The 233,583-nt window shown below is 47.5% G+C and overlaps 9 protein-coding genes across 36 annotated transcripts; 6 read left to right on the top strand and 3 right to left on the bottom strand.

Moving 5' to 3' along the window:
* The first annotated feature begins 8,315 nt into the window (after positions 1-8,315).
* On the top strand, positions 8,316-21,175 carry IFNAR2 (interferon alpha and beta receptor subunit 2). Of its 4 annotated transcripts, none has more exons than XM_086883869.1 (10): positions 8,316-8,492; positions 10,445-10,748; positions 11,906-12,002; positions 14,420-14,461; positions 14,797-14,908; positions 15,664-15,833; positions 17,066-17,238; positions 17,498-17,660; positions 18,347-18,465; positions 19,769-21,175. In XM_086883869.1, exons 3-10 carry the CDS (start codon positions 11,960-11,962, stop codon positions 20,438-20,440), a joined length of 1,494 nt encoding a protein of 497 aa, XP_086739995.1. In that variant the 5' UTR covers positions 8,316-8,492; positions 10,445-10,748; positions 11,906-11,959; the 3' UTR covers positions 20,441-21,175. The 4 variants fall into 4 exon arrangements, with proteins under 4 accessions (XP_086739995.1, XP_086739996.1, XP_086739993.1 ...); XM_086883867.1 differs by having other exon boundaries at positions 8,335-8,492; positions 10,445-10,692; XM_086883870.1 differs by lacking the exon at positions 14,420-14,461.
* Positions 21,176-21,191: 16 nt separating this feature from the next.
* Positions 21,192-34,090, top strand: IL10RB (interleukin 10 receptor subunit beta). 3 transcript variants are annotated; one of them, XR_015285317.1, is made up of 7 exons: positions 21,192-21,459; positions 23,805-23,928; positions 27,852-28,021; positions 28,891-29,078; positions 30,997-31,147; positions 31,384-32,279; positions 33,463-34,090. XR_015285317.1 is itself a non-coding variant. In XM_086883871.1 (7 exons), the coding sequence occupies exons 1-7, from the start codon at positions 21,411-21,413 to the stop codon at positions 33,673-33,675; spliced, it is 1,053 nt and encodes a 350-aa protein (XP_086739997.1). In that variant the 5' UTR covers positions 21,207-21,410; the 3' UTR covers positions 33,676-34,090. The 3 variants fall into 3 exon arrangements, 1 of the variants encoding a protein (XP_086739997.1); XM_086883871.1 differs by having other exon boundaries at positions 21,207-21,459; positions 31,384-31,541; XR_015285318.1 differs by having other exon boundaries at positions 21,297-21,459; positions 31,384-31,892; positions 33,095-34,090.
* Positions 34,091-41,223: 7,133 nt separating this feature from the next.
* On the top strand, positions 41,224-61,067 carry IFNAR1 (interferon alpha and beta receptor subunit 1). 2 transcript variants are annotated; one of them, XR_015285319.1, is made up of 12 exons: positions 41,224-41,496; positions 45,566-45,686; positions 48,385-48,569; positions 49,844-50,001; positions 51,784-51,931; positions 53,671-53,785; positions 54,959-55,155; positions 55,431-55,579; positions 56,347-56,500; positions 57,995-58,149; positions 59,191-59,816; positions 60,028-61,067. XR_015285319.1 is itself a non-coding variant. In XM_086883872.1 (11 exons), exons 1-11 carry the CDS (start codon positions 41,235-41,237, stop codon positions 59,416-59,418), a joined length of 1,872 nt encoding a protein of 623 aa, XP_086739998.1. In that variant the 5' UTR covers positions 41,224-41,234; the 3' UTR covers positions 59,419-61,067. The 2 variants fall into 2 exon arrangements, 1 of the variants encoding a protein (XP_086739998.1); XM_086883872.1 differs by having other exon boundaries at positions 59,191-61,067.
* Positions 50,473-91,656, top strand: IFNGR2 (interferon gamma receptor 2). Of its 5 annotated transcripts, none has more exons than XM_086883877.1 (8): positions 50,473-50,656; positions 77,376-78,018; positions 81,107-81,279; positions 83,487-83,635; positions 84,592-84,745; positions 85,429-85,583; positions 89,398-89,881; positions 90,233-91,656. In XM_086883877.1, the coding sequence occupies exons 2-7, from the start codon at positions 77,849-77,851 to the stop codon at positions 89,554-89,556; spliced, it is 960 nt and encodes a 319-aa protein (XP_086740003.1). In that variant the 5' UTR covers positions 50,473-50,656; positions 77,376-77,848; the 3' UTR covers positions 89,557-89,881; positions 90,233-91,656. The 5 variants fall into 5 exon arrangements, with proteins under 5 accessions (XP_086740003.1, XP_086739999.1, XP_086740000.1 ...); XM_086883873.1 differs by lacking the exon at positions 50,473-50,656 and adding an exon at positions 72,869-73,065 and having other exon boundaries at positions 77,892-78,018; XM_086883874.1 differs by lacking the exon at positions 50,473-50,656 and adding an exon at positions 72,872-73,065 and having other exon boundaries at positions 77,892-78,018; positions 89,398-89,817.
* A 1,172-nt stretch (positions 91,657-92,828) lies between these two features.
* On the bottom strand, positions 92,829-102,188 carry TMEM50B (transmembrane protein 50B). 3 transcript variants are annotated; one of them, XR_015285320.1, is made up of 8 exons: positions 102,052-102,188; positions 97,643-97,939; positions 96,804-96,916; positions 96,191-96,258; positions 95,414-95,506; positions 94,969-95,026; positions 93,098-93,524; positions 92,829-93,012 (listed from the first exon to the last, which is right to left on the bottom strand). XR_015285320.1 is itself a non-coding variant. In XM_023926407.2 (7 exons), the coding sequence occupies exons 2-7, from the start codon at positions 97,739-97,741 to the stop codon at positions 93,479-93,481; spliced, it is 477 nt and encodes a 158-aa protein (XP_023782175.1). In that variant the 5' UTR covers positions 97,742-97,939; positions 102,052-102,188; the 3' UTR covers positions 92,829-93,478. The 3 variants fall into 3 exon arrangements, 2 of the variants coding, with proteins under 2 accessions (XP_023782175.1, XP_023782168.1); XM_023926407.2 differs by having other exon boundaries at positions 92,829-93,524; XM_023926400.2 differs by lacking the exons at positions 92,829-93,012; positions 93,098-93,524 and adding an exon at positions 94,431-94,828 and having other exon boundaries at positions 102,052-102,136.
* Positions 102,189-104,975: 2,787 nt separating this feature from the next.
* DNAJC28 (DnaJ heat shock protein family (Hsp40) member C28) lies at positions 104,976-108,389 on the bottom strand. 4 transcript variants are annotated; one of them, XM_086883915.1, is made up of 3 exons: positions 108,086-108,389; positions 107,036-107,165; positions 104,976-106,319 (listed from the first exon to the last, which is right to left on the bottom strand). In XM_086883915.1, exon 3 carries the CDS (start codon positions 106,267-106,269, stop codon positions 105,172-105,174), a length of 1,098 nt encoding a protein of 365 aa, XP_086740041.1. In that variant the 5' UTR covers positions 106,270-106,319; positions 107,036-107,165; positions 108,086-108,389; the 3' UTR covers positions 104,976-105,171. The 4 variants fall into 4 exon arrangements, with proteins under 4 accessions (XP_086740041.1, XP_086740040.1, XP_086740042.1 ...); XM_086883914.1 differs by having other exon boundaries at positions 106,994-107,165; XM_086883916.1 differs by lacking the exon at positions 108,086-108,389 and adding an exon at positions 107,907-108,078.
* Positions 108,390-110,430: 2,041 nt separating this feature from the next.
* LOC111942869 (uncharacterized) lies at positions 110,431-113,758 on the top strand. Its single transcript, XM_023945931.2, has 2 exons — positions 110,431-113,279; positions 113,362-113,758. The coding sequence occupies exon 1, from the start codon at positions 110,481-110,483 to the stop codon at positions 113,034-113,036; it is 2,556 nt and encodes an 851-aa protein (XP_023801699.2). The 5' UTR covers positions 110,431-110,480; the 3' UTR covers positions 113,037-113,279; positions 113,362-113,758.
* Positions 113,759-115,360: 1,602 nt separating this feature from the next.
* ITSN1 (intersectin 1) lies at positions 115,361-213,359 on the bottom strand. 9 transcript variants are annotated; one of them, XM_086883886.1, is made up of 43 exons: positions 201,137-201,190; positions 200,532-200,617; positions 198,332-198,394; positions 198,131-198,203; positions 188,447-188,630; positions 187,203-187,262; positions 185,986-186,078; positions 185,271-185,334; positions 178,664-178,824; positions 176,839-177,015; positions 176,192-176,285; positions 173,973-174,073; positions 173,267-173,330; positions 171,030-171,167; positions 170,111-170,226; positions 168,512-168,774; positions 167,555-167,704; positions 167,222-167,362; positions 162,860-162,947; positions 162,548-162,687; positions 158,267-158,391; positions 157,048-157,268; positions 155,981-156,102; positions 151,312-151,556; positions 149,776-149,935; positions 148,357-148,562; positions 147,608-147,690; positions 145,610-145,776; positions 141,914-141,959; positions 139,916-140,037; positions 138,480-138,594; positions 136,075-136,266; positions 127,438-127,559; positions 126,625-126,731; positions 125,576-125,759; positions 124,733-124,831; positions 123,775-123,942; positions 120,945-121,157; positions 120,371-120,492; positions 119,224-119,306; positions 119,042-119,125; positions 118,426-118,599; positions 115,361-117,417 (listed from the first exon to the last, which is right to left on the bottom strand). In XM_086883886.1, exons 6-43 carry the CDS (start codon positions 187,228-187,230, stop codon positions 117,269-117,271), a joined length of 5,127 nt encoding a protein of 1,708 aa, XP_086740012.1. In that variant the 5' UTR covers positions 187,231-187,262; positions 188,447-188,630; positions 198,131-198,203; positions 198,332-198,394; positions 200,532-200,617; positions 201,137-201,190; the 3' UTR covers positions 115,361-117,268. The 9 variants fall into 9 exon arrangements, with proteins under 9 accessions (XP_086740012.1, XP_086740014.1, XP_086740015.1 ...); XM_086883888.1 differs by lacking the exons at positions 188,447-188,630; positions 198,332-198,394; positions 200,532-200,617; positions 201,137-201,190 and adding exons at positions 197,561-197,674; positions 212,740-212,858; XM_086883889.1 differs by lacking the exons at positions 188,447-188,630; positions 198,332-198,394; positions 200,532-200,617; positions 201,137-201,190 and adding an exon at positions 212,740-212,912.
* CRYZL1 (crystallin zeta like 1) lies at positions 212,969-228,646 on the top strand. Of its 5 annotated transcripts, none has more exons than XM_086883912.1 (15): positions 212,969-213,224; positions 213,838-213,919; positions 214,629-214,700; positions 215,464-215,541; positions 216,000-216,072; positions 216,459-216,503; positions 217,749-217,817; positions 218,874-219,007; positions 220,371-220,482; positions 224,025-224,048; positions 224,960-225,058; positions 225,960-226,081; positions 226,304-226,409; positions 227,794-227,839; positions 228,235-228,646. In XM_086883912.1, exons 3-15 carry the CDS (start codon positions 214,635-214,637, stop codon positions 228,332-228,334), a joined length of 1,074 nt encoding a protein of 357 aa, XP_086740038.1. In that variant the 5' UTR covers positions 212,969-213,224; positions 213,838-213,919; positions 214,629-214,634; the 3' UTR covers positions 228,335-228,646. The 5 variants fall into 5 exon arrangements, with proteins under 5 accessions (XP_086740038.1, XP_086740036.1, XP_086740034.1 ...); XM_086883910.1 differs by having other exon boundaries at positions 213,010-213,224; positions 214,629-214,778; XM_086883908.1 differs by lacking the exon at positions 212,969-213,224 and adding an exon at positions 213,404-213,552 and having other exon boundaries at positions 214,629-214,778.
* Positions 228,647-233,583: the final 4,937 nt, after the last annotated feature.

Below are 233,583 nucleotides of genomic sequence, written 5' to 3' on the forward strand. Positions count from 1 at the left end.
GATAATTTAGGAAGAATTTAGGGATAATTTAGGGAGAAAGGACAGGCCCAAAATCTCCCAAGTCCAAGGACACAACACCAAATGTAAACAGAAATTAAGGGAAAATTTTATTTTCAAAGCAAAGAGATGCTCTTGAGTTTCTCTAAAATCAAGTGAAGAAATTTGGGTTATTTTATGCTTTTTTTGAAGCCCAGGAATTGCAAAGTTTAGCCTTTGGAAATGATCTGTCCATTTATTTATTTTAATCCTCTCTGGATTTGTGGAGAAAATGTAAAGGGAAATGTAAAAAAAAAAAACCAAAGATTTTTTTTTTTAGAGTGGATTCCACAACCAGAATTCCGAATATTTTGAAGGAATGATCACTCTGGCCACGCAAATTTAAATCCCCAAAATTCGTTATGGAAACAAATGTCTGCAATTTCTGCCTTAATTTAATTCCTTTTCATTTAAATTCAATTAAATAAATGCATTTAATGCAATGAGAGTGCTTGATAATTATAACTGGCCCAAAAACTGTTGGTTTTGAGTATGTATTGAGTATTTGGAGTTTGTATTGAGTATTTTGAGTTTGTATTGAGTATTTTGAGTATGCATTGAGTATTTTTGAGTATGCAATTGGGTATTTTGAGTATGTATTGAGTATGCATTGAGTATTTTGAGTATGTATTAAGTATTTGGAGTTTGTATTGAGTATTTGGAGTTTGTATTGAGTATTTGGAGTTTGTATTGAGTATTTTGAGTTTGTATTGAGTATTTGGAGTTTGCATTGAGTATTTTGAGTATGTATTGAATATTTTGAGGCTGTATTGAGTATTTGGAGTTTGTATTGAGTATTTTGAGGTTGTATTGAGTATTTTGAGTTTGTATTGAGTATTTGGAGTTTGTATTGAGTATTTTGAATATGCATTGAGTATTTTTGAGTATGCAATTGGGTATTTTGAGTATGTATTGAGTATGTATTGAGTATTTTGAATATGTATTAAGTATTTTGAGTTTGTATTGAGTATTTTGAGGCTGTATTGAGTATTTGAAGTTTGCATTGAGTATTTTGAGTATGTATTGAGTATTTTGAGGCTGTATTGAGTATTTTGAGTATGCATTGAGTATTTTGAGTATGTATTGAGTATGTATTGAGTATTTTGAGTATGTATTAAGTATTTTGAGTTTGTATTGAGTATTTTGAGGCTGTATTGAGTATTTGGAGTTTGTATTGAGTATTTTGAGTTTGTATTGAGTATTTGGAGTTGGTTTTGTCGATGTAAAAAATCAACATTAATTCCACAGATCCCACAGGTTGTGACGTGGGAAGATGGGAATAATTTAACAACTGCTCCCCAGGGCTGAGTGGATTGGGGAAGGATTGATCAGAGTTAAGGGCTGCTTTGATAAAGATAAATCCCAGAATTGCTGGGGTTGGAGGAGCTCTCCAGGATGAGCCAGTCCCACCCAGCATCAGCCCAAAGCTGTCCCCACCAAAGGGATCCTGACAGGCTGCCCCCAAAATATTCATGTCTGGTAAAAACCTGCCTCTAAATGTTCCAATAACTCCATGGCTGAGGGTCACAGACCACATTGGGATGTCCTGTCCTTAATTCCTGGTGGAGAGGGACACCTGGGATGATTCTTTGTGGCTGAAGAAAAATCCCAGAGTCCCAAAATCACCTGGGGACTTTTGTGTTCATCCAGCATCAGCCCAAAGCCTGTCCCCAAGGGCCACATCCAGACTCCTCTGGGACAATTCCAGCGACTCCAAACCTCCCTGGGCAGCTCATCCCAAGGCCTGGCTGTTCTTTCATACAATTTTTTATTTCCAATCTCCAATCTGCCCCTCTCCTGGTGCCATTTGAGTCCTTCTCCTCTCCTTGGCACACCAAGACCCCCCTCACTGCCCTTTTGTGGCCTCCCTGAACCTCATTTTTCCAAAGCAAACACCCCCAGGACCCCCCAAAACACCACCAGTGCCCTCCACCCCCTCTTTCAGGAGGAAAAACAGAATGGGAGAATTTCTCCTGCTGCAGAATCGTGGATAATTTCACTTCTTGCAGGTGTAAATCAGGAGAAGGATCAGCAGCAAAGGGCTCCCACCCACCTGTGCCAGCAGCCAGAGGCAGAAACAGCTCTGGGACTGCAAAGCAACTCCTCAAAGTCCCAATAATTACCTACAAAGAGAGTTCCTGCTCCTTTCATCTAATTAGATAATCTGCCCACGTGTTTAACACCAAGGCATCCACTCCTTAATTGGGAAAAGTCAAGGGCAGAAACTAATTAGCAGCATTAGTCAAAAGCAGAGGTCTAATGATAATTAACAACACATCCCCACTACAATAAATCCTTTTATTAGGAGGTGTTTCAAACTGTAAAATTAAAGGAAGGGTTTTACAATGAGTGTTTCCAATTGCCATCTTCTGGCAAAACTCTGCAGTGTTTCCTCAAAATAAAGAGTGGAAATCAGGTTAAACAATGATTTTCCACACAAGGCCTGTGAGTATTTGTCCTGTTTGGCTAAAAAAAGGAGAAAGCTGAAGTTCCCAGGTCACTCTCCAGATTATTGCAGCCCCTGGGTGCTGTGGTCAGAGCAGTCTGGGTCCTGCTTTGGGTAAAAAGCTCCCTCCCATCCTCACTGCAGCAAAAAATCCACCCAAGGGGAAGGGAAAACCACCAAATCCTGCTGCAGTGGGAGTTCTGCTGCTCTCCACAAGCCTGGAGCCTACAAGGCTTCAGAGGGTGGCAGAGACCTGAGATTTGGGGGGAATAAAGGGTTAATGAGCTGCAGAAAAAGCAAAAGAAATCCAAAGGCAAACCTCAGAGTGACTGGGAAAGAGGGAAAAGAGGGCTGGAGGAGAAATCCTCCCATCCCAGCTCTCCCCTTCAGGGAAGTTTTCCAGGGCTGTGAAGGTGGTCAGACACACCCAGAGATGAAACCCCACTGCTCTGGGCTGAGGAACATGAACCACACTCCTCCCATCCACGGGATGCTCCAGGGGGACTCTTTCCACTCTCCCTCCACATTTCCAGCTGTTTTTTCCTGGGATTCCCATTGCAGAGCCAACAGAAATGAATCTTCATGGCAGCCCAGAAATCCCCACCCCACGGAGAGACGAGGTCAGCACATGTTTGCTGCCAGCTGAGCTGCAAATGACATTGTTAATGACATTATTATAACATTAACAACTATTTCCTCAGGTAAAAAAGGCTCTGATGTGTCATTATTGGTTATTTACACCCAGGAAAGCATCGAGGGAGGCCAAAGCTCCAAGAGGGAAGCTCAAGGCTTCAGCCTGTTACACTCTGAGGCAGGAGAAAGTGAAATCTGTGCCCACATCTGTGATGCTCCTCCCAGGTCCACCCTGCACAGCTTCTCTTCTGCACTGCCCCAGGGGACAGCACAAGAGGAAAAGGACTCAAATGGCACCAGAGGAGGCTCAGGTTGGAGACTGGGAAAGAAAATGTCCCTGGAAGAGCAGCCAGACCTTGTGATGAGCTGCCCAGGGAGGTTTGGAGTCCCTGGAATTGTCCCAGAGGAGTCTGGATGTGGCCCTTGGGGACAGGCTTTGGGCTGATGCTGGATGAACACAAAAGTCTCCAGGTGATTTTGGACTCTGGGATTTTTCTTCAGCCACAAAGAACCATCCCAGGTGTCCCTCTCCACCAGGAATTAAGGACAGAGCATCCCAATGTGGTCTGTGACCTTCAGCCACGGAGTTATTGGAACATTTAGAGGCAGGTTTTTACCAGACATGAATATTTTGGGGGCAGCCTGTCAGGATCCCTTTGGTCAGCAGCCAACATTGCAGCAGAGCAGCTGTTCCTGTGCACCCAGATCCCAAATGCTCAGGAGGAGTCTGGATGTGGTTCCTGTGCACCCAGATCCCAAATGCTCAGGAGGAGTCTGGATGTGGCCCTTGGGGACAGCTTTGGGCTGATGCTGGGTGGGACTGGCTCATCCTGGAGGGCTCCTCCCACCTGGATTCTGGGATTCTGGGATCCTGCCAGGGGATCCAGCCCTTCCCCAGCTTGGCCACTTCTGGCCCTGCTCCTTTCCCACCTGCTCAAACTCTCCTGTGAGGAACAAAGCTTGACCCAACCCCAAACTCAACAGGAGCAGGGAGAGCAGCAGAAATCTTGGTGCCAGAGCGTGTCCAGAGCCCAGAGCTTTTGGAGGCTGAAAGCCCCACTGGAAATTAAAGTTCTCCACCCTTTCTGCACCTTTGTCTACCATTCCAAGCCCCTTTACTCACACTGATTTAATAATCCCATTTATTTCACTGAGGTTATTCCTGTAAGACCAAGGATGTGAATGCTTGCAGGGCTACAGGAACACTGGAATTCTGAACTTCCACCACCTTTATTCAGCCTCCATGGGCTGGTTCACATGCATTCCATCTTACTCAGTCAAATCCTGAGGAAAATCTTCCCAGGACTGGAAATCCAGAAGTTTACAGAAGGGAAACATAAATAAACCCCCCTGAGGTGCAGCCTTCCCCCAAACCAAGGCAGTTGGGATTTTCCAGCATCCTCCTCCTCCTCCAGGACTCTTATAAAACAAAATAAATCCAACTGCTCCAACACCACTGCTGTAACATTTTGTTATTTCAATGTTCCACCTTAGTGAGGAGACAGAGCAAAGCAGGAGAAATAGAAATTATTATTTCATCTGGTGTGTGCCAGAGAACAATTGCCATCCATATGGATTAACCCGTGGGGATTTAAAGCCCACAGGCTGTGAGATCCCAGCTGATGCAGGGTCTGCTTTGGGCAACACTGATTTCATGTTCCTGTGTTTATATTTGTGTGAGAACACTGGGAAACCACTGCTGCCACCCAGGGAATAATGTGTTGGCATATCCAGGGTTGTGCAGCTCCTGCAGCTCTTACAAGGTGCTAAGCAATCATTAAAGTTACTCTAAAACTGAGCAAGCTGAGAAAAAAACCCCAAATCCAGAACAGTTACGAGTTTTTAGCAGCATCAGAAAGCAGTGGATGGCCTTTTAGCTCAGTGCTGGTTTTAAATGAAAATAAATCACCAGGGATTCTGTCCCCGACTGCAAACCCTGAGGGGTTTGTTGGCTTCACTGAGGTGCCACAAATTCACACGGAATTTGGCTGAAAGAGTCGTGGAATCGTAGAAATGCAGGATGGATTGGGCTGGAGGAAACTGAAGGATTGTTTAATCCCAGCCCTGCCATGGCAGGGACACCTCTCACTGCCCCAGGAGCTCCCAATGTCCAGCCTGGCCTCGGGCTCTGGGAATTCCATCCCAAAACCTCCCCATCCTGCCAGGGAGGAACCAGAGCATGGAAAGGGATTTGAAACAGGGAAGGGAAAAGGTGTTGGGCAGTTTAGAGGAGAAGGAAATTAAATTCTCCATGGAATCATGGAATCATTTATGTTGGGAAGACCTTTAAGATCACCGAGTCCAGCTGCAGTGCTGGATGTGAGGAGATTGAGGAGCCTCCACATGAAAACTCCTGGAGTTTTTCATGGAATTTCTCATGGAATGATGGAGGGGTTGGGGTTGGGAGGGTCCTTACAGATCACCCAATTCCAGCCCCAATTCCACCTCCCACTGTCCCAGTGTCCAAACCCCAATGTCCAGCCTGGCCTCGGGCTCTGGGAATTCCATCCCAAACCCTCCCCATCCTGCCAGGGAGGAACCTGAGCACGGAAAGGGATTTGAAACAGGGAAGGGAAAAGGTGTCGGCTATTTTGGAGGAGAAGGAAATTAAAGGGATTTGAAACAACCTTGTCCAAAACCTGTGTCTCACCAGGTTTTGAAGGCAGCAAAGACAGAAGTTTTCCTGGCTGTCAGAAATTGAGACAAACCCCAGAGGTGACAAAAAGGGACAGGGATGAGTCATTAACTGAGGAAACACCAAAAGCTGCCCTGGCTCGGGCTTTGCACAGACACATCTCTCAAAATCAACAAGTAAAACCAGTTTTGTGTGGTCAAAAACCACAGCTGTCCCACCACAAACCCCACAGCACGGCACAGAGCAGGGCCAGCACCACAACACACAGGAAGGATGCACATTCAAAATAATAATAATTGAAAAAAAATGAATTATTGGCTTTTATTTTGAGTGTGCTGATCCGTGGCATACTGGAAGGTTTAACAAATGAGTTCTGCTCAGACAGAACTCAAGTTTCCAAAGGGATGAAAATGAAAACTTGGCAAGAGAAAGAGCAAAATCGGTGTATATTGAATTCTAACACAAATATTTCCCACCAAACTTCCCAATGGCTTTTCCAGTATTTTTTCCTAGAGAAACAGCATCACCTTCAGGCCAAAAAAAAGACACATCTCAGTTTGTTTTAATTGGGAAAACTTCAAGAAATCCTTCTCAAAATCTTGCATTTTTTATTTCTTTCTGACCCGAGATTGCAAAACCTGAACATGAAAAAAAAAATAGAAAAAATTAAATTAAATGTACGGAAATGAAAAAAAAATTAGAGGGAAGTAGCAGTCCCTCCTAATTTTGGATATACTGAGGTTTCAGAAGAGCCCACACAGAACAAATCAAGACAGCAAGAATATAAAATACATCCTTTTGTATTCTCCACTTCTTTGCAAAGGGCCAGTTTCACCAACTTCTGTGGCAATTATTCTGCCAGCTGAAATCCCACAGTCAAAAGGCCCGTGGGGTCCAGGAGCAGTGGAAAACAGGATGTTTCAGGCTGTACAAGACGTTCTCAGCACAAATCAGATTTCTGCTCCAAATTCAGAGATAAAATACTGAATCCCAGAAGGAAACACTTCTGTCACACGCTGCAGAAAGAGCAAACAGAGCAAAGTGAGCAGCCAGGACTGCTGGGGCGCTCCCTGCCCGTGCCAGGGGGTGCAATGAGATGAGCCTTAAAATCCCTTCCAACCAAAACAATCCAACGATTCTTTGGTTTTAAATCAGATTTGATTCTCTGTAACAGGGAAATCGCAGTGAACTCTCCAAGTAATTCTCTGTAATTCTGTTTTGCAATGAGAGTAACAGAGAAGCAGAGGGCAGAGGCTGCGGGGAGCAGGAAATTCAGAATTTCAGCTGTTTCCTCCTGCCCTGCAGGGCACGGCTCTGCTGCTGCTCACACCCAGCCTGGGCAGGTTCTGCACAAACATCCCTGAGAGGGACCAGCCCAGGACAGCAGAGTTCTGCTGTGGAAACACTCAGGGAATGGTGGGAATGATTCCTCACAGAGCTCCAGGAGAGCTGGGGAGGGGCTGGGGACAAGGGATGGAGGAACAGCACCAGGGAATGGCTGCCGGTGGCAGGGGACAGGGCTGGATGGGATCTGGGGCAGGAATTGTTCCCTGGCAGGGTGGGCAGGCCCTGGCACAGGGTGCCCAGAGAATCCCAGAATGTCCTGAGCTGGAGGGACCCCCAGGATCCCCCAGTGCCCCCCTGCCCTGCCCAGACCCCCCAACAAGCCCAGCCTGGGCATCCCTGGATGCTCCTGGAGCTCTGGCAGCCTCGGGGCCGTGCCCATTCCCTGGGGAGCCTGGGCAGTGCCAGCAGCCTGTGGGGAAAGAGGAGCCTTGCCCTAAAAGCCAACCTAAATCCCTGCTGGGCCAGCTGCAGCCGCTCCCTGCTGCTGTCCCTGTGGCAGGAGCAGAGCCCGGAGCTGTCCCTGCGCTGCCCCTCGGGAGGAGCTGCAGCCCCGGGGAGCTCTGAGCTCAGGCTCCTCCAGGCTGAACTGACCCAGTCACCTCGTGGGGCCCCTCCAGACCCTTCCCCATCCCCGGCTCCCTCCTTTGGACACTTTCCAACAGCTTCTGATCTTTTCTGGAGCCCCCCAGAGCTGTCCCCAGCACTGGAGGTGAGGCTGCCCCAGCCCAGAGCGGGACAGTCCCTCCCCTCTGGCCAGTGCTGGTGGCCCCGGTGTCCCCACACAGGGATGTCCCTCCTGCCTCCAGGGCACGGCTGACTCAGCTCCCCTGGCCATGAACCAGAACCCCCAGGACCTTCCCTTCAGCTGGGGCTGCCCCTGGATCCCTGGCAGTGCCCAAGGCCAGGCTGGACATTGGGAGCTCCTGGGACACTGGGTGGGCTCTGAGGTCCCTCCAGCCCAATCCTTCTGCGACTCCGATTGTGTAGCCAAGGCAGGGGATCAGCCGGTGTTTCCGCAGCTGTGTCTCACGGCGAACACGGCGGAGCGAGGGCGGAGCAGGCACAGAGAAGGAAATAAAGGCAGGGGGAGAACAGCGCGGCCATGGAGGCACCGAGCGGGGCCTGAGGCGAGGGGCGGGGCTTGCTGGCTGGGGGGGGCGTGGCATATGCCCATTGTGGGCGTGGTTGGTTACTTTGGGGCGTGGTCTCGCTACGTGTGGGTGTGGTCTGTGTGAAAGGGGCGTGGACATCCCGGCCCGGCTCCGCAGCCATTTTCCGCCCGGCGGCGGCGCAGGCGGCAGCGCCGGGGATCGCTTGGGATGGATGGCGCTGCTAAGGAGCGGTGAGCAGCGATGAGGAACCGGAGCGGAGCCCGTGGGGACTCCCCGCCGCGAGGTATGGCTGGAAGGCGGCGGTGTGTGCGGTGTCGTGTCCCCCCTGCTGCCCCCCGGCCCTGCGGTGACAATGGAGCGGTTCCCTGAGGCGGAGCCCGGGTCAGGGCCGCCGCTCCAGCTGCGCTCTCTCCCGGGGGTTGCCTGAAGGCTCCGCGGCTGCCGGGAACGCTTTGCTGCCGCCGTGTGGGGCCCAGGCCCGTGTGGCGCCCCCTGAACCGCGCATGGAGCCCCAAAAATCCGCCGGGTTTGCTTTTGGCAGCGTCCCGCTCGCTGAATTGAGCCCCGCGTTAGCCTGGGAGGTGCTTGGGGGTGGCTTTGGTGCATCGAGGCCTGGTGTTTGTGAGGCTCTCGTGGCTCAGGCGCGGTTCGCTGCGGCCCCCGCCCGGGCTGGAGCATCCCCGAGGCTCCCGTGTGCCCCACTCGGGTCCCTCCTCGGGCAGATCCCAAAATCCCAGGGACTGGAAAAGCCCTCGCAGCCCAGGGAGTCCCAGCTGTGCCCGATGCCCACCTTGTCCCCAGCCCAGAGCCCTGAGTGCCACGTCCAGCCCTTCCTTGGGCACCTGCAGGGATGGGCACTGCAAAGCTCCCTGGGCAGCCCCTGCCAAGGCCTGAGCTCCCTTTCCATGGGCAAATTCCTGCTGCTGCCCACCCTGAGCCTCCCCTGGCCCAGCCTGAGGCCGTGTCCTCCCCAGCACTGTGGCAGCCCATGGAATAAAGGGCTGCTGGTAATGGCCTTGGGTTATTGTGGTTAAATGATTTCCATATCCTTAGAAGCGGCTTATCCAAAGTTTCCCAGCAGTCGAGGGTGGGAATAACGCTACAGCCACAATGTGGTTCCCTGGCTGGGCTGGGTTCAGGTGAAGGGGATTGTACAGAGCTCCGAGGCCATCAGAGGATGGTGCCAGACTCTGCTCAGTGGTGGCAGTGGCAGGAGCTAAAACACAACAATTCCAGCCCAGGCTGAGGAAGAGCTTCCTTCCATGGAGGGGCAGAGCCCTGGAACAGCTGCCCGGGGAGGGGCTGGAGTCTCCCTCTCTGGAGCCACCCCAAACCCCCCTGGGCACGTTCCAGTGTCCCTGCCCCAGGTGACCCTGGCGGGCCAGGAGCTGGGCTGGGTGACATCCAGAGGTCCCTGTGCAGGCTTAGAACGTTCCTCTGCAGACTTACCTGCTGTCAGTCTCTCTGCCTCTCTCAGTTAATCCCATAAGCTGATTCTGTAAATAAATAGGCCCTCGACTTGTTTCAGAGAATTGGGGGTGTTTTCCGATGAACTGAGGTAAAGCTTTTCTGAAATATGATCCACTGACTTTCAAAATCTCAAAGCTGGTTTTGTTTTGTTTTGTTTTTTCCTGATTGGAAGGAAATGTAACCCCATCAAGCCTGAACCTGAGAGCCACTGGGATCATCATCCCAGGGCTGGAACCCTCTGGAGCCAGCCTGGGAGAGCTGGGGGTGCTCAGCTGGAGAGGAGAAGCTGCAGGGAGAGCTCAGAGCCCCTTGCAGGGCCTGAAGGGGCTCCAGGAGAGCTGGAGAGGGACTGGGGCCAAGGGCTGCAGGGCCAGGAGCCAGGGAATGGCTGCCAGGGGCAGAGGGCAGGGCTGGATCTTGGGATCTTGGGCAGGAATTGTTCCCTGGCAGGGTGGGCAGGGGCTGGGATGGAATTGCCAGAGCAGCTGGGGCTGCCCCTGGATCCCTGGCAGTGCCCAAGGCCAGGCTGGACACTGGGAGCTCCTGGGACAGTGGGAGGTGTCCCTGCCATGGCAGGGTTGAGAATGGGTGGGATTTAAGGTGTTTCCAGCCCAAGGCAGTGTGAATCCATGAAGTGCAGCTGGGGATGCTGTGCATGTGTCACCCTGAGTTCAGGAGCTCCAGGAAGCTGCCAGGGGATCTCCTGTGGGCATAGCCAGGGCTCGGGGGGCTGCACTCACTGCTTTTTCCACGGCTTCACTGCAGGGATTGCTGCAGCTCTGAAGAGGATGAGGAAGAACAGCTCAGCAGAGTTCTGACAGAAATGGTTTTGCCCTGGAATTTCCCTGGCACTGATAGACCTGCAGGAGAAATCCATCTTGAGGCAGCTGTGGAAGCCTGGAGATGAACACATTTTATCACATTTTCTCAGACATTCTGAGGTGCTGAACAAATAACCTGGCTTTGAATATGCATCGTGTAGGAAACTCCGTTGTGATCCCATGGAGCCACGTGTGAGTCCCACTGGGATTGTTGTTATCCCTGACAGCGTGGGCAGCAGGGATCCAAGGTACACAATCCCTCTGGGCGTGGAGTGCTTTGAACAGGGCCTGGGATTAACTGCAAGGCTTGACAGGGAAAAGAAGTAATTTGCCAAGTGAATGCAGCATTCCCAAGGCTTTCTCCTGAAGGGAACATTTTGAGGAAGCTGGAAAATCCTGATTGCCTGAAGGTGCAAGTGCTCTTTGAACTGACTTCTGCTTGAATGAATTAATAGAATGAGGGGAACGTTGCTTTAGGCTGTGGAATTATCAAATTGCCCAGGAACAAATTCCCAAGATTTCTCCAGTGACTTCCTACAGATCTGCCAGAACTCTGGGCACAGGGAGATTGACTTCTCAGACACAGGGTTTTAATTCACCTGGTTTTGACAGATGTCTTCTATCCCATGTTAATATATGAATATACAGGGTTAAGCTTGAGCACAGTGTGCTCTGGCATGATTTTAAACTGGTTGTTTTGCAGAGAAAATAATTCCAGTTCTATTTGAAAATAATGTTAAATTAAAAAGCAGTTAATTTTTATTAAACCTGAAGGTAAGGTTCTTTAAAAATAGATATACCCTTGCCCAGCTAACTCAACACCAGGTCCTGTGGATATTAATATTATGGGGATATTAAATGGAGTAAAAAATAGTGAAGAGAAGGATTCTTTTAATAGATCTTCAGCATTAAAAAAATTATAACATAAACTTCATAACTCCTTTATAATTATTTTTTTTTCTAAGCTCCCTATTGATCTGTTCTCTTTCTGGAAACCTTTCTTACAACAGTGAGATGAGTTTATTTCAAACAGAGCCAAACAAAGTTTGTTTTCATTGTGTTAATGAAGTTGAAGGAGTGAATGGCATTGAATTTTCAGATACTATTTTAATGCAAAGCTAATATAAAAAATCATACCATGGTTTCTGTTTTATTTGAAATGGTAAAAGCCCTTTCCATGTGGAAAAAGGAAAGTGCTCTTGCCATAAAATGGACAAAATTGCAGTAAAATAAGGATCAGTGCCCCCTCCCTCCCCCAGTAACTCTTTCAGTACCACTGCCCTCCCTCAGGCAATGGAGAGGGTAAAATAACTGTACAGAAAGCTTGGTTTAGTTAAAAGGGTTTTACTAAGGTAATTTATTGTGATAATTTAGTAAAATGTGCATGTTTTTCATGTATTTGTAGGAACAGAAGCAAAATGTTTCTTTCAGTAGCAGAGGGGTTTCTCTGCTGATCTCCATGGGAGCCCTGATGGATGTGCCAGTGCCTCTCTGTCAGCTTGGTAAGTTCCAGAACCTTGGGTTAGAGAGGAGCAGGGCTGGGGGCTCATTAATGCCTTCATAATTCTGCTGAGTTGATGAAGTGAGGGAGCATTACTGTGGAGCTCTCCCTGGGGTAATTCTCAGAGTAAGGATCTCTTGGCTCACCCCTGCATCCTCTGTTCTGTGCATAAACCTTGAGCAGGGGCTGGAGCCAGGCTGGGAGAGCTGGGGGTGCTCAGCTGGAGAGGAGAAGCTGCAGGGAGAGCTCAGAGCCCCTTGCAGGGCCTGAAGGGGCTCCAGGAGAGCTGGAGAGGGACTGGGGCCAAGGGCTGCAGGGCCAGGAGCCAGGGAATGGCTGCCAGGGGCAGAGGGCAGGGCTGGATCTTGGGATCTTGGGCAGCAATTGTTCCCTGGCAGGGTGGGCAGGGGCTGGGATGGAATTGCCAGAGCAGCTGGGGCTGCCCCTGGATCCCTGGCAGTGCCCAAGGCCAGGCTGGTCATTGGGAGCTCCTGGGACAGTGGGAGGTGTCCCTGCCATGGCAGGGCTGGGAATGGGTGGACTCTGAGGTCCCTTCCAATCCAGGCCATTCCATGATTTTGCCTCCCTGCATGTCCCAGAACTCTCAGTTCCATGTGAGAGCTTTTCTTTTTTATTCTGATTTTTTCCAACACTCCTCAGTTTCTGGATTAGCAGGTGAAACAAGCAGAGTTTGGCTGAGCTGTACTTGTTGTGAGGAGGGGATTTGTTAGGATCTTTTAATTCTGTAAAAAGGGTAAGGTCATCATCCCAGAACCTCTGACTGGTTTGGGTTGGGAGGGACCTTTGTCCCCCACCCATGGCAGGGACACCTCCCACTGTCCCAGGTGCTGCCAGCCCCAATGTCCAGCCTGGCCTGGGACACTGCCAGGGGTGGTAGAAACTGCAGTGAGGCTGAAGAAGATTCCCATGCAGTTTCCAGACCATCTGTATTTCCTCAGGCTGAGTTTTCCCAGTTACTTGTTCCCTTGGCTGTGTCTCCTCTGTAAGAGTGTAACACAAACTGTTCAGCTTCCTTTGCTGAACTTGTTTGTTGAAACAAAGTTCAGAGGCGGTTTGAACCTAAGCTAAAAGGAATTTGGTTTGGCTAGAGAAGAGGCATTGAAAAATCAAATAATGCTAACTGGAATGCACCAACAACTCAGCAGACACAAATTATTACAAATCTGAGTTTGTGTTCAGATAATAATAACTGTTAAAATATTACTTTATATATCCCCACTGCATGTTTTATTTTCTGAATGGGTGATTTCCTGCCTTGTAAGAACTCCACTGTTCTACATTTAACTGGACTTAAACCCATTTATTTGTGGATCTCCATAAAGATTGTTTAAATTTTCTAATTCAAGGTCCAGATTTCTCTTTTCACAGTCATGCTGACTGTGGCACATCTTGTTAGCACAACAGGTCAAGGCAAAAGAGAGTTCTAGGAAAGATAAGGGAGGAACTTTCCAAATGGATTTAATGTAGAAAAAAACTGAGAAGAAATGTGTTTGAAATTAAAGTAGTGACTGTTTCTGCCAACTGAGTGTGGGAGTCAGCATCTCCTGAGTCAGAGGCATGACCACAAAATGCCTTTCAACAAGAACAGGAAGTTTCCCCTTGCTACACTCAAAGCAGAAGGGAGGCTCAAAGGTCTTGAGAAAAAAAATAAATTAGAGGAGTTAGAACAAAAACTTCAAGTATTTTGGAGCACTGTGTTGAAAAGATGGGAATAATGAGAAGTTGAGTTGGTTAATTAAAAGGGTCCTGGATGCAGTGGGAGCCAGGGTGGATCACAGTGTCCTAGGGAGGTTTTCTTCCCTGGGATGTAGGAACCTCTGGAATGGCAGGATTGCCCAGGGAAGCTGTGGCTGCCCCTGGGTCCCTGGAAGTGTCCAAGGCCAGGTTGGAGCAGCCTGGGACAGTGGAAGGTGTCCCTGCCATGGCAGGGGTGGGATTGGATGTTCTTTGGGGTCCTTTCCAGCCCAAACCATTCTGGGATCTATGAGGATGAGTCAAGCAACAATGGAATATTTTCCCAGATCAGTTCTAAAAGTCTTGGAATGGCTTGAAAAATACCTTTGAAAAGGTGTTTGAATACCTTATTCAGTAAGGTACAGTCAGAGTCCTCCAAGACATGATTTGATGAGACCATCTTGGGTGCTTTTGCTGACACTGAGTCTTGAACCTCACGTGGAAGGAGCAGAGATCTAAGAACCAGCTCCTCAGAGCTCCAGGCTCAGGGACACTTCTCCCAGGCTCTGGAGAAGGAGGGAAAGTCGTAAGAAGATGTGAAAGAACGTAACAGTTCCACCAGGGAATACTGAGTATGAACCCAATTGTTGCAAATGGGTATTTGCAATAAGAATTGGATCTTGTGGATACACCAATGCATTAATACAGAGTTTCAATTTCCAGTGTACCTCACCTTTCTGTCTACAGCTGTTTGCAGCCAGGATGGTAAGAGTTTTATCATCTTTAAAATGCTTTACCTAACACATTTCATAACTTGCACATCCTCATCGATCATCATTTTGGAACGTCATGCTTTTTGGAGAAAGAACTTGTAGAAATGTAATCCATGTGCACAGTGCTTTGCATTGCTCTGTCTGTTGTGCTGAGCTCTCACCTGTGGCTGCTTTTTGGGGGCAAATCCAGAGCTAATCTAAAATGGATTTATTTATTAGAATTGTTGCAAGTCTGACTTGTTTGTTGGGTTTTTTGGTGGGTTTTTTTGGTGCTTGTTTATTTTGGGTTGGTTTGTTTGTTTGTTATTTTTATTATTTCCTTTCTAGAAAAAATAAAACTCCAGATGGACTCCCACAATTTCCAGCACATTTTGTCCTGGCAGGAAGAGCATGACCCAGCTGTGCCAGCATCCTACAACGTGCTGTACAGAGACCGCAGGCAAGTCACACAAAATGAGGCACAAATTTTACTTTTAACGTTTATTGACCCAAAGAGGAGGGAGCTTTGCAGTGCCCATCCCTGCAGGTGCCCAAGGAAGGGCTGGACGTGGCACTCAGGGCTCTGGGCTGGGGACAAGGTGGGCATCGGGCACAGCTGGGACTCCCTGGGCTGGGAGGGATTTTCCAGCACCAGGGATTCTGGAATTCCATAATGAGATGGGAAGGGTGTGGAGCCCCAGGAGGGGCTGAGGGAGCTGGGCAAGGGGCTGAGCCTGGAGCAAAGGAGGCTCAGGGGGCCCTTGTGGCTCTGCACAAGTCCCTGGCAGGAGGGGACAGCCAGGGGGGTCGGGCTCTGCTGCCAGGGAACAGGGACAGGAGGAGAGCTCAGGCCTCAGGCTGGGCCAGGGGAGGCTCAGGGTGGACAGCAGCAGGAATTTGCCCATGGAAAGGGAGCTCAGGCCTTGGCAGGGGCTGCCCAGGGAGCTTTGCAGTGCCCATCCCTGCAGGTGCCCAAGGAAGGGCTGGATGTGGCACTCAGGGCTCTGGGCTGGGGACAAGGTGGGCATCGGGCACAGCTGGGACTCCCTGGGCTGCGAGGGCTTTTCCAGCCCCTGGGATCCTCTGAAAATACTAAGGCTGAGGGTTTTTGTTTTTCTTAGTTTTTCTGGGGGTTTTTTCCCTCAGAAATGCTCTCCTCACACTCCCATGCCTTCTCATATCAGAGAATTGAGGCTCTTTTGCTCTTTTCTGCAGGAACCAGACCTGGTTGAGTGCTCAGCATTGTTCAGGTATTGCCCAGCTCTCCTGTGAGCTGACAGAGGATTTCAAGGACACATCTGCTGTGTATTATTACTTTGTTCAGAGCGTTGGAGGAGCTCAGGTGCTCAGTTCTTATGAGCATGAGTTTCAGCCATTGCTTCAGAGTAAGTTCCCTCTCTGCATTTCTTCTTTTTGTAGTTTTTATTAGCAGCTCATGCCTGTGTTATATTCTGCTCCCTGTGCTGTAAGCCTCCACTGGGTTGGTGGCTATTTGTATCTGGTATTTCATATATCTGTTACAAAGCTTCAAGCATATAGATAAGTTTCTAAAATGAGGAGTTCTGATAAAGGAGTAAGGCTCTGGTTTTGAAATAAATACATATATATGTAATAAATATAAAGGTGTGCATTGACAAACGCCAAGTAAAAATCTCTTGGCTGTGTAAGATACATAATTTAAAAAACAACATTGTTTTTGTGTGTTCAAATAGTGAATGCTGAGTTAAAAAATGCCAGGTCTGCACCAGGTGTGGGGAAAGAGATTGATTGTTTGTCCATCAATCTGCCCTCTTCCCTGCTGAAGATATTTCTCTTTAATTCACCCTTGGCTTTGCTTAAAATTGAGTTTTGAGCTAACAGAGGCAGAAATTGAGGAACAGCTGGAGAGCTCTGGAGGATAAACTGCTCATGTTTCCTCTGAAGTCAGCAGAGGCAGCTGCTGTGTCCACTTCCAGAGTGAGAAATGAGGGAACATTGGAAGGAATGGGGAAAATGGGCAGAAGGAGAACTGAAGGGCTGGAGAACATCCCTGAGGAGGAGCCCTGCAGTCCCACAGCAGCTGGTTTAATAGAAAGCACAGGACTAGGGGGAGAGGCTTTAAGCTGAAGGAGGGCAGGGCTGGATCTTGGCATCTTGGGCAGGAATTGTTCCCTGGCAGGGTGGGCAGGGGCTGGGATGGAATTGCCAGAGCAGCTGGGGCTGCCCCTGGATCCCTGGCAGTGCCCAAGACCAGGCTGGACATTGGGAGCAGCTGGGACAGTGGGAGGTGTCCCTGCCATGGCAGGGCTTTAAGGTCCCTCCCAACCCAAACCATTCCAGGATTCTATTCTTGCACTTTAACATCAGCTTTAATCTCAGCTAGATACAAATCTCTGTGAAGCTGAAGCAAAGCCTCTGTCCCCTTTCTGCTTCTTCCACCCCTTTCCCTTTAAAATGTGTCTCTGGGGGAAATGATGATTTGGCTGTGGATGTTAAATGTTGCAATGCCTCGTGGATTTACAGTGGTGACCCCTCTGGAATGTGCTGAGCCAGCTCAGTATGCATCAGAAATTGAATTGGTACTGGATAAAGTGTGTCTTTTTACCATCATTTTTTCCTCTTTCTTGTTTTCCAACAGCAATTCTGGGACCACCAGAAGTGAATATCACTTCCTGTCCAAGCTGCATCAATGTCACCATAAAGCTGCCAACCTCTCACTACAGGGACAAGGGAAAGCTGCTGTCTTTAATTGATATCTATAAAGAGCTGGATTATGATATCACCCTGAAATCACTGGAAGGAGAGCACAAGGTAGGGAAATTGGGGGCCCAGTTGTGATTTAGGGGAAGAACACAAAGGGTGAAAAATGGCTCTGATGGTTAACAGCTTCCCAAAAACAAATATGTGAATAGAAGCAAAAGAAAACATAGAATTTGATTTCTTAGAAGAAAAGAAGGACCTTGGCCAACAGAATCTGAGCTTCCTTCCACTGCAGGGGGACAGTCTGGGAGAGTGAGCAGAGGCTCTTTAGAGCCAGTGAGCGACTTCAAAACATTGTTTTTCACTGCAGAGGCCACGGCAGAAAACCACTGAAGAAGTGTTTAGTACTGTCATTGAAGAATTGTATCCCGGCAGGAATTACTGTGTGTCCGTGGTGGTCACTGCCTCCCTGAACAAACATTCCATCCCCTCCCCCTGGAAATGTGCCACTGCAGGCTCACAGGCTCAACAAGGTAACGGAGCTGTGGGCAGGGGGTTGGTCTGAGAGGGCCATGTTTGCTTTTGGTGTAGGGACATTTACAGCTCAGTCCAAAAAAATGAGTGATCACAAAAATCATGGAATATCCTGAGTGGGAATGAACCCCCAGGATCCCCCAGTGCCCCCCTGCCCTGCCCAGACCCCCCAACAAGCCCAGCCTGGGCATCCCTGGATGCTCCTGGAGCTCTGGCAGCCTCGGGGCCGTGCCCATTCCCTGGGGAGCCTGGGCAGTGCCAGCAGCCTGTGGAGAAAGAAGAGCCTTGCCCTAAAAGCCAACCTAAATCCCTGCTGGGCCAGCTGCAGCCGCTCCCTGCTGCTGTCCCTGTGGCAGGAGCAGAGCCCAGAGCCTCAGTGGCAGAGAGAAACATTCCAAGAGAACCCATCGTGAGTTTTAGGAGTGGAATATAAAACCCCATTGACTTTGGGGCAGCAAATCTCTTGGCAATCCCCTGAGCCATCTCCACCAACTGTGCATAATGATGGAGTCACTTCTGTTTTAGAAGCTAATTTGAGATTTGGTCTTGTTTTGACTTTGACTTTCACAGGTCCCTTCTAACCAAAATTATTGGTGATTCTTAATAGTTGCTGTGACTGTGAGCTCTGCAATGTGGTCATGGGACACTTGCTCCATGTGTGTTTATTTGATTTTTTTCACTCCAGGGTATCATGAAATTGCAGTGGCAGGTGCTGTCTGTTTTTCACTGATAATTGCTGCAGTCCTGAAGTGTGTGCATGCAGCAGGTTTCATTGACCCGAAGATATCCCTTCCTCAGAGCTTGGTATGTAGCAGCTCACATCTGCCCTCTCTGGCTGGCAGGAGGGAGTTTAACAGCTGCAGTCTCCAGTCCTGTGCTTTAGGTACAAGTTATGTCAGAGCACAGAATATTTGCATTTGTGGTTTGCCTCAGTCAAAGGATCTCTAGCCTGCTAAGTTTTATCTGGTCTTCAGAAAAAAATCTTCAAAATCCACTTCTTCCTGCTTCTGTGACAAGTTACTAACAGAGAGGATCATCCCACCCTGCTCAGGGGAATATCCAGGAATATTCTACCCAGTTCTGGTCCCCAGAGGGCACAAAAGGAGTGGACAGGCTGGAGCAGGGCCAGGGGCTGAGCAGGGGGCTGGAGAACCTGCCCTGTGAGGAGAGAGTGCAGGAGAAGTTGTTCCACTGTTTTATAATAATAAAATAATCTCTCTCGGACTTTCTCTGTGATCAAGTGTTTTAGCACCTGAGGAAGCCAATGTAAAGGCAACTAATTTTTTATTTTCATAGACTGAACTGCCCCTAAATTTCAAGCAAAAATAACAAGATTTCTTGTTTCTACCAATTGCTTGTTTGTTTTATATTTTACAGTCTCTGACTTTTTACATTTAATTCTGTAGGGTTTTTCTGCATAAATATTTTCCGTTTTCTACAAACTTACCCAGAGCAGATGGCTGTCACTTTTTGCTAAGACTTTTGCCTCATGTTTCTGTCCTTTGCTGTGTCATCACTTTCACATCCCAACAATTGCTGAATGCTTTAAAAAGGAGTGTCTAAGGTTTATTTTTTTTTTTATCGTCAACATGATGCTTTAAATATTGAATAATCCTCTGAATTGCAGAGGGAAGGTGGGGCTTGGGATGTTAAAATGGTGGAAATTGCTTCAAATGATAATTTCTAAAGGAAGTGAAAATTGCTCAGCTGTGGTAGGTGACTGCAAGGGTTGAGAGAGTGACAAGACTCACCTCACCCTGGCACAGGGTGCCCAGAGCAGCTGGGGCTGCCCCTGGATCCCTGGCAGTGCCCAAGGCCAGGCTGGACATTGGGAGCTCCTGGGACAGTTGGAGGTGTCCCTGCCATGGCAGGGGATTGGAATGTGATGGTCTCTTCAGATCCCACTCAAACCATTCTGGGGTTCTGTGATGTTCAGGAATGGAAAAGAAGGTGAAATCCTAGATACCCTGAACTCTGCAGAAAAAGCCGAAATGGTGGCACAGAAGGAATAATTTGTTTGACAGCCTCATGGCTGGAGGTTATTTGGGTTTTTTTTCGTGGTTGTGTAAGTGTGGATGCACTGATTTAATTGCTTTTACTCTTCCAGGAATGCATCAGGCAGTTGGCCTACTCAGCTTGGGTGTGTGAGCCAGAGAACACGGCCTCTGTGGAGATCATCCCCAGAGAGGAGAAGAGCAAGGCCAGGGTGTGCAGAGGCAGCGCCAGCGACGACAGCGACAGCAGTGACAGTGACAGCAGTGCCCTGTGTGACCACGACTACACGAGGCGTGAGGGGCTGGGCAGGGGCAGCGTGCCCCGAGGCTGGCTCACCCCCAGCACCCTGGGGCAGTACTCGGTGAGCAGCAGTGAGCACAGCCAGGCTGGGGACAGCGCGGCTGCGGAGCCACACGAGTCCCAGGAGCAGCAGGGACACCCTGGAGGAGAGGGAGACACGAGCAGTGAGTTCCTGAGTCCTTTCTCTGAGGGCAGCTGTAGCTCCCAGGGGAACAGCGAGTGTTTCACCATCAGCTTACAGACGGTGCAGCTGGGAAGCCTGGAGCAGGACAGGCACCGCTCTGCAGCTCCTCCAGCCCAGGAGGATGAAGGTGACTGGCACTGTGCTCATGATCTGCAGGCAAAGCTGCTGGAGGACACGGGAAGTGTGCAGGATGCTCTTTGTTCTAATGACTTCTATGAGTGGCAAAGTTCTTCCTCTTCTGAGGAAAGCAACGCTTTGGACTCAGACACAGAGCATGGGACAGGGTACATGAGGAGATGAAGGAAGAGCTACTTTTACTTTATTACAGGAACTGAATTCTGAACTGAACACACAGATCTTGTCCTTTCATTAACATCCTACAGAAAGAGCTGGGGGTGTTTGTCTGGAGAAGGATCTGGAGAGACCTTAGAGCCCCTTCCTCTGCCTGAAGGGGCTCTAAAACAGGGGCTTTGGAGAAGGGATGGAGGGACTGGACAAGAGGGAATGGCTTCAAACTGACAGAGGCCAGTTCTGGATTAGAAATTGTTCCCAATGAGGGTGGGGAAAGACAAAGGGCTGCAGGGCCAGGAGCCAGGGAATGGCTGCCAGGGGCAGAGGGCAGGGCTGGATCTTGGGATCTTGGGCAGGAATTGTTCCCTGGCAGGGTTGGGCAGGGGCTGGGATGGAATTGCCAGAGCAGCTGGGGCTGCCCCTGGATCCCTGGCAGTGCCCAAGGCCAGGCTGGACATTGGGAGCACCTGGGACAGTGATGGAAGGCTGGACTCTCAACCAGACCACTTTTTCAATTTTTTTTTGTTCATTATTTCTGTCATTGGATTTTTGGGAAGCCTGTTCTGCTGTCTGGATGCTCTATTTGTGCAGAGAGAGCTGATCAAGTAGAATAATGGGGGCAGAGACAGGAATACTCAGCTGACAAAAGAGTAGACCGAGGCATTAATACACTTTTTGGATTTATTTTTATATAATTTTCTACAATTAACAACTCATAATAAAATATTTTTACGACGTTTAAAATCGCCGCGGTGAGCAGCCTCGGGGCGTGAGGGGAACCCGCCATGCCCGGCCCGCCCCGCGGGGAAGCGGAAGGCTGTCGGGGCTGCCCCGTGCCCGGCCCGCCCCGTGGGGAGGCGGGAGGCTGTCGGGGTGCGGGGAAGCGGAAGGGTGTCGGGGTTCGGGATTTCGAGCTGTCGGGCCGGCCCCGCTCCCGCAGCTATGGCGTGGCCGCCGCCCCGCTGCTGAGGGAGCCGCCATGGCCGCGGCGCTGCGGGCCGCGCTCTGCAGCGGGCTCCTGCTCTGCGGTGAGTCCGCCGGGGAGGGACGGGGGGAGGGATGGAGCGAGATCCCGGTCCCGCCGGGCGGGGATGCCCTCAGGGGGAGCGGCAGCGAGGGGCGCCCGGGGCGGCGGTGCACGAGAGGGGCGGCGATCCCTGAGGGGGCGGCGGTGCCTGAGGGGCGATCCCTGAGGAGGCGGCGGTGGCTGAGGAGCGATCCCTGAGGGGGCGGCGGTGCCTGAGGGGCGATCCCTGAGGAGGCGGCGGTGCCTGAGGGGCGATCCCTGAGGGGGCGGCGGTGGCTGAGGAGCGATCCCTGAGGAGGCGGCGGTGCCTGAGGGGCGATCCCTGAGGAGGCGGCGGTGCCTGAGGGGCGATCCCTGAGGAGAGGGCGGTCCTGAGGCTCCGCACTGCCCCGAGCCCGGCGCGGCCGCTCGGGGGCTGTGAGGATCGGAGCGGGCGGGCGGGAGCGCCCTGTCCAGCCCGCCCGGCCTCTGCGGGTGCCGGCCCGACGGTGCCGGGGTTCTGACGGCGTTATCGCCCCGGGGCTCACTCTGTGCCGGGAAACGGGGACGCTCCTGCCGGGATTGGGACATGGTGCAAGTCCCGACGAGGAAAGGCGGGCGTGGTGACGAAGCTGCGTCCCGAGAGCTCCGTGTCTCTGTCTTGCAAAGGGTCGGGCTCTGCTGCCAGGGAACAGGGACAGGAGGAGAGCTCAGGCCTCAGGCTGGGCCAGGGGAGGCTCAGGGTGGGCAGCAGCAGGAATTTGCCCATGGAAAGGGAGCTCAGGCCTTGGCAGGGGCTGCCCAGGGAGCTTTGCAGTGCCCATCCCTGCAGGTGCCCAAGGAAGGGCTGGACGTGGCACTCAGGGCTCTGGGCTGGGGACAAGGTGGGCATCGGGCACAGCTGGGACTCCCTGGGCTGCAAGGGCTGTTCACAAACCTGAAACCCCAGAATTTCCTCATCTCTTTGGCTCCACAGTGCCCAGTATACCTGACCACTCCTCAGGTAGGAAGCACTACCTGAAGGAAGAGAGCCTTGCAAGGAAATGTTCTTTTTCCTGGCAATTTGCATGCCTACCTCAGATCTCACCCTCAAAGGAGGGGCAGCGCTCCAGGAGAACTGAGAGGGACTGGGGCCAAGGGCTGCAGGGCCAGGAGCCAGGGAATGGCTGCCAGGGGCAGAGGGCAGGGCTGGATCTTGGGATCTGGGGCAGGAATTGTTCCCTGGCAGGGTGGACAGGGGCTGGGATGGAATTGCCAGAGCAGCTGGGGCTGCCCCTGGATCCCTGGCAGTGCCCAAGGCCAGGCTGGACATTGGGAGCAGCTGGGACAGTGGGAGGTGTCCCTGCCATGGCAGGGCTGGGAATGGGTGGGATTTGGGGTCTCTCCAGCCCACACCAGTGTGTGATTTGAACTTCTGGATTTGTGATGTGCATTGTGTTTGAATTGGTTGTTGAGTGCAAGAGTAACAGTGTAAAAACAGAGTCTGAAATAGGTTTTGTTTAAGCCAGGTTCAGATTTCAAACTCATCCTTGCCAGAGGGGGGTGACTGCCACAGGAATTTCATTCATTTCTGCGTCAGCTGGGGACACAGCTCAGGGCTGGTTGTGGGGGTGACACAGGGTGACCTTGAAGGGCTCATCCAGCCCTGATGATTCTGTGAACTACAGACATGGAAAATGTGTTATTTATCTTAGATCAACTGTCATCAGGTGTGACTCGTGTGACATTTAAGCACTGCTCTGGCAGGGTTTGTTTGCATTGCTCATTTGTGGTGCAGTAATGGGCTGGAATCTTTGCTATTCTTGTCTCAATACCTACAGTTGTGTAAGAATAAATCATAACAGTAATGGACTTTTCATTGATACTTTACACGATTTTAGGGTTTCTTTTATTCAGTTCCAAGAAAGGACAGCAACTGGGGTTTTGTCACTTGTGAATAATGCTGATTAATGATACTTAATTATATTTAATTATATGTAATATCTCTATTACCTTCAGAGGTGCTTCTGATTTATCTCTGTTTATCAATCCCCACGCCCTTGTTATTCCCACAGTGCTGCTGGAGCACTGCTTAGAGAAATTTGGGGTTGACAGTCTCAGGGAGAGTTCATGCCCTGAGTCCTGGGCAGCACCAGCTCAGTCATGCACAAGAAATGTTGGTGTCACAAGAACTTACTGGAAGTCACTGGTGCCAGTAATTTGTTTTGTTGCATAAGGAGGCAGGGGAGGCATCAGGATTTAAATTAATTTAATTTGGCTTTGTTCTACATAAGCACCTCAGGCAAGGCAGAGGCTGCATTTAAATTTTGGATGAGTGAGAAGTGCTGGAGCAAACACTGCAATGTTTGGTTCTGATTCCTCCCCCAGTTTCTGGAATGATCCCAAAGCCCCGAAACGCAAGGATCACTTCAGTCAATCTTCACAGCACCTTGCAGTGGGATGCACCAAGGTTCCCTGAAGGGAACATCACCTACACTGTCCGATCCAAGAGGTAGGTCTGGGGCTGGGCTGGCTGTAATCCACATCTTACAGCTCTGTGTGCTTGGCTTTTGTGTCCTTCCAGAGCACAGTCAGGAGCTGGCCCTTTATTTCAGCTTGTGAGAGGCTTCTCTGCAGAGCTGGAGGACAGGGCACAGGCATTTTCTGGGCATTTACACCCAGGGCAGCTTCGTCCTGTTTGTTCTGGAACCACAAGCACATTCTAACACTGCCTGTGTGTGTGGATTTTCTGTCTCATGGAGAATCACTCTCAATCACTCTTATCTGTGATGGAAGAGACCTGGTTGTGCTGAGTGTTTGCCCGTCCCTGAGCTCTCAGATGCAGCCATCCCATCCCCATCCCATCCCATCCCATCCCATCCCATCCCATCCCATGGATCCCATCCCATCCCATGGATCCCATGGATCCCATCCCATCCCATCCCATGGATCACATCCCATGGATCCCATCCCATCCCATCCCATCCCATCCCATGGATCCCATCCCATCCCATCCCATCCCATCCCATCCCATCCCATCCCATCCCATCCCATCCCATCCCATCCCATCCCATCCCATGGATCCCATCCCGTCCCCATCCCATTCCCCCCCAGCCATGGCAGGGCCACCTCCCACTGTCCCAGGAGCTCCCAATGTCCAGCCTGGCCTTGGGCACTGCCAGGGATCCAGGGGCAGCCCCAGCTGCTCTGGCAATTCCATCCAGCCCCTGCCCACCCTGCCAGGGAACAATTCCTGCCCAAGATCCCAAGATCCAGCCCTGCCCTCTGCCCCTGGCAGCCATTCCCTGGCTCCTGGCACTCTCTGCCCATAGGAAAGTCCTCCCTCTCCTTGATAAGCCCCTCAGGCACTGGAAGGAGCTCTGAGTCATACCCAGAGCCTTCTCTTCAAGCTTAGTTGAGAGATTTTCCTGGGTTCTGTAGCCATGGTCCCTTGATCAGTACATTTCTGCGCAGGCTTTCGATGCAAAGCAGAAAGACTAAAATATATTAAATATCATCTGTTAAATCATGTATTGATCAAGGCCAGGCTGGACATTGGGGCTGGGAGCACCTGGGACAGTGGGAAGTGTCCCTGCCATGGCAGGGGGGCTCTGGGTGGGATTTGGGGTCCCTCCAGCCCACACTTGCTGTGGTTCTATTCCATAAGCAGTTCCTGGTCACTTCCCAGCCCTGTTTTCTCTGGTTTGTCCTTGTGTGCAAACCCTGGGGACAGCTCTGAGCAGAGTCCCAAGGGGACAGCAGTGCCCTGCAGTGGCCCTGGCTGGGTGTTTGTCGGCTTCTCTGAGCTCCTGCTTGCTGAATGGGCTGCTGTCACCACAAAATTCTAATTAAAATTACAATTTTAATCCCTAAGTTTCTCATGGATTTATAGACAGCTGTAAAACCTTAGTGTGAGTCTTACACTGGATACATTTTTATGTCCTTGAGTGCTAATGTTGCACACAGATAAAACCTTATAAAGGAAAGGCCTTATAAAATCAGGCCTTGCTCAGCTAAATTAACAGCTAGCATGTTAAGTTCCCATAAAAAAAAAAATCACAAGAATGAAAATCAATTTGCATAACAATCTAATAAGAAAAACTAGTTGCACCTATAAAAAATAAAAAGTCTACCCCATGAGAATCCATTTAAAAAATATGTAAAGGCCTGTTGAGGAGAGAGTCTTAACACATACACACACAATCACCTTCTAACTAATTAATCAAGTGGCAAAAAAATTACTAACCAATTAAAATTAACCACAAAGTCTTTAAAAACTATATAAAAATAGGCTGTAACATGAAAGAGAGGCTTTAGCCACTAAAAGTGGCTGTTTGAAGTGTTGTACCCCTTCCTCACCCCTGTTACACCCAACTGCTCACCTTGCTGCTTTAAAGCCATTCAGCCAGCTCCCCTGTGAAAAATGAGGTTTGTATTTTTTATATAAAATTTAAAAGTTTAATAGAGAGACAATTAGGAGGTAAAAATAAAGTAAAATATACAGATATGGCTGGGTGTCTCTGCATTCACCTTACTAACAAAGGATTGTCCCTTAAAAACAGAGCCCTACTACAGATTCATAAATTCTTATACATATTCAAACATTCTTCTTAAGTTTTAGATGTTTCTTTGTTCAGTTTTCACCTTGCCCCCTTCCCAATAAATCAGTTTTCTTGGCACCACTGGGTTTTATATCCTCTGATAAGGGTGCAATAAATCCTTCTCTTGGAGGTCTTGGAGGACAAGATAATCTTAAGAATTCAGGGGGGGTCTCTGACCATCTTTTCATTCTCTGGGTTATATAAACAAAAAGTAGTTTGTGCTTTAATATCATGTTATAGCCTAACATATATATGTATTCTACCACTATTTCTAAGTTTCATCAATACCAGAAATAGAAGGAACTGTATTAACACAACAAAGTTTTCTAACCTTATACATGTAACATTCACTTTAATATTTGAGAAAAGCCAATAATATAACATGTATCTATAACATCCCCCACTATTATGGCACCAAACCCACGGTGAGAGACTTCTCCCAGGTCAGGCTGTCCAGGTATAATCAGTTTATTATTGAGGCAGAGGGAGGAAGGGATCACTGCCCACTGCCAGCCACAGTGTAAACATGGTCAGGGACAGAGAGGGGAGGGGAGTCAGGGAGCATGGGGGGAAGAAGGCAGGAGAGAGTGAGAGAGGAGTGGGGATTGAGGGATGTGAAAAATGAGGTTCACATAATTTTTATAGAATTTAAAAGTTTAATAAAAAAGACAATTAGGAGAAAAAATAAAGTATACAGATACAGCCGAGTGTCTCTGCATTCAGGCAAGAGAGCACACCTTACTAACCAAGGATTGTCCCTTAAAAACAGAACCCCACCACATATCCATAAATTCTCATACATATTCATACATTCTTCTTAGGATCTTTGGTGTTCTTCTGTTCAGTTTTCTCTTGCCCCCTTCTCAATAGATCAATCTTCTTGGCACCATCGAGATTTACATTCCCTGATTCCAGAAATGCAATAAATTCCTCCCCCAGAGTTCTGGTCACTGCTGGCTTCATCTGGATAAGAGAGTTTACAAATGCAAGAGTTCTCTAGCTATTTTTTTTCCTCACTCTTTGGGTTACACAAACAAAAGCAGTTTTTATTTTAATACTATGCCATAGCCTAACATGTATGTATTATACCACTATTTCTAAATTTCATCAATAACAGAAATAAAGAAAACTGTATTAATACAACAAAATTTCTCATTCTTATACACATAACATTCATTTTAATATTTGCAAAAAGCCAACAATATAAAATGTATCTATAACAAAGGAGCAGGCTAAGAGGGGGGACAGAGCTTAAGAGAGAGGGCAGGAGCAGTTAAGAGTAAGAGGGGAGGGGGGGATAAGAGTTAAGAGAAGGGAATAAGAATTAAGAGAGAGCTTAAGAGGGGAAGTTAAGAGGGGAGAAGGGAATAAGAGTTAAGAGAGGAAGTTAAGAGCTAAGAGTTAAGAGAGCAAAGTTCTTGTTACAATACATTATATCCTTTTCTGTAGTGAATATTCTAACTCCCAGTAACCAACCAGTACATGACGCACATTCTATAGAATTTACAGCCTATAAGAACTACTCATTACCATACAGTGTTACATTTTAAACTCTAAAAGCTGCTCTTCAAATTCTTCTCTTGCTGCTTGACCTTTGGATTCAGCATCAGCAGAAGGGTATTGTTCTATAAATGAGGATTCTCCTTCAGCTGGCTAGGCTATTGTTCTTTGGTTATATAGTGATTAACAGTCAGTATCCTATAGCTCAAAGCTGGTTTTCATTTCTATTTCGATTCTAAGTTTCACATTTTCAGAATCTTTTGCCAAACAATCATATTGATAAGGTTTCCCTGTTTCATCCTCCCCAACACCCCCCACTCTGTGTTCCCCACAGCATCAACATCCCCGGGGACAGCTACGACACGCTGGGGATGCGGCTGAGGCTGCCCGAGTGCGACGTGTCCTCTCTGTCCGTGTACGGTCACTACGTCCTGCAGCTGCGCGCCGAGGCGGGACGGCTGCGCTCCCCCTGGCTCACCGTCCGCTTCAAACCCATGGATGACAGTGAGCTTCTCCCTGCTCTTCCCCAAAAAACTGCCTGGCGCAGCTCCACCCGCCTCTCTCAGGCTCAGGGGGATTTTATCCTTTAGCCTTTTGTCGTTTAGCGTTTTATGGGTTGGACTGTGAAGTCTTGGTCAGGACGCTGGCAGAAAGCAAAATCGTTTCATTATCACAGTGTTGATGAACCCTTTGGAGGAGATTTATCAAAGAAAGCATCGTTTTCTCTTAAAATAAGGCACGTGTCTATTCTCTAGCTAGGGAGAAGTTGTCTTCAAGGAGCCAGACTTCCTGTGCACCTAAATAAATTCAGTTACTTCCTTATTCATTGCTTTTCCAGACAGAAAGCTTAATTTTTATTTTTTCTTACTTCAAAAAAAAACAAACCCAACTCTCACAGAGAAAGATTAATTTTCAGCCAAGAAATCTTGATTGCACAAGGCAGAAATAATTCAGACCTTTCCATTTTTCAAGCTGATCATAATCAAAACCCACAAAACCCCACAAGAAAACACTTTTCTAGGGGGTCTGCTCAGAACAGGCAGATGTTGTGACAGTTTGGCCCAAAAGGAGAAGTGAGCAGAAGCCATGGAAGTGGTTCTTCCTCTCCTGGAGTCAGCACAGCTGGAAAAAGGGAACTGAGTTTGTTTAGAGGGTGTGGGAATAGAGCCTGCATTGGTACCTGGTGTTTAACTGCAAAAATAAAATCCCTTTTTTTTTCTGTCAGGAAAGGATTTATTTATGCCTGATCCAGGAAAAGAAATTACTTTCTTTTAACACTTTCTTTAAAGGGGGACTTTTGGGCTGTGTAAAAACATCCAGCTGAGCCAGCTGAAGCTGAATTCCCTCCTCTGCTCTCCTCTCCCTGTGTGCAGCCACCGTTGGCCCCCCTGAGGTGAGGCTGAAGTCGGAGTCCGGGGCTCTTCACGTGGATTTCTCGGGGCCCTTTGCAGGGCACGGGCAGGACAGGTGGCCCCTGAGGCACTACTATGGCTCCTGGAATTACAGGATCTTCTACTGGAAGAAAGGCAGCACAGACACAGACCTGGCCTCTGCTTCCAGGGTATGGCAACTCCCTGACCTTCAGCTGCGCTTCTCCTGGAAAACACCATCCTGGGAAAGTCCTGGGAGCTCCTGGAGGGGCTGGCAGAGGTTGCATAGCTCTGGAGCCAGGCTGGGAGAGCTGGGGGTGCTCAGCTGGAGAGGAGAAGCTGCAGGGAGAGCTCAGAGCCCCTTGCAGGGCCTGAAGGGGCTCCAGGAGAGCTGGAGAGGGACTGGGGCCAAGGGCTGCAGGGCCAGGAGCCAGGGAATGGCTGCCAGGGGCAGAGGGCAGGGCTGGATCTTGGGATCTTGGGCAGGAATTGTTCCCTGGCAGGGTGGGCAGGGGCTGGGATGGAATTGCCAGAGCAGCTGGGGCTGCCCCTGGATCCCTGGCAGTGCCCAGGGCCAGGCTGGACCCTGGGAGCAGCTGGGACAGTGGGAGGTGTCCCTGCCATGGCAGGAGTGGTGGGCTGTGAGGTCCTTCCAGCCCAACCCAGTCTGTGATTGTGAGAGTAAAACTTGATCTCTACTAATGCCAATTAATCAAGTCTGGTCACTACAGCTGGGACTCAGAGCAAACACAGGAGCTGTGTAATCAAACAGCAGCATGGACAGAATTTTCTCTTTCCATAATTATCAATAACTCTGTGGTTTTTCCCTCTTAGTGGGACTTTGGGCTTTTTACCCCCAAAAATATCTAAAAATGGGTAAGGCTTTTATTCAGTGTGGTCACCTGCAGCTCTACAGTTTGTATCCTCTGCAGTTCCCTTTCTCCCTCTCAAGGACAGCCTCTTCCACAGGTGCTCCTCCATATACAGTGCATGGAGAAAGCTCATTAGTAATGTATTAATTAGAGCATGATGGTCTCTATTTGAGGCCAACAGGAAGCCTCTGATCAGCAGGCTGTGATCACAGTTAATCAGTGCTTTGTGCATCAGTGCAATTTTATAAAATGGGGCTCCACTGTGTGTAATTGTGATTTGTACCTGTTACCTGCACGGTGCTTTGCCACTCAGCTCCAGAAAAGGAGGGCTCATGGTTTCCCACACTGCTTTTCCATTCCCAAACTCCTGAGGAAAGCAGCTGTTCCTGCACCTGGGATGCACCAGCTGGGTTCAGCAGAGGAGCAGAGCTGCAGTTTGAGGCTGTGCAACACTTCCAAGTGCAAGGCTGGAGATTCCCTAGGGCTCGAGGAGGCAGCAGGCAGAGGCTGGGTGGCTTCACAGGTTATTTGGGAGGTGGGTTCCTGCTCCAGGATTGAAACCTGGCTGGAGTCTGCTGTTGAGGGATACCCTGCAGTCACAGGGACATAACTGATCCTGAACAGCAAATTCATCTGCTCAGCCACCTCGCAGCTCCCAGAGAGATTTTCTTCCTTGTTTTTGGTTTTGTCCAGATGGCAGACCACAGAATGACAGAGTTGGGAAGGTTGGAAAAGCCCTCTGTGGCCATCAGTTCCAGCCATTAACCAGCACCCTGTGTTCACCACTAACCCATGCCCCCATGTGCCACATCTACACATTTTTGACACTTCCAGGGGTGGGGACTGCACCATTTCTCTGGGCAGCTCATTCCAGGGCTCAACAGCTTTTTCAGTGGAGAAATTTTTCCAAATATCCAGTCTAAAACTCCCCTGGCACGACCTGAGGCCTTTTCCTCTTGTGCTTTTCTCCCACTTGCTCCCTCTCCAGTGAGATGGTGTTTGTGTGGCACTGTGCTCCTAGCTGATCTCATTTGGTTGGGTGAGTTTCTGGCTGCCACCAGATATCGCTTATCAACCCTCATTGGCCTAAAACTTTGTTAGTGCTGCTGGAAAGAGCCCAAAGGTCGGTGGTGTGGATGGTCTCACGGTGCAGTTGGAGCTGTAATTCCGTGGTGATTCCAGAGCTAAGTCACTGCTCTCACATGCTTCAGTTTTTTCTGTTTTTCTCTGTTTTCAGGTTGCTCAGGTGGACACCAAACACAACTCTGAGATCCTCTCCCAGCTGGAGCCATGGACAGTTTATTGTGTCCGAGTGCAGGCGGTGATTCCCGAGTGGAACAAGACAGGGGAGCTGAGCAGGGAGCTCTGTGAGCAGACAACCCACAATGGTAACTTGGGGAGCTGGGAAATCCTGGAATCATACACTGGGATGGCTGGGGAGGGACCTCAGAGCCCACCCAGTGTCACTCCTGCCATGGCAGGGACACCTCCCACTGTCCCAGGCTGCCCCAATGTCCAGCCTGGCCTTGGGCACTGCCATGGAGAAAGTGATAATTTGAAAATAATTACTTAGAAATTAATATTGACAGTTTTAATTGTTTGGTTTTTTCCTTGTCTCTTGCAGGTGTAACCCCTGTGTGGGTAATTGTGACTATCCTGGTGGGATCAATGCTTGTTGTGGCCACAGCTGTCACTGCTTGTTTCTTCTCCAGTTTTTATCTCTACAGACTCACCAAACACGTTTTCTGCCCTTCCTATGTTTTCCCAGAACACTTGAAAGAGGTTTGTTTCCTGCCTCACACGTGAAAATCAGCTTTTCCAGCAGAGCCATTTGTTTTTTCAAGGCTCTCAGTGCCAAAGCATTTAGAGCTCCTTTTGTTTTTCCTCCTTTTGCTGGCACCTGATGCTCAGTGATCTGGAATTTGTAATCACCAGCTTTTTATGGCTCAGAACCAGGATGGGTTTGTTGATTTTGAAGTGAGAAAGTACCAGGTGTCAACTTCAGTTCCTCATTTAGCCAGTGAGCAACAGAAATCTCTGTCTCTCCTGCCTCCTTTTAGACTTAAAGCAGCTCCATTTTCTCCTGCAGCGAAGTCCTGTCATGAGTGCAATCAGGAGCTGAACTTCAGGAAAGTGTCTGAGGAAGGAACCTGGGCTGGATCAGCTCTACCAGAGCAGCCTGGGCTGTGGGAGGTGTCCCTGGCCATGGCAGGGGCAGGATGGGATGAGCTTTGGAGTCCCATCCAACCCAAACCATTCTGGGAATCTGTGATCCTATGGAGTCTGAAAATTGGGGAGCCGTGACAGCAGCCATTGCTGATGGGCACCCACTGTCCCTGTCACACACCCAGAGGACAAGGAGGCTGCAGCAGAATCCCTTCCCAGAAACAAGGATGTACAAAATGCTCCTGCACCAACCTGTGCTCTCCTGAGCTCCTGCAGTTCCTCTGGGGCTTTCATTTTGACTCACTCAGAGCTCTGCACCCCCAGGTTTGCAGCTGACTTTGGCTCCTGCTTTAGGTGAGTCACCAGGAGTGCCATGGAATATCAGAATCCCAACTGGTTTGGGCTGGGAGGGGCCTCAGAGCCCGCCCAGTGTCCCCCCAGCCATGTCAGGGCCACCTCCCACTGTCCCAGGAGCTCCCAATGTCCAGCCTGGCCTTGGGCACTGCCAGGGATCCAGGGGCAGCCCCAGCTGCTCTGGCAATTCCATCCCAGCCCCTGCCCACCCTGCCAGGGAACAATTCCTGCCCAAGATCCCAAGACCCAGCCCTGCCCTCTGCCTCTGGCAGCCATTCCCTGGCTCCTGGCCCTGCAGCCCTTGGTTTGCAGAAGCTGCAGCTCAGCACCCAGGCAGGCAGCACCAGCTCCACACAGGATGTGCTCGAGGCTAAAGACAGGGAGAACTTTGTCCTGGTGCTATCCCAGGAACCCAAGGTCAGCTGTGCCTCCCTAAAATGTGCTCTGGCCAAGGCAGTGCTTTCACTCTGGGAGTCTTTCAGCTGCAGGTTTGTGCCACAACATTCCCAATCCCAGTTTGGTAGAAAAGGGGCTGATAATGAAGATATTTGTGCTGATTTTTGTTATCTACGGTGCACAGCACTCCTGACAGAGCAGCTGGTTTCTTATTCCAAATTCAGAATTGTTCCATCTGAGGGCAGGGGGATGAGCAGAGGGAGGGAGCAGATCTGTGAGGAAAGGCTGGGAGAGCTGGGGTTGCTCAGCCTGGGGAAGGAAAGGCTCTGGGGTGACCTCATTGTAGCCTTCCAGTGCCTGAAGGCTTCCAGGAGAGCTGGAGAGGGACTGGGGACAAGGCACAGAGGGACAGGAGCCAGGGAATGGCTCCCAGTGCCACAGGGGATTGTCCTTGACAAATCTGTCTGGGAACTCCTTCCCCTACAGCCCAGTTACCATTTAGTGTTTGTTCCCAATCAAAACGCTGTGAATTTTTTCAAGTTTCTCTTCCAAAAACGACTCTGAGCCCCGAGGTTATTCTTGAAAGGCATTTCCATCTTGTCCCCAAGCCTGGAGCAGAATATTAGGGAGGAAATGACAGTGCTGGCCTGTGGGATTTGGAAGGCCTGGGAAAACCATTTGATGTGTGCAGAACAATCCCAGTGTTGTTTAATAATCCCAGTATTTCTGAGCAAGCAGGATGGGATGGTGGGAGAGATCTAATCCTCACTTCCTCTTTGTTTCCCAGTTTTTGAGCAAACCTCCCAGTGCTCTGCAGCCTTTCCCTCCACTTCCAAACGAAGAACTCCTGGTTTATGACAAGCTGATTGTGATTTCAGAGGAACCCCAAAGCCTCGGTGAAGGGAGTGGGGATGAGGCCAGCAGGACACCAGAGCACCCTGAGGACTCTGCACAAGGAGCCTCCGACTCAGGAGTGGGAGCAGCCTCAGGAAAAACCTAAATATCCTCAGGAAAAACCTAAATATCCTCAGGAAAAACCTAAATATCCTCAGGAAAAACCTAAATATCCTCCTCATTCTTCCTTGGAGAAGAAGAAGCAAAAGGACTTTTGGGTTTATCTCATTGCTGAATTCTCCAGCAGAAAGAAATCCACAAACACGTGACCACAGACTTCTGACAGGATCATTTTATTTTTTTAAGTACAAGAAACTTGGCTCAAAATAAGGAATTAAATGATCCACAACTTTTGCCACTGTTGGTTGTGGCTCCCTGAGGAGTTGTAGCAACTCTGGCACTGATTATGACATTAAAAAGAAAATGTCATATTTATATATAACACTAATTACTTTGACAAATTATTTATTGCAAAAACGAATCAAAATGTTTATAAAATAAAATAGTATTTTGTAAGGAAAGACCTGAACTGGTTTATATTTTTTTTCTAATGCAGAATGATGTGTTTTTTCAAGGATGTTCCCGCTGGCATCATCTTTCTATGGAATTTTATGGAATTTATTCTTCCTTGATGGAAAGTTGTGAAGTTTTTAGGGTGGGATGAGCTGATGTCAGAGGGAAACTCGTCAGCTGAAGTGGGAGTTAAATTAGGTTAATTTTAATTATCTACAGATGTGTGTTCTTAATTTTAAATATCCCAGGAGTTGTGGCTCCCTGTTCCAAATCCAGCCTCACCTCACAGGTGGGTAAAGGCTGGGGCAGCAGTGGGAGCTTTGCCCAGGGTTTTTGTGTCACTGCATCCAAGTGAGAGCGAGAAATGAAATTCTGGCACCAAAAGGAAACGTCCAGGAGCGAAGCCTGGGAACTGCACGGTCTGGGGGCTTGATGTGGAAATATCTCCTGTTTGGGAGTGGCTTCAGGGTGAAAACAGGAATTGATTCCATCAGTTTTCACCTCAGAGGATGCTCAGGGTGGATCTTCCCATTGTCCCCAAGTCCCTGGCAGGAGGGGACAGCCGGGGGGGTCGGGCTCTGCTGCCAGGGAACAGGGACAGGAGGAGAGCTCAGGCCTCAGGCTGGGCCAGGGGAGGCTCAGGGTGGGCAGCAGCAGGAATTTGCCCATGGAAAGGGAGCTCAGGCCTTGGCAGGGGCTGCCCAGGGAGCTTTGCAGTGCCCATCCCTGCAGGTGCCCAAGGAAGGGCTGGACGTGGCACTCAGGGCTCTGGGCTGGGGACAAGGTGGGCATCGGGCACAGCTGGGACTCCCTGGGCTGCGAGGGCTTTTCCAGCACCAGGAATTCTGGGATTCTGTGGAATCTGTACCTGTTTTTTTCTGTACTTTTTAACTTTGGTCATATTCTGCTTTAACAGGGAACACGGAATTTATTGAATTGATCTTTTTCAAGGTGTTTTTTTTCATTGGTGCTTTCTCCACCTCTCCCCAAGGCTGCTCTGGGAATTCTGATCCTGTGTTTGGATCACCACTCCTAGGAACAAATCCAGCTCCCTGTGTGTTCCCTGTCCCTCCTCCCACTGCACCAGCTTCTTTCCATATTTTCTATTTCCCCTTTTATTTTGGCTTTCAGAGTGGCAAAACCCTCGGGTGTAATGCCCGGTGCAGATGGAGCTGAGGAGGGGCTGGAGATTCCCTGCCTTCCGCTGCTCCTGGAGCCGCTTTCCTCTCTCCAGCAGCTTCTTTGCACATTGGAACACGCTGGAATCCACCAGCTGAGGGCAGGTCGGGCAGAGATGAGGCTGTGCCACCTCAGCACGGGCTCATTGCTCAGGGAAACCCAGCAGAACAGAAATGACAGCTTTGGCTGCTCAGGGATATTTTGGGAGTTTGGATGGAAGCAGGAAAAGTGTCTGCAAGGACATCCTGGCACAGGGTGCCCAGAGCTGGATCCCTGGCACTGCCCAAGGCCAGGACACTGGGGCTGGGAGCAGTGGGAGGTGTCCCTGCCCCACGGCCTTGGACAATTCCAGGATTTAGGAATTGCTAAAATCACTCCAGATGTTTTTTTTTCAGGCTGACCTGCACTTTGGTTTGCCTCAGAATCCTTCCTGCCCCACACCCAGGAAAGCTTTTGTTGGTGAGAGGCCACAGCTTCCATCAGAGCCACATCGTGAGCCAGGCCTGGGGACAGGGGACACGCGGACCCCCAGGAGCCCAGGGAAGAAATCCTTCAGAGGAGGAGCAATAATTTAGAGGGCAGCAGCAATTCAGAGGAGAGTTCACCTTGAGCTGAGCTTGTGGACAGCACAGTGACAATAAATCAATAAATGAGGTGAACTTTAACCATGTGCTGATGTAAACTGAGAGTACAGAGGGATGCTGGAGGTGTGTTCTGGCAGAGCCAGCAGAAAACAGATGCCTTGGAAGGCCTGGGAGTGCTTGGAAAAAGATTTCAGACCTGAAATGCAAAGGAAAGTGGAATGATGAAGGAATAGGGAAGTGGGGAAAACTGAAGGAGACGAGTCTGAGCTTGTGGTCAGCAAAACAGGTTCCAGAAGAGAGCAATGAGGAAAGAGAGAAAGAAACAGTTCAGACACTTCCAGGGCAGGGAGTGGAGGGAGAATTTAATCAAGAGAGAGAAACCAGAGCCCAGGACCAGCCAAGGGATCAGGGACACTGTCACCCCCCAGCTCCACATTTTTCCCTCTCCCTATTGGGAATTTTGGGGTCTTTGCTGCCCAGCAGGTCCTGGAGGTTCTGACTCCCAGTCCCACTGAACAGCAGAGCCAGAGAGGCTTTCAGAAATATCCATCCCAAGCTCTAGAAAGGCTTTTAAATTGATTCTTAACCACAAACACTTGTGTTTGTAACTTCATGCTTTTTTTTTTTTTCCTGAGGCAGATTGGGAAAGAGCCATTACCACCTGGCAAAATGTCATTTTCTAGAATTCATCATCCTAGAAAATTATTATTGAATAAGTGGGGTGCAGAGCAAGGCTCCTTCCCTTGAGACTGTGCTGCTGTGAGAGACAGAGCTGCACAGAGCAGCTTTACAGGAAGAGCTGTGAATAATTCACAGGCTTTGGACCACCTGTGTGCAATGTGCTGGAGATGTTTCTTCCTTGGGGACTGGAGCTCCTGAAGTTCACTGTGCATTCTCTCCAGCCAGACACTGAGGCCTTGGAATGACGATGGCATCACAAAGATGGATGAGAAGCCCCTGGGGAAGCCTGAGAGAGGAAATCCTCGCTGCAGCATCACCAGTGAGCATCACTAACCCCAGGATTCCCCACTGGAGAAAGCACCAAAGAATCTGATGAACAACCTCCAGTTCTTCCATTTTCCTGTCAACCCTGCCACCACATCACTCAAATCTCCTCTCTGATTCCCACTCCCTCCTCTCTGCTCCTCTGCTTCTGGGACAGTTTTTGAAGCCACGTTACAGCTCCTCAGAGAGGGGCTTTGTTCTCCCATCTGGCTGAGTGTCGTGACAAAGGCCATGGAAATGCCACCAGGATTTGCAGTGGGTTGGATTTTCAGCCGTGCTGACCCAAGGGTGAAACCAGGCTCTGGAACTCCCCTGAACAGAGCAGAACTCACTGATCACTGTCAAATTCCAGCCTGGAGAGGAGAAGCTGCAGGGAGAGCTCAGAGCCCCTTGCAGGGCCTGAAGGGGCTCCAGGAGAGCTGGAGAGGGACTGGGGCCAAGGGCTGCAGGGCCAGGAGCCAGGGAATGGCTGCCAGGGGCAGAGGGCAGGGCTGGATCTTGGGATCTTGGGCAGGAATTGTTCCCTGGCAGGGTGGGCAGGGGCTGGGATGGAATTGCCAGAGCAGCTGGGGCTGCCCCTGGATCCCTGGCAGTGCCCAAGGCCAGGCTGGACATTGGGAGCACCTGGGACAGTGGGAGGTGTCCCTGCCATGGCAGGGCTGGGAATGGGTGGGCTCTGAGGTCCCTCCCAGCCCAAACCAGTCTGGGATTCCCAATATTCTCCATGAAGATGGAACTTGTAGATGTGTTCAAAATTACACCTTTTGAAGGCACCACGGGCTGTAAACAGAGGTTTATGCCAGGCTTTCCTCATTCTGTCAGCCTGGTCGATGCCACCTAGGACACTTCTGTCCTTCCAAACCTAATCCCAGGATCACCAAGGCTGGAAGAGCCCTTCAGGACCACCCAGTCCCACCCAGCATCAGCCCAAACCCTGTCCCCAAGGGCCACATCCACACTCCTCTGGGACAATTCCAGCGACTCTGAACCTCCCTGGGCAGCTCCTGCCAAGGCCTGACCCAAAAGTTCATCCTCGCTGCTCTTCAGCTCTGCTGAGCCTGGTGGAGGAAGCAGGGCTGGCAGGGTGGGGAGGGGCACCAGGAGCAGGCTCCACAGGGAGATGGTTTAACCTGGCCTGGGGAAAGAAGCCTGATGGCAGAGTAATGACAGCGTTAAAAAATGGGAAAGGCTTCTGAGGGCAGGGAGTGAATGATGGAACAAAAACCAACACAGGGGATCCTGCCTGAGAAGGGGGATATTAAAAACAATCTGTTTTGGGGTAGATAGATCTGATCCCTCCTTGGGCTCCCTGAGGTCCTTCCTTCCTGGACCACTGCTCCTACACTTTTCCCACAAGATGAAATGCTGTATTTACCCCTTTCATCCTGTTCCAGAGCTGACATGAGAAGAAACCACCAAATTCTGTCTCCTTTGTCTGTCAGCCAACAGAAATAAATCCAGCAGAGCCCAAAGGGCCTCGTTTCCTCCGTCACAGGAGTGTTTTGGGACAGATATCAAGGGGCACAGGGACACTTGTCCTCCGCTGGCTGCCTGTGCTCTCCAGACAGCTTCTCTCCTCACAGCCTGGGCAACACCAGCTTCTGTTTCTTTCTTCTGCAGCATCACTGAGGAAGTCGTATTTGAACTCAGAGAAGACAAACTGTAAATATCTAGTGGGTTATAAAATGTTTCTAGCAGTGGTTCAGCAGTTGTGCTTCATGGGCTACGTGGCAAAATGCTTACCCTGAGGTGTGGTTACATCAAGAACTTGTCATAAACTTGTTTCCTTATCAACTGCTGGGGCAGGAGATAACCAATCCTCGCAGGATGAGTGTGGCTCAGGTTCAGCAATGCCCTGTGACACTCAGCAATGCCCCTCACAGGCGGTCAGAGCCATGGACTGATCTTCTGCAGGCTCAAAAATCTGGAGCCTGCAGCATCTCCGTGTCCAGGAGAGCCTGAGGGAGCTGGGGCTGCTCAGCCCGGAGAGGAGCCCCAGCTGAGAGGGGCCTCAAGCCCTGGGGTGTCCCTGTCCGTCCCTGTCCGTCCCTGTCCTTCCCTGTCCATCCCTGTCCATCCCTGGCTGTCCCTGGGGTGTCCCTGTCTGTCCCTGTCCATCCCTGGCTGTCCCTGGGGTGTCCCTGGCTGTGCCTGGCTGTCCCTGTCCGTCCCTGTCCGTCCCTGTCTGTCCCTGGGTGCAGGAGGGGCAGAGCAGGCCCAGGCTCTGCTCCAGGCCCAGCAATGGCACCAGAGCCACGGGCAGGGGCTGAGTCCAGCAATTCCCCCTGCACAGGAGCACAACTTGTGCCCTGGGCAGTGCCCAGAGAGGGGCTGGAGTCTCCTCCTGGGGATATTCCAGAGGCACCTGGACACAAGCCCTGTGCCCTGAGCTCTGGGATGGCCCTGCTGGAGCAGGGAGCTGGCACCAGGTGACCACTGTGGTCCTTCCCAACCTCACCCACCCTGGGATCCCGGGATTCTGGGACCCTGAGATAGCAGGCATGCTCAGAGTACGTGCAGCACCCCATGGCACAAGAGGCAGCAGCAGCCAGGAACATTTTTATCCAGGAACATTTTTATCCAGGAACATTTTTATCCTAAAGTCTGTGTTCTCCCTAAGAAGCAAAGCCTGTCCTGTTTATAACAAGCAGGATGTTGAGGGCACAGACCTTCACCCACCAGAGTTTCAAATCCTCCTCTCTGAAAATATTGCTCTGCCCACTGAGGAGTTTGTGTTGGAGGGGGTGGGAAGTGAAAGGTGAGCACCTGACTTTACCTCTCCAAGCCAGCAGCCGGGCAAGCCCATGGAAAACATGAAACAAAAAAAGATTAGCTCGTTAATCTTGTGATCAGAACTTGTGGCTGGCAAAAATAGGAGCTGAGCCCAATTCAGGGGCTGTAACACTCACACCACGTTTAATGTTCACTGCAACATTCAACTGAACATTGGAGAAATGGACAAGCTGTGGCTAAAGAGAAATTTCTCCCTTCACAGACAATCAAAGAATCATGGAATGATTTGGGTAGGAGAGACCTTAAAGCAACCTTGGTTGGGCAGGGACATCTTTCACTGTGCCAGCTGCTCCCAGTGTCCAGCCTGGCCTTGGGCACTGCCAGGGATCCAGGGGCAGCCCCAGCTGCTCTGGCAATTCCATCCCAGCCCCTGCCCACCCTGCCAGGGAACAATTCCTGCCCAAGATGCCAAGATCCAGCCCTGCCCTCTGCCCCTGGCAGCCATTCCCTGGCTCCTGGCCCTGCAGCCCTTGGCCCCAGTCCCTCTCCAGCTCTCCTGGAGCCCCTTCAGGCCCTGCAAGGGGCTCTGAGCTCTCCCTGCAGCTTCTCCTCTCCAGCTGAGCACCCCCAGCTCTCCCAGCCCGGCTGCAGGAGCAGCTCCGTGACCCTGGGTTTGTGCCCCGGCACAGCCCCATGTCACGATCCACAAGGTGGGATTCATGATGTGGTTCCTTTATTCGATCTTAGAGTACAAAAGATTATCAGCAAACCAGGGACTTAAACAGCAAAACACACTTCATTGAGTGCTCATCAGCACTAATATGTGATAGAGGGAAAAGAGGAGAAAGCAAAGCATAAGAAAAAGAGAATAAGGGGGATTATAGCTACCAACATCAAAGTCCACTCAGCCGTCCAGAGGCACAGTCTTCTGTCCATTGGGGAGATCTCAAATGAAAGTAAGTTTTGGGGTGTATTTTATAGTGTTTTACAAAGTGAGGGGCACAAGGCCAAAACCAGAGGAGATTGATGATCACTGTGATGAAACCCATTGCTCAGTGGGGTACAAGTCTCTGCTCACCAGCAGAAATGAGGGCAGTGTACCGTGGTAGCACAGCGAGCAGAACTGCAAACGATCACTTGGCAAACATCCACCTCAACCAGGCCAGAGCCCCTGTACCGAGTCCCTTGTGATGTTCAGGGTCTTTCCTTGTGGCGGTCGTGAGACAGATGGGAGAATCTTCGGACCGTCTCTTACACCCCGGTAGTGCCCTCACACAGCCCCGGCACAGCCCCGGCACTGCCCTCACACAGCCCCGGCTCTGCCCTCACACAGCCCCGGCACAGCCCCGGCACTGCCCTCACACAGCCCCGGCTCTGCCCTCACACAACCCCGGCTCTGCCCTCACACAACCCCGGCACTGCCCTCACACAGCCCCGGCACTGCCCTCACACAGCCCCGGCTCTGCCCTCACACAGCCCCGGCACTGCTCTCATACAACCCCGGCACTGCCCTCATACAGCCCCGGCACTGCCCTCACACAGCCCCGGCTCTGCCCTCACACAGCCCGGCTCTGCCCTGCCCGCCCCTCACAGCGCCCAGGCCGCTCCCGCGCAGGCGCCGCCGCCGGAGCTTCCGGCAACGCTGGCCTGGATGGCGGCGGTCGGGGCTGGACGGGCGGCGGAGCCCGGGGATGAACGGGCGGCGGAGCCCGGGGATGAACGGGCGGCGGAGCCCGGGGATGGACGGGCGGCGGAGGCCGGGGATGGACGGGCGGCGGAGGCCGGAGCTGGACGGGCGGACGAGCAGCGGAGCAGAAGGACGGCGGAGCGGCGGCTGTGGCTGTGGGTGCCGAGCGGGCTGTGGGTGCTGGCGGCCGTGCTGCTCCTGCTCCTGGCCCCGCTGCCCTGCGCAGGTGGGTCCCGGGAGCCCTCAGGGAGCGGGGCCGGAGCGGGGCCCCCTCCCCGGGCCGAGGGGGAGCGGGGCGGGGATGCTGCGGTGCCGCGGGGATGCGGGGCGGAATAGCGGTGTCGGTGAGGATCTGTCCTGTTCCCAGCGTTTCCATGGAATCACAGCAGGGTTTGGGCTGGGAAAGGACCTCAGAGCCCACCCAGTGCCAGCCGTGCCATGGCAGGGACACCTCCCACTGTCCCAGCTGCTCCCAATGTCCAGCCTGGCCTTGGGCACTGCCAGGGATCCAGGGGCAGCCCCAGCTGCTCTGGCAATTCCATCCCAGCCCCTGCCCACCCTGCCAGGGAACAATTCCTGCCCAAGATGCCAAGATCCAGCCCTGCCCTCTGCCCCTGGCAGCCATTCCCTGGCCCTGCCCCAGGCTCCTGTGGACAGCCCCTCTCCTCCACGCTTGTTCCCGGTGAATTGCAGCTTTGAATTCCCGTTGTTTGGCATGGAAAGCGCAGTCTGGCAGAGCCTAAAGGATGAATGAGGAAATAAGAGAATGGCAGGATGAGGGTTTTGGCTGGCAGGGCGGGAGCTTGTGTCTTATCTTTTGTTCTTACACAGCAAAAAAACAACTATTGCCCAAAACCTGGTGCTCGAAGAGGAAGTATTGTGAAGCATTACAAGGGAGGGCAGAGAGTCTATTTGTACAGGCAGAGAGTGACAGGACCAGGGATAGTGATTTTAGACTGCCTAAATATTAGGATATTGGGAAGGAATTGATCCCTGCGAGGGTGGGCAGGCCCTGGATCCCTGGCAGTGCCCAAGGCCAGGCTGGACATTGGGGCTGGGACTGGATGAGCTCCCAGATCCAAACCAGTGGGTGATTCGAACTCTGGAATTCTCACAGAGAATCCAGAGGGGAACCTCTCCCCTTCCCCTGTGCCAAACCCAGCTGGTCCCTGTGCTGCTGCTCCAGGGTAAATCTCTGAGTTCTCCCGGGTTCTCCAGAGCCTTTCCTGGTGTCACATGTAAGGGGCCTCCCCTTCCTTCTGCTGAAATGTTGACTGAGATTTTCCGCTGGTTCCTGCAGCCAGGGGTGTCGTAAGCATCGAGCTGTTGTGCTCCTCCTGGGATTTCCCCTGACCGTGGGGTTTGCTGTGTTGCCATTTCTTGCTTTCTCCCGTTGTTGAATCAGTTTTGTTATGTAGTCGTTATTATTTTCAGCCATCATTTACTGACATTATTGCTGAACATCTGATCAACAAAGCAGTGATTTTTCTGTTCTTAGAACAGTTTGGGTTGTTTCAGTTTATTGGGATTTGACAGGGGAAGGAGATAGGGAAAGCATTTCTGGTTTTTAATTTCTTCTTTCCACAGCAGTCTAATCCCTTATAATGGTTTCTCAGAATCAAGTGCCATCATGGTCGTGTGAACAAACAGGAGTTAGTTTTAAATGCCTGGCTTTTCATCATTAATAAAATAATCCAGGAATAAGTCTTGATTCTTAGGTTTTTCCTTGCATATCAAGTTACTACCTAAACCACAAAATTTCTCTGCTGATTAAACATCTCTGAGTTATTAATTGTGGAATTAATTTAGGGAAGCAAGCACAAAACTCATTGGAAATAGGGAAATACGTGAAAGGGTGGATGGCTAAATCACATGTTCCTGTCTGTAGGGTGGAGGATCCAGAAGCAGCCTGAGAAACTGGATCAATATTCCAGGAAACAAGTGATATTGAACAGGAAAATGTTCAGGGCAAAGGGAGGAGGGTTAAAATATCAGACCTGCAAAAAAGAAAACTTCTACACATAAATTACACGGCATTGTTTTGCTGGGTGTTTTTAGAAAACCCCAAAAGTATCAGGGCACAGCAGTGCTAATTGTGCTAATTAGAAAGAAAAGATTAGGTCATGTCTCATATAAATGAGATTTCCATTAATTAATCTCAGCCAGTTTATTGTGATTTTTTTTTTTTTACACTACTTCAAGCAAGTTGAACCATTTGGAAGGAATACAAAAAAGCAATAAAATTCCTTCAGGAAGTTGGAAATTTGGCTTGAAAGGAAAACTTAAAGAATTGCTGCTGCCATTCAGCTTTCTCTTGATTGTGAGTTGTGTTGAAGATGATTTTCCTGGGAAATTTCCCAGCTGTATAAAACACTGGCCTGGCTTAAAACAGGAACTGGGTGTCTCCTACCACCCTGTGCTTGGAACTGGGGAGAAAATCTCTGCTGAGAACATGGATCTAGACAAGATTTTCCTCCTGCTCCTACAGGAGCAGCTGAGGTTTAACAAGGAGTATTGGAAAGCCTCATGCTCTGTATAAATTAAGGATTTGAAAAGATGGGAAAGATACACTAAATATTTGAATTTCTAGCCAAAGCAAACAAAAATACTATAATAATTGAAATGTAGTAGTGTTTTTATCAGTTGGAGTCTGTGGGGCCCGTGTCACAAGGTTTTTGGCTGAGTTGTAGCCATCTGTTGGATAAATAGCTGGGAAAAAAATCCTATTTTTTCCTTTGTTTTCTCATTTTCTGAGCAAATGTCCTTTGGCATTCTCTGGGTTTGTTTTAGTCTGTCAGAAGAGCAACAAATTTCTGCCTTGTGGGAATAAATTCTGTAATGGGAGCCACAAGGTTTTATTGAATTATTTGGCTTTCATGTTTTTGTGCTTTCAGGAATGATTTCCCAAAATCTGCAGCCTGTGGATCCCACTTAATTCTCCAAAAGGATTTTGCAGAATTCTGTCAGTCTGCTTTTCCACACATTCCCTTTGTAGAAAGAGAACTTGTGTAGAAAAATAAACAGTATTTGCAATGAAGAGCCTCTCCCAGGGTCAGGTTCAGGATAAGCCATTATTGCCCAGAGACTGCCCAGCTAAAATCAGATTTATTGGTTATGAGTTCCTCTTCATACAGACAAGTGTCAGACTGATCTCAAACAACAATATCAGGGCTTTCAGATATGGCTTAGAAATTAATTTAATTGGGAAGTAACTAAGAAGTTACTTAAGTAAATTACTTCAGATAAAATAAAAAGTCAGGGCCTAGAGGTGTATTTTATTTTATTTTACTTAATTTTACTTTATTTTACTTCACTTTATTTTACTTTACTGTATTTTACTTTATTTTACTTTATCTTATTTTACTTTATTTTATTTTTATTTTAATTTATTTTTATTTAATTCTATTTTTATTTACTATTTAATTTTAATTTTTATATTTAAATTTTTAAAAATATTTTATTGTATTTTACTTATTTTATGTATTTTTATTAATTTTTATTTTCTATTTTAATTTTATATCTAATTTTATATTTGAATTTTTATTTTATTAATTTTATTTTTATTCTACTTTAATTTTTATCTTATTTATTTTATTTATATTCTAAATTAATATTTATGTTAATTATTGTTGTGTTTTATTTAGTTTAAATTTTATTTTACTGTAATATTTTACTGTAATTTTATCCTAATGTTTTATTTGCTTTTTATTGTAATACTTTATTTTAATATTTTATTTTAATTTTATCTTATTTTTTATTTTTATTGTAATATTTTATTTCTATTCTAATTTAATATTTATGTTAATTATTGTTATGTTTTATTTAGTTTAAATTTTATTTTACTGTAATATTTTATTTTAATTTTATCCTAATATTTTATTTGCTTTTTATTGTAATACTTTATTTTAATATTTTATTTTAATTTTATCTTATTTTTTATTTTTATTGTAATATTTTATTTCTATTCTAATTTAATATTTATGTTAATTATTGTTATGTTTTATTTAGTTTAAATTTTATTTTACTGTAATATCTTATTTTAATTTTATCCTAATATTTTATTTGCTTTTTATTAATACTTTTTATTATAATATATATAATATAATACTAAAGTATTAATAATATTTTTATTAATACTTTATTTTATTTTAATATTTTATGTTGATTTTAGCTTAATCTTTTCTTTTTATTGTAATGTTTTTTATTTTATTTTATTTTATTTTATTTTATTTTATTTTATTTTATTTTATTTTATTTTATTTTATTTTATTTATCAATTTGGATGTTTCCCCTAGGCCAGAGCAGTCTGCCAAGCCCAGAGAATGTGCAGGTCCATGTGGTGAACACCAATTTCACGCTGAGCTGGGATTACAACGGGAGCGATCCCAACGTGACATTTTCAGCAGAATTCCAGTGGTGAGTGACTTTCCTGGTGTAACTTTTCTCTAAAAAATCCTGTTTCTCTGATTTTGCTGCATTTCTTCTGTATTTTTCTTTTTCTTCCTGGATTTCTTAGTCTCTTTTGGATTGAATTCTTTTGGGATTCTCCCTCATGGGGAGCTCTGCTTATCTCAGTTCTTGTGATTTGAAGAAAACTCCCGAGCTCGTTAAAATCTCGTTTCTGGTGTTTATTGGAAGGTCATCACAAAACTTGGCAGGTCTCTCCAGACTGATTGCACAAGTCTAAATCACTGCAATCTGGTACATTTCTTTTTTCTGATGGTACAACAAGGCTTTGTGGCTCACTTCGTGTCTGAAGCACAAAATGGTCCTGAACTACGCAGTTCTTTTATCTTTATACCTATTTTTTACCCAATTAACAATAAACATGTATATTATTTTTCTTAATGACCCAATAACTCTTCACCTATGTGCTGCACTGTGACATTTTCTAACCAATCAATTACTATTACCTAAAAACCTCTAGGAGAAGAACATGAAGAAAAAAGAAGGGACAAGAGACAACACCCTAAATCCTCCGTTTTGTCTCCTGTTCTCTAAACTAGCTTTTTCACTCAGTGACTTAAGAAAACTTTCTAATTTACACACTCACACTTTTAACTTTTCCTATCTAACTTTAACAGTGGTTTACATGTATCACCATGAAAACACGCTCATGAATTTCATATTGTATGAAATTCAGTGTTTTTCTGGATCTTAGAACTAAGTATCAAAAACAAGGGCACACACTCTGTATCCCAGACTCCAACACCTGGGAGCCAGGAATGGCTGAGTCTGCTCTGGCTCCTTCCAGGCATTGCTGGGCTGCTTCATCCTGCTTGTGAAGCTTCCAGGGAAAGGCAGGAAAAGCAGGGTGGGAAATGAATCATTGGGATGGGGGTGAGTTGTCTCATTCCTGTGAGAAATCAGATTATTTATCATGGAATTTATCACACAAGGAACGCAGAGCTTGCTGCTAATGATGAATCAGCAGAAGGGTTCTTGCAGAAGATTTATTGGCACACTTAGAATTTAGATTTATTTAGTCTGTGGTTTGTGTGGCCACACACAGAGGATTTGGGGGAATTTTCAGCATAACTTTAAACTAATTTCTCAGTGTTCATTAACCCACATTTCTTGGCTGCAGGTTTAATCCCCAGATGAAACAATTTAAGATTTGTTCTTAAATATTTGCTTGGTTTCCTTCAGTAGTTCCACATCCCAGTTCTTTTGTATGCACGTTTTATGACGCATTCCTGACAAGTAAATATTGAAAACCATTTCTGAGATAAAATTACTGAAATTCTGAGCAACCTGGGATCGTGGCAGGTTCTCTGCCCATGGCAGGGAGGGAATGAGATGGGCTTTAAGGTCCTTCCAAACCCAAACCATCCTGGGATTTTGGATTTTAAAAAAATAGCTCTTCTTTTCCAATATATAGATAAGAATAGCTGCTTTGAAGATAGATTTACTTTAAAAAATGTCAGACTGGTCTGAAAGAGGATAAACAATTACTGCTTCAAGTCTGTGTCTCCATTTTTTGGCCAGGATATTTTAAATGTCTCTGTAAATCTCTTTCTTTACTGAGATGTGGATATGTGTTAATTAAAAAAGAGCTGCTGAAAACCTAATTATTGCTCCACTTTTCACCTCTCTGTTTTTATTTGCCCTTAATTTGCATTCCTGGCTCATGTTATAATTAGTGGAGTTCTGCTGGTTTTATGCTCCTTTAACCACTTTTGTCAAGACTTTAAAATTTCTTCCCATGAATTATAAAATCTTTGCCAGACTAGGAAATATAATAATCCTGAGGGTGTCATTCTTTATTCTGGCAGTTGTAGGATGATTTATAAGGACATAACACTGACTGCACTGGTGATAAAGCAGCACGAAAAGGGTTGATATTCATTAAAGTTAAGGAGAATAATAATAATTTCAGGCTTTAACTGTGGGTTGAATTTATCCTCGGTCTGTTTATCTGGGAGGGGCTGTTTATCCCGGGGTGTTGTTTATCCCGGGGTGTTGGTTATCCCGGGGTGTTGGTTATCCTGGGGTGTTGTTTATCCCGGGGTGTTGTTTATCCCGGGGTGTTGTTTATCCCGGGGTGTTGTTTATCCCGGGGTGTTGTTTATCCCGGGGTGTTGGTTATCCTGGTGTTGGTTATCCTGGTGGTGTTGTTGATCCCTGTGTTGTTGATCCCTATGTTGGTTATCCCGGTGTTGTTGATCCCGGTGTTGTTGATCCCGGTGTTGTTGATCCTGGTGTTGTTGATCCCGGTGTTGATGATCCCGGTGTCGTTGATCCCGGTGTCGTTGATCCCGGTGTCGTTGATCCCGGTGTCGTTGATCCCGGTGTTGTTGATCCCAATGTTGTTGATCCCAGTGTTGTTGATCCCAGGCTGTTGTTGATCCCAGGCTGTTGTTGATCCCGGTGTTGTTGATCCCGGTGTTGTTGATCCCGGTGTTGTTGATCCCGGTGTTGTTGATCCCGGTGTTGTGTTGTTGATCCCGGTGTTGTTGATCCCAGGCTGTTGTTGATCCCGGTGTTGTTGATCCCGGTGTTGTTGATCCCGGTGTTGTTGATCCCGGTGTTGTTGATCCCGGTGTTGTGTTGTTGATCCCGGTGTTGTTGATCCCAGGCTGTTGTTGATCCCAGGCTGCTCTCTGTCCCGCAGGCCGGAGCTGGAGGACACGGGCTGGCAGGAGCTGCGGGGGTGCCAGGCCGTGCTGGGCACCACCTGTGACATCTCAGCGGCCATCTCCGAGTACTACGACCTCCACTTGGTGCGCGTGAGGGCTCAGGCGGGGCCGCGGGCATCGCCGTGGTCCGGGATCCTGGAGATGGTGCCGGAACACATCGGTACGAGCTCTGGGGACACCGTGCTTCCTTCTGCACCTCAGGGCACGCTTCTGCTCCCTGCCCTGCTCACCTGAGACCCCACCTGCAGAGCTGCCCCAGCCCTGGGGCCCAGCCCGGGGAGCAGCTGGAGCTGCTGGAGAGAGCCCAGAGGAGGCTCCAGGATGAGCAGAGGGATGGAGCAGCTCTGCTGGCAGGAAAGGCTGGCCCAGCTGCCATTGTTCAGCCTGGCCAGGAGAAGCTTTGGGCTGAGCTCAGGGTGGCCTTGCAGGGCCTGAAGGAGCCCCAGGAAAGCTGGAGAGAGACAATTGCCAAGGGCTGCAGGGCCAGGAGCCAGGGAATGGCTGCCAGGGGCAGAGGGCAGGGCTGGATCTTGGGATCTTGGGCAGGAATTGTTCCCTGGCAGGGTTGGGCAGGGGCTGGGATGGAATTGCCAGAGCAGCTGGGGCTGTCCCTGGATCCCTGGCAGTGCCCAAGGCCAGGCTGGACATTGGGAGCAGCTGGGACAGTGGGAGGTGTTCCTGTCATGGCAGGGCTGGGAATGGGTGGGATTTGGGGTCCTTCCCAACCTGAAGCAGTCTGGGATTAGGGATTGTGGAAAAACCACGTGTGGTTTGCACTGCAGGACAGGATGGGTTTCCCAACAGGAACATAACACCAGGCATCTGCAGGTCATGGAATGCTGCAATTCTGTCTTTTCTGGAAAGGGAAAACTGTTCCAAGTGGTGCTGGTTTCCTGTCTGAATTTCCTGTCACTCATGCATTTTCCCAGATTATTTCTTGGAAAAATCCTTTTTTACAGTAGATTTTTATAGAATCCCAAACCAGTCTGGTTTGGGAGAGACCTTAAAGCCTATCCCATTCCACCCCCTGCCATGGGCAGGGACACCTTCCATAGACCAGGTTGTTCCAAGATCCCTTTTTTGGGAAGTTTGTGGCTTTTCAGCAATTCCAGTGTGTTGCTGAAGCCCTCCTCTGATGTTGGATTTATTTGAGCTAAGTCTCTTGCCTTGCAGGATTTAGAATAATTTATACTGATTTATTTGGAGAACATTTGCTGGTAATATTTCATTTTAACTTCTTTTAGAGCCAGGTGAGGGTAGTTGGTTGTTAGGTTAAATTTCTTTTAGAAACTGCCTGAGTCATGAAAACATTCTGTAAGTGATCATTCAAAAGAATTAAAAATAAGTTACCATAGGCATGTATTTTAGGTGTTTTTAGGGGGTATTTTCTCAAAGCAGACATGTTTAACTTCTTTTTACTTTCTGTATTTGCAGCTCAGATTGGCCCACCAGGACTGGAATTGCAGTCCACAAATGGAGTCATAAAAGTTAAGGTTTCTCCTCCAGAAGAAAATCAGAGGAAAAAGATGTGGATCAACGATCTGAGTTTTAAATATAACCTGGTCTTCTGGGAAAACTCATCACATGCTCAGGTATGAGCACTTCTTTTTTTGTTGTTTAACCTCAGCAGAACTGCTCTGAAATGGAATTGTTTGGTTCTGTCACTGTGTGACTGCTCCTGTGGGGTTTGAAACGTGGTTATTTCTTGGTGGGATGATTTTGTTCCTAATGTAGGATTGTTTTATTGGGATTGCCCTGATCCAGAGGTTTTTTTGGGGTGTTGCATTGTGAACTGGTTTCCAAGGCATCGTGTGAGCACCCAGAGCTCTCCTGTGAGGAGCAGGGCAGAAACTCTTCCTTTTTTTATCTTTATTAGGGAAATGAGTGTCATCTAAAGTAGGGCAGGGATTGAAGGGCAGTCTGTGTTCTTTTAGGAGATCAGATCAAAATCATCACTTCAGAAGGGACCTGGAGGGGCTGGAGCGTGTCCAGGGCAGGGAATGGGACTGGGAAGGGGCTGGAGAATTCCTGAGGGAGCTGGGAAGGGGCTGGAGAATTCCTGAGGGAGCTGGGAAGGGGCTGGAGCCCCAGGAGGGGCTGAGGGAGCTGGGAAAGGGGCTGAGCCTGGAGCAAAGGAGGCTCAGGGGGCCCTTGTGGCTCTGCACAAGTCCCTGGCAGGAGGGGACAGGGACAGGAGGAGAGGGAACGGCCTCAAATGGCACCAGGGGAGGCTCAGATTGGAGATTTGTAAAGAAAATTTCCCTCACAGAGCGGTCAGGCCTTGGGATGAGCTGCCCAGGGAGGTTTGGAGTCACTGGAATTGTCCCAGAGGAGTTTGGATGTGGCCCTTGGGGACAGGGTTTGGGGTGGTGCTGGGTGGTCCTGAAGGGCTCTTCCCACCTCTGGGATTTTGGGATTCCACATCAAAGGAGCAAAAGGCCCCTAAGTACAAGTTGTGCATGAAGTCACCACAAAAAGCAGAGGAGAGAGCAGTGTTTGGATGATGGAGGGATGGGAATGTTCTGGTTCTTTCTGGAATATCTGTGGGGTGAATTCCTGGGCATGCCAAATCCCTCCCCTCTTCCATGGCAAAGGAGCCCAAAATGTTCCTGCCTGTCAGTCACTGGCTGAACTGGGAACTTCCCTTTAGGATTTCTCCAAACACTGTCCTGCTTTCTCTATTTTTACCTTTTTACATAAAAGTAGATACATAATGTATAATAATATCATTAACAACATAAATAATTTTATTATTATTTATAATAATATCTTAAACAAAAAATTAATAATAAATAATATTACTTATAATATAATTCTAATTTTATAATTGATAAATAATATAATTATTAATAAATTAATAATTATAATTAATTGTTTTAGTTAATTTTTAATATTTTAATATGTAATTTTACTATTTATTAAATTTAATATTTAACATAATTATAGTTAATTTAATATTTTTATTAATGATTTTTGAATAATTTTTATTTTATAATTTATAAATAGTATGATATAATTTATATTATATTATATTATATTAGTATATAATAATGAATTAATATTTAAATAATGAATTATTATTTATAGTATTATTTATAAGTAATAATATAATTTATATTATACTTATAATATATAATAATATTAATAATATTAATAATATTTATATTATAAATATAATATTAGATAATATAATAATATTAATATTTATAATAATATAAGTATGTTATAATTTAGAAACAATATCATATAATACAATATGTATTTTATATATATATATAATACAAATGGGCTGAAACCCTGCAAAATTTCCATTTATAAATGTTCCTGGGGAAGCACAGTTGCCCTCACAATCTCTTTGTGTTTGTTTCTTCCAGCTGCAGAGTAAAATCATTTTCCCTGTTGACACCATCGATGATCTTGCCCCTGACAGCAGCTATTGCTTCAAGGTTCAAGCAAATCTCCCCAGGGAGGGGAAGCAAGGCTTGTTCAGCCCCATCAGCTGTGTGAAAACCACCCAGAAAGGTACCCAGGGAATCTGCAAAGGGTGGCTGAAATTAAATTGGCACACAGTCAGTTGTTCTGAAGCAACAGAAATAGGCAGAAGGGCCAAGTTCCTCCTCACTTTGGTATAAAAAATATATATATTATGTACATTTACCCCTCTCAATCAACATAAAATATGTCAGGGGTAGAGTTTTAATAGTACAAAAAGGTTTTTGCCATGAGTCGAATTTTGACATTAATTTGGAACAAAAACCTCTTTGTGTGCTTTGGGAAACTCTTTTTTTGGAATCAGTGACTGAATCAGGAGGGAAAAAAAAACAAACCAAAAGCCTCTGGGATATTTGGCATTCAGTGAATGACAGAAAGTTGAGCTGAATTTAAAAGTGCTGGTTTTATATAATCCTCAGTGAATTGGTTGTTAGGTCATATCCTTGATGGGGAATCCCAAGTGAGAAACAGATAAATTTTAAAAACAGATAAATAAAATAGATCATAAGTAGCTAAATAAATAGATAAATAATAGATAAATAGATGATAAATAATAAAAAATAGATAATAAATAAATAATAGATAAATAGCTCATAAATAGATAATAAAGAGATAAATAATAGCTCAATAGCTTATAAATAGATAAATAATAGAAAACAAATAGGTAAATAATAGATAAATAGTTATTAAATAGATAAATAACTAATTGTGGAAAGTCAAATATTAGACTGGAGTAGTACATCATAATTAGTTGATGGTACATCAAAATGGAAATAATTGATGGTGAATGAAAATTACTTTATACACAAAATACATTAATTAATACACATCTGTGTCTTTAAAAATATTCAAAGAATACATGTCCATTTTTAAAATATTAAAATAATTAATACACGTGTATCTTAATAAAACATTACAATAACTGATACAAGCAAGTTTTAATTATTTTAATATGATATTAAAATAATTGTCACATTCATATTTTAATAAAACATTAAAACCAAAAATATCAAAATGTACAATAATACAGATGTGTATTTTATACATTTTTCTCCTCATGTTATTCCCAATCCAGTTTATTTCTGCTCCTCTCAATATTTGTGCACTTAAATCTTTTTCTGAACTGATTTTCAGCTGATTTTTTAATTAAAGGCTTGACAGGGTGTTTTACATATCCCAGCCTGTGACTTGCAATCTATATATATATATATATATATATCTATATATAATAAATATAAAATAATAAACATATGTGTATATAAATATATATACATATCTATAAATATATAAATTAATATATATCAAATATATATGTTATATCTTTATTTATATATATTTATACATTTATTATTATTATTTTTATATCTATTATTATTTTATATATAAATGAATATAGTAAATATATTAAATAATAATAAATATAAAAGAATAAATAAATATAAATATATAAAATATGCATTTTTATATCTTTATATCTATATATTAAATAATGTAATATAATGTAATATATTACAATATAATGCAATATAATGTAATATAGTATAATTTAACATAATATATAACTAGAAATAGTAATTATAAATATAAAATAAATATATACAAATAATGTATAATATATATATATATACATATGTGTATATGTGTGTGTATATATATATATATAATCTTTTATAATGAATAATCTTTATGTTTTCATTATTGACATGAAATTCCCTGTCCACAAAATGAAGTTTTTTGGTAACTTTGGGTTTCCTTTTCCCCCTGAGCAGTGAACAACCCCCTGTGTGCAACCAACCTGAGCATCCTGGCTTTGAACATGAATTTCCACCTGCTCTGGAGTACCCAGGAGAAGCAGGAGGTGAACTACAACGTGCAGTACCTCCAGTGAGTTCAACCTTTCCCATCCCTGCCATTTGAAATCCCATTTCTTGTGTTCTGCCAGTATTTCCTCCAAGTTCAAATGAAATATTTGGTGGCTTTGTCTATTGGCTCATTGCTGGGAAAAGAATTCCATGGAATACCCGAGCCTGGAATTTTTGGGGGTGTTAAACTCCTGATGGCAGGGACTCCTGAATGCTTGGGGACATTTTTCAAACTGGGAAGCTTGAATTGCTTAGTGGCATTTTGAATGGGAAGAAATTAGATGAGTAGAGGTGAGCAAAAATCCAGGTGTTGGGAGGCTTCAGTTGTGGGCAGCTTGGATTTCCTCTGGGCAGACCCAAATAGGGCAGAAAACCCAAGGCAGCATGTCAAAAACGCATTGTGTCACTTAAAAAAGGTTGTATCTCATTTTAAAAAATTGTATCACATTAAAAAAAGGTTGTATCTCATTTTAAAAAATTGTATCACATTAAGAAAATGTTGTATCTCATTAAAGAAATGTTGTTTCACATTACAAAAATGTTGTATCACATTAAAAAATGTTGCATGACATAAAAAGTCCATCAAGTCATATAAAAACCCCCTCATGTCACATGAAATATCACATCAAACCCCATCAGATCACAGACAAAACCACTGCATCACGTAAAGAAAATCAGATAAAAACCGTAAGGCATCAAAAAACAAGGAATGCCATAAACCCCCCATCATATCCCATAAAAACCCATCGAAACACATCCAAAAAAGTCCCATTTAGAAGCAGTTCTGTAAAGCTGTATCTCAATCTCCAGCTGTTGCATAAATATTGTGGCCAGCACCTAACTGAAGAGGAGGGATCCCCCTGGCATTCCTTGGGAATTCTTTTGGCATGACAGGAAAGCAATGGACAACGGAGCTATGTGAGAACTTTTCATTTGGATTTTCAGAACCTGAGCACCCCACATTCCATTTTCTCTGCTGAGGTTTGGTTAAAGCCCTGATTTGTATTTCCTGGCCCTTCTGTCTTCATTGTTTCACTCAGAAATGTCTCATATTAAAATCTTGATTTATTTAATTTTTATTTTTATCAACGGAGGCCTTTTTGCCCCAAACTGAGCCAAGTGCAGCACGAACAAACGTGATTTTCTCCAGGAGTTGAGGGAGCTCACATCAAAACTCCTGGGTTCTCTCTTGCAGTGGGTTCCTGAAGAGGCTCAATGATGATCACTCAGACAAGTGGCTCAGTGTCCCCAGGTGTGAGAACATCACCAGAACCTGGTGCAACTTCTCCTCCATCATCACCAACATGGGATTTTATTATCTGCGAGTGCAGGCCAGGAGGGGCAGCAAATCCTGTTTGTCCAGGGAAGTCCAAGTGGATCCTCTGAAAATAAGTAAGGAAATTGTTTCCTGAAATGTTCATTGCTCAGCAAACTCATGCCAAATGTCTTTATGAGCTGACAGGAGACTGGAGAGGGGATTCCACAAGAATATAGTGAGAATAATTGAAATATTTCTCAGGATTTGATATTCTGAATAAAACGATGAAATTATACTTTTAACTGTGTATTTCTTAAAAATTATGGTGGATTTCACTGCATTTGAAGCAATGTTTTTAGTTGTATTTTTTTTTCAGTTGGATTTTAATTCTTTATTTTATTGTTTTCAGATGGAATTGGCCCTCCTGGTTTAAGGCTGGACCTCAGTGATGCCTCACTCCACATCCTTATTTCTCCTCCAGGAGGAGCTGAGGATGAAGTGACGAGGGACCATTATGACTTGTCCTACAGGATCCTGTACTGGAAAAAATCCTCTGAGGTGTGAACTAATTAAATACAATATAAAATAGATTCTGACTTAAATCCTGAGTTTCAGTCCTCCCTGAGGAGCTCCTTTCCAAAAGAGGCACATTTGTGGTGTATCAGTCTTTAAAAAGTCAATTTATTGGGTTTTTTAGTGGAAGAGTCTGTCATAAACCCCATCACTGTGACTTTTATCACCCTGCAGTTGATATTTTCATGTAACTCTCTTAGAAATCTGGTCACTGATTTTTATCTCCCAATGATGGGTTAAAATCTCAGTTTCCATGGATGTGGTTGTGTGCAACGTGATGGAAAAACTCCATCCAGCACTGAAGTCCTGCATGCTTTTAGCCCACATTTTAATGGATCTTTCCATGTTCTTTAAATACTCCTTAGGGTAAAATATTTCACAGTAATTGGTGGGGGGCAGAAGAGAAGGAAGGAGTTTCCTTGAAACTTGGAATTGTGACATTTCAGAATGGGGAAAGCGCCTGGGTCTTGGCCAGGAAGTGTTTGCTGAATTTTGCTTGGGAGCTAAGGGGTGGTTTGTTCATTTTATTGAACCTGGTGCCCAGGGAGGTGGTGGAAGTGTTCCAGAGGCATCTTGGGGTGCTGCTGGTGGGACTGGGTGAGCTGGAAAGTCTCTGCAGCCCTGCTGATCCTGGGCTTGCAGCAAGGTCTGACATTTCAGAGTCCCTTCTCCAGCAGAGGCTGCAGTTCTCACCCATCCATGTCCGTCTAATCCCGCCTTTTCTCCCTTTTTTTTTGTTTTTCTTTTGCCAGGGGGAGGTGAAGCAGAAGGAGGTGAAGCAAACCATAGCCACAGTCCCTGATGTGTCCCCCTCCACCCTGTACTGTGTCAAAGTCCAGGCTTTCTCTAAGCCCTACAACAAGAGCAGTGCCTACAGCCAGCAGGAATGCATCCACACCCCTGCAGGTGGGCTCAGCCTGGCCAGGCTTCCCCCCTGCAGCTGGAATCCTTCCCCCTTCACTGGGAACTCACAGCTCAAAACTCCTGGGAGCACCTGGCTGGGCAGAGAGCTTCACTCCACCCAGTCCTACAGCTTGGGAGGGAGCAAGGAATGCCTAAATTCCATGTTTTATCCTTGAAACTGCCTTAGTCCTTCCGGGAATCAGTCTCCTGTGCTGTAGAGTGAGGAGATAGATTTGTTAGGGCTGAAAGCTCATCATGATGAAAAGGGACTCACTCAGAACAGAAAACTCACTCAGAACAGAAAACACTCACTCAGAACAGAAAACACTCACTCAGAACAGAAAACACTCACTCAGAACTCACTCAGAGCAGAAAGCAAATCATGGTGAAGATAATTGGCCACATAAAATTTTATTAGCACTATCAAAATTTCTGACTCTTCAAACTGCCTTAAAGCTAAGAACATGTGATAACAGCAATGCCTGGCTCATATTCAGGATTCATTTCTATCATGGTCCTCGCTGCTGTGTCTTATCAAGCCTAAAAAGAACCAAATGCCACTTTTTACCTGAATAAGATAAATATTTTAATCTATTTACCTATCTATTACTCTTCCCCTTATCCTTCTATTTCAATGGCTGTCTTTAAATCCAAGCAGTGCCTTCAAGAGAGACCATGCCCTGTCTTTCCAATGTTTTTATACCCCAGAGTGAGAACCTTCCATCCTTTGGTCATGAAGTAAAACCAGATTATATCCTTTGGATTACTTGGAAAGTGGCTGCTGGTGCCTGTTAATTTTAGTTTCAGCAGACTCCTTTCAGCTTGTTGAGACAGTCCTGGAACCATGGAATGGTTTGGGTGGGAAGGACTTTGAAGATCGTTTCATTCCCAGCCCAGCCATGGCAGGGACACCTCCCACTGTCCCAGGAGCTCCCAATGTCCAGCCTGGCCTTGGGCACTGCCAGGGATCCAGGGGCAGCCCCAGCTGCTCTGGCAATTCCATCCCAGCCCCTGCCCACCCTGCCAGGGAACAATTCCTGCCCCAGATCCCAAGATCCAGCCCTGCCCTCTGCCCCTGGCAGCCATTCCCTGGCTCCTGGCCCTGCAGCCCTTGGCCCCAGTCCCTCTCCAGCTCTCCTGGGGCTCCTTCAGGCCCTGCAAGGGGCTCTGAGCTCTCCCTGCAGCTTCTCCTCTCCAGCTGAGCACCCCCAGCAGGTGATGGTGGGACTGGGTCATCTTGGAGGTCTCTTCCCAGAATCCCAGAGAATCTTTGGTGATTCTGTGTTCTTGTGTTGGAGAATATTTTGTGGCTTCTTTAAGCAAAATTATCTCACATGCTGGCACAGCATCGGTTTTCCCTGGTGCCCGTGGCTGGGTGATGTAGAAATGTTGAATTATTGAAATTATTTGATAAATTCTGCAGCACAGTTGGAGCTGTTTTTTAATTTCTGCTGGTTCTGACTACCTTGACTGAATGGTTTTTATTCCCAAATTTAGGTTCACGTTTACCTCTGATCATTTTTGGGATTTTCATGGGTGCCCTGCTGGTTGTCCTGTTCGTGGCCAGTCCTCTTGTTTTTATGCTCTACAAAGCCTACAACAAAATCAAATACGTGTTCTTCCCCTCCTGCCAGCCCCCCCTGAACATCGAGGTGAGCTCTGACTTCTCAGCCATTAAACAACTTCTTTGTAGGAAAATGAACTTTAAATATCATGGAAAAAAAAGGTGTTTATCTTTTATGGGTCAAGCCAGGGTTCCTTTTAGAGGTTTTATCAGTGGTCTCCAGACCTTTGTCCCATCTCCAGCTGGTGCTTGGCAGGGATCTTGTTTTGGAATGAAAAGGGCAACATTCATGTCCTGAAATATCTATACCCAGGTTTTCTTTTCATTGTTGTGTGGCCTCCTCAGGTTCTAATGGATGAAATGTTGCAATTTTTTGGTGATTGACAACTGAGAGCAGGAAAAGGGCTGAGATAAAATGTTTTTAGTGTTGGTTTCTGTGAATGGAGGTGGGAGCTGGGATCTGCCCCAGGGAACAGGGACAGGAGGAGAGCTCAGGCCTCAGGCTGGGCCAGGGGAGGCTCAGGGTGGGCAGCAGCAGGAATTTGCCCATGGAAAGGGAGCTCAGGCCTTGGCAGGGGCTGCCCAGGGAGCTTTGCAGTGCCCATCCCTGCAGGTGCCCAAGGAAGGGCTGGACGTGGCACTCAGGGCTCTGGGCTGGGGACAAGGTGGGCATCGGGCACAGCTGGGACTCCCTGGGCTGCGAGGGCTTTTCCAGTCCCTGGATCCTGGGATTCTGTGAACTGAACTGAATTGTGAGTTGGTGACCTTAGAGGGAAACAAGAGGTGTGTCAGGGGTAGAAAACCACACGATGCTGCTCAGCATGAACATGGAACCTGGAGTGGTTTGGGTTGGGAGAGACCCCAAATCCCACCCAGTGCCAGCCCTGCCATGGCAGGGACACCTCCCACTGTCCCAGGAGCTCCCAGTGTCCAGCCTGGCCTTGGGCACTGCCAGGGATCCAGGGGCAGCCCCAGCTGCTCTGGCAATTCCTGTGCCAGAGCCTCAGCACCTTCACAGTGAAGAACCTGATCAATCACATTTGTGTGGTGTTACGCAGAATCGCTATTTAATTATTTAAATCAGTATATAATTATTATTGCTGAATGTTCATCTCTTCTCCTCCTGCAGGGATTTGGAGCACAACCCTTCAGCAGCCCTTACCTGTCAGCTGCAGAGGAACCTGTGGAAAATTGCTGTGTGATCGAATCCGTGATCACAGAAGAGGGAAATCAGATTGATTTTACAGACTACAAACATTCCAAACAGAGCAGTCGAGACTCAGGGAATTATTCCAACGACAACAACTCTTCAGGGAGCAAAGGATCCAAAGAAACACTGGAAAATGAAATCATTTAACTTTGGGAAAGCAAAATTCACTTTATGGGATTGCCAACTTCACAAACACTTCAGACCTCTTTGTGATGGAAATCCCAGCCTGAGGGGAACTCTGAGCTTTGGGATCCTGAGGGGGATTCTGTGATCTTTGGGATCCTGAGGGGAACTGTGTGAGTTTTGGGATCTTGAGGGGGATTCTGTGAGTTTTGGGATCCTGACAGGGGCTCTGTGAGTTTTGGGATGGCTGGGTTTGGGTTCCCAGGGCTGTCCTTGCTGGGGGATCTCCTCACCCCACTGTCCCCACCCCAGCCAGGGCTGCACCAGGAGCAGCTCTGGGCACTTGAAGCTGCTGAGCTGAGCAGATCCTGCCCTTTCCAGCAGAGAATTCCCTGTGAGCTGAGCAGATCCTGCCCTCTCCAGCAGAGAATTCCCCGTGAGCCGAGCAGATCCTGCCCTCTCCAGAAGAGAATTCCCTGTGAGCTGAGCAGATCCTGCCCTCTCCAGCAGAGAATTCCCTGTGAGCCGAGCAGATCCTGCCCTCTCCAGCAGAGAATTCCCTGTGAGCCGAGCAGATCCTGCCCTCTCCAGAAGAGAATTCCCTGTGAGCTGAGCAGATCCTGCCCTTTCCAGCAGAGAATTCCCTGTGAGCTGAGCAGATCCTGCCCTCTCCAGCAGAGAATTCCCTGTGAGCCGAGCAGATCCTGCCCTCTCCAGCAGAGAATTCCCCGTGACCCCACAGTGTTTACACAGCCAAAGGCAATCCATGGACACAATCCTCTGGAACTTCCAGCCCCTGGGCAGGGCTGGGCTCAGCAGAGCCGGGGGAGCCACAGGAGCAGCAGTGAGGAGGCTGGGAATCCTCAGGGAATCCTCAGGGAATCCTCAGGGATTCCTCACATGATTCCTCACAGGATTCCTCAGAGAATCCTCAGGGAATCCTCAGGGTTTTCTCAGGAGATCCTCAGGGGATTCCTCAGGGGATCTCTCAGGGATTCCTGACAGGATTCCTCAGGGATTCCTCAGGGATTCCTCAGGGATTCCTGACAGGATTCCTCAGGGATTCCTCAGGGATTCCTGACAGGATTCCTCAGGGATTCCTCAGGGATTCCTGACAGGATTCCTCAGGGATTCCTCAGGGATTCCTGACAGGATTCCTCAGGGATCCCTGCTGGCCGTGGCTGGGTTTGGAGCAGGGATGCTGGGAGGTGTCCCTGCCGTGGCAGGGGTGGATTGGGATGAGCTTTAGGCTCTCTCCAGACTCGTTCTGGAACCAGCAGGACCCGCTGGGATTTGGGAGCTGCCTTCAGCAGAGGGCTGGGCTCGGCACTCGGAGCTCCCCCAGCTCAGTCCTGCTTTGCCAGGAGACATTTCTGGGGCTGAGTGATCAGGATGTGCTGCAGCACACTTCCCTTCCATATTCCATGGTTTCCATGCTGGCTCCACCGGCTTCCAGAGGCATTTTTCTCTAAGTACCTTATTTTTTAATGAAGAAACTGTTCTGGGCTCAGCTGGGTTTGAGCATCCCAAGGGCTGCTGCTGTTTGTTCTGACCAGGAACTCTTGGTGTTTATAAATCCTTTTTTTAATTTGTGAAGATATTACCTAATTTTGTAAATGTCCTATCCCTGTTTTCATTGAAGAACATAATAAATTTTACACATTTGCTTCTTATCCTTTTCTTGGTTCTGTGTGGTTTTGGTGCAGGGACATGGAAATTCCCATGAGGAGCTGTCCTTCCTGAAAAACCCAGAGTGAGGGATATAATGGAATAGAATTAATCTAAAATATTATTAATATTAAATAGATAATAAATATAATATAAAATATATTATAATAGTATAGAAAACAATATATAAATATACTAATAGCATAATACAATACATTAATTACATATATTAATATAATAAACAATATAAATACAATATATATTTAATACATATATTAATATACACTTTAAAATTATTATATTATATTATATTATATTATATTATATTATATTATATTATATTATATTATAATATTTAATCTATTAAATGATATCTTAATTATATATTAATTATAAAATATAATAGATATATTATATTATATTATATTATATTATATTATATTATATTATATTATATTATATTATATTATATTATATTATATTATATTATATTATATTATATTATATTATATTATATTATATTTATATAGAAGTTGAACTAATGGACAAAATAATTGAACAAAATGTTAATTCATGGGAAGGATTTCACTGCCAGATTTTAGGTAAAGCACTCAGTGAGTGAAAGAGGCAGGATAATTCACAGGCAATCCCCATTTTCCTCTGGAATGCAGAAACAAATGGATTCTAAATAATAATAATAATAATAATAATAATAATAATAATAATAATAATAATAATCTCTAAATGTGCTTATAGAAAATCTTGTACCAACTCTTTTCAGTGGGGCCAGAAGCAGCAAAATCAGAACAGTGAGGTGGAAAAACTCCTTGATTCAATAGGTATTTATAATAATAATAACAATAATGATAATTTATTAAGAGTAACTGTATAATTGATATTATTAATAGGTGGTTTCCTTTTCCTTGCTCCAGATATTCCCAAGGAAATGAGTTTGCTGCTCTTCCCCAGCCTCAAGGATCCATCTCTGGTTCTGCTGTTGATGGAATCCTCTCAGTGCCCTGGGAGCAGTGGATTTATTATCCTTTTATTATTATAAATTTATAATAAATTTCAATTTATTATTATAAATTGGTATTTATAATAATTATAATAAAGGATAAAATTGACTTTGGCAGTGCTGGGTGTTTGGCAGCTGGGATTTCACAAGAATCCAGTGAAAATAGAACTATTTCTCAGGATCTGCTATCCTGAATAACTCGTGCCAGTTCTTGGGAACCAATTCCCATCCCTGCTTTCCCATTCCATCCCTTCCATCTCCATGAGGATTCTCCAGGTTCCAACGTTCCCAGAGGTTCCACTCCCAGCAATTCCACTTGTCTCCTTCACATCCACACCATCCTGCAGGTGGAACTGAAATGGTTTTTCTTTTTATTTTAGTTTTTAATTATTTTTAATTTTTATTTTTATTTCTTTATTTTTTGGGGTTTTATTTTTATTTTTATTTTTATTTTAGTTTTTAATTATTTTTATTTTGAAATTTTTTGTTTATTTCTATTTTATTTTTATTTTTATTTCTTTTTGGGTATGTTTTTTATTTTTGTTTATTTATATTTTTATTTTAGTTTTTAATTATTTTTATTTTTATTTTGAATTTTTTTGTTTATTTTTATTTTATTTTTATTTCTTTTTGGGTACGTTTTTTATTTTTGTTTATTTTTATTTTTATTTTAGTTTTTAATTGTTTTTATTTTTATTTTTTATTTTTATCTTTATCTTTATATTTATCTTTATTTTTTTATTATTATTACTTTTATTTCTTTTTCTTTTTTATTTTTTTGGGTTTTATTTTTATTTTAGTTTTTAATTGTTCTTATCTTTATTTTTTATTTTTTCTTTATCTTTATTTTTATTTTTATTTATTTTTTATTCTTATTTTTATTTATATTTTTGGGGTTTATTTTTGTTTTTTATTTTTGTTTTTTTATTTTAGTTTTTAATTGTTTTTATCTTCATTTTTTATTTTTTCTTTATCTTTATTTTTATTTTTATTTATTTTTTTATTCTTATTTTTATTTATATTTTTGGGTTTTATTTCTGTTTTTTATTTTTGTTTATTTTTATTCTAGTTTTTAATGATTTTTATTTTTATTTTGAATCATTTTTTATTTTTTAAGTTATTTTTATTTTTATTTGTTTTTGGGTTTGGTCTTTGTTTTTATTTTTGTTTATTTTTATTTTTATTTTAGTTTTTAATTATTTTTATTTTTATCTTTATCTTCATTTTTTATTTTTATTTATTTTTTATTATTATTTTTATTTCTATTTTTAGGTCTTATTTTTGTTTTTTATTTTTGTTTATTTTTCTTTTAGTTTTTAATTATTTTTATTTTTATATTTTTCATTATTTTTTTATTTTTATTTATTTTTATTTTTATTTTTTGGTCTTATTTTTGTTTTTCATTTTTGTTTATTTTTATTTTAGTTTTTAATTATTTTTATTTTTATATTTTTCTTTATTTTTTAATTTTTATTTATTTTTATTTATTTTTATTTTTATTTTTATTTTTTGGTCTTATTTTTGTTTTTCATTTTTGTTTATTTTTATTTTAGTTTTTAATGATTTTTATTTTTATTCTTATTCTTATTTTTATTTTTATTTTTGTTTTATTTCCTCTCAAGGCCCCAGTTGTTGATAAGCAGAGGAGCAGTGGGAAATTCCTCCTCGTGTTCTTTCTTTCCGAGTTTATTTTCCTGCTGCTTTCCAGTGTCATCATTCAGATAAAACACTCCACAAGATCATTAAATTCAAATTTAAAAACGATCTGAGGGTTACAAAAATTAATCACAATTTGCAGTATTATAAATTCTATAAAATATATATAAATATATATAATTGTAATGTATAATATGTTCTTATAATATGTAGTATGTTATTAATATATTAATAACACACTATATATTATAATAATATAATATTTCTATTAATATATACTATTAATAGAATATATAAATATTATATATTAATGAATATTATTATTAATGTTAATATAATACATAAAATATATAATTATAACATATAATAATAGGTTATGATAATATATAATATAAATTATAAAATATATATAAATTATAAACAAAAATTTAGTTACAATATTACAAGTAATAAATTATATATAAATATAAATAATTATAATATATAATAATATAATGTTTTATAAAATACATGATATAATGTAAATACAAAATATATATAATTATAAATTCTAAATTGCAATTGTTACAATATGACAAATTATATAATATATAAATATATAGAATTATATATTATTTTATAATATACATAATATAAATATAAACTATATAAATAGAAATTGTAAATTACAATTTAGTTACAATATTAAATTATATATCAATATATATCATTATAATATGTAATATTTTATAATATAGAATATATTATATAAATATCAAATATATATAAATGTAAATTCTGAATTACAATTTAGTTACAATATTACAAATTATAAATTATACAAGATATCAATATATATCATTATTGATATATAATAATATAATTATTTTTAATAATATAGTATAATATAATAATATAAATATAAAATAGATAAAATATATATAAATATAAATTCTGAATTACAATTTAGTTGCAATATTATAAATTATAAAATATAGAAATATATATCATTATAATATCTATTATAATATCTATATTTTATAATATGTATAATATATAATCATAAAATAAATATAAATATAAATTCTAAATTACAATTTAGTTACAGTATTATAAATTATATAATATAGAAATATACATAATTATATAATATTATTTTATAATATATAGTATAATATAAATAAAACATTAAATAATAATTTTAAATTAATATAAATTATTTATAATTATAATTATAAATAATATTATTTATAATACTACTTATATCATTATTTATATTATTTATATTATAAATAATAGAAATAAATGATTGATCATGGATTATTTTAAATCCATTTCTAGGAATTTAAACCAAATTCCCTGCATTTTTCAGCAAGAAAAAGGAAAGAGGAGTGGTGCCCTTAGAAAAGTCCATTTTTCATCACAGGTGATAATTCCTTGTTTTCCCATTAAAAAAAAACCTCAGCCCTTAAAACCATCATTGGACCATAATTAACATTAAATTTAATTAACATTTTTTAATTAAAACCCCCCAGGACATCGTGGGCAGCCAGGACAAATCAGTAAATTTGGCTCCTTGGACAAAAATTCTGGAAAATTTTGTGGTTTGATTTTTGGAACAGGATCCAAAAGGTCTGGAGAGCAGCTGTTGGATTCTTTTATTTTTTCCTTTTTATTTTTTCCTTTTCTTTCCTTTGCCCAGGAATCACCTGGAATATCAGGAAATTCAAATTTCACAGAGAGAGGCAGAGCCTGGGGCTGTTCATCCCCATCCCAAAACGCAAAATTCCTGTAATTGCTGATTAAACCTCCACAAAAACCTCACACGACGTGATAAATGTGGCAGAAATCCAAAAATTCTTGGGCTGGACCGTGACTTTTTCACTGAGACATTTGGAAAACCTATTTTAAAAATTAATATTGTATTTTAAAAATGAATTTTATTGTTCCTGGTTTTCCCTTCCCTGGAGTTTCAGGGTGAAATCCCAGGAATTCCATTGTTGGCAGCAAATCCAACCCTTGGAGATTTCTTTTTGCTGGAGAAGCCAAAGCAAAGGATTTTCTGAGCTCAGAGGATTCAGTCCAGCTCTGCTGGGCTTTTTTAGGAGTTTTATTTCCCTTTTCTTCACTGATGGATTCATTTCCACCCAGGCATTTTCTGGGAACGGTTCCTGGCGCATCTCTCTTGGTACCTGAGTTTTTGAGTTGCATCTGCTCACCTGGTGAGAGGCAAAAATCCCCATTTTCCTCTGGAAAAAACTTTGATTTTCCTCTGGAAAAATCTTTGATTTCCCCTGGAAAATCTCTTCCCTAGAAAATCTCTTCTCTTTCCTGGAAAATCTCTTAATTCCCCTGGAAAATCTCTTTTTTTCCCTTGGAAAATCTCTTTTTTCCCTAGAAAATCTCTTTTTTCCCCTGGAAAATCTCTTATTTTCCCTAGAAAATCTCTTCTTTTTCCTGGAAAATCCTTTCCTTCTCCTAGAAAATCTATTCTTTCCCCTGGAAAATCTCTTTTTTCCCTGGAAAATCTCTTTTTTCCCTGGAAAATCTCTTTTTTCCCTAGAAAATCTCTTTTTCCCCCTGGAAAATCTCTTTTTTTCCCCTGGAAAATCTCTTTTTCCCTGTAAAATCTCTTTTTTCCCCTGGAAAATCTCTTTTTTCCCCTGGAAAATCTCTTATTTTCCCTAGAAAATCTCTTCTTTTTCCTGGAAAATCCTTTCCTTCTCCTAGAAAATCTATTCTTTCCCCTGGAAAATCTCTTTTTCCCCCTGGAAAATCTCTTTTTTTCCCTGGAAAATCTCTTTTTTCCCTTGGAAAATCTCTTTTTTCCCCTGGAAAATCTCTTATTTTCTCTAGAAAATCTCTTTTTTCCCTGGAAAATCTCTTCCTTCCCCTGGAAAATCTCTTTTTTCCCCTGGAAAATCTCTTTTTTCCCTTGGAAAATCTTTTTTCCCTTGGAAAATCTCTTTTTTCCCCTGGAAAATCTCTTTTTTCCACTAGAAAATCTCTTTTTTTCCCTGGAAAATCTCTTTTTTCCCCTGGAAAATCTCTTTTTTCCCCTAGAAAATCTCTTTTTTCCCTGGAAAATCTCTTCCTTCCCCTGGAAAATCTCTTTTTTCCCTATAAAATCTCTTTTTTCCCCTAGAAAATCTCTTTTTTCCCTGGAAAATCTCTTTTTTCCCTGGAAAATCTCTTTTTTCCCTATAAAATCTCTTTTTTCCCCTAGAAAATCTCTTTTTTTCCCTAGAAAATCTCTTTTTTCCCCTAGAAAATCTCTTTTTTCCCCTAGAAAATCTCTTTTTTCCCTATAAAATCTCTTTTTTCCCCTAGAAAATCTCTTTTTTTCCCTAGAAAATCTCTTTTTTCCCCTAGAAAATCTCTTTTATCCCTAGAAAATCTATTCTTTCCCTGGAAAATCTCTTTTTTCCCTAGAAAATCTCTTTTTTCCCTGGAAAATCTCTTTTTTCCCTGGAAAATCTCTTTTTTCCCTTGGAAAATCTCTTTTTTCCCTAGAAAATCTCTTTTTTCCCTAGAAAATCTCTTTTTCCCCCTGTAAAATCTCTTTTTTCCTCTGGAAAATCTCTTACTTTCCCTGTAAAATCTCTTTTTTCCATAGAAAATCTCTTTTTTCCCTAGAAAATCTCTTTTTTCCCCTAGAAAATCTCTTTTTTCCCTAGAAAATCTCTTTTTTCTATAGAAAATCTCTTTTTTCCCCTGGAAAATCTCTTTTTTTCCCTAGAAAATCTCTTTTTTCTATAGAAAATCTCTTTTTCCCCTGTAAAATCTCTTTTTTCTATAGAAAATCTCTTTTTTCCCTGCCTGCCTCCCTCCCTCCCCCTGGGCTGGTTTCCCAGAGCAGGAGCCTTCCCCTCCTGTCCCTTCTGCCGAGCTCCTTCCCTGAGTCACCGCAAATTCTTCCGGCTCTTTCCACCAAAATCCCCCTTTTTGGCTCTTGGGGTTTTTCCCGAAGGCCTTGGGCAGCTCCTGGAAGCTCCCCCAGCTCCTGCTGTGCCCTTTCCCTGCAGCTGGAATCACCTCCCAGCTTCTGCAGGGTCCCCAGGAGGGTCCCCGAGGGCTCTGGGGTGGCCTTTGGGGTGGCCTGGGGTGAGTTTTGTCCCCACAGCCCGTGTCCCAGCACGGGAGGTGCTTTAGGGTGTGTCCCCCACATTCATCTTCTCATTTCCTGCACATCCTGGAAAACCCCAACCAAAAACTGATCCAGGGGGGATCCTCATCCAGGGGAGCCACGGAGCTGCTCTGGAGCCAGCCTGGGAGAGCTGGGGGTGCTCAGCTGGAGAGGAGAAGCTGCAGGGAGAGCTCAGAGCCCCTTGCAGGGCCTGAAGGGGCTCCAGGAGAGCTGGAGAGGGACTGGGGCCAAGGGCTGCAGGGCCAGGAGCCAGGGAATGGCTTCAGAGTAGGATTTGATGGGATGTTGGGCAGGAATTGTTCCCTGGCAGGGTGGGCAGGGGCTGGGATGGAATTGCCAGAGCAGCTGGGGCTGCCCCTGGATCCCTGGCAGTGCCCAAGGCCAGGCTGGACATTGGGAGCAGCTGGGACAGTGGGAGGTGCCCCTGCCATGGCTGGGCTGGGCTGGGAAGGGCTGTGACAATCCCAAACCTCTCTGGGATTCCAGGATTCTCCCCAAATGTCTCTATTTGACTTTCCTTGCCCCTGTGAGCTTTTTGTTCCTCCAGCTGTTTACCCCTCCCAGCCTCCCAGAATTCAGGATGAATTTATTCACCAAGAGAAGCCTTTTCTCAGAAGAGCTGCTCAGACAAGTTCATTCCTGGCAGATTTCGGGGTGTTTGTCTCTCCACAAAAGCAGATCTGTGTTTGCTCTGCTCAGGCCGTGCCTGACTGCACTTCCTCTGCCTCCTGCAGACTCGATTTCATCACAGATTTACTGTAAGTGAATCACTGAGCCCTTTTATTGTTTTGTTTTTTTGCTCTGAGTCTCAGGGTGGTGAAATGCACACACACAATGGCCCGAGGGCTCCAGGAGAGCCCAAATCCTGCTCCAGCTCAGCTCCAACACCACCCAGCCAGGGAAAATCTGCTTTTCTTCTTTCCTGATCTCTTTGTGACCTCTCCTTTTCACAGGCACAAACTGTGGCACCAACCCAGCCTCACGAAATCCCAGAATCCCAGACTGGAAGGGACCTTAAAAATCATCCATAAAAACTCCAAGCTCTTCCCAGGGTGGCACAATTCCCTTCACCCTCCGTGCCTGCAGCTTGAGGTGCTGCACATCCCAGGGAATTCCAGGACACAGGGAATGGCTCCCAGTGCCAGGGGGCAGGGTAGGACTGGAAATTGGGAGCAGAATGTCCGAACTGGAGATGCCTCTTCACACATCTGAATAATTTTCCATCTACTCCAGTTTTCCCCAGCTGGCACATGAGGGTCCAGAGCTTCCCCAAACACCAAGAGCCAGCACAGCAGAGTTTGCACTGGGAGCTTTTGTGGCTGACCACACCAATTTGGGGTTTCTGCAAGAGTTTTTTTTTATTTTTCATGTCATGCCTCTATCAAAGAATTCAATTCTGCTTCTGTTCCTGGAAGAATGTTAAAAATCCGAGCAGCAAACACCAGGAGTGGCAAGGGATGAGGTCAGAGTTTGGAGGGATTTTGGTATAATAGGTCTGGGATTTGTTTTAGGCTTTCAAAGTGTAATTTGAATCCTTCTTATTTTCCTTCCTTGTTTCAGTTTTCTGAGTTACCTGTGGCTCTTCACAAGCACAGAGGGACCATTGAGGAGCACAAGGCAGGGGCTGATTTCTCTCCCACTGTTATCCCAGAATTGTTCACATCCTGATTTCTGCCTGATGTGGAGCTGCCCCTGGCTCTGGCAATGGATTCATTCCCCCTCTCTCTCTCTGTTTCTTTTTGGGCACCTTCCTTATCTTTTTGTAGATTCAAATTTATTTTTTTTTTTCAAGATTCTGTGCCAGAAATTCAGCTGCAAGGAAAATCAGGGGATCATTTATCCCTCACTGATTTGGCATTGAGCTTGCTTCCCTCTCCCTAGGCTCAAATAAAGCCAATACACTGAATTATCCCTGATAATTCAGGTTCTGCAGATCCTCCTGGGTTATTGATATTATTTTGTTTTAATTGGATGTCACATTAAATCCAGCTCTCTCTTCCCTCCACCATCATTAAATCACTTTATTCTCCATTCTCCTCAACGTTTAATGAATCATTCCTCACCACCAGTGATGGAAATCCCATTTTCCATTCCCCTTTTCCCACTCTCACCTCTCTCCTGGCAGGGAGGACTCCAGGACAGGGATTTCTCAGGCTTTGGCTCACCAGGAATCTCCAGATAAATCAGAAACCAAAACCCTGCCCGAGTTTCCCCTGAAACCAAAACCCTGCCTGGGTTTTGGCAAAGGGCAAACGAACACGACCCGTTCTGGGATTTCTGTACCAAAGCAGAGGGGAGGAGGAAACTCCTCTGCCAAAGGCACAAAAATCTTTAATTTCTAGCTCCTTCATCAATCAAATCTCACTAATTAAGGTGTCCCTCCAGTCTCAGAGCGCTCTGAGTGCTGTTTTGCTGTTTCATGGAGATGTTTCTCTTCAAAATGAGGTTTACATTTTTATATAGAATTTAAAAGTTTAATAGAGAGACAATTAGGAGGTAAAAATAAAGTAAAATATACAGATATGGCTGGGTGTCTCTGCATTCACCTTACTAACAAAGGATTGTCCCTTAAAAACAGAGCCCTACTACAGATCCATAAATTCTTATACATATTCAAACATTCTTCTTAAGTTTTAGATGTTTCTTTGTTCAGTTTTCACCTTGCCCCCTTCCCAATAAATCAGTTTTCTTGGCACCACTGGGTTTTATATCCTCTGATAAGGGTGCAATAAATCCTTCTCTTGGAGGTCTTGGAGGACAAGATAATCTTAAGAATTCAGGGGGGGTCTCTGACCATCTTTTCAGTCTCTGGGTTATATAAACAAAAAGTAGTTTGTGCTTTAACATCATGTTATAGCCTAACATATATATGTATTATACCACTATTTCTAAGTTTCATCAATACCAGAAATAGAAGGAACTGTATTAACACAACAAAGTTTTCTAACCCTATACATGTAACATTCACTTTAATATTTGTGAAAAGCCAGTATTGTAATATGCACTTATAACAATATTAATGTTATTAATGTTGTTGTTATTATTAATAATACTATATTGTTGCCATACTACTACTACTATTAAATAATGATGATTATGATTATGATTATGATTATGATAATAATAATAATAATAATAATAATAATAATAATAATAATAATAATAATAATAATAATAATAATAATAATAATATTTTACTGCCATACTACTGTTATTGTTAATAACAGTGTCACCAGGTGTGACAGTGTCACTGTAGGTGTGCTCAGTGTCACTGTAGGTGTGACAGTGTCACTGTAGGTGTGTTCAGTGTCACCAGGTGTGCTCAGTGTCACTGTAGGTGTGACAGTGTCACCAGGTGTGCTCAGTGTCACCAGGTGTGCTCAGTGTCACTGTAGGTGTGACAGTGTCACCAGGTGTGCTCAGTGTCACCAGCTGTGCCCAGTGTCACCAGCTGTGCTCAGTGTCACTGTAGGTGTGACAGTGTCACCAGCTGTGCTCAGTGTCACCAGGTGTGCTCAGTGTCACTGTAGGTGTGACAGTGTCACCAGGTGTGCTCAGTGTCACCAGGTGTGCTCAGTGTCACTGTAGGTGTGACAGTGTCACCAGGTGTGCTCAGTGTCACCAGCTGTGCCCAGTGTCACCAGCTGTGCTCAGTGTCACTGTAGGTGTGACAGTGTCACCAGCTGTGCTCAGTGTCACCAGGTGTGCTCAGTGTCACTGTAGGTGTGACAGTGTCACCAGGTGTGTTCAGTGTCACCAGGTGTGCTCAGTGTCACTGTAGGTGTGCTCAGTGTCACTGTAGGTGTGACAGTGTCACCAGCTGTGCTCAGTGTCATTGTAGGTGTGACAGTGTCACCAGCTGTGCTCAGTGTCACTGTAGGTGTGCTCAGTGTCACTGTAGGTGTGTTCAGTGTCACTGTAGGTGTGCTCAGTGTCACTGTAGGTGTGCTCAGTGTCACTGTAGGTGTGTTCAGTGTCACTGTAGGTGTGACAGCGTCACTGTAGGTGTGCTCAGTGTCACTGTAGGTGTGCTCAGTGTCACTGTAGGTGTGTTCAGTGTCACCAGGTGTGACAGTGTCACTGTAGGTGTGACAGTGTCACCAGGTGTGCCCAGTGTCACCAGCTGTGCTCAGTGTCACTGTAGGTGTGACAGTGTCACCAGCTGTGCTCAGTGTCATTGTAGGTGTGACAGTGTCACCAGGTGTGACAGTGTCACCAGCTGTGCCCAGTGTCACCAGGTGTGCTCAGTGTCACTGTAGGTGTGACAGTGTCACTGTAGGTGTGACAGTGTCACCAGGTGTGCCCAGTGTCACCAGCTGTGCTCAGTGTCACTGTAGGTGTGACAGTGTCACTGTAGGTGTGCTCAGTGTCATTGTAGGTGTGCTCAGTGTCACCAGGTGTGCTCAGTGTCACTGTAGGTGTGACAGTGTCACTGTAGGTGTGCTCAGTGTCATTGTAGGTGTGACAGTGTCACCAGCTGTGCTCAGTGTCATTGTAGGTGTGACAGTGTCACCAGCTGTGCTCAGTGTCACTGTAGGTGTGACAGTGTCACCAGGTGTGACAGTGTCACCAGCTGTGCCCAGTGTCACCAGGTGTGCTCAGTGTCACTGTAGGTGTGACAATGTCACTGTAGGTGTGACAGTGTCACCAGGTGTGACAGTGTCACCAGGTGTGCTCAGTGTCACTGGGGCTGAGGCCGTGAAACCCGGGGTGAGATGTCCTCACCTGAACCACAGGGACAGGGGCAGGGTCAGGGATGGGTCAGGGATGGGTCAGGGATGGGTCAGGGATGGGGACAGTGATGGGGACAGGGACAGGGACAGGGACAGGGACAGGGATCACAGCACACCCTCCCCGGCACCTCTCCGGGCCCATCCCGGAACCGCCAGGACTCCCCGGCAGCTCCGGGCGGGGCCGGGCCGGGCTCAGCCCCCGGGGGCGGTGGCAGGGGAGGGGACAGAGGCGGGGACAGGGGAGGTGACAGAGGCGGGGACGGGCTGCGGCAGTGCCGGGTCGGTGCGTGCGGCTGCCCCAGCCCGGCCCGGCCGAGCCCGGGGGGAGCCGCGGCCGAGCGGGGCCATGCGGGGCCGGGCTCCGCTCCCGGAACCGCTCCGCTCCCCACCGCTGCTGTCCCTCCTGTCCCTCCTGTCCCTCCTGTCCCTCCTGTCCCTCCTGCCGGGCCCCGCGCTGGCCGCGGCCGCAGGTGGGTGCGGCTTGGGGGATGCGGGTTTGGGGGGGATGCGGGTTTGGGGGGGATGCGGGTTTGGGGGGGATAAGGGTTTGGGGGGGATGAGGGTTTGGGGGGGATAAGGGTTTGGGGGGGATGAGGGTTTGGGGGGGATAAGGGTTTGGGGGGGATAAGGGTTTGGGGGGGATGAGGGTTTGGGGGGGATAAGGGTTTGGGGGGATGCGGGGTTTAGAGGGGATGAGGGTTTGGGGGGCATAAGGGTTTGGGGGGGATAAGGGTTTGGGGGGATGCGGGATTTGGTGCCTGCGGGCTATGGGTGGTCCCTGTCTCGGTCCCTGTCTCTGTCCCTGTCTCGGTCCCGGTCCCGGTCCCTGTCGCCGCTCGGTGGCTCCTGTACCGTCCCCCGCGGGTTCGGTGCTGCCCAGCCCGGGGATGCGGCTCCCCGGTCCCCGCTGTGCCCCGGGGGATCCGCCCGGTGCTCGGGGGTGCCCGAGGGCCGGGACGTGGCACCGGTGCTTTCAGCAAAGGGCATTCAGTGTGTGCATGGACGTGAGGCTGGGGTGAGGGTGAGGGTTAGGAAATGCTTTGTCCCGCTGGGGAAGTTCGTTCTGCAGCCAGGGCGGGGCTGGAGCTCAGTAATCCCAGCTCCAGGTGTGTCCCAGGGCTGGAGCCCTCTGGAGCCAGGCTGGGAGAGCTGGGGGTGCTCAGCTGGAGAGGAGAAGCTGCAGGGAGAGCTCAGAGCCCCTTGCAGGGCCTGAAGGGGCTCCAGGAGAGCTGGAGAGGGACTGGGGCCAAGGGCTGCAGGGCCAGGAGCCAGGGAATGGCTGCCAGGGGCAGAGGGCAGGGCTGGATCTTGGGATCTTGGGCAGGAATTGTTCCCTGGCAGGGTGGGCAGGGGCTGGGATGGAATTGCCAGAGCAGCTGGGGCTGCCCCTGGATCCCTGGCAGTGCCCAAGGCCAGGCTGGACATTGGGAGCAGCTGGGACAGTGGGAGGTGTCCCTGCCATGGCTGGGGTGTGGGGTGGGATGAGATTTAAGACCCCTCCCAACCCAAACCATTCCAGGGTTGAATGAGGTGTGCACAGAACATGCACTCGCGTTCTCCGTGAGCCCTGCATACCCCGTATCCCATACCCCATATCCCATACCCCATATCCGATACCCCATATCCCATACCCCATGTCCCATACCCCATTACCCCATATCCCATACTCCATACCCCATGTCCCATGCCCCATTACCCCATACCCCATATCCCATACCCCATATCCCATACCCCATGTCCCAGTGGTGGCCGAGGCCTGGTCCCAGCCTGGCACTGCTGAGCCCTGTGGGGCTCTCTGCTCGCTCCAGGCCAGCGTGGCTGGACTGAGGCAAGCAGGGCAGGGTGTCCCAGTTCCATCCATCAGCAGCCGTGGGACTTCCCAGGGAGCTCCTGGGAGCTCCCAGGATCCCAGAATGGATTGGTTTGGGAAGGCCCTTGGAGCTGCTCCCATTCCATCCCCTGCTCTGGGTAGGAGTCCCGGGTTGCAAGATGAGAAGCCACTTTGGTGCACTGGAACAGCGAAAGTCCACAGAAAATCCCCCAAAGCACAGATTCCTGTTTTGTCAGTGTAGCAGGAGGGTTTGGGGCTGCTGCAGAGGGAGGGATTGGGAATCCCTGAGGAGCAGCAGGAGCTGGGACACGGGTGGGTCACCCAAGCCCAGCTGCTTTCACTGCCTGCCCTTGTGGCTTCTCACTCTGCTGTGTGAAAGCTCTGACTTGTGGTGTGAAGCATCAGGAAGTCTCTGCACGGCAGGAAAAAACAATCTGAGCCTTCTGAGGCTGCTGCTGTGACAGAACCAGCCCAGTGAAAACCCCCTCCACCTGCAGAGGAAGGAGGGGACCTCTCTGGCCGAGGGGGTTTGGGGGTTTTGAGGGTACTGGGACCTGTGGGTGCTGCGTTTGAAGTGTTTGTTTTGTCATTTTACAAACTGGAGATCAGTAGGAAGCTGAGTGTGTGATTTCAGCAGCTGCAGCTGCTGCCCTGAGAGGGGGGGTCTGGCAGAAATTCAGATTTCCCTCAATGAGCAGCTCCTCAGCCTCGTGGCTGCCTCATGGCAGCAGAGCTGATGGGCCCTGCAGCGCCTTTGAAAAGCTCTGCAGTGTTTTTGAGGGGAAGTGACTCATTTCTGCATGTAAAATAAACAGTGTGCACTCATGGGATCCCAGACTGGGCTGGGGGGAACTCAGAGCCCACCCAGAGCCCCCCAGCCACGGCAGGGACACCTCCCACTGTCCCAGCTGCTCCCAATGTCCAGCCTGGCCTTGGGCACTGCCAGGGATCCAGGGGCAGCCCCAGCTGCTCTGGCAATTCCATCCCAGCCCCTGCCCACCCTGCCAGGGAACAATTCCTGCCCAAGATCCCATCTAATCCTGCCCTTGGTTGCTCTTTTCTTGATTTAAGGTGTGGTGGGAGCCTGTGGAGTTTGGGTGCTGCAGCAGTGTGTGACAGAGGTCTGAGGGCACAGATGGTGTGAGATACCTCACCACGTGCCAGACCTGCACTGACAGGCCAGGAAAGGATCTGTGGGACTGCAGAGTGAAAATTTCTCACGAATTAAGAGGAGGTTCCTTAAGGGCCCTCAAAACCCCTGAGGGATGAATGTTTAAGGGAGCTGTAAGGAATTTCCCACAGGTTTGCAAAGCCCCTTGTGGCCTGAGGCAGTGTGTGTGCTCTGAGGCCACTGCTCGAGAGCTGAGGCTGAGAAATTGCTAACAATAATAAATAAATTAATAATTAATAAATTAATATCAATTAATAAAAATAAGGCCTGATTAATGCTTTGAGAGAAACACAGTGCCTTTGGCTGGGAGGGATGTTTAAAGTCATGCTGTTCCATGGGCAGGGACACCTTCCACTATCCCAGGTTGATCCAACCTTATGGAATTGTCCACCTTGGACACTTCCAGGAGTGGGACAGCCACAGCTTCTCTTGGAAAAACTAAAGCTCAACTCATTATTTGGCATTTTGGACTTAGGGTTTAATGACACTTGGTGTGGAAATGAAAAAAAAAGCCAAACTTTTTAACATGACCCCAAATTCCCAAGGAAGCCTGGGCCAGAATTTGAGCGGAGTGCTTGATCTCCTGATCTCCCTGATGTAAAGATCAACAGACTGTGTGTGAGGAGACTCTGTTCTTCAGAGTGAAAACTTCCCTCTTGTGGTGTGGGGATTTTGTCAGGGTTCTTTGTCAGGCCAGGCTGGACGCTGATGTGTGAAGGCCCTTCCATTCCCTGGTTTTGTGGCTGCCATGGGGTGAGGGAATCACTCCAGAAAAGCCCACTGAGTGTTCCTGGGGCAGGAAAACCTTTCTCCCAGCCGGGACACTGAAGCTGCTGCTCCCTGGAGCTTGCAGGATGTGTCTGGGGCGATCCCTGAGCTGCTGGAGCCTCAGCCCTGTCCTCCAGAGGTTCTGCTCCTGCTGTTCCTCACAGTCTCCAGCTCCCCTCTCCTCCTCCTCCTCCCTTCTCCTCAGCCCTTTTTCCTCTCCACCGCCCCCATTTCCCTCCTGGCTCTATGCCCGTGGCTTGGCTGCCCTCCCTCCCTGCCCATTTTTGGCCCCAGCAGCTTCCTCCTGCAGTGTTCCAGCCCCAGCAGCTTCCTCCTCCTCCTCCTCCTCCTTTTTCTGTCCTTCACACCCAGCTCTTCCCTCAGGCTTTGGCCAGATGCTGCTCCCCGTTCTCCTCCCTCTGTCCTGCCCCAGAAAGCAGGCCCAGAGCTGGCAGGATGAAGAACCAGAGCAGAGCTGGTTCTCCAGGGGCACCTGCTGTTCCTGAGGGGTTTTTTCTTCTCCAGGTGGCTCCTGAGGGGGTCTTGGGGTTAGCAGGAGGCTGATGGGTGGGACAAGGCCTCGGGGCCCATAAATGTGAGCTGCAGAGTGAAACAGGTCAGCTGCTGTGATCACCAGCAAAAAAAAAATCCTTGGAAGGGCTGGAAAACCTTCCAGGAAAAGGAATGGCCTGTGAGGAGGGGCTGAGGGAGCTGGGAAGGGGCTGGAGAATTCCTGAGGGAGCTGGGAAGGGGCTGGAGAATCCCTGAGGGAGCTGGGAAGGGGCTGGAGAATTCCTGAGGGAGCTGGGAAGGGGCTGGAGAATTCCTGAGGGAGCTGGGAAGGGTGTGGAGCCCCAGGAGGGGCTGAGGGAGCTGGGAAAGGGGCTGAGCCTGGAGCAAAGGAGGCTCAGGGGGCCCTTGTGGCTCTGCACAAGTCCCTGGCAAGGAGGGACAGGGAAAAAAGGAGAGGAAATGGCCTCAAATTGCACCAGGGGAGGCTCAGCTTGGAGATTGGGAAAGAAAATTTCCCTGGAAGAGCGGTCAGGCCTTGGGATGAGCTGCACAGGGAGGTTTGGAGTCGCTGGAATTGTCCCAGAGGAGTGTGGATGTGGCCCTTGGGGACAGGGTTTGGGGTGGTGCGGGTGGGACTGGGTGGTCCTGAAGGGCTCCTCCAGCCCTGGTGATCCTGGGATTCTGGGACCTTCATTTTTCTGCCTTCATGGGGGACTGGATGGTGTTTAGGGTTTTGTGCTGGGCTTGGTACTTTCAGCTTTATGTTTTTTATGGAATGAGTAAAAACCACGGAGCTGGGATTCATGGACACAGAGAATTCCACCCTGACTGGGGTTGGGAAGGATCTCAAATCCCACCCAGTGCCAGCCCTGGGAGCAGAAGGAGAAGGTTTGCAGGTTTTACCTGCAAAGCAGTGAAAATTTAATATATGAGGGCGGGATTTGGAGACTGAAATTTGATTACTGTGCACATGAATGTTTCAGCAGTTATTTTTATTCCTCTTCTTCCTTTAGAAACTTCTCCCCAGTTACCAGCACCAGAAAATGTGGAGATTTATTCCTACAACTTCCAGAGCATGCTGAGGTGGTCTCCTGTTGTAGTGGAGAACGGCTCGGTGTTATACACAGCCCATTACAAAACGTGAGTGAGCAGCTCTCAAACCAACTCCTTTTGTTCTAATCCAGAATAACAATCAGCTCTAAAAGCCCCAGAAACCCTGAAAATGAGTGGTTTTTATCACAGATGTTTTTATGTATCCCCAAGAGCAGCTCCTGAGGATACCCAGAGATGTTGCACAGGAATTTTAGCTTATAAACATATATATAATTTAATATAATATATAATATATAATATAATATATTATATAATATAATAAATATAATATAATAAATATATCATATAAAAAGAAACATAATATTTATAATATTATTACATTTATGACATATTATATTTATTATTTTAACCATTATTTAAAATATTTTATTAGTAATATTTTATTACTTATTAGATTAATTATATTTTATTATATTACATTTATATATAATATAAATATATATACCAAAATATAATAAATATATAAACAATAAGGAAATATATATTAATATAATAAATATATAATATAAAAATAAACATATATTTATAATATTATTGCATTCATTACATATTATATTTATTATTTTAACCATTATTTATAATATTTTATTAGTAATAATATTTTATTATTTATTAAATTGAATATATTTTATTATAATATTATAGTTATATATAATAAGATATATAAAATTATATATTGAATATATAATAAATAAATATAATAAATATAATAAATATATAAACAGCAAAATATAACATTTTGGTCCCATAGACCAAAAGAAATAACTTTAAAATTAAAAAAAAATTACATTAAATTACATTAAAATTTTAAAAAAGATTCAAAATAAACATGGGTTTATTTTGAATCTCTGAACTTTGCTAAGCTCTGCCTTGCTGTGTCTGCTTTTTACCCCACAGTCTGTTACACACATCTGCCTCTATTACAACATCTGGATTCTTTCTCCATAAAATCCCATCACCTTTAGACTCTTCACCATCTTACCCAATACAGTTTCTCACTTACAACTACAGGAATAAATATAATATATATATATATATATAATATATAGGATAAATGAGTTTATCATTGCTTACTGCCTGTCTACCTTTATGATGACACCAACCCAACAGAGGACATGAAATACTGAGTGAGGCTCCCCAAAAATCACCCACATCACTTTTGTGAGGCAAAAAAAAAGGCTTTATTGCAGGGTCTTGTCAACCTTTAATGAGCTTCTCCCACCAGCTCACCCTGACTGGTAGAGGAAACACCCTCAGAATATCAGTGCCTTGCTTTGGGAAATTAATTCCTTATTTCCACAAATAATCCTCCAGTGAGAATGGGCTCCTGAGGGTTTCCCTTGGGAACATCCAGCGTCTGAGAGCTTGAAAATTCCCTCAGGTTCAGAAAATCATGTCCACACTGTAACTTTTGGTGGTTTTGTTTTGCTTCTTGTACTTCTGCACTTCTCACACCTGCATTGTTCAGTCTTTTTTGAGCTGAGCTCTTTTGGAATGCTCCTAAATTCTGATTATCTCAGTTCTCTGGGACAGGAAGAAAACTCCAAAGCTCGTTAGGATTTTGTTTCTCTTCTTTATTAGGATGTTATCACAAAACTTGGCAGGTTTTTCTAGACCTTCTGCACAAGTTTAATTTATCTTCCCTTTTGGTTCACTTTGGCTCTGATGGCACAAAATGGCTCTGAACCACGTGGCAGTTTCATCTTTATATCTATTTTTATCTAATTAACAACAGACACGCAAATTAGTTTTTTTTAATGACTTAATGACCTGTGTGCTGCACTGCATTTTTTATCTAATCACTTACTACTACTCAAAAACTCCTAGAAGAAAATCAAGAGGAAGGAAGGAAAAGAGACAACACCTTAAATACTCTATTTTCTATTTTCTAAACTAGTTTAAACTTTACCTTTTTCACCCAGTGACTTAAGAAAACTCTCCAATCTACACACTCCCACTTTTAGCTTTTCTATCTGACTTTAACAGTTGTTTCCATGAAAACACACCCATAAATTTAATGTTATATGAAATTCAGTGTTCTGGATTTCAGAGTGTCCTAGTTTAGGGCAAATCTGGGAGAAAATCTCCCAAAAACAAAATTCAAATGACCCCTTCCCACAACTGGTTTGGAAAGAAAAAAAAATTCCTTGGAGAGAAGTGGAAAAAGCTGTTTATTTAACAGAAATTGAATAATATTAAGCAATAAAACCTCTCACTGTTTGATGAAATGGTGAATCCAGGAAGAAAAGTCCTTTTCATGTGGTGTAGCTCAGCCTGCTCAGGTTCTTATCAATCCCTCCAGGGTTGGAAAGTGCCGAGGCCCAGGCCCTGGTGGGTCACACTGTGAGTTCCTGGGGTTGGGCTGGGTGTTTTTCAGTCCAAAACAGGTTTGAACAGATCCAGGAAAAAGGGAAAAAAAAAGGTCCAGGGAACTCCTGTGCCTCAGCTAGCTAAAGCTGACTAAAAGCCAGAGAGAAGCTCTGTCCTGCTGTCTGTCCATGCTGCAGACACCACAGTCCAGGAGCAGGATGTGTGGGAGTGATGTTTTGCTTTCACACAAACTGCAGCTTCTTCTTCCTCCCCTTTGCTCTCAGAGCCAATCTTAAAGGTGCAGAAATTAATACATAACATGAACCAGGAAATTTGGGGATACCAACACCATGAAGTGACCCCAGGACACAGAGGCACAGGAAATTTGGGGATACCAACACCATGAAGTGACCCCAGGACACAGAGGCACAGGAAATTTGGGGATACCAGTACCATAGTGACCCCAGGACACAGAGGCACAGGAAATTTGGGGATACCAACACCATGAAGTGACCCCAGGACACAGAGGCACAGGAAATTTGGGGATACCAGTACCATAGTGACCCCAGGACACAGAGGCACAGGAAATTTGGGGATACCAGTACCATAGTGACCCCAGGACACAGAGGCACAGGAAATTTGGGGATACCAACACCATGAAGTGACCCCAGGACACAGAGGCACAGGAAATTTGGGGATACCAGTACCATAGTGACCCCAGGCCAGGTGTCAGAGCCAGGAGCACACTCTGTGTGTGTCAGGCTCAGCCCCAGCTGTGTCTGACTGTGTTTGCTGTGCCCTGCAGAGGTTTTTTCGAGGAGTGGAGCGGGATGGGCTGTGCTGGGAGCCCCCAGCCCCAGTGCAGGTTCCCCCCGGAGCTGCGGCGGCGCTGGACGGTGGTGCTGCGCGTCAGGGCCGAGCTGGGCGCCCTGGCCTCGCCCTGGGTGCTCACACCTCCCTTCGTGGCAGAGATGAACAGTGAGTGTTCCTGGGGGTTCTCTGGGGAAAGCTGGGCTGCCTGGGGGTATCTGTGGCTCTGCAGCTCCACAAAGGCTCCCCAGGGTTTGGTTGTGCTCTGCTCTCCCGGGTGGCACCAGAGGAAAGGCTGAGCCTCCCGGGGTGGTTGAGCCTTCCAAGGAAACTTCCACAGTGTTCTTGTGCTGGAGGGTTTTCCACCTTCTCATTTCCCCACACACAAACTCTTGGGTTTGTGGCAAAACCACCTCTTTCTGCTGGACAGATCCCTTTGCTGATAAACATCAACTGGCCTGATAAATTGTAGTAATGAATTGTCCTCATGGGAATAAATGGTTTAGATAAATATAAATTGTTCAGATAAGTATAAATTGTTAATGCTACAGTGTAGAAGTGGCAAGGCCATACTTTAAATCACACAAGGTTTGGGTTGGAGGGACCCCAAATCCCACCCATTCCCAGCCCTGCCGTGGCAGGGACACCTCCCACTGTCCCAGGAGCTCCCAATGTCCAGCCTGGCCTGGGGCACTGCCAGGGATCCAGAGGCAGCCCCAGCTGCTCTGGGGTGAACAAATGTGCTGCTGCTGTCCTAGCATCTGCTCCTTGCCTTGGTTTTAGGATTAGGAAAAAGTCAATGTTCAGGATAAAAAAAGGTACCTTTGAAGTGGGAACTTAGCAGAGCTCAGGGGAAACCATGGTCCAGGCTCCAGAGTCTGAGACTTCCCCTGGTTCTAAGTCTGGGTTTTGTCTGGCAGCAGAGCGAGGAGGTGCCTGAGTCCTGCACTGATGGGGAACCTGGGGGAAGCAAGGGGGAATCACCTAATCCACCCCAACATACAGTGCAGGAATGCTTTTCCTGGTTTGTATTTCACCCAGGACTGGCTGGGGGACTTTGAGCTGCAAGGATGGGTCTCCTGATAATAAAGCACAAGTTTTTAGTCACTTGTCTAGGAAGATTGCCTTTCAAGACCAACAAATGAATATTGTACAATTCTCTTAGTGTAAGCCATTGATAAAACTCCCTTTCCTCCTCTCCCTAAGAATATGGACAGCAAATCTCACCTGCAGAAGGAATTTGAAGGGCTGGTAACACAGCAATTCACAAAAAGCTATTTTGACTGATTGGGTTTCCTGGTGTCCAAGTGTTGAGTGTCTGTGTTGTCCCACAGGACTGGGAGTGGGATCCTCAGGAGTGTGGGACAAGGCAGAGGCTTGGGGTGGGAGAGGAGGAATGGGACCGTTCTTGTGTCAGCTCCCAAAAACCAACTCCATGGCTGCTCCTTCGGTGCTCAGATCAGAGTGGCTGGAATTGAGGCACAGTGAGGAACTGGTGCATGCAAGGAGTGATTTTTGCTGTTAATGAACACTCCTGAGAGCACTCTCGGGGTTTTCCATGATTTACAGCCTGGGGCACTTCACAGAATGTCACCATGGTTATCCTGATGGGCACATGGGGACATCAAATCAAGGAGGGGAAAACTCCTTTTTCCTCTTCCCATCTAGGGAGCAGACAGTGGGGTTTTGGGGAGCATGGAAGATTGAAAGATAATGATTTTATGGCCAGTAACTGCAGATCAACTGAGATGTTTCCATGCATTTACTTTTGGTTAATATTTATTGAATTGCCAGGAAAAGTTAAGCAAATACTGTAAATGCATGAAGTAGATGGGGAAATGATTTCCCTTTCATGAACAAAAGCTGTTGATGTTTGAGCTGTTTGCTGAGAGTGTCCAGGGCAGGGAACGGAGCTGGGAAGGGGCTGGAGCCCCAGGAGGGGCTGAGGGAGCTGGGAAAGGGGATGAGCCTGGAGCAAAGGAGGCTCAGGGGGCCCTTGTGGCTCTGCACAAGTCCCTGGCAGGAGGGGACAGCCGGGGGGGTCGGGCTCTGCTGCCAGGGAACAGGGACAGGAGGAGAGCTCAGGCCTCAGGCTGGGCCAGGGGAGGCTCAGGGTGGGCAGCAGCAGGAATTTCCCCATGGAAAGGGAGCTCAGGCCTTGGCAGGGGCTGCCCAGGGAGCTTTGCAGTGCCCATCCCTGCAGGTGCCCAAGGAAGGGCTGGACGTGGCACTCAGGGCTCTGGGCTGGGGACAAGGTGGGCATCGGGCACAGCTGGGACTCCCTGGGCTGGGAGGGCTCAGGGATGCAGGGATTGTGTGGAGCTGGAGCCAGCTGTGCAGCCCAGGGATTCCCTGCTCTCTCTGTTTGCTTTCAGCCACTCTGGGCCCCCCCAAGGTGAACAGTGTGAGCAGCAGCCCCGACTCTCTGCTCCTCAGCATCAGCCCCCCCTTCACCCCCGAGCCTGGGGACCTCATCCAGTACCACGTGTCCTACTGGGAGAACACAACCAGTGCTATAAAACAAGTAAGGATTGTCCCCAGTTTGTCCTTCCTGCCTGGGGACTGAGGGATGGGGGTCAGTGTCCCTTGGCAGGACAGCAGATGGGGGCAGAAAATCCCTGGATTTTGTGTCCAGCCAGGGTCACCAGGTGGGCTCCTGGGAAAAGGATTGCTGCACCACCAGACCTGGAAACCTTTCCTTTGGGTGGAAAGGGATTAAACCCCTCTGCAGATCCAGGGAGAGAACTGGTGCCAAAGGTGACTTTTGATTCCACAGTTTGCTCAGGCAGTTTGGAAAACTCTGGAATCTCCCTCCTCCTTTTGCTGTGCTGGGGCCTGATGTGCCTGATCCCAGGGCAGGCAGAGGAGGTTTTTGCCAGGAAGATGCTGGGATAAGCTGGGATGAGCTGGGATGAGCTAGTCCTGTTCATCCTGAGGCTCAAGAGTTTTTGGGATCATCATGTGCTGCCTGTGCCCCAGAGGTTCAGGGGAGATACTGAGTCTGGCTTAAAAAAAAAACCCAAATTAAATAAAATGAGGAAGAATCTTCTAAATGACGTCAGTCTGAAGTCAAACACTTAAAAAAACAGAAGCAAAAAAAGTAATTTCTTCAAAACCTCCTTTTGCTTCAAAGCCTTGGGTAAATTGGTAAATTGTTTCCACTTCCTTCCTGCCTTGCAGCAATGTGTGTTTTTCTCACACACAGAGCACCTTCTGCTCAGAACCAGGAAAGGAATCAGAGTGGTTTCATTTTTCCCCTTCCCTGGGTTTTGCTCCCTGCAAAAGCTGCCTCAAAACTCCCAGAAAAAACTGAATTATTCCACTGCTTCTGTTATTTGGGAAAGCTGAGTGAGGAAAAATAAAATCTGGGCTTCTTGAATGAGAAACTTAAATGAGGAGAGGGATATTTGTGTTGAAAACCAGTCTGGATTTTACAGTAACACCTTTTTTTTTTTTATGTTGTGTGTGTCTTTTCAACAGAAGCTAAGTGAAAGCAAGACACTATTCCAGATTGGAAATCTAAAGGAATCAACACTTTATTGCTTCAGTGTTCAAGTGCAGCTGAAGATCTACTCAGGTCACTTCTTAGAGGGACAGCAAAGTGTCCCAGAGTGTCACAGAACTGCCCTCAGTGGTATGGAATGGGATTTTTGTCTGGAGTGGGATGGGGTGGAACACAAGTCCTGGGTCACCTGGACTGGTCCTTTCCAGGGGAATTCCTGTCAGGAATGCTGAGAGCACCACCAGGAGCTCACCCTTGGCATTAGTGGCAAAAGAATCAGGGATTTTCAGCCAGGGATGGAAGGTCTGGGTGGTACCCGGCCCTTTCTCCTTTTCCTTCATAATCCTGCTGTAAAATGGGATCATGGATTGATCCCAGGGCTGGAGCCAGGCTGGGAGAGCTGGGGGTGCTCAGCTGGCCAGGAGAAGCTGCAGGGAGAGCTCAGAGCCCCTTGCAGGGCCTGAAGGGGCTCCAGGAGAGCTGGAGAGGGACTGGGGCCAAGAGCTGCAGGGCCAGGAGCCAGGGAATGGCTGCCAGTGGCAGAGGGCAGGGCTGGATCTTGGGATCTTGGGCAGGAATTGTTCCCTGGCAGGGTGGGCAGGGGCTGGGATGGAATTGCCAGAGCAGCTGGGGCTGCCCCTGGATCCCTGGCAGTGCCCAAGGCCAGGCTGGACATTGGGAGCAGCTGGGACAGTGGGAGGTGGCCCTGCCATGGCTGGGGGGGAGCTTTAAGGTCCCTCCCAACAAAACCCATTCCATAATTCCATAAATATGAACCTGCCATATGTATCTGGATGTTCTTCCTTCTTTTCCAGAGGCAACCCAAGCTGTGCACATCATCCTCCTGTTTGTCCTGGCCTTACTCTTCGTGCCCCCAGTGACATATGCTTTGCTGCTTCTGTGGAAGTACCACCAAAAAATCAAATACTGGGCTCAGCCCCCCCTGCAAATCCCATCACACTTCAGGGAGGTACGTGGGGACCTTCAGGGCTTCTCCTGTGGAAGAGAAACTCGTGGGGAACATCACCAAAAGCAGTTGCTGCTGAACAGAAATAGAGATAAACACGTGATGTGTCAAAATGTGCCTTTTCTGATTGTCATCTCCCACTTCTTTCCTCTTTTCTGAGCTCAAGGGTCTTTCCTGTGCCCTGGGACACAACCCTGGCTGTGCTTTCCTGGAAAAGCCTGGCTGATCCTGCTTCCTGTTCTTCCCTTGCTCCTCTCAGCCTCAAACCGGGGCTCACTGGGGCCACAGAGCTTTTGTGGCACAAGGACTGGAGGCAGGAATAGGATCTGGAAAAGCAAAATCAGATTATTTTGAATTTACAAACCTGGATTGCTTGTTTTGACGCCTCAGGATGATCTCAAGGGGACGTTCCTGGGCAGTTCCTCTTTTGTTTTTTTAGCAGGACTGAGATGAAAATCTCACCCTGGGGCATTTTCCTGCTGGTAGCTCAGACATTTCTGGGCTAAACCAGTGGTTTCAGTCCTGCTCATCTTCCTCTTTTATCCTGGCACAAGAAGCAGCCTCTAAGCAAAGTTTTGATATAAAAGTTCCTATTCAGCATAAAATTTTTTAAAGTTTTTATTTGTGTGCAGCTCGTGGAGGTGAATATTTTGTGTCTGTCACAGTCCTGTGGTTCTGGAAGGGAATTCCCAGGGTTTTGTAGCCAGAGTAAATAATTTTCTGTCTTTGTGTTTCCTCAGCTGGCATTTCATAGGGGTCACTTGTCAAGTGAAGTGCATCTCATTTAAGGGAAAAAAAATCCATGTGTATTGGGTTAAAATGGCAAAAAAGAATCTTTGTGCAAGGTATTAAAATAAAGAAAAAATATCCTTGTGCAGGGTTTTCAAATAAAGAAAAAATATCCTTGTGCAGGATATTAAAATAAAGAAAAAAATCCTTGTGCAATGATTAAAATAGTAAAAAACTCCTTGTGCAAGCTATTAAAATAAAGGAAAAAACTCCTTGTGCAAGCTATTAAAATAAAAAAAAAATTCCTTGTGCAGGGTCTTCAAATAAGGAAAAAAAACCCTTGTGCAATGAATAAAATAGTAAAAAATAAATCCCTGTAATTATATTAAAATAGTAAAATATCTTTGTACAGGGTAAAATAGTAAAAAACTCCTTGTGCAAGGTATTAAAATAAAGAAAAAAAAATCCTTGTGCAGGGTATTAAAATAAAGAAAAAATCCTTACACAATGATTAAAATAGTAAAAAAATAAATCCTTGTAATTATATTAAAATAGTAAAAAACTCCTTGTGCAAGGTATTAAAATAAAGAAAAAAAATCCTTGTGCAGGGTATTAAAATAAAGAAAAAATCCTTACACAATGATTAAAATAGTAAAAAAATAAATCCTTGTAATTATATTAAAATAGTAAAAAACTCCTTGTGCAAGGTATTAAAATAAAGAAAAAAATCCTTTTGCAATTATTAAAATAGTGTAAAAAAAAAATCCTTGTAATTATATTAAAATAGTAAAATATCTTTGTACAGGGAAAAATAGTAAAAAAAATCCTTGTGCAAGGTATTAAAATAAAGAAAAAAAATCCTTGTGCAATGATTAAAATAATAATAATAATAAAAAATCCATGTAATTATATTAAAATATAAAATTTCCTTGTACAGGGTATTAAAATAGTAAAAAAAATCCTTGTGCAAGGTATTAAAATAGTAAAAAAATTGTTTACAGTATTAAAATAATTAAAAACTCCTTGTAGAAGATATTAAAATAATTAACAAACAATTGTGCAGGGTATTAAGAGTAAAAAAATCCCTGTGAGTATATTAAAACAGTAAAATATCCTCATACAGGGTATTAAATAGTAAAAAGAGTCTTTGTACAGGGTATTAATTTAGTAAAAAATCCTTGTGTGGGGTATTAAAACAGTAAAATAATTGTGTAGGGTGTTAAAAGAACTAAAAAATTCATCATATACAAAGTATTAAAATTAAAAAATAATTGTGCAGGGTATTAAAAGAGTAAAAAAATGCTTGTGAGTATGATAAAATAGTAAAATATCCTTGTACAGTGTATTGAAATAATAATAACTTTAAAATCCTTGTACAGGGTATGAAAACAGTTAAAAAAAATCTTAGTACAGAGTATTAATGTAGTAAAAAAAATGTTTGTGCAGGTTATTAATAATAATAAAATAATCCTTGTATAGGGTATTAAAATAGTAAAAAATTCCTTTCTCTGATGATAATGATAATAATAGTAATAATGATAATAATGATATAATAATAATAATAATAATAATAATAATAATAATAATAATAATAATAATAATAATAATAATATATCCTTGTAGATGGTAATAAAATATTAAGAAAGTCCTTGTATGGGGGTATTAAAATAGTTAAAAAAATATTTTCTGGGTTTTAAAATACTTTCAAAAATAACTGTACAGGGTGTTAATAATAAAAACAATTGTTCTGGGTATTAAAATAATAATAAAAAAAGGAATTATTCAGGATATTCAAACAGTGCAAAGGACCTGCAAGGCCTGAGGCTCAGCCTGTGCTCTGGGGAATTTTCCAGATTAATGAGCAGCAAAAGTGGATCCTCCTGCACAGCAGGGCCTGGGATGGGGCAGGACACTGCCAGCAAAATGGCAGAGTGTTTAAAATGTGAATTTCTAAAAGGAATCAGCCTAGAACAGGAAAAGAAGGAAAAGAAGGGAATTGGCAGAGTATTTAAAATGTGGATTTCTGAAAGGGATCAGCCTGGGATAGGAGAAGAAGGAAAAAGGAACTGGCAGGATGTTTATAATGTGAATTTCTAAACAGGATCAGCCTGGGATAGGAAAAGAAATGATCTGGCAGGATGTTTATAAAGTGAATTCCTAAAAAGGATCAGCCTGTGATAGGAGAAGAAGGAAAAGGAGGGATCTGGGAGAATGATTATAAAATGAATTCCTAAAAAGGATCAGCCTGGGATAGGAAAAGAAGGAAAAGAAATGATCTGGCAGGATGATTATAAATTGAATTTCTAAACAGGATCAGCCTGGGATAGGAAAACAAGGGAACTGGCAGAGTGTTTAAAATGTGGATTTTTAAAAAGGATCAGCCTGGGATAGAGAAGGAAGAAAAGGGAACTGGCAGGATGTTTATAATGTGAATTTCTAAACAGGATCAGCCTGGGATAGGAAAAGAAGGGAATTGGCAGAGTGTTTAAAATGTGGATTTTTAAAAAGGATCAGCCTAGGATAGGAGAAGGAGGAAAAGGGATCTGGGAGGATGATTATAAAGTGAATTCCTAAAAAGGATCAGCCTGGGACAGGAAAAGAAAGTCTGGCAGGATGTTTATAATGTGAATTTCTAAACAGGATCAGCCTGGGATAAGAGAAGAAGGAAAAAAAAGGGATGTTTGATTTATTGCCCTTGGAGAGCTGCTGAGTGAGTTTTGGAGGGAAGGGGAAGTCAAGGGTGGCTGCATGGGCAGAATGTCAGGATTGCTGGTGACAGCAGAAGCTGCAGCTCCCACTGGCATGGAAAGATTGCCCAAAATTTATTTAAAAACAACAACCAAACACCCAACCAGGAATTGCAGCTGCTTTACCTCACTTGAAGGGGTATTGGAGGGGTAATTTATTTCTTTTCCCCCACAGAACTAAGGGGTTTTTGAAACATTTTCTTTGTTTAGTGTAGTCTCAAGGAATCCAGGATGGAATATCCAGGTAGCAGCGCCTGCTGTGGGTTCTGGGCTGGAACAATTTGTTGGCTCTGGGGTTTCTAACAGGGAGCTTAAACCTGGTGTTTTGTGGTTTTTTCCAGTTCCTGAGGGACCCTGGCTTGTCTGGCTTGGAGCTGTACAGTCCTGCTGAGGAGGAGCCCCAGGCCCTGGTGGTTGGAGAAGGAAGTGGCCTGGAGGATGAGGATCCTTCACCCGACACCTCCAGGGACAGGGGGGACACTGAGGGGACACCCCAGTGAGTGTCACCTGCCCCAGGACTGGCCAGAGGCTGCTCCCATGGCTGCTGGCAGGACAGCCCTGAACAGGGAGCCTGGGATCACAGGATAATCCTGAACACGGATCCTGGGATCACAGGACAATCCTGAACAGGGAGCCTGGGATCACAGGACAATCCTGAACAGGGAGCCTGGGATCACAGGACAATCCTGAACAGGGAGCCTGGGATCACAGGATAATCCTGAACACGGATCCTGGGATCACAGGACAATCCTGAACAGGGAGCCTGGGATCACAGGACAGCCCTGAACACAGATCCTGGGATCACAGGACAATCCTGAACAGGGAGCCTGGGATCACAGGACAATCCTGAACACAGATCCTGGGATCACAGGACAATCCTGAACACAGATCCTGGGATCACAGAACAGCCCTGAACACGGATCCTGGGAACACAGGACAGCCCTGAACACAGATCCTGGGATCACAGGACAATCCTGAACACAGATCCTGGGATCACAGGATAATCCTGAACACGGATCCTGGGATCACAGGACAATCCTGAACAGGGAGCCTGGGATCACAGGACAGCCCTGAACACGGATCCTGGGATCACAGGACAGCCCTGAACACAGATCCTGGGATCACAGGACAATCCTGAACACAGATCCTGGGATCACAGGACAGCCCTGAACACAGATCCTGGGATCACAGGATAATCCTGAACACGGATCCTGGGATCACAGGACAATCCTGAACACAGATCCTGGGATCACAGGACAATCCTGAACACGGATCCTGGGATCACAGGATAATCCTGAACACAGATCCTGGGATCACAGGATAATCCTGAACACGGATCCTGGGATCACAGGACAATCCTGAACACGGATCCTGGGATCACAGGACAATCCTGAACAGGGAGCCTGGGATCACAGGACAATCCTGAACAGGGAGCCTGGGATCACAGGACAATCCTGAACACGGATCCTGATGCTCCAGGGGCCTCTGCCCGGCTCCCCCGACTCCTCGCTCTGCCAAAGGCACTGGGAAGAGGGAGTGTGGAAGGGAAAGGAAAGGAACACTAAACTGCCTGAAGACAGGTGGATAAAAGGGGGAAATTCCCACCCCAGCTTGGAGGAATAATAGCACTTTATTGATATGGGATAACCTGGGACTTTTCAGGGAGCGAAGAGTTGCAGTGTAAATTCCATTTCTGCTGGTTTTGCAATAATACTCCCATTCTACCCACTCCAGTCTGCTTTCCTGAATCATTTCAAGTGCAGCACAAACTATAAAGAAATTTGTAGGTACTTTCCTTGGGATGAGCCTGTGCCAAGAACCCCTCCCAGAGAGGTCTGCTCGTATCTGCCTCCTGCAAGCATTAATCTGCTCCTGCAGCCAGCCCAGGGCCCTGCACACCACAAAGGACCTGAGAAGAATTTTGCTCCGAGTTTTTTACAGCCTGTATCAGTCACTGTCACACACTAAAAGCTCCTGTTGACACCAGCAGGAGCTGACTCAGAGTTTTCTGGTTTTAGTGCCTTAAAGCAGAAGAGCCCAAGTTAAACCCCACATCACCCCCAGTGGGGGCTGGAGTGTCCAATAAAGCACAAAGAACAAATGAACCTCTTCTGTAGTAAAAAGATGGAGTTGTTTGGTTTGGTTTGTTTTTTGGGTTTTTTTCCTGGGTTTGATACCAGAAAATTGATATGAATTGTTTAAAAAAAAGCAGTAAGAAATGTGGTTTTTTTGTTTGGAAGTGGCTGGTTTGGAAGTGGCCCTGGCAAAGCTGGTGCCACTGTCTCAGCCTTTCCAGCAGCCTTTCCAAAAGCTTCATCAGGTTCCTTAAAACAGATCTCATCCCTTGGGATCAGCCAGGCTGCTGACAGGGGAGTTTCAGGGAAGGCTGACTCATGTGGGAATGGTCACATCAGCACCAGGCCTGCTTGAATCACCCAAACTCTGAGGCTGGGCTGGGAACAAAGGGCACAGCTCACAAAAAGGAACAAGCAAACTCACCCAGAAATAAAGTTAAAAGCTCCTGGGAGTATCTGTGTGTATTCCTGAATAAACCCTGGACTGCTGTCCTGTGTGCATTCCTGAATAAACACTGTCCTGGATTGGCTTGTTAAATATTTTTACACAAACAATTAAAAAGCGTTTTCTGGGAGTAACTCCAGGGTTGTTGTCACTGAGCCCTCCCTGTCCCCTTGGTTTGTGCCAAGTTTAAAGTGTCCCCTGCCCCTGGCAGCCATTCCCTGGCTCCTGGCCCTGCAGCCCTTGTCCCCAGTCCCTCTCCAGCTCTCCTGGAGCCCCTTCAGGCCCTGCAAGGGGCTCTGAGCTCTCCCTGCAGCTTCTCCTCTCCAGCTGAGCACCCCCAGCTCTCCCAGCCTGGCTTGCATGTTCAAGTTCCAAGTCCAGGCACAAGATCCTGGCACTGGGAGTTGTTACAGGATTAGTTCCAGGCCACGCTCCTTCCTGACTTCCTAAAGAATCCAACAAACATTCCCAAGCTCCTGGGCAGGACAAGGAAAGCTGCCAGGCCTGAAGACAAAGCCTGGCTTTACTGGGTGGTGCAAGCCTTGTGCCAAGGTGAGTTCCTGTACAATTTCCCTGGGAATTCACTGTTTTGGGCATCTGAATTCACTTTTATTGCAGCTTTCTGGAATTGCAGCCAGGGGGATGGGGTTGCTGCAGCCAGGACAGCTCCAGAGCTCCTGCCCCTGCAGCAATTCCCACCTGGAGAAGGTGACAAAGAGCTTCCAGTCACCAGCACTGCATTTCCACTCAGCCCTGACACCACTGAGGCAGCAGCCTTGATTTGGGGAGCTGTAAAAGCCTTGGGACCCAGGGGAGAGGCAAATGCTGTAAAAACCACAGAGAACTCGTGAGAAGGACTCACCCCCAGCAAATGGATCTACAGGAACACTCCAGGGATAAGAAACATCCTCAGCCTCACTTTCTGTTTCACTCCACTGAGATGAAACTGGATTTCAATAATTCATTAATGGAAAGGGCCATAAAATGTAAGAGATAAATACATTTTAACTGGGGTAACAGCAGCCCTAAAACTGGGTGTGAGTCACTGCTAGAATTTATTGAAAATTGAAATTATTACAAGGTTGAGCAATAAATCCATCTATACCCCACTACCTTTTAAGCAGAGAGGGAAGAGGTCAGGAGAATTCAATTTATCAGCAAACAGCTTCCCCTGGAGACACTGACACTGCCACCAGCAGCAAGACATTGCTCTGACTCATTTATTCTTTATATCGAGTAGAACTGGCAACAGTTTGTTGGAGGTTTTTGTTTTTTTATTATTATTATTATTCTAATATCAGGAAATACATTAAATACCAACTGGTATCTCTTACACTGAGCAGCATGAAATTAATCCCAAGGACTGTGGTGCCAGCAAATGTCCTTTGTGCCAGAGCCATCACAAGTCAGGAATACTTTGCTTTGCCATGCACAACCTGCTGAGTGTAGGACTCGCTTAAAAACCCATAACCTTTTACCAAAAGAAGGAAAAAAAAAAAAAAGAAGCTACTTTATATTTACCTGAACAATAATATAAAATTCTTAAAATCAGCTCTTATCCCAGCCCCTGCTCCAGGGATGGGCTCTGTCCTGTTTGCTCACTACTTGTTGGCTGAAGCCTGGGACACGGGGAGCTTTGGAAGATGGAAAGCCGTGGATTTGAAGGAGAAAGCCTGGAGATGTCAGCAGGAAAGCCTGGCAGCCTGCCATTCCCTTTGAAATGATAGATCCAGTCCTATGTACATATTCACAAGTGTGTCCTGGGAAAAGAGGAGCTTCGGACAGAGCCTGGAATTGTCTCAGTTCCACCAGTTTGGGAAGCAAACCAAGGACAAAGGACTGTGAATCATCTACGTACAAGAACCACGTGGCAACTATGCTAAGCACAGGCCAGCAGGGAGCTCAGCCCCACAGCTCTTCTGTTCTCCCAAACTTGTAGATCAGAGTGCTGGGGGGAGAAAATACAAGAAATAAAATAAAAATCAGACCACACACAAGGTAATTTTAACAGTATCCTTAAATCTTATCCTGTGCAAGTCACCAGCCCAGCCCTGAACTTTTGGTCACATCAGGATTTGGGTTTGGTGTTTGTGTTTGATTTCTCGTGCACGGCTGGAACTGTGGGAGCAAACTGAAGCTCAGACAAAAAACCCATCCAGTTTCACAGCCCTTCTGAAGGAAAAGCCTGGGATTTATGAAATTCAAGGAGTCCAGAGCAGCAAGTCTCACTCTGGCACCTGGGAATCAGCTCAACATGACAGGATGTGCTGGGATGAAACCTAAACAACTCCATTTTTGTGAACAATCAGAAAGAATATCAAGCCTGTGGTAGAGAATCAGATCCACATTACAATTTGATTTCCAAAATTCCACGTTTTGGCTGCCCCATCCCTGGCAGTGTCCCAGGCCAGGCTGGCCAGGGTTTGGAGCCACCTGGGATAGTGGAAGTTGTCCCTGCCCAGGTGACACTGGATGGGATTTAAGGTCCCTTCCAACCCAAACCTGGGATTCTGAATAAGGCTAAAAATTTCAGGCACAAAATCTGCCTTCAGCAGTTTCCCTTTTCAATTCCAGAGGGGATTTAGGAGCTGCTGTTCCCTGCAGGAATATCCCTCATTTCCCAGATCCCATCAATCCAGGTCACTGCAAAGCATCTGGTGTGGGGCTGGAAGGAAAAGGATCAGCCAGGAATTGGAAGGAGCTGAGATGAAACTTTTCAGTGACTGATCTCAGAACTGACACTGTTCAACACTTTCAGTGCCTTTCATTAATAAAATCCATGGGTTGCAAAATGCATTTTGCTAATGCATTAGCTGCATGCAGCTAAAAAGAGTTATTAGAGACTCCAAATTGATTTTCAACTGTTACACAATAGATTTAATAATATTATTTGAAATAAATCCAGTGTGCTGTTACAAAACACAGCAGCATGCTCCTACAAAAAAGGAAGTACCACTCTTTCTAACAGTGAGCTCAGGCAGTGAAAGGAAATCCAGGGAATATCAAGTACCAGAGAACTGAGGCATTGGTGTGAAATAGTCTGGAACAGGGGAATTGAACCCCCCAGCTGGCTCTGCTGGGAGGGAAACCAAGGGATTGGAGGACAGAGGTGAATGATTGCCATTTTCCAAAGACACTGGCAATCCCTCATCCAGAAAACTCTGTGCATCCCTGGCCATCCACATTCCAGAGCTGTTCATCCAGGGGGAGCAGAGACAGCTGGACCAACAGGAGTGTGGGGGAGCCAAGAGCCTGGGCAGGGGCAAATCAAACCTTGTTTCTAAGCTCTGCAGCTAAGGGAGGAGAAAACACAGCTGCCCTGCCTGGAGGATCAATGTGTGGAAGCAGGAAAGTCCCTTTTGGAAGGAGGGGAAATTGCCCAGGTAACTTACCTGAAAAATATTAATGCATTCTGGAAAAACACTGCTAATCCAGGGTACACATTAGTGTCTGCAGAGGAGGAACACAGGAAACACTCAGTTCTTTAGTCATGGCAGGTGGGTTTAACAGGATATTCCAGTTACTGGGAGCTGAGTTTAACAGAATATTCCAGTTACTGGGTTTAACAGAGTATTCCTGTTACTGGGAGCTGGGTTTAACAGAATATTCCAGTTACTGGGAGCTGAGTTTAACAGGATATTCCTGTTACTGGGTTTAACAGGATATTCCTGTTACTGGGAGCTGGGTTTAACAGAATATTCCAGTATCAATCTCAGACTGAAACCTGGATGCTGTGGCTTGGATTTTCCATAGACCACAGGCTTCCATCCCTGTGGATTTCCTACCAAAAGCTGACAGGAAAAGCACTTTCCTGGAAGAGAAGATACCCAAACTTACTCTGTGTGACATAAGCTCCAAAGAGAATCCACATGGAAGCAATGAGGGATCCAAACATCAACATGAAGCCGATGAAGAGCCAGATCCGAGCCCCTGCAGGGGAGAGTGAAATGTGGATTTTATCCTCAGGGCCAGGCAATCCAGCTGCTCCTCTGGGAGGATGGAATACATGATCTCACTAAGGGCATGAATTGAAAGGGTTAAACCCAAGGATCAAGGACAAAATCCACTTCTCAGTCACTGGGAAGGAAAAATTCCTGTGCAAACGTTCTCAGGAGCTGGATCATGAATGACACACAAAAAAAGCACCACAGGCCACTTCAAATAGCAGTTAACTCCCTCCAAATGTACAAATCCCATGGAAAAGGCTGCTGGGATCCATGTGGGAAATAGGGAATTATGAATGGAAGCAGAGAGGACAGCAGGTCCAGGGACACCCAGAGCAGTGACACAGAGGAACTGGAAATGTTTCTGACACATCCCTAGGGAATTCCTGCTCCAGAGCTACCCCCAGGCAGGAACTGATTTCTCCCAGCAGCTATCCAGCTTTTGCAGGGAAGGTTTAGGAAGCCAAGACATCCAGAAGCTGAATTTCACCAAGTTCCCTTTTTAACAAAGCCAGCACTTATCTCCAAAGGTTAATTCTGTAAAGAAATTAATTCACAGAAATTCTCTCCTACTCCTTATCTTCTGATAATTTCTTTCACTTCCACTTGGGAAAATCCCCAGAGATAAATGATCAGTCCTTCACCTGAGCAGGATTTGTAGTTTATTTACCTGTTCTTCCTAAGCATCCATCACTGTAGCTGTCTCCTCTCACCTGTGCATTTGATACAGCATTTATCCTGGGGACAAAAAAAAGGAGATTCACTTCAGGCTACAGAAAATCAATGGAGAGTTCCAAGTAAAACCCCAGCTTTTTATTTTTTTTTTTAACATGTGACAAATTCTGGGGATATTCCCTGGCAATCTGTGTAGCCACAAATCCCAAATCATCCTTTTTCCTTGCCAATATTGAATGATTCAATAAAAGCTGTTGTTTTATTTACATCTCTACAAAGAAAGCCAGGCTATTGTTACCCCTCCCGTTTGAGGAAGTTTTGGGCAAGGAACAGCTGTAAAAATGGTAAAAACAGAGGGAAATGCAGTTAAATTGTTTCATATTGAGGTCAGTACTGGATTCTCCATCCCTGGCAGTGCCCAAGGCCAGGCTGGACAGGGCCTGGAGCAGCCTGGGACAGTGGGAGGTGACACTGGATGGGCTTTGAGGTCCCTCCCAAGCCAAACCATTCCCTGATTCTCTGATTTATCCCTGCTGGACACACTGTCAGCAGAGGCTGGTTTGGTTTGTGGTGTTTATTGGCGAGGGCTCCCTGTCTCCAAGACTCACATGAAGAAGGCCAGCGTGGAGAAGACCCCGCAGGTGTGGAAGGCGTGGTTCAGCTGCTCCGGCTTGGGATAAACCACGGCAGCATCGATCATGATCCACCAGCCTGTGAAAAACTGGGCACAGACACAGGGGGTGAGCCTGGGGGCACAGGACAGGCAGGGAAACCAGGCCAGGGCTCTGGGCAGCACTGGCTTAACTGGATTCTAACCAGCACCAGATCTTCTGGAAAGTGGTTTAAATGTGTTGGACGGGCAGTGCCTGCACAAATCTCAACGTTCCTGTTTTCAGAGGAGTGTTTGGGAGTCAGCCACAATTTCTGCTCAAATTAAGGAGTGGGGTATGGATAAATTTATACCCAGAGCAGCTGGGGCTGCCCCTGGATCCCTGGCAGTGCCCAAGGCCAGGCTGGACATTGGGAGCAGCTGGGACAGTGGGAGGTGGCCCTGCCATGGCAGGGGGCTCTGGGTGGGCTCTGAGGTCCTTCCCAACACAAACCCTTCCAGGATTCTGTGAAATTCCCAGTTCCTTGCTCCCCATTAAGAACAAGAATCCAGACTAAACACACATGAGATGGAGATGATGCAGAACAGAGCAGTTCTAACAGATCCAATTCTGCAGGACATCCACGAGGAATTCTTTTTCAAGAAGAGAGAGCAGAAATGGTTCATGATCAGCAACATCACAGGACTTGTGAAAACACTGCTGACAACCCCACAGTGCCCCCTGGAAGCAGAGGCTGGATTTTGGGCTGGATTTAGGGAAGTTAGGAGGGAGAACTGACAGAACTTGAGGCACAAGTGTGCCTGTGTGTGTCCCCAGCCCGCTGTGCCCCGGCTCACCAGCACCCCGGCCACGATGGAGGCGATGGCGTTGCGGCGCTCACTCCAGTCGATGCACTCACACTCGGGCCAGCGGAAATTGTCCAGGAACCCTGCCATGACCACGGCTCTGGCTGCCCAGGCAGTGCTCTCACTGCTCTGGCCACGGCTCTGGCTGCCCAGGCAGTGCTCTCACTGCCCAGGCCACAGCTCAGGCTGCCCTGGCCACGGCTGTCGCTGCCCTGGCCACGGCTGTCGCGGCCCCGCTGCCTCGGCGCTCGCTCCTGGGCTCTTCCATCAACAGCCGCTCCTGAGTGCCTGAAACACAGCCAAGGGGGAGGTCAGCATCAGCCAGGAACGTCTCGAGGTGTTGGACAACTCTCCTGAGTTACAGTCTGGGGGTTTTTACAGAATCCAGGTTTTTATACAGAACCTCCCGATGGAATCTGCCCCGCCCGCAGGATTTGCTTTAGATTTGTTTTAAAGCCCTCCCAAACCATTCCATGATAATAAACTCTACTGATGCTGCATGGGGCTATGTTCACTAAACAGCCTCCCTTACACAGAACTACAAAACAAAATCACCACACAACCCAAAATCTTATGACAGAACTTGGTCATTAAGTCATATCAAGGAGTCTCGATTAAACACCAATATTTACTAATATACTAACAGTCTCCAATCTGACAGATAAAATGATTTAGTGCCTTTTTTAACACAGAGAAAAAGAGCCTAACTCAGCAAATCAACTGGTTCTGAGGGTAAAGAAGGTCTTGCTGCACAGACAGAAGGTCACAGGGAACTTCAAATATGGGAAGAGTAAAGCAAAGTTAATTAACTGACTCACAACTGCTCTTAGCACCATTCTAATTTGGTTTAGTATTGTCAATTCTGCATTTCCCAACCTGCCATAATTCATTTCCAGCCATTTGGTAAAGACTAACAAAAAGGTCCTTCACAACTGTGTGACAGCACAGACTGATGGAGAACATTTTCTGGTTGATAACAGCAGTGACACGAAGTGGAATAAAAATCAATAAATAAACAATTTGTCTATGCTATAAACACAGGTCACCTCCTGTAGAAAAGATGCAGAAGTTTGTCCTCCAGAACCCAGTTCCAGAAACCCACACTTGTGATACCACTTTAGATATTAAAATCAATCAATCAATTCCCAAATTACTTTAATCTGTAACTTTAATCTGGGCTCAGCCACCTGGTTATTCTCCTCAGTGACACCTTTCCCTGGCAATGGTCACATCCCTGCTTGTCCCACAGCTTCACCAAGGAATCACAGGGCTCCTACACAACTCCAGGATCAGGGTGGGAAAAGCCCCTTGAGATCATCCAGTCCCACCCAGCACCAGCCCCAAACCCTGTCCCCAAGGGCCACCTCCAGACATCTCTGGGACACCACCAGGGACAGGGACCCCACCACCACTCTGGGCAACTCTTTCCAAGTTCTGACCACTCTGGCATGGAAATTTTCTTTTTAATCTCTAACTTGAGCCTCCCCTGGCCCAGCCTGAGGCTGGAGAGGTTCCCTCTCCTCCTGTCCCTGTTCCCTGGCAGCAGAGCCCGACCCCCCCCGGCTGTCCCCTCCTGCCAGGGACTTGTGCAGAGCCACAAGGGCCCCCTGAGCCTCCTTTGCTCCAGGCTCAGCCCCTTTCCCAGCTCCCTCAGGAATTCTCCAGCCCCTTCCCAGCTCCCTGGGCTGAATTACAACTGCTCCTAAAGCTCTTCCTCATTTTCCACTCTTAAACAGCTCCACTTTCTCTGTTCCTCTTCAGAGCAGAGCTGTGTCTGTTCCTGTCCTGCTGCAATTCCTGCTTTCCCCTCCCAGTTCCTCACCCACCCACACTGTTCTTGTCGCTGTCCCCACTGTGGAGCTGAGGGACCTTGCCTGGGAATGGCTGCAGGCAAACAGGGAATCATGGAATGCTTTGGTTTGGACTCAAATCCCACCAATTCCCAGCCCAGCCATGGCAGGGACACCTCCCACTGTCCCAGGAGCTCCCAATGTCCAGCCTGGCCTTGGGCACTGCCAGGGATCCAGGGGCAGCCCCAGCTGCTCTGGGCACCCTGAACACAGCCCAGGGACAGCCCAAGGGACCTCAGCAGAAAATCCCTGTGGGAAAAAAGGGCCACGAGGTGACAATGGACACGGGCAGCCAGAGAGCCAGGGGTGTCCTGGGCCGGGGAACAAGAAGCAGGAAAGGGATGGGGATTGTGCCCTGAGCCCCCTGAGGTGAGACCCCACCTGCAGAGCTGCCCCAGCCCTGGGGCCCAGCCCAGGGAGCAGCTGGAGCTGCTGGAGAGAGCCCAGAGGAGGCTCCAGGATGAGCAGAGGGATGGAGCAGCTCTGCTGGCAGCAAAGGCTGGCCCAGCTGCCATTGTTCAGCCTGGCCAGGAGAAGCTTTGGGCTGAGCTCAGGGTGGCCTTGCAGGGCCTGAAGGAGCCCCAGGAGAGCTGGAGAGAGACAATTGCCAAGGGCTGCAGGGCCAGGAGCCAGGGAATGGCTGCCAGGGGCAGAGGGCAGGGCTGGATCTTGGGATCTGGGGCAGGAATTGTTCCCTGGCAGGGTGGACAGGGGCTGGGATGGAATTGCCAGAGCAGCTGGGGCTGCCCCTGGATCCCTGGCAGTGCCCAAGGCCAGGCTGGACATTGGGAGCAGCTGGGACAGTGGGAGGTGGCCCTGCCGTGGCTGGGCTGGGAATGGGTGGGCTCTGAGGTCCTTCCCAACCCAAACATCCCATGATCCGAAATGCTCAACACCCTTAGAAAAACAGAAGAAACCAATAAACTGCATTTAAATAAACCAGCCCCAGTGCAAAGCTGGGGCTCCACTGACAGCACAAGCCAGGCTGAAGTTTGTCCCCACGAGGATTAACAGGGACAGCCCAGGTTCCTCGGGCTGCACACACACCTCTGCTGGAATTCCACCTTCCAGCTGGAATTTCCCACCTGGATAAAGGTGCAGAACTCACTCTCTGGTTTAAACTCTTCCACCCACACACCTCCCAGGGAGGAAACAGGTAAAGCCCTTGGCGTTCCCAGTCCTTCAACGCCCTTCCCACCATCAGCCTCCTCCCCTTTCCCAAGGACAGCCAAGAACATTCCTCACTCGTGTCCAGCGAACAAAAACACATCTGGAGGAACAAACTGGAGACTCTGAACAAAGTGAGCATAACTGGAGCTGTAAAATCCACCCCTGGCAGATGCCAGCATTGACACTAACCCCACTGGTCTGTCATGCAGACAGAAAACACAACAGCAGCTCAACATTTTCACCTGAAAAATCAGATTTTCTCTCCTAAATGAACTGACTTCACGTGAACAAAATACTGTAAGCAATCAAGGAAATACAAAAAGTCTGCAGGAAGAAAAACGCCTTATTGTGGAATATCATTGGGTTAGTAAAGAACAGAACCATCTGTTTCAAAGAGGAGAGGAAAAGACAGAAGGAAAAAGGGAAGCTGGTAATGAAGAATATTCAAGTTTTCATTGAAGAAGGTGCACCTTCCACAAGCAACTCATTAGAATATCCTTTAGGTCACACATGTCCCCACATGCACAGAGGATGAAAAGTAAATCAGGAGCTTATGTGAACATTTCTGCTACCCCCACTATCATTTCCCCACTTATTTCAGTGATTTCCTGCAGTTTCAGTTCTCCCTAATCCACAACTCTGGGCTCTGATCTCTAATTAAGTACTACAGAAAGACAAGAACAAAGAAACGAGGTTTAAATGAATTTATACAAAAACAAGGACGTGTGAAAAACTTATTAAAAAGCGATATTGGAGAAATTTCCATTCCAGGGCCAGTGGGAGGTGTCCCTGCCATGGCTGGGGTGGCTCTGGGTGGGCTCTGAGGTTCCCCTACCCAACCCATGATTTATCCCTGTACAGGAACACGCTGCTCAGCCCCAAAACTGCCCGCCGCAGGGCTTTTTGAAGGGGGCTATTAAAGTCTGAAGGCTTGAGGAAGTAGAGGAAAAAGAATAAGAAATAAAAGCCTGGATTTGGCGATTCTCCAGAGGCGGGCTGTGCCTCAGGCCTGCACCGGGAGGAACCGGGGCATGACGGGGCACGACAGCCGCGACCCCACGCTGCTGCCACAGCGGCTCCCGACCACAGGAATTGTTATTCAGACTAAACAAGACTTTTTTATTTTCCCTTTAACTTCACCTACGGACCCCAACTCTCCGCGGAGCACCGGCGGTGCGTCCTCAGGGCCGGACAAGCCGTGACAAACCGGGACGTGCCGGTGTCCCAGGGGAGCGGCCTGGGGGGTCCCTCCCGGTCCGGGTTCCGCTCTCCACCCCGCTCTCTCTCCCCATCCCGTTCCCTCTCCCTCTCCCCATCCCCATCCCGCTCCCGCCCCGGTGCCGGTGTCGGTGCCACCCGGCCCGGCGCGGCCGCACGTACCCGCTCCTGGGCGCGCCGCTTCCGCCTGAGGGCACCGAGCCCCCTGACTGACGCACGCTCTGGCCAATCAGAACCGAGCGCTGCGCATCAGCCGGGGGGCTGGGTGAAGGTGCAGCGCTGTGATTGGCCAATGAGGCGCTACACGCCACGAGCCCCGCCTTTTCCCGCTCGGGCGGGAAGGGAAGGGGCGGGGCCAGCGTGCTCCCGCCTTTTCCTCCGGGCCACGCCCCCTTCCCCTCACGGCCCCGCCATGGCGGTCCCCTCACGGCCCCGCCATGGCTGCCTCCTCACGGCCCCGCCATGGCGGTCCCCTCACGGCCCCGCCATGGCGGTCCCCTCACGGCCCCCTCACGGCCCCCTCAGGCCCCAGAGCCGCCTCCCACACGGCCATGAATGACCCCCGGCCTCTTCCGCTGCCCCACGGCAACAGCATCATATTGTCAAGCGCGTCCAGTGTTGAAATAGATTAATTTCACCCCTACATGCTTTTTAAACCTCAGTCCGGTGTCTGGTTTAATGAATCTAAACGGAATTAATAAACACTGGTAAATTCTAATTCATAGGATCAGTCACGAAATGGTCTGGGTTGGAAGGGAACCTACTGGACAAGCAATATGGGGGTAAGAAACATGTCAATAAACTCATCATGAAACAACCCATCTAAAACAGCAAAACAGGTGACAAAAGACAGACGGTGAATAAAATCTCTGGGCAAAGAGAAGAACTGGATCAAAGTCAGCATTTTGAGGATTAGAGGGCACATCTCACACACATGGAATTAAAAGAATCAGATTGTTCTCAAAGTCTTCTTTTCCTCCTTTTTTAACCTTACATGTACACACTGGTCCATCAAGCCCAGAGACACCACACACCCTGTTCCCTCAGAGGGAAACCTTCTCCCACTAAGAATAAAGATTTATCACTTGTGTATTTCTTTTACAAGATGCCCTGCTCTTGCTTCTCCTTTATTCCTCCTCCTCAGAGCCTTCTCTGTATCTCCACATTAATCCTGAGATGTTACTGCTCTGAAACACAGAAATCAGCAGGATTCCACATTTACAGTGCCTAGAGAAGGGAAGAATTTCTTCTCAACACTGAGTTTAAATCTTTATTTCAAGCCATTCCTACTTGTCCTGTTGGGCAAGAAACAGAATCCTCACCCTGAGAAAAACTGATACCTCAAATATTGTATCTTCATAATATATAAAATTATAGATGCATATAATCTTTTGTCTTCATATTAAGATGTCACTTAAGCCTTTCAAGCCACAAGATTAGACCAAGAAACAGGAATAAAGAAGGTGTTTTTGGATCTGGGATCAGCAATGATTGCACCCTTTTTCACAGTCATAAAATAACATTTATCAAATTCAAATTAACATTCCAGTGACAGCCAAAAAAATTCCTTCTGAAGCCATTCTCTCCTGGGTTTTCTGTGTGCAGTAGTTGATATTCCTTAGTATTGACTAAACACTGCTCTTAAGGTTTTGTGAGCTCAAAACAACAAGATTGTAGACAACACTGAACTCCTCTACATACCTGGGGAAAATAAAAGTGGATTTTTTTTTTTCCCATTGTCACTGTAAATGTTGCAGAAGTGGATTTTTGTGCCTGGGAGCTTTTGATGACATCAGTCAAAAGGCTGATTTAAAGTACCTCGGTTAGGTCACAAGTGTCCCATTTAAAACCAAGTGGTTGTAAAAAGAACATAAAAATCCCTCAGTCTGCTGATTCACCCTTTATGGCACCTCTGATATGCAAAGTGCTGATGCTTCTTTGTGAGCCAAACTGGGTCCCATTTCCTGCAACCTGGTTTCTCCTTACCCTTGTGCCATGAATTCGATTTGCTCCTGAAATCCCCCACTGGATTTGTCTGAACAGCAATTCTGATCCAATTCCTGCAGATCATGAGAATCAAAATTGTGGGGTTTTCAAGAGTATTATGTCAAAGGACCTTCAGAAAATTATCTTTAATTAACAATTTTCAGTATAAACAAGAATAAACGATGGAAGTAAACATTCATACACAGCTGCTGGGGCCAGGCTGGGAGAGCTGGGGGTGCTCAGCTGGAGAGGAGAAGCTGCAGGGAGAGCTCAGAGCCCCTTGCAGGGCCTGAAGGGGCTCCAGGAGAGCTGCAGAGGGACTGGGGCCAAGGGCTGCAGGGCCAGGAGCCAGGGAATGGCTGCCAGGGGCAGAGGGCAGGGCTGGATCTTGGGATCTGGGGCAGGAATTGTTCCCTGGCAGGGTGGGCAGGGGCTGGGATGGAATTGCCAGAGCAGCTGGGGCTGCCCCTGGATCCCTGGCAGTGCCCAAGGCCAGGCTGGACACTGGGAGCTCCTGGGACAGTGGGAGGTGTCCCTGCCATGGCTGGGAGTGCTCACCAATAAATAAATTACCAAGACCTCTTTCTGTGTTAGAGATGCAAAAATTGACTGGTGCACAGGTACAGTCCAAGCCAACATCCAGAACCCTCCCTTCACAGCCACTGAATTTAACCTTAAAGAGGTGAATGTACTTTTAAAAAATATGCAGGGAACCTGCTAAAAATTCATGAGCTGTAAGTACTGAAATAAGAGTACAAAGGTCAAACAGGGCACAGCAAGATGCTTGCCTCCACTCCGATGTGTTTTTCCTATGCCTCTTTCCCCTTTGAAGTGATACGAGACTGTAAAAGTGATTACAGTCTGTGCTGAAGTGAGGCATTAATTTGGATTTCAGCAGAAGGAAAATGACCTGCAAGGGAAGAACTGATCTGTTGCTGCTGTGGTTTAACCCCCCAGGGGTGGGGAGGTGTGAAAGTCACAAAAGGTGCTGTGCAAACCCTGCCCAGCAATAAAAACACCCTGGAATGGTCGGCACTGCCTCCAGCCCAAATCAAACACCCAAACTAACGATGACAAAAAAATAACTCTACCACAACCCAAACTGGCACATTTCATTTAATAATATTTAAAAATAATTGAGTTATTTGTAATGCAAATGCTCATCACACAATCAAATTTCCTTCAAGCAGGGTGACAGTGTGGATTTCACATTTTCACTGAACCTGAAATTTCTCTAGTGCGATATTTTATTAATAAAGTGCATTCAAAACCTTGATAAGAGGAATTAGCATGAAATTATTTCGGTGTAAGTTTTAACCACTTCAAAAGAGAAGACTTCCACCCAAACCTTTTGCCCTCTTCCCCCTCATTTTCCTTCGTGTCTGAATCAGAAACCTTTTCCACGACAGCCTCGTAAGTCTTTCGTGCTCGGAGGATTTCCTTGTCCGTGCTGAAATGCACCATTTGCCTGCTGAGAATGGGCACCACCAGGTTGAAGTTGTCAACTCTCTTGTTTAATTTCCTGATGTCTTCCTCGAACTGCTCGCAAATCCGACCCCACTGCTTCTGCTCCGACAGCGTCATGGGCTCCCCAAGCTTCCTCCTGGAGGCCACGATGCTGTTCCTCAGCCGCTCGATGGTCTCCCGGATCTCCTTCTGCAGCAGGATCCACTCGGGCTGGTACCCGTTGTCGATGAGGATCCTGTTCAGGTTGTGGGTCATGGGGTCGATGTGGGGACTGTCCGAGAACTTCTGCAAAGGCTTCCCCTTGCCGCTGAGGTTGTCGAAGTCTCCTTTGGCCATGGATTCCTGGATGAGGTCCTCCACCAGCCGTTCCACCGCCTGAGTTATCTTCACCTTCTTGCTCTGCCGCACGTCCTTGGCTCTGCTGAGGTCGCTGCCGGCGTAGCGGCTCTCCAGCCTCTGCTGCCGGTACTCCAGCACCTGCTCGGTGGCGCGGTCCACGCGGAACTGCATGTACTGCTTCTCCCGCTGGCTCGGCGTGCCGATGCCCACGCCCTCGAAGCTCAGGTAGTGTCTGTGCTGCAGGGACTTGGATTTGAACTGGTCCTCCTCCTCCTCCTCAGGGTCTGATTTCTGTTTGGCTGCCAGGTCGCTGAGCACAACCCTGTAGGCCTCCTCCACCCTTATGAAGGCCTTGGAATCAGCCATGCCGGAGCTGCTGTCCGGGTGATATTTTTTGGCGAGATTGCGATAGGAGTTTCTGACATCATCCATGGAACATCCTTCCTCGAGCTCCAGAATTTTGTAAGAGTCCTTGACATCGTTTTTGGGTTTGTAACTCGACAACATCCTGCAGAGAAACGGCTTCAGCTTCCTTGGGATCATGGCTCCCCGTCCCATGAAACAATGTCCCATGTTGTTAGGCAGCATGACACAAAGCCACTGGGGATTTCTTCAGATGCAGCTACATTATAAAGAACCTACAGACACATTTGTACAAAAAACATGTTAAATATCCTTTTTTCTAAAGAACTTCCAGGGCACAAGTCATATCTTTAGCCTGATATATTAAAGAAATCTCTACTAAAATTCAGCAGTATTTTTTTCTTTTTCAGACTTATATTGAAATCACAGAATTCCAGAATGGTTTGGGTTAGAAGGGACATGAAAGGCCACCCCATCCCAGCCCTGCCATGGCAGGGACACCTCCCACTGTCCCAGGAGCTCCCAATGTCCAGCCTGGCCTTGGGCACTGCCAGGGATCCAGGGGCAGCCCCAGCTGCTCTGGCAATTCCATCCCAGCCCCTGCCCACCCTGCCAGGGAACAATTCCTGCCCAAGATCCCATCCAGCCCTGCCCTCCTTAAGCTTAAAGTCATTAATTTACATTTCTAATTAATTACTATTTAAGTAGTAGTATTACAATGTAAATGAAAATCAATTCACCATTTACATTTTCTGGTATGACAACAGGAACACAGGTTTGTTTTGCACTGCAGAATTCCCTGGAAGCATTTTTATCGCCTTTATTTTTCTATTATTTTTTTTATTGCAAAATAAACTTTCATCAAACTCATGCCAGCGTAAACTGGAAATAAGCTTGATGCTGAGCAACAACTGCTGAAACAAATCCCTCCCTTTTCCTCTGTACCTACATTCAACAATTTCCTACTCCCTTGGATCAAAGCCTCTACGACCTGGTACGTTCTCAAAGGAGGTCATCACAGCACGATTTCGGTATTTCACAGCAACATCTGGATCAGACTCAGGTTACAGATTCATTTAGTTCAGCCTTTGTATCCCAGCAGTGGCCAAACTGGCATAAACCTGGAACTCAGAACAGATCGATAGCAGTCAGTATTCCCTCTGTCAGCAATTCCAGTGATTCTGGGTTATCCAGGGACACAGCCAGGGCAATACCTCTGCAGGTAACAAAGTCAGTCCTTATGTAAAACCCAAGTGGAAGATTGTAACACTTAACTGCACACACCGGTTACACATCAGCCAACTCCTCTCTATTCATGGAAATCCTTAAGAAAATGCTGGATCAGTGGAGCTAAAGACATAGAGAGAGCAACATCTCCTTTGCTCGCTCCGTTTTCAAACAAAAAACTAGGTCAAATCCACTCCTCCAGGTTAATAAAAGAATAACCAGCACTTATGTCTTCTGTACAAACCAAATTGCCCTTCTGCCCTAACCCAGAGAAGGAAAACGACAAGAACTTGGGACTAGATCAATCCTCAATGTTTTCAGCTGGCTTTGATTCATGTAAGGTAATAGGTCAGCAGCTTGTGATAATGGAGCTCATTAACACGTTGTATTTATGATCCGGTGATATCATTCCGTCTGGGTGGCGGACAAACACCTGATTTTTATATGGCCATAAAACCCCCTGTAACTACTTAACATACTTAAACATGATCATACTTAAAAATTATCAATAAATACAATAAATACACTTTCTAAATTTCTAAATTCAATTATTGCTCCGAAAGTGACCTTCTCGTAACTCGTTAGCCCCGATTTCAATAAACTTATTCTTAAAGAACCGTAAGTAGAACCCTCACCTCCCGAGGGGGCCGGCTGGAAAAGGGGGGGGTTACTCCCTGGAAGAGTGAACTGAGAGATCCCCGCTGGGATTTGGGAAGGGGGGACGGATGAGGCCTCCCCCAGGAGCCAGCCCCGCTCCCGCCCTCCCTGCTCCGCAGGGCTCCGCACCTGCGAGCCCGGCCCGCCCCCGCCTCACCTGCTGCCGCCGGCCGGCCCGCGGGAACGGGCCGGGAACGGCGCCGCAGGAAGGGGAGGAGCGGCAGGAACCGGAGGGGCCGGGCCGCGGCTGTGACCCCGCGATCAAGGACGGAGGGAGGGAGAGCGGGGAAGGACAGAGCGGGGACGGAGGGGAAGAAAGGGGACAAAACGAGAGGGTCGGGGGAAGTGAGAGAAACGGGGAAGTAGGGAAGAAGGGAGAGGGAAAAGGTGGGGAAGGAAGGGAGATCGGTGGGAGAGGGTCGCGCTTGTCCCCGCTCTCCGCTGGGGGGCGCCCGAGGGCCGCCGCAGCCGTGAGGGGCGGGAAGGAGCCGTGAGGGGAGGTGCCATGGTGGAGCTGTGAGGGGAGATGGTGCCATGGTGGGGCTGTGAGGGGAGATGGTGCCATGGTGGAGCTGTGAGGGGAGATGGTGCCATGGTGGGGCTGTGAGGGGAGATGGTGCCATGGTGGGGCTGTGAGGGGAGATGCCATGGTGGGGCTGTGAGAGGAGATGCCATGGTGGAGCTGTGAGGGGAGATGGTGCCATGGTGGAGCTGTGAGGGGAGATGGTGCCATGGTGGGGCTGTGAGGGGAGATGGTGCCATGGTGGAGCTGTGAGGGGAGATGGTGCCATGGTGGAGCTGTGAGGGGAGATGGTGCCATGGTGGGGCTGTGAGGGGAGATGCCATAGTGAGGCCGTGAGGGGAGATGGTGCCATGGCGGGGCTGTGAGGGGAGATGGTGCCATGGTGGGGCTGTGAGGGGAGATGGTGCCATGGTGGAGCTGTGAGGGGAGATGCCATGGTGGGGCTGTGAGAGGAGATAATGCCATGGTGGGGCTGTGAGGGGAGATGCCATAGTGAGGCCGTGAGGGGAGATGGTGCCATGGTGGGGCTGTGAGGGGAGATGCCATAGTGAGGCCGTGAGGGGAGATGGTGCCATGGTGGGGCTGTGAGGGGAGGTGCTGCCATAGTGGAGCTGTCACCACGGCTCAGGTGGGCGGGGAAGCTCTGGATCAGGGCAGCAGCAGAGAGTGGGAGAAAAGACAAACCTCTCGGTTAATGCTGCACTCTGTGCAGTTCCAGCAGTTCCTGGTACAAAATGAAGACTCTTCATCCCACTGCAGCTAACAGGTCATGGTTTTCCTGCCTGGGTGTGAACCCATGGACTGAAAAAAGTCAGGCTGATCTGCACATAGAGCTGGCCCCGTTCTTCATTCAAACAGGAAAATATTTCATGAAATTAGGATCGCGCAAAGTTTCAATGTTTACAAAATAAAGAAGATCACAGGAAACAAATTTAAAAGTTTAAAGCTACAAGAAAAGCACGTGACAAAACTGTGTAAGTAGTTTATAGCATAGTTTTATTAAGTCTTTTGTCAGTAGAGATGTTGTTCCTAACTACCTCTTTATGACTTTTGAGCCACATGTATCTCTAATTATAGATTTCTAGCATTGTTATGCCTTTTAAGACCAGTGTAGAAGAGAACAGTGAAATCAGTAGTGGTTTTCTGTCCCAAGTAAACGAAAAAACTCGTTTACCCCAAGCAGACTAAAGCCTGTGGGTTTCGTGTCCCATGTCACCCAACGGGGCCGTGTGGCGATGCTGGCACAGCCGAGCGCAGCCTTTGGGGCCGCTGTCCGAATGCATTTGGAAGGGCACGGACACACTTGGAGCGCCGTGTGTCTTTGTGCTCCGTGCTTTTGTTGCCCGTGCGGGCGGAGCGGGGCCGGCGGGAGCCGCGCTCCCCTCAGAGCCCCTGAGGGCGGCAGCAATGGCGGCGCCGCTCCCTCAGCGGCCGGCCCCGGCCCCGGCGGGCGGGGAGCCCTCGGCAGCGCCCTGCTGGCAGCAGGGAGCGAGCCCCGGGCCCGGGCTCTGGCCCCGTGGCGCCGCACGGCCGAGGGGAGAGCTGCGAGAGTCGGGGCCGCGGCCATTGCCCCGAGCCAGGTGGCCCCGGCCTCGCGTGGTGCCCCTGGGCCGCTGAGCTCCCCGGGCCCGGCCGAGGCGCCGCGGCTGCGCTCGGTGCCCCTGCGTGTCACTGCTGAAGGCAGCCACGAGCCCCGCTGGCCGGGCAGAGCCCTGAGGGCCAGCCCTGCTCCCCGGCCTCCCGCGGCACCTGCAGCCGCTGCCCACGGCTCCCTGGCACGGCGCTGCAAAGGCCAATTGCTCGTGGCCGGCGCAGCGCAGGCTGCAAAGGCCGGGCTCTGTAGTGCGGGGCTGGGGCTGGCACACGTGTGCCAGCGTGGCCAAAGCCTCTCAGGGCTCTGGGCACAGCAGGGGCCACAAGGCCACGGGTCCGGGGGCTGCTCCGGGCCGCTTCCTGCCCGCTGCGCTGCTGTTGGGCTGCCGGGGGTGGCCCTTTGTGACACGGGCGCGTGGGGTCAGGGCCCTCTGTGATGCGGGACACGGTGGTGGCCAGAGAGCCTTGTGACATCAGGGAGCCCCAGCCTGGCTGCGGGTATCCAAGGGGCGCAGAGCCCTGGGGTGCCCAGTCCCAGGAGAGCCGCTCTCTCAGGAGGAAGCAGCTCCCTGCGTCTCTCTTCATGAGAAGACAGTGGACATTACATCAAATTACACGGAAGATGGACAGAGAGAAAGAGAATCCCAACTCCCAGCCCGCCCAAGGCCACCTGCTGAGCCTGCGGAGGAGGCCAAGAGAGAGGGATGAGGCAGGAAGGAGAGGCCAGCAGACGGAGAAGGCCAGGATCTTTGCTTTGCCAAGGGAGCCGTCTCCGTCCCACGTGTCCTCATCCTCCTCACAGGTGCCCCTCAAGCTGCCACCGGTGGAGGTGAGGCAGCCAAAGGTGGGACCCAAAAACCTGAACCAACCATTGGTCTCACCAGTGGAGCTCAGGCAGCCACAGGCAGCACCGCAGGGCAGCCGGAGCCGGGCCCTGTCCCTCTGTGGGGACAGGCTGCCACCGCTGCCACCGCTGCCACCACTGCCACGGCTGCCACGGCTGCCACCACTGCCACAGCAGCCACCACTGCCACGGCTGCCACCACTGCCACAGCAGCCACGGCTGCCACCACTGCCACGAATGCCACCACTGCCACGGCTGCCACCACTGCCACAGCAGCCACGGCTGCCACCACTGCCACGAATGCCACAAATGCCACCACTGCCATCACTGCCACAAATGCCACCACTGCCCTGCCTGGTGAGTCCCAGGCACACTCAGAGCCAGGGCACAGAGCTGGGGAGTGCAGGAGAGAAGGGGCCCCAGCCCTGCAGCCCCTGTCCTGGGCAGCCACACACCCCCGTGCCCAGGGTGCTCTTGCCCCCGCTCAGGGTGGCCCAGGAGGGCACAGCCCTTGTGTCCCCAAGCTGGCAGCTGCAGCCTGTGCCACCCATCCCCTCGGGGGCCCGAGTCGTGGAGCGCAGCCTCACGGGCACAGCTCCAGGAAAATGGCATAACAATGAGCTGTCCCGAGGGGAAAGTGACAGTGACCAGGTGCTGTCCCCAGTGACAGAGGACATTGAGCTCTCTCCAGGGGACAGCAGGAGTAACCTGGAGCTGTCCCCAGTAGAAGAGGCCACTGAGCTCTCTCCTGGGGACAGCAACAGTGAGACAGGGGTGTCCTCAGTGGAAATGGCCATCGAGGTGATTCCAGGGGACAGCACAAGTGACCAGGAGCTGTCCCATGTGGAAGAGGCCATTGAGGGCATTGCAGGGGACAGCACAAGTGACCAGGAGCTGTCCTCAGTGGAGGAAGCCATCGTGGCTGTTTCAGGGGACAGCCCAACAGATGAGGAGCTGTCCTCAGTGGAAGAGGACATCGAGGGCATTGCAGAGGACGACACAAGTGACGAGAAGCTGTCCCCAGTGGAAGAGGCCACTGAGGTCATTTCAAGGGACAGTCTGATTGATGAAGAGCTGTCCTCAGTGGAAGAGGACATTGAGGTCGCTCCTGAGGACAGCACAAGTGACCTGGAGCTGTCCCCAGTGGAAGAGGCCATCGTGGTCATTTCAGGGTACAGCCCGACTGATGAGGAGCTGTCCTCAGTGGAAGAGGCCATCGAGGTCGCTCCTGAGGACAGCACAAGTGACGTCGGGCTATACCCAATGGAAAATGACAAGGAGCTCTCCCGAGGGGACAGCAAGAGTGACAAGGAGCTGTCCCCAGGTGAAAAGGAGTGTGAAGAAGAGCTGTCCCAATGGCTAGAACATGAAGCTGGAGAGCTCTCCCAATGGGAAGAACAAGAGGACGAAGAGCTCTGCCATTGGGAAGATGAGGATGAAGCACTCTCCCATAGGGAAGAATGTCAGGATGGAGAGCTGACAAGGATGGCCCTGCTTGGTGGTATGGACAGAGATTCAAGCTCGTCACCTGAACTGCCGGAAATGGAGGAGATATCAAGACACCAGAAGGTTGTGGAATGGCTGGAAGCCAATTTTCCCAATGATTATGGTGTTGAGGAGGAGGAAGAGAATGAAGGTGACAGATACCAAGGACTGTCCAAACTGAAATGGTGCAAGGAGGAGACCCCATGGCAAGACCTGTTGGACTCCCTGTCATCTCTTGCTTTCAACGTTGGTGACAATGTGCTTTCAAAAGGGAAGCACTGCAAAGTCCAAGAGATGGAAGATGACATCCAGGACAACAGCTGGAATAACTCCATGGGCCTGGTGGATGATGAGGACCCTCTGGAGGGACCCAGCTGCTCCAGGCATGTGGGTGCAGGGGTGGCAGCAGAGGCAGCCCATGCCCTGCCCAAGCTGGCAGCTGCTAAGGAGAAGCCCAGCGAGTCTCTTGGTCCAGAGGTGACAGAAGTGACAGAGGCACAGAGCCAGGTCTCTGAGAAACGTCCCTCCCGCTTCAGGCAGGCGCTGCGGGCGCTGCGGGGGCTGTTCCGGTGCCGCTCTGTGGCGCGGGGGCCGTTCCGGTGTCCCCACCTGGTGTCGGGGCTGTTCCGGTGTCCCTGCCTGGGTGCACAGCTGGAGGAGTAGCGCCCACGGCAGCGCCAGGCTGGGCCTGGAGACGGAGGCAGAGCAGCACTTGGGTGGGAGAAACGTCCTGGTTGTGGTTCCTGGAGATCAGCGCAACCTGACCCAGCAAGTGCAGGACTCAGGCCAAGAAGTGGCCATGGACCATTGTGAGGATCAAGAGCACCAAAGACCCCCAAAGCTGCTGACTCTTTTTCAGAAGGGTCTGAAAGGACAGACTGTGCAAGAGACCCAATTTGCATGGAGGTGAGAAACCCGTTTCAGGGTGGGGAACCCAGTCCATAAAAGGGCACCTCCACCAAGCCCATGACCCTGGACATCCCAACAGCTGGATCAACGTGGGAACCAGGAGTGTCATCCCCTCTCCTTGGAACCATGCTGGAGCCAGGAGTGATGTCCTATCAGCTGGAACCACGCTGGAGCCAGGACTGATGATCTCTTCTCTTTCCTGGTCTTTCAGTGGCCAGGACTGAAAGTCTTGCCCTTTTTAACTCTTTTCCTTTCTCTCTGCCCTTTAACCCTTTCCCTTTATCCCAAACTCATTGCCCTGTGTTTTTATTGTAGGTTAGGGAGTAATGTAGCAGTTGTGTAGTAGTAAGTCATTAATTTACTACTACTTTAAGTTAGTACTACTTTAACTTACTACTACTATTAACTTACTAGTCATTTGTTAACATAATTAACAAGATGTTAATATATTAATAAAAATATTTTTAAGTATTTAACAGAAGTTTTTGATTATTTTGCGGATGCTCCGGCTTTTGTGGTTGCTTTTGTCCCTGAGCTTTTACGGTTCTTGGGTGCTTCCTTCCCTTTATGGGTGGGTGATCACAACATGTTAATAAAAAATGCTGCTTTTTCCTGTTGTGCTTGTCTGTGCCTGGTCCACCCCAAGAGCAAGGTGGGTGCTGGCAGCATAAACAGGCATGGACTCAGGAATATCCTGAGCTGGAGGGACCCCCAGGATCCCCCAGTGCCCCCCTGCCCTGCCCAGACCCCCCAACAAGCCCAGCCTGGGCATCCCTGGATGCTCCTGGAGCTCTGGCAGCCTCGGGGCCGTGCCCATTCCCTGGGGAGCCTGGGCAGTGCCAGCAGCCTGTGGGGAAAGAGGAGCCTTGCCCTAAAAGCCAACCTAAATCCCTGCTGGGTCAGCTGCAGCCGCTCCCTGCTGCTGTCCCTGTGGCAGGAGCAGAGCCCGGAGCTTGAGGGAAGAGCTGACAATTTCCTGACTCCATCTCCCTCTTCTCCAGCACTTCTCAGGAATGTGACAGCACACAGGCAGACTTTAAAAACCCTGCATTTATTCTTGCATCATTCACTTGCACAAGCCCAGTCTCAGCCGTGTCCCACATTGCACAGCCCCACACCAGCTGTGCCACCACAGCTGGGAGCTGCACCAGCCCCACACAAGGGGCACAGTTTAAGGACTCTTGTTTAGTTATACCTTGTCTGTAAATAGAATTGTTAAACCAGGGGGGACTGAGGAAACAAGACATTCACAGCAACTGAAGTAATTTAAAATGGCATTAGGAGAAACAGTGCTGCCTGATGCATACCTATTGCAAATGCCTTAATAACCAACAGGAGCCATCTTCACAGTACAGTATTTTACTGAGGAATAGTTAAATGTGCTGCAAATGAACAATAAAAATTAATTGCATTTTCTTGAAAGAAAGAGTAACTTTTTCTCCTATTGCCAGACAATGCCTTCATAATTTTTAGGATCATACAAATTCTACAGACGGTTGAATTTTTCTCTGGTTTTCTTACAAGAGAAAAAAAGAAAGGGAAACTAATCCATACCATTTGTTTGGCAAAAACCAAAATGTGCACTAAAAAGCTTGGGTGATTTGGGGAAGGGGGAGCAGCCCCTCTCAGAGGATGGGCAGGGGCTGGGATGGAATTGCCAGAGCAGCTGGGGCTGCCCCTGGATCCCTGGCAGTGCCCAAGGCCAGGCTGGACATTGGGAGCTCCTGGGACAGTGGGAGGTGACCCTGCCATGGCAGGGCTGGCACTGGGTGGGATCTGGGGTCCCTCCAGCCCAAACCATTGTAGGATTCTCTGATGCCCATGACATGCCTCAACCTGAGGGAAAGATCCCCCACCTGCAGCACCAAATGAGCCTCAGCTCCTTGCGGCTCCCTCCAAAACCCTGCCCAAGGTTCCTGCGTTCCAGCCACAAGATTTTTTTGTCCTGTTGGCCAGTTCAGCCTTCACTGTAACTGATGCTGGTGAAATGACACTATTAAAAAAGTGATGCTACTTGTGAAACCCTGAAATGAGCATTCACCCTGCTGGCAGCTCTGAGTAAAATTAGGACAGCAATAAAAGGTTAGACAATGACATTTAATGGTACTCCAGTAATAGATTTTTATCACTTTTTTTTATCCTACCACAACAATGTGTATTTTCATATACATTATATTTAATAAAATGTATTGATATGGAATTAGGAAAGCATGGGTTTAGTACTATTTACATATTTTAATTGAAACAATTTTCTTAACAACATTGAAAAATAGAAACTTAAAGTTCTCTTAACTGTGTTTTCAGCCAGTTAGTGGTAAACAAATGCATGCCTAGGAAGTCACACTCCCTCTAAAATGTGGTCAGTTGAAAGTTTCTAACTAAAGTGTGTATCTCTGTTTTGTTTCAAAAAATACATAAGTATGTCTGTCATTTCTGATACAAAATTCTACACTATCTTCAATAAATAAATAATAAAGCGATTCTGAAAAGTATGAAATGTAAACTTTGTTGTCCCTCCAACATACATTTTTTTTCCTTCCCATTGCTTGAAACATTACAGTGGTCTTTTAGGAAATTATAATACACAGACACTTCCCAGCACAGTTTACACTTATTACCATACTGATCTACCTACCTGTTATGGATATATCCTAATTTCCTAATGGAAACCAATAAGACTTGGAGTGCTAGAGAACACCGCCGACACAGGAGAGGTGGGAACCAGTACTGAAAGGACATGCAAGGAACACCGAAACCTAACAACAGCTCCACGAGAACGTTCACATGCGAATGACACGGGCCGGCACCTCCCATCCGGAATGAAGTCCTTACAAAAATACCAGTGGATGCATGACAGGGCATGAACAAAAGGAATCCAAGCAGAACAAAGAGGAATTTGACTCTCAGGGATCTTTTGTCCCCCGAGTCCGGACTCAGCAGAGCACTCACACAGACGTCGGTGCCCGCCTGGAGCCGGGAGCTTTGCCAAACAGGGATGTGGGCCTGGACCTTGTTATCCATGGAGTGAAAAGGATGGAGAGCCCTGGCATTCCCCCGATGGCTTTGGGTTCCCTGGGGAGCTGCAGGACGGGGCTGCACAAGGTGAGCAGGGCTCAGCTCCCTGCCTGGCCACCACAGACTGCCCCGCACACCTGGCTCTGCAGGCTGGAACTTCGCTGGAGCCATGACCACGGAGCTGGTTTCTTCTCCCCCAGGGCAGGTGCCGCTGGCCCCTGGAGCAGCAGCAGCCAGGAGTCACACACGGCACCCAGCAGGGCTCTGGGCCTCACCCTCGGCTCCCTGCCCCAGCACCGACACTCCTGGGGACAGCAGCGGCTCCCAAAGGGACCGGGGGTTGGAGCGCCATTCACCTCTGTGCAGAAGGCCTGGACATCTTCTATTTTCAGGGGCAACACGAGTCATGAAGTGGTATGTTAATAGAATCTTCTCTGTTTATAGATATAGACTATTTATTTTCTAAGTCTTTTCAGTACCGTCATGAAGATCTTTGCAGATCTTGCTGCGGACCGCTCCTTCCATTCACTCACATTTACACACCACTCTGCTGAGCAATAGGCACAGAACTCCTGAAGGGGGAAAACCCTCAGAAAGCCTCCAAAACACACCCACACTGCCTCCTCCATGGGAATTAAAGAGCAGGGCAACTGGAGCAGGCAGAGCCACCCATGTGGTTTGCCAGCCCTCCCGACTGCGGCGCAGGGAACAACAGGATTGTTTCACCAGCCCAGGAAAGCAACGCCAAGTTCCACACAGAGAGATTGACAGAGATCTCCTCACCAAATTGGGATTCATGTGTTCAGTGAGAATTATCAAGGCACAAAGATGCTCCTGTTTGCTTTGATAACCCTCTGACGTGTGAAGGGCGAGCAGTAGTTTCATGCCACACCAGCAAGGACTCGGTGACAGCTTCTGCAGACACCTCCTGCAGTGACCTCTGGCTGAATTCCGACACCGGCCCCTCTCTCCTAAGGCTCATCGAACAGCTGCAGGTCCAGGCGCACCACGATCTCTCCCGTGGGGACTTCGTGCAGGAGGAGACACTTCGTAACTGGTCCCTTGGAACCCTGATCCTTCTTGATGTCTGCCACACGGATCTCTGTCCTGCCCAAAAAGTCTGGAATGCAAAAACACCACGTGCTCAGGAAAGGGAACCCAGAGTCTGCAGAAAGACCTGAACTTCCACCCACACACAGCAAAAGAGAAAACAAACCTTCAGTCCAGCTCTGCTTGTGCACTTGAAGGGGGCCAGAGGCTGCAGAGAAGGGGATTTAGCCAGATCATGCTAAACAGCAGCAGCATTAAAACTAAACGGGCCCATGAGTGGAAAAACCCACCATGGAATTCACAGCTGCCTCACTTCAGGGACTTCTGGATTTTATGGTATGTTAGCAGAAGTCCAAAAGTTGCTGAACAGTTACACCTGAGAGTGAACCTGCTGGAGATGACACAGCCAAGCAGGGCATCAGCCCAGCAACAAGGTCAGTGAGCCAGCAGCAGTCCTATCCAAACTCTGCTGGAGAGGCTGTGACTCCAAAATACACCCTGTGATTTTTCCCAGCTTATGAACTGAGAGAGGCTGTGGAATCCCCTCCCCTGCAAGTGCTCAAGGCCACTCTGGATGGGGCTTGGAGCAACATGAGGTAGTGGGAGGTTCCTGCCCATAGAAGGGGTTGGAACTGGATGGTCTTTAAGGTCCTTTCCAAGCCAAACTGTTCCACGATTCTATCGGGTTTGGAATCCTGGGCTCATTTTTGCAACTGTTACTGCATATAACAGGAACTCAAAGTCATTTCTCTTCCTCCTGCCTCAATCCATCCATGTGCAAGCAGCATCCTGAGCTTTCTGGAGCCTTAGCAGAATTACAAACCACCCTTAACTTGTTGTCAGCTGCACAAGAAAAGGAACTCTCAAAACCCAGAGGGAGCTGCATCCTTTTTGTGCTAAAACTGGAGCGGAACAAGGGCAAGTTGACTCCTAAATATGCAAAGAGGGTCAAACCTGGGGTATCTTTAATGATCATCTCCCAACCCAGCCCATTGCCTCCGATTTCCCTCAAGCAGAAATGCTCCTCCTCAAAAAAGAGCTTTGCAAATGCCCTTGGCAGGGGCAGCCCCACACGCACCATCCGGGGAGAACTGGTCCCGCTCGAACACCGTGATGCACAGCACGTCCTGCTCCAGGTCCTTGATGAAGAACTGGCAGTTGGAATTCCACTTGGGATTGAGGGTGTCCTGGATGGTCTTGGTGATGTGGCACTGAGAGCCCATGGTCACCTCGCAGTAGGGGTTGCTCTTTCCTGGGAAGATGGGAACAAACAGAGACCAGCGGGGCTTTTTAGCAGCGTGATCCTGCTCGGGAGCTTCCCTCTGCTCCGACAGAGCTGAGCTGGGAAAGACCTTGGCCACACCAGGCCTCTGGCTCCATCCCAGGCTCCAGCCCCATCCAGGCTCTGCTTCACCACCTCTGTAATGGGCTACATCAACATCACAGTGAATGAGCACCCTCCACTCTTCCCTGTGGGACTCTGTGCCTTGTGTGGTGGAAACAAAGCCAGTCTGAAACAAAAGCCTCACGCAGGACAGCTGCAGGAGCACGGCTCAGCTGCACAAATTCACCTCTGCCCATTTATTCCTTAAACCCACGTCATTTAACAAAGTCGTGTCTGGGACAGACCCTGCGCAGTCAGGCTGGCAGAAGGGAACATTTCTGGATGGAGCAGAGAAAGCCAAGGCACTCACCATGGGACCTGCAGGGCTTCAGTTCAATGCCTTCAACAACGTTCACCATCAGCCTCCCGATGCCTGTTGCTCTCTGAGAGCGAACTGTGGTGGAACAGAAGAGCACAGAGAAAATGTCACCAGTGGATTTTCCTGCCCAGGGACTTTTCCACAGAAGATGAGTCCCACATCCTATGCTGTACCTAAGTAGGCCTTTTCCCTCTTCTTCTTCTCAGTCTCTATGTAAAGTTCTGAAGCAGCTTTGATCTTCTGAACCCAGGCAGTCCTTCAGAAGGAAAGGAGAAAAAAATGTTGCAAAATGCTGGAGCACAGCAGACAAAACGAAAGCTGTCCCTCCTTCCCAGGCAAGGCTCTGCCCCATCCCAGGCCCTGCCATCCCACAGCTGCCTGATCCTGGAAGGGATCTTACTGGAACTCACAGCACCTGCAGAATGTAACCATCCCAGGGAAGCAAACCCCACCACACAAAGAAAGCTCAAGAGAACCATGAGCAGGAGATGCTTGGTGAGAAAACCAAAGTTCTAAAGATCAGGTTTGCTTTCATCCAGCCCTTTGTTTTCCTGAAATAAACTGAGTTCTTGGAGCCAGGAGGTACCAGACACCAGTGCTGCTGAGGTCACTGTCCTTGGTCCCTGAGATTTCCTACCCAGTTCTTGTGACCCTCAGGGCTTCAAAAGTGTAACCTGGGGAGTCAACGGGTGGTGAATGGGCCCTTTGGGAAATCATTTCATGCTTAAGAATCACAGAACATCCTGAGCTGGAAGGGACCCACAAACATCACTGAGTCTGCTCCTGACCCCAACAATCCCAGCTGAGGGGGAAGGCTGACAGAGAAAAAGGGTGGCAGAAGGGCTACTAAGGGACCTCAAGGGCTTAGAAAAACTGCTGTGACATACAAGAGAGCCTGAGTCAAGGAAACATGGGAGAATCTGAAAGCTGTGGATCAACTTTGGAGCCCCAAATGAAGAGCTGCTGCTTCACAGGACATTCATGGTTTGTGCTGGGAGGCATCCTCAAGCTCATCCAGTCCCCCTCAGGGACACCTTCTACTATCCCAGCTAACAGCAGAAGATAGAATTGCGTCTTTGGCCTCTTCACTTTACCATGTGAAATGCAGCCTAAACATCCACCCTCAGCCATTTCCTCACTGGTCTAGCTGGAATTCAGGAAACATCATTATTTCTCCTTCCTTTTCAGGTCACCATATTCCAAGAAGGAGTTTTCCAGTCTTGTAAAATAACCAGCTTGGAGAGAGCTCTGCAAGTTTCCATCACAACCATTCCCATCCCACATTCACCAGACTTTTTAAAGGCCCACGAAGGCACCTACCTTTCATTAATGCTTTCGGCCCGGAGCGTGTAGACTCTGTCAATGTGGGAGATGTGGAAGATGGGCTCATCTCCAGAAGGGTCTGTGGGTAATTTTACCAGTACCTCGTTTAGGAAAATGGGCTGTAAAACATCAGCAGAACTGGAGTTGTACTGCAGAGTCTGCACGGGGGCATTCAGCACACATCAGCTCACAGCAGGTTTAATCTGTGCCCCAAGTATCTCCCTGCTTCTGCCTCCCATCTTTCTGCAGAAAATTTTAAAAGCTGACAAAGACAGAGGTGCCAGCATAGCCTGGAAACCCTCCTGGAGACAGCCAAGCACAGCAGAGTTTCCTCCTGCAGAGAGCAGCCAGCACCACGCTCCCTCTGCTCCCTCAAGCACACGAGCCCTCATGGAAGGGTTTTATTCAAGCAAAACCTCAAAAACATCTGTTCTTGTCTCACTGGAGCACACCCTTCCTGCCATCAGCCCTGAACCTCAAAGCTTTCAAACCTCTTCTCTGGGAAGAAGATCCCAGAACATCCCCATAATGGAGCTACCGAGCCCCATCCCCGTGCCGGAGCAGCACTTACAGTTTTGTACATTTTGTATTGCAGGTTGGACTTGGGGCTGAAGACCTTGTCTGTGCCAGAAGAGCCAAGAGGTTTTATGATCTGAGTGAGGAGGAGGAAGTCGTTGAAGAGAAAACCATACAGCTCCTTGTTACTCTTGGCTTTATAGAGCTTCCCACTGTGCAGGAACTTGCGTGGTCCCAAGCAGTTTGTAACTGAATTAAAAACGAGTTGCTGCGAAAAGTAGAAGAAGAACAACAACGCACTGTATAAAGTGAAACAATCGGGGCTGCCCTGCAAGAGAGCAAATACAGTTTTGAGTCCTGGTTCCAGTCTGTGTCACAGGGGTGACGATGCCCCGAGCGCGGCGAGCGGCGCGAGTCACGGGAGGAGCCGGGAGGAGCCCGTGCAGGGCACCCATCGCTCACAGGGCACGGGCTGGGCAGGCAGCGGGGAGCCAAAAGCATCTGTGGCCCCTGGCCAAACACATGCACCCCCAGGAGTGGGGCTGAGCCTGTCCTGGATGAGCAGCCAGAGGCCTCTCCCCAGGCTGAGCTTCTTCAAGGGCTGCTTTCTGAACTGGCTTTGAATTTCACCCCTTAAAACCCCCCAAAGGATTCCAGATGGCCACCATACCCCGAGTTGGAGCTGCTGGCCACTGGGCCTGGCACAATCCCAGACTCAGCCGGGGCTTCTTAGGGACCAGCAGATTCTGGGCCTTGCCTAAAGTGCCATTTTCAGGTTGACTTTCAGCACAGCTCTCACCACCCAGGGGCTCCTTTGGCAGGCTGGAAACCCCTGGGACAGAAAACAGGGAGAGGCTGGGCTGCCCCCTGCCATGGCTGGAGTGAGCACCACAGGCTGTGTCAGGGTGGGGATCTGCTGCCCTGGGGCTGCTCTGCGGCCAGGCACCATCCACAGAAGATAAAAGCAGGCAGGGGCTGGCAGATGAATGTGCTGACATTGTCACACACATCCTTCTCCCAGAACAGTCAGACTTCCTCAGGTAAAATGCCATTTTTCTACTTTATCAACTCATTAGTTTTTTACCTTCTAGAATGGGAAACTTGGCGCACAGTTTGAAAATCAAGTTGTGATCTGCCTGCCTCTGTTACCTCCAGCAGCAACAGGAAGGCCATCAGAATATCTTCCCTCCTTTTGCAGGACATACAAACACAGTATTTCTAGAAACTTAGCACGTAACCATAAAAAATGACACGGCATGGGAGGCAGGGATTCTCTCTGTAAAGTCTCTGGAGACTTGATCAGGATTCTTGAGTTTTCAAATGCATACAAAGCTCTACCGCAGAAAATATTTCTAAATATTTGGTTTTTAAAGCACTCCAAAGTGCTCAGGCACAGCTTTTCAATGGGGCACAGCAGTCCCAGCACCCAGAGCTGGGGATGGGGCAGAATGCAGACTGCAGCACCGAGCCCGGCTGTGGATTCAGGCAGGATTCACTGCAGGGAGCGGAGCAGCAAGCAGGCAGGAGGGCAGGGAGCTGGGATGGGAGGGGATGGGGGGTGGGATGGGGTTGGGATGGGGTTGGGATGGGGGTTGGGATGGGGTTGGGGGTTGGGATGGGGTTTGGGATGGGGTTGGGGGTTGGGATGGGGTTTGGGATGGGGTTGGGATGGGGTTGGGATGGGGTTTGGGATGGGTTTGGGATGGGGTTTGGGATGGGGGTTGGGATGGGGGTTGGGATGGGGTTGGGGGTTGGGATGGGGTTTGGGATGGGGTTGGGGGTTGGGATGGGGTTTGGGATGGGGTTGGGATGGGGTTGGGATGGGGTTTGGGATGGGTTTGGGATGGGGTTTGGGATGGGGGTTGGGATGGGGGTTGGGATGGGGTTGGGGGTTGGGATGGGGTTTGGGATGGGGTTGGGGGTTGGGATGGGGTTGGGATGGGGGTTGGGATGGGGTTGGGATGGGGGTTGGGATGGGCTTGGGATGGGGTTGGGATGGGGTTGGGATGGGGGTTGGGATGGGGTTGGGATGGGGTTGGGATGGGGGTTGGGATGGGGTTGAGATGGGGGTTGGGATGGGGCTGGGATGGGGTTGGGATGGGGTTGGGATGGGGGTTGGGATGGGGGTTGGGATGGGGGTTGGGATGGGGGTTGGGATGGGGTTTGGGATGGGGGTTGGGATGGGGTTTGGGATGGGGGTTGGGATGGGGGTTGGGATGGGGTTGGGATGGGGTTGGGATGGGGGTTGGGATGGGGGTTGGGATGGGGTTGGGGGTTGGAATGGGGGTTGGGATGGGGGTTGGGATGGGGGTTGGGATGGGGGTTGGGATGGGGGTTAGGATGGGGGTTAGGATGGGGTTGGGATGGGGTTGGGATGGGGTTGGGATGGGGGTTGGGATGGGGTTGGGATGGGGTTGGGATGGGGTTGGGATGGGGGTTGGGATGGGGTTGGGATGGGGTTGGGATGGGGTTGGGATGGGGTTGGGATGGGGTTGGGATGGGGTTGGGATGGGGTTGGGATGGGGTTGGGATGGGGGTTGGGATGGGGTTGGGATGGGGTTGGGATGGGGTTGGGATGGGGTTGGGATGGGGGTTGGGATGGGGTTGGGATGGGGTTGGGATGGGGTTGGGATGGGGGTTGGGATGGGGGTTGGGATGGGGGTTGGGATGGGGTTGGGATGGGGTTGGGATGGGGTTGGGATGGGGTTGGGATGGGGGTTGGGATGGGGTTGGGATGGGGTTGGGATGGGGTTGGGATGGGGTTGGGATGGGGTTGGGATGGGGTTGGGATGGGGTTGGGATGGGGGTTGGGATGGGGTTGGGATGGGGTTGGGATGGGGTTGGGATGGGGTTGGGATGGCTGCCGAGCTGGTTAACCCCGTTACCTCGGAGAGCCCCTCGCACTGCACGTGGGCCTGGATCCACTCCAGCCTGTCCGAGTTCTCCTTCTCCCGCACGCCCTCGTTCACCTGCGAGCACAGCTCCTCCGCCTTCTCCAGGGCGTGCTTCAGGTGGCTGTGGTCAGGGTGGTTCTCGGGGGTGTTCTCTATTATCTGCACACAAACAGGGCCCTGTCAGCTCAGCCCTGCAGCCCCATGCTTCCCTTCCAGGCTTCACTGCTGGCAGAGCCAGCCAAGGCAGCCTGCATTTATCATTTATCATATTTCTCATCCTCCTTGGCAGCCATGAGGAGTGGGAGAGCAGCACTGGCTGGGAAGAGCTGGATCGCAGTCCTGCACAGCCTTTGCAGCAGGACTGGCTCCTGTGGCAGAAGCATTGCAGCCAAACACAGAAACACAGCCATGACTGCTGCAGGAATCCCTGCCGTGCCAATATCCAATCCCTAATTCCCTGTGAAAGCCTTGGGGCTTGTTCCGAGGTGTTATTTGGGATGGGAAGTGTTAAGCAACAAATGGAAGTTAGGAAAGGGCTGTAAATCCTCCAGCAGCATCAGCTGCAGGGGGAACTGCAGCAATCCCGGCTCAGCCTCAGCTCCTGGCCCGTGGGGAGGGAATGGCACTGAGGGGAAAGGCAAATATGAGCACAAGGTTGTCTTGTTGCTCCTGTTATCTGAAATTTTAATTTTCACTCATCACTTGCTGCCTTCTGTTTCTTTAGGTGCAAGCTTCACCTCTGTTTCAAATGGAAATATCGAATAATTTCACCAAACCCCAAGGAATGATCCCATTTTCTATACTGGAATTGAGTATTAAAGGACATCCCACATTCCCCAGCACATCAGAAACATCACAGTGACAAAGCCTGACACAAATAAAGAAACAGGCCTGTGATTAAGGTGTAAGCAAAGCAGCACCAAACCCATCATGTTGCAAAGGAACGTACATTTTTAATTATTAGTGGGTATCTGGTTACCCGTTGCATAGGCTTTAGTAGAAAACTTGATAGTGGCATTCCTTTACAGCGAGGATCCATTGCTAACCTCTGAAACATTAGAGAGGTAAAATCTGGTTAGTCAGGTGCTTTAAACCCTGAAAAATGAGCTCCTCCAAGAAAGGAAAAGGGAAGGCAATAAATGAGCACCAATCCTCAGCTAAATCTGCTCTGAGATCACATCAGGAGAATTCCCTGTGGGTTTTGCAACATTTCTTCACCTTCCTTGTCTGGAGGAGAATCCCAGGATCACCAGGGCTGGAGGAGCCCTTCAGGACCACCCAGTCCCACCCAGCACCACCCCAAACCCTGTCCCCAAGGGCCACATCCACACTCCTCTGGGACAATTCCAGCCACTCCAAACCTCCCTGGGCAGCTCATCCCAAGGCCTGACCACTCTGTGAGGGTAGAAATGTTTCCAATCTGCAACCTGAGCCTCCCCTGATGCAATTTGAGGCCATTTCCTCTCGTTCTGTCACTTGGGACACGGCAGCAGAGCCCGACCCCCCCGGCTGTCCCCTCCTGCCAGGGACTTGTGCAGAGCCACAAGGGCCCCCTGAGCCTCCTTTGCTCCAGGCTCAGCCCCTTTCCCAGCTCCCTCAGCCCCTCCTGGGGCTCCAGACCCTTCCCAGCTCCCTCAGGAATTCTCCAGCCCCTTCCCAGCTCCCTCAGGAATTCTCCAGCCCCTCCAGGTCCTTTTTCAAGTGAGTGGTCCAGGAGTGGACACTCATTTGTTCAGCAGATCAGCCACGTGAGGAGATGCACAGAACTCCCAGGGGTTGCTGCTTCTCTTGCCTTGACAAACTCCTTGAAGTCGGGCACTTCATCCGTTTTCTGCTGGATGAGGGCGGCCCCGTTGAGCTGGCAGCTGCAGAACCTGATGTAGGGCTGCATGTGGGGCAGCTGCGCTGTCAGGATGTCCCCGATCATCTTCACCGGCATCTTCTCCCCAGACATCTTCTTCCTCACCCGCAGGGCCCTGAGCAGGAGCAGGGGTTGGACAAAGAGCCACTCCTCAGTTATGGAATAAAGGGGTGGCTTCTCATTCATTATGGAAACGCAGAGAACGAGAGATGCCTCGGCCACGAGATTTACTGCAAGGACACAATAACCCAGGCTAACACCTTTCCCTGTCCTGGTCAGCCAGGACCTTAATGCAATGCCAGATCAGAGGTGAGAGAGAGAGAGGAGGGGAATTTCCTCTTCTATTGGTTTCCTGGTGTGTGAGGGAAGGAGGGAAAATCCCATCACTCTGAGTTCTCAGCCTGGTTTCCTACGGGAAGCTTCATTGTCATTTGTCCTGTCACCACCACAACCGCCCAACCTGTGGGCCATTTTCAAACACATTTTACAAAAAAACCAGGAGATATTGCAAAGCTGTAAAATCTCTGTAGGTTCAGTGAAATTTAACAGCTCAGTAGGGAAACAAAATAACTTTCTGAATGCTTTTGCTTATCCAGGTGAAGGTTTAACTGTGCCTTCCCTCCGTGTGGGTGGGTCTCAGTGGTTTGGGGAGGGGTGCTCTGGGCACAAACACTTTTGGATCCAGGCAAATCCTGCCCCGTGGGAAGCCTTGGCAAGCTCTGCTCTTCAGGGGAGAGGAGGATTTGCCTTCTGAGCACAGGAACAGAGGGAGTGCAATGGCAGAGAGCTGCTGGGTTCTTCTCAGCTGCTCTCAGCCAACACTGCCCCCGATTGCTTCTTCCCCACAAGGAGAAACATGTGGCCCTTCTGGTTGGGATTTGTCTAAGTGGCAAATATTTTCATGCAGAAGAAAGGAGAAGCAGGGGGAGAGGCCCAGGGCTCTGCTTTTGTGAAGTATGGGGTGGAAAAAACCAACTTACTTCAGTAGTTTAATATTGCACATTATCAGCTCCTTCCAGTTAACAAAAATCATGGCAACTTCTTTTTCTGTGACCAGCTCAGACTCCATCAGTGGTTTCTGGAAGATCTGGGGATCAGAGGGGAGGCCATTGAGGGTAGGTACAGACAGAATTCCAGCATGCTCCATGCCCCAGACATCCATCGTGTTCCCTAAGGAGATCTCAGGTAGGAGGGGCTTTAACAGGGAATATTCTGAATTTGTAGGGGTGGTGGTGTTAATTCTAATCTGGATAATCTGTTTGAAACCTAGGAATTTTAGCAGAGGTCTCCTATAAAAGATCTCAGACTCCTTTGATAATAACTGAAATTTGGACTCTTTAATGGAAGATCTGATTTCTGTGAGGGTCCCAGGTTTGTGTGTCTTGAACTCTGCTTCAAAAAAGGGCTTTGCTTTTCTGTCAGGAGAGTTGTTCATAGTTCTGTGCTAATTCCTTGTTTCCTACCTCTAAAGCCAATTTCAGGAAGTGATAACTGAGCCCCACTGTGAGCACAGTGCTCCACTTCATTGCATTTGTTTAAGTTTCAGAACTTGTGCATGAAAAATAAACACTGAGAGTCAGGAGCTAAGGGGCTTTGCTAAAATGACACCTCAAACATCAGCATTTTGGTGATGGCCGTGTTTGCAGCCTCCCACAGCTGAATCTGAATAAATACAGATAAATGAGGATTGGATGGAGACCCCCAGGGCAGGCAGAGCCAGCAGTGAAATGCAGGAACTTTGCAGAGTGCAAGGACTGATTTGGCCCAGGGAGGAGTGCCCAGGGCTGCCCCACCTCTGTCACCAGCTGCAGGTCATTGACGTAGTTCTCCTCGGTGACAATGAGCTCGTGGATGTAGCCCTGCCTCTTCCTCTCGGTGGGGGTCAGCATGTCCAGCAGGTGCAGGTCTGCACACCCTGCAAAACACAGCACAGCCCGCATTCAGATTCATTTTCCCACATGGACTCCACAGGAGCTGCCTGCTCTGCCCACTTCATCCCCCCTAAACACGCTCCTCAACACCTTTTAGCATTTATCAGAACAAAGCCATCCCTGTGGGTCAGCTCTTCCCTGGGGGCCAGGCTCCCTCAGCTCTGCCCATTCCCAGCCTCGCCCTGGAGGCCCCCAAAGCCTTGGGGATTGGGATTCCAGTCCCACACGGATGGCTGGGGATGGAAAAGGGGGAGAAAGACTTTGTGTGGTGTGAGGAGGATGCAGAGATATCCCAGAGGGAATTAGGGAGGAGCTGCAGTGGCCCGAGGGGTGTGCTGGAATGATTCCCTCAGCTGATGGATGCTCCATGGCCAAGGTTCACCTCTCCCCTTCTGGCCAAAGACATCCTGCTCAGGAAGGGCCTGCAGGGCCTCTGCCCTTCTTCACACTTAAATAAAAACTGCTCCTAAATGTTTGAAGGGCTTGAGGCAGGACATGCAAAGGTCACTGGGGGTCCCCAGATTCCACTGATTCCTGGGCCAAGCCAAGGGGTGGATTCTGTTCTCCTTTATGTTTAAAAGCAGGAAAAGGTTGGCACTGAGAGCTCCTCTTCCATCACTTTTGTCCTTTCATTGTTGCAAACCTCCCCTGCACTGATCCCCTGTAGATGGGAGGATTTTTACATCAATTCCACAATCTCAAATTATGTTTTCTACTCTGAATTTAATTCCATTCCTTCTTCTGTGGGCCATTATTTTCCAGCTGAGTTTAATTAAGTTTTTCTGAGACTGGAACACAGAATGTTTTCTCCCAGTTTTTGCTATTTTTCTGCATAAAATACCATGCATTTCAAAAAGCAAAGTTGATTTCAAACAGGTGGAAAATGTTTGGCTCTAAAAATGATCTATTTCAACTATTTTCACACAACCAAAATTCCCCAGTTGAGTTCTTTCCCTCACCCCTCAGCAAATTCAGTGTATTCCCCATGGCAACAAACTTTCCTTATGGAAACATCAGGCCCCAGGTTACTCCTTCAGTTCTTTGCATATAAAGTTAATATTTAAGGAGTATTTCCTGCATTTTCCTGCATTTCCAGATTCCTGAATGGAGCTCAGACAGTGCCAATGGGAAGGTCCAGGGTTGTCACCATTATTGCCATGGAATATCAGCAAAATCTGCTTTTAACTGATCTGTGCTCCTGATAATGGAATGATGGATTTGACTTAAAAAAATCAAAACAAATCAAATCAAATAAAAAATCAAACCCAAACAAAACCAAATGAAATAAATGCAGAAAAGGAGATGCAGAGTTTCCTGTGTGACTCTGAAGCTGGGATCAGGCTGGGAGCAGAGGAACACTGATAAGGCTCCCCTGAGACAGGGGGATGTCACAGCTCTTCACAAAGTGCAATTGAAACTTTGCTTGCAATAAAGATTTGGAGAAATACCAGTTTTATGCCAAAACAATTAATTTTGGCCCCTTTCAAAAGCCAGCAGTTTGATCTCTGCTGAATAAATGTCTGATTTCAGAGCAGTTTATTTGGTACCAAATAAAGAAGAAACAGCCCCAGCTCTCCCAGTGCTTCATTAGAAGAGAACCAAGTGTTTAATTACTTTTCCTTGGGGAAGTTCTTGTTCAAAGATTCAAGGACCTTGGCCTGAAGGTGATTTCCAACCACCAGGCCTGTGGAGGGAGCACTGACATTTTGAATAATGAATCATTTTAGTGGCTCCCTTGGCAGCATGGGCTGCTCTGAACCACGACAAACACTCTGCTTTTAGATGTGAAATATTTGGGGAAAAAAAAAATGCCCAGATCTGAGCAGAACATCCCAAAGAGACTTTCCTGGGAGGGGATTTTCTTCCTGAGGGGCACAAGTACAGGGATTTTTCTTGGTTTTGTATTAACATCACCAAAGAAGAACTGGGTTCCTTTCCAAGTGGGAACGTCTGGCTCGTTTTTCATGGATGCCAAAGGACTTTGGTGAACTGAATTCCATTGATCACAGAATCCTGGAATGGTTTGGGTTGGGAGGGACCTCAAATCCCACCCATTCCCAGCCCAGCCATGGCAGGGACACCTCCCACTGTCCCAGCTGCTCCCAATGTCCAGCCTGGCCTTGGGCACTGCCAGGGATCCAGGGGCAGCCCCAGCTGCTCTGGGCAATTCTTTTCTTCAATGCAGTAAAAGCAGGGGAAATGACAATAATGAACTTGCTTTGTTCTCAGGACAGGGAATCCATGGATTCTGCCATTCTGGCTGGACTTGGAGAACCAACAGACAAAAGTAACTGTAGATCTGTGCCCTGACCTCCCAGCACCACAGCCCCTGCACATCAATGGGCTCCAAAAATGCAAAAATCATTTCAAGTCTCTTTGTACAGAGTAAAGATGTTGTTGTTCTTCCCTACAAAGTCAGCCCTGGAGATCTGGGTCTCCCAAGATAAACACTGAGCCTAAAACAAGATGCTGCTTTTGGGGAGGTTCTGCTGTGGAAATCCTGATCCACATCCCTGGCCACAGCTGCTGATTCCTTTTCATTTGGGGAGGTTTTCTAAGCGGTGCCACTGCCAGATCTCCCTGTAAGCCTTGTGCTGGCCCCATCTGCAGGGACAAGGCCACAGGAGACTTAAATCTGTCCTGTTAGAGGGAACCAGGAGCAGGCAAAATGATGTCACAGTTTACCTCCAAATCCTTAAGGAGAAGGGAACAGCACACCAGGAGAGCAGCCCTTCACTCAGGTAAATTATTCACAGAATCCCAGGATCCTGGTGCTGGAAAAGCCCTCGCAGCCCAGGGAGTCCCAGCTGTGCCCGATGCCCACCTTGTCCCCAGCCCAGAGCCCTGAGTGCCACGTCCAGCCCTTCCTTGGGCACCTGCAGGGATGGGCACTGCAAAGCTCCCTGGGCAGCCCCTGCCAAGGCCTGAGCTCCCTTTCCATGGGCAAATTCCTGCTGCTGTCCACCCTGAGCCTCCCCTGGCCCAGCCTGAGGCCTGAGCTCTCCTCCTGTCCCTGTTCCCTGGCAGCAGAGCCCGACCCCCCCGGCTGTCCCCTCCTGCCAGGGACTTGTGCAGAGCCACAAGGGCCCCCTGAGCCTCCTTTGCTCCAGGCTCAGCCCCTTTCCCAGCTCCCTCAGCCCCTCCTGGGGCTCCAGACCCTTCCCAGCTCCGTTCCCTGCCCTGGACACGCTCCAGCCCCTCCAGGGCTCTCCTGCACCAGCCACAACTGGAGCCAGCCCTGGAGGGACCTCAGCAGTGCTGAATTATTTAAATCACAGCAGTGCAACATTCAGCTTTCCTAGCACCTGTTCCAGATGCCACCAATTCCCCTTAAATCCCCTGGGATGGGCCCTCCACTGAGAGGCCATCCCAGGATTTGGGTGAGGACATTGTCTGGGATCAAACAGATCTCTCCATCTCAAACATCTGCAATGCCCAACCCCATTTTCTCAGTTACTTTCAATAATTTCAGCACGTTTGGAATGTCTCAAGCAGAGCACTGTGTTCCTGTCAGAGCAGAGCTCTTCCCTCTGAGGTGCACAGGAGGAGCTGGAACAAGCCTGGGCAGTGCCACTGGCAAAACCTGAAGCATTATTTAGTGTGGAATCGCCCTCCCTGGCACTGTTCAAAGGTGTGGAGGTGGCACTTGAGGATGGTGCTTCCCACTCAAGCACTCCATGAGTCACTGATTCTACCAATCCCTTTCCAGAGGCTGCTTGGGGACAGTAAAATCCTACATGTGAGGGCAAGAATGCATCCAAAAGTGTAAACCACCGTCCTGGAATGGTTCAGAACGTGTCAGGAAATGAAATCTCACCCCTGAATTGTGACCCAGGGCCTGCCTGAGCCCCTGGGCACTCAGGGCACAGAAGCAGCAGAGTCACAAACAGCAGCCACGGGTCCGAGGAGGAGGAACTGCACAGCCCCATTTCACAGGGAATTCCACAAATCATGAAAGCTGCTGTGCAGGCACTTCACTTGGAACCAGCAATGTGGGAACCAAATGCAGTATTTTAAATGTTCCAACCTTTTATCAAACAACATTTTATTATTTTTTCACTTTCATTTGGCAGAGGGACAGCTCCGGGCTCTGCTCCTGCCACAGGGACAGCAGCAGGGAGCAGCTGCAGCTGGCCCAGCAGGGATTTAGGTTGGCTTTTAGGGCAAGGCTCTTCTTTCCCCACAGGCTGCTGGCACTGCCCAGGCTCCCCAGGGAATGGGCACGGCCCCGAGGCTGCCAGAGCTCCAGGAGCATCCAGGGATGCCCAGGCTGGGCTTGTTGGGGGGTCTGGGCAGGGCAGGGGGGCACTGGCTGATCCTGGGGGTCCCTCCAGCTCAGTTCCAGTGCTTTGCTCATTAAAGGCCCCGGGTGGGCAGTGAAGTCTTGCTGAAAACCATTTTAGTTTGGAACTGCACCAGCACAAAGTCCTGGAGCCCAAAGGTCACCTCAGCACCGTGTGCAGCTAAGGAGGAGTTTGTTTCCCTGTTGTGTCAATTCAAATGATGCAGGAATTTTTGAGGTGTTGCTCCTGAATCTACTGAACTTGTCTAAAATGAATTTATAAACAAGTCATTTGTCATCTGAATTTACTGCACAGAGGTTGCTGTATAACAAGTTAAATAGCTGGAGTCAATAAGCACAAAGAACTAAAAAGTGCTTTAAAACCAGAGAACAAAACCAGAATTTCAGTCATTTTGGTTATGGGAATAAAATGTGCTCTGTGAGCTCATGGGGACAGAAAGCGAAGCCACTAAAGCTCCAAAAGAATTGAGGTTTAAATAAAACTGATCCTGAATATAAAGCAAAATGTTCTCGATAAACCCACGTTTCAGAGCTAAGAGTTGTCTTGGACAGATTTCAAGTATTGAAAAGAACAAATTCTCTGAAAGCACATCCATGGGAATTCTTTGTCAGCAGTTGGATACAGAGGGAATTCCCACAAACAATAAAAACAGTGAAGAATAAAATCAGCAGCACTGGGAGCATCTGGAACTGCAGCCTCCTCTCCATTCCTCAAGTGACAATTCCTGTGCAAGGGGAGAAGGTGCCTGGCACAGGGAAGTGAATATAAAGAACCAATTCACAAAATCCCAGGATGATTTGGGTGGGATTTTAAGGATGAGCAGAGCCAGCCCTGCCATGGCAGGGACACCTCCCACTGTCCCAGCTGCTCCCAATGTCCAGCCTGGCCTGGGGCACTGCCAGGGATCCAGGGGCAGCCCCAGCTGATCAGATTCCCCTTCTCATACATCTATTTATATATATTTATATCCATCAGGACAAGTGCAGACAGGTAAAGCAGTCACTGCCCTGGTCCCTGCAGCCCAGGGAGAATCCCTGAGGAGGAGGAGGAGGAGGATGAAACATTCCCTGCCGAGCTCCCAGAGCCCCCTTAGGGACTCATGGAGGAAATAAATGTTACAGGGACTCCCACATCTGACACTTAATCCACAAGGGAGTCTCTCTGGGATTCTCTACATGAGATTTCTTTTGCTCTTCTGCCTGAGGGGTCCTGGCACAAGCAGCACCTCGTGTGTGCTCAGGGTGGGCAGCAGCAGGAATTTGCCCATGGAAAGGGAGCTCAGGCCTTGGCAGGGGCTGCCCAGGGAGCTTTGCAGTGCCCATCCCTGCAGGTGCCCAAGGAAGGGCTGGACGTGGCACTCAGGGCTCTGGGCTGGGGACAAGGTGGGCATCGGGCACAGCTGGGACTCCCTGGGCTGGGAGGGCTTTTCCAGCACCAGGATCCCGGGATTCCCTCTGAGTCACAGCGGGACAACTCCAGATGCCCCTCCCAGGTCACTTTTAGGACTTGGTGACTTTGAAAGGCTCCAGTGTCAGCCCCTGGAGGACACAGCAGAGCAGCTCCTCCCTGCAGGGCGCTGCAGGAGCCTCGTTTTTCCTCCCAATTGATGTAAAGAGAAAGAAAAGAGCAGCACCTGAATCCCCTACAGCTAAATTACTGCAAATATTTCACTACAGATCCAGTTTGTAGCTGTGGCCTGAAGTCACAGGAGCCACAATGTCCCTAATGGCCAAAGCCTTTAGTCGAGTCAGATTTTCATCCCAGCAGCTCAGGATGGGCAAAGAGAGATCCTCTCGTTCAAATATCAGTTAATGCACAAAATATTGACAGAGTGGAGTCAAATCTGGCTCCATCCCCACAGAAAGCACTGAAAATCACAAGTGGGATGGGCTGTTCCATTTCTGCAGTTGTCAGCAAGTGGCCATGATGGAGAATTATATTTTTAGGGTAGAAATGAAGGATGTATTAGAGCTTAAATACTGTCCTAAAAAGAAGGAAAATCTGTGCAGTTGTGCATATTTTCAGATTTGAGCTTCTGGTATAAAACACATCCCAAATCAAGGTAAACCCATGGCAAACCAAGCAAGAATATTTAATTTATCTATTAAAAAAAAAAAGTATCAAAATCCACTGATTGGAACCACGTAGAAAGCCTGGGTAGGGAATCAGAGGCTCCTGAGCTGGAAGGGTCCCACCAGGAGCCCAAGGACACCCCAGCAATCCCCCCTCAGCCAGAGGGGCAAAAGGCTGCAGGTGAGGATGATGAATCTGAGAAATTAGAGTGAAACAACGCTCCAAGAACCCAGGAAGTTGTCCCTGTGAGGGGCAAAGGGCTCCAGGCTGTGCTGCTGGCAAATCCCTCGGTGCTCTCACGCCCGTGGCGAGCTCGGTGTGACCCAGCAACGAGACAACAAACACGTGTCGGCCTCTTTTGTAGGAAGGATTTAATTCTCTATACATGGAACTAATTGGAAAGGCTGTATTACAGTTGTTAAAGCTGCAGGTTTTTATATATTTATATAATTTACATTCATAGTGATGAAATACTGAAGTGCAACTGAGTAAGGAGCTTGACTTGTCCTTTGCACCGCAGGACGGGTCGGGAGCGGGAGCTGGGCTGGGAGGGCTCCAGGGACAGTGGGACACGGAAAGCAGCACGGAACTCAGTGGTAAATCGTTAGTAGCAGGGCTCTGTGGTGCTCCAGGCTTTGGGAGGAGGGCACTGCCAGCAGCAGGAATTTCAGCAAGAGCCGGCCACTAACGCTAGACACGGCCACGGCTCGGCTACGGCGCGGCTACAACTCCACTGCCAGCTCCGGCTCCTGCTAATCCGTACAAACTCCACAGTCTAGCTTCAAAAAATGTAAACATTGGAAATTAATCGCAGGGAGATGGTTCTATACATTCGTTCTTGTCAGGAAAATGACTGGTTCAGGCGGTGCTGCACAGAAAGGGAGGGAGGGAGGGAGGGAGCCCCGGGGGCTCTGCCAGCCCTGGAGGAACATTCCAGGGAACGCTGCACAGCACCAGGAGCAGGCTGGCTGCTCACTGCCTGCAGCCACAAATGTGCAAAATCCAATCAACAGAGCTGGGGAAAACATCGCTCCAGGCTCACGGGAGGAGGGCATTTCCCCTCTCCACCATGGGTTACACACTCAACAACAACACCTGCTACAAACAGTACAGTAACTACAACAAAATACCTGGAACTGGGCACATTTCAACTTCCTTAAACTGATTTAAACTCCTTCTGTTCTTTTGTAATTAAAAAGAAAAATTATAAAAAAACCAAGAAAAAAAAAAAAAAGAAGAAAATTAAAATAATAATAATAAAAAAAAAAAGACATATTGACAACACTGGACAAGTGAACAATAAAAAAGAAAGATACATAAAGTCTCCAATTCATGGACATTTGGAACAATTTTAATAGCACATGCAGCATTCCTTGATAGTGGGTCTTTTTGCACAAACAAAATTGCAATGAAAAAATTTAATTTATACTTTTCCTTTAAAAGGCTAAAATATATCTTTAAAAAATAATTTTTTTAAACTACCAAAAGCACCTGTGCAAAGGTGGAAAAATTAGTTTGGTAACTCTGAAAGCCACAAAAGGACCCACTATCCTCTGATTATTTTTATTATTATTTTTTTTTAGTGTGTGTGTGTGTGTTTTGTGTGGTTTTTTTGTTTTGTTTTGTTTTGAATCAGTTTAATTTTGTCGGTGATTAGCTCGACCACTGCGATTCCATGCAACTAAATGTCAAATGAGGTAAAACTGCTGTGCAGTGTGTTCTTGACTCAGAAGGCAGTAGATGATCATGCTGGAAGGCACATGATCAAGGCTCCCATCATCCCTCTGGGCACTGCTATGGGATAGTGGGTCTCTTTGAGGACTTTCAAGCCTGAGTGGGGGATGGACAACATATGATTCCTAGAAAAAGGAGGAAAACAACACATAAGCAAAACAAAACAATGAGCAAATTCAAGCTAGGGAAATGAGGCAGGCGTGGCAAGGCATGGAGCAAAAATGATCTGGGTGGGGATGGGGGAGCAGGGGGGGGAAACGGGGACGTGCTCCGGGGATGGGAAGGAAACCAAACACAACGGGGGGGACAGAAAGGTCTTCAAAGAGCCCGGGGGCTGCGCGGGGCCCGGCAATGCTGCATGTTCCACCTGCCCCGGCCGCACACTCACACTGCTGGCTCGGGTCCGTGTCCGTGGTCAGCTTCACGTAGTTGGATGGGAAGAGCCCCACGTGGCCGTTGACCTCCCCCTTCCACCAGTCGGGGTCCTCCCTGTTGAGCACGGTGATGATCTGGCCCTTGTTGAAGGCCAGCTCGTCGTCGTTCTGCGCGCTGTAGTCGTACATGCCGATCACCTGGCACACTGCGGGGACAGGGGCACCCCCCGGTCAGTGCCACCCCCTGCAGGGTCACCGCTGCCACCCTGCCCTGCCCAGACCCCCACAACCCCAGCCTGGGCACCCCTGGGGGTCCCCAAAGGCTCCCGGAGCTCTGGCAGCCTCGGGCCGTGTCCTGACCCCCAGCCCCAGCCTGCCCACCTGCAGAGGTCACCTCTGGCCCCTGCCCGTGGCTCAGGACAGCTCCAGGAGCCTGCAGTGACCAGAGCCCATCCTGGGGCTCGGCTCAGCCCCCCCAAACTGACTCAGGTGTTCAGAAATCCCAAAGAGTTTCATGGAATCCCAGCAGGGCTTGGCTCAGAAGGGACATTAAAGCCCATCCAGTGCCACCCCTGGCATGCACAGGGACATCTCCCACTGTCCCAGGGTGTTCCAGCCTGGCCTGGAACCCCCCACCAGGACAGGAAAATGTGGGACACATTTGAACTTCCACTACTGGAAACTGCATAATCCAAAAGAAAGCAAATGCTGACGTCCTTGTTGTCCCAGTGAGGTTTTCAGAACAAAAAATGTTGGAAAATACAAGAGAAAATTAACAGAACTGGAGAAAAAGCATCCCAGGCCATCCAGGCTGCTCTGCTGGCACCCCAGGACTGCTTCCAGCAGGGATTTTCTATTTCCTGGCAGTGGAACTCATCCAGTCTCAGGATGCAGCTGGTTCTGCTCACTTCTGACAAAGCAGTTCCCTGAATTCTCTGAAGCAGCAGGACTGTTTAGTTAAATAAATAATCCCCTCTATTTCTCTGCTGGTTTCTCTTTGCCAGGCCACAGGGCTTCTGGTTTTTCCCACCAGACATCAGACTTCTATTAATGAGCCTTGCTGGCAGCTTCCCTCCAGTGGATTAATCCTAAAATTTGCTTTTCTTTTCATCCTTGTTCCAAGCCAGCAACTTGCCAAATTTGCCAAACAACTTCTCTCTTTTTTTTTAAATTACAGTTTAATTAAGATTCTGATGTTCTGCAGACAATGCAAAAAGTGCTGAAATTTTATTCTGTAAAATTCAATGCCTGGGGGAAGTCCCAGATTGTCAAACCTGAAATCATTTCAAAAATATAGAAAAAAAATCTCATTGTATTTCCTTGTAAAAGAAGGTTGTGTCTCAGTGCTGAGTTACCATTCTAAACCTGAATTCCATTTAGAGAAGGCATTTTCTGGATCTTTACAAACACCACCAGAGGGGCCAGTCAGCACCAGTTCCACAAAGATCAAGGAATGGGATCTGGAAAGGCCCTTCCAGCCCAAGCAGGCTGTGATTCCAGGGAAATGTTCATGTTCTGTGGTTCCTGGCTCCTTTCCCAAACCCTGAAGTGCAGGAGGAGCTCCCTGCCCGTGGGGTTTGTCCCTCATCACCTCAGCACAAACGGGGGCTTCTGCAGGAGAGGAGCCCCAGGTGCCCAGCCCGGATCCCCCTGAGCCTCCCCAGCTCCTGCCCCGGGATGGGGATGGGATGGGGGATGCAGGAATATCCCAGAGCTCCTGTCCCACAGTGCAGGGCAGGAATGGGATGGGATGGGGATGGGGTGGGTTGGGATGGGCTGGGATGGGTTAGGATGGGATGGGTTGGGATGGGGATGGGGATGGGATGGGGATGGGTTAGGATGGGATGGGGATGGGGATGGGTTGGGGATGGGTTAGGATGGGATGGGGATGGGTTGGGATGGGGATGGGTTGGGGATGGGTTAGGATGGGATGCGGATGGGGATGGGTTGGGGATGGGATGGGTTGGGATGGGATGGGGATGGGTTGGGATGGGTTAGGATGGGATGGGATGGGGATGGGGATGGGTTGGGATGGGTTAGGATGGGATGGGATGGGGATGGGTTGGGATGGGTTAGGATGGGATGGGATGGGGATGGGTTGGGATGGGGATGGGTTGGGATGGGGATGGGTTGGGATGGGTTAGGATGGGATGGGATGGGGATGGGATGGGTTGGGATGGGATCCATGGGATGGGTTGGGGATGGGTTAGGATGGGATGGGATGGGGATGGGATGGGTTGGGATGGGATGGGGATGGGTTGGGGATGGGTTAGGATGGGATGGGTTGGGATGGGATGGGGATGGGTTAGGATGGGATGGGATGGGGATGGGATGGGATTGGAGATGCAGGAACACCCCCGAGGCTCTGGAGCCCCCCACCCCTCCCAGCTGCAGGCCCAGGCCGCGGGGCAGGGCTCACCTGAGGCTGCTGCAGGCCTGGGCAGCTCGGTGGGGGTGCTCTTGCTGGTGCCAGGGCTCAGCAGTTTGACGTAGTTGGCGGGGAACCAGCCGATCTGGCGCTTCTTGCCCCGCGCCTGCGGAGACAGCGCCCGCTCAGCCGGAGCCTCGGGCAGGCACCGCGAGCTGAGCTCACAGCCCAGCTCAGCACGGGAAAATGGCTTTGCTGAGGAAAAGCTCAGCTCTTTCTGTGCCACTGCCTGAATATTGTAACATCAACACATTCACATTTCTAGTTCAAGGCTTGCATGATGTGAAGAATTACGTTTAAATAGATCCCCAGGTTGTGACAGTTTAAATGGAGATTAAGAATCCAAATTTTCTCTTTTCTTTTACAGAGACACATCCAAGCTTTTCAATGCCTTGTGTCACCAAAGCAGGAAACCTCCTCCTGTTATTTCCAATCCCCGTTTTCCACCAAATCCATAAAAATTCCTTACAGTAAGAAAGGTTCTTCCAGAATTGTGAATCCCAGCTCCTAACCCTATATCAAGAATGATTTTAGCTGTTTATTCTCCGTGTCAGAATTAAGGTTGGCATTTTGGGCAAGGAGAATTTTGCCTCATAAAAACATTGTTAACTTTGGTGGAAAAAAAAAGTCATCTAAAGGATTTACTGTTCTTGAACTACTTTCTTTCCTCTCCAAATCTTTACTAAAAAAACACTTGATCTAAAGTCTATTTAGATCATTTAAGATATTTTTGAGCACTGCATTAAAACGGCAATATAATTCTTAAAACATTTTCCTTATTTTCCCTTCACTCTGACCCCCAAGTGTGGAAATGGAGAATTACAAGAACACTTGGGGATTGCTAACAAAATAAAACCCAATTGTAAAACCACATCTAAGACATTAAAGTGTCTAAACTTACACAGGAGCATTTATTCAACCAAAATTTAATTGTTTCAGAGCCTCACAGCAGCTGCTCAGGGATAACTGTGACAGCTCTTGCTCAGAGAAGTTTCTTTTCCACCTTAAAATACATTTAATGGAAACTGCTTAAAGCTAGAAGTTACCAGCAGCATCAGGGTTAGTGAGAGAAAACCCCAAAGGAATCCTGGAAGAGGATTTCTCACAAGAGATTTTATCTCAACAAAAAAAAATATCACCAGCAAAGGCAAAAAGGGCAGGTACAAAGTGTTCAAAATAACTGAATTAGTCTGAGATCTGCACTGCACAAATAAACCAACAGCACATATATATATTTTTATATATATATTATTATTATATATTATTATATATTATTATAAACCCTGGGGAGGGGTTTATTGGGAGCTGCTGCACTGCACAACATTGTCAAATCTATTTCTCAGGGGCACAGCCAGCATTTTGAACTACTAAAAAACAACATTCTTTTTTTAAAAAATTGAATTTTACTAGGAAAAAAAGGAACTAACTTGGAGCTCTCCTTCCCACCAACCACCTGGATTCTTCTTTCTGATGAGGATCAACTGGCCAGGAGCAAGAGTCAGCTGTTCTGGGCCTGTTGCTGTGTAAGAGGCAATAACTTGGGCAATTTCTGTTGAAGCAGAGGAGGAAAGAAAAGGTTAATTTGAAAAAAATCTGAATGCATTTTATCCAATGTTAATTCTGCTATAACTCTGTGTTATTTCTTTCCACAAAATTATTATGGATTTATGTATTTCCATGAATATATGTGGTAACTGTAAAATAAATGAGAGGTTCAGAGCACTACAGGAATAATTACAAGTTTAATTCCTATTAATTAATTAATAGGAATAATTACAATAAAAAGTAATAAACCAGAGGTGCAGGAGCTCTATGATAATAATAATAGTAAGAATAATAAGAATAGGAACTGTAAAACTCTTAAAAATCAGTGTTTTCCAGTAAATACATCTTTGCACTGTGTTCCCCAAGGAGAGGAGACAAATCAATGACAAAATAATGAAGATTTGCACCAAGAGGTGCAAATTAAGGCTGGCAGAAATTTTTTTCCCATTTTGAATGTCTTCCAAATGCAGCAAACAGGATTTCTCTGGCAATCTCTGGATCTCACAGAACAGCTGCCTTGCCTGGGCCCCTCCCAGCAGAGGAACAGGGAGCTCACAATTCCAGGGATTTACACAAAGCAGGTGTTGGAGCTTCCTCTGCTCCACAGTGCTTGTGGAAAGGCAGGGAACAATTCTGGTCCCCACAGGGTTAAGGCAGGTTTGGATGCAGCTGGAGCTGAGAGGAGCTGCAGGAATTCTGGTGCCCTCCCCAAGCCAGGCTTGGCCATGGGCAGGGTGAGGGGAACACGTCAAACACACCCAGAGGGGGCTGCTGCTGCTGCTGAACCTTCCCTGTGGGATCCAGGACAGTCACTCATCCCTCAGGGATTCATTCCAAGGGCAGCTGGGGCCAGAGGAGTCCACCAACCCTGGAAGGCTGGGAACTGAGGGAAGGTATGGTGCAGGGAAGATACAGAGAGAGCTGAAGCCCAACATGGAAACAATCAAATGATTGACGGGAAATTTAGAAGGAAAGGACCATTAGGAACACAAAAAATTATCAGAGAAGCATTTGAGATATGAGGAGCATAAGGAGGATGAGGAGCAATCCAAGGGCACTGAAAAGGACACAGGAATCAACTACAGCAGGATCTCCTTCAGGATCTGTAAGCAGGGAGAGGCAAGGGGAGCCAGGCAGGTGATGGAGAGGCCTGGAGCTGAGTTATAAAGGTGTTTTAAACCTGGATCTGGGATTAGCACACAAATTCATGGAGTCATGGGATGGCCTGGCCTGGAAGGACCTCAAATCCCACCCATTCCCAGCCCAGCCATGGCAGGGACACCTCCCACTGTCCCAGGAGCTCCCAATGTCCAGCCTGGCCTTGGGCACTGCCAGGGATCCAGGGGCAGCCCCAGCTGCTCTGGCAATTCCATCCCAGCCCCTGCCCACCCTGCCAGGGAACAATTCCTGCCCAAGATCTCATTTATCCCTGCCCTTTCCAGCAGCACAGTCACGTTCCCAGCCCAACAACCCCCTGGCTTTGCCCTCACCCAGCACTGACTCTGCTCTTGGATTTTCTCTGTTTAAATTTTCCCCTCTCCTGCCTGCACCTGCTGTATTTAATAAAAAATTCCTCCTGTTCTGCTGAGCAATCCATCAGGAAGTTTACATTCACTTTTGAGCAAGCAGATTATTATTCTCTAGCTGCATGTTATTTAGTGATTAACACACTAGAATGATTAGAGGGTGAATTCTTTTATTACAGTTACATTATTTATTAACTGCATTTTTTCCAGTTATCTTATAATGGTTTTCATCAATGCAAACTACTCCAAGATGACCAAGAGCAAGCATACTCTATTTTTATAGAAAGGTTTTGTTGCCACTGAATTGAACACTTCAAGAATAGTGAGAAGGTGCTGTCACAATATTTCACTCACCAGGTTTCTTCCCTAAGCTTCCCGTTTTCCCAGCTGCTCCTGGAGCCTTGAAATGGAGAACAAGATGCAGGTTTAGCACTCAGGTTTCTTTATCCAGTACATGAAAATTATTTACAAAGCTTCACTCAACACACCCAACAAGCATGGGAGTCAAAAACTCACAGGAAATTCTGTTCTTACAGAAATCCTTAATATTTTAGATGGCAATAAACATCAGGGAATAAATACCAAGCACGAAGTGAATGATTTGTTAATGCAGAAGAGCAAACTTTTATTCCCTTTCATGGGCTGCAAATAACAAAGTATATCCCATTTGTAATTCCAAAGTAGATCCCATTTGTAATTCCAAAGTAGATCCCATTTGTAATTGCAAATCCATGTATCTGCAGAATGGGAATTCTGTGGAGCTGAAGCTGAAATAACAATAGAAGTTTTCATCCCTGCAAACAGCTGGATTACAAATATTCCTGAGAAACTCCCTGCACTCAGGGTGAGGTGGGGGATGAACATCAGGGTCCCAGGATTGGGAAGCAAAGCCTTTGAACAACCACAAGAAGTCCAGCAAAACCTGAGATCAGTCCAGTTCCTGCTCCCTAAATAATTCCTGCAGTTCCCTCCCAGGCCACTGACAGTTTCATATCCTACAGTAAAGAGGTCTGAGGTGGGTAAGAGCAACTTTAATCTAAACTGTACTGTGGCCAGAAATGTTGGGGAGCCATAAATGTCCTCTTGCCTTCAACACTTCCACCTCCCCCAACTTCACCTTCTTCACCTTCAGGATCCTCCTTACAAAATTGGAGCCAACATCAAACCACCTGAAGGCTTCCACAGAATCCTAAATCCTCTGTGGAAAAGCACAGTTTCCTCATCCATATTCTCCCTGTCAACTGATGCTTTGGAAACTTGGGGATTCTGGCAGAAATGAATCTGAGGAGTAACTAAAGAACAGTTCTGTGGCCGAGAGGAAAGGGACATTCAAACCCCTGTGCTGGTTCTGAGTCCCCTATAAAATGGATTATTAATACACCTTGCCTTGCCTTGATGTCTCAGTGCTCCTTTCCTGTCACTGACAGGTTATTACAGTTATACCCCACAGGAGCAGCAAATCTTCCTCTCCTCCCTGAGTTCCTCTGAATGTCCCCAGATCTCAGCCCTCCCTGCAGCCCTGGGCTGGCTCCCAGAGCAGGGAGCCAGGAAAGCCCCCAGGGCTCAGGGACAGGACCCAGTGCAGCTCTGGGACAGGGGGAGATGGCCTCCAGTGCCCCATGGAGAAGGATGAACCAAAGGACTGACAGGGTGATCCCAGGAAGTGTTTCTGACAGAGGAACAGCCTCTGCCCTCCTCAGGAAAGAACAAGTGCCTGGACCTTCAGAGAACCCCTCCTCCCAAACATCCCCTGGTCAGCATCCACGCTGCTGGATTAGCAGCACATGGACAGAGCAAACAGGCTGGGATATTGTCTTTACTGTGAAACAGAGAGATGATTTTAAAATACAAACTTCAAAACCACCTTGACCAGACCAAGTCTGAAATGTCTTTGAGGATTCTCTGAATCCTCGGTGCAAAACCAGAAGGAACAGATGGAAAAATCCCACAGCACTTCAATAAATACCTAAATTCATAAATAAAGCATTTAGGATGGTTCCCATTTCTGGCCCACTCAGGAGATGGAGAAACATTTCCTATTCCTTGTGCTGAGAGAAAACAGCAGCGAGGACAGGCCCTGTTCTATCCCCCTGCACACCTGGGACACTCACTGAGCACCTGAGGACATTTTGTGACAAGTGATCAAGTCTCCAAAGCCAGCAGAGCAGAACTGGCTTTGGAAATTTAATAAACCCCAGCAAGGCCTTGCCAATTGTGTTGTACAGGACCCTTCAAATCCCAACTGGATCCATTCAGGGATTATTTTCTGAACCCCTATGTGAAGTTTTATAATCAGATGTTTTGAAATTGTTGTTTCCAAGCCCTCCCTGAGCTCCATCCCCACAGAGGGAATTCTCACCAGGGTCCAGAATAAAACCCTGTATCCACTCAGCTCCCACTAAGGAAAACCCTCAGGATGGGCCATTGTGCCATTGTTCCTCTGAAGAACAAAAACTTTCCCACTTTTTTAATAAACTGAAGCTTGAAGGAAGAGGGAAGGGTTTATTTTAGCACCGTGAGGTGAACAGGCACAGCTTAGCAAAGAACAAATTAAAGAAATTCTTGTGCTGTAGATACCATTGAAATTTTGAGTCATTTCTAGAAACTCTGCCCTTGCTGCTGAAAGATCACCCCTGCTTTTCTTTGGGCCTGTCAGCAGTGCAGAACACATGGAATTATTTCTCTTTTCAGAGCATTTTCCAGGCCTGGGCAGCTGTCCAAACACAGCAGCACATCTGAGTGCACACAGAGCCAGGACTGTGAAACCCTCTGCAAAAACTGGCTCTGGGACCAGACTGGAGAGCAAAACCCAATTCCCCACTTGGAGCCAGATCCTGCAGGCACAGGAACCCTGGGATGAAAACAACACCCCAGCCAGCTCTGTGCTTCATCCTCCCTCTCTCATCAAGAGAGGAGCTGAAGGTGGCATTTTCACCAGCAAAAAGGGCACTTGGAGCACTTTTGGGTGAAGTGCAGGGAGCTGGTGCAGCCCCAGCCAAGCTGAGGAGACACAAACACCAAACTGAGCTCTTGGACAAAAGGGGACTCAGAACTGAACTGTGAGATCTCCACAAGGATTTGCCAACAGTGCCCAAATCCCATCTCTCCAAGGGCTGCAATATTAAACATCTCTAACCACAAAGTTTTTAGTCCTGGCCCAGAAGATGTTGTTGGAATTTCTTGGCACTGCAGGAATTTCCTCTTGAAAGGTTTCCTGCAGCTGCAGATTTCACTGCAGGTTTTTCCCTCTGGCTTTTCCAGCAGCAGGAGTGGTTTAAGGAGTGACTCTGCTCAGGCTCTGTGTTGCAGTCTTTCATTGAGTATTTGTGCATTACCATCCAGATTGCCCAAAATCCACTGGTTTTTACTGATTTACCTTTAACCCCCCATTATTCCAGAGATATAAACCAGAATCCTTCTCATCAAGAGATCAGCCATGTACCCAACTCTGCATCTAAACTAATTCCTACTGGGAGATAAATTATCCTCTCAAGCCACGTAAATGAGAGAATATCTCACTTTAGAATGCCTAAAAATAAATCAATAAAAACAAAAAAACAAGGATATGTTCTATGGAGTTATTTTAAGATAAAAAGAGATGAAACAGAACCTCTATTATTCAGTCAAAAACTGTCAAATAAATACAGTAATTAGCAAAGTTTTGGTGCAAAATTTGTTGTTGACTGCAAGAAATGATGTAATAGACTGAAATATTACTGTGTAGATTTTTGGGGATTTTGAAAATAATGGCAGTAGGATACAGCTCAGGTATTAAAAACTTACCAGGGTAATAAAACAATCATGGATGTTCTGATCAGTGTCTAAAAAACTGCCAAGTGCACTACTGGCATGATTTTAATGGATGATCCCCCAGTCAATGAGGATTGATTTATTTATTTATGATATATTAAGTTGTGAAATGCAACTCTTGTTGTTATTGTCATTGTTTTTCCTTTCCACTCTCATTAAATCTGCAATGTGTTTTTATTTCCCCTACAATGCCCTTGCCTTGCAGCTACCACTACAACCCCAAAGAAAACATTTCTCTACCTCAGAATCTTTGAGTCTCACATAATTAGATGGGAAAACTCCTGATTTATCACCCAGCGTTCCCGTCCACCAGTCACCATCTTTCTTTGTCACCAGGATCAGGTCACCTTGTTGGAAAGTGAGGTCTCCCTGCTCCGAGCTCTCGTAGGTGTACATGGCAATGTACTCTGGAAAAGGGAAATACAGCACATGGAAAACTCCTGAGAGATCCCCAGTGATCCTCTGCAAAACCTCATTCATATCAGGGCTAGGCAGAAAGCAAATTATTTATTATTATTATTAATATTTTATATATAATTATTAATTATTTATTAATTATTTGTTACTCATTGAAACATCAATATTTAATGAATAAAATTAGATCTAGCAGAACTGAATAGGATCTATCCAAAGGCTGCCTCAGGGGGGGTTGTATATAATTTGCTAGTATAATTAAAATGTACATAAATCATTCATTTAGATATTAAACATGTTTCCCAGTGGTTTGTGCTGATGAGTGGAATTTTCAGAGTTTGGGATGCAAAGTCCACACACCTCAAAAATCACCTTCTGCACGTGGACCCTCTCAACAGAAGATGTTAAATCCTTGCTTTGTTGTCCCTCAAAATCACAGCTTTTTTGAAGTGTTTAAACCAAAGTTGTGTTCCTTTTTAATACAAACACAACACCTGAGATATCCCACCTGGGACAAGACTCTGCATGTCCACAATTCCCTCTCCTCAAACAGGAGGAAAACCAGAACAAGGTGATCCTGAAGGTTCCTTCCAACCCAAACCAGCTGGGATTCTACAGAGTATTTACTGTACTTTGAAATCATTGATTATCTCCCTTTTCTCTGCTGTTCCCTCCTTTGAGTTGCTCATGCCAGACACAAATGAAATGTAAATGTCCCTAAAACTGTACCTGGAATTGCAGTTGGAAACTCGAGGTGTGCTGTATCAGACACACAAACATTCACCTGTAACCTAAATTTAGATTAATTGATCTGCCTGTGATTTAATTAACCTACAGCTGACTCTGCACTGGAGGGGATTAAGAGTTAAGGCAGCTCAGGTGGGGACATTCTCCTGCAGCTGAAGGAATTCTCCTTTTAAAACCCTTCACTAAAATATCAGTGGATTCTGTGTCTGTGGCCCAGGCTCCACCTTTAACATGGAGCTGACCATAAGGATCCCAGTGCTCTCCAAGTGACTGACACTGCCTTCATTAAGAGCTTAATGAAACATTGGGAATGAGCTTTGGGGAAAATTTAAATATTTACCAATTCCTGACACCGTGTGCTTCTTGGGCCCTCTGTGAAAAACCCTTCTAGATCACAAAATGTTACCAGAATAATGGCAAAAATCTAAGAAATTTTCATATCTTTTGTGATATGTGAAACTGTTCCTTCTCTAAACACAACATACATAAACTGTAATAATAGTAATAGCAATAATGATGATAATAATGATAATAGTAATAATGATAATGATGATAATGATAAGAGTGATGATAATGATGATAATGATGATAATGATGATAATGATGATAATTATAATTACGATGATAATGATGATAATAATTACAATAATGATGATAATAATAATGGTAATTATTATAATGATGATAATAATGATAATAGTAATAATGATAATGATGATAAGTGATGAGAGTGATGAGAATGATAATAATGATAATGATGATAATGATAATAATTATGATAATTATAATTATGATAATAATGATGATAACAATAATTACAATAATGATGATAATGATGATAATTATGATAATGATAATGATGATAATGATGATAATAATGATGATGATAATAACAACAATAATAACAGTAATAATAGTAATAATAGTAATAGTAGTAGTAGTAATAATAATAATTTATTCTAGGTGTGCATCTGGATTTTAACACCACTTGAACAGCACAATCCTGATTTAGGCAGAAAGCAGAGTTCTTGTGTTCAATGCCAGAGTAAGAGGCTGCCAGGGCCACCCAGGACTCACCTTCCCCTGACATCGCTGCCTTGGCTGCTGGGGATGCTACTCTTTTCAGACTAGCAGGACTTTCTGAGGAACCAGAATCCATGCTTTAGAAGAAAATAATGGTTATTTAAGAAATTCAATCTCTTCAGAATAATTATTATTATATTTCAAACTTGAAAATGCACATTGCACCCCCAAGCAACTCCCTGGGTTTTAAAAGAAGAGACAGTAAATGTGCAAAATAAAGCTTTGAATCCAGTGGCCTGTTATGGTCATATTTAAGTAACTGTCTTAAATACAGAATTTTCTGCATCTCCTCTTTTTACTCAGGAAAAAAAAATTATATAAAATCATTCTCATTTATATTCCTAATGCTAATGTTGCCTTCACATTACAAAAAATGAGATTTTAAATGTTTCATCCTGCAAGAATAATGAGAAGTAATTTAGATTTGAAGAATACCTTTTAATTTTGGGCAGAGAGGAGCTCTGACTTACAGAGCTGTACTTCAGAAAGTCCAGTACGCTCATTTTTCAGTTTCAAGTCACATAAAATTAAGAAGGTTAATTAATTTGTTGGTGAGGCAAGACCCAAGAAGTGAGATCGGTTTTTTTAATGCTGACACAAATTTTCAGGATTGGAAGTCAAAACCCTCCAGATGAAAACAAGGCCATTTTTACAGGGTGAAACTTCAAAACTCAAGTGTTCAGCTCTTCCTATTTCCTTCTACCCCAGCACAGAATAAAGGACAGGAAAAGCAAACAAAATACCTGGTGGATTTCCTAATGGGGCCTGAAATGAGCTTGACGTAGGATTTGGGAAACCAGCCCTTCTGTCCCTGCACCTCCCCAAACCACCACATGTCCTGCTGCTCCAGCACTGTGATCACATCGTTCTTGTTGAAGTTCAGGTGGTTGTCCTTCTTTGCTCTCCAAGGATACAGAGCCTGTGCTTGAAGCCCCTCCACTTTTTCACCCTTCAGAAAGAAACACAGAGGAGTCACTGGTGCTGCACCTCCAGCAAGAAAGCTTCTTAAGGAATTACATCCCTGGGCTGCTGGGACAGCAACGAATACACTCTCAACTAAAGCAGCTGTTAAACTTCCAAAGTAATTCCAGAAATGTTTACAGTCCTCCTGCATTTCTGTCAGTTAACACACCATCAATGCAATGCAAGATTAAATAAATTTTACTTAAGATGCAATCCTGCTTTGGCAGGATTTAGAGTCCATTTTATGGAAATGATGCTTTGCTGCACATTATTCATGGCACATTCCAATTTCTTTTTGCTCTGAGGTAGATATTTAGCACTTCCCAGGACACATGAGCTCCCAAGAACAGTTTCTTGTTCCAGTGAGTGAAAGGAAATGCCTGAACAGAGGGACAGAATTCAGCTGGGAAGTTCTGCCTTTGCTATTTCACTTAACCCACCTGGGAGTGAAAGCTGTCATGGGAGTCAAGAAAGCCTCAAGGAATTGACCCAAACCTGGACCAGTAAAATCTAAAAAACTCATCCCAGACCAGCAAACCAGAAACTGATTTGTGTTAAATCCTGCCCCAGATGCTGCCAAGGGATCAAAGATCCATAGAATGGCCTGGATTGGGAGGGGCCTGAGAGCTCATTTCATTCCCACCCCAGCCATGGCAGGGCCACCTCCCACTGTCCCAGGAGCTCCCAATGTCCAGCCTGGCCTTGGGCACTGCCAGGGATCCAGGGGCAGCCCCAGCTGCTCTGGCAATTCCATCCCAGCCCCTGCCCACCCTGCCAGGGAACAATTCCTGCCCAAGATCCCAAGATCCAGCCCTGCCCTCTGCCCCTGGCAGCCATTCCCTGGCTCCTGGCCCTGCAGCCCTTGGCAATTGTCTCTCTCCAGCTTTCCTGGGGCTCCTTCAGGCCCTGCAAGGCCACCCTGAGCTCAGCCCAAAGCTTCTCCTGGCCAGGCTGAACAATGGCAGCTGGGCCAGCCTTTCCTACCAGCAGAGCTGCTCCATCCCTCTACTCATCCTGGAGCCTCCTCTGGGCTCTCTCCAGCAGCTCCAGCTGCTCCCTGGGCTGGGCCCCAGGGCTGGGGCAGCTCTGCAGGTGCTCCCCTATGCCAGGTGAGTGTTACAGTGCACAGACAAGGTTCACACTTGGCTCTCCAAGCCTTTGTGCTGGCTCAGAACATTTGGGGGAGCCCAGGAGCTCACCTGGCCCAGGACAGGGGAGGGGGACGAGCCTGTGACGGTGGCAGGAGTGAAGGCCGAGCGCTGCCGGAGCTGCCCCGCGCTGGGCACGGTCAGGGAAGGCTGAGCTGCCCAGGCATCCCAGTTATCACTCTCTGACTTCTCACTGGTGTTTGTTGGCCACCTGGAAAAAAAAAGAAAAGAACAATATAATTCCTACTGCTTTGAACAGGAGGAACAAAAAAAGCTTCCACAGAACAAATATTTCAACATTCTACATTGATTTCTTCTGCATGAGCACCTTAACTCCAGGTGCAGCAGTGCAAGTGAACACAGATCCACCACAGCTTTACCTTCAGAGGCAACCCCCAAACTGAGCTCCTTGTCCTTGCCACTGAAGGACAGGTTTTTATTTCAATTTGTAGCTGTGTCCCAACAAACAGAAGTTCAAGCAGTGCAGTGAAAAGAGAAATAAAAATAATTCATCATTATTCCCAAAACTGGTTGGAAATTTTCCCCCCTGCACATCACTGACCTCTCCCATCCCTTTCCTTTAGATACAGAATCATGGAATGCTTTGGGTTTGGACCTTAAAATCCACCCAGTGGCCCCCAGCCATGGGCAGGGACCCCTCCCACTGTCCCAGCTGCTCCCAATGTCCAGCCTGGCCTTGGGCACTGCCAGGGATCCAGGGGCAGCCCCAGCTGCTCTGGGCACCTGTGCCAGGGCCTGCTATTGAGATAATGGTTTATAAATATGAATTTGACAGCCAAAGGAATTGCAGTTGATAAAGTGCCCAGTGTATTAAGACATCCAGGGAAGGGCAGGCATTGAAATTCTCTCCGCTTTACTAATGCTGTGATCAGGAATTAAATCAGCTTTTCATGTCATCTCTTCCATCAGCATTATACAGAACAATAAGTTGGAAGCCTTCAGTAAGGCTTGGTGGCAACCAATGTAGGAGAAAGGGATTTAGGAGGTTCCAGTACCTGGAGGGCTCCAGGAGAGCTGGAGAGGGATTGTTCATTAGGAATGGGAGTGGCAGGGCAAGGGGGAATGGGTTCCCACTGAAAGAGAGGAAATTTAAGTGGGAGATGAGGAGATGAGGATGTTCCCTGGCAGGGTGGGCAGGGGCTGGGATGGAATTGCCAGAGCAGCTGGGGCTGTCCCTGGATCCCTGGCAGTGCCCAAGGCCAGGCTGGACATTGGGAGCTCCTGGGACAGTGGGAGGTGGCCCTGCCATGGCAGGGCTGGGAATGGGTGGGATGTGAGGTCCTTCCCAATCCAAACCAGTCTGGGATTCTGTGATTCCAAGGGAAGTGAACACCTTGGCATTGCCCCTGTGCCCACATCCACACCTGGGGATGCCTCCTGCTCCTGCTGTGCCCAGCTGTGATGGGAGCAGCCCCACATCCTGCAGGGCTGCACTTCCAACTGATCCCTACAGAAAGCATCTTTTACTTCTCAGAAGGGATTTTCAGTTTGCACTCTGGCTCCTGTGTTCAGAGCCAGTTCCAGAGGGCTCCACACACCAAGGGGCCCAGCAGCACCCAAACCTACGTGGAGCTGAAGTCTGCCCAGTTGTTGGCTGCTGCAGGAGCCTCTGGAGGGGCAGGAGCTGCCAGGGCAGTGGAGCTTTCCTGCACAGACACTTTGGGAGCTGCAGAGGGCTCGGCCACGGGCTTGGCAGAGGTTGGAACTTCACTGTCCGGAATTTTCTCTGCGTAGTTCGCAGGGAACCATCCAGTTTTCCCCTTCAGCTCTCCACCAAGCCACCCTGGCTCTCCAGTCTGGCTTTCATCCACCTGCAGACACAGGAAGTCAGAGAGTTAATAAATACACCCTGCAAATGGAAATTTTACAGAAAAGAACCCATGTCCTCCACACTTTTTGCAATGCAAGAGGCCTTGACAACAGTTTTTTCTTTTTTCTTTTTTTTCACACTAAAATCACAGAACCATGGAATGTTTTGGGTCAGACGGGACCCTAAAACCTGTCCTGATCCAGCCCTGCCCTGGCAGGGACACCTCCCACTGTCCCAGCTGCTCCCAATGTCCAGCCTGGCCTTGGGCACTGCCAGGGATCCAGGGGCAGCCCCAGCTGCTCTGGCAATTCCATCCCAGCCCCTGCCCACCCTGCCAGGGAACAATTCCTGCCCAACATCCCAAGATCCAGCCCTGCCCTCTGCCCCTGGCAGCCATTCCCTGGCTCCTGGCCCTGCAGCCCTTGGCAATTGTCTCTCTCCAGCTTTCCTGGGGCTCCTTCAGGCCCTGCAAGGCCACCCTGAGCTCAGCCCAAAGCTTCTCCTGGCCAGGCTGAACAATGGCAGCTGGGCCAGCCTTTCCTGCCAGCAGAGCTGCTCCATCCCTCTGCTCATCCTGGAGCCTCCTGTGGGCTCTCTCCAGCAGCTCCAGCTGCTCCCTGGGCTGGGCCCCAGGGCTGGGGCAGCTCTGCAGGTGGGGTCTCACCTCAGGGGGCTCAGGCACAATCCCAATCCCTTTCCTGATCCTCTGGCTGGGGCAGCCCAGGGCAGGGATGGATCCCAATCCCAGGACTCCTCAGAGGAGGTGCTGACAAATTCCTTTGCCTCGGGCCATTTGTTGTTACCCCCTGGAATTTGCATCCACCCTCTCTTTTGGTGCAAACCAATCCCTTATTCCTGCTTTTTTTGGGTCCCCCTCCTGTCTCTCAGCCCTTGGCAATCCCACAAATTGAGGCACTTCGTGCTTGACCGCTTCCATGAGCTTTTCCTGCAGTGCAGAGCAAAATTTCCACTGCAGCAGAGATGGGGAAGCAGCAGGATGGGAGAGGGAAGGGCACAGCTGAGGGTGGATGGGGGAAAAAGGGATTAAAGCAGCGAGGTTGAATCATCCACACAGGGATCAGTCACCCCAGCCAGGCTCAGGAACTGCAATCAGCACACACAGAAGGAACAAACAGCACTGCAAAGGCAAATCTGGGCTGGGGAGATGCTCTAAAAAGAGCATCTGGGAGGTGATCCATGGGCTTACAGAAACCACTGGGATTCTTCAGGCATAAGGGAAAAAAAAAACAACCAAAAGGTTTTAGACCCATCCAATTAATGCCTCTTCAAGAGAGGATTTGAAGCTGTAATAATTCTAAAACTGCCTATGAGGATACTCAGACCTCTGCTTATTCAACACAATTGAGTTCTCTATGCACACTCATGAAAAGATACTTTGAAGGATAATTTAAACTTCATGATTCATATCAGCTCTGGTTTCTTTTTCATCTAAAATACAACTCACATCTGGTTTTGCAGCACTGCACAGAAATTTTAAATACATTCCTTTAATCTTTTTTAAATTATATTGTTTCAATTTCCTTAAATTTTTACACCCACCATCCACAAATCCCAAAAACAATCCCGGATTATTTTTTTCCAAAATACAACCAGACTTTAAATGTATACCTAAATAGTGAATTACAGTGTGTGGGAGGTTGTTTTCATTTATTCAGCTGTACTTCAGACCCACAGCTGACAACTCCTTAATTCTGTGGATCACAAAGAAGATTGATTCCAACTCCAACAATCAATAACTACCATTAGAATTCATTGTAGATTTTTCAGGGAAGAATATCTGTTCCTGCCCTAAAGCTTGGTTGAGCTATAGCCAGGATTAAAATCAATCTAAACTTACAGTGGAAGAAATTGAAAGTACATTGAAAGGATAAGATAATTCAAAAGTGGCAGAATTAAAAAGTCAGAGCAATTGTATAATCCATGGCACCAGACCCAGTGGTGCCACAGGCTCTCCCCAGCAGTCAGGCAGAGCAGAGCCCTCCCCAAATGGCAAATCCTTTTCCTTCCTGGATAAATCCTCCTCCTCCTCCTCCTGCTCCTTGGTTCCCTCAGCCTGGGCTCAGGGTTCTGCCCAGGATCAAGTGTTGACACTCTTGGAAAGATCATTCCCAAGCTCTGGTAAAGGCCCAGCTCCTGTGACAGAATGAGCTCTGCAGTCCCATTCCAGCCCAGATCCCAGCTCAGATCCCAGCTCAGGATCCCAGCTCAGGATCCCAGCTCAGGATCCCAGCTCAGGATCCCAGCCCAGATCCCAGCCCAGGATCCCAGCTCAGGATCCCAGCTCAGGATCCCAGCTCAGGATCCCAGCTCAGGATCCCAGCCCAGATCCCAGCTCAGGATCCCAGCTCAGGATCCCAGCCCAGGATCCCAGCTCAGGATCCCAGCCCAGGATCCCAGCTCAGGATCCCAGCCCAGGATCCCAGCCCAGGATCCCAGCTCAGGATCCCAGCTCAGGATCCCAGCCCAGGATCCCAGCCCAGGATCCCAGCCCAGGATCCCAGCTCAGGATCCCAGCTCAGGATCCCAGCCCAGGATCCCAGCTCAGGATCCCAGCTCAGGATCCCAGCTCAGGATCCCAGCTCAGGATCCCAGCCCAGATCCCAGCTCAGGATCCCAGCCCAGGATCCCAGCTCAGGATCCCAGCCCAGATCCCAGCTCAGGATCCCAGCCCAGGATCCCAGCCCAGGATCCCAGCTCAGGACTGGGATCCAGCCCTGGGCTCTGTGGCACCTCCTGCCCACTGGCCCAAAATGGGTCAGAACTGGGGTTCCAGTGTGGGACAGCTCCATTTGTGAGAGGACAGGTATCCAGGGAACAGGGATTTGGTGGGACAGGAAGCTCCCAGCTGGAGTTCAGCTCCACTGATGTCTCCAGGCAGCCTCTCCTTGATCTGAGCTTGCCAATTGCTCTTTTCCAAGGAAAGGCAGTGCTGGGACCTTTGGAACCACAGGACAAACATGGGAGGGCTGAGGCAGGAGCCAAAGGCAGCATCAAAAGCAAACCCTTGGTCCAGGGGTTGTGAATTACTTTTGTTAACAAGCTGGGGTTTGTTAATTTGACCCCTGGTGGGTTCAAACCACCCTGGCAGCACTTACCCACTCCCTTCTCACCTCCAGGGGAAGCAGGGATGCAAAGCAAGGCACGGTTACAGCTCAGCCCTGAGCACAGCAGCCCTTTAAACCCCTCCTGCAGGGCAGCAGAGCCCCCAGGAACCTGCTTTAATTGTGGTCAAAATAACTTCAATAAAGGCAACAGAGAGGAGTGACCCTGCTGGGGCTGAGGGGGTTAAAATCGAGCCCATGAGCAACAGGTAACAACAGCTGGATGGTCTCAAAGTCTTTATTTAAGGTATGTGTAGTGCTCCTTAGAATTACATATTCTCAGGGAAAATCTTATTTCCCTGCAAATGTCTCTTTAAAAATTATTTCAGTGCTCTTTAGAACTGTGTGTTTTGGGAAAAATGTTATTTCCCTGCAAATATCTATTTAAAAATGATTTCAGTGCTCCTCAGAATCACATATTTGAGGAAAAATGTTATTTTCCCTGCAATTACAGGGATAAATATGTGCAGAACTGCCTAGAACCATGTATTTTAAGAGAAAAAAAAAAAGGTTATTTTCACTGCAAATCTCTATTTAAAAATGTGTAAAATGCTTCTTAAAATCACAACTTTTGGGAAAATTGTTATTTTCCCAGCAAGTCTCCCTAAGTGATCACTCCTGCCCACAGAATGTGAACCCAGGGACCCCCCATTTCCCAGGAAAAGCCTCCAGAGTCTCCTCTCCAACACCATTTCCTGCTGCAGCTTTACAACCTCTTGTATCCTCACTCCAGAGCCAGGATTCACTTTGGATTTTCCAGAAGCCCATTCCAAGGTCACAAACACCCAATAAGTAAAAAACCCAACCCCAAAAGGTTCAATCACCAGAACAGGTTTTTTTAAAAACAATAACCATGACAATTTAGGGGAGTCTACAATGTGGATTTCTCCAAAACTCTCTGTTACTGAACTGAACTAAAATGTAAAAGCTCTTAAAACCAATTTTGTTGGGTAGAACCCTGCTGGGAATACACTTCCCCCAGTGAATAATATATAAGAATTCCCCCAGGGATTTTTATTCTGCATGATAAGAACACAGCAATGATTAATTGGTATTAATATCCACTTAATCCCTGCAGCCATTAATCAGGGAATTATAATTTAGAGAGACAAAAGCAAACCTTGCTTCGGAGTTGGACACAACACACTGACAACATCCCAGAAAAACTGGAAGTTATTCTCTATCAACACACCTGCAAACAGTTTTTTGGGATTGGAAGTTTCCTTCCTTGCAATATAAAATTGAAATCACTCATGGCAGAAGCTGAAGGGTTTTCCCAAGGAACATCCCAATCCCTGCTTACCATGACGATGTCTCCAGGCTGGATGGTGATCTCATCGTGGCTTCTGGATTCAAAAGGATACAGAGCTCTATAATACACTATTTTTACATCCTCCTGAGCAGAAATGGTTAGAGGAGCTTTCTCTGAGCAAAGGAAACAAACACACAGATACAGAGAGAAGAAATCAAACCACCTGAATTCTGAACACTTGGAAAATGGGAGACAAGAATCACCAAACCTGGCAGGGTCTGCTGAAGCACCTTATTCTCTTTTTGCACAAGGGAAATATAAAAATTGATTATTTAAATACAATTTTCTTATTATTATCTCCTCTAAACAGCAGGGGAAATCACAGAAACACGGAATGGCCTGGGTTGGGAGGGGTCTCAAAGCCCCTCCAGTGCCAGCCCTGCCATGGCAGGGACACCTTCCCCTGTCCCAGGGTGTCCAACCTGGCCTTGGGCACTGCCAGGAACTGGGAGTCCACAGCCCCTCTGGGCAGGATTTAGTCATCAAAGTGATGCAATCCTTTGGACAAATATTTAAACCAGATTTATATTCCCAAACAGTTCTCTTGTGTATCCAAGGCACTTAAGAGGGAAGCAGGATTCCCAAAACAGACAAAAATCAGGATACAATGCACAGAAAAAGCTCTCAGCTGAAAGTGGCTGTGTGGAGAGCAGAAAAGGGGGGGATTAAATCTTAGATTTCAGGTCATTGGTTCAGTGAGCAAAGGAAGGCAGGAAAGGAAAAGGGTGACCAAATGATGTATTATTTTATTATTATTATTTTTATTATTTTATTATTATTGTTCTTACTCTGAAAAATCCCAAGGCATGTATCCCCCACCAAAATAAAAGCTACAGGAACAGTTTTTGACATCTTGCATCCAGCCCCTCCCAGCTGTGCTTCCCCCTCTGCTCAACACCTTTGGGGAGAACCATTGCTGGAGTCTGGAGCTCCATCCATGCCTTCTTTACTTTACCAAGACTCACAATGCAGCCCTGAACACCACCTTGTTCTGTGTTAAATGGGAAAAGAAAAGAGAACTGAGCTGTCCCAGAGCATTCCCTGCTGTTGGACCTTACCTGCATTGGACCACGGAGCCTGGCCGGGCTTGTTCGGCTCCTGGTGGGGCTGGAAGAGTTTACTCAGCTTCTCCTGCATTTCCTGTTTCCCCTTATCCTCACTTTCCTTCTTCCTGGGGAGTTCTTCCCTTTTTTGTTTGTCATCTTCTGGGATTTTTTTTTGCCACTGTGCTTCTTCCTCCGGCTGTCCCCGCTCCGGCCGCGGTTTGTCCTGGATCCGCCTGGGGGACAATGGGGGTTAGAGCCACTCAAACCAAAACCTCCAAAGCTTTTGGGTCATCTCCAGCACCAAGTGTCCTCTTGAGGGTTTTTCCATATTTTGGTGAGTTATCAACCACTCCTCAGCATCTCCTTACCCTGGGAATAATTCCCAAAAATCCAAAACTCGTGGAATGGCTTGGGTTGGAAGGGAGATCCAACCCAAGGTAAGACTCCAAACAGCCAATTCAGAAAGAGAAAAGCAGGAATCAGAGCACGTGGCCATCCTTATCCTCATGCTGAGGAGCAAGGAGAAGGATTTGCAAGTTTTACACAGCACTCCAGAGAGTTATTTGGAATATTTCCCATTCCCAACTGCCAGAGTTAACAAGTCCTTCCCCTCCACCAGAGGACAAGACATCAAGAAATGAAGAAATGTTCTCTGCTGGAAACAATTTGCCCCAGTAAAGCTAACTCTGAAGATCTGAAGGATGCCCAGTGTACTCCAGTCTGTTCCATGGCCTATTCCACCCCTGGAATTTCTCCAGAATTCGAGACAAAGGCCTGAGAAGCAGCTGCTCCTCACACACTTGGTGTGATACAAAGATCAGACTTTGTCCAAGGACACTGTGAATTTCTGATCAAAAACAGTGCCAGGAAAAAAAAAATAATTCATGGAATCCTGGAATCCCTGGTGCTGGAAAAGCCCTCGCAGCCCAGGGAGTCCCAGCTGTGCCCGATGCCCACCTTGTCCCCAGCCCAGAGCCCTGAGTGCCACGTCCAGCCCTTCCTTGGGCACCTGCAGGGATGGGCACTGCAAAGCTCCCTGGGCAGCCCCTGCCAAGGCCTGAGCTCCCTTTCCATGGGCAAATTCCTGCTGCTGTCCAACCAGTCCACTTCCCAAGCACTAGAGGACACAAACCCCATCTGCATCCCTGCAAGTTTTGGGCAGACAGGAATATTTTCCAGGAGATGCCAGGGGAGGTGTTACATTTAGGGCTCCATTAAAGCAGTTTGTTACCTCTGAGCTTCTTTTTGCTTTTCCAGCTCCACTGTCTTCCTTTCCTGTTCCTTCTGTTTCAACCTCTCAGCTTCCAAGCTCTTCTGCTTCTGGAGCTGCTGTTTGTTATGGATTTCTCTCAGCTCCTGGATTACAAAAAGGCAAAGAGGTGTCAACATCCACCCTGTGAATCAGAACTGAGGGCCCCAGAGAGTTCCCTGTGAGGGGACAACACCTGGCAGTGCTTGGGGATCCCCCAAACTCACACTCCTGCTAAATGCAAATATTTCAGGCTCATTCCCAGGGTCTAGGAACCACCTCCTGATTTCCTATTTTTATCCATTAAAGGGTTAGGAGACCAGAAAACCTTTAAATGGGACTCTGAAAAATGGACAAAGCTTAATCTCAACAGTCACTTCTGGTTTGTTTGCTGGTTTATGGAATTCATTTATTAAATTCCATACACAAATCTGCCCTCTCAGCTCACTCTTAATCAGTTTCATTTGCCAATTAATGCTGATTTACTGAAGAACCTTCAAGGCTGGTTTATATGCAGGAGACTGAAATCCTAAAGGAATATCTTTGAGATGAATTGTGGTACAGAGTATTCATTCACATATAAGTCAATTTTTCTTCAATTGCTTGAAAAAATTAGAATATAAATAATAATAATACCATAATATTTTCCTCAAAATTTGTTCACTGCATTAACATTCTCTGTATTAACCTATTAACACAAATCCAACTTTTATCTGGGATTTCTTTGTAGAACCAGGAATTCTGCATCTGAACTCAGCATTACAGGAGAAAAAAGGAAAATTTGCCTATGGGCACTGAGGTTTTTCACTGAAAATAGTTCACTTCAAAAACTGTTATCTTTTCATGAAAACACAGTCCAGGTGAAATTGAAACATTTCATCTTGGAAGTACTTGGATGTTTTTTCAGAAATTTACAGTCTACAAACCATAGGAAGTTTTCACGTAAAACTCCTCATGCACTGACCCAAATGAGAAAGTTGTGTAAGAGACAAAAAAGTAAATGGAAGGGATTCAATCCCACTGGATATAGGGATGAAACTTTCAAAAGGGAAGCTGATCCTTGTGGCCCAGGTCTCAGTTTTACTTCATTAATGCTCCTCAGTTTTAAATTCAATGAAAACTGAGCACAGCATCATTAAAATGAGAGTCAGTTCTCAGGGAAGTTGGATTTAAAGAGACATTTTAATAATTTAAGTTTTCCCCAGACATTTTAACACACTATTCCCTCCTGGCCAAGCTGATGTGCTGGGTCAGTGCTCTGTGAAAGGATTTTTCTGTGCCTTTTTGACAGAAAGACAACAGGACTTGGGATATTCAGGGATTACAATCCAAGTTTTCCATCAGATTTTCTCCCCTTGAGACAATCAGAGAACTGGATCCCAGAGGAAAGGAGGCTGCAGTTCTGTGCTCCCTGAAGCTTTTCCTTTCCTGCCCCATTCTCCAGCTCCCAAAGCCTCTGCTCTGGTCTTGGCAGCCAATTCCTCCCATCACCCCAAGCTCGGGGGATTGGGCAAAGGAAAGAAGCTGCCACCTCTCTCTCCAGCCTGGAATCACAGATTACAGCCATGTGTAGGGATTCTTCCCATCCAAGTGCTTCCTTTTTAAAAATTCTGAAAATCATGACCAAAACAGGCAATTTACTTAAACTCTCGAAGTTCCAGATAAGCAAGAGACAAAAATAACTCATTAGAACAGTGCCCAAGTTGCAATTCAAGGCACACTCCTGATGCAGGCACAAGGATTAGATAAAAATCCAATGCTAAACTCTCTGGTTTTGTTTTGGTGCTGGCACAAACACAGACCCAGTGAAATACTGCACACCCATCTGCTCATGGAAAGTGGGGCACACAGCTGGAGGAGGCTCCTTCTTCAGTGGGTCCAGCCTGAGCAGGGCATGCAGAGCTCTGGGAAAGCTTCAGCCCTCGCTGCCTCTGCCAGGAACTGGGAAAAAAATCTCAGCAAAACTGTTTCAGAGAGATGAACTCGTTCCTTGTGTGCCCTTGGGCAGGAGCAGCAGCAAGAAACTCTGGATTCTTCCATGTCATAGGAAATGGGAATCTGGTCCTTGAAGACTGGAGTCACATCAAGCCTTAAGCTTGGAGGGTCAGTTTAAATCCAGGGATCTCGGGCAGGAATTGTTCCCTGGCAGGGTGGGCAGGGGCTGGGATGGAATTGCCAGAGCAGCTGGGGCTGCCCCTGGATCCCTGGCAGTGCCCAAGGCCAGGCTGGACATTGGGAGCAGCTGAGACAGTGGGAGGTGTCCCTGCCATGGCAGGGCTGGGAATGAGATGAGCTCTGAGGTTCCTCCAACCCAGGCCATTCCATCATCCTAAAATAAACAAGTGACCAGTTCCATTTGATTGATACCTTTATTGATATTAATTATTAGATCTCTAGGCTGAGATTTTTTAAAGAGTACAGAAGTTTCATTTCTTCAACTCTGCTGCCAGGGAACAGGGACAGGAGGAGAGCTCAGGCCTCAGGCTGGGCCAGGGGAGGCTCAGGGTGGGCAGCAGCAGGAATTTGCCCATGGAAAGGGAGCTCAGGCCTTGGCAGGGGCTGCCCAGGGAGCTTTGCAGTGCCCATCCCTGCAGGTGCCCTTTGGGGACAGGGTTTGGGGTGGCACTGGGTGATCCTGAAGGTCCCTTCCCACCCTGAGCACTCTGGCATTCTGTGACTGCCCCTCCAAGAAAGCCAAGGAAGCTGAGCAAGGCAGAAATCCCCCAAACTGCACCTGATCTGCTCCTCCTGGCAGAGGAGTCCCACAATCTCCTCAAAAGATCCCTTCTACTCCTCACAAAGAATGTCTCCACAACTCTTTATCCATTGATTGAAACTAATTCTCCTGTTAAACTGCAAAATCATTTACCTCTAATCAAGGCATTCCTGGACTCCTGGCACATGCTGACAAATCTGTGCTTAATGGGAAACTTCAATTTTTAATTATCACCAGCTTGTGAAGTGCAATCCTTCAATATTTGAAAGACTGAATTTTGGGTGATTGGTTTGTTGGTTTTGGGGGATTTTTCTGCTGTTGTCACAATACCAAGACTGTTCACCCCTTCCCCATTTATGTTTGGGTAATTTATGATCAAACCAAATACAGGCACTAATTTTAGAATTAATATCCTTTGCTCCAATTTATCACTTTTAAAGGACTCCATTGAAAAAACTAATACCCAAGAGGCACAACATGCTAAGATGTATCCAAAAACCACATATGAAGAAAAAATTAAGCGAGGTTTAAACATCAAGGATTAACTGAGCAAGGATTAAACCATTCTATTTTCTTTGAAACATAAACTGTGCCCATTTTGTTTCTCCTGTGTCTGACTCTGCAAAGATTCTCCCCTTCCATCCTCCCTGTCTCAGACTGGGAGAGTCATCTTCAACTGAACCTTAAAACAGGGCCTCACTTTTAATTTTTCCTGTAATTATTAGTAACTCATATTTAAACAATCTATTTCTTGCTTATATTCAACCCCACCTTCCATCCTAAATTGGTTGATTTAATCCCAGTTGATCAACTTTCATAACAACTCCATCAATGTCTCTGTCACAGTGACTTTCCTGCTGAACACTTGTAGCACAATTTGTGACACCTTGCAGGAAACTGAGCATTTTTGGTCAGCTTTTAGGAGAACCCACCAGTGGAATTAGCAGATAAAGTACTTGAGGATTGGAATATTTTATGAAAAAATGAATGCTATTGGAAGTTTGTAACTACAGACTGATTTCCAGCTTCTCTCTGCAGAACCCTGACACTGCTGGTGCAGAAATACACCAAAAAATCCCAGTTTTAACAAAGACTGAGCAGTAAAGCATGAAACCACAAAACACAGGCAGCTGCACTCAGGGATAAGCAGGAGCACATAACCATTCTGGGTGGCAGTAGAAAATCAAGTCTCTTGTTCAAGATTTCAATTTCAACTCCTGATTCCAGCAGATTTGCTGACCCTGCCCTGCACTTCTTGCATGCAAAAGAACAGAAATTGGTAATTTCATTTTTGCAATCATAGATTTGGAATCAGGGTTCAAATTTCCTCCTGAAGAGACTCTGCAGATTAAATTGATTCAAACCCTGAGTTTGAAAGCTGAGCAGCATTTTCTTAAAAATAAAAATTAAATAAAATCCTCAACAAATTGATTTCAGAACTCCCCAAAGTGACATTCTTAATCATTCCAGTTCATTTCTTTCCCCCACAATCAGGTTAGAAAATAATTAACTGAATATTCAGGAAGGCTTAACGAGTCCTGAGTTACCTTCAGCTGATTATTGAAGATATCAATTTCCTGCAGTTTAGATCTGGTTTCTTTCTCCACCTCATCCAGCTGGTCCCGGAGCTGCTGCCGTGCCAGTTCCTTGGCTTCCAAGGCTCTTTTGATGGTGAGAAGGGAATCCCCTGGTTTGGAACACATTGTCAAGTCAGGATTTTCTTCCATGGAACAGTTTAGGTCACAGAAAGCAACATTTTCCCATTTGCACCTTGCAAGACACAAAGAGCAATTCCAGGGGATGCCACAGGGAGGGAAGGTGTCCTGCCCCAGCTCAGGCATGCCCCAAATTCTACTCACTGTGCAAACTGTTCTGCTGGACTTGCTTGAGCTGATCATTCAGGAGCTGTTTCTCTGGAATCAGCCTGCCCAGCATCTGCTGGGACTCCTGGACCAGGCAGGGAAAACAAGAACAGAAACAGGCACAAAGCTGAGTGAGGGACAACTTCAGCCATGAGACCTCTCATTTTCATTTCTGCTTTACTTTTTCCCTCACTGAATGATGGATTATTGCTTATTTCCCTGCTGCTGTATTATTGCTCTTATCCAAGCAGTGTCTGTGTGATATCCCAAACATTCTCTGCCAGTCCAGAAGAGTGGATATATCAAATTGATCTGATTCTCATTGAATATTGAGCCTGCCTTGGAATTACCCGAAACTGAGGGCAGAGAGACAAGGCTAAATTTGAGGAAATGTTCAAACAATCACTTATTAAATGTTTAAGTCTGATTTTAATAAATGTAACACAGAACCCCAGGATCCTGGTGCAGGAAAAGCCCTCGCAGCCCAGGGAGTCCCAGCTGTGCCCGATGCCCACCTTGTCCCCAGCCCAGAGCCCTGAGTGCCACGTCCAGCCCTTCCTTGGGCACCTGCAGGGATGGGCACTGCAAAGCTCCCTGGGCAGCCCCTGCCAAGGCCTGAGCTCCCTTTCCATGGGCAAATTCCTGCTGCTGCCCACCCTGAGCCTCCCCTGGCCCAGCCTGAGGCCTGAGCTCTCCTCCTGTCCCTGTTCCCTGGCAGCAGAACCCGCCCCCCACCCTGGCTGCACCCTCCACTAACAGTTAATAATATTAATAACAGTCTTAATGATTAGTAACTTAGGTCAGGAATAGAAAGACAAGTATTTACAGGAAGAGAAAACAAAGACTCTTTTTAAAGGAATATATTCTGACCAAAAGCCACGAAACACAAGCCCTGTGGGATGAGAATCCCCAAGTCCTTGATCTCTCCACTCGGAGCTCTTGGAAGAGGATTCTGATCTCTCTCACACTCAGCACATGGTTGGAAGGTTGTGAATTGCTGTGTTTACAGGGGTTCCTGCAGGACATTCTCCTCCTTTGGAGAATCCTATAAATGTATTTCCTGTAGGACCCTTGACCTTTCCAGAGCATGAAGTGCCACCTGACACATTTTCTGAAGCCTTGACCTCCAAGCTCAAGCAGTGAAAACACCTTCAACAGCACGAGGTGAAACAAAACCTGAGTATCAACGCCCTATCTTTCCCACAAACCCTGGAACCTCTCTGAGCATTGCAATTCTCTGGAATTGCAGGCTTTTGAGGAATCAAGAAGCTGACAGCTTCAATTTGTCATGGAGGATTGCAAATGACATCACTCAATGCTAAGAAGAAATGTCCCCTGATCCCTGAACACCAGGGCCCCTGAACACCCTGAGCCCCAGGGGTGTCCTGGACTCCCCATCCCTGGCAGTGCCCAAGGCCAGGCTGGACATTGGGAGCACCTGGGACAGTGGGAGGTGTCCCTGCCATGGCTGGGATGGGTTGGGCTTCAAAGTCCATCCCAATGCAAGTCATTCTGTGATCCCACAATTCCAAGTAAAGTTTTGATTTTGGTACCAAAAAGCCAGGATTGACAGCACTGCCATGGCTTTGGGCTGTCCCACTTTCCACCTGCCAGACCCTGATGGGGCTCTGCAGTGCCCAGCTCAGCTCTGAGCATTATGCAACAACTGCAGCCTCCTGTGAGCTCCTTATGTTCCAGAAAATACCCTGAGACAGCACACAGCACAATCAGGGACTTTAGGAATTCACAAGTAGCAAAGCAGCAAAATTGAGATAAACTACAGATTGGATTATGAGGAGCTGCATGTGTCCCTCACTGTTCAGCTGCAGGGCCTGACACAGCAGCAGAGCTGTCCCAGCTCCTCAGGGAGATCCCAAAAGCTGGATACTCTAATCCTACCCTGCACTGGGGCAGCCTCTCCTCCAGTGCTGGGGACAGCTCTGGGGGGCTCCAGAAAAGATCAGAAGCTGTTGGAAAGTGTCCAAAGGAGGGAGCCGGGGATGGGGAAGGGTCTGGAGGGGCCCCACGAGGTGACTGGGTCAGTTCAGCCTGGAGGAGCCTGAGGTCAGAGCTCCCCGGGGCTGCAGCTCCTCCCGAGGGGCAGCGCAGGGACAGCTCCGGGCTCTGCTCCTGCCACAGGGACAGCAGCAGGGAGTGGCTGCAGCTGGCCCAGCAGGGATTTAGGTTGGCTTTTAGGGCAAGGCTCTTCTTTCCCCACAGGCTGCTGGCACTGCCCAGGCTCCCCAGGGAATGGGCACGGCCCCGAGGCTGCCAGAGCTCCAGGAGCATCCAGGGATGCCCAGGCTGGGCTTGTTGGGGGGTCTGGGCAGGGCAGGGGGGCACTGGGGGATCCTGGGGGTCCCTCCAGCTCAGGATATTCCTGAGTCCATTCTGGGACTACTGGGAAACAGCAACATACACAATATATAAGCTTGCTGTGGTGGGAGGTTCCCTGCCCATGGCAGAGGGTGGATGAGCTCTAAGGTCCCTTCCAAACCCAACCCCTCTGTGTTTCTGTGATTCTGACAATGCTGCAGATCAACCAAGCAGCAGAATGGGCATCAACATCAAGTAGAAGTTCTCCTTCTCCAAGTACAGAAAGCACCACAGGACAGCATTTGAGGGTGGAATGTGATCACAACATCAGCTGCTTTGTTTGTAAAGGCCAGAACACTTCCAAACATCCCAGATTACTCAATGCACGAATAGTTTGGGGAGTGTGTAAGGACAGAGAATGCCAAGGGATCAGGAAGGTCAAGTCCTGTTTCCTGAAAGCACAGACAACCACGGAATAAGCATCTAGCCAAGAACAGCCACCACATGGATCCCACATCCCTTCCTCGTACTGAAGGAACACATGAAAGAAATTAACGGCATCAGAAACTCTGGAAATTGGTGCAACAAGAAATGGCCAAGAGTTGAGTCATGTCCCACATGGCAGGGGAAATCAAAACCCAGCTCCTGCCCCTTGGACAAGTGAAAATTCTCTTTTCAAAGTTCAGCAAGGAGCTCAGTGATCCCTGCAGGAACTGAGCAAGCCCCACACTGCACAAACGTGTTTCAAACACTGCCCAGGTGCTGGGAGAGCAGGATCCTTCTGAGCACCCCTGCAACTGGCACAGCTCCTCACCACCAGGATTAACTGGGACACCACTCCTTCCACAGGTTAAATGAAACTGCAGCTTGGAAGTAATTAATAGGCTGAAGAATAATTACTCCTTTGAATTAACTCATCTTCCCACAGGAAGTGTCAGATGTATTAAACTAAACTCCTTCCAATGAAGATTTATCACCCTACAAAGAAAATGACAATATTGACTTTTTAACCTATTTGAGAGTTTAGAGGATGAAAATCTCCTTTTTTAAAACTCATTTACATCTTTAGTCTGTCCTCTACAGATGAGACAAGAAAATTTACAGGATATTTGAAAAAAAAAAAAAAATTGTTTTTCAGGAAAAAGCTCAAAGGTTCTCCCTAGACAAAATGTGTCCTTTCCTCCTAAAGTAGAGACATTTTCTAGGATCACAACTGGGATAAAAACACCTCAAGTGACACTAAGAAATATCAGTGGTGGAGATCAATGAGAGCAGACATCACCACACAGCTATTGCTGCCAAACCACCTCAAAGCCCAGAACCCAAGAGAACAAAATTTTTCTGGGAAAGCAGGAGTGAAGCTGGGATGGAAAAGCAGGATTAGGTTTTACACCTCAGCTCCCTAAGTGTGAGATTCTTTGTGGTGGTACAAACACACTGAGAGCCCCCATGACCAGCCAAGAATTAATTTCAAGCCCTATAAAGTATTGAATAAAGAGAAAAATTCCTCAGTTAACTACTACAGCCCATTGAAAAACCCTTACAAACGATAAGAAGTATTCTTTCACTAAAGGCAGACACCTGCTCAACTCCAGCTCTGATGTGACAGAATTTTACATCAATAAGAAAGGCAAATGGACCAACAACTCCCTGCTTTCACTAGGAACTTCCATTCTGAAAGTTCATTATTTTTTATAATTAAAAAAAAACATCAACAAGCCACTTCACTGCAACCAGTTCTTTCCTCCAACACACAAACAGCAAAATTTACACAGGACAATTTCCTTCTCCTGATCCCCAACAACACCTGCAGCCAAAGCTCCCCACAGCAGGAGGATGAAGGGATAATCCAAGACAAACCTTCAAGTGTAGGAAGCAGTTCCTAGACACCTCTGAAGGACATTAATTTACAGGAATGACTAATTGTCTACAGTGAGCCTTTAAGTGTGAGGAACAGCTCATTCCAGGTTTGCTCAGGATATTGATGTTTTTGAGGAGATCAAGATTCAAGGCTAAGCATAAAATGAGAGAATGTTTTCTCACCTGTAGCTGCTGCTGCAAATGGGTGATTTCTGCAATTCTGAGCTCTCTGGATTTATTTGTACTTTCTATTTCTTGTCTTTGGGTCGACAGCCGACACCTGATATCCTGAAGCTTCCCCTCCAACTGATTTCTCTTATCATTCTTTAAAAAAAAAAAAAGAAAAATATCTATTTTATAATGTGAGGTTTTTTTTAATGTTTGATTGTGCAAATCTGGATCTAAAAACTACTTTTATTCCATATTTAAAACAGAAATTCTAGACAACAAACACAGCCAGGGCACAGTCACCACCACGCTGTGCTCGTGTGTTTGAGCTGTGCCATCACCACTCACAAGAGCTTCCAGTTCAAATTCCAGGGTTTTCTTCTTTGCCTTCAGCACCACGATGTCCTCCTGCTCCTTGTTCCTCTGGTTCAGCAGCTCCTGCCGCCGGTTGCGCTCCCACTCCAGCTGCCTCTGCCTCTCCAGCTCCCGTTTGGCAGCCTGCAGATTCAGAAAGAAACATCTGGCATTTCAAATATTCATGTTCTGATATTCACTTCGAACTCTGGTACAAGCTGAGGGCTGCTCTGTGCTCTGCACACACAGATTGCTCGGTGGTTGCAATGCTTCCCTGCACAGCAGAGGTGACTGAACAGAAAACCTCTCTCTTTTCCTGTTTCCCAAGATCCAGTTTGCTGATTTAACAGGTTGTTTAATACTAGGACTGGGAGAACTCTCCAGGACACATTCAAATCTCTTGTCAACCTCCAACTTTAGATCTTCTGTAGCTTTGCAAAGCACAGCCAAGTGTTTCTGTGCTGAACCTATTGTGGCTTGGCAATGGGAGAAAAAAGGAGATTTTTGGGTTAACCAGGGTGTGTCTCCTTTAACAAACTGAAGGCCAGGTTGGATGGTGCTACCCCTGCCCATGGCAGAGGATCTTTAAGGTCCCTTCCAACCCAAACTATTCTGGGACTTTGTGAAATGAAAATCACAAAATGCCAAAAAAGTTTTTCTTCATTCATTCGTGCACCTCTTAACATCAAATATAATAAATAATAATAATAATTGTTATTAAAGGAGTGAGAGGTCAGGAGGGTGTTGTCCTAGCTGTCAATGTCTCAACCATTCATTTCACAGGACAAATGAAGCAAACCCCACCCATTCCTTGTCTTTAACACCCCAGAAATTTGAATTCCTGCTTTAAGAGTTTGCTCCCCACCCTGGCAGCAGCACACTGAGTGCCTGGCACACAACTGGATCCCCCCAAGCCGGGGCACAACTCCTCCCTGTGCTCCCCTGGCTTACCTCTCTCCTCTCAATTTCCTTCCTCCTCTCCTCCTCGCGCTGCCGCTCCAGCTCCCGCTGTTTCTCCAGCTGCTTCTCCAGCTCCAGCTGCCGCTTGCGCTCCTGCTCCTGCCGCTCGCGCTCCTTCCTCTCCTGCTCGGCCCTCTCCAGCTGGGCCAGCCGCTCCTGCTCCTTGCGCTGCTGCTCCAGCAGTGCCTGCCTGCGCTTCTCCAGCTCCAGGTTACCCCGCTCAAAGTTCTCCCGTTTCTTGTCCTCGAACGTCACTTTGTGCAGGGAAACACGGGGCCAAAGGACAGTTACGCTCTGCCACGGGCCTCGAAACAAACCAACCACAGAAACCCAAAGGAATCCTAGCACTGTGAATCAACCTTCCAGCAGGAGAGGATGCACCTCCCCGCCAGGGATAACAGCTCCACAGGCCAGCCTGGGGTTTAGCATTAGCACTGACATTGCTGAGCCCCTCAAAGCCACATCCTCAGCAAAACAAGGAGGGAATTTCCATTCCCGTTCCTCAGGCCTCCAGCTTTCTCCACAAAGCTCAGCAAGTGGGGATAATTTAGACAAACCAGCTGATCCTCCATGAGGACATGGATCTGGAATTCCTCTGTACATTGGATAATAGCAGCAGCCCAAGAGCCAACACTCCCATTAGTGCAGAAAAAAGAATTCATCTGCTGACATCATCAAAAGGCCATTATGCAAATGACCAGAACTAATTTAAAGTTGCTGTTCTCATTAGATTACTCATTACTGTCAGGAAGAGAAATGGTTTAGGTTCTTGAGCAGCTGAGGCCAGGAAGTCTGGATTCCTGCAGATCCACATCCTCACCACCTACTGTCCTAAAAGAACAGCCTCACTTCCAGCACACCCTCTGCAGTCCCAGGCACTGCCCCTCCTTCCCCTCCCTCCAAATGATTCTTTCACTTCCCCTTCTGATCCTTTTCATACCCTGTGTCCCATTCCCACAGCCCAAAGCCCAAATCTCTCTCCCTTGTGTGGCCAGCTTGGGCATTTTTGGGATGCAAGGCCAGGGAGAACCCACACTGCCTTCCACATGTGCACAGCTGGACACATGCCCAACATCTGCTGAAACGGCTGAATTCTTCTTTTCCAGTTTGTGCCCCTTTCCAGCTGCCAATTCCCTCTTCCTTTAGCTCTTTTCCTGGAACTGCTGAAGTCTGTAGTAAGCCCCACACTGTTACACAGACCCCAAGGAAACTGGAAGGTCTCTGTGGGAATACTGGGATCTTTCACAGATTTGTGATCAGCCAAGCTTTGCTCCACCTAAGCCAGAGGATGAAGGCAGCAGGAATTTTTCCTTGCAATTCCCTGTGCCAGGGCTGCAAAGGGCTGGGGAGTGCAGGAGATGAGGAGCCTGAAGGCTCTTCCCATCTCCAGTGCTTCCAACCCCAAGGATCAGGCACAGGAATGAACTGGACCCAGCAATGTGCCTCTGACCTGTCCCAAACTGCTCTGGAAAAACAACATTTCTCAGTCAGCCCATGTAACCTCCCAGGCTGTGACCTGATAGGAAAACCCCTCTGAGAACAGCACACTAAATATTTAAATATTTATTTATCCTGTTTTCCCTTGCTCACCTGGTAATTTCTTTTCCAGTTGCTGCTGTTCTTCTTCCAATGCTGGTTCTTCTGGTAACCTTTGGTCTACAGACACTGAACTGGCAGCAGAAACTCCACTGCCAGAGCGGACTCTTCTGCCAAGGAAACAGGAATTACAGGTGCTTAACAGAACCCAGGCCTACCCAAATTATTTCTGATTTAATGATGAGATCAAATTAAATGCAATGATGTAATGTTTAATGGTACTCGGTGTTCATTCAGTGCTGCCCAGAGGGTCTCACTCAGGCATTGCCTCAGGAGAACAGGATTTTCCAGGATCCCAGGAGCTGAGAACCCCAGTCCCAAATTCTGCTTCCAGATGGGTTCAACCCTGTCCCCAAGATCTCTCACTTGGGGGGAGATTTTTCCCCAGGCAGTCTGGGTTTGGGGAAATGCTGACTTTAACTACAACAAAAATAGCAGAGGCAGAGCCCACTATAGTCAAGCTAAAAGCAAGATCCCAGGTGGAATACACAAAACTTGGGAATCTTTAGGAGGATACCTGAAAAACATGGTATAAAAACACTTATTTCCCTTGCTGTTGCTGCCTTCCCTTCTATTTCTCCACAAAGTGAAATGGAGCAAGAGCAGTGATGGGTGACCCCACTGTTCCCAGACCCAGCTGTACCAAAAGAGATCTGGATTTGGTGCAGTGCAAATCCATACTGGAATTCCAAGACATTCCAACTGCTCCACAGGAGGATAAACCTGAACTTAAATCTAGATTTCTATGGCCAGACTGAGCAAATTTGGAGAGCGTGCCAGCATAAACACCCACCCAAACCCTGTTCTTACAGGCAGAAGGTGAGGGCTCAGTGTTCTGCTCTTGGCTCTCACAGAACCATCCCAAAGGAAATACAAAACTCAGGAGTGAGATTCCCAAGGGATGAGCAGTTACCTGAAGGAAGGTGGGATGTACTCAGGGGGCAGGGCAGGTGGCAGTGGCTGACCAGACATCGCTACATCAATGAGGTGCATAGCCAGGATAAACTCCTCAGCTGTCAGCTTCCCATCTTGATCAATGTCAGAGAGATTCCTTGTTAAAGGGAAGGGGCAAAGCAAGGAAATTATGAAATATTAAAAAACACTGGTCAAAGGCATTGTTTCAACATATACAGTTCTAAATTCATTCCATTTTTTTCACTATTTTTTCCACACTACTCTGCTTTTGCAAAACAAATGAAAAGCAAACTCCTATTTCCCCCATTTTTCATGGCTGTCTGTCTGAAATCCAGCCTTGCAGCCACTTCTCCTTCACCTGCTCTGAGTGCTGCCTGGAGCACGTGCCAGAGAAGGAGCTTTAACCACTGGAGCTCTCCTGAACATCCAAAAAACCAGCTCAGGTGTTTGGCAGAACTTTTAGGTTTGGTCTCCTTCCTCCCTGGAGGCTCCTATCTCACATTCCAGGGCACCCACTGGCAGTGAAATCAAAGCCACTGATGTTGCAGTCCTGACAAGCACCAACCCACCCTGGCACTATGCACATATTAAAAATGATGGAGTAATGTCTCTGGATGGCCCAAAGCAAAGCTCCAACAGAGGCACAAAATGCTTTTACTGCTGCTAAGGTGGTGTTGGATTAAATTAACAGCCAGGGACAGCAGCAGGGAGCGGCTGCAGCTGGCCCAGCAGGGATTTAGGTTGGCTCTTAGGGCAAGGCTCTTCTTTCCCCACAGGCTGCTGGCACTGCCCAGGCTCCCCAGGGAATGGGCACGGCCCCGAGGCTGCCAGAGCTCCAGGAGCATCCAGGGATGCCCAGGCTGGGCTTGTTGGGGGGTCTGGGCAGGGCAGGGGGGCACTGGGGGATCCCTGGGGGTCCCTCCAGCTCAGGATTTGTTTCTCCAGCATGCTGCACTGTAATCATGCAGGAAAATCTCCCATGATACTATGAAAATCAAAGTGAAATAAGTGATAAATTCTTTTGAAGTCCCAAGGCTCAGGAATTTGCTGATGGGATTCAAGTTTGGGAGACCATCACTCAACCCACACCTGTGACACTGAAGTAACTCCTCAGGCTGGAGCACAGGAAGAAGCCAGGAGCTTGGGAATGTGCCATGCACAGAAACTGCTGATCAGCTGGCAGATACCTGGGTGAGAACTCCCAGGACAGCCCAGAGGCTGAGCATCAGCTCCTCCCTTTGAGTGTCTGAGTCAGGGATTTCAGCCCCAGCTGACAAACCTCAGCCCAGACAGCAGCAGCCCCCCAGTAGGGCTCAGGAAAGGACCAGCAAGAGCTGGAATATCCCCTCCTTATCTCAGTGCATTGGCAGTTGTGAATATCCCCAGCTGAGCAAGTCCTGTCTGCAGCTCCTGGAGCGAGCTGGTGGCAGCTGCCTGCCCACACAAGCACTCCAAGGCTGGCAAAAGCAGAGCATTTCTTGGTTAATCATCTGCTGGGGGACTGGGTTGGTTTGTTTTTATCCCTTTGTTAGGAAACAGAGAAGGAAAGAGTGGTTTTTAATTTATAACACAACTCCCAGTGCTTAGCAAAGAGAACAAGTGCAGCTGAATGGCCTTGTCAGAGTGACTGCACCACTGCCATCCTCACACTGAGCCCCTGGGCCAGCTCCAACGCTTCTCAAGCAAACACTCCTAAAGGACAGAAGTTAATTAGGAACAACTTTCCATGGGGCAATAAAAACATAATAAAGTTCAGCAAACAACAAGCTGGAAGGAAAAAGGGAAGCTGAGACAAATCCTTTTAAAATCCATTATTGTAAAGGTCTCTAAGTCCAGCCCTTGGGAAATCAGCCCTCCCAAAGCCATGGAAAAGGCAGAGAAACCTCACAGAAAGTGTGGTTTGGGTGAAGATTCCTCTTCTGCCACCTGTGCAAAGGTAAATGTTTCCCTGGTGTTCTGTCAGGGGATGTGGAAGGCACAGGAACATCTGCTCTGCCTAAAAACCCAGCACTGAACCCCAACTTCCAAAACATCACACAAAAGGTGCTGCTGGTGCTCTTTTGGAATAATATTAATAAAGGCATAGAAGTGGAGGTTTTGTTTATAAAGTTACACATGACAAAGAGCAACGTGTGAATTATCAGTGGGACTGAAAATGGAGAAAACCCCAGGGACTCCAGTGCAGAGGTTTCAGAAGAATTTGTGTTTTGTTGGAAATGGAAACATTTATTTTACCATATTGTAGCCAGCTGAGCCTGGGGTAAACTTGACTGCATAAGAATCGTTCTTGCTTGGGGACCTAAAAGGGAAACAAATATTAACAAAATTAGCAAGAAATGTGACCAGCAGGAACTTGGCTCCCCCAAATAACCAAGAAAAAATACTTCACTTCTGCACAACCACAGAATCTCACGCTGGTTTGGGTTCTGAGGGACCTCAGAGCTCATTTCATTCCCAGCCCTGCCATGGCAGGGACACCTCCCACTGTCCCAGCTGCTCTCAGTGTCCAGCCTGGCCTTGGGCACTGCCAGGGATCCAGGGGCAGCCAAATCACTCAGATTAAAACCCAAGAAAGCTCTAAACCAGAGCCATGCACAGAACTGGTGAAATCAAGCCAGACTAGTCTCTCCCTGGAGCTGGACACTGCTCCCAGCAGTGGCTGAACCAAGCACTGGAAATGCTTGCATGAGTTTTCACAGAGCCCATTGGACTCTTTCCCAGAAACATTTCCCAGAGTCAACTTTGCAGAAAATAAAGGAAAGGTGGTGGTAAAATGATCCCAGCTGCAATGAATATTTGCTTCTAAACAAGACCATTAAGCACCTGGGAGATTCAAACAGGAAAACACTGATGAGTCTCTTCTCTGTGAACAGCACCCTCAGTGGCATGAAATTGGCTCTTACAGCTGGAAACAAGGAGACAACAGAAGCTGTGCCAGTACCTGTCAAGTGTCCACTCATGGTTTTGTCGTGGCTGTTGAAGAGCTGCCGGTACTTGAGCCGTGAGGACTGAGGCACAGCCCACTCTGCCACAGCAGGAGAGCTGCAAGGACAGCAGGGAGAACAGGGAGAATTGGAAATTCCATCTCAGGAAGGCAATGGCAACAATCACAGAGTCATAAATCACAGCAGGGTTTGGGCTGGAGGGACCTCAGAGCCCACCCAGTGCCAGCCCTGCCATGTCAGGGACACCTCCCACTGTCCCAGGAGCTCCCAATGTCCAGCCTGGCCTTGGGCACTGCCAGGGATCCAGGGGCAGCCCCAGCTGCTCTGGAATTCCTGTGCCAGGCCCTCAGCTCCCTCACAAGAGGCTGAAGTGCTGCACTGAGATCAAGTTTTACGCCTGAAAATGTTCTTTTCCCCAGTTTTGCTGTGAGGGTGGGGAGGTACTGAAGTGTCCCAGAGCAGCTGGGGCTGCCCCTGGATCCCTGGCAGTGCCCAAGGCCAGGCTGGACATTGGGAGCTCCTGGGACAGTGGGAGGTGTCCCTGCCATGGATGGGGTGGCACTGGGTGGGATCTGAGGTCCCTCCCACCCCAAACTATTCCATGATTGCATGATCTAATATTCCCAGCTATTCCTGAAACCACCACAGGTTTGACCTCTTGTCTGCAAACATTTATCACAATTCAGTCTCTTGGGAAATAATTTTTTTCCTAAGAGTTTTGTTTTTTTTCTTTACTGGCAGAGAATGAAGGAACCTAAATTGTTCAGAGGAGCTACAAGCTCTTACCTAAACATGTAACAGGAAATGCAGAATAACATTTTACCCTGTCTTTAACTGTTTCTCTTAGCCAAATAGAGCTGATGAAGGAAAAGAAATGTAAAATATACTGGAAATGTAAAAAAAAAAAAGGTGTGAAAAAGCCACATTTGAATGTAAAGTTTCTCATAAGGGAACGAGTTCTCATAGAGCTCACTGGACCCTTTTATATTCCCAGTTTCAGTTCACTCCCATTGCAGGCTGAGCTGATTTGCAGCTCTAATTTCCCAGGCTTGATGGCTGAGAAGTCTTAATTCTGAAAAACAATGAGCAGAGTTTTTCTGCCTTTAGGCACATTCAAACTTTGTCCTTTTTTTGACCTTATAAACCACTCTCACGTGACAAGACACAAACCAGTATCTCTATTTCTATTTTTGATTTCCAAACTCTTGAGCTTTAATAATACCCTTCATGGGAGCAAAAAAAAACCAAGCTGGATAATATCTTATAATAATCTTATTTTCAATAATGAAAATAAGAAAAAAGGTTAAATATTTAATTTTTACTCATAGGAATTCCTCCTCAGTTTTGCTGGATTTGGGGGTTCCATACATTTTAACTTCTGTGTTACACATAAATTATATCAGAGCATCCCTATTCTGTTCATGGCTGGTTTAGATTTCAGAGAGAAAATGAACTGCTTTGAAAGACTTTTAATTATTTGCCAATACTGAATAGTGTCACTTATCTAATAGCAGGGCAATAAACAAGCCTGCAGAAGGAAATGAAAATAAAACCAGATCATTTAATTGTGTTCCAACCCATTTTCCTCTTGCAAAAATCCTGTGCCATAAAAAACCTGCCACAGATCTGTGAGACAGATGATTCACAAGGACTTTGGGAAATCCCTCTCTCATCTCCTCTAAGGAAGTTCTATTTTGTTACAACCATTTTTTAAAACCCTTTCTGCCCAACCACACATTTTTCTAGGCCTTGGAATAATCTAAAAGCCTTTTAAGTGACTTTTCACATAGAACTTTAAGAATATAAAAGAAACAGTGATGTGGAGTACATTTAAAATATGAGACCTATTAAATATTTTGCTTTTGGCAATTACCCTGGAGTTGCTAATTTTAAATAATGTATTGCTTGTCTTGTTTTCCCAGTACCGGGAGAGTCCGTGCACGATGCAGGTTTTGTTTATAGAAGCAAATGCTGTTCTAAAAATCAAGTGAAGATGTCAGAGCTGTTAGTAGTTAATTATTTTATTTCCATGACTCCCTGCTCCTGGAGCATTCCCTGTAAAGCCACAGCACCCCACGGAATGCTGAAGTGGTACCTCTGCAGGAACTGATTTCTGCCAGAACTATTATTTCAGACAACCACCTTGGGAAAGGGAAGTTTTCCCAGCCCTGGGGACCCAACCCCCCCTGGCTGCCCCTCCCTGCCCCAGCCCCACCTGGCCACGTCGAAGGATTGTGCCTTTTGTAGCTTTGCATTGAGCTGAGCTCCCGGCCCCGAGCGGCTGAAGGAAGAACTCTTTGGCAAAGTGGCTGGGAAGAGAGAAAACAGGGATTTATTGCTATTCCCATGACATTCATTCAGCTCCTACATCAAGTACAAGCACTGTGGGTCTGATGGGAACTTTTTTAACAATATAAAGATCAGAGAGTCCAGCAGGACAGGGGGAAACACAAGGGCACTTCCCTCGTATCTTTTTACTTCCACAGCTTTGTGGAAACCCTGTTGATACCAAATTACATTTTGGTACGTGTTAGAAACCACATGTAGCTCAGTATTAAAGTCACCCTAACAAACAGCAGTACTTCAGTAGCTATAAAGAGACAGGAGAGGCCCAATTTCCAGGCAACAGTTTCCTGGCAAGTTCATTTCTCCAAGTGCTGTTTTATCTTCTCACCACGAGGGACTCCTGCGGGAGGCCACGTCCACATTCCTTCCTTTAGCTCTTCTCCAAGTGTGCCAAGTGGGCTAGAGCAAAGCACAGTCCTTCCCCAAAGGCATCACTCGGAGTGGCTAATTCCATGTGTCCCAAGGAAATGCAGGGGAGCTGTTAGGAGCAGGAGACAGAGAGTGAGAGCAGCGTACCGGGGTGAGCGAAAGCAGGCAGGGGCTGGATGACAGCAGGAGCTCCGTTAGCCAGGGGAGGGACGGCGGCGGGGACAGAGGACACCAGTGGGGGGGACATCCCCACGACTGGGATGGATGCCATGGGCACTGGGGCCACAGTGGAGAGGGATGGCATGTTGGCAATGCCCCCGAGACCTACGGGCGAGAAAAGCACAGGTTGGTTCTGATGCGCGCCCGCAGGGGCACCGACAGCTCCAGCGGCAGCTCCCGAGCCCTGGGACAGCCCTCCCAGCACAGCAGGGACAGGAACGGGACACAGGGCACAGGGACAGCCCCACAGCACTGCCCCAAACTGTCCTGCAGCACCTGCAAACAAAGGAACTGTGGGCCTTGGAAGGAGTGAGGAGCAGCACTGGCAGGCCCAGGAAGGAGTGAAGCCCCAGGCTGAGACAGGAGCTGCAGGATTGGATCCCCCAGGAGCTGCAGGATTGGATCCCCCAGGAGCTGCAGGATTGGATCCCCCAGGGGCTGCAGGATTGGATCCCCCAGGAGCTGCAGGATTGGATCCCCCAGGAGCTGCAGGATTGGATCCCCCAGGAGCTGCAGGATTGGATCCCCCAGGAGCTGCAGGATTTGAACCCCCAGGAGCTGCAGGATTGGATCCCCCAGGAGCTGCAGGATTGGATCACCAGGCTGACCCAGGAGCTGCAGGATCAATGCTCCAGCCTTTAGTTGGGATGAGACAGGGCAAAGCTAATGGGGAGAGCAGAGGAATGAGGGGAAGCAGAGCTCAGGGAACCAGGGAGGTTAAGGAGGGCCAGCGGTGCCAGGGGAGGAACAAGGGGTGTGCAAACAGCTCACATCAATCTACAGGGAATGAGAATCACCCATTTGGCAGGGGTTTGTGGGGGTTCATTTCATTTTGCCTTTTGTCACTTAACCCTGTATTTGCTGTGCCCAGTTTCACTGTTTTCTTCCAAAGAATTTTATTTCTGACTGTGAAACATGTGGGGGTTGCAGTGGATCAAACCACACTGCCACACTGCTGCAAGCAGTTTATCAAAGGCACTGTTCCCTTTTCTCTGGACATTTAGATGGATCTTGGGCAGGAATTGTTCCCTGGCAGGGTGGGCAGGGGCTGGGATGGAATTGCCAGAGCAGCTGGGGCTGCCCCTGGATCCCTAGCAGTGCCCAAGGCCAGGCTGGACATTGGGAGCTCCTGGGACAGTGGGAGCTGTCCCTGCCATGGCAGGGGTGGATCAGGACAGGTTTTAGGGTCCCTTCTGACCCAAACCATTCCATGATTCCCAGGCACAACAACCCTGAGTACAGCAAAGACTAAAGCAGAAAGGGAAAGAACCTCTCATGATAGGAGTCAGAGGTTCAGGTTTATTTAGTTATTTTCATTTTCCCATCCCATCTTCCCTACTCTTTTCCTAGAAAGGATGGTGACTTTGGCAATACCTCACCCCAGCAGCTGTTCACTTCCTACCAGAGCAAAAGGTGCAGGGATTGTAAAGAACATCAGAGCAGATCTTGCCAAAGCTGGAGATCCAGTAATGCCAACAGTTTAAATCACAACTCCAGCCCTTTGGAATGCACTAGCCCTACTACCTGAGCCATGTTTTGCTTGGAGCAGTGCAAACCTGAAGCAAACAGGAGCTCAGCTCAGGTAAAAGCCCAGTGCAATTTGTCTCAGTGCGCTGGCAGTATCTGAGTTTGAGTCCATGTGCTTCTAGAAGCACATTTCCCTAAAGTTTTCTTGGAGAAACTGCAAAAGGACAAAGGAATTGCTTCAGTCCCAGGGAACAATGAGGAAGATGGAGGAAAACAGGGATCTTACCAAATCCTGGGGCACCGGGCAGGGCGAGGGGTGGCTGCTTCATGACGGGCGGCAGCGTGGCCGGGAGCTGGTACCCCTGGAGCTTCAGCTTGATGAGTTTCATAGCTATGGAAAACTCCAAGGGATCCATCCTCCCATCATTGTTCATGTCAGCTAGAGCCCTGCAAAACACAGTGTTTTCACAGTTACATTCTGCAACCAGCAACTTCAGGCCCTGCCCCAGGAGCAGGCTCATGTGAGTATGGATAGTCAAGGCTGATAGAGGGGCTGAGGGAGCTGGGAAGGGGCTGGAGCCCCAGGAGGGGCTGAGGGAGCTGGGAAAGGGGCTGAGCCTGGAGCAAAGGAGGCTCAGGGGGCCCTTGTGGCTCTGCACAAGTCCCTGGCAGGAGGGGACAGCCGGGGGGGTCGGGCTCTGCTGCCAGGGAACAGGGACAGGAGGAGAGCTCAGGCCTCAGGCTGGGCCAGGGGAGGCTCAGGCTGGACAGCAGCAGGAATTTGCCCATGGAAAGGGAGCTCAGGCCTTGGCAGGGGCTGCCCAGGGAGTTTTGCAGTGCCCATCCCTGCAGGTGCCCAAGGAAGGGCTGGACGTGGCACTCAGGGCTCTGGGCTGGGGACAAGGTGGGCATCGGCCACAGCTGGGACTCCCTGGGCTGCGAGGGCTTTTCCAGCCTTGGGAATTCTGGGATTCTCAGTAATTTCCACCCAAAACTATGCTGGGCTAAAAATAAGACCCCACTGAAACTTAAGAGCTCCTTGATTTCTTTCCTGGGATGATTAATAAATAATTTTCAAGTTGTTTTTCAACTCTTGGAGGAATTGCAACGAAGCATGCAGAACAAATGTAGCTGTACAAAAACTTTGCAAAATCACACCAATGAAAGCACAGAGTCCTCAAACAGCAGCAGAGAGAAGCAAACCACTGAGTCTGCAAATCTGTACTTTAGCTCCACTTAAAATAAAACATTCTTTAAATGTGTGACTCCCCTCAGCACAGCTCCATCTGCGAGTGTGCAAATGTGTTTTCAATTAAACAATAGCACTCAAGATGAAACATTGAGCCTAGGCCTTGAATAGGCTTTCAGGGAAAGGAGTCTGACTTAAACAGTCTGCTTTTTGTTCCTCCCCTTGCTAGTTAAGAAAACCCAGCTCAGCAGGGAATAGGGGTGGGAGCCTGGGGGGAGAGAAGCAGGAAGAAGAGTGTCAGTTCCTGCCACTGCACACCAAAAACCCCTGAGTAAATGCACATCAAAAACAGAACTAGCTGTAAGCTTACTTTTAAAGACCATGCTTATTTCTCTTTGCATTTGATTGAAGAATTACGTACAGATTTCAGTGCTGGAATAATACAGATTTTGAAGTTCATGCATTTATTTCTATGTCATGGGTGTGGCCCTGGGTAGAGAGGTTGAAGCAGAGCTTCATTTCTGATCAAACTCCTCTCAAAGACAGTTTTTGTACAACTAGGTGGAAAGTTATCCAAAAAGAACTCCAGTGAATTGACAGCTATTTATAACTGATACACGAGGAGACAGCCAGAGAAAGGCAGTGGCTAAACAGAAATCCTCCCACTCCAAAAAAGAACAACCCAAAATTTGAAAACCCCCGCGGAGAGGCAGATCCCAGCAGGGACCTGCACAGGTTTAGATCCCCAGCAGCATCACAGACACTCCAAACCTCTCCAGTACTCCTAAGAAAATATTTTCAGTAGTGCAGCTGCCTTAATCCACCAGTTCTGATGTTATAGAGCTCAATAAAGTAAATTAAAATCTGGGAGCAGCATTTAAAGAAAGTCTGGAGAGGACACTGAGACTTAGACTCCGATATCCCTAAAAATCCTGTGCTGCACCTGAGCCTAAAAGAGGCTGAATCCCAAAATCCCAGACTGGGCTGGGCTGGGAGGGACCTCAGAGCTCATCTCATTCCAGCCCAGCCATGGCAGGGCCACCTCCCACTGTCCCAGGAGCTCCCAATGTCCAGCCTGGCCTTGGGCACTGCCAGGGATCCAGGGGCAGCCCCAGCTGCTCTGGCAATTCCATCCCAGCCCCTGCCCACCCTGCCAGGGAACAATTCCTGCCCAAGATCCCAAGATCCAGCCCTGCCCTCTGCCCCTGGCAGCCATTCCCTGGCTCCTGGCCCTGCAGCCCTTGGCCCCAGTCCCTCTCCAGCTCTCCTGGAGCCCCTTCAGGCCCTGCAAGGGGCTCTGAGCTCTCCCTGCAGCTTCTCCTCTCCAGCTGAGCACCCCCAGCTCCACCAGGCTATCCCATAATGGTCTTACCAGTGGGTTCTACACCTGCAAACACTTTGATTTATAAGACACAAACCTTTCTATTAATAAGCACAGACAGACCCTCAGTGGGTTCTATCCCTGGCCAGGAAAATGCAGGAAGAGTAAAGTTCACCCTGTAGGAACCTCGACTCTCCAGGCACCATTTCCTGCTGGGACACAGCAAATCTTTGCATCCCACATGGGAAAACATTCATTGCCCAGCAGTCAGAAACTCTGATGTGCACCAGTGTCATTGCTCTCATTGAACTCCAATCCACATCAGCAGCTGTAGCTTTTCATTCAACATCTGACCTTCTGTGAACTCCTTTAGTCTACACCAACAGCTTCATTATTGAAATTACCAGCACAAATATCAGTGTAGAGTTCTCTGCAGCCCCCAGCATTTCTCCAGTTTTACAGAGTGCAAAGTAAAAGCAGCTTTTGTCTGACAAACTCTTCCTGCAGAAATAGGGCACATTTCCATTTCTAGTTGCAGAAGTTGGTGTCAGGCTGATGGATTTTACTGTGCTGCTCTGGAATAAGCAGCACCTGAACTACAGGGAGGGCCTGCCAGCAAACACCACCTAATTCCACTAATTTCTGCTCCTAATGAAATTGGGATAATGTGGTGCCCTTGCATTTGTTTCACTTGTGGTCTGGCCGGAACCAGGGCAGAGTAAATGGATTAAACACTGACTAAATATTATATTCTGTAGGCCAGGCCTGTGTTTGTGTCTAATGACAAGAGCTGCAGTGGGCTCAGCACCACCCCTGGGTCAGGTGCTGACAAATCCTTCCCCATGGAGCTTTTCCTCCTCCTTTCTCTCATCTTTTGTGCAGAATGAAGAGCCAGCTTGATGACTTTTGCATTTATGAGGTGCAGAAACAGAACACAGGCAGCTTTCCCATCAAATCTGCTGTAATTAGCACACAAACCATCTCTCCATGAAAGCAGCCCTGAGTTAAAGCAAGGATCACCGTGCAGGTCCCAGGTGTGGAGTGATTCAGCTGCTGGATGCACAGCCCCAGATGGAACAGGCTCAGGCAGGAGCAGTGAGCAGCACTCAGGTCTCACACACGGATATGGATGCTATGGATGCACTGTGAAGCAGTGCTTGTGGAAGAGCAGGTCACATAACTCTCTCAGTCTTGCCTGAGAAAGTGGCCTGGGAAATCATAAGGCCAGATGTCACTCTATTGGGAATGGTGAGAAGAACGACACAGACTCTCTTGTGGAGTCAAACTGAAGAATTTCTCCTACTTTATTGCTTCTGATTTTTTTTTATAGACTGATACGTGAAAGTATAGAAAAGTAAAACTCTTATTGGTTAGTAAATTAACACATCACCATCACTGGTCAGTGGGGTACACCACCCCTCAACCTTCTCTTGCAAGAAAACAAGGAACAGACAAACAGCACCTGCAAGGCTGTTCTCTATCTCTGAGGATTGTTTTAATTCCTCTTTATGTTTTCCCAAGCCACTTTCTCAGGCAAGACTGAGAAAGTTATGTGGCCTGCTGTTCCACAGGCACTGTGCTCCCTGCTTCACAGTTAGCATCCATACACGGATGCTTGAGCAGGAAGCCACAGAATTACCCCCACTTTGCCCACAGAGTTGGGAAGGCTGGGAGGGAAGCAGATGTCAGGAACAGGGAAGTCACCCAGCGACTCTGTCCTGCTAAAATAAGGAACTCCAAGTCCTGGAGAACACCTGGCATTGATTAGCTCAGTTCTCCTTTCATTCCAAGGGGCCAGGCACACAGGAGATGCTCTTTGAGGCCCCATTCCTCAGGGCTCTAAAGAAAAGCAGATTATTCTGCTTAAGCACAGTTATCTCCCAAGTCACTGCAGGCCCAGCTCAAAGCCCAATTAGAGGCTTCTTAATTGATCAGCAGCCTGGAGGGGCTGGTGAAGGGTAGAACAGCACAGAAGCTGTCCTGGCAGACCATAATACTCCACTCCTTTGCTCACTGAGGTCCCAGAGATTCTTTCCTTGAATGAGGAGTACAAGGGACACAGGAATTCTCAATGCTAATAAAAACCAGGGAGCTGCTGCTTGGAAGGACTCTGAATTCTGGGGAAGTTTTCTGGGCCCAGAAATGAGGGATTGATCAGATTTATTCCTTGTGTCCCTCCAGCTGGGAGGGATCCTTTAGGAAACACAGGCCAGGCTTTTCTCAATGATTACAATCAACTGTAGCTAAAATCAGTAGAATGATCAAGAATAGGAAAACACTTCCAAAACACCACACACAAACATCCAGACACTTCCTTATGGACTCCCCATCCCTGGCCAGGCTGGACACTGGGGCTGGAGCACCTGGGACAGTGGAAGGTGTCCGTGCCATGGCAGGGCTGCCACTGGAGGGGCTCTGAGGTCCTTCCCAACCCAACTTATCCTGGGATTTCTCATATCAGAGAATTAATTCCAGAGTTTTACAAATTGCTCCACCTCAGAATTACAACCTCCCTTCCCTGAAGACTCCTGTCCCTCCCCTTCTCTCCCAGTAACAATCAAATGCCACCTACAAAACCCCAACCCAGCTATTCCAGGAGCAAACACTGATGGAAGAGCCCTTTTCTGCAGCTCCCATCTCTCACACATTTTGAGCTCATTACTCCAGGACTCCCCCTCAAAAGTACTCAAGGATCTATATCTATATTAAATATTTACTCCTCTTAATTCAGAGATGATTGAAAAAAGAAGAGAGACACAGAGAAAGTCCATGAGCTGCTTTATGATTTCTAAAGGCAGCTTGAGTAAGTTTTAGTTCAGCTTCATTAACAAAAATGTGCAGGTCTTGTCTCTATGACAACTCCAGAGGGAGTGGAATGATTCCCTTCCTCTCCAGAGCCTGGAAAACTGAATAATTCAGAGGGGAAGAGATCCTTAGTCAGACTATTTACAACTGTTTGGTTCTGTTAACACCTATTTAAAGCCAATGCCTATGGAACATTTTTGGAAAAAGAATGTCTTGTTTAAGACAAAACTTCTTTCCTTGTTTAATTTAGAGGCAAGAGAAGTTCCAAAGGGACATCTGAACACTCACTGAAGCTTCAGCAAATCAATCAAAAAAAGACAATCAGACCAGCTTTGATATTTGTAAGATGAAGATAATTAGAAAAGAAAATAAGCTCTTTATTTAAAAGCCCTGTAGATCTGGGCATGCAGGTTTCCAAAGCAATAAGATAATTCTTCTCTTTCTCCTGTCAGAGCAAAATTCTGCCTTTAACAGCCCTTACTGCACCAGAAAGTTTTTGTAATGACAATAAACTCCCTTCTCAAATGGTTCACAGAGGAAAAGGGAGCAGATTTCTCCAAGGTTCTCCATCCCTCTGCTCTTTTACCATTTTAGAATAAAAACCAGTTTTAATTCTGTCTAGCACCAAAATCTGTGTTGGTAGTAATATTATTAATGCAAACCATGAATAATCAGAGAATCACGGAATGGTTTGGGTTGGGAGGGATCTCAGAGCCCACCCATTCCCAGCCCTGCCATGGCAGGGACACCTCCCACTGTCCCAGGAGCTCCCAAAGTCCAGCCTGGCCTTGGGCACTGCCAGAGATCCAGGGGCAGCCCCAGCTGCTCTGGCAATTCCATCCCAGCCCCTGCCCACCCTGCCAGGGAACAATTCCTGCCCAACATCCCAAGATCCAGCCCTGCCCTCTGCCCCTGGCAGCCATTCCCTGGCTCCTGGCACTCCACACACAGGTCCAGGTCTGGCAGGGTCAAAGAATTAGGAGCAGAAACACCTTAATTCCTCAGGAAAATCTGGCAGTGTAGGAATGTCTGTGCTGTGTAAAAGGCACCAGATTTGGATCTGGCTGAACTCACCATGGAGCAACAAAAATTTCCAGTTTCAAGCTCCAACTCCAATGGAAATAGTCTATGTCAATCTTCATTTTTGTAACAAATATTCCAGGTCTTGCTCATTAGAGCTCAGGCTCTCCCATTAGCAGATTTATAACTAATTACTGTGCTTAGCAATTGTGTTAGTGCAGTTTTAACAGAGCTGAAAGCATTTAGCAATTTGAGATGAGGGTTTCAAACTGTCATTTGCTGGGACACCCAGGGCCTCCTGCCCACCTGGGACACCTGGGGCATTTCCCAGCCCCTGTGCCCCAAGGCTGGGCTGTTCCATGGGGGTGTGGTGACCCCAGGGCAGGAGCCAGCACTTGTCCCTCACCCCAGTGAGGCCAGGCCAGGGCTCCAGGCTGCCCAGCTGCCCCTGCAGTGCCCTGGGGCACAGGCTCAGCCAGCCCAGCACTGCCAGCAGTGTGTGTGCATCTCCCACCCACCCCCCGAGCTGGGCTGGCCCCAGACCCACCCCACACTCACCATATCTGTGCTAGCACTGGCTGAGGTAACCCAGATTGGAAAAAAAAGTTCCTGGCTTGATCACCTGTAAAATAAACAGGACAGGCTTCAGCTCCAGCTCCAAACAGCTGGCAGAAGGAATGGGGAATCAGGAGGTAAAAATACCTGCAACAGAAGCCCAACCCATTCCATGAGGGATGATCATTTACAAAGCACTAAGAAAATTCAGTGTAAGAGAACAGAGTAACAGGAATCCTATTGCCTTTGAGACCAAATTTTGATGAAAATTTATTAGGATCAGTGCAATTCCTTGATTTGGAGCTTTGCTTCCCACTGCTTCAATCAGTTCTGCATTTAGATCTTTCCAAGAGGTCAACCATGCTGATGTCAGTGCTGTACAAACTGAATTTCTAAACCTGATTTCAGTTCAATTGACACACCTTGATTAAATCAGACCTTTTATTCATCACAATATTAGTGTGGTGGGCTGGCCCCAGGCACAAAGAACCCATCACTCCCTTCCACAGCAGGATAGGGAAGAGAAAACATCAGAAAATAACAGAAAAGTTGGGGCTGATGTGGCAAAACATTTGAACAATGGAATATAAAATAAGAAACACCTGTTTGAATTTTCTAATTATTATGACCATATGTCTGGCAGGCAGCTCTGCACACATTTAGGCTCACTAGTTAAGATTTAACTAAACAAAATTAGAAGTGGGAACTGTTTGTTTACCAGTGATAAATCCAGCAGTTGGTTTCAGACTATGGAACTGTTGATCATGCTTCGCTCTCTCCTCCACAGTAATAGCCCAGATATCCAGGTTGCCTGGTTCAAAAGAAAGGAAGAAATGACATTAACACTACCTAAAAAACACCCTCTTTTCTTTCTGACTGTAATAATCTCACAGCATTCTGGGCCTCTGCAAACAACACAAGGGTGGAAGGTCATTTGCCCCCCAGAGCACACCCAGCTGGAATTCCAGCTCCTTTTTACCTGCAAATCTTCCTGCCCACTATCCCATCTGACCCTGCCCACAGAAATGTCCTGATGCAACCTTTAAGTACAACCAGAGCAGTTTCTCTGTCTCGGCACTGAGATTTCTTTTTGTAATCCTTCTGCAGATCAGCTGCAAAACTCAACTCCCAGATGGATCCCCAGGATCTGCAGGGCCCTACAAGGAAGAGGGACTGTTCATCAGGAACTGACAGGACAAGCAGGGTTGGGTTCAGACTCAAAGAGGGGAAATCTGGGGGAGTTATTCAGAAGGAATTGTTCCCTGGCAGGGTGGGCAGGCCCTGGGCTGCCCAGAGCAGCTGGGGCTGCTCCTGGATCCCTGGAAGTGTCCAAGGACATTGGGGCTTGGAGCAGCCTGGGACAGTGGAAGGATGGCAGGGGTGGGATGGAATGAGCATCCCAATCCAAACCAGTCTGGGATTCTGTGGGATTATGTGATTTCATGTGAACAGCAAAAATCCTGTCCCTACTGCAGTGCCAGGGCCCATCCTGGATTTTTCACTGCATCTCCAGATGCTGCAACTTCTCCTGCTGTAAATGAAGGGTTAAAAAATGTGTTCCCTTTACTCTAACCTAAATGTGGGTGACAGGACAACAAGGGAAAAACTGGAAGTGGTACCACCCAAAGGCATCTGCTGGACCTTTGAGCAACTAGTAAGTCCAGGAACCATGAAAGGAAAAAGCATCTGTATTTCTCCAGTCCACCTGGAACAGGATGAGGTGGTGCCCCACTGCTTGAGTGGCCTGGATGTGCCCTGCAGGGACAGAGTGGGGCTGGATGGGATCAGTACAGCACACAGGGCTCTGTGCTGTTGGCTGGGAGGTGTCTGCAAAGCCATCACAAACACTTCCCTAGGGAAAACTCTCTGAAAGGAATGTGTTTACACCAAGATTTTGCACAAGGAGCAGTTCAGAACACACCAGAAACCACTTACCCCCAAAAGGTGTTGGAAACTGAGCCATGGTTCTGTCACTTTTAGCTTGTTAATAGATGCCTGGAAAAAAAAATAGATATTCAACATAGTATATTCCATTTTCCACATATTTTCTGTATGATTAACTACTACAGGGAAAAAAAAAAAAAGGCACTGAAGAAGCAGGATTGTATCAATACTTCCCACACCAACTGGGACTTCCAAAACTCAGTGTCTCATTTTTGTACCTCCCTGTGCATCTATGAGGGCATCTTCCTACCAGCAAACTGCTACGTTTCAATTCTGCTTTAAGAACAGCCTCAAAGCCAGCCTTTATTTATAAAAAAGTATTTCTTTATAAATAGCCAGAGATGGAGTGAGGGCAGAGCTCAGATCCCAGGGATGCTGCTCCATGACTTTCCTGAGTGTCACAATCCCTGCTCCTGCTTAGGAGGGAAATTGGCTCCATTTCTAACTGTTGAAACCCAACATCAGTGATCTGGTTTTTGTTCCTGACACAAAATGCCCTTGCTCAGGGTGCCTTTGTTTTAAACCACACACAAGATAAAGATGGAGCTTCATGTCCAGGCTGCTTTGGCCGCAGGTTTGAGGAGCACCAAGGTTCTGTGGGAGTGGGGGGAGCCCCCAGGAGAGCACCTCTGGCTCTGCAAACAAAGCAGCCACACAGGCTCCAAATTTCATCTGGACACAGAAAAGGAAAAACATTTTTCTTGCTGCACACAAAGGCTGACATGAGCTGCCTGAGCCAAGGGACAATGAGCAGCACCGGAGCCGCACAACAATGAGCAAGGGCCTCTTGTCCTGCCAGATTCCACTCGTGTCTTCCAGGCAACAGCAGAAAGGCAAAGGGGAACAGAATTGGAAGAATAATTTAGGCTGCTTGAACAGCAGCAGAAATTTATCAATATCCCTAAGAAAAGGCATTCACTTGCACCAACAATTTCCTTTTGTCTGAATTCCTGTTTGCTCCCCTCCCCATCCCCCTTTCACACTTCCCACATTCTCTGCTGGCTTCCAACTTGGGAACCTCCTCTGTATCCCCTCCCCAGATGTCCCTGCACAAACCCCTGGCGTTTTTGCCAGCCAGGCTCCCCAGCAGTTGGAATTTAGGGAATGATGGACACAATCCTGACTCTTTTTCCTCATGATTTGGCCAAGGACACGACTCCAAAGCCCTGTGCCCAAGGCCAGGGAAGGCAGCTGATGCTGCTCCGTGCACACACAATCCTGGAACATTACATTACCCCAAAAAGTTTCAAATTCCAGGTGCAGAGATCCAAGTGCTCAGACTGAGCTCCCTGTGCTCCCAAAAGCATTCCTGAAGAGCTGAAAGATCAGCACTTTTATCTTTGCCTGTGTTTTCTTATTGTACTCTGCTGCGCGAAAGAGCTCAGAGATGCTGCTGGGTTTTATGACTGCAAGGAAACCCTGAGGAAAAAATAAAAGGAAAAAAAAAAAGAGAAGGGGAGGAAAAAGGAGGAGGGAAAAAAGGAGGAAAAAGTAAAAAAACCAAAAAACCCCAACCAAACAAAAACTAAAACAAAACCAAACTTTAAAATAAATAAAATAAAGAAGAAAGCCCCAAAGCAGAAGTCCCCCTCTCACAGCCCGGGCAGTTTCCATATTATCTGTTCTTTTTAGCAAAAGGGGAAGCAGCAGAGCATTTCCAGAGCTGAGACCTTCAGGGAAGAGCCTCCTCCACAGACTGCCAGGATTCCAAAGGAACTGACTCCCCTTTGCCTTGAACACAGGAGGAAAAGGAGAGGGAGTGGGAACTCTGAACACCAGCCCCATGCCGGATGCCAAGGAAAGCAGAAACTATTCCAAAGAACTTCCAGAGGAAAAAAAAAAGAAAATAAGAGAGAAAAACCCAAAGCCAGATGAAATCACAATGGAGGAATAAAGTGAAGGAGCAAAGAACTGTGCTTAAATGTGAGAGGCTGAAACCCAAACAAGAGACAACTGTGGACAGGGAAGACAGGGAAGCAAACTGAGGGAAAGACAAATCTCTCCCTTGCAGGAACATGCTGGAGTTTACTGTTTATTGCTGATGGATCCCCCAAGTTCCATAACCACAGGTTTCATTGTGCATGACTGAGGTGACACCAGGGGCCCCAATTCTCTCTCCCAAAGCCTGGACCAATGGATTTCTGGGGTCCATCCTGACCCAAGTTGCTCTGTGATTCTGCTTTTGGGGTTGAAGAGCTCAGGGATGGAGAACAGTTATTATTTATCCCCAAAAACATCTGGCACAGCTATATTATAAAATATCATATATATGTGAAGTATTGTGAAGGAAAGAAATCAGGCCAGGATCCTGGTGCTGGAAAAGCCCTCCCAGCCCAGGGAGTCCCAGCTGTGGCCGATGCCCACCTTGTCCCCAGCCCAGAGCCCTGAGTGCCACGTCCAGCCCTTCCTTGGGCACCTGCAGGGATGGGCACTGCAAAGCTCCCTGGGCAGCCCCTGCCAAGGCCTGAGCTCCCTTTCCATGGGCAAATTCCTGCTGCTGCCCACCCTGAGCCTCCCCTGGCCCAGCCTGAGGCCTGAGCTCTCCTCCTGTCAGGTCTGTGGGGCACTGGAGCACGTTGGTGCTCCCAGGCCAGGGAGAGCAGTGCCAGATCAATGACATTCCAGGAGATCAATAATTTGAAATGCCCACAGGACCATTCCACAGCTGCTCCCTGTGATTGCCCCTGTTCAGGGCTGTTGGCCTGTGCTGATCTGGGCAGGCAGAAAGGCCCCTGGCTCTGAGAGCTGTTCCAGTTGCACTGAACATCTCCTGGATTCCAGGGCTTGACCTCTGGGTCACCTGGCAGGGGGAAAGCCCAAAAAGTCTGGGAAATCACAGAATCATGGAATGGTTTGGGTTGGGAAGGACCTTAAAAGCCCATCCAGTTCCACCCCTGCCACAGCAGGGACACCTCCCACTAGAGCAAACTCCACAAGCTCGTTTTCCATGGATTCCCACAGAGCTCAGAGCACAAGGAGTCTTTCCCCACGCCTGACCCGGGGATGATGAGATTCCTCCTGGCACAGGGATGGAAAATGTACAACAAACACCAGGAACAGGGCATTCCAACAGCACCAGTTTTACATTAGGTACAACTTAGGAACTTCTATCACCTACACAATTATCTTTATAGGCACTAATGAGAAACATTTGCTTACCCCCAGCTCTGAGAGAGGGAGACAGGCCCTGCCCAGCCAGCTCAGCTCTCAGGGCTCTCTTCCACCTTCCACTGCTGTAGCTAAGCTCAAACTTAAATTCTTGATCCTGACTCCAAATTATTTCTTCTCATAAACCAATGTTCTATACACAAGCAGTGTTTATATACATATAAAATATATATGACCTAAATGTAACCCTAAAAATTGTTCATATAAAAGTAAAACTGAACCACATAGAAACCAACTCCATATATATAAAATCTCAGCTCATATCTAAATTTAAATACTGATGTTTAAAGATTTTACCTCGAAAAACTGAGCAGGTTGAAAATAACTCCAGTAAAAACATTTATTCAGAGGAGTCAGACGTGTATGAAAATTCCTTTCACAGTGTATTATACATGGACTTAAAAAACACGGCTCAAAACTTTATCAGAGTTTCTATTTAAAGTTAGCTGTGCTCTGCTGAGGCCATGTTTACAGAGAAAACTGCAATAAAGCCACAGGAGGTATAAATCAAGAATAATTGAGCTATTTCAGCCCTGTATGCCTTTACACAAACATGTTTCACACAAAAAATATCCTATTTTTGTTTTCCCTAAAATGCAACACAGCATTTCTATTCCTAAACAATTCCTTATGAGATAATTCTTGATCTGAATGCCAAAATTAATTCCTGAGGCCACTTATCAGTCACCTTCCTCCTCCTACAGGAAAAAAAAAGGGACAAACCTAACCAGATAAAGTCCTCATATCCTCCAAGAATTCCAAATGACAACAAAATCCCCCCAAGCAGGACATCACATGAGTGTCCCAGGCTGACAGCAAGGTTTGGAGTTTGCAGATGTTCCATGGGAAAGCCTCTAAACCAGGATCAGTCAAGGGACTCAAAGTTTTAGCAAAGCCTGGTAATTTTGGAACAATATTTCAAAACAAAAGTATTTTGAAACATTCAGGGAATTCTGATCCTTGCTCTTTGGAGATCAGATTTTAACTCAGCCACCACTTCGTAAAATTTTCCAGGGTTTCTGTTCCTTATAGGAATAACTGGGAAAATAAAAACCTTCACAAATGTCAAGTCCTGCCATTTCTTCTATTTTGTACCAAGCACCCAGAAGAGATTAGCAAAGCACCTCCCCACTGCAGACATTTTTCAACACCTGTGGCAATGATCAAACTGCTGAGAAGTCACTTCTGTATTCCAGAATCATGGAATGGGCTGGGAGGGATATTAAAGATCATCTGCCTGACAGGAGGGGACAGCCAAGGTGGAACAGGGACAGGAGGAGAGCTCAGGCCTCAGGCTGGGCCAGGGGAGGCTCAGGGTGGGCAGCAGCAGGAATTTGCCCATGGAAAGGGAGCTCAGGCCTTGGCAGGGGCTGCCCAGGGAGCTTTGCAGTGCCCATCCCTGCAGGTGCCCAAGGAAGGGCTGGACGTGGCACTCAGGGCTCTGGGCTGGGGACAAGGTGGGCATCGGCCACAGCTGGGACTCCCTGGGCTGCGAGGGCTTTTCCAGCACCCGGGATCTCTCACACATAACTCACCCCAGTAACTCCAGTTCAAACTGAACTGTGACTGGATTACAGCACCCTTTTCAAGAGGTGATTGACTCTCATTTTAACACAATGAAAAGCCAGTGCATCACTCAACTGTTTCTAAACCTCTTAATAAGAAATAAGTACCTTATTTTATTTTCAGTTTAATAGTTGGTGGCTTCATTCAGAACCACCAGACCCTGTAAAGCAGGAATTCCAGGAGTTTCTTAGTGCTACAATTTGTTCACTTTTTTTCAGTTGCCTTTACTCACACAGGTGCAGCAGCAACCTGTTTGCTCATTTTGTTTGTTTTGGGGGAGTATGTTAAAAATCCTCATTAACACAATGGCAGTGGGTAATCTCTGACTTCTCCTCCTTCAAAACAACCCAAAAATCTGAAAGACAAGAATTAGGTAGTTTGGAATACTTGCACACCCACAATAACCCTTAACAGCAGCCTGACACTAATCTCAAGAATGATCTGGAAAGCAGGACAAGGAAATGCAGGATACCCCTGTGGGATGTGAGTGTTGTGTGCCCTTGGATCTCCAGCTCTGGTGTGTTTGACAGACCTGGAGCTCCTCGAGCACATCCAGCAGAGCTGAGGAAGGGCCTGGAGCATCTCTGTGCCCAGAAGAACCTGAGGGAGCTGGGGCTGCTCAGCCTGGAGAGGAGCCCCAGCTGAGAGGGGCCTCAGACCTGGCTGTCCCTGTCCGTCCCTGGGTGCAGGAGGGGCAGAGCAGGCCCAGGCTCTGCTCCAGGCCCAGCAATGGCACCAGAGCCACTGGCAGGGGCTGAGCCCAGCAATTCCCCCTGCACAGGAGCACAACTTGTGCCCTGGGCAGTGCCCAGAGAGGGGCTGGAGTCTCCTCCTGGGGATATTCCAGAGGCACCTGGACACAGCCCTGTGCCCTGAGCTCTGGGATGGCCCTGCTGGAGCAGGGAGCTGGCACCAGGTGACCACTGTGGTCCTTCCCAGCCCCACCCATCAAGTTGGACCCATTCATGGAGTCACCACTCCATGAATACCAAGAGAAGCAGGTACAGCAGGTGGGTTCTGCTACTTCCATCCCATAAACTGAAGACAGTTATACTTCATTTCCAAGCTGTTCCTCCAGCTGTGTCCATGGCTCTAGGATCCCTAAGCAATGGCATTCAGGAGAGACTCCAGGAACAAAAGGGAAGCGTGGCCAAAGCCTGGAGTCCAGCTTTGGTTGAGTCTGAGTGCTCTGGAGCCCCTCAGTGCCAGTTTTATCCTAATCTTATGGGAGTACAATATTCTAAGAGGAGTCTGACAGTCACACCACACCTTTAACCTGGCCACCCTTAACTCTTCAGCTCCCAGAGAGCACAGCTGCTTTGAAAGCCCAGTGCAGCCCTGGATCACTTCTGTGGGCATTTTCCCTTTACCACATTTCTCTGCAGTCCTCACCACAACCAACCTTGTTCCTTCTGTCACTGCCTCTGCAAGAACCAGCCCAAATGGGTTAGAGAATAAATTACCACGTGGCTTTTTGCAGATTATCCCTTTCCTTATTCCTCCATCAACTCACACACTTATTTCACCCACCTGGGGCCACCTCCTGTAGCGAGGGGGACACTGCTCAGCACATCCAAGTCAGGAAGATCATGGAAATATTCCAGGAAGTGGCTGATAAACTTCTTCCCTCCCTTTCCTACAGATGCCCATGACCCAACTCTACAGGAACTCCCATGTTTTGATCCAGCTCAATGTTTTTAAAGGAATTAGGGCAGCTAAAGGAATAGGTCAGAGCTGTAAAGTCTGGCTGGGACAGCAGTGGTGCCTACCAGCCCAAAATTTAATTCTTGCAGGCCTGATCTAATCCCACATAGCTATGCTGTGAAAATCCACGTGCTTGTTTCAACTTTAGAGCTGATCCTTTGAAATGGGGACAACGAAAAAGAAGAAGAAAATCTGCTACACTTGAGTTTCACTTCACCTTCTCCATCTCTGCCACTAAGTACCAGCTCTGCTGGGGGAAGGGCAGGAAGGAAGAAAAAGCCCTGAATCAGCACAAGTGTTGAGTCAGGGAGTTCAGGATGTGCACATCCATTCCCTTTCCCCTCCTGCGAGGCAAATGCAGCAGATAAAAGGTCTGGCAGGGCAGGGAGAGGCTCCAACTGGTGATGAAAGCGAAGGCTCTGTCCCCTGAAGGAGTCATGGAGGTCACTCTGTCCACTGCTAGCAGCTGCTCTCCTGAACTCTCCCAGTTACATAAGTGCCAGGCTCTGCTGGTGCTGATTTGGGAAGCAGATTTTCAAACCAGTCATTTAATAGGAGAATTATTCAGCATCTACCAAGCCTTATCAGCATCTCAGTAGCTGTGTCAGCCCACAGCACCACTGCCTGAGGCTGCTCCTATCTCCCACCCAAGGACATTTTGCTCTGAATTTCTTCCAAGCTTTGTCTTCTCAACTTCTGCAGGACACGAGGAGCTCTTCAGATGCACAAGCAGACTTGAATTGTGGCATTTAGGCCAGGCTTTCTGTCATTCACCTTCTTCCTGGTCACACTTAGCCCTGCTGCTCCAACACCCGTTGAGCACAGGTGGCTGGGAAGAAAAAGTGTCCAGCAGAAAAGAAACAGCAGATTTATAGGGAAGAAATGCAAATGCTGGAGGAACAGACATTGAAACTTCAGGGCTGTTTCTCACAGGACAGGCCCTTGGGCATTTGTAAAATCAAGGGATTTCCTTACACAGCAAAGGGGGCTGAGCAGGCACCACAGGGAGGGTCAGGGACTCTCTCCCTTTGTCAAGCATGCAGAGGCTGCATAAAGCCTAAACAAGGAATTAAACATCAAGTTCCACTGCTAGAGCTCCTGCCTCCTATTTAAAATATCCTTAAGCACACTCTAAGGAAATGAAGCAAAAAAGACTTCACTGCATGAGACAGGGAATATCCCAAAGCAAGAGTTTCCTGGGTGTTTTCCTGAAATGAGAACAATTCCCTTCAAAATGCCTAGAACCAGTTTTCACACAAGAGCAAAACCATTCCAGGTGTGACCACAAAACCAGGCAAGTGATACATGCAATGGGATAAGGGAAAGAGCAAACAGCTTGCAAGATAAAATGCAAACTGTAGATACATATAGAACATATGTAAATATACACATACATTTTAAAAGGCATAATCTAACTTAAAAATCCTATTTCTGTATTACATAAATTATTAACTGACTGCAACTATATTCAAATGACAAAAAAAAATTGTGTAAGGGCACATGCCAAGCTTTCTTTCCAGATGACAACTGTGTTTTCCCATCAACTTCACATAAACCAGATTCCTGCAACTGGAAAAATTTCAACCCTTGGCTGGGGTAAAGGAATCAATGAATGTTTTGGGGTGGGAGGGATCCTAAAGCTCATCCCATTGCACCTGGGCACAGGCACCTCCCCAGTTGTCCCAGGTGCTCCCAGCCCCAATGTCCAGCCTGGCCTTGGGCACTGCCAGGGATCCAGGGGCAGCCCCAGCTGCTCTGGGCACCCTGTGCCAGCCCCTGCCCACCCTCACACAAAGATTTCTCCCCAGAATCTCATCCAACCCTGCTGTCTTCTAATGCTGAGATACAAGGTCAGGGATAATCCTGGATTCATTACCAGTGGTAATGACAAGTTCAGACACAGCAAATAAATGAGCAGAAAAGACACAAAACCAGGGAAGACTTTCCATGTATTTACTTCACTAGACTTGAGGGGCGAGGATTTATGGAACGAGATTTCCCCAAAGCAAACAGAATGAGGTTCAGGTTTGTCTCTACACAAAGCTACAGGTCAAGGCAAGAGTTTGAACAGCCAGATTTCAGCTCCAGCTCTGCCCCACAGCAGCATCACTGAACCACTGAGGGAGCAACAGGACCACTCCAAGTGACCCCAAGTTCCAGCTACTCCACATTTCTGCCAAGGGCTGGGAATCATTTCAGGCCATGCAGGAGAGAATAAGGATATGCACACAAAGCCAAGAACTCCAAGGAAGAATCTAGATATGGAAGACAAGGTTTTGTTTTTTTGTTAAGATCCATGTATCAAACAGGAAGAGATGCTCAACCTCTCTGCAGAATTACATGGAGCTGCTCTGAAGGATGCAGGTTTTAGGGGAGGCACCACATGCACAGGCATTTTCCATGCTGCCTCTAGAAAACTTGGTTATGGTCCTTCTTTAAATGACTCAGGAAGTCTGGACAGTTAATAACATTGCAAAGAGTAATTTTCCTGTCCTGAAATGCTTTAATATGTCTTTCCAGGATAAAAATTCCTTTCCTGCAAGAGGATAAGAACATTAAGGCTGTTGTTAGTGCTAATGGTTTATTTACTGTAAGTCACAAATCTGTGGCATGGGAAGGTTTATTTACTGTAGCTCACAAATTTCTCCCCTGTGGGTACTTCAAAAGTCAACTGGTTTGCAATTCCCTGTAATCAGGAAAATTTGCTACAAGGCTGTGGGGCAGCCTTGGACTGGGAAAAAAATCCAGTTGCAAAATTGTAACATGATGCTGATTTCCCAACATAATAGATGTAAAAAATCTTTCAAGTTTGATTCAAGAAGAAAGCCAAGGCAGCTGTGAAAACAAACCTCCTCCTTAAAACCCTCACATTTGCAAGTTTTTAACATGCTGACTGATAATCAGTGCCCAAGTACACCCACAAATTGCTCTCCTGGGAAGTCACAGCCTGATCCTCGCTCAGTGTGGCTGTGTGCTGGCAGCAGGCTGGTTCCTACAGAGCCACCCTGAACTCTGCATCCTCAAGAGAGAATCCCAGGATCCAGGGGCTGGAAAAGCCCTGGCAGCCCAGGGAGTCCCAGCTGTGGCCGATGCCCACCTTGTCCCCAGCCCAGAGCCCTGAGTGCCACGTCCAGCCCTTCCTTGGGCACCTGCAGGGATGGGCACTGCAAAGCTCCCTGGGCAGCCCCTGCCAAGGCCTGAGCTCCCTTTCCATGGGCAAATTCCTGCTGCTGCCCACCCTGAGCCTCCCCTGGCCCAGCCTGAGGCCTGAGCTCTCCTCCTGTCCCTGTTCCCTGGCAGCAGAGCCCGACCCCCCCGGCTGTCCCCTCCTGCCAGGGACTTGTGCAGAGCCACAAGGGCCCCCTGAGCCTCCTTTGCTCCAGGCTCAGCCCCTTTCCCAGCTCCCTCAGCCCCTCCTGGGGCTCCACACCCTTCCCAGCTCCATTCCCTGCCCTGGACACGCTCCAGCCCCTCCAGGGCTCTCCTAGAGGAGCCACAACTGGACCCAGCTCTCAAGGTGCCTCTCAGAGCCAGCACAGAGGGACAATCCCTGCCCTGCTCCTGCTGGACACACTGAGGCTGATCCAAGCCAGGATGTTTCCTCAGCAAAGGCAAGGAGAGAAAAAAGGTAAGTGAAGAAACATGGTAAGGAGAAGTCAGGGAGAGGAGGGCCAAGGAATGATGAAGAGCAGGAAGGGCAGGAGAGAGCAACTCCGTGGTATAAACACAACTCATCCCTTTCCCCCTTCCAACTCCCACAGCTCTTACAGCCCTCCAGCCAAACCTCCCAAAGACTGAACTTTCCAAGGCTCACACCTCTGGGCAGAGATGAAACCTGCTCAGGAGATGGTGCTACACCCACCACAGAGCAATGATCTGAAGACAGAAATTTCCTTTAGGGTCTGACTTGCCTTAACAGCAGCTTTGAGAGAACTTTTTCCTGATCTCGAGCCCAGACCTCCCTGAGACAGCTCGAGCTGCTCCCTCAGGTCCTGTCCCTGCTCACAGGGAGTAGAGATCAGTGCCTGACAATGACAGATATGAAATTTTGTACAATTTATAGCACAGGAGGAACAAGTTGCACAATTCACACCTCATACTTGTGGATTAAACCCAACAATCCCAATTCATCCAGGTGATATCAGAAACTGCTGTTACTTTGAAGGTGCTGTCACCCCTGACTGTGGATCAGGATTCCTTTATTTCTCCATCTGGCTTGTTAAAAATAGGGATAATTTGCCTTGGCAGCAGTCTTGTGACTCCAACAGGAGATGGCTCGAGGGCCACTTGCTGCAGCAGCAAACCCAGTCCCCAGCAGGGTGTGGGGCCAGCTGGGGAGGCAGCGTGAGGAGCACAGGCTCTCCCAGCTGGCACTGCAGTCAGCTCAGCTCCACTCCAGCTCAGCATTCTCTGTGAGCTGGCAACTGCCAACATCTCCAAAATCAACTCTGCTTGCTAAAAATACATTTCTGGTTATTTACCTTCAAAGCTGAGACCTCAAAATGAAAACTGGCATTCTAATGATGAATCCACAGCTTCATCAATCATTACCTTCTGAAACAACAAGCAAGAATTTATGGCAGTCACTTGGCTGCAGAAGTGTAACCTAAAAATATTTTACAGGAAAAATTAAGTTGTCAATATTTCAAGTATTCAAAATCACCCTATACCAAAGCACTTACAATCAAACCTTCATTGGTCAAAAAAGCCTTCCTCAAAATCAGCAGTGAAGTTTGTCAAATCTCCTGAAAAATACCACAGGAATTTACTGGTGCTTGAAGTGAAGAGAAAACCCAAAATGAACTTGCTGAGGTGAAGAGTTGGCTACTTGCAGAGGAAGGAATCTGAACTTTTGCCACAAAATGAACTTGTCCACCTTTGGGGAAAGAAAAGGGTAGTAACACTCAACCACTATTGACACCACGAAAATGAATACATAGAACCAGAGAATGGTTTGGACAGGACCTAAAACTCCCAGACCCAATGTCCAGCCTGGCCTTGGGCACTGCCAGGGATCCAGGGACAGCCCCAGATGCTCTGGCAATTCCATCCCAGCCCCTGCCCACCCTGCCAGGGAACAATTCCTGCCCCAGATCCCAAGATCCAGCCCTGCCCTCTGCCCCTGGCAGCCATTCCCTGGCTCCTGGCCCTGCAGCCCTTGGCAATTGTCTCTCTCCAGCTTTCCTGGGGCTCCTTCAGGCCCTGCAAGGCCACCCTGAGCTCAGCCCAAAGCTTCTCCTGGCCAGGCTGAACAATGGCAGCTGTGCCAGCCTTTGCTGCCAGCAGAGCTGCTCCATCCCTCTGCTCATCCTGGAGCCTCCTCTGGGCTCTCTCCAGCAGCTCCAGCTGCTCCCTGGGCTGGGCCCCAGGGCTGGGGCAGCTCTGCAGGTGGGGTCTCACCTCAGGGGGCTCAGGCACAATCCCAATCCCTTTCCTGCTGCCCACGCTGGGGCAGGCCCAGCTCTCCCAGGGCTGCTCCATCTGCTCATCCCAGCCTGGATTGATCCTGGGGGTTGCCCCAACCCGAGTGCAGCACTTTGTACTTTCCTAATGTAGAACCAACAGAGGCACTGAAGGTGCCAAGGATGATCTGCAGCATTTTCCAGGTGATATGTTCAGTTCCCAAGCTGTGACCAGTCAGATCAGGCCCTATGGAGTACTTATTACATCAAATCCACTTTGCTTTCTCACAGAAATGAATAATTAAGTACCTGTAGAGATAAAACTACATGAACATGCCTCAGTTCTCATCTGATTAAACGCTGCTGCTGACAGTTTGAGAAGCCAAGCACTCAGCACTCCAAATGTTCAGCTGGATTGGTGCAACTTTCAAGAAGGAAACCCCAAATTACACAAGAAAATAAAAAATCCAGTAAAAAAATAAAAGCCACTTCCTATGTTTAAAGGAGAAAACAGCAGCAGCAAATAATCCTCAATTAAGTCCCCCAGCAAGAGATGCCCTTACACTCTGCGTTGAAGAGGCCATTTACTCACACACTTCCCTTTTTATTTGTACTCTCCAGCAAACATTATCCATGACAACTTTCAAGCTACAGGAGCTCTATATGGCAACAGCTCATGGCTTCCAACCCTGCTGAAGAATCTTACTAATTATTTAAACTCTTAGGATTGAAATGAGGACAAATTAAGGAATAACACAACTATCAGGGCATATGTTTGTCCATGGCTCTTTTAATCATTGCTTGGACAGCTGAGAATTGGAATGCTTGAAGAGTAGGAATAAAGGGAAAAATAAACCCCAAGCAGCACCTCCTGTTCCTTCAAGACATGAACAAAAGAATTTTGAATTGGGCCCAGCAGAAAAATCAACATCTTCCAATCCTGAGATCATTCCCTCAGCCTTCTGAAAGGTTCCTGTTTATGAGTCCCAAATGAGGGCTTGCAGGGGCCTCCCAAAGCCTGGCTGCCAGCAGCCAGGACGGTGTCAGAGCACTGTTAAAATCCTCCAGGAACTGGAGGTACCAACTGGCAGAATCAGGTGGGAATGAGGCAAAGAAACTGGGGAGGAAATGCAACACCTTGGGACAATGCACACTAGAATCTGTCAGGGAACACTGGGGACACACCTAACAACCACCATGGAAAAGGGAAGCAAAACTTCCTGAAACACAGATTGGCACGGCAGAGCTGAAGCCAGAAATCCCAGAATCCCTGATGGATTGGGTTGGGAAGGACCTTAAAGCTCATCCCATCCCACCCCTGCCATGGCAGGGACACCTCCCACTGTCCCAGCTGCTCCCAATGTCCAGCCTGGCCTTGGGCACTGCCAGGGATCCAGGAACAGCCCCAGCTGCTCTGGACACCCTGGGCCAGTAGCCCAAATCAGGCTACACAGAGGACTAAGTTTTGTGTTTTGCTCACCTACTGCAAAATTTGGTGAATCTTCTGTGAGTCTTTCTTTGAAATTCATTTCATTGCTGACAGTTCAGGAAGCTGTCAGACCACTTCTAAATAAAACATGCAGAATATTAAGACACATCCAAACACACCTGCCTGAACAGGCAAACACCACTTGTGGCTTCCCCCAAACCCTGGAGAGAACATTCCTAATAATCCTGCAGGGATACAGGATGAAGGGCATGAAGCATCCTGCCCACGCTGTTTCAGGCTGGTTTCCCCAAATACTAAAAAAGTTTTCATTAGATAGGTAAAAGCTTTAGGTTTGATATTCCAGGGGGCTGCACATGGGAATTCAGTGGAGCCCTGGAAAACATTCTGTGTGCAGAAGAATTGATCTGCTTTGGAGAAGAGCAGTTGCAGAGTATCAAGCCCCAGTAACACACAGAAATCATGTGTGAATTAAGCATTAGGGGGAAAAAAAAAAAAAACCACACAAAAAAATACCAACAAAAAGCCTGAGGGGGAATCATAGATGTTTCAAACAGGATCTCAGAGTTGCGAGTGAGATTTAATTTGGTTTCAATGCTAAGTTCAGTGTTTGAGACCCATAACAAACTCAGACAAACCTCATTTTTTAAATGCTTCTCCCTAGACTGGACAGACTGAACAGATACACAGATCTAAGGGGAAAAAAAAAAAAAATGAGCCATAACATTAAAATGTAACAGCCTGGCCAAAAATATGAGTAACCAGATCCACAGTGCCAGAGGTCAGAGATCCACCAGCACTGCTCCTGCCAGCTATTGAAAACCAGGAATAAAGGAGCCCTGCAAGGAGGCACTAAGCCAGCACCATCCCCAGGGACAAAGAACTTCACACATTTTTTCAGCTACCTTGCCAATAACTTCTCCACTGTATCCAACACTAACCACTGAATCAGGAAGGAATATAATGATTCTATAGCAACCAGCTGTGGAGATATTTTTCAAACGGAACAAACTGGATACAAATGCCAAATACTCTCCCAACAAATTTAGTCTATTCCTAGTGGGAGGAGAAAACTCTGTTCACTGCTGTGATCCAAAACACAGTGTAAATCTCAGGTCTGCACAGAACTCAGGCAGTTTAAAACAAATCTGATAACCAGGAGCAGATAAACAGACAACCAGGTGTGCACCTTTTCTTACTCTGCCAGAACATCACTCCAGCAGCCTCTCTCCTCTGGAGCAGCATTTGCATGAGACTTTTCCACACTGGTTGCACTCCTCCCACCAAAAGGCCAACTTTCCTAATATTTCCATGTCCCTTGGAAGAGTTTATCAGGGAATCTTCAGGGGAGGTGAAGCAGTTACACAACACATCAGTCCTTCAATGGCACCTGCACATGAATCACAGCAGGAGAGCCCTGGAGGGGCTGGAGCGTGTCCAGGGCAGGGGCTGGAGCCCCAGGAGGGGCTGAGGGAGCTGGGAAAGGGGCTGAGCCTGGAGCAAAGGAGGCTCAGGGGGCCCTTGTGGCTCTGCACAAGTCCCTGGCAAGAGGGGACAGCCGGGGGGGGTCGGGCTCTGCTGCCAGGGAACAGGGACAGGAGGAGAGCTCAGACCTCAGGCTGGGCCAGGGGAGGCTCAGGGTGGGCAGCAGCAGGAATTTGCCCATGGAAAGGGAGCTCAGGCCTTGGCAGGGGCTGCCCAGGGAGCTTTGCAGTGCCCATCCCTGCAGGTGCCCAAGGAAGGGCTGGACGTGGCACTCAGGGCTCTGGGCTGGGGACAAGGTGGGCATCGGCCACAGCTGGGACTCCCTGGGCTGCGAGGGCTTTTCCAGCCCCTGGGATCCTGGGATTCTTTAATCTGGGTTCTGTAAACTCTCAGAACAATGCAGTGATCTGGCTGGCCCCATGTTTAGATGAAGCCACTCCTGTTCTAGGTTTCCCTGGTGTGCAGAACAGTAAGAAGATCCAACCTCCTTGCTGTAGCCCAACAAGCACCTCAGCTGAAGCTCTTTTCTCAGCAGAACAAGAATGAGACACCCTGAGAATTCATGTGTGTGCTTTCCCCTAGCTCAAACACAAAAGAGATAACCTCAAGGTAACTTGTAAAAATAAGGAAAATCAAGCCTAATATTAGGTTCATGTACATCAGCCCAAGTGAACATCCTCAGAATGCTTATTTTAGAAGTCTACAAATCAAAAACCTACCTAGTGTTACCTAACTAGGTAACAGCTCTGCTTCCTTCTATCACAGTAAGGCTTTGTTTCTATTTAAATCTTCATAGAATAAAGTTTTTAATCTTTAATGAGAGACAAAGCCAATCTAATGCAAGATAGAATTATTGGTAGAATGTATTCACCTGATTTCATAATACTGTACAGGGATAACAACAGAACTCAACAGGTAAATAAATGTTTGAGATCACAGGATGGTTTGGGTTGAAAGGGACCTTAAAGCTCATTCACTTTGCCAGGTTGCTCCCACTTTTCATTGTCCCAGGTGCTCCCAGTCCCAGTGTCCAGCCTGGCCTTGGGCACTGCCAGGGATCCAGGGGCAGCCCCAGCTGCTCTGGGCACCCTGTGCCAGGGCCTGCCCACCCTGTCAGGGAACAATTCCTGCCCAAGACCCCATTCCCCTTTGTCCTGTCACTCCATGTGCCTGCAGGGACTGCAAAATGCCTCAGCTGAGATGGATTCCATTTCTCTCCTTTGGTCAGACCTGCTCACCTGGTGCTTTCCCATCTCTCCTCCCCAGCTGCAGGGCCTGGCTCCTTGTGGGGATCTCAGCTCCTTCACAAAACTCCTGGAGAACTGGCACAGGGTGCCCAGAGCAGCTGGGGCTGCCCCTGGATCCCTGGCAGTGCCCAAGGCCAGGCTGGACATGGGACAGTGGGAGGTGTCCATGCCATGGCAGCCATGGCTCTGGGTGGGCTTTAAAGTCCCTCCCAACCCATTCAGGGATTGCCAGAAAAGCCCCTGGTAAAGCCCCTGGTACAGAACCAGACACTGCTGGTTTCACATTAAACTCATTTGTCAGAGCAAAGCCAGCCAGAGAAGCTGCATCCTGCTGTATCCAGGCCACCTGCAACCTTCCAGCCTTTTCTAGCCCTTGCATTTACTGCCTTTCCAAACCTCTCCAGCTAAAAGGTACCTCAGATAGAGAGAAATCGCTCACAAGGGTCTCTGAGGAGGACTCAAGGAACTTTTGTTTAATAAGAAATTATTTCCTTTTTTTTTTTTCTCCCTTCTGAAGCTGGGAAGGATGGTAAAGCACAGTAAACCTGCCCACAAAAGGAAATGAAGTGTCACCAGAATTTCAGTGCTCGAGTTTCCTGAGTCTCATTTCAGTGCACAAAGCTGGACTGAGTCAGCATTTTTCATTCATAATGCTGGCAGGATTTTCAAGAGGGTGTTTTAAACACGAGGACTCAATTTCTGTCACTGGTTAGAACCTCCCAAGCAGAATGTCTCATTTTAACATAACAACTGGAGAGATTCAGCATGATTATATTCCCTGCATGCATGTAGTTGCTGCCCTGCCCCAGCTAGATTGTGCTTTGCTATCCCTAACAAACCTCAGGTGGTTTAATCCAGGATTGTATTAAAGTAATCCAGGGAAAGCCAGAACTTGGCATTAGCATAACAGATTCTAGAAACTCTAGGAAAGCAACTCCAGCAGGATAGCCTGATTTCCTTGGAGCTACAGAATAACATTTTCCTGGTTGAAGCACATAGAGAGCAAGAAAAATGCAACATTATTTCTGCTGCTTGGTGTGATTCCTGATTGCAGCAACTTTATCACCCATCAAAAGATCCTCCCCGCCTCTTATTTCCACGGAAGTCCTTAAAACCCCTCAAGACACAATGGGCACAAGGATTATTATTCAGCCATCAGTAGAGCCCACCCAGCACCCAGTGCAGCTGAACAGAGAGCAGCCTGTGAGGCTGAGGTTCCAGCTAACATGTCATCCCTGGAACACGCTCAGCTCCGCGAGCCAAGCACCAGTACGAGCCAAGGCACTGAAAGGTCAGAGCTCCAGTTCTTACCCTGCCTCCAAGCAAGTGGGGAGCACAGCAAGGAAAAAACAATCCCACATATGCCTTACTCTTTTCAGTCCTGCAGTTCTCCTCCTCTCTCAGCAAAGTCTGTCACAAGAGACAAGCTGGAGCAGAGTGAAACCAGCTCAGATGCCACCATTTTGCCTGAGAAATTCTGAATTCTCCGGTTGAAACCTCAAGAGTTTGGCTGCAGCTTGAACAACAAGAACAGCACAAATCAGCACTAGAAAGAGCTGCCCAGGGAGCTTTGCAGTGCCCATCCCTGCAGGTGCCCAAGGAAGGGCTGGACGTGGCACTCAGGGCTCTGGGCTGGGGACAAGGTGGGCATCGGCCACAGCTGGGACTCCACGGGCTGCGAGGGCTTTTCCAGCCTCAGGATCCTGGGATTCAGTGAAATGGTCATGTCTAAAGGCTCAGAAATCCCATCACATTTTGCAGTACAAAAACAGTATTCAAAAGTGAGATTAACAGCAAACTTCACCAGATTTCCTAAAATCACAGAATCACAGAATGTCCTGAGCTGGAGGGACCCCCAGGGATCCCCCAGTGCCCCCCTGCCCTGCCCAGACCCCCCAACAAGCCCAGCCTGGGCATCCCTGGATGCTCCTGGAGCTCTGGCAGCCTCGGGGCCGTGCCCATTCCCTGGGGAGCCTGGGCAGTGGCAGCAGCCTGTGGGGAAAGAAGAGCCTTGCCCTAAAAGCCAACCTAAATCCCTGCTGGGCCAGCTGCAGCCGCTCCCTGCTGCTGTCCCAGCTCACCAGAGAGAAGAACAGCAATGGATACCACATGTTCATGGAGTGCTGCAGGGACAAGAGAGGCACTCAGGGGTTTGCTTTTAAGTTCTAAAACTCTTTGGGTTAAATATCCCCAGTAGCTAATACAGATTAAGCTATTTTTTGAGCCATACAATAGCATTTGTCAGCAGTTCAGAGCAACGTTGAGAGCACTTGACTGTAAAGGATGCAGCTTTTTCCCTCCTCACAAAGCAAAATTGTTCTGCTTGCATCATCTGCAGACAGCACGAGTTCGAAGCAATGCCCTCAGATTTAGATGCTGAGTTGAAAGAGCAGCACCAAACAATCCATGCCAGACAATCCTGCCAGACTGCAGCTGGAGAACTTCCTATTCCTGTGTCACAAGAGCTTTCCAGTCACCGCACAGAGCTCTGGGATTTACGGGTCATCCTTAACTTCTGACTCTGCAAAAAAAGATGACTAAACAACCTAAAAAAAGCACAGAACTGGTAAAGTGAAAATGCTGCACAAGTTTCAGCTCCATTCAGATTACTCTGATAACAGCTGTGATAAGGAAGCACATTCTGAACACCTTTCAGCAGGTTGGGGTCAGAGACCAGGAAGCACCAACTGGGAGGATCCATCTGGTTCAGTCCCACGTTAGTTAAGGATCTTCACAAGCCCAACATCCCCTTTTGTCCCACCAAAGGCATCTGAAGGGCTCTGGGCCCACAGGAATTTCCAACCCTGAGACCCAATGGAACGAGGGATCCCTGAGCACAGCCAGCTGGAGCTGGTCAGTAATGCCTCCACAGCATCCAGTGCTACACCACCCAAAAAACAAACTGCATTTGCCTTCTGGCCATGTCACCATCATTTGACAACATTTCCTTGAAGCCACCTCATTTCTCAGCAAACTAGATTTCAGTCACATTTCTTAAAATCCATGCATTACATTAAATAGCAGATTGCTGTTTGCTCTTTAATGAGCAGGTTATATTAGTGTGGTTTGAAATAGAATGAGAATAGAACAGCAGAATATGCACAAGTTTCCAAGTTGGATAATGGCTGTTCCCAAACTTTGTCCTTAAACACTTCAAAAACCCACAATGTCCTGCTGTGAGTCTCAGTATAGATGACCTTATGTGAAAACATATTTTAACACTTTTGCTTCATGCTTTGTTCATGCTTTGAACTCTTCCTCTGAATAGAAATTTTACAAACCAGAATTTTAAAAAATACATCTATAAAAAAGACAACTATAAGGAGCAGTTGGAAAAGAATGGGGGAAAACCTTGTTACACGTCTGCTTTTTAATTTACTTCCCTGAACACCTACAGTAACTTCATGCCACACTACTTTATTCCAACAAAAAAATCTGCCCTCTTCTCTTTGATGTTTATTCTGTTGTTTGCAATTCAAGCTCACAATGAAGAATAGAGGTGTTAGCAAGGAAGAAAATTTTTGAAGTATTTCAGATCCTTCTAAAACCCAGTTCCAGTTACAAAGTTTTTCCTTGTTGGGATTGGCCCTTACAATCACCAAAAGAACAAAACCCATGAACACAAAATACAAAGGGTAAGAGGGAGAGAACACCTGCCAGCCTGCTGATAATGCTGAAACTCAAGAGACCATTAAAATGAAGAAACACAGATGCAGGACAAAAGAGAAAAAGAAAGAACAGGTAAGAATGGGGATGGCTGCAGTCAGGGAGCTGGGAAAGCAACCACAGGCACAGGCAGCAGCTGCAGCAAAGGTGCAGGGCAGAGAGCTGCCTCTAAAAAATCAAATTACACCAAATGTCCGTGCAAAACAGCCACCAGCCCCAGCCCTGAGTATCACAGCAGCCTGTCTGTCTGAGAGCCCCAGAGAACTGAGTTCATCCAGCTGGGGCTCACATGTGACTCAAAGGAAAATGTCAGGATTTTTGCTCAAGAAATTCAACGATTACATCATCCCATTTGGTACATGACCAAATTACTGGCATTTTATTACAAAACACAGCTCTCTAGTTGTCAGCTTTTATGATTCTCTGTAAGAATTAACTGTACTTCCCCAAAATACCCTGAAGATTTATGAAGTTATTAGAACTTGCACTGGGTAACTGAGCTCCTGGCTGCACCTCCTCACCAAAAGCACAGGAATCCTCACAGAATCTGTCCACACCTGAAGGCCACATGCAAAACTTACTTAAAAACCATTAAATATTGCACCTTGCAGTTCACAGGCCAGCCCATAACCTGGTGCCTGGGAATCTGAAATTGCAATGTAAATTAAAAAAATGTATTTTTACAGTTAGAATAAAAGGCTTTATCACCATAAGGGCATGATGATTAACATAGTTCTGCATTTAATTTGTGATTAACACAGAATTGGCTTGACTGTATCTTCAGTTTTCAGATCAGTCTTGTGAACACTTAAAAGCAGCAAGTTTCCAACACACAAGCAGAGGTGTTAAACTGTACCACAAGACAGAGATTGCCATGGAGAGAGCCCTCCCAAACTCCCCCTGACCTTCAGAAGCTGAATGTGCAGCTGCCTTTCTCCAGCCTCAGCTAGCTGGGCAGCTGAGGCTGTTCAGGCTGTACAGACACAGCTGAATTCCCTGCCCAGCAGCCAAGGTTGGATCTCCACAGTTCAGCTGGGAGGGCAAGGAACAAAAAGTCCGTGTGTGCTTGGCAGGAGGAGCATCAGGCCGAAAACAAGAGAGGCCTCTTCTCCTTCCCCCCAAGATGGGTGGGAGCTCTTCTGCAAACACACAACCAGACATCACTTAAACCTTTCTCTCATACACTGGTTCCAAGGACTCAAACAGAGAGACCTAAAGGTGCTGTCAGAAAAGACAAAAAGTTCTTGTTTCCCCAAAGCAGCTCTGCCATGGGCACCCTCTGGGTGTCAGGATTCCTGCAGGATTCCAGAGGGAGATTGGAAAACCTGGACTACCACTCCCAAAAGTACAGGATGGGTTGGGCTGGGAGGGAACTCAGAGCTCACCCATCCCAGCCCTGCCATGGCAGGGACACCTCCCACTGTCCCAGGAGCTCCCAATGTCCAGCCTGGCCTTGGGCACTGCCAGGGATCCAGGGGCAGCCCCAGCTGCTCTGGCAATTCCATCCCAGCCCCTGCCCACCCTGCCAGGGAACAATTCCTGCCCAAGATCCCAAGATCCAGCCCTGCCCTCTGGTAGTTTGGATTATTTCACAGGAATATTTAACTGCAGTAAATATTTACAGTTCTGTATGGAAGTACAGAAACCCATGTGCTCCAGAGAAGGTTCATTCTGAGTCCTGCAGAGAGGTGCCAACCACCCCAGCTGGCTGCAAGGGAACCCTCCTTCAGGAATTACAGGTGTAAATCCAGGTGTTCTGTGTATTTTGAAAGTGTGTGAATAACTATTTCCTACAAATTGTGCACTTCTATGGAGCACATGAACCTTGAGATGATACAAAGCCAAACCCCTGTCCAGTCATTTACAGCCAATTAGTCATGCCCAGGGCTGGATCCTTCAAAGACATTGAGGGAGAGAATCCTCTTGGAAATCTGAAGGATCAAAACACGAAGAAAAACCTGAGCTTTTGAGACAAAGGGTCTTCAGTGGAATTATTTTAATAGAGTCATTAGGGTTTGCTAAATCTACATTATTAGTAGCAGTATATTTCCCTGGAACATGGAATATACCATCAGGCCTGTGATTTTCCAGGATTGCCATCCCATAAAACCTTACTCTTACAAACCCATGGGATGGAGATGGGATGGAGAGGTCAGCTCTCACAACTGTGGGCACACACAGCCATGAGGGACAGCACAGAGAAAGGGGATTGGAAAGTGCTGTGGAAGAGAAGCACAGCAGAGACTGATGTTTCAGACACTCATGATTATTTTACAATTCCAGACATGCATTTTACCACACAACTTATTGAAAAGCAGAGTTCACAGGGAAAAAAAGTCCACTTGGACACTAATTCAATTACCTTAAAAACAACACATGAAAAAGTAAAATATAATATCCAACACATGTAAGTGGTAAGAGAAAACCAAACCATGGATGTGCTATGTCAGTTAAGTTTTCTGTGTTTTGACTGATTGCAATGAAGGGAATGCTGTAAAAATGCACCTTTTGCATCAAAAATAGAATAATGTTTCTTCCTGGGAATGCCCAAGAATATTTCTCTTCACTCTTTCCCACTCAAAATTATTTAATTTCTATTAAATAGAAATTTTCTATTCTGGTCAAGAATCTGATCCTCTGGAGGGGACAGACAATGCCCTGTTTGCATAGGAGAGATTAGTTTCTAATTACTACCAGTAATTAGTGCTTTCCTGCAGCTAAAGCTGGAATTTCTGTCAGGAACCTGACCACCTCAGAGCTGCAGGGAGAGATTCAATCCAGACAGGTGGATCCACCAGACACCTCCATCAGTGCCCTCCCAAACCTCCCAGCTTATGTTTGTTGTATGAGGGCCTGGCAAATACTGTTATAAATCCTTCCATCCGCAATTAAAATCCCAACACGTGCCTGTAGTGTCAGTGCCAGCCAAAAGTAACCAGTGCAATTGAGTGCATTCTTTTTAAATTATACAAAGTGCACTTTTAAAAGAGGGTAACTCCTTGTGCCACAAATCCCACAGAGGTTTTGGCACCTCACAGTGAGGTTTCCTGTGCACAAGTCATTCATCACCAGATCTCAGCCTGGACCCCATTTCTGATTGTCCACCACCCCCCCCAATTTCATGCTTGGCAAGTAAAAACAAAACCAAGTTGCTGTGGAGGGGGCATCCCAAGTTCAGCAGCTGTGTCCAACACAAGAGCAACGAGCACTCAAAGCTCCCAGCACACAACAGCAGCTGAGGCAGCCCTTGGGTTATTTTATGGTAAAAAGAAAGCAAAACCCCTCCCATCTCTTGGGCTCCAAGCAGGTCAACTCTGAGCAGCCCCCAACTGAAACCAATATGTGCCCCTCAAACCAATCTGCTGACGGTTCATTCTGCTCTGGTACTGCACACAGCACAGGGAAGTGTTCGTGGCTGGAACTCCTGATCCCAGAATCCCAGACTGGGACCTTAAAGCTCATCCCATCCCACCCCAGCCATGGCAGGGACACCTCCCACTGTCCCAGCTGCTCCCAATGTCCAGCCTGGCCTTGGGCACTGCCAGGGATCCAGGGGCAGCCCCAGCTGCTCTGGCAATTCTATCCCAGCCCCTGCCCACCCTGCCAGGGAATGGTTTCTTAGAGAAAACTTCCTCCCCACTGATCTCCCCATTACTCAACCAATTGCTTGTATTTTCCTATAATTTTTTTCTTTATTCTTCTAGTCCTCTTTTTCCTGGTGTTATCCTACTAAAAGCTAAAATTACAATCCCTGATTACAGTACAAAAGACACACCATAAAAGGCTATAGAACGTCACGATTTAGAAATATTTCATTGCTAGATTCACATTCTTTCCTCAATCCAAATCCATCCTAATTGCACGATTAGAGGCATTAAGGAAAGGCCAAACAGCAGCGAGAGACAGAGTAAGCACTGCAGGTCATGGCTCTGAGACCCCAATTCTTACTTTATCCAAGAACCAGGACTTAAAGGAAAATTACCAAGCAAACACAGCTACTCTGTAAAGGATCTTATGTGGAATGAACGACGAGTGGGATATCAGAGAGGGAACACAGGAGCTGAAAGAATGGAGTGTGGTTTGTGAAGCAGCAAGCACAGGGTGCAGCCCACTCAGCTCCGGGGCAGCCTCAGACACTGGAGAAACTGTTCGGAAACCGCTCGTCTGCACGAAACATGACCCCTGTCAGGCTGCCAAAATCAGGGACAGCACTCCAGGGCTGAATACACAGGCTGGACTGCCTCAGCCTGCTGGGATTTACAGCGATGGCTGCACAGCCTGAGCTCTGAGCAAACAGAAAATGCAGCTGTTTTCTCTGTCTGTGCTTGGGATGCAGTCAGGATACCTGCTCAGCATCCACGGGCAGGTATCCCCCTCCCGCAGCTAGGAGTGGGCATGCAGAGAGAGGCAAGACTCCTCCCACACCTCAGACAGGGCTCTGCAGGTGAAGTGGGAAAATTTTAACAGAAAGAAGAATATTTGGTATCAATTCACTGGTATAAACTATCACAGAAATCATGGAATGTCCTAAGCTGGAAGGGATCCATCCAGTGCCCCCCTGCCCTGCCCAGACCCCCCAACAAGCCCAGCCTGGGCATCCCTGGATGCTCCTGGAGCTCTGGCAGCCTCGGGGCCGTGCCCATTCCCTGGGGAGCCTGGGCAGTGCCAGCAGCCTCTGGGGAAAGAGGAGCCTTGCCCTAAGAGCCAACCTAAATCCCCGCTGGGCCAGCTGCAGCCGCTCCCCGGGTCCTAAGAAGTCTCCTGTGTGAGAACATCACCAGGTCCTATACAGTAAGGGAAGCTACAGGTGACTACAAGAAGAGGTAAAAGAAAGAAGGAAAGACCGTGTGGAGTAACACTCACCAGAGCCATCAACTCCCAAAATACAGTTTACCTCTTTGATTTAAGAAAATGCATCCATTTGGGGCTTGACTCCAATATATTATCAGTTAATATCCACAGCTAACGCCTTACGTTTCTATTGCCATATAAGCACTAAACAAAAAGCACTTTGAAACTGGGCAGTGGGAAGAGGTAGAGGAGGACAGAGCGTTTTTTGTTTTCATGAGGGCCACGCTATCCCACCTGGAATGCCGGCTGGTTTACAAATAGGAATTATTTACTAAACAATACTCTCTGATGAGCTATGGAAGTGTTTCCCCTTCGTGCAGCAGAGAAAGACAGAATTCACAGAAAATATTGTTTTCTACAGGCAAAGCCCATATTTCACCCCAAATAAAGCAGCAGCTGAACCAGAACAAAAGATATCCACAGGGAATATCATCCACAACCTTGTCTGCTCATCCGAGGCAGAGGCACACACAGGGACACAACCCCAACCATGGAGCGGCTTCCTTTTCCTGACGCCCCGACAATATTCCCTCGTTCCCCTGGTGCCCTTTGCCAAGCCATAAGGGACGGCACTCCCAAGGGATGGCGTTCCTGAGGAATGGCATTCCCAAGGGAGGGCACTCCTCAGGGATGGCATTCCTAGTGAATGGCTCTCCTCATTTTCCTCGCTCAGGGCGCAGCGGGCACGGGGAGCAGCGGCCGGGGGCAGCGGGACCAAGGTGATTTAAGCTGCAGAATCCCCGCGGCGGTACCGCCACACGTTTTGCTAACAGGAGCAGGATAAGGCAGCCGGCCCCCAGCAAGGGGCGCAGCATCACTCACCGCCCGCCCTGGCTACCGAGGGAGGCGAGGAGGAAGACCCGGGCCCTGGCACCGCGACACGCCCGGGCACCGTGAGGGGCTGAGGCGGCGCTGCCCTCCCGCCGGCCTGGGCTGAACCGCCGCCGCTCGCAGCCCGCGCCCCCCGCTGCCCCCGTCTCTCCGGGCCGTACCTCATGTCTGTGCGGGCCCTACTCACAGCCCCGGCCGCGGCCAGGGGACCGAGGGGCCGGAGGGGCCGGAGCGGCGCCCGCAGCCGCCTCCGCCGGACGCGCCATCGCCGCCCTCGCCCCGTCTGAGGGGAGGGGGGAGGAGCCCCTCGCGGCCGCCGTACTGACGCGCGGCCGCGGCCCCCCGTGTGACGGGCAGGGAATGTCACCAATCAGAGCCCACAAAAGAGCCAGAGCCCCACCCCTTCCAGCCAATCAGAGAGCTGACAGCCCGGCACTGACGTACGAGCTCCACCCGCTCCCCGCGTGAGGGGCAGGGCGCTCCACCAATCAGAAACAGGGATGAGGGCAAGACCCCGCCTACCCCACCAATTACAGCTCTGCCAGGCTGAGGGGCCAGCGCTCGGGGAGCGGTGAGGGGCGGCCGCGCTCCCTCCTCTCCGCCCGCGGGAGGGGCCTGTATTGTGCATACAGTGGTAATTCATGAGGTAATTGCAGGTAGCGTCTGCTCCCTCTCCCCGGCGATGTCCCAGAGGTCGCGCCGGGCGCCGTATCCTCCCTCCTTGCCTCATGAATGAGTGACATCCGCGCCAACCAATCGTGCCTCGGCTTCTACGATGAATGGCGGCCACTGAGACCAATCGCAAGCGCTCAAGTGCCGCTGGATGCAATGATTGGTTGCAGGGCGGGGGGCGGTGCCTGAGGGCGAGGCGGAAGTGAGGGAGTGTCATGGCAACCGCGCGCGCGTCGCGGCGCTCGGGAGTCCCGCGGAACCGGAGCTCCTGAGGGCTGGCCCGGGGCTGTCGGAACCTCTCGGTGCGGGCCGGGTTCGCTCGGAGCTCCTGAGGGCTGACCCGGGGCTGTCGGAACCTCTCGCTGCGGGCCGGGTTCGCTCGGAGCCCTTGAAGGGCTCCCCGGGGGTCCCGGGGCAGGCACGGGCCGCATGCGGGGGGGTCTTGGGATGGTCCCTCAGAGCTTAGAGTTGCAATAATGATCGCATGGTTTCCTGCCTCTCTACTCCCTGCTTTCTTTTTTCCTCGTTAACTCAAATTTACTGTTTGGTTGTTTTGGTTTTTGGGGGTTTTTTTTTCCTTTCTAAAGGTTCCTGTTCGTTGAGAACGACGCGGACCGAGGCGGGAGAGGAGACCAGAAACCCAGGCGGTGATTTTTGGTGAAGTTACGAGTAAGGCTCGCTGTATTCCTGCACGGGAATTCCCTGTGTCCCCTTTGCAGTGCCCCTGTCTGAATTGTGTGCTTGGGTGGCACAGAGCCCCTCTGCTGCACGGGACAGCCGTCAGTAAATGCTGTGTCCTTCGGTGCCTTTGCTGTACCTACATCAGTGCCTCAAGAGGCTCCAGGAAAGCTGGAGAGAGACAATTGCCAAGGGCTGCAGTGCCAGGAGCCAGGGAATGGCTGCCAGGGGCAGAGGGCAGGGCTGGATCTTGGGATCTGGGGCAGGAATTGTTCCCTGGCAGGGTGGGCAGGGGCTGGGATGGAATTGCCAGAGCAGCTGGGGCTGCCCCTGGATCCCTGGCAGTGCCCAAGGCCAGGCTGGACACTGGGAGCTCCTGGGACAGTGGGAGGTGTCCCTGCCATGGCTGGGCTGGAATGGGTGGGATTTGGGGTCCTTCCCAACCCAAACCATTGCACGACTCTGTGACTCTCAGTTTTGTGGATTTTCTCTGTTATGGGCAACTAAATCGTAGATCTGGTTTAGAATTTCTGTATCACAAAGACTCAAATTGCCTGCAAACAATGGCTGTGTTTCTTACAGAGTGCTTTAATTTAATTTAATTTAATTTAATTTAATTTAATTTAATTTACCAGGGCTTTAATGCCTTGTTTGCCCACAGACACTGCAGATGTCACAGTTTGGTTGCTGTGTTTTTCAGGTCGCTATGAAGGCCCTGTACGGTCAGCAGAATTCTCCTGGAGAGGAAATGACATTTGTGTTCCAAGAAAGAGTGAGTTCCCATCAGAACAGCTCTGTCCATCAGGCGGTGGGAGAGGAGAGTTTGGCTGAGTGCCACAGAGGAACTGAGGCACAGAAATCTTGTGCAGGCTTGGGAAAGCACTGGTAGGGGAGGTGCATTTACAGCAAGTGCTGTCATCAGCAAACAAGCTTTGCAGGCATGAAAAATGAACCCTGGACACACATTTCCTGACTGCATTTTCTAGTCCCTGGAAAAGTAGAAACAGAGCTTGAGGAATCTATCAGGTTTGGGGTAACAACACCGGTTCCTACTGAGGTTGTTTCTTTGACATCCTTTGGACTTCATTTTGGACTTGAATGTTGAGGTCAGGTTTGTCAGGATTTGTGCCTCAGATAAAGGGAAAAAAAACCTCAATAGAAAAATAATGTCAGTGTCTGATGAGGTTTAGTAAGGTCTAGTAGTCAGTTTGCAATAATAATATCAGAATATAGTAGCATAATAATAATGATGATGATAAGTAAGGTCTAGTGATCAGTTTGCAATAATAATATAATGCTAATGTTAATACAATGCTAATGGTAATACAAATAATAATTGTATTATATTATTATGGTAATAATAATAATAATAATAGCAATAATGTACATGTACTAAAAATGGTGTTGTAAACCCTTTTCATTGTAAAATCCTGTGTGCTCTCCCCACTAAAGAAGTGGAGAAATGCTTTCAGGAGTTGGAGAAGCTCCTGTGGGCACATCCATTGTCTAACACAGCAACTGTAAATCTGTCCTAGGAGAACCTGCCTCCCACCAGAGACCATGATGTGAAGGTGCAGGTCAGAGCCTGTGCTCTGAGCTGGGTGGACACAAAGGTATTTGCTTGGTGTTGTGTAAAGTTGGGGGTGTCTGTGGTTTCCATGGCCCTTGGCTGGTGAAGCTGAGGCTGTGGCTTTGCTGCTGGCAGTGGGCACAGGACTGGTCTGGGATTCTTGCACAGCTCTGAACAAGAAGCATCTGGAATTCAGTTTCAAATTTATGGAGACAGATCAGTTGTCAGCTGTGAGATCTCTTGCAATAAATCCCATTTTTCTTCATTTGCACACTTAAGTCACAAATTGGCTTGGCTGGTAATAACTCCCTGCTTTTATTTTTTAATGTTTCTAAATTGAAATACGGAATTCAGTGCCATGGTTTCATGTTGATTGAGGAATGTGTGCACTTTTTCCCCTGGATATAATTTTGATAATTGCCCAGCCTTACTGTAAGATGATAATAAATATGTAAATACAGAGCCTTTTTCAAGAGTGTTGTAAGCATTGTTTTCATTTAGCTCCTGTCAGAAATTAAACTGAAGAAGGAACTTGTGCCTGTTGGGCGAGAAATTTCAGGAGTTGTGCTGGAAGGTGAGTGTCACTGCCCAAGGAGGGGAGGGAGCAGGGATTCCAGTCAGAACAAAGAACTCTTTTTTGGGTAGGGCACCTTTAGAAGCAGCAATTCTTTGCTTCCTTGATTGCTCTCCCAGTGCTGTTATCCCTCCCCTGAGGTGGAGTGTGCAGCCTGGCTCTCAGACACCACCTTTGTGTTCCTGCATGGAACTCCTTGTGGCTGAGGTGCCAGAGTTAGGGAATCCAACATTTGCCATGTGTGTAATCCATAGAATTATGTTTTTTCACTAGAAATGTATATCTTTACTTTTGTGATCTAGTAATAACCAGTGCTTCCAAATGCACATCCCATTCCAGCTATAAATATTTCTCTTCTTTCCTCCTTTTCGCCTCTCCATGGTGAGTTGGAAGCAAGGTGACCTTTTTCCAGCCAGATGATGAAGTGGTGGGTAAGTTAATGCCTGTTTGCCTCAACTGACACCATCAGTCATCTTTTTATAATGAGTGACTGAGGTTAGAATCATTGGTAAAGCTAAATTGACCATGTATTTTCAAAATTAAACTGCTGTCACATGCATAAACTTATAAATGGGAATTCTGGTCTAAGAACGTTGCCTTAGGATTTGAAATATGATTTTGTATTAAGCACCAAATTGTGACTGGTGCCTTAGGAGAGAGGAGTCATTTCTGTCCTATGTTTATATTTTGTGTGCTGAATCAAAGGATTGGAGGATGACTGAAGTTCTGAAAGCAGGACAGAGTGATGTCTATTTGGGAGAATGTCTATTTGGACATCGTGGTCCTTCTTGCATTATTCCCTCACTGCACAAGAACTGCTCTGGGCAGCTCCTAGACACTGATTATTCCCTGGATAAACCTGGAGACAGCTCCAGGTGTGCACAAGCACATTTTTAATGGGAGCTGTGAAAGACAGGACACAGCAGCCAGATTTGCAAGGCAAAGCCCTTTGGTCTAAATGGAGTGTGAGACTTGTGGGAGAGAGGCAAGAAAAGCATGGTTTTCCCTGGGATGGAGAGGACATGAATTCAGGAGATGGAGCAGGTGCCAGAAGCTTCTGTTCAGGAGAGTTCTGTGGCCAGTGAAGATAAAAAGCTCAGTTATAACCAGGATGGAAAGATCTTTTCTGCTACTCTGCTTTTGCTTTCTCTGCCTTCCCTGGGTAGTTTGTTTTTCCTGCACTTTTCCTATTCCTGCTTTTTAGCACTTCCACATTCCTGTGTGTTCTTCCTCTGCTTCTTCCTGTGCCTTTGTTGCTGTCTTTGCAAACCCCACGTTCAGGAATTGGGATGGGAATTGAGAGGGGCTGTGGAGTGGCTGCTCCATGCCCCAGATCCCTCCTCTGTGATCCACAGCCAGGAGTGGAATGGGACACTCAGGGTGTGGAGTGAGTCCAGACATCACCAGACAAAAATGACACCTGCCAGTACCAAACGGCACTCACTGTGTCCCCAGCCTTTCTCCCTCAATCCCAAAATGCTGTGGAAGCACCTCTGGAATTGCCTGGTGCCCATGGACACCCCAGGCTGGCACCTGGCCAAGGTCTCCTACCTGTCCTAAACCTGCCAAGAGGGACTGAACCCAGAGCAAGCCAGGCCAGGGAATTCTTTGGGAGGGTGCTCTGGTTGGAATGATTGCTTGTGTGAAATTCAAGGTCTGTGTTCTGCTTTTTTCAGGAATTTTGCCCCTGGATTCTGAGGAGTCTGGTGTATGTGAAGTTATCCTGGTTCACGAGCATTATTTGGGTTTGTAGATTATACATTTTGCTAATAATTATTTTGACTGTATCTGTAGACTTTGAGCTTTTCTTAAAGGGAGCCCATTACCTTGGAGCTCTGGGCACACTCCTTCTATTCCAACATTCTAAAATTTCAGCAGCCCCACCAAGTCACAGAATTTTGAACACTCAGTGCTCTCAAGGGTTTTTTTTTGGCTGACACCATTTCACAGTTTGAGATGGCCTAAACCACACAAGCTTACCCTGATCTTTTCCCTTTCCTTTTTTCCCCTTATAACTTCTGTTCTGTTGCCTCGTTGTTGTTACACTTTTTCCTAATCTGTCAGAAAATTTACAGAGGAGAAACTTGCTTTTTTCTACCCTTTGACTCTTCACTTGGGACCAGACTAACAGACAGGGTGAAACAAGCAGACTGGAACTGGAGAAAGGAAAATTCAGGGATGAGGGTCAGGGAAAGCCTGGTATTGAAACACTGTTTTCAATTATTGTGAGCTTCCAGTTTTCTCTTTCTGGGCATAGATTGCTTTAATGAGTAAAATACTAAATGTGGGACTCCCTGTCCTTCTTCCAACAGTTTGTTATCTTGAGCACACTATTCTTTTGCTCAAAATTTGCTCTTCCCAAAGAAGCTGTGGCTGCCCCATCCCTGGGAGTGCCCAAGGCCAGGTTGGATGAGGATTGGAGCAGCCTGGGACAGTGGGAGGTGTCCCTGCCCATGGCAGGAGTGGCACTGGATGGGCTTTGAGGTCCTTCCAACCCAAACCATCCTGGGATTCTAAATATCTAAATATGGGTTGTGTTGTTTCTGTGACTGCCTGTGAATTCCAGCTGTGTGAGGTGGCTCCCTTAAACTTATACCAAAATGGAATCCTTAATTTACTTGTGTAAAATATGGCAAAATATCCTCTTAATACAGGAGGGAAACGGGAATCAGTGATGGGGACCTGTTTGCAGGTGGAGCCTTCCTGACTTGCTGTGACAAGTTTTGCTGAACAAGCCCCAGGGATTTTACCATCTCTTTGGTGTGTTTGTTTGTGTGTTTGTTTGTGTTTGTCCCCGCCAGTTCACAAGCCACAGAAGGTGTGTTGGGTGGAGGCAGCCGGGACGGTGCGGGACGGGCTCCGCGCGTACACGGCCCTGCACTACCTGTCCCAGGTGTCCCCTGGCAGCAGTGTCCTCGTCCTGGATGGAGCAAGTGTGGGTACCAGCTGGGCAATGCTCACAGATTTCTTCTGCACAAACCTCCCATGGTAGAGTCTGAAGCCACAGAGTGTGTGCCCTAGCTCTGACATCCAAGAAAACACTGAATTTCATATAACATCGTAAAAACAACTGTCAGAGTTAAATAGAAAAGCTAAAAGTGTGAGTGTGTAAATTAAAGAGTTTTCTTAAGTCACTGAGTAAAACAGTTAAAGTTTAGTTTAGTTTAAAGAACAGAAGACAAGATGAAGAATTTAGAGTAGTCTCATCCTTCTTCTTCATCTTCTTCTAGAAGTTTTTGAGTAGTAGTAATTAAATAAAAAATGCTGCAGCACACAAATGTTAAGTCATGAAGTCAATAAAAAAAAATACATGTGTCTAATTAAGTGAAAATAAGTATAAAAATAAAAAAGCTGCATAGTTCAGAGCTATTTTGCACCATTCAAGGCAATTTGAAACAAGCAATAATATGTTAAACAGAAAGTCTGAAGACGACCTGCTGAGTCTTAGAATAATATATTAATAAACACAAAAAACAAGAGCCTAACAAACCTTTAGAATATCCTTCCTGACACAAAACTAAGATCAGTGAAACACCCTGTGAAAGAGTATCCTGAAAAAACTCAGCCCTAAGAAAACCAAAATGCAACAACCCTCCCTGCATTTCTCACAGCTGTGCTCTCCAGGGAGTGCTGGCAGTGCCCTGCATTTCATGGGTTTGCAGGAAAGGCTTTCCCACGTGAGATCCTGAGCAGGAATATTGTCCTGCCTGGATTTTGGGGGTGCAGAGAGGGAGGGTGTTCTGGTGTCCTGCAGTGACACTCTTTTGCCCTGAGCCTCAGGGATAATTGCAGGAAAATGCCTTATTTTTCAGTCCTCTCCCACCTCTACTTTTTACCTTTTCTTGGATATGAACAATTTGATTTGCATCCCTGTAGTTCTTAGTGCTAATGAAGATGTGAGGCTCCCTCAGCCAAGGTTCTGTAATGTAAACATGGCTGGGGCTTTTTCCTTGGAGCTTTTTTCCCTTCAAGCTCAGAGCTCCAACTGCAGTGAAGGTGGCTGTGGTAATTAAAGTAGAATCTGAGCTGTTTTGTTGAAGACAAGAACCAGCTACTGACCAAAAGTTCATTCAGAGCTTCCCAGTCACTGCAGAGTTGTTTTGGCCTCACTTAGGACAGAAGCAGGTCTGTGAATATTCAATTCTTGGTTCAGCTGTGTTTTGTTGCAGGAGTAAGTTCATTTCTGGGTACTCTCCTGAGTGGCCTTTGCAATATAATTGCTCTTAAACAACATCAAATCATTGGTGTAAATAAATGAATTAATCAATTAATCAATGGCCCTGCTTTTCCCTCCTCAGCCATTCGGTACCATCGCAATTCAGCTGGCCCAGCACAGAGGGGCCAGAGTCATCTCCACTGCCCACAGCCTGGAGGACAAACAGTACCTGGAGAGGCTCAGACCTGCTGGGGGTGAGTTTTATCCTTCAGTGTTAAAGTTTGTCCTAAAGAATGTCTCAAAATATTTTTTTTTTCTGTCAGGTCTAGAGACTTACTTCCGTAAAAATTAAATATAAATTGATAAATTGTCTAATTAAATAGTTTTCAGGTTTGTTCTGTGCTCCACAGGTATTTAATTTCTGGTTTAGGTGTTCTTAATGGCACTTTTATTCTCCATTTCAGTTGTAATGACTGGCAGTACTTTCCACTAGTGCTGAGTGCTGGCTTTTGGCCTAAGTGCTCAGGAAATCTTTCCATTTGATGAAGTGGTTGCTGAGGAAGGAAAGGAAAGGGAAGGGGAAAGGAAAGGAAAGGAAAGGGAAGGGAAGGGGAAAGGAAAGGGAAGGGGAAAGGAAAGGAAAGGAAAGGAAAGGAAAGGAAAGGAAAGGAAAGGAAAGGAAAGGAAAGGAAAGGAAAGGAAAGGAAAGGAAAGGAAAGGAAAGGAAAGGAAAGGAAAGGGGAAAGGAAAGGAAAGGAAAGGAAAGGGGAAAGGAAAGGGGAAAGGAAAGGGGAAAGGAAAGGGGAAAGGAAAGGGGAAAGGAAAGGGGAAAGGAAAGGGGAAAGGAAAGGGGAAAGGAAAGGGGAAAGGAAAGGGAAAAGGAAAGGGAAAAGGAAAGGGAAAAGGAAAGGGAAAAGGAAAGGAAAGGGAAAAGGAAAGGGAAAAGGAAAGGGAAAAGGAAAGGAAAGGGAAAAGGAAAGGAAAGGGAAAAGGAAAGGAAAGGGAAAAGGAAAGGAAAGGGAAAAGGAAAGGAAAGGGAAAAGGAAAGGAAAGGGAAAAGGAAAGGAAAGGGAAAAGGAAAGGAAAGGGAAAAGGAAAGGAAAGGGAAAGGGAAAAGGAAAGGGAAAGGGAAAAGGAAAGGGAAAAGGAAAAGAAGGATTGCTGACTCACCACTACCCCAGTGTGTGCCAGAGCTCACACACCTGACACCCAACACTCAGCAGCCTCAGATTACTCCTTGTAGTGTTGTATCATGTCTCAGGTACTGCCACAGCTGCAGCTGGATGCATTCTCCTTTCTAAAGGAGCTTGGCCTCACACACAACATTTGCATTCTTCCCTGACTTCTTCTCTTTGATACTTCAGTTTTTGGGAATTTTTTTCCCCTCTGAAAATAACACGAGAAAATACTCTGTGTAGGAGCTACTGGCATTTTTTTCTGATCAAAATTTCAGTGGTGTTTTGTGGAGGAAAGTGGAATATTCCTTTATTCAGACAGTTTTAAAATAAAGGATGAATTGTCAAGTCTGGCTGGATTGCAGCAAAATGTTAAAACTGGTACCTGCTACTTCCCCCTGCAAATAGCAAGTGCTGCAGTGTAATTCCCAGGTTTATTTGTCAGAGTATGATTTGTGTTGGCATTCACTGAAGTTGCAGAGCTGTAAAATGCCTTTGTGGGGAGCCTTGTGCAGCCCCATCTGTGTGGTTACAGCTGCACCCCAGGGCTGGGCACATCAGCTGCAGGAGGGGATGCTGCAGCACCTGCCACACTGATTTCTCTAGAGCATGACAGTAACACTGGTTTTTTTTGCAATTTGACCCAAAAAACACTCATTTTTCCTAATTTCAGCAGCCTTTTTTACTGTCTCTATGTTTATATATTTTACTGCATTAGCAGTTGTGAGAGACATCAGAACTGGAAGATTTTTGGGAATGCTGTTGCTATGCAGAGCCCTGTTGTATCAGCTGTTACAGGGCCAAAGAGGAAATAATGAAGACTTAAAACTTCCTTTTGTAGCATTTTATGGAATGCTAATATATTTTTTTAATTATATGAAAAATTTTGCTAATTATATAAAAAATTCATGTGCTAGGAAAGGATTTGGCAATTTTATTCTCACAGTCCCGAGTTACTTTTTACAGCATTTTTAAGTTCTTTGTTAATATAATAATAATATATATTATATTAATTATATATTAATAATTATTATATTAATAATTAATATATTATATATATTGTTAATATAATAATAATGTTAATATCAAGTAGATCCACCCAAGCTCTAAGTGGCTTCTTGTGCCTGTGGGTGGGGAATTTTCAGTTCTGTGCTTGTTCAGTGGATTTTTGGCAGTTTTCAGTGAACAGCAATTTGTGTTATCCTTGTTGAGCATATCAAGCTGCTTCCTGGAATGGCTGAGGGGGAAAAATGATAACTGCAACTTTATTTCAAATAAAGAAATAGAACCTGGATGCAGCATTAAAGAGAAAAAGAGTTTGAGTGCAAAAGGAAAAAGCTTTTAAAATAGTTAAGACTTTCTGATTTGTTTGTTAATTTATGTGATTCCAGTGCCTGAAGTTCTTGGTAATGTTTCAGGATTTGTGTTTGGACCAACAGGATGGGGCTTTTCTTGTCTTCAGTGATCTCTGGAGTAAAAATTGTAATAGAATAAGGAGGGGATTTTAACAAATTTTGACATTTTAATGGGTGTGGTTCAGGCTGGGGACAGAATATTCCATAAACAGTGGGATGAGTTTCTGTTAGAGATCCCAAGGAAAAGCATCTATACATACACAGATATTTCCTCTGCTCCCAAAGGCACCTCCTGTTTTTCTTCTAGTTTGGTTTAGGAGATTTTATTCCGTGCCACCAACTCTCTTGGGGGTGCCTCTGCTTAGAACCCCCAGTGAACACAATCCCAAAACCCCCAGCACATCCTGGGGTGACAGGGTTTAAACTGCAGCTGAACTTCCTGGGGAAAAGCAAACTCTGGGAACTCTGTGGAATCCTGGTGTTTCTGTGCCTGCCAGCAGGGGAGGAGAAAAACTGAAGTTTTGCCAGTCAGGAAAATGTTACTTTGGAAGTTGTGCAAGTCACAGCAGAAGAAACTGAACTAATTTACCAGTATTCTGTGAGAAATACATAAATGACAAAGGATTATGGAAAATTATATTACACTTTGTTGCTTGGCCTTTTCCACAGTGGTGAGAATTTTTTCCAGCATTTTTTAGGAAGGAAGTTGACCAGGATTTTGAATTATTGTACTGAGTTAAGGAACAAAATTTGACATTTTTGCTATACAGAAATCAGAATAGTCAAACTGATGGAACTCTGGCTTTTTTTTTTTTTTTTTTTTTTTTTTTGATTGCCAGGCTTTAGGTCTATGAAACCAGAATAATTTTCAAAAAATGAAATTATTTGCAGAAATAATACCATGTCAAATTTGCCCTCTTAAGGAAAACCTTTTAACTTCTTGACTGGAGGAAGCTAAGAAGAAAATGATATTATGGGGATTTATTTGCTTATGGGGAATGTGGCTATCATTAATTATTATCCCATCTTTAGTAAAATTTAACCATGTGTTGTCTCCAGTGAAATCATTTGACTTCAGTAAAAAAAAAACAGGGAATGACTTAGGAATTGGATGCATCCTATGATTTGATTGGGGATTTGAAGGGACAAAAAGAACCAAACCTAAGGCATTTATTGATGATTTGTTAATATCCTTAATGACCAACTCCTTGCATTTTTTCTTGCTCTCTCTTTCCTTCCCTCCCTGCTTCTGGGATCACATTCCAGAAGGAGCCCGGCAGCCTTTGGTGGGTAAGTGCAGATCAGAGCTCAGGCCAGAGCCTCTGGAATGGGCCTCCAAATTTGGTTGATGCTCTTTCAAGTTCTCATTTTGCTGTGAAGTCTTTGGCCTGTTCAGTTTTTAAATGTTTGTTCCATCTCATAATGATGAAACAAAACCTGTAGCTGCTCCTTTTCTGCCCCTGTGTTATTGTTGTAATGTTAAAAATGGCTTTTAGCTGAAAGAGAGCAGGGCTGGATGGGATCTGGGGCAGGAATTGTTCCCTGGCAGGGTGGGCAGGGGCTGGGATGGAATTGCCAGAGCAGCTGGGGCTGTCCCTGGATCCCTGGCAGTGCCCAAGGCCAGGCTGGACATTGGGAGCTCCTGGGACAGTGGGAGGTGTCCCTGCCATGGCAGGGCTGGGATGAGATGATCCTTAAGGTCCCTTCCAACCCAAACCATTCCAGGATTCTCATTCCTGATTCTGTGGTTCATCTTTATAACCAGCCATAAATTTGGCATCAGAGATACATGACAGGACAAGGTTGGTGGCTTTCAGTTCAGCAATATTTCAAGAGCAGATGTAAATCCCTTCATCTGAACATTTAATGAATAACCCAGAGAGCCAGGACTTGGACAAGAATAGCAAAGAATTAACTTAGAGAAGGATTTCTAATCTTAGAGTGCCACATTTTATCCTTTTGGGCCAACAAAATCATGAGCTGAACTTCTGCACTCATACTTTTTGGTGTTGATTTTGCACTGTGTTGAAAATGAAAGGAAAAAAAGATGTGCCAGGGTTTTTTGGGTGTAGCTGCAAACCCGTTTGTGATACCTGCAGAGAACAGAAGCTGCTGCTCAGGATCTGAGCTCTCAGTTTTGAGCATCTAAACTCTGTTTCCATGGACCTGAAGTGGTTTTTGTTGGTGTCCTGCTCTGGCAGCTCGAGTGATCGATGTGTCCCATGGGAAGATTGACGTGGCCGAGAGCTGCCTGGAGGAGACGGGCGAGCTGGGCGTGGACATCGTGCTGGATGCTGGAGGTATTCCTGCAGTTCTGCTGCCTTGGGAATTCCATCATCTAAATATAGAATAATAGATATAGAAATAATATATGATTTCACATTTTTATATATAAAATGTATATATTAAATTATGTATAGCTTATATATTCTTCTATACGTAAATCATATATTATTTTACTATATATCTTTTATATATTATGTGTATATAGTATATATAATATAGTATATAATATATTGCTATATATTATATATAATTATAAATATATTATTATATATAATTATAGTTAGCATATATAAATCCTATTATCTTATATATGTGTAATATCTATTATATATTATATCAATTATACATATTATACTAATATATACACTATACTATTCTAGTTTACAGTTGTTATATATGGGTATTATAGTTGTTATATATGGTATTGTATACATTATACATTATGTTATCTATAGTATATATTATATGTATTTTATACATTTTTATATTATATACATTTTACATATTATATATTATATAAATTTTCCATATTATGTAATATATTATATACATTTTGCATATTTTATAATTTATATTATGTATAATATGTACTATTATGTTATATACTATATAATATAGGCTATATTTTATTTATTATTATATATTATATAAATATTTATTATTATAGCCTTTATTATTATGTATTACTATTTATTATATAGTATTAGAAATATAAACAAAATATTACTCTATTATTCTGAATAACACATATAAAATACTCAGGGTATAAATAAAATTATAAATTCAGAGTTTGCAACGATTTTTAGCTGAAACAACCGAAGAACTTAGAGTTCCACCAAAATGTGTGGAAATAAATACATATTGAATTTTCCACATTTTCTTCTGAGCTCAGAGGAATTTCTTCTCCCTCCCCAGTGAGGTTGTACAGTGCTGAAGATGAGCCAGCTTCCAAATCCCAGCTGCTGCCTCACAAGCATGACATCATCACTCTCCTTGGGGCTGGGGGACGCTGGATAACCACAGAGAAGAACCTGCAGGTAAAGATGCCTGTGGCAGGGAGTAATTTGTCCCACAGAAAATAGAGGTACAGACACATAAAACTATTTTTTCGACCTGTTAGTGTTACAAGTTTCCTCTTTTAAGAGTGAGCAAGGGGTGTTTGTTTGTTTGGTTTAACCATCTCTATAAAATAACCATTTAACCTTTATTTTTGTAAGGGAAAATGTAACTAAATTACATTTTTCTTCAATTTGCTTCAGCTGGATCCTCCAGACAGCCATTCCTTGTTCCTTAAGGGAGCCACAGTGTCCTTCCTGAACGATGAGATCTGGAACTTGTCCAATGTGCAGCAGGGGAAATATCTCGATATCCTTTGGTGGTCCTGTGGAATTCTCACTGCTCAAAGGAGTGAAAATGCAACTGGGAAATCCCTCTGGGAGTTCTCCTCTGCTCAGTGCTGCAACCCAGCTGAAAGGTGGAGCTAAAGTATAAGAGACACTCAGGTTTTAAGGTATTTTCTGCATTCCTTTTAAAGACATTGTGGAATCCCAAACTGCTTTGGTGGGAAGTTAAAGCCCATCCAGTGCCACCCCTGCCGTGGCAGGGACACCTTTCACTGTCCCAGACTGCTCCAAGCCCCAACGTCCAGCCTGGCCTTGAAAATGTCTCTACAAGCTTCATTAAAAGTAGTGCTGCAAAACACCCATTCTGGGGGGAAAAAATGCAGTAGTTTGGTTCATTATTGAACCAAATCATTAAATTAAATTAAGATCTATAATTAAATTAAGATCTATATGTTTTTATTTATGCAAGTGACATTTTGGATTTGTTTTTTGTACTTGTGCTTTTGGACATTAGATGCATCACTTGTAAACTTAATGCCCTCATGTTCACTGCAAAAGTAGAAGTGTTTTGGCTTCCTAACTTTTCCTTTATTTGCAATGTACAGAAATATTAGGTACATAAAATGTATTGATTAAAATTTATGGAGGGACAATGTGTGTTGGAAAAAGGAAAGGAAAGTCCCCTACATTTGGGTTGATGCAGCTGGATTGAGCTCCATGGGTAGGACATTTTCAGCCCTGGAAGGTTTGGGTGCTTTTGGCTTTAGGGACTTGCGTATCTTGCGAAATTCTGGAGCATCTGAATCATAAATTGATCCTTTTTTAAAAGAACTTGAGCTTCAACTATCAGCCTGATTGCCCTTAAAATGAAGGATGAGCCTTATTGTTTGAGTGTCATACAAAGAGATTGAATACAGCCCCACATGTTGGCTGGTGGTCATTAACTCACAGACCCCTCACATGGCAGGGTGCTCCAAGAATTTCCAACCTCTGCTGTGTTCCCACCTTCATTTTGGCTTTTTATCAGGTGCCTGTATGAACAGTCACAACAGCTACCTGGTCCCAAAATCTGTTCTCTTTGTTCTGCACAAAAAATGCCAATGATTGATGATTGATTGATGTTGTACTAATGCAGGCTACACTGGTATTTCATATTGAAATACTGAGTATTTTCATATTGAAAAATTGAAATATTCCATATTTCATTTCTGCATCCTATTTCAGAAAAGAAGGTTTCTGATATAGAAACAAGTACAGAAATCTGATCTAAAGGCAGGAATTGGGGTTCATTTTCATTTTGGCTTGATCTTGCTGAGTTTGTATCAGTACAGGGTTGTGACCAGCAAATGTGATTGTAAAGAGATTTCTGTCCAGCTCTATTGTTCCTTAACAGTCCTCTTGGATACCCATCCTCGAAGATATCATGGAGAAATTATCAAATAACATTTTCAGGTGAGAGACATGAAGTTTTCTGTGGCTTTTTAAATTCAGCATTAGAAGTAGAAAACTCTTGCCAGCACTAACACTCCTGAGCAGAGCTTCAGGAAAGAAGTAGACTCCCATAATGAGGTGGGTATGGAAGATCCCTTCCCTTAAAGCAGGATAACAACTGCTGATGAGCAGAACCCTCCCCATCACCCCCCTTTTTCCCTTGCAGGAAGGGTCTCTTCATTCACTTGCAGCTCCTGTTTGCTTTGGGGCTTTTCCCTTCTTCTGTGCACTGAAGCAAAGCCTTAAAACTTATTTTGTGGGAGGAGGGAGGTTGATACAGTGAAAGTAAAGTCTGTCCTGTGATATTTCTGTTGGTCTGGGTGTGCTCACCAGCACTTTTTACTGTTTCATTTTAGGCCTCAGCTGGATGAACCAATCCCATTGTATGAAGCCAAAGTTTCTATGGAAATAGTTCAGAAGAATCAAGCAAGAAAGAGACAAGTCATCCAGTTCTGACACACAACTTCTGATTTCTCAGCCTGGGGAAGATAAAGAACTGTATTTGTGGAGTAAATCAGCATACACTTGCAGGAAGCAAACAGAATTTAAACATTCCTTGTACCTCAGTACAAATGGTCTCTGAAGCTCCCATGACTTCAGGGGTTTTTAATTCCCTTGAGCAGAATGTTCCCATCAGCAGCTTCTAAAGAAGCAGCCTTGACATAAAAATCTTGTCTGCCCTGCCGCACTTAGAAATGTCAGAAACATCTACAGGCAAATGCAGTCGCTGTTGGTTTTCATTACTAAGAAATTAAAGAGGGAAACAAAGATGTTTTTATTCGTCTTTTTGTCTCCAACCCCTACCAGCAGTTACCTTGATAGTTACCTTTTGGTTTTGACAGCACTGAGACCGAATGCTGCACTTAAAGATCTTAATTCACATTTCAAATTATTACTCAGTTGAAGGACAGGGAAAACTATCAAGGTTGGTGAGGGTGCCAGATGGGAAGGACGTGGTACTGACAGCAGGAGTTGCCCCCAGCTCTTTCCCTTCATTTCAGCACTAAGGCAGTAAACCTGGTAAATGCAGAGTCCCCAAGCTGGTGGAACTGTGTGAGTCAGATCTTTGAGGCACTTAGTGTAGCTTGTTACTTTTGATATCTCCCGGTGCTGTGCAATATCAATTCCCCTCTTTTAACCTCAGCACAGCCCAGATCCGTCTCTCCAGCATTATCCGTGATTGTGGCCTGTATGAAAGTCAGCAGAGGGGAAGGAACTGCGTTTTGCTTTCCTCAAATCATATTCTCACTGCAGAGCAAAAATACCTTTTCTCCTTCAGGCATGTTGCTCATTTTCACTGTGGATCACTCAAATCATGGACATGGGCACTTCACAGCTGTGTCACTGGGAAAGTTGGAGAGAAAACAGATTATCCAGAACCACACTTGATCTGTCTCCTCTCCCTCAGCGCACTTGGAGGAGGTTCTGGATAAATGGTGCACGGCAAGGCGATGAAATCAGGAGTAACTCTGATTTTACTCCTGGCGTGCTGCCGTGCAGCCTCGGGAACCAGAGGTGCTCTTGTGCTCGTCTGAAGCGAGCGAGTCCTGCGGGAGTTCACAGCGATCCTGAAGCCTTGGACCCAGCTGTTGATTTTTAATTGATGCTGCTCAGTTTGGCTTCGAGGTTTACAAAACAAAGTGGACAACAAGAAACAAATTGAAAAGTTCAAAATGAGAAGAACATCAAGTGACAAAACTGTGTAAGTGTTTTATAAGGTAATTTTATTAAGTCTTTCGTCAGTAGAGATGTTGTTCCTAACTACCTCTTTATGACTTTTGAGCCACTTGTATCTCTAATTATAACTTTCTAGCATCGTTATGCCTTTTAAGACCAGTGTAGAAGAGAATAGTGTAATCAGTAGGGGTTTTCTATCCCAAGTAAACGAAAAAACTCGTTTATCCCAAGCAGAGTAAAGCCTGTGGGTTTCGTGTCCCATGTCACCCAACGGGGCCGTGTGGCGATGCTGGCACAGCCGAGCGCAGCCCTTGGGGCCGCTGTCCGAATGCATTTGGAAGGGCACGGACACACTTGGAGCGCCGTGTGTCTTTGTGCTCCGTGCTTTTGTTGCCCGTGCGGGCGGAGCGGGGCCGGCGGGAGCCGCGCTCCCCTCAGAGCCCCTGAGGGCGGCAGCAATGGCGGCGCCGCTCCCTCAGCGGCCGGCCCCGGCCCCGGCGGGCGGGGAGCCCTCGGCAGCGCCCTGCTGGCAGCAGGGAGCGAGCCCCGGGCCCGGGCTCTGGCCCCGTGGCGCCGCACGGCCGAGGGGAGAGCTGCGAGAGTCGGGGCCGCGGCCATTGCCCCGAGCCAGGTGGCCCCGGCCTCGCGTGGTGCCCCTGGGCCGCTGAGCTCCCCGGGCCCGGCCGAGGCGCCGCGGCTGCGCTCGGTGCCCCTGCGTGTCACTGCTGAAGGCAGCCACGAGCCCCGCTGGCCGGGCAGAGCCCTGAGGGCCAGCCCTGCTCCCCGGCCTCCCGCGGCACCTGCAGCCGCTGCCCACGGCTCCCTGGCACGGCGCTGCAAAGGCCAATTGCTCGTGGCCGGCGCAGCGCAGGCTGCAAAGGCCGGGCTCTGCAGTGCGGGGCTGGGGCTGGCACACGTGTGCCAGCGTGGCCAAAGCCTCTCAGGGCTCTGGGCACAGCAGGGGCCACAAGGCCACGGGTCCGGGGGCTGCTCCGGGCCGCTTCCTGCCCGCTGCGCTGCTGTTGGGCTGCCGGGGGTGGCCCTTTGTGACACGGGCGCGTGGGGTCAGGGCCCTCTGTGATGCGGGACACGGTGGTGGCCAGAGAGCCTTGTGACATCAGGGAGCCCCAGCCTGGCTGAGGGTATCCAAGGGGCGCAGAGCCCTGTGGTGCCCAGTCCCAGGAGGGCCACTGTCTGAGGAGGATGCAGCTCTCTGCGTCTCTCTTCACTTGGAGACAGTGCGACTTTCATTGAGTTACATAGAAGATGGACAAAGGAAAGGTGAACCCCAACTCCCAGCCCGCCCAAGGCCACTTGCTGAGCCTGCGGAGGAGGCCAAGAGAGAGGGATGAGGCAGGAAGGAGAGGCCAGCGGACGGAGAAGGCCAGGATCTTTGCTGTGCCAAGGGAGCCGTCTCCGTCCCACGTGTCCTCATCCTCCTCACAGGTGCCCCTCAAGCTGCCACCGGTGGAGCTCAGGCAGCCAAAGGTGGGACCCAAAAACCTGAACCAACCATTGGTCTCACCAGTGGAGCTCAGGCAGCCACAGGCAGCACCACAGGGCAGCCGGAGCCGGGCCCTGTCCCTCTGTGGGGACAGGCTGCCACGGCTGCCACCGCTGCCACGGCTGCCACAGCAGCCACGGCTGCCACAGCTGTCACCGCTGCCACAGCTGCCACCACTGTCACCGCTGCCAAGACTGCCACAGCTGCCACCACTGCCACCACTACCCTGCCTGGTGAGTCCCAGGCACACTCAGAGCCAGGGCACAGAGCTGGGGAGTGCAGGAGAGAAGGGGCCCCAGCCCTGCAGCCCCTGTCCTGGGCAGCCACACACCCCCGTGCCCAGGGTGCTCTTGCCCCCGCTCAGGGTGGCCCAGGAGGGCACAGCCCGTGTGTCCCCAAGCTGGCAGCTGCAGCCTGTGCCACCCATCCCCTCGGGGGCTCGAGTCATGGAGTGCAGCCTCACGGGCACAGCTCCAGGAAAATGGCATAACAATGAGCTGTCCCGAGGGGAAAGTGACAGTGACCAGGTGCTGTCCCCAGTGACAGAGGACATTGAGCTCTCTCCAGGAGACAGCAGGAGTGACCTGGAGCTGTCCCCAGTAGAAGAGGCCACTGAGCTCTCTCCTGGGGACAGCAACAGTGAGCCAGGGGTGTCCTCAGTGGAAATGGCCATCGAGGTGATTCCAGGGGACAGCACAAGTGACCAGGAGCTGTCCCCTTTGGAAGAGGCCATTGAGGGCATTGCAGGGGACAGAACGAGTGACCAGGAACTGTCCTCAGTGGAAGAAGCCATCGTGGCTGTTTCAGGGGACAGCCCAACAGATGAGGAGCTGTCCTCAGTGGAAGAGGACATCGAGGGCATTGCAGAGGACAACACAAGTGACAAGAAGCTGTCCCCAGCAGAAGAGGCCATCGTGGTCATTTCAGGGTACAGCCCGACTGATGAGGAGCTGTCCTCAGTGGAAGAGGCCATCGAGGTCGCTCCTGAGGACAGCACAAGTGATGTCAGGCTGTACCCAATGGAAAATGACAAGGAACACTCCCGAGGGGACAGCAAGAGTGACAAGGAGCTGTCCCCAGGTGAAAAGGAGTGTGAAAAAGAGCTGTCCCAATGGCTAGAACATGAAGCTGGAGAGCTCTCCCAATTGGAAGAACAAGAGGACAAAGAGCTCTGCCATTGGGAAGATGAGGATGAAGCACTCTCCCATAGGGAAGAATGTGAGATTGAAGAGCTGAGAAGGATGACCCTGCTTGGTGGTATGGAAGAAGATTCAAGCTCGTCACCTGAACTGCCGGAAATGGAGGAGATATCAAGACATCAGAAGGTTGTGGAATGGCTAGAAGCCAATTTCCCCAATGATTATGGTGATGAGAAGGAAGAGAAGGAAGAGAAGGAAACTAAACTGAATCAAAGAATGCAATGGTGCAAGCAGAAGGTGGAGGCCCAATGGCGAGAGCTGTTGGACTCCTTGTCACTTCTCAGTTTCAATCTCAGTGACGGCGTGCATTCCAAAGGGGAGCAGTGCAAAGTCCAAGAGATGTCCCAAGGGGAAGTTGCCATCCAGGACAACATGTGGAATAAACCCTTGGTGGATGATGAGGAACCCCTGGAGGGACCCAGCTGCTCCAGGCATGTGGGCGCAGAGCTGGCAGCAGAGGCAGCCCGTGCCCTGCCCAGCGCCCCTCCTGCCCTATGGAGTCCCACGGACACCGAGCTGGCAGCTGCTACCCCGGCCGGAGCTACTGAGGAGGAGGAGCCCCCTGAGGTTGTTGCTCCAGAGGATGGAAAGGCAGCACATTCTCTTCTCCTCAGTGAGGCGAGGACAGCCCCGGACACATGGAGCCTGCTCAGTGTCCTGTTCTATACTCCAGCCAGCAGCCCGGCTCAGCTGAGCATGAACCAGAGCAGCAGCAGTGAGACCCTGTACACGGCTCTGCTGGAGATGCAGGCACTGAGGCAGCAGCAGCAGCAAGAGGATGCCCTGGAAGAAGGGATTGCTGCAGAAAGAGAAGCAGCAATTACAGCAAAAAGGGAAGGGAGCCCGGTGCCTGCCCCGCACGGCCCCCCCAGGCCCTGGCCCCAGCTGGGAGCCCAGGCCCTCCATGGGCAGCCGGTTGCCCCCAGGAGACGTCCCTCCCGCTTCAGGCGGGCGCTGCGGGCGCTGCGGGCGCTGTTCCGGTGGCCCTGCCTGAGGCCACAGCCGGAGGAGTAAAACAGGGCACCGAGAGCAGGGATTGCTCCCACAGCCTCCCTCCCGGCAGGACTGCGGCTCACACGGGGCGGCCAACACCAATGGGAGCTGGGACACCAACGGGAACAGGAAGAGGAGCACAAAGGAGGCGGTGACCATGGAGAAGAGGAAGAAGATGATGAAGAAGGGGAAGGAAATGGAGAGGGGCGACCAAGATGAAGAAGACCAAGAAGATGAAGAAGGCCAAGAAGATGAAGACGAAGACAAAGAAGATGAGGATGCTAAAGATGAAGACAAAGAAGATGAAGAAGACTGAGATGATGCTGAAGACG

The sequence above is a fragment of the Cyanistes caeruleus genome, chromosome 3, assembly GCF_971803275.1.
Source record: "Cyanistes caeruleus chromosome 3, bCyaCae1.hap1.1, whole genome shotgun sequence".
NCBI classification, from domain to species: domain Eukaryota; kingdom Metazoa; phylum Chordata; class Aves; order Passeriformes; family Paridae; genus Cyanistes; species Cyanistes caeruleus.

Coding starts and splice junctions, on each gene's coding strand:
- DNAJC28 (XM_086883915.1), bottom strand. CDS start 106,269: ATGCTGCCTAACAACATGGGACATTGTTTCATGGGACGGGGAGCCATG.
- IFNAR1 (XM_086883872.1), top strand. CDS start 41,235: ATGGCGGCGGTCGGGGCTGGACGGGCGGCGGAGCCCGGGGATGAACGG. Junction 55,580..56,346: donor ACTGGAAAAAATCCTCTGAG/GTGTGAACTAAT, acceptor TTCTTTTGCCAG/GGGGAGGTGAAGCAGAAGGA. Junction 56,501..57,994: donor ATGCATCCACACCCCTGCAG/GTGGGCTCAGCC, acceptor TCCCAAATTTAG/GTTCACGTTTACCTCTGATC.
- IL10RB (XM_086883871.1), top strand. CDS start 21,411: ATGGCCGCGGCGCTGCGGGCCGCGCTCTGCAGCGGGCTCCTGCTCTGC. Junction 21,460..23,804: donor CAGCGGGCTCCTGCTCTGCG/GTGAGTCCGCCG, acceptor TTCCTCCCCCAG/TTTCTGGAATGATCCCAAAG. Junction 28,022..28,890: donor CTTCAAACCCATGGATGACA/GTGAGCTTCTCC, acceptor CCCTGTGTGCAG/CCACCGTTGGCCCCCCTGAG.
- IFNAR2 (XM_086883867.1), top strand. Junction 14,909..15,663: donor GTGCTGTACAGAGACCGCAG/GCAAGTCACACA, acceptor TCTTTTCTGCAG/GAACCAGACCTGGTTGAGTG. Junction 17,239..17,497: donor CACTGGAAGGAGAGCACAAG/GTAGGGAAATTG, acceptor TTTTCACTGCAG/AGGCCACGGCAGAAAACCAC.
- ITSN1 (XM_086883885.1), bottom strand. CDS start 187,230: ATGGCTCAGTTTCCAACACCTTTTGGGG. Junction 178,825..185,270: donor CCAGTGCTAGCACAGATATG/GTGAGTGTGGGG, acceptor TGTGTTTTGCAG/GGCTCTAGCTGACATGAACA. Junction 170,227..171,029: donor TACATCCCACCTTCCTTCAG/GTAACTGCTCAT, acceptor TTTCCTTGGCAG/AAGAGTCCGCTCTGGCAGTG.
- LOC111942869 (XM_023945931.2), top strand. CDS start 110,481: ATGCGGGACACGGTGGTGGCCAGAGAGCCTTGTGACATCAGGGAGCCC.
- IFNGR2 (XM_086883873.1), top strand. CDS start 72,942: ATGCGGGGCCGGGCTCCGCTCCCGGAACCGCTCCGCTCCCCACCGCTG. Junction 78,019..81,106: donor TACACAGCCCATTACAAAAC/GTGAGTGAGCAG, acceptor TGTGCCCTGCAG/AGGTTTTTTCGAGGAGTGGA. Junction 81,280..83,486: donor CTTCGTGGCAGAGATGAACA/GTGAGTGTTCCT, acceptor GTTTGCTTTCAG/CCACTCTGGGCCCCCCCAAG.
- TMEM50B (XM_023926400.2), bottom strand. CDS start 97,741: ATGGCAGGGTTCCTGGACAATTTCCGCTGGCCCGAGTGTGAGTGCATC. Junction 96,259..96,803: donor TCCACGCTGGCCTTCTTCAT/GTGAGTCTTGGA, acceptor TTTTGTCCCCAG/GATAAATGCTGTATCAAATG. Junction 95,507..96,190: donor TGGATGCTTAGGAAGAACAG/GTAAATAAACTA, acceptor TCTCCCCTGCAG/GGGCTCGGATCTGGCTCTTC.
- CRYZL1 (XM_086883910.1), top strand. CDS start 214,635: ATGAAGGCCCTGTACGGTCAGCAGAATTCTCCTGGAGAGGAAATGACA. Junction 214,779..215,463: donor AGTGCCACAGAGGAACTGAG/GCACAGAAATCT, acceptor AATCTGTCCTAG/GAGAACCTGCCTCCCACCAG. Junction 216,504..217,748: donor GCCAGATGATGAAGTGGTGG/GTAAGTTAATGC, acceptor TGCTTTTTTCAG/GAATTTTGCCCCTGGATTCT.